The sequence below is a fragment of the Trematomus bernacchii genome, unplaced genomic scaffold, assembly GCF_902827165.1.
Source record: "Trematomus bernacchii unplaced genomic scaffold, fTreBer1.1, whole genome shotgun sequence".
Classification (NCBI taxonomy): Eukaryota; Metazoa; Chordata; class Actinopteri; order Perciformes; family Nototheniidae; genus Trematomus; species Trematomus bernacchii.
Genome location: NW_022988043.1, coordinates 15609625 through 15873357, shown reverse-complemented (window position 1 = coordinate 15873357; position 263733 = coordinate 15609625). Strand labels below are relative to the sequence as shown.

Genomic DNA, 263733 nt, shown 5'->3' with positions numbered 1-263733 from the left:
GAGGTCTCTAGTCCGTCCTTCGGTGCTCTGTGAGCGGGCAAAAAGAGGTGATTTCCCCCTGGTCTCTGCTGGAGGTGCAGAGTCCCACTGTTAGGGGCCCATGCTGGAGGTAATTAGTCCGTCCTTGGGGCTCTGTGAGGGGGCAGAGAGAGGTGATTTTCCCCTGGTCTCTGCTGGAGCTGTGAAAGAAACAGAGTCCCACTGTTATGGGGACATGCTGGAGGTAATTAGTCCGTCCTTGGGGCTCTGTGAGGGGGCAGAGAGAGGTGATTTTCCCCTGGTCTCTGCTGGAGCTGTGAAAGAAACAGAGTCCCACTGTTATGGGGACATGCTGGAGGTAATTAGTCCGTCCTTGGGGCTCTGTGAGGGGGCAGAGAGAGGTGATTTCCCCCTGGTCTCTGCTGGAGGTGCAGAGTCCCACTGTTAGGGGCCCATGCTGGAGGTAATTAGTCCGTCCTTGGGGCTCTGTGAGCGGGCAGAGAGAGGTGATTTTCCCGGTCTCCGCCCTGGAGGTGTGAAATAAACAGAGTCCCCCTGTTAGGGACTGGTGCTGGAGGTCTCTAGTCCGTCCTTCGGTGCTCTGTGAGCGGGCAAAAAGAGGTGATTTCCCCCTGGTCTCTGCTGGAGGTGCAGAGTCCCACTGTTAGGGGCCCATGCTGGAGGTAATTAGTCCGTCCTTGGGGCTCTGTGAGGGGGCAGAGAGAGGTGATTTCCCCCCTGGTCTCTGCTGGAGCTGTGAAAGAAACAGAGTCCCACTGTTATGGGGACATGCTGGAGGTAATTAGTCCGTCCTTGGGGCTCTGTGAGGGGGCAGAGAGAGGTGATTTCCCCCTGGTCTCTCCTGGAGGTGTGAAATAAACAGAGTGCTACATTTTGTAAATAGTGCAATATCTCCAGGGCGCATAACTGCACTTTACAAGCCAGAAATAATGTTTAAATGGTCGGGGAAAGTATTTTTAAATGTCTGGAAGAGAGTTTTAGACAGTCATTTTGCACGAAATCATTTAACATAGACGCTCTCCTGAAAATGCACAGAATATGTGCTTTTTCAGGAGACCGTCAATGTTAAATGATTTCGTGCAAAATGACTGGCTAAAACCTCGGAATAAGTGTTTGAAAAGCGGGGAAAAGTTGTTTAAAATAGTCTGATACCTCCAGGGCGCATCACCAAAAATGTACAAGCCAGGGAAGATGCCTGAATCCCGGATACTTTAGGTCTGTCACTTAGGGTGACCGCACCACTCCGACGCTCCCGAGAGTGGACGTCCATTGTTTGTAAGGCACCTAAGAGGGAGAAGGGGAAAAAGTCCCTGGGCTTCATTTCCACTTCTCTGTTAAAAAGATTCATCCATACTTTTCAAACTACCGTCTGCACGAAATCGGAAACCCAGTTTTTGGGTGCACTCAGAAAAATAACGGCTGTTGCAAATCATGGAAGAATGTATCCGCTCACCAAGCACTTTGAGTGGGCCTAATTTTGTGCCTCAAGGACCCCCCAGCCTGGTTCTCTCAATACTTAAAGTTTGACATGGAGGAATGCGAGGGCACTTTGCAGGTGACTCTACCCGATTATGAGACACTATTTTGGGGCGTATTTTTTACATTTCTCTGGTTCTCCAAATAGTTTAAGTTCGACATTTTGAGCCATGGAGGAATGCGAGGGCACTTTGCAGGTGACTCTACCCGATTTTGAGGCACTATTTTGGGGCGTATTTTTTACATTTCTCTGGTTCTCCAAATAGTTTAAGTTCGACATTTTGAGCCATGGAGGAATGCGAGGGCACTTTGCAGGTGACTCTACCCGATTTTGAGGCACTATTTTGGGGTATAATTTTTACATTTTGACCCCTTTGCCCGGTTATCACCAAAGTTGAGTTGGATGATTTCGACCATGGAGGAATGTCAGGGGAGTCCGCGGGGGACTCCTGCGGGGTCATGAGGCACTATTTTGGGGTACAATTTTTACATTTTGACCCCTTTTCCCGGTTCTCACCAAAGTTGAGTTGGATGATTTCGACCATGGAGGAATGTCAGGGGAGTCCGCGGGGGACTCCTGCGGGGTCATGAGGCACTATTTTCGGACACTTTTTTCCCATTTTCCCCCCTTTTGCCTGGTTCTTTTTATTTTTATTTTTTTTCCTGTTTTGGCCCGTTTGACCCGGTTCCTTCTGCCGGGGGCACTGCCCGGTCCCGGGTGCCCCCCCCAGGGCTCGCGTACAGCCGTTTCACCCCCCACATTGACGGATTTTGACCCCTTTGCCCGGTTCTCACCAAAGTTGAGTGTGATGATTGCTGAGTCATGATGCACTATTTTGGGGTACATTTCCCCCATTATCAACACGGACTAGAGATGTCTCGGAGATGGCTCGGAGCCCACACCCTGGTTCTATGTAACCCTGGAGGAATGTCACATGAGTCGACAGGGGACTGCTGCTGGCTAATGAAGGACTATTTTGGGGTACATTTCCCCCATTATCAACACGGACTAGAGATGTCTCGGAGATGGCTTGGAGCCCACACCCTGGTTCTATGTAACCCTGGAGGAATGTCACATGAGTCGACAGGGGACTGCTGCTGGCTAATGAAGGACTATTTTGGGGTACATTTCCCCCATTATCAACACGGACTAGAGATGTCTCGGAGATGGCTCGGAGCCCACACCCTGGTTCTATGTAACCCTGGAGGAATGTCACATGAGTCGACAGGGGACTGCTGCTGGCTAATGAAGGACTATTTTGGGGTACTTTTTTTTCATTTTCACCCAAATTTCCCTGGATGAAATATTTTTTAGTTTTTTTAGTTTTTAGCCCAGTTTTGGCCACAGCGTTGCCTGGAGGATAGGACCGAGATATGACAGACTCTCTGGCCGCCTCACAAGTCACTATTGTCGGACACTTTCTTTGCTTTACCCCGGTTCTATCACTCTTTCCTCCTTTGACCATACAACCCGTTTCCTGCTGGGGTGGTGCCTGGTTCCGGGGTACCCCAAACCCTCTCATGGTCGGGGCACCATGTATTGATGCATCGGACCCAATGTTGCCATCACCAGCCCCGCGTTGGTGCGGAAGTGGGACCATCTGACCCGGTGGTAACCCAATACTTCCCTTCGTCCATGCACCATGAATTGATGCATCGGACCCAGTGTCGCAACCACCGCTCACGCTAACGCATATAAACGGAGAACTATAACATAATTTTGATCAAAATCATTATGTGTGTTTCAGGAAGGATGTCATCTGAATGCCCGGTGTGCAGACTCTTCTATCTGGCATTGAACAAACACCTTAAGCACAAGCATGCAGTGCGGAACTTGGAGGAGAGGGGAATCCTCCTGAAAATAGCCAGTGGAAGGATAAATGTTCGGACCAAACCCTGTCCCATCGCTGGGTGTTCGTACGCTGGGAAGAGACTGGACCGTCATGTAAAACATGACCACCCTGAGTTGTCCCGACATAAGGCACATCAGGTCATGGCAAGGCTGAAGCATAGTGTGGCACTGCAGTTGCTCCATGACCTCCGTGAGACTAACCCCATCATTGGAATGGCTACATCATTGGATATAGACAATGAGGAGGAATACCCCGGGCACCCTCCACCCTTCTCCCCACATACCGAGTGTGACAACGAGGACTGCAGGCAGGTGATGCTGGAAAATGTGGCATTGAGGGCTCAGAAGGATGCCCTCAATGATGAGGTGAAGACCCTGCGCTCCAGGCTGAAAAAGGAGCTAAAACCCAGGAAGCAGAGTGCTGCTGTTCTTGAGGAAGAGGACGAATGTATACGATTTAAGGGCCTGGCAATCCCAAATACCTCCGGCATAAACACAGTAGCCTCAGGCAGCAATACCCCTGTGAAGAGCCCGGTGAAGACTGTCATGCAGTCCCCAGTAACCTCCGGTAGCGAGACCCCTGTGAGGAGCCCGGTGAAGACTGTCATGCTTGCAGTAGCCTCCGGTGGGAAGAGACCGGTCAAGAACCCTGTGAAGAGCCCAATGAAGACTGTCATGCTTGCAGTAGCCTCCGGTGGAAAGAGACCGGTCAAGAACCCTGTGAAGAGCCCAGTGAAGACTGTCATATTACCAGTTTCCTCCGGTAGCGAGACCCCTGAGAAGAGCCCGGTGAAGACTGTCATGTTTGCAGTAGCCTCCAGTAGCGAGACCCCTGTGAAGACCCCGGTGAAGACTGTCATGTTTGCAGTAGCCTCCGGTAGCGAGACCCCTGTGAAGACCCCGGTGGAAACTGTCATGTTTGCAGTAGCCTCCGGTAGCGAGACCCCTGTGAAGACCCCGGTGGAAACTGTCATGTTTGCAGTAGCCTCCGGTAGCGAGACCCCTGTGAAGACCCCGGTGGAAACTGTCATGTTTGCAGTAGCCTCCGGTAGCGAGACCCCTGTGAAGACCCCGGTGGAAACTGTCATGTTTGCAGTAGCCTCCGGTAGCGAGACCCCTGTATGCCGGAAGACCCGTGCCTCTAAGCTGGCTAATGACTTGCCCTCTCCCTCAAATTACTGGTCCACTGGGTGTGGACGGGGGAATACCATGCGTGAAATCACGTTGCCTAGAAGCATGGAGGCGTACCTTCAGACATACTTGGATCACTGTTTGGGTGTCGCTCCGACAGTAAAACAGAAAGACAATGTTGTGTCGAAGATCAGCCGGATAAAGAACTTCATAGTATACATGGCCCATGGTGTTAACCGCCTGTCAGACTGGCTGTTCCTAAGAAACATGAAGATGATCCGTGGCTGGAGCGAGTATATTGTAAAGCCGGGCCGGGCAGTCACAACATCAGAGTTCTTCCTGAAGAATGTGCACCAGTTCATGGGGTACATGTCTGAGTCAAAGCCCCGGGGGTGCAAGCTCACCCAGTCTGATATGACCCACATAATGAGAGAGGTGAAAGCCAACATGAAACACTTGAATAAGGCAGTCACTCTACATCAGTTTAAGGTGAAGAGGAACAAACTGGATCGTCTGCCGAGCCAGGCGGAGCTTCTCGCCGCCATGGCGGCCGCTGAGAAGCGCATCCCGGAGCTCCTCGACCTGATGGCCGGCACGCCGACCTCAACCACCCAGAAGCTTCTCTATGGCTATCTCACCCTCCATTGGAGCCTCCTGTATGGCCACCGTACGGGCGTGTACGCAAACATGAAAAACAGTGAGGTCTTAGAGGCAGCCATAAGGGGAACTGCTGAGGGCTACATCATCCATGTGCAGGATCACAAGACGGCCAAGACATATGGCGAAGCACAGCTGGCGCTTACAGTAGAGGAGTTTAGCTGGGTCATGCGGTGGATGGGGATTAAAGAGGCATTGCTGGGTCCTCAGAATGAATTCTTCCTTTTCACAAGGGGGAATCGGGCCTCCAAGAACCTGAACGCTCACTTGAAGAGGGCATGGGCTGATGCTGGGCTAGAAACAGCCGTCACCTTCACAATCCTGCGCACTGCCCTGGCTGACAATATCAAGCATCACCAAGATCCAGAAAGCCGGTCGATTCTCGCCAGGTTTATGTGTCACGACGTAACCACGGCGGACCGGTTCTACGCGAATGCGCCAGGTATAAAGGAGGCATTGAGAATCCGCTCCATGTTCAGGGCGTCATCAGATGCGGCAGCAGCTGCATCATCATCAGAAGGATGTCTACCGCTGTCAGATGGGGAGACCTCCGAAGAGGGCTGCTATAACAGTACAACTCTATCATCTTCACCTGATGGGTCATTGGAGCGGCAGCAGCAGCGGAAGCGGAAGCGGGAGGGAAAGAGGCCAATGAAGTCGGGACCGGGGCTGGTTGACACTCCTGATGATGGGGCAGGGGCCGTGGACTCAACCTGTTTGCCCTGGTGCACCGTGAGAATTAGACGCCTAATTTGGTCCCCTGAATCCCGCTAAACATTGTGAATATGTATACCGTGTATATAATTATTATTATAATCCTGTGTATACATTTTGTAAATAGTACAATATCTCCAGGGCGCATAACTGCACTTTACAAGCCAGGAAAGGTGCCAGAATCCTGGGCATACATTTTGTTAATAGTGCAACACCTCCAGGGCGCATAACTGCACTTTAAAACGTAGGTTAAGAAATTTAGTAGTACTGTTATAGTAGCAGTAGTACGTGTAAATAGTTTATGTTTTAGCCTCTCTGTACTGTCAACTGTGTTTTTTGTTCAAATAAAATAAAAAAAAAAAAAAAAACAATAACCTTGATGATTACCAGGGGCAGAAAAAGTGCCACTTTCCATCAGCACCGGGGAGGCACTCTCCTTGGTGCTGAACCCTGTGATGAGCGCTCAAGTGTTGGCGGAGGAGGTGTAAGCCAGAGGAGGGTGAACAAAAGTTAAAGTGTTTGAACCTCCAGCCCAGAAGGGGGGGTGATGCCGTGAAGAAAGCCGAATATGGATGCTGATGGGCGGACACAGAAGCACCATAAAACCACCCCCTTGTAAGGTCACCAGGGGCACGAGAATACCCTCCACAGAAGGGGGGGTGATGCCGTGAAGAAGGCCCAATATGGATGCTGATGGGCGGACACAGAAGCACCATAAAACCACCCCCTTGTAAGGTCACCAGGGGCACGAGAATACCCTCCACAGAAGGGGGGGTGATGCCGTGAAGAAGGCCCAATATGGATGCTGATGGGCGGACACAGAAGCACCATAAAACCACCCCCTTGTAAGGTCACCAGGGGCACGAGAATACCCTCCACAGAAGGGGGGGTGATGCCGTGAAGAAGGCCCAATATGGATGCTGATGGGCGGACACAGAAGCACCATAAAACCACCCCCTTGTAAGGTCACCAGGGGCACGAGGTTCTGGTGGGTGTGAATACCTGTGTTTAGTCCGTGGGGGAGTGCTTAACTGTGGGGGCCCGGGGACTCAGGGTGTGCAAGGTTATGGAGGTCCCACTGTTAGGGGCCCATGCTGGAGGTAATTAGTCCGTCCTTGGGGCTCTGTGAGCGGGCAAAAAGAGGTGATTTCCCCCTGGTCTCTGCTGGAGGTGCAGAGTCCCACTGTTAGGGGCCCATGCTGGAGGTAATTAGTCCGTCCTTCGGGGCTCTGTGAGCGGGCAATGAGAGGTGATTTTCCCGGTCTCCGCCCTGGAGGTGTGAAATAAACAGAGTCCCCCTGTTAGGGACTGGTGCTGGAGGTCTCTAGTCCGTCCTTCGGTGCTCTGTGAGCGGGCAAAAAGAGGTGATTTCCCCCTGGTCTCTGCTGGAGGTGCAGAGTCCCACTGTTAGGGGCCCATGCTGGAGGTAATTAGTCCGTCCTTGGGGCTCTGTGAGCGGGGCAGAGAGAGGTGATTTCCCCCTGGTCTCTGCTGGAGCTGTGAAAGAAACAGAGTCCCACTGTTATGGGGACATGCTGGAGGTAATTAGTCCGTCCTTGGGGCTCTGTGAGGGGGCAGAGAGAGGTGATTTTCCCCTGGTCTCTGCTGGAGCTGTGAAAGAAACAGAGTCCCACTGTTATGGGGACATGCTGGAGGTAATTAGTCCGTCCTTGGGGCTCTGTGAGGGGGCAGAGAGAGGTGATTTCCCCCTGGTCTCTGCTGGAGGTGCAGAGTCCCACTGTTAGGGGCCCATGCTGGAGGTAATTAGTCCGTCCTTGGGGCTCTGTGAGCGGGCAGAGAGAGGTGATTTTCCCGGTCTCCGCCCTGGAGGTGTGAAATAAACAGAGTCCCCCTGTTAGGGACTGGTGCTGGAGGTCTCTAGTCCGTCCTTCGGTGCTCTGTGAGCGGGCAAAAAGAGGTGATTTCCCCCTGGTCTCTGCTGGAGGTGCAGAGTCCCACTGTTAGGGGCCCATGCTGGAGGTAATTAGTCCGTCCTTGGGGCTCTGTGAGGGGGCAGAGAGAGGTGATTTTCCCCTGGTCTCTGCTGGAGCTGTGAAAGAAACAGAGTCCCACTGTTATGGGGACATGCTGGAGGTAATTAGTCCGTCCTTGGGGCTCTGTGAGGGGGCAGAGAGAGGTGATTTTCCCCTGGTCTCTGCTGGAGCTGTGAAAGAAACAGAGTCCCACTGTTATGGGGACATGCTGGAGGTAATTAGTCCGTCCTTGGGGCTCTGTGAGGGGGCAGAGAGAGGTGATTTCCCCCTGGTCTCTGCTGGAGGTGCAGAGTCCCACTGTTAGGGGCCCATGCTGGAGGTAATTAGTCCGTCCTTGGGGCTCTGTGAGCGGGCAGAGAGAGGTGATTTTCCCGGTCTCCGCCCTGGAGGTGTGAAATAAACAGAGTCCCCCTGTTAGGGACTGGTGCTGGAGGTCTCTAGTCCGTCCTTCGGTGCTCTGTGAGCGGGCAAAAAGAGGTGATTTCCCCCTGGTCTCTGCTGGAGGTGCAGAGTCCCACTGTTAGGGGCCCATGCTGGAGGTAATTAGTCCGTCCTTGGGGCTCTGTGAGCGGGCAGAGAGAGGTGATTTCCCCTGGTCTCTGCTGGAGCTGTGAAAGAAACAGAGTCCCACTGTTATGGGGACATGCTGGAGGTAATTAGTCCGTCCTTGGGGCTCTGTGAGGGGGCAGAGAGAGGTGATTTCCCCCTGGTCTCTCCTGGAGGTGTGAAATAAACAGAGTGCTACATTTTGTAAATAGTGCAATATCTCCAGGGCGCATAACTGCACTTTACAAGCCAGAAATAATGTTTAAATGGTCGGGGAAAGTATTTTTAAATGTCTGGAAGAGAGTTTTAGACAGTCATTTTGCACGAAATCATTTAACATAGACGCTCTCCTGAAAATGCACAGAATATGTGCTTTTTCAGGAGACCGTCAATGTTAAATGATTTCGTGCAAAATGACTGGCTAAAACCTCGGAATAAGTGTTTGAAAAGCGGGGAAAAGTTGTTTAAAATAGTCTGATACCTCCAGGGCGCATCACCAAAAATGTACAAGCCAGGGAAGATGCCTGAATCCCGGATACTTTAGGTCTGTCACTTAGGGTGACCGCACCACTCCGACGCTCCCGAGAGTGGACGTCCATTGTTTGTAAGGCACCTAAGAGGGAGAAGGGGAAAAATCGGCCTGAAGCGCCAATAGTCTGGCCCCTTCTCCCGTTGGCACTCTGTCATTTTTTTGACAATTTTTCAAAACTTCATTTTTGATTATTTTAAGTTATAATTAAGCGTTTTCTTCAATTTTTTTTGCTTTCCACGGGTGGGGGCGCCTGGCAGGCCGCCTATGAGCACCCAAATTCGGCCTGGATCATCCAGGATTTGTGGGCTAAGCTCCATAAACTGACTAAATCACCCAGAGAGGTCACCTTTCTAGCCCAAATATATATAATACAAATACATTTAAATAGTAAAAGGTGCACTTGTGCTCTGCATTACCCGGAATTTTATTTTCATAGCCCCATGATAGTGATTAAAAATCATTTTCATGGGAAAAAGTGTTAAAACGCCTGATTAAATTATATGCAGGACCCCAGTGAGCTCCAGACTATGTGCATTGTGTTGGGGAACCATATAAATGATAGAATAAATGCATTTAAATGCAAAAATAATGATTTTAAATCATTTTAGGGGGACAATTGTGGAGAGGAGCCTGAAAATGACTCTGCAGCAGGCTGCCTATGAGCACCCAAATTCGGCCTTCTTCACGGAACCACGACCCCTTCTGTGGAGGGTATTCTCGTGCCCCTGGTGAGCACACAATGACCCAGGAAAGAGTCTTCAAAACACAGGTAAAACTGTGTTAAACAGTGGGGTAACATGTTTGAAATGACAGCACACTGCTGCTTGTTGGCAGCCTGACTCACTTGACTTGTCTCACACACACCCAGGGGGGGAGAAAGAGGACACATTGACCCAGGAAAGAGTCTTCAAAACACAGGTAAAACTGTGTTAAACAGTGGGGTAACATGTTTGAAATGACAGCACACTGCTGCTTGTTGGCAGCCTGACTCACTTGACTTGTCTCACACACACCCAGGGGGGGAGAAAGAGGACACATTGACCCAGGAAAGAGTCTTCAAAACACAGGTAAAACTGTGTTAAACAGTGGGGTAACATGTTTGAAATGACAGCACACTGCTGCTTGTTGGCAGCCTGACTCACTTGACTTGTCTCACACACACCCAGGGGGGGAGAAAGAGGACACATTGACCCAGGAAAGAGTCTTCAAAACACAGGTAAAACTGTGTTAAACAGTGGGGTAACATGTTTGAAATGACAGCACACTGCTGCTTGTTGGCAGCCTGACTCACTTGACTTGTCTCACACACACCCAGGGGGGGAGAAAGAGGACACATTGACCCAGGAAAGAGTCTTCAAAACACAGGTAAAACTGTGTTAAACAGTGGGGTAACATGTTTGAAATGACAGCACACTGCTGCTTGTTGGCAGCCTGACTCACTTCGACTTGTCTCACACACACCCAGGGGGGGAGAAAGAGGACACATTGACCCAGGAAAGAGTCTTCAAAACACAGGTAAAACTGTGTTAAACAGTGGGGTAACATGTTTGAAATGACAGCACACTGCTGCTGGTTGGCAGGCTGACTCACTTGACTTGTCTCACACACACCCAGGGGGGGGAGAAAGAGGACACATTGACCCAGGAAAGAGTCTTCAAAACACAGGTAAAACTGTGTTAAACAGTGGGGTAACATGTTTGAAATGACAGCACACTGCTGCTTGTTGGCAGGTAAACATTGTTTAATTGTTTAAGTGTTTTTAAATGTATGGAACAGTGTTTTGTCTCTTTCAAAACTCTCCCGTCATTGGCCGGATACATGGGGACGATTTTATATTCACTATGACCGTTACTATTCCAGTGAGACGAAGTACGTCCGGTGACAGGAGTGATCCCATGTTAATTTTGTCCAAAAACCAGAGCATTCCCTTATCCCTTCTCAAGTCCCCTCTCAAGTCCCCTCTCAAGTCCCTTCTCAAATCCCTTCTCATTTCCCTTCTCTAGTCCCTTCTCAAGTCCCAACTCATGTCCCAACTCCATGTTCTGTGCCGTTGGGGGTCCAGCCGACACATGTTTCGTCGGGGGTCCTTCCAACTCCATGTCCTGTGCCGTTGGGGGTCCAGCCGACACCTGTTTCGTCGGGGGTCCTGCCAACTCCATGTCCTGTGCCGTTGGGGGTCCAGCCGACACCTGTTTCGCTGGGGGTCCTGCCAACACCATGTCCTGTCTCGTTGGGGGTCCCGCCGACTACTGTTCTGCCGGGGGTCCTGCCAACCCCATGTCCTGTCTCGTTGGGGGTCCCGCCGACTACTGTTCTGCCGGGGGTCCTGCCAACCCCATGTCCTGGTCCGTTGGGGGTTCCGCTGGGGGTCCTGCCAACTCTGTGTCCTGTTCCGTTGGGGGTCCCGCCGTCACCTGTCTCGCCGGGGATCCTGCCAACTCCTTGTCCTGGTTCGTTGGGGGTTCCGCTGGGGGTCCGGCCAACTCTGTGTCCTGTTCCGTTGGGGGTCCCGCCGTCACCTGTCTCACCGGGGGTCCTGCCAACTCCTTGTCCTGTTTCGTTGGGGGTTCCGCTGAGGGCCCTGCCAACTCTGTGTCCTGTCCTGTTGGGGGTCTGTGTCCTGTCCTGTTGGGGGTCCCCCCGGCAAAACTACTGTTTTGCCGGGGGTCCTGCCAACCCGATGTCCTGTTCCGTCGGGGGTCCTGCCGACTCCATGTCCTGTTTCGTTTGGGGTTCCGTCTGCACCTGTCCCGACGGCTCCGTTTCCTGTCTGGCCGACACCGGTTCCTGTACCACCGGGGGTTCCGCCATCTCCAGCTCCCAGTGCTCCCGATCCCTGTGCTCCTGCTCCGGCGATCCAGCTGACCCCGGAGGGGCCCCATCGCGGCCTACGCCGTCTCCCTGCCCGTCCTCCGGAGCTGTCCCGGCACTGCCTTCCTGCCCGTCCTCTAGGTTCTGCTTTTTCTGTTAGTCTTTGTGAGATCCTTGTTTGTTGTTGACTGTGTTCACGGGGGAGAGAGTTCTGCTGTGTTTGTTACTTGTAGCCTTAAAATAAAGGTATTATCTGTTAAACCTGCATTTGGGTCCTGCCTGCTTCGCTCAACCCTGACAACATGCTCCTAAAAAAACAATGTTTCTTCTTTAAGTTGGGGCTGGAGCGTTACCATGGTGTGGGGATCCTGGGATTCAACTCAGCTGAATGGTTCATCTCAGACGTTGGCTGCATTTTTGCCGGGTAAGATCTCATTTAAAGAACTAAGGTAGATACATTCCCATGTGGACTTGTAGAGATGCTTCAGCATTGCCTCACCTGACACTGCACATTTTGCTCTCTGTGCATGCTTATCTCAAATTCCATCTCTTTGTCTCTCCCGACTCCTGTTTAGAACAAAACAGTTTAACCTGTTACGCACGGCCCCCCCGGTACCGGGCGGATAAACGCGTCATTTGCAGGAAACAACGTTTAAGGAATCTTAATATTTAATAAAACTATGAATGTTTTATATCCATGTAACGGGAAGAAACTCAGCTAACTGATCTTTTTAATTTTTTTTTCCAAAAAAAAACCACAATGCTAGCACTCAGCCTCTGAATTAGCCACGAGCGAAAAAAATTAACCTAAAACGGCACTTAAACTCACTCATAACTCCCTTATTACTTATCCTAGATGCACAGCCAACCACTCGTTTTTGGTGTCCTGGAGACACTGAATCTAGTGGTGCCCTCCTCAACACTCAGTGATAAACATTTGCGACGCTATAAACGAAAGCGTACATCATAACATGTGGAGCTAAGTAGCTAGAAACGCTAACATGGCTTACCTTGGTCAAAACTGGTCTTCAATGGCATTAAAACGATAAAAAAACGATGCTGCAGTTAATCCATAGGTTCATCCAATGTATCTGTGCCCTCTTTGAAATTATTTCTGATAATCCATAAGCAATTTCTGATAATCCATAAGCAATAAAACTGCTTTTCCGTTTCCAGATGTCTAAAACACCTTCCGGTTTCGCTATGAGTGGTCGCATTTTCGAGAGCTCCCGCTTTGGAGGTTATTCCTCACGATTTTTTACATATTTCATCCTCCTGACAATATGGATTATGGACTCCTACCTCAACTCATCAATGAGGCAACATCACTTAGAGAAGGAGAGTAGTGAAAGCAGGGATAAAATGAACCACAATGACTTTTACCTTCTCAACGGCTGGGAAAGGAAACACCTCGCTTTTGGAAGTGCAAGCATTCATGCATTATTAACTGCAAACCCGACGCGAAAGTACTTACCCCCGTCAGGCAAACTAGACCGAAGAAGTATGATCGTCTTGGTCTTATTGTTAGCGGGAGACATCCATCTGAATCCGGGCCCGGTGCAGACAAGAAGCCATTCCTGCAGGCTCGAGGAGCTAGCATCACAACTAGCATCACAACTAGCATCTCTTCCGCTACAGCAACAACTACGCGACGACAACAGAGACCATGGAGACAGCGGAGACCGAGGAATCAACGGAGACTTCGACATTCCCCCGGGGACGCCTCGGCAGACAGACACGCATGAGGCAGTGACGAGAGGAAGAGAACCGAGATCCGAGGGAACAAATATCCACCATGTTGTTAGCCACCCTGCTAGCATATCGACGGCTAAAGCTACAACGGAGCCTCCCTCCCCCCACCACCCCACCGCTCCAAGCACCACGGCAGGCCGCAAGCCGTTTGCTGTAACGGACAAAGACAAATATCTGCAAGCTGACGACATTATGCATTTAAACAACAAAAATGGACTACATATTTTTCATCTGAACACTAACAGCCTGAGACACAAACTGGCTGAACTCAGGCAACTGTTCATGAACGGTAAGGCAAGCATATTATGCTTTTCTGAGACCAAATTGGACAATTCCATTACAGATTCAGAGATTGAAATTGAAGATTATCTTGTAGTGAGAAGGGACAGGAACGTGAATGGAGGTGGTGTCTGCATGTACATACATAAAGACACCAATTTCAAAAACCGTACTGACCTGCATCATGAAAATATTGAATCTGTGTGGGTTGAAATTCTTTTTGACAATGCTAAATCTGTAATAGTCGGGACAATCTATAGACCACCGGAACAGAGTGACTTTTATGATACATTAGATGGGTGTTTGGCTGATGTGGGGGATGTAGAGACAATTATTATTGGAGACTGGAACACGGATATGCAACGTAAAGACACGTCCGTCTTCAAGTCCTTCAGTAGGATTTGTGATCTGCACGGCTTCAGCCAGCTAATCACCCAACCCACCCGGGTATGTGAAACAACACAAACTACCATTGATCTCATTCTGACCTCTGACAGGTCCAGGATCTCCAGTAAAGGGGTTATAGCATGCGGTTTAAGTGATCATTATATGATATTCTGTACCCGCAAAAAGCTAAAACAAAAGGCCGGCTGTCACAAAACAGTCATATCTAGAGACCTCAAAAACTACTCTAGCGAGGCCTTTAACCTAGAACTGGAGAGCCTGGACTGGTCAGATGAGCTCAGTGGTACACAAGTTGAAGAAACATGGCTTGGTTTCAAAAACAAATTCTCTGCAATACTCAATGATTTGGCCCCCCTAAGAACAACCAGGGTAAAAATCGCGCTGAGCCGTGGATGCACTCCGGCATACTGACCGCCATGAAAACCAGAGACAAAAAATGCTCTGAGTTTCATAAAAGTCAGTCAATGCTTTCCAAAAGCACGAGCAGTGAACTCCAGGCCCACGTGACTGAACTAAAAATTGAAAGAAACAGACTAAGAAATGACGTAAGCTCCATGATCAAAACTGCCAAAAAGAATTTCATCAATGACAAAACTGAGGAAAACAAAAATAAACCCCGTGAACTTTGGAAATTACTCAATAACCAGCTTGGCTGCAGTAAAAAACTCAAAACGAGATTTTCAAACTTAAACATAAAGACAGATAACAGGCTCATCACAGACAAACTGGATGTGGCCAAGTACTTGAACATTTTTTTCACAAACATAGCCACAACTCTTGTAAATAAATTACCCTCCCACTCAGGGCTTTTTGGAGTAGATCACATCATGACCTACTACAAAAACCTAGGGGTACGCAAAGATGATTTCAGTCTAGCAAGGGTAACAACAGCAGAGGTACTCATTAAACTGAGCGCCCTCAAACCTAACAAGGCCACTGGCCACGACAATATCCCCTCCAAATTCCTCAGAGACACAGCAACCGCCATCTCACCAGTCATAGCTCACATAATTAACCTCTCCATAAAACAGGGAAAAGTACCCAAAGACTTCAAAATTGCAAGAGTAACCCCCCTGCACAAAAAGGGCAGCAAATTGGACCCAGGCAACTACCGCCCTGTTTCTATACTTACCTCCATCTCGAAAGTCATGGAAAAAATAGTATATGAACAGGTCGAAAAGTACCTCGCAGAAAAGAAACTAATCTATGAATTTCAATCTGGCTTTAGAACATCCCACTCCACTGACACATGCCTTCTTTATTTGAACGACCACATCAAACAAGAGGTGGACGAGGGTAAATACTGCGGCATGGTGATGCTGGACCTACAAAAGGCTTTCGACACTGTCAATCACCCCATTCTGATTGACAAGCTAAAAGCAATTGGTTTTGATAAACTATCGGTGAGCTGGATGCAATCCTACCTGGAGGGGAGAGAACAGATGGTGGAGGTAAACGGTACTCTGTCCCCCCCCCTCCCAGTGAGCTGTGGTGTTCCACAAGGAAGCATATTAGGTCCGTTACTGTTCCTAATTTATGCAAATGACATGTCATCAGCATGTGACTGCAACTTGTTCCTGTTCGCGGACGACTCAGCCCTGCTGGTCTCTGACAGGAGCAGATTGCAGGTTGAAAAAAACCCTCAGCTCCGAGCTCGGCAGAATCTGCACCTGGCTCGCCGATAATAAATTATCATTACACCTGGGTAAAACAGAGTCCATTCTCTTCGGTTCGAAACATAATCTCAGCAAATCCGACGACTTCTCAGTTGCAGTGGGTGACATTATTGTCACAAGTAAGAAGGAAATTACATACCTAGGATCTATTCTTGAGGCAAACCTCTCCTGTGACAAAATGGCATCCAATGTAATAAAAAAAGTCAATCAAAGAACTAGATTCCTATACCGGATCTCCTCTCTGGTAAACAAAAACACCCTGAAAACTCTGGCAGGAGCACTCATTCAAGGGTACTATGACTATGCTTGCACGTCATGGTACCATAGCACCTCCAAGGCGCTAAAAATAAAACTTCAAACATCGCAAAATAAACTGGTCAGACTACTGCTTGACCTTTCATCTAGAACCCACCTCACCTCTGCCCACTTTGACAACCTAGGATGGCTTAGAGTAGACGACAGAGTACAGCTACTTGCAATGGGCCTGGTCTACAAGATCCACTACACCTCTATGGTACCCATGTACATGTCAAAATTCTTCCCAAAGGTCAAGGAATACCATGATCATAACACCAGAGGGAGCTCCACAAATCATGTAAAACCCAGATTTGGCACAAAAAAAGGGGAATACACATATCGCAATTATGCCACATCAAGGTGGAACGCTCTTCCCACAACTGTAAAGGAAAGTAAAACTATACTTACCTTCAAAACCTCTCTTAAAGAGCACCTTCGGGGGAAAGCATTGCAAAACTGGCCCCGGTAATGGTACAAATCTCAACCTGTCGTACAATGGACAGCTTCCCCCCCCCATCTATGTATATACTCGCATTTTAGACTCTGTTACTAACTGTATATCTGTAGACTTGGTATGTCTTAAATGTCCGGTTAGGATGTATTAGAACGAAATCTAAAATGAAAATTGTAAATAAGCCATCTGTATGTAAAAAACCACCTGTATGTAAATTGTAAATAAGCCATCTGTATGTCAAATATGTCTTATATGTCTTAAATGATATGATGAATTGGAAATGGGGGACCCTGATGTAAACAAGACGAAAGTCTTTCTCTGGTCTGCATCCCCTTAACAATTGTATGTTTTGAGCTGTACTGTACTGTACCCAATATACAAGCTGTTAATAAACTTTTCAATCAATCAATCAATCAGAGCTAGAGTACAGGCTCGCTCTGATGCAAAACTGCATGCGCGAAGCCCCCACCTTTTTTTTTTACCATGTGTGTGAGAGGGAGCCTCCCCCTTCGATTCTATTGGCTCTAACGGTCAGAAAGGTGTTTCAACCATCAAAATCGAGCAAGGGGGGCCAGAGATATAGAAAAAAAACGTACAGATCAGCTGAGGCTCATTTCAGTAGGACGGGAGTTGGAGGCATTGCTATGTCAACTTTCTCTTCTCAAAAATATCTTCACTGTCTTCCAAATTCATTGTAAATACACCGTTTTATGTAGAAATGAAAGGGAACATTTTTTTTTTTTAAATCCCCAACAGCTAACTATCAAAATGTTCGAGGTACACGGGCATTCAATATTACATTCGAACGTTTCATCATTATACTGCAAGAAAAAATCAGCGTCAGCATCAGAAAAGCCCATTTGCTATTAGATTAATTTCTTTCAAGATAACTGTCTATGCCACTGAACAGTTTCCCAGTCGATTTTCCTTTTTGAGAGATTTTGAGACAATGAGATGGGGGTCATTTTGTAAGGTATTAGGGTATCGCTTAAGTAATTGATGATTAATAATGATTGGATTGCTTTTCTAATGATCATAATCTTTGTTAATGTCTTTTAAGGATGGATATTTTTGTACGTAAGCTTTGCTCTTTTATAATATTTCTCTGTTTCACATTTAATAAAACACTAGTCAGGATTTCTTTAGAAAGACACTTCCTGTTTTGTTTGGTAATTTAGAAGGAAAAGGTGCATGTTATCAAACTTTCACAATGTGGCAAACTGTTTTTGTAAATATTATAATATGTAGCCTCAATAGATTTACAGATGGTAACAGTTAGAGAAATGTACTGTACAATGATCAGATATCAAAGCACTACAACCTAAAGATAATGTACAATTCATATCTACAACTGATATTTAATCTAACAGAATTGACAGGAATGTTTCAGGTGCTGAGTGTAGCCTACCTGGCGGGTGGTGCTGCTCTGTGAGCTGCTGGGATCCCTCCTCCAGTAGTTGTGATCGCAGAGATGAGAGGACAACTCAGACATCTGCAATGATTAACATAGCCTATTCAAGATAAATATATTTAACTTACATTGAATTCAATATATAATGAATTGAACCTGCAGATAATGATGATTATACCAGCTATGTTCTACTCTTTATATTAATGTCAGTTTCTTTTTATTTCTTAATTTGTCTGCAATGTCAATTTTAATTTGAAAACACTGAAATATTTAAATATTGATCACAAAATCATCAAATAATCATTGAATATGGACTACATATCATAGGTTAAGCTATGGTGTCTTTAAAACAACAATTTGCTGTCTAATGCAACATATATTTATTAAAAGAAACTTCTTGTGTTGCGATAGGCCTATGCAAAATTGTATTTTTCCAAAGAGTTTAAACTTACACTCAAACTAAATGTTACATAAGTAGGCCTATTGCAGGATGTGAAATTGTTACGTCTGTCCTCATATGTTGGTTATTTACAGCAAAAATTAAATATATTTAATTTGTCCCAATATTTGACTACACTAGCTCGACTAATCGAGTCAGTTCATGGTTGTGTCTCGACGGCTCAAATCGTAGAGAAAAAAAAGGCAAGGCAAAAGTAATTTTATTAAATAAAACTCATTAAATTCTCACATTTTCTTCGATAACTTTTTTGTAAAATTGAACTGGGTTGAAGTGGGCTCGTTTTTTTCAGTGATACCTTGTTCAATTTCTTGAAATCGTCGAGTAACAGCTTTCTCCTCCAAAGAGTGAAATGGTGATTTTAGAACGAGCTTCTTAAATATAAACTGTACGTCGTAGCTCCATACAGTAGCAACCTGCGTCATGCGTCAATGTAACGTGACTTATTGGACATTTAAAGTATTGATAGGCCTTTTTTATTTATATGTCCATGTATTTATTGGAGAATAAAGTATGGGTTTTGCATTTCCTGCTCATTTAAAAACACACATTTATTGTACAGACCCAATTTATGCACCTGTTTTTGGATTGACATTGTTTTATAGACTGCAAGGATATTACTTATTTCAATTTCAGTCAACGGATGTAGTTTTAACTCATAGAAGAGAGGGCATGCATGGACATCAAATATATTTAGCATTAAAACATATAGGTTACTTGCTGACTATGTTGATGGGTGCAAATAAACAAGCAACATTATAATATTGTACAGTGATTGAAAACTGTAAAAAGGTCAGGGGGGGACTATTTCTTCAGCAGAAAGTAGTTCCAATAAAACCTGCAGAGAGAGAAGTAAAGAGATTTGATTTTGTTTTTAATTATCTTTCTTTTAATATTCAGGACACGTCGTCCGTGTCAGCTTAAAAGTGTGGGTTCAAAGTTCATTCTTGATTTAAGAAACAGTAGTCAATAGAATAATCTCACCTCAAAGTCAGATTAGACATTTTTCTGGACAAAGATGTTAATCCACAATAGTGGTAATTTTTGAAGATGTAATGATTTCACTTGCCCACTAGATGGAGGTATGTTTGACAAGTCCGGGCACCCAAAGTTAATTAGTATTATAGAGAAAGGTCTTTCATCTCTACCTCTCTTTACCATCACTAAAGGAAATGTTTTATATTGTTATAGAATAATGGGCAGTGTGTGAGGAGTAGGCCTACTGACAGCGAGGGCTACACAACCCTAGGTTAAAAGAAGGATGTACATCACATTATAGTCAAGATAAAAATGAACATTATACAGCATGGTTGTTATACATGCTTTTTAACACTGAACACACAGGTAGAACTCTCAGCGCAGCTCTGTGTTCTGCAGCATTTAACATCAGATTATTCCTGTGTGTAAAACACAAAATCCACTATTCTTTCTGAAAGCTGCATTTTTGTTAGGTGCTTGACTATTATATTTAGCCATTATTAATAAATTAAGAAGTCATTTTCTCCCTGTGGCAACTTAGAGGTTAAAAACAGGGGTTCTTTAGTAACATAATTAGTTTCAGTAGTTCAGTATTCATATTATTAAATTACATTATGAAAAAAAAATTGGCTAGTTACAGCACAATGCTACCTGACATTGTATTATCATTATGAACTCTTCTTTTGGAGGGGGGCCACAGAAGGGTCAAAGCTCATTGTTACAGGGGCACTGGCCACCGTTGTCTCCCACCCCTAGAACCGCCCATGGGTACAGGCTCTGTGACCAATGAGCCTTGGATATCACATAGAACAAGCGTTTGCAAGTCCTCATAACAATTAATAATCAAATGGTGAAAGAGTTACTCAGATCTTTTATTTAAGGGAAAGTAGCAAATGTAAATGTGAATACTACAGTATGGCCTATTTAAAAAATAATCAGGGTTTATTGTTGGGGAACAATAAAGTAGCATATCACATCTTAAAATGTGATAATAATACATCATCATTTGTTTCTTGATTTTGTATTATTATTCCTCAAACTCACTTTTGTTTTAACATAGCGTGTTATTACTTATCTTTATAACATATTTGAACATTGTACCAAAAGCCAGATATTGAGAACAACAACTAACTGTTGTGGCATAATAAACAGCTGACATTTAAAAACATTGAATTCATACACTGATGGGCGGTCTGATAAAAAGAGTAACCGTCGCCTATGAATGACGACAGAGTGTCGCATAGTTGCATAATTTGGCAAGATGGCCGCCTCCATGAGACTCCTGTTTCGGAGGGTGATCCGTCTTTCCCACAGAAATGTTAATGTTACCGCTGCTGGAGCTCCAGGCCGGCCCGCTGGCTGCTGGGAGCCGCCGAGCTGTCGGTGCTTTAGCGAGGCCGCCGGAGACAGAAGCACGCACTTCGGTTTTGAAACGGTGCCGGAGACAGAGAAGGCAAAGAGAGGTGAGGTGTCTCTCTGTATGATAACAAACTTAATTCAAACATGTCACTACTTAAAAGCTCCTTGACGGTGTGTACACACCGTCAGGGAAAGTATTTCAGATGTTGTGGGGATCTTAAGGATGTGCCAGACAATTCGGCTTACACTAAATCCATGAAAATGCATTTCTGTCAATACAACCTCTTTAATTATTGGCTGATTTAGCACAGAGCATACTATTTCTGTATGTTGTTAACTTGTTATTCTGGGTCAATATTTACCCAACGTTATACTAATAAACACTCAAAAACCTTTCCCCTCATCAAACTTGTGTTTGGCATAATGTCAAGAATAAAAAACCATTTCCTTTCCTTATAGAAACACTTTTAATACACACACACACACACACACACACACACACACACACACACACACACAGTAAAACACACATGCATTGTAATACAGATAGGTGCACACATGCCAGTCTGTCCGGCACCAGTGAGCAGTTGGGTTCGGTGCCTTGCTCAAGGGCGCCTGGCACCTCTCCACAAAACGGTCCACATTCTGTATTTCTGGTCCGATCGACCCTTCAGCCTGAGCCGCAATTTCAAATAAAGATACCTTGTCGAAAGTTTAAAATACAAATTGCCTTTTATTTACCCAGGCAAGTCATTTAGAATATGATTAACATGCCAATAAGTAACCGAAGACATTCAACTTTATATATTGACTTTGTCACTTGAGATTTAAAACATTTCTCCTGGATCACAAAACATTAAAGCAAGTGAAAACAAACCATCTAAAGTATATTCTTAGATAGAATATGTGAGTCAGCTTCCAGGGAAAAGATGCTCTCTCTTTGTGTTTTTCAGTGTATAAGGTGTTTGAGAACGTGGCGCAGAAGTATGACACCATGAACGATGCCATGAGTCTGGGGGTTCACCGACTGTGGAAAGACACGCTGCTCCACGTCATGCACCCCCAGCCCGGGGTGAGACTCCTGGACGTGGCCGGTGGAACAGGTAAAGCAGCTCTTGTGTATTTTCTACATACCATCAAACTTAAACCTTACCTCACTGACTTCTTTTTGTTGTTGTGATTATTCCCCCTTTGCAGGTGACATTGCGTTCCGTTTTCTGGAGTACGTTCGTTTTCAGCAAGAGAGGCAGAAGCGGCGTGCGGCCCGGTTAATGCAGGCACCGTCGTGGCAGGACATTTCTAACAACTACTCGACAGAGGAGGAGGACGGGCCCCAGGAATCCAGAGCGGTGGTCTGTGACATCAACAAGGAGATGCTGAGAGTAGGAAAGCAGAAAGCTGACGGCCTGGGCATCAGTGCTGGTGAGCTCTGATAAACTCAAGACATGTGATCCCTGAGTTTTCCCTCTGATGTGAAACACAGGTCAGCTTTTTGGGATGACCTTTTCACAATATATGTACAGGTCATAGGGACAAATGTAGGGCTGCAGATAACAATTATTTATTTATTGATTCATCTGCAGATTATGTTCTCTTATTAATCACATGGTTCTTTTAGAGTCCAAAGTGATGACTTCAAATGTCTTGTTTCGGCCATCCATATCCGAAAGATATTCAGTTTAATTTGATACAAAACAGAGAAATGCCGGACATCTCCATCTTAAAGAGGCTTTAAACATCTTTGCATGGAAAATTACTTTTAAATGTTTAATCTATTTTTTAAATGGTTTAAATAAGTTTTCTTGTTCATCAGTGCAGCTCTAGTTATAGGAGCCTGAATTCACCTCCATCCTTGCGTCCAGACAGCCATTTTTGTTATTGCCCAAATGTGTCCATACGTTATATTATATGACAAAGTTATAATACATTTGTGATATGGCAAAAAAAAAAATCTTAGAGTAAAGATTCCAAAAGTTTTATTTTGGTTTCAGTTATAAAACTCAAAATATTTATCATTAATATGCTTTTAGTCAGAATTCCATTTGTATTCATAATTGTTGTTAGACATTTCTAAATCAGGCCGCCATAAACAAGAGCTTTAGCTAACATTCAGTTCTTTTATTGGTGCCTTTTAGTTTTCATTTAAATTTGCTGTATTTGACTTTTATTCAAAAACCAATCTGTTGCATTTTAGCGATATACTGAGAGCAGCAGTAAAGCAGAATTAAGTACACTTTTAAAATCAGTTTATTTATTGCAGGTAATATTATTGTATTCAACAATGTTACTGAAAATATCTTTCTTGTATTGTGCAGCCTTAAATCTACAGCTGGATGTCTCAGATAATATTATGCAAACACTTGTTTGAGAGTTCTGTGCGACCATGCATGATCTCAATGGTGTACATAATCATTATTCTTCCACCTTGTGATCTGAGTTGAGAACGTTTGCTGAAGTGTGCCTGTGTGCGGCAGGTCTGTCCTGGGTAGTGGGGGACGCAGAGGAGCTGCCCTTTGATGATGACCAGTTCGATATTTATACCATCGCCTTTGGGATTCGAAACGTCACCCATATAGATCAGGTAACTGATTGCATTATCACTACAGCTTCTCTCGTGCTCAGATGCTTCTATGAAGACTGTTCATTCATATTCCCGGGGTCCACATGAGAAAGCACACATTACAAATAACAGTCCAGATCAAACAACACATTGAAAAATAATCATAAAAGTACAGTCCATGTAAATCAACACACCATAAACATAACAGTCCTTGTGAATCAACACTTTTAAAGAGACGCATACAAAATTAAAGTAGATGCTCCAACACTTTGTACTTGATAGGCTAAGGGATGGGACATCTCTGAGCGGTTGACCAATCACAACAGAGCCGGCCAGCTAACCAACCTGGGCTCTGGTTTCAGAAGAATAAAGAGCTCTTTGAACATTAAAGCATGGAGTAATGTCACAGTAGAGGCACAGAATACTAATATGAACCTGAAGATGAGCATTATAGGGCCCCTTTAAGCATGTCAGCACTCATTCTTTTCTGGTTCTCAGGCTCTGCAGGAGGCTCTGCGTGTCCTGAAGCCCGGTGGCAGGTTTATGTGTTTGGAGTTCAGCAAAGTGACAAATCCTGTTCTAGCAAGGTGAGGAGCAGCGCTCTCTAAGGAATTGTGACTAACTGTGAATATGAATCAACCGTGTGACTCTCAGAGAGTCTCTGTTGATTCATCACTGCCTTCACAGATCCTGCAAAACATACAAACAGCTTGTTGTTTCTCTCTGAGGTTGTCGTATTCAAGAGTAGAGTACCCTGTCTCACCACATACAAGCAGTTGTTTTTCTTTTAAGTTACATGTATGCTGCCTACATTAAGACAAATCCCATAGATGCTCGATTATACTGAGCACAAATTAGAAATATATATATATATATATATATATATATGTATATATATATGTATGTATGTATGTATGTATGTATGTATATATATGTATGTATATATATGTATATATATATGTATGTATGTATGTATGTATGTATCTCTGTCTGTCTCTCTATGTCTCTCTCGTCATGTTCTATATCTGTCCTGTCTCATCGGTATGTACTATATCTGTCTGTCTCTATCTCTCTTATCTCATGTTGTCTCTGTATCTCTGGTCTCTGTCATCTCTGTCTATCTCTAATGTATCTGTATCTCTGTATCATGTCTTAGTCTCTGTCTCGTCTATGTTCTCTCTGTCTCTGTCTCTGTCTCCTGTCTCTGTGTCTCTCTCATCTCTCTCTGTATCTCTCTTCTCTCTCTCCTCATCTCTCTCTCTTCTCTTGTCTCTGTCTCTGTCTCTCTCTGTCCTCTGTTTCTTTTTCTGAGTGGACTTTTGTGTCCTTGGCTGAACACGCCCTCTTGTGCTTTTGTGGCCTAAAGCCACTTCAGGCTTGTTAAATTGTGACTGGCTGGGCAGAGTACGAGAGGCAAGGAGAGTGGATACTCTGGAAGACCTGTTGTTGCTCCATGGCCAGAGGTGGTGAAGAAGTAACTCAGATCTTGTACAAAAGTAAAAGTACGCCCATTAGGCAAATTGGTCAATTTCAAATGAATGTAAAATAAGAATTTCTTTTTTTTTAAAGGCGCTGTGTTATTCTTTTTAAAATACTTTTATAGGGTAAGAACTCATCACAAACAAACGATTAGTTTCATATAAGAAGGATTTTGAAAAATGAGTGTATCTGCAGCAGGTTTCAGCTCACTAACTTTGATCCTGTTTCATGTTTTCAGGCTTTATGACGTGTACAGTTTCCAGATGATCCCAGTTTTGGGAGAGGTGATAGCTGGAGACTGGAAGTCTTACCAGTATCTGGTAGAAAGCATCCGCAAGTTCCCGGACCAGGTAAGAACATTTTCTTTTTCTTCCGTCTACTCTTTTCTACTCTGATTTGATTCAACTCCAGTTGGGGGTATTTAATAAAAAATGTCATCACTTTCTGATTTTAATGGTCTAATTTAGGATATGTGCAGGAATCCAGATGTTACATTTAATACCTTTTTAATATTTTAAAGACCTTTTGCTAAGTACATTTTAAGGTCAGATAATGGGGGGAAAAATCGTAGCGATCATTTTTTTTTTTAAAGGACAAAACTACTGAATAACTGAGTATGTTTCCTTGAGTTCATGTTTTTCAAGCTGTTTGCAGTGTAACTTTGTGGACTCACTGTCATTTCCTTTTCTTCTCTCCTGAAGGAGGAGTTTAAAGGTATGATTGAGGACGCAGGTTTCTACTCTGCGAAGTACTGCAACCTCACCGGTGGAGTCGTGGCTCTTCACTCTGGTTTCAAGCTGTGAGATGCACTGGATTCAAAACTGTGTGCAGAGTTCTCAGACATGAACGTCAGAGCTCCTCTCTCAGCAATGACTGCACCATGAGAGAAACATGTCGGTGGACATATTTATTTCCTTGCTGATGGTCTTGGTTCAGCAACGATTAGACTGTACTAAATACCTTTGTTGGTAAAGAATGCTGCACTGATAACCTAAATGCCACTATATGTGTGCTATCAGTGTTAAGGCTACTAGCAAGTGAGTTTATGTGCAGCTTGTTTCATATATTTTTGATGTAATATTTACATTTTGGCTACAAATAAAGAATGTTTAAAAGGATCTCTGTATCTGAATGGATTATTCTCAAAGCAATGTATTTCTTCTGCTGTTAAAACAATGTCAAAATCTCCATGTGAAATGCAGGTAATGGAAAGGAGGATACCATCACAGGAGATACTGGAATACATTGGACTTTTTGGTCAGAGAAGATCTAATTGTCCTGATTGTAATTACGATGAATATACAACGTCTCCATGGAATTTTCTCAAAATTAAAAGCAACCGAATAACTCAAATGTTCATATTTTGATGCTTGTTCTATTTTATATGAAATAGTTGAATGTCAAAAATCTCAGAAAAAAAATATGCAATGAAAATATGCAATTTTTTATTTTAGCACATTTTCAACATACTTTACTACGTTGTTTTTTCTGATAGTTTAGACTTAGTGTTCTACGTAGTTTTAGCTACTTCTTGACTTACTAAATTGTTATTTTTGGTATTTCGTCGTACTATACTGTCGTTTTTTGCATAATTTCAACATATATTACATGTTTTTTTTCTCGATGTACTATACTATGTTGTGTGTTCTGATATTTTCAACACACTGTCGTTTTTTCCATAATTTCAAATACAATACTGTGTTTTTTTTCCGATATTTTCAATGTACTATACTATGCTGTTTTTAGCATATTTTTCTCATACTATACAATGTCTTTCTTTTACACATTTTCGACAAACAATTATACGTTTTAATTTGTTTGACTATTTTCTACAAACTATACTACTGGTTCTGTGTTTCACGCTTTTCTGTCTAACTGCCAAACTAAAGCCCCAGAGCTCCTCTCTGCAGCAATGACAGAAAAACATGTCCGACATGAAGAGCGAACATATTTTCCTGGGATCGGTTCAGCGACGCTTGAACTGTACTAAATACAGAAAGCAATCCCAAAATGCCTCTATTTGTGGTATCAATGTTAGGACTACTAGCAACTGAGTTTAGTTTTCTGTAACATCACATAAAGTGTTTAAAAAGTTGATCTCGGTATCTGAATGGATTATTCTCAAAGCTACAGAAGGCAAAGACTTTCTTCTTATGATAAAACAATGTCAAAATCTGAATATGAAGTGCAGGTAATAAAAAGGACACCACAACATGAGTTACTTGAATAAAACTGTATATTTTACAGATCTTTGTACACTTTAATTACAAAACTGTATGGTACTAAAGTTTTAAAATCAGTTTTTTGGTCAGAGAAGATTTAATCGTCTTGTGTGCAATTACCATGTATATACAAAGTCTCATGTTAGTGATTTTTCTCAAAAATAAAAAGCAACCAAATAACTCAAACGTTCATACACTCTGAACATAAGACATGGCTTAAAGATAAATATATTAGTAAATAAATATTCAGAGAACATTTCCATTTATGAAATGTGTTTGCTATACAGGTACAGAAATATACACAGATTGATTTCTAGCCTTTTTTTCTTTCAAACATTTGTAATGGTAGTGACAGAGAATAATTATATTCTTAAAAAATTAAAAAATATTAATTTTTGTACACATTTTAAGTGCTAGAAACAATAACAAAAAAATTAAATAGTGACTCAAGTACCCAAAATGTTATATTTGCAGTAGGTACATATCTCTATGCAAAAGGCAAGATTAGATTCTCACTTGATTACAGCACTGGGTTAACTTATAAATAGGGTTATTCAGAAAGTCTTCCTCTGTGTAGAGAATGTGTATATTTCATAGAAACAGTATAAAAACAGTCTGCAGGACAAACAGAAAGGCATGAATGACAAGCATTGATATCGCGAGTATGTATTATGCATGGCACGATATGATTCAAACAGATACACTGTGGTATTTATAACTGCATTGTTTTAAAAAAAAAAAGTCACAGTAAAATAAGGAACCCTTATGAAAAATGAGTCTTTTCCAGCTACTTTCCTTTGGCCTTTTGATACACACTAGATATCTTTTAGAGCATGTCTCATTTAGGAAATTGGGTAAGTGACAGCAAAAATACACTTTTATGGGCTTCCAAACAAAAAGTAAGAGTGCAACACTCTGCTTCTGAAAAACATCTACTGACCCCGAGACACTGCCACTTCAGACAACCCAAAGAGGCGCAGTGTCTTTTAGATATTGCTACAAACAGCTTCCCAGCGTAAGGCTTTCATGTTGCTCTGGCACATTTCATACAGGTAGGCCACTGCTGGACAGAAATGCAATGCATAAACAAATTCTGTATTAATATTGAATAGACACCAGTGTCAGCCTTGCATTCACATTTCTATGCATTTTTCTGTAATATATAGCTTCTTCTCCTCAGAGAAATGTGTGGGTCACAGACACTTAAAAAGGACCCATTTCCCTGCTTTTGACAAAAGTAAAATAAAATAAAACAATCAAGTCTTTCTGTTTTGGTATATCTATGTCCGTACAACCTATTCGAGCTGGTGGTTGAAGCTTTATAGGCAGTCAGTGTTTATGCGTGCACCTATACATGTAGATGTTTGTGAATTAAGGGTGATCTTTTTGTGGAGAAAAAAAAAAAAAGGCAGATTCCTAGATTTTGCAGAAAAGATATAGAAACTAAAATCTCTTAAGAAATGGGCCCAGGTTACTTAATTACCCTTGATGGCAGCAGATAGAAACCAAACCAACCTACTTCTAGTTTCAGTCCATCTATATTTGTAGTTCCACTTTGTCTCAGTGCTATGAAAACATGGTGCTGAGATGTTTCATGGCCACAGGAATGAACTTGACACACTGTCTAGAACTGACAGGCCATTTCAGTAGAAATCCACACAATCGAAGATGATAACATTCAGCGCTCAGAGAGCACGGTTACAACAAGGCAGCTGAGGGTTTCAATGATTGACTGACAGATTCGGTACCAAATACATACTTCAGACTGAGTCCCATCTCACAGGGCTCTAAGTTCATATACCCAGACCCCCCTCATTTGATGGTGTACTGCTCCCCAAAGCAGCTGGGCTGGCAGAGAGCTGAGGGTGAAACAAAGCCCTGGTCTCCTCCTCCAGAGGGTACGACTGACCTCTAAATTGTCCAGAGGTAAAATACCTCTCCCTGGGCTCATGTTGCTCTGCTGTCCGCCCCTCTGCCTCCACTGGGACATTAATGGGTAATAAACTGTTCTGGGTCTCTGCCCCTGGGCCCAATTCACAATCTGTGTCCTCAGGAATTATGGGTATTCTCTGGTTGAGTTCGCAGCAGCCCTGCCCGGAACAGGCTTCCGAGTCTGCGTACTGCACATTAACAGCGTAGTCCTCGGCGTAGCGCCCCCCCGCGGCCCTGTGCACCTTCAGCTCTTTGTAGAAGCAGCAAGGCAGCCCTTCGTAGCTCACCTGCTCCGAGGGGGGGCACAGGTGCTCGGGGGCAAAGTAGTTCTTGGAGGAGGCGCTGTGAAAGTCCATCCCCCTGTGAAAGCGTCCTGAGGCCAGAGGCCCAGCTTGGTCCGAGTCCTGCCCTTTGCACTCCACATTGGGAGGGGGCCCCTCGAAGCAGCAGCTACAGGCTGCAGCCCCGAGCTCCCCCGACTCCTCCTGTGGCCCCTTCCCCCTGTCTGCTCTGGGGGGCTCTGGAGCCCCGGCTGAGGTAGTGCTAGTGTTGCTGTTCTCCTTGGGTTCCAGTGATGAGTGACTGCTGTAGTTGGGCTCCAAGCTGCAGTTGGAGAGGTGGTCCCCCGAGTTATATCCTGAAGCTCCGGGGGGGAGCTGCAGGCAGTCGTGTCCCAAGGGAACAGGGGATGAGGATTCCTCAGCAGGAGCTGTGGCGCACGCCGCAGCCCCCGCCTCCCCCACAGACCCCCTGCATGGACTCTTACTCCGGTACACGTACGGATCGTAGTCGCTGCTCAGCGAGCTGCGGAAAGTGGAGCAGCTGCCGTACACCCCCTGGTTGCTGACCTCAGTACAGTCCAACATGGAGTCGCTGGAGGAACAGTGGCACTGACCCGAGCTGCTGCTGCTGCTGTCGCTGCCAGGGCAGTCGGCAAGGTAACCACTGCACACCGAGCGGTGACCGTGGTAACAGTTCAGGCCAGAAGTGCTGCTAGTATCACCAATTCTTGTAGCAGAGGCTGGTGCCATGTGCACCACAGTGGGGTATAACAGACCCTGCTGGAAGGCCCTGCTGTGGTGGCCCTTATGGGCCCCCCCTCCTCCACCAAGCTGCCCTGCCATAGCAGGCCCCTGGCCCCCCTCGGGCTGTTGGGGGAAAGTCAAGCCCTGAAAATAGTAGTGCTGGTACATAGTCTCGTACTGCGAGAAACACGCTGCTCGGGAAAAATTTCGACCATGGAACTTTGGCCGTTTGAAAGCACCGTGATGCGGCTGTGCTGGGTAGGCGGGGGGGGCCGCGGTGCTCTAATCCACAGTGGTGGGGGTTGACCGAGTGGTCCAGATGGAGGGTGGGGTGGTAGCTCCGTAGAAAGGCGGATGTTGATTGGGGGGTGTACAGACCCTGAGGATCTGGGTGCTGGTCCACGGTCAGCATGGTGATGGGGTTTCCGTGGGGGTCCATGCTGGTTCTGGTTGGGTAGGCGGTCACCTGGCCGGCGCGGTGCACCCTGCCGGGGTAGTGGACCGGCAGCACCACCCGCTGCCGGCTGTGCACTGGGTTGCCGGGGTCCATGCAGGCTGGTCCTGGATTCCCCTTCTTTTGCTCTGAAAAATAACAACATATCCTCATGAATGTCTCTGTTGTATCTCAGTGTATCTTTTTTTGTTCCTTCGATAAAATATGTTTTTTTTCTCTTGATGACAAAGAGTGTTTTATCTGAACATCAAAGCTAAATATTGTCTTACCGATGATGTTGTGTCTACAGTGGGGGCAGGTGTGATGCTGGAGCAGCCAGGGGTCCACACATTTCTTATGAAACCTGTGAGCACACGGGATAACTCGCAGCTCCTGTGGGGGGAAACACATCAAGATACAACTGTCAGATACTACCGGTAATGTAATACACAAATAACAATTGTTTATAGGCACACTTTTGATCATAATGGAACATACTATATAAGTAAGTTAAGTATAACAATTAATAATGATAATTTACGTGTCAATTAACTTTCTGCCTAAAAGTGAAACACATTTAAACAATGGTGAGTTATCGCAATCTAACACGGTTAAGTTGTGCTTTCCTACAGTCAATGTCAAACGGATGTTAGTAAAAATGTGCAGCTGATATAACCTTATACAACTCAAGGTGACGATAGAAGAAATGTAATTTCAGGATTGATGAATTGCTGCAACTCCCAAAGTTACCAAGTTGTTACATAAACAATTCTCAGGTAAGTAACACACGTCCACAAGGTGGCAGCAAAGCTGTACAGAGCTGTCAACTGTAGTGAATTGATTAAGATTTTACCTCTGGGTAATCAAATTCATATTATGCCAAAAACAAAACCCTTAACAACAAGTCACACAATGGTACAAAGTCTGTCGTCAATGTCACCACTTTCTGGAACAAAACAAACAAACGGCGAACACTGGAGGATTGATATGAAAGGAATGCATCTGTCACAGTTCTGCTCCATCATTCACCAGTAGTTTTCCATTCACCTGTCTCACCTGTTACCACACCCACGTTTTTGCTCACTCTCTTTCTCTTCTGCACCCATTAGCTTTACTGCCAGTATTTAAACCCTCACCAGACACACACCCATTGCCAGATCGTACTTTGTCTTCATGCTAGTCTTTCACGCGTTTGTCACCAGATTGCCCACCCGGTTCCGACCCTGCCTGTCCCTGACCTGCCTGCTCTGCCTGTTCCCTGATCCTGCCTGTCCCTGGACTATCCTGCCTTGCCTGCTGTCTGACCCTGCCTGTACCTACGTTGACCGCCTCGCCTGCTCCCTGACCCTCTGCCCGGCCCTGACTCACCTTCTGCCCGCTGTCCTCTGGTTCGTCGGCCTGCACATCATCCGGCTGATACTGTTCTGCTGGTATTCCTCTGCTCTGGTAGTATTACCAATAAAGTACATTACCAATACTCCTTGGTTTCTCGAGTGCTGCATTTGGGTCCTTCATAAGATCGTGACAGCAACACTTTGTATTCAGACGGAGAACTGGCATGGAGGAATTCCAGGATGACAGGAGGAGCGGTATGAAAATGAATTATTATATTCCTCTCCTCTGAAAGCTCTCACTGCCATTAATACTTTATTCTAAGGTTGATGTGACTCATCTTTGGGCCCTCTTCCACCCAGGCTTTTGTTGATTCACTGCTGAAAAAGCGCTTTGATGCCATTCAGCCTTTTATATTGCCACTTCCTCTGTGCAAGCCTGGCGCCACGCTTTGTTGTGATTTCTTCCCCTCCTCACCGAAGAGACACATAACCACAAAAAAAACCTTACACATACGCCAACTATGTGTGTCTCCCCCCCCCCCCCCCCCGGGCACTGGGGTTTGTCCCCATAGCGAAGATGAGCAATGCTGTTACAGTTAAGCTTAAAAGTCCAACATTGGGACACATATCTTTACAATGACTCCTTTAAAAGATGAAAGAAAGCCACATTTGGGAAAACAGGAAGCATAATCACAACCTAATGCACTCTGGGTACCGTTATCTCTCCAGGTGCTCTCAAAGACTGAACTAAACATCTGAAAAGGCGCCGGAAAGAGCGTCACGGAGGATCGCGGTCCCCGAGCACATCAGGGGAACTTCCATTCTATTGTCCACATAACTGCATTATGTTTCATGTCTACAGAATATAAAGAAAAGAAAACAAGCACAGGTGGACGGTGACCACACTAACACTGCCAGGAAAGTTGTTTCTCGCTCATGGTCCACTTATGCTCTAGAGTTTGGATAAACAGCCGCTCACGTTGTGTGTGAGTTGGTATCGTTATCAGTTTTTGTTTAGCTTTTTAAAAAGGTTCATTCATGTGTTTGATTGGATTTCACAATCATGGTCCCAACGGATACAAATAAAATAAGGTTCACCACAGTTCACAATAAACAAGGGCCTTATAAAATGTGTATGGTAAACCAAAAATTAAACAAAATATAAGTTAAATAACGCAAACAAGATGTAGTTTATGCTCATTATAAGAGTGATATGAAACCACAAAGTATTTGGGACTTAAATAGTGTTTTGGTAACTATTTACACTAACATTTTACCTGGACTTTAAAACCAAACGTCTCTATACTGAAACATTATTATTCATATTTCTCTCCAAGAGCCTGACCCCATAACACTTTACCGTTTTTGAGGTACCCTTTTCACTAAGTTGAGGTATTATCACGGTTTTTAATGTTTTGTTGCATTAGCTACCAAAACATGTGGACTGGCTAAAAGTGAATTTCGAAATAGTATATGTGTACATATACAAAAAGAAAGGTATTAATGTGAGAGCTAGCATTGCAACCCGTATTGAAAAAAGAGTTGATGGCAATACCATTATACCGTCTGTCCTCAAAGCAGATAAAGTCTCTATATGAACTCAAAGGACGTAGCATCTTTTCTTACCTCCCCATCGATGTACTTTTCTAGACAGATGGCGCAGTCGGAGGTGGAGCTGCTGCTCAGAGAATCGGAGGCTCCACAGCTGCTCTCGCGCTGGCCCTTTCCTTTGGCCTTGAACTTCCTCGTCTCCATCTTTTCCAAGGCTTGGATGGCCATTCTGTTCATGGAGCTCTGTGGTGGGGGGGGCGGGATGAGGTACAGGTTCAGTGAGGATTATGAGACCCACAAACAAGGCATTTAAATGATAAAACTAACAGTGTAAAGTCCACTCAGAGAGGATGTTTCTGGGTAAAAAACCCATTACATTTCCATGGGTCAGTGTTGGCAACTTCTTCTTTGTTGATGTTCAAAGGCTCCTATTATGCACATTCTGAGGTTCATATTTGTATGTTGTTCCTCTACTGTGACATGTTTACATGCTTTAATATTCAAAAAGCTCTTTATTTTGTTCATACTCTCTTACATATTCTGTCTGAAACCAGAGCCCAGTGTTCTCTGATTGGTTAGCTGGCCGGCTCTGTTGTGATTGGTCAACTTAGCTTACAAATGTCCGGCCCCCTAGCCTATCACGTACAATGTGTTGGAGCACTAGCCAATAGAAGCGCGAGTGTAATGTAGTGATGTCACTATGTTACAGAAGTAAACAAAGGACTACAATCAAGGCGTTTCAGGCAGGAGAGGGGGGGGGGGGGGGGGGGGAGAACATCTCCACACTTGGGATTTTAACCTTAGCAGACCATTTACATACACAAAAACCTATATAACACACTACAGAGAAGAAAACCCCCCAAAAGCATAATAGGGCCCCTTTAATGACATTTGTCATGATTAGACATGTTCCCCATTGTCACATTACATCATTTTGCAATGTTTCCCTGATGCTTTAGCAACGCTCTCTGGTTCTCCACTCTTTTTCTCACTAATTTGTTTTGTGTTGCCTTCAAAATATAACTTGGTGATTGATGAAAGTTGCCACATGCAGAACCACTTATGAGGATTAAACTAAATGATTCACATCTGTAGCAGACATTGGGACATCAAGCAGTAAACCAGAGTTATTTATGTATAGGCTTTACTTAAAGGAAGGAACGCTCTCCAGGGCCTTTTTTTTTGCTGCCTCACAACGAGATAATTGAAGTCTTTCTAAGGACATCCTTGTAAGTTAAAGAGCAATGAACTCATGGTCTCATCACAGGGTTAAAAAAAATAGAACATGAGGTAATCTGTATGTTCAGTTTGTAATTAACTGCAGTGTTGAGAGGGCAAACCCTGGAGGAAACCTTAGATAAACCCAAAACTATTCAATTTTTAACAGTCAAATTAGAGAGGAAATGTTAATACTGTATTAACAATATTTACGCTACAAGATGTTAATTACATTTTCCCATTTCAGGGAGGAAAGGTTGTTAATGTAACAAACCCCTCTGGTGTGAGCCGCTCTCTTAATTAACCACCAAAGGAAGTCATCGGCTGCTGTGCCACAAATTACACACACACACACACACACACACACACACACACACACAGAGAAAGAAAGTGTCTTGACACACGTGTGCTGACGGGATTACACCGGATGCCGCTACAGTTTTTCTGCTCTGTCATGACACCTCTGTGTTCTTTGCCCCAGCGGCCAACTTCTCATCAGCGCTAATGAAATGCTAATCCTGATTCATGCGCCCGGACATAAGCCTCCACTGAGAGCTTTTAGTTAACCATCGAGAGGAATCAATCAAAATGGTTGCTACCGTCACCCAGCTCTGGTGGAGCCACGCTGCGTGGAATAACACGGCATTGGGTTGCGTGTTTTGTGTCACATCACTGTTTTTGTGACTCGAACTTGGTTTGTGATGAGTGTGTGTTCTGACACTGACCTGGCTTCTCCTTTGCTTGAGTTTGATCTTGATGAGCAGAATGAGGCACACCAGCGACACAACCACGAAGAAAGCCAGGAAGATGCCCATGTCGAAATATTCTGTGGGCTGCTGTGGAAAAAAGAGGGCAAGAGAAACACATTTGTCAAATGATCTTCACATGCAGTCGTTACAAATGGGTTATTTCGCCTGAAAAATGTTGCATTTTCCATCAAGGATGTTTGATTAGAACTTAGTTAGTTGCTCATTAGAGCAGACCACTCAGTGATGTGACTCGTTGAACATGTTATTAGGCAAATACAAATAAATAGACGATTGAATGTGCATGTAAATCATTGCAGTGTCTTTTTGGTTGCTATTGTTTCAATTTAAGACTGTCGGATGTAGTCACAACTACATCTCTCAATCAAACAAGACGACTCTGCAGATTGCAGCAAAAACGCTTCTATACAAAGCTTATCGGCAGAAGGGGTTTGTTTGTCAAGGATTTGTCATTTTTCAAGCAATGATCATGTTGTTCTAGTTTCTCAACTGGGAGGATTTACTTGTAAATGAAATACATTTGGGTTTTGGAATGTTGGTTGGTTGAAACAAGCTAATTTCACTGCTTTTCGCTCAATAGCAGACTGATCAATTGCCAGTTGTTTTGATAATTAGATCATTATTTGAGGCTTTATTCACTTGAAAAAGCAGAATTTGCATCTTTGCTTTTTGCTGAGAATAAAAGTCCGATAACTTGCAGGGGGTAAACACTTTTATTAAAGACCCAGCTAAGATTAGCCAGATTGTTATTCTCATCAAAACAACTTCTCTCAGGCTTTCATTATGTCAAGTTATTTGACCTCCAAGTGCTGGTCCTTTTATCGAATATTTCTAAGCAGACAAACAGCTCTTTGAATGGCTGATATTTATCTCCCTCAGTGCCTCTGGGAAACGGATAAGAAAGACAGGGTCAGATTTCACAGCTGGAACTTTTGATTGTCTTCACATCTTAAAAAACTTCTCTGTGCCGTTTGCTGCTTGGGCCTCACAAACATGTTCACCTTTTCCTCATGGTCCTCACATGTGCCTTAGATTAGTGTCACACACATGCACGTCATCTACACGGAGTGTGGTTTTGGGGTTTTGGCATGTGCTCTTACCCTCGGTGGTCTGTGTTGTATCCGAGCGCGGGCCACTTTCTGCTTGTTGACAATGTTCATCAATTTCACGGCGTCATTGCCCTTCACGTAAACCACGGGCCGCTTCAGAGGATCCTCTGCAACCTGGTTCAGCTGAACAGAGGGAAGAAGAAAGAACTACATCAAACACACATTTACACACTCAAGTAATTTATCTTGTCAATAATGCAATTTTTCTAGGTTCTCATCATGAGGAAAATGTCTTCAGTTGCATAAAAGGAAATTCATGATCCAGTGTTATATATATATATATAGTATATATATATATATATATATATATATATATATATATATATACTGCCCTGTTGTGATTCCTCCAACTTTATTCAACTGTAGCTCTAAATCAGCGGAGAAATAACAAAGTTCTGCTAAACTTATTTATTGTATATATTGGAAAGCTTTACCATATAACCTCCTAAGTATTGACTTGTCATGTATAGAAACAATGAAAATAAATGGAGCCGAGCTTTAAAAACAAATGGTTCATTTATTTGAAGTCACACACAATGAACCGTCCAAAACAAATGAAAAGAAGAAACGGCACAGAGAGTTCTGAAAGTAACTAAAAGGCCTTTAGTATTGGTATGAAAGCTGAACACTCATGAAAAACAAGATTGTGTGTCAACCATGCAAAGCCTTTTAATTATACACAGCACAGAGGGGGCCTTCAAATCTGTGGGAAGTAAACATGGCTTGATTTTCAGGGGACTTTCAGAGTACTTTAGTAGCCACTGCCCGGACTCTTTTACTAACTAGCCAAAATGACCTCTAGGCTCAACACATGGAGACTGTGGTTGCAGTTTGCCAGAGGGAGCCGGGGGAAACAGTCAATGAAAAGGATGTTTTGGCTTTGGAGTCAGTTGACATCCTTCTTTTACCCCTCCTCTTTCTCCCTCCTGCTCTTCGCTCTCGTCTGCTGGTTGGAATCTGTAATTTGAAAAGCCCAAGGGAAATACCGAGGATATTCGCATTTCTATTTCTTCTGCCGTCATGTTCTCCAGTGAAATACTGTATGTTCTGGTTTCAAAAGTATAGACTTTGAAACTTTTGATCTCTTGCTTCACTCTTCTGCGTTGCTCCCACTTTGAGAAAACAAATCCACAGAGCCTCTGACAAACAATAAACCATTTAAAAATTACAACTATAAGAAAAGCTGTTTACAGAGAGTTGAAACTCAACTTCCCCCCCACAAAAACACCCTACATTATTGATTAAATCAGCCTCAAAGGAAGTATACATTGAGACAAAAAAGGAGGTCAAGTACATAACTTCATAAGGCTTTTCTCCTTATTTTGTCCCAAGGACCTTAATTCCCCCTAAGCTCCTCCTCCCTGCCCCTCGGCCTTGTGGGTCCTGTCTCTGCTGATCAGGCTGCTCTGACTGGAAAAGCCTCTCGGGGGAATTTAACACAGCCGCCCAGCGCTGCCTTTCATGTGGTCTCCGCGCAATCCCTTTTATCTCTCAGCTACGCGCTTTACGACTCAGCGGCAGAGGAGAGAAAGAAAAAAAACCCTGCAAGTCCAGACCTGGTGTGGCGAGTATGAATACCACAGAAGAATTCTTGTGACAAAGGCGTTCAGAGGAACAACTTGTGAATTATATCGCTTAACAGCGAGGATAGGGAGCAATGTCTGGATGCCTGTAACAACAAATGCACTTTGTTCCTACTGTAGCCCATGTGAGCGCTCCCAAAATGTGCACAGATCCGTGGTCTCGGGGGATGAGGTAATGTTTGCTACCTGTACAATTATGAGCTCAACAGAGTTTGGTCATGGTCTAGTGAAAGCTGAACCTGGATAAACCATTTGAGAGAGATGATAGAAAGATCATTGTTTGTACAAAACAGCACACGCACATGCTGCCAGACAGAAGGGCAGGGCAGGCCGACACGCAGAAAGGCAGTGCACGTTTTCAGTGTTGTTGAAAATATGTGTGATGGCCTGGGTAATTTTCGGTGTGTACGAACCTGGTCGATGGCATCCGGATTCTCCGACACATCAAAGATGACGGCGGTGGCTCCTCGCTGCACGGCTCTCTTCGCCTGCACACACAGAACAAACATTAATCATTAGATGCATTCAACAAGAGTTCAAAGGGAAACGCTAGGGAAGGTATGATCGCAATGTGGAGATGTTAACATTCAGCCCACTAGAGGGAGTTCTCTGCCTAAGTGTAGATCATCGGGAATGAGCGAATGAGATGGAAAACAAACACAAGTAAACAAGCTATTGATAACGTTTGCTACAGGCACATATGGTCCATTTCTCCATTTCTCTGAAGTCATCATGGTGTAACATCTGCATCACATTAAGCCAATAGCATGACACAAACTAACAGAGTCAAATGTGACGCAAATGTGTGTGACATGGAGTTCAAGTCATATTGAGGTCTGCTGTGCGCACTCAGGAAAGTTGAATAAAGTTTTCCAACAGCAACAAAAAAAAGTGAGCTTCTTTCATGTGAGAGCAGGGAGAGACATAGCACAGAGGTCTTTTGAAGACTTCTGCTGAAGGCAAAGGATAAGGGAAACGCTTAGATGTGCAGAAGTATCTCCATGCAGAATCCAAATTGGCTTCCCCTTGTTTGAAAAAAAATACAGAAAACGTTATCTTAGCTGCTGCTTCTCTCTCCTACGACTGCTTTTGATTCACGGTGCCCTATTTAGACAACGTTTTGATGTCTGCACTACATGATCTAAAATAGCGGGGCTGGGATCATATCCTGGTATTATCAAGTGCCCTTGGGTTCTTGCCAGTGCTCCTCATAACTGGAGGGAAGAGAGGTGGGGGTTGGGGGGGTGAAGATCAAAGTGACAATGTACATTGCTGTGACTTTGCTGCCGAGTGGCTGGAGAGTGTCATCGCTGGGCCCTGACAGAGGACACAGAGAGGGGAGGGGGTTTACTGGTATGTGCGGGGGAGGCGCAATGGCTTTTTTCATAACATGTTGATCTCTGAGGTAACATGACTCAACAATGGCACGTTGAGCATGTTTTCTACATCTTTTGCCACGGTGTACACAGAAAAGACTCCTACTATAGGTGTTGGTCCACCATTAGCTGCCAGATCAGCTTCACTGCTCCTCTAGTGTTTACATGGAGGCAGCGGGGAGATAACGTGTCAGTCCAAAATGTGTTAGCTCACAATCTTTTAATGGGTTCTGGTGACAGAGAAAGCCACAGCAAGTTACTCTACCTATTATTCACATTGTCAGACAGCCACATGTCCATCATTACCTTTTGTTACGTTTTAGTTTCTGGCTTTCATTTTGCTGATAGATATAGGATCTGTAAAATTGCCACATACCGCCCTGTGATTGGAAAGTGACAGGTAGTTTTGACTGATCAACTTCAAATACGTAATTAAATATAAGAACAGAGAATCCACCCTGCAGTACACACCATGTCTGTCCAAAAGGTTATAATTCTGATCCTTTTAGACATTTGTGTGACTTTCTCATAATATAGCATATGCCTCATGTTCTGGCTAAAAATGTGTTTTTGTGAAGTGAATGCAAATCAGTTTATTCTCGATTCCAAGTGGATTTTCACGGTTTAATATTATAATTGTTTTCCTCAAGGCATTCCTGCAATATCGCTTTGTAGAGAATGGTACAGATGAATGGACATATGGAGGAACAACCAGAATACATAAAGCCTCCAGCTATGGCTATACTCATCACAGAGGCATCACCTTAACTCAATTGATTTTAATGAATTCAAAGCAGATGTATCAGTAATATTTTAAAGAATGTCATAGAACGTGATGTATTACATAATCCCGTTTCTTTTTACCATTTACCTTCAGTTTGGGTAAATATGATTCTGCCACTTTTTCAGCTGTGTTAGTACATTTCCAGCTGTTTGAAACTTATCAAAGTGCTCATTTCTTAAACTTGTGCAGCTGAGGAAGTGTGATATGATCAAGATTTGTAACTAGGGATGGGTATCGTTAAGGTTTTAACGGTACTACTACTTTTATCGATACCGCTTATCGGTCCGGTCTTTTAACGGTACTCTTATCGGTTCTTTTGGAGAGAAAAATTAGGTAAACGAACTATATGTTGTATGTCAGGGACTACGAATGGAAATTAGCTCAAAGCTAAAATCCGGCATATTTACCCTTGAAGCATTATTTGTCTAAAGTGTTCATTAATGTGCATTGTCCCTATTCAAATAAACGATTAAATGACAAATGAAAATAAACAAATTGTGAACAAAACTAACATTGCTTTTTATTTAAATTAAATACATAATATTTCACATCAAAAGAAACAACAACGTTTTAACAAATGGTATTAAATAATGTGATGACAGAACTGTGAACAGAATGGCTGAAACTTTAACAAACTAAATAACTCAGTTCCCTCTAATCATCAACCCATGTTTTTGTATCATTGAGTTAGCTCCGTGTGTTGCTGCTAGCATACATAACACCTGACGTGGAAACGTTACTCGTGGATGGGGCTACAGAGCTACTAGAGCAGGGGTCGGCAACCTTTTTGATATGAAGTGCCATTCTAAAAAAAATGTTTTATCAGCGTGCCGACGATCGTGAATTATCAACGGGGGTGTTGAAGAGCTCGACGAAAACACTCGTGAAAAGTGATGTTTAAAACTCAGTTAATGGGGCTCATTCACTGGCGCTTCCACAAACAACAACCAACATAATTGTTACATTCAAATGAAGTAGCCTACATTATTCAAGTTTACATTAACTTTGGATAATAACACGGGGGAAATGAGCGGAAGCGCTCTCTTTTCCTCTCTCCCCCTCTCTCTCTCTCCTGACAGCCTGTCAGTATCTCATGCAGCTCACTGATCCAGTAATGAGTGACAGTGAAGAATAAATATATTTATAACTAGTTCCAAAGGTAGATCAAATAGCTAAGTGTGTTAGGTCTAACTCTTAATGTGTGTTCTGCTCCGCTCACCGGTCCGTCACAGCGGGTGGAGCTGCAGGATTTCTGCTTCACACACGTTGCATACCGCTATTTTATTGTCTTTTTCGGACACCTTAAAATACTGCCAGACTGGTGAAGCCATTTTGGCGAGCTTGTTTTGCCGCACACAGAGAAAAGTGTCTTGTATGTTACGTCTCGCGATCGGCCTTTTTGAGTGGGGCTGCGTTGCGTGCATGGCTTCCTTCTGCAGGTAACGGGGAGACGCGCTCTGGCGGCGGTCTCGTTCAGGATCCGAAAATAAAATAAATATTTTGTACACTTATTCCACTTATTCCTAGTGTGCCACTGGTTACGGTGCCGCGTGCCACCAATGGCAGGGGTTGCCGACCCCTGTACTAGAGAGACAGTCGAACCCGGTGCATTTCTCCGTCTGAATGTGGAGCACTTTTGCTAAATGTTTAGACAAATTGCTCGTGTTACCGCCCTGACATGCTAAACTCTTATTGCACTTTAGGAAACGAGCGAGACGGGTAAAGTTGAACCACACCTCGGAACGCGTTCTCTCCGCCATCTCCTCCGTGTGTGTGTGTTGCTGCATGTAGCAGCTATGTGTGTGTAAACTGCCCCGCCCCCTCGCACACAGACAGGAGAGAGATCTCTCGTCTGGATTGGAGAGATCGAAAATACAAAAAATGACGCATTTTTCAGTCTTTTTGCGTATTAGAAACGGAGTTGACGACACTAAAACTGCAATATAATGTTTGTGTAGCAATAATACACATGACATATTTTTTAGATGTCTCCAGTACCGATAAAAAGACCGATAACGTCGGAGATTAACGGTACCACGGTCTTTAATAATTCAGCCCCGGGGCCCGTTTAATACCGGGGCTCGGTACCCATCCCTATTTGTAACTGTACATTTCATTTCATTTTTTCTTTTGATGGGTTGCAACATCATTTCCATACTCCATTTGAGTATTATGAGTCCTTAGAAAGATGTTATTTATGAAATATTCCTGTCCAAGAAGTAGCATGATTAGCTAGTTATCCATAGCAAGAAATAGCCCCAGAGGTGTTTGCTGTCTCCAGAATCAACAACTGTCAATAAGGATTCTAAATATAGAATATGTTCAATTTTGTTCAACTAGCAACACACGTGCGTGGGTGTTCATCACTTCAGGTACTTTTGGTGGGACTACTTCTTCATGGACAAGTCGCAGCAGGAGGGAAAAAGAAGCCAAGTAACAAAAGGCCTTTGATATCAGGGGTGGCATGTGTACCACAACTTTAAAATCAGCTTCAGGGAAATGTAAACACATCATGACTCTGAAGTATGTGTGCGCTACGAGTCCCCCTCGGTTTAATCCACATACAAGATGTTTATAAATGTGACTTTCATAGCTCATTAAAGACTAATTAACCCTGTGAACGGATTCAATCTTTCCCAGCAGTGTATGAAAGCCTTGTCAAACAGCGAAACATTAAAACAGTGTTGAGCTATAAACACAAACTCTTCCAACTTTCTCTTTCGTCCTGCCTCCTTTACATAAACTAACATCGCTCTTTTCTTTCTTCTTTCACTTTTTCTTCTACTTGGAAAGTTCAAAAGCAACGGGAGCGAATATCTCGCTCGGCTTTTCCCTCTCACCCAGTTTTTCTCTCAGCTCCACACTGCCAGGCTCCAGCCCCCATTTAATTCAGCACAAGTCTGCTCCTTTGATGTTAGCTCTCCCAGTAAATAATTAATAGCTCTTGGTAAGACGCTTCAAGAAGAAAGAGATCTCCCTCCGAAAGAATCTCCACTCGGGGCAGGCCTGCGCTGCAGTGCAGGGACTTGCCTGACGACAACAAGAATGCCCCCACAGGCAAACTGCTTCTCTTAAAAACATGACACATCTCCTTCCCAAGTCCATCAAAAAGCAAAACCAAAGGCAGGGTATTGCTTTGTGATAGGTAATGTACATTCTTCAGACTTTGTGATGTTGCTGAAAAGTGAACAGTCAGGTAAAACTGTTCACTTCACTGACTCAAACTGGCTGCAGAATGTCAAATGGCAGAGTTCCTGTATACTAGGTAACAAGGTTAAGACAATTCCATCCTCTACAGCAAACTTAAAAAAAACAAAGATCAATAAGACGCTAAAGACTTTTATTCACACCAGTTTCATATCGATTTGACAGGATTTTCAAGAGAGTCTTAGATTACATACGAGGCGCAGATTTTGATCATTTAAGGGATCCAATATTACAAGCTGTGGTGTAATGTACTCTACTTTAGATAAAAATGGAGGTACTTGTACTTTACTTGAGTATTTTCACATTACTTTATACTTTTACTGCACTACATTTTGTGGGCAAATGTTGTACTTTTTACATTTATTTTACATTTCACAAATAGTTCCAATGCCGAGGGTTGCAAGTATCTTTGCAACCCTCGGCATTGGAACTACCAAACTTTATACAAAGTAATTCAAACTAGCTCTGCCTCCACCAGCTACAACAGTATATGTATTTGTTAAAATGCAACAATCAGATGATGTCATTTATCATACTATATCTCTCACTGCAGCCATTTAACTGCAGTGAGGGATATGATGAATGCTTTTTTACTTGTTGAGAGCATTAATTAATATCATTTAATTATAATGATGTACTCAAAGCTTAGTCATCACCATCTGTTGTAATTGATTAGTCGATTTTTTTTTTTTATTGTTCAGCCAAGTAGTAGGATTTGAACTTTATTCAACATCCCCCTTAAAAGAAATTGAAGGTGCAATCTCTCAGAAGTAGGAGGCACATCGAAGTACGACGAAGGCAAGAGCCATTGACCTTCTCCTCACATCCTACAATAATTGCTCATAAATAAGCTGAACTCTCCACCTGAACTGCATGCTCTGGGCTGGGGTGTGGGGGTGTGTGTGTGTGGGGGGGGGTTCCCAGGTACTTTACAAGACTGCTGGCTAAACACACTTCCTGCTGGCTCCGAGGCACGAGAATTAGGAGTACAATCTTCCCTGGGTGAAGGCAAAACCACAGCAGAAAGTACTGAGAACCCAGTCTAGACACTAGGAAAAGGAAAGCTATGTTTAGCATCCCGGAGTAAGCCTGCCAGCTTGTAAGATCTGAGGGAGAGGAATTCTCACTCGACTGGAAAGAGACTTTTCCTCAGTGCGCCGCTCACTCCATCGTGGCTGGAGGATTCTCATATTACCACATCAGCGCACCTCTCCATACGCAGGGGAAACGGGAGGTCATCTGCAGACGGGTGCACCTGGATTACACCTGCAACATCTGGCTCACACATTAGGTCCTCTATCACATCACTCACTTACTACTTTCTTCTTCTCTGATTCCCTCCTTCCTCATGGCTCCTCCTCCTCCTCTTCATGCTTTCCTTTCCCTCTCTCTCTTGCACTGCTATAATTAAGGCAATTAAGTCTTCAGAAGACTCTGCACTGCTATTATGCTGTAATTTCATGTTGCCTCCTGGCTTTACGGTTTATTAAAAGATAAAGGCATACTTTTCTCCCATGGATTTTCTTATATGTGGTCGCCCTTTTTTTCCTTCTCTCCTTCCTCACTCGCTCTCAGTGCAGGCATGTGTGCCAAGACATTATTTACATTCAACTAAAATAAAATCAAGTTCTCAACGTGGCTGTGCGTCATCTGATTGGAAGCTCGTGCAGCCCGGGGAAGTTTGAAGCGACTGTACAAATTGTACTTTTCGCACATGAAGTCATCTGTGTTATCTTGACATTTTCATCTACAGGATTTAGTCATTCCACAAAGCACATTACTCATCATCCTCCTGGTATCCTACCGTTTCATGTTAACACTTGGCTGACAGACTGGTAATCTGTCATAACATTTTACTCTGTTTACAGATACTTGACATAATCGTATTGGCTCTGTTAGTTATAATCAACTGGTTTGACACCCTCGCCCTGCTGGAGCTGCTACCTGCTGTGTCACGAAAACTTGCAAAATTCTCGTTCCCACATAAACACTGTCCTGAAACTATTTACAATGTGAACTGAAATAACCTTGTCGAGCTTAATCCTTCCAATAACTTTTTCATGATTCCCCTTCCACTCGTATTAAAGGTTTTGACCAGCAGCCAAGAAATGTCACTCCTGAATTGCAGATTAAAAGGCGGCGAAAATAAATAAAGAAACTCTTTGGTCAGTGTGTTGTCTCTCTTCACCTTCCCAAACGTTTGAACTTTGCCATATTCCTGTTTAATATTCATTTAAATGCTTTTAAGCCCCCGGCTCGAACATTTAACACAAGTCCCAGGACGTCTGAGGCACCGTTTCTCGAGCTGCATAAAACATGTTTACGAAGCACATAAAAAAAAATCCACTTTTGTGTCGCACCGGCAGAGGAGTGAGGCTGCCAAGCCTCCTCGAGATCCTCTCTGTGTCGGCCGCTTTCATATAAACGGACAGTTTACCGAACGTAAACACACAGGGGAAAGAATCACTTGAAGCTCTCAGTGAGCTCAGGGACTGCCATTAATATTAAACCGCAGATGAGAGGCGAGGTCAGGAAGGGAACGCAGAACTCTTTAGAGAGTGTTGAGTTCAGTTTGAGACGTGTTCAATGAGACGAAGATTTTAAAGTTGAAGCTGGATCAATTGATTTCCAAGTGAGTGCTTCTGAAAAAGTAACATTTTCTTCACCAGTTAGTCGCTAACCTGTCTGTTTGCTGTTTGGTGCCAGTACAGTAGGTAGTGAAAATGTCAAACTAGTCTTTTCCAAATTCATATTTAACCACATGAATGCCTCAAGCAACACACCTCGTCACCTGTCTTTGTATCATGTGGTGAAAAAGGTGCAGCAAGTGTGAGCCACACTTCTAAACGTTTAAACCTGTTGTAAAGGTAATTGAATCATCAGATACAAACTGCGCCTGCTATACTGCATACAGGACTGTGTATACAAATACTTTTTTAAGTTGGCATTATAGGATAAATAATCTTGTTCATGTATCGTTTGATTCAAATCCAAATGTTGCTAATGTTATGCTTGTCATGCTAATGGTTGCTTAGATATCTCAGGTATTGAAAGTAAATCTCTATCAGTAGTAGTTCAAAGATAGACCTATAGGTTAGGTTTGGGCATCTTGTCTCATAATGGAGGGGTTTGTGGGTAAACTGCACCCCAGAGAGAGGGGAAATGAGAGAGAGAAAGAGAGAGATTTGGGGCGGATGAAATGACCTCACTATCAGACAAAGACAGGGCCCGCCCCAGGTACACTGACCCCTGACCCAGCTCTGTGCTGTACATCATGTACATGACCAGCCAGCATGCACAAATGCACACTGACACAGGAAGTAATGACTAGCTGTGCTACTGTGTTGCCATCCCTGAAAGAAACAAATCAGTTCCCATGGGTGAAGTATCTTCTTTCCACCGGTTTAAATCCCCAAATGGGACACAGAGATGTGAGACAAACAGAACAAGAAAACCATTTTCTTTTAAGTAGGGAAATGTCTTTCAGATAGAGGCCATTTTCTGGAATGGTGTGAGAAGCCTTTTTTTAAAAAGGTGGAAATGTCAGCTATGGGGGGGGAAGGAACTCTAGGGTACAAAAACAACACATCAGAAGAGTTTGAGGTTTCCTACAATGATGCTTCTACCGTCATCTAGCTCCAAGTGGATATGTCTTTAAAAGCTCTCAAATATTTCTGACAAACCAGTAAGCACCACCGACCCCCTCCACTGCCAACTCTGTCTCTGCCTCAGCGCACAATGTGGGGTGGCCATTCACCCACTATTGCATAACCAGAATTATACAAGAGAACTGTGCTATGAAAATGTGTGTGAGTGTGTGTGTGTGTGTGAGTGAGGGGGCACCTCTGAGGGGGCCTGCCAGTGGACCTTGGCAAAAGGCCGGCCCCATTAAAGAGTCGAGAGAGTGAGGTGTACTGGGGAGTTATGAGAGCCATCTATTATATATAGACTCTCTTTCATACTCCTGTATATTCATATTTATTGAAAATGTCAAATGCGTCCTTAAATCCAAGTTTTTAACCCTTTAACTCCAGGTCAAGATCATACTATTCTTTACTTATTCTTTGGTGAGATTGCTCCTGATTTAAGTTACATTGTTGCCATTGTATTTCCTTTACAAGCGGCGCCTCGGAGCTGTGGTGTCTTTTGTTCAATCGTATGGAGAGAAATGCAAAACACATTGAGTTCATCCTCTTAAATCAGAATCAGAATACCTTTATTAGTCCCACAGAGGGGACATTTGCATCGTTACAGCAGGAAAGAGCCACAGACAGCTTAATGTTATATGTTTAAAAAAAAGTACTAAGTTATGATATAAGAAAAATATAACAAAAGAAAAACAAAAAAAGAAATTACATACTTTTCAAAATACAAATCCTGTAACAGTTCTTAGGATTTAGCAGCCAGGTATATATTACACAGTTATTAATGGCATATGTATATCATGTATATATTGCACATATAGCACATATTGCATTTAGTTTGATGGTATTTAACAGCAGCAAAAAACACATATGTAGTGTATTATAATGATTTATTGCAAAATATGTTGAAATAGCTCACAATAAGGAGCCTGAGGCTACTGAATCCTTAAACAGAGCTGATAGTGGAGGTAGCTTAGAAGTCAGCCATCCTGCTTCCTCTTATCTCTTTGGAGAATTGCATAAGAACAGTACAGATCGGGCACGGAAAATGGAGGCGGGTTGTGACAAAATGTATGAGCTGGTGTACAAAAGAGCATTTCAGAAGCTTGTTGGGAAGTGACAGCCTCGTCTAAATGACTTGTTCACACAGAAAAGCAAGAATGTACTACTCTTGGAGGATCATGAACACATTCAAACCTTTTTTGGTACAACAAAACCAAACTTTTCAGAGATATTTCTGAAACATTTAAACACTTCTCATGATGTGGCAATGAAGAAGGATTTCTCAGGAAACACTGTGGTTTTTATTTAAATAAGACGGTTTTAGAACTATAATCGAGTTGTGGGTTCAATGTGTCTATCCTATCCTTTCCAGCGCACGATTTTTGATGATAAAATGAAACGCCCCGTGAAGATACGATAAATAAAACATGAGTGATGAGGCTCATGTGCGGGACTCAAAGTTCTTGTGTAATTTAAACATTTTTCTTTTTCTAAATAGACATGCTTGTTGTGAGCCACATGCAGCATTTCCTGTCTCTCCCCGTTTTGATGTCTTGTGGCGTCAGACGCGCACTCTTACACAAACACAGATGCAAACGTATTGACTCGCCGCTAATCAAGGAGCCTTTGATTTCTTTCTGCTCTCGCTGCCCACTGCTCTGCCCTGCCGAGACCAAACACTGGGGCCAGAGGAATGGACAACCGCTAATTAAATTTCCTCTACTTTCCTCTCCATCCCTCCCATGTTGTTTTTCTTACCGGTTTTGGGCTCTGGCCCTTTGTGATTCACAGGGAAATAAACATGCTTTCCGCCTAGGGACAAAAATACCACTTTTTTAAGTGCTTCTTCTCCACCTAGTGTCTATACTAGGGTTTGGACGAAAGTAACAGGAAGTCTTGGTTAAAAAATGATAAGCGATAACCATGACTTAATCTGTTGTGATTAGACCTACTGTGAGGCAAAAAGTCTTTCATGTTTCTCTGGGAATTGCATTCAAAGGAAAGCACATAAGACATACTAATGCATGCATGTGTGATTAGTGATGTACAGGGTAAGACATTTTAAAATATATTTTTTTCCTTCTCAGGTCTTAAAAGGATAACCTGAATTAAAAGTGCTGAAAATTCTGATTTACCAGAGTTTTCATTAGATGATAACTGCCATGCAAAGAGAGAGACATTGAATACATTTGGAGAAAGTAAAGATAAGCGTAACACTAGATGTATACCTGCTGCAAGTCTCCTGGCACATAATAGATCAAGTGTCTTTCAACCTTTAAAGATAGTTGAAGATAGCCTTAAATGAAAACAATAGATCAAATAGGTTTAAAAGATGTAAGGCAGTTTGAGAGAGCTTTAAACAAAGGTTGTCTTATTGTAAAATATACAGTATTTCCTGATAAGATTAAACCTGGAGTTTCTCATTGTTCATCTGTGTCTTTAATGTCACTGACTGCAGCAGCTTCAGCCCTCCATCTGTTTCCTCACACCATGCATTAAGGCATTGAGCGTACGTAACGCTCAGAGCCCGACATACAATTACCATAGTAACGAGCATAAATTGAAAGTGTAAAAATATGCTTCAAGTAGCGCATGTGAACAGCTTGACCAAAACGCAAGCCGCTAGACAAGCTTTGCTTCAAATAAGCAGATATTTCCTGCTTTCAAACTCCAACACAGCTTCACCTGCTAGTGACCACTGACATGACTGACAGCTGACATGACTGACAGATAGCTACATGCATGTTGATGAACATGACTATACATGCAGACACTTTAACCACAAAGTGTAACCCTGACTAAGGTTTAACTGTCATGTCTGAGTCTTACATTAACTACTACAACGTTAAACGGCTACATAGCAGTATTTGTGGTTCAATTTAATCAGGATGTTAAGGTGTGAACATGCACTCTAATCCAAATGTAGTTTAGCTGAGGCATCTCTTTAAGCGGACACTTCTCTCCTTCCCTTAATTTGTTTTTTCTCTAATCTCTCTCTGCCTTGAAGCTGCTTGAGGAGACCATGTCCCTGCTTGTATGAAAGAGAAGTGTCTCTCTCTCTCTCTCTCTCTCTCTCTCTCTCCTGCTGTTGGTGGAGGGGAGCTCTTTCCCTGGGCAGACAAGGCAGAGCAGGACTCTGCCCTATAACCTCCATGTTGCCTGTTGTCTTGGTAAAACCTGGTACCTCCTGCTGTGCAGTCTCCCTGGCAGTGAGCAAGCAGAGGAGACTGACCTAACCTTCAGCGTTTTGTTTCATTCCAGAAGAGAAACATGGGGAACAAGTTATGGAAAAGAAGCTGACAGATATATAATACAGAAAATCTCATGCTTTATAATGACAGGATGAATGTGGAGCAAAAGGAGAAGCCCCATTAAAAAGCTGGTACTGCGTTTAAAGAAATGAGTGTCAATTTAGTCTTTAACTCTAAATTCATTAGGATGGCGTCATTTGCATTCCATGCCTCATTTGGCCTGAGATTTGGGTGTTTTACGCTATTAGGTGCTAATGTAGCCTGTGTCTGGTAAACGTACTTTCTTACTCCAAAACCTCAGATTTCTTTAATTTTCCAACTTGAAGTCAACAACCTAATGCTGCCTCAAGTGACATCACTCCCCCTTATAATCACATATGACAATGCTTCTCACATTTTCAAAACACAAGTCTAAAGGAGTCCGGAGAGGGTTGACAGAAAAGCAGAAGAAAAAAAGATACTATCTTTCTTCTTTTCAAGATCAGGCATATTTGTCCTGGCTTTTAGTTCTCATGACTAGATTTTACTTTTGTACTACAGGCCTCTTTAAAATATTCATCAACACTGCATGACAGTCTTCGTAGGTTGAGCTGGCAACAAGTATGGTTCAACACAAATGGTGAACTGCTAGCTGAGTTCATCTCTTCAACGATCATAGCAAGTACCTTTTCTCTTTGCTGTGTCCCAATAAAGATAACAGCAGGGCAGGAAATAACTGGAGCTGTAAACATGATTTGAACAAAGTGTGGCTGCAAGATGGTGCAATATTAAGGTGTGTTTAAATCATTCATCTACTCCGTATAACACCTCATTGTTTTCTTATCTCAACCAGTCATCTCTCCATTACAGTATCTCTGTCACCAGAAATGATACACCAACTAGCAGATCATACACATATTAACACCCCTACAATCTGAAAGCCAGTTACTTTGCCATTTAGGACTGAGAAAACAAAAAACAATATTCTAATGCAAGTCATTCAAAGACTGATGAAGTAACACTCCTACTGACATCTGACAACCACATGTCAAAGAAAAATGTGGTCTTGAATAAACAATGATAATGACACACACACACACACACACACACACACACACACACACACACACACACACACACACACACACACACACACACACACACACACACACACACACACACACACCACACACACACACACACACACACACACACACACACACACACACACCACACACACACACACACACACACACACACACACACACACACACACACACACACACACACACACACACACCCCCCTCCCTGGCGGAGCATAAAAGAAACCACAAAGCAGGATGACATTTTCACCCCCGCTAACCGAGGAATCATCTGTAGTGGGACGAGGCATCAGATTAGCCGCGCGGGGACCAGGGGGCTTCAGTTTCCAGCTTCCGTGCCAGGCCGTGGGCCCGAGCCTTAAAGACAACATGGCCCTGACACACACAGCGGGCTGCGGGACACCAGGATTCTCATGCACACAAGCACATTCCCCCACAAAGCAACAGGCTTAGACAGAGATGAAGAGAGAGAAGACGGGGCTTTGGTTGACGTGGGTGGATGTCTGGTCCTATCTTTTTTTAAGATCTACTTTTGGCACATCTTTTGATCCCAACTTCTCTAGGTGCAGTTTGACAGACGGGAGAGCTTTAGTTTTGGCTTGTTCAAGGTTCAAGGTTCTTTATTGTCAAACTGACATAGCTACAGAGTAATTATGTCGTTGAAAATCTTATGTCACAGGCTTCTCCAACAATGCAACATAATAATAATACAGATAGTAAAAGTAATACAAAAGAAAAATAGTTCTAAAATAAAGTGAGTATGTGGAATAGTGCAGTACGAGTCTATATACAAGTTATTGGAATGATATATATTAGATAGTAGATATATATTACTAAGTAGCAGATGAATGTTTTGAAATTGTTTCAGCTTGTGTATGAATTCCAAATAACAATTGTGGTTGAAAATAAACGCATGGGTGTGGTAAAATAAAAATAAAAGAAACATCTCTCACTTTCCTCTCCTCTCTTCTTCTCCCCTCTTTCTGTATTTACTTCACTCACCCTCACTGTCTCTCCCTCCATCCCTCCCTCATTTTAAGTCCCCAGGGCTCCTTTCTTCTCTCTTTAAATAGGGGCCTGAGCTGTGAAGTCTAATAATGGTCATTTGGCCTCCCATTGAAAGCTGGGTAATTCGGCCCAGGGACGGCTCACTTTGAGCCACATGACACAAGGAGCTTCCCAGTGACCATGGAAACGAGCGCAGTGGGATCCTGGGTCCCTTCAAGCGCCGTGAAACGTGGTGAAGCAGTGATTTAGGAGAGGGACTTTTTGGCGGGGGGAGTTGAGGTTTGGGATTGAAGTATAGGAAGGTGGGTGAGGGTCCCAACACAGAGTGAGAGAGGGGGTGGAGAGAGGGAGAGAGACATAAAGAAACAGAGTGAGAGAGAGAGAGAGGCCCGATCCTGGTCAAACCTCTCCCGACACCCCGCCAAGATAATATCAGCAAGTTGAGGCGTACACAAACATGAAAGGAGAGCCCAAGAGGCAGGCCCCCCGAGTGCTCCATGCTTCATAAGCCCCCCCCCCCCCCCCCCCCTCCACATTTTCTCTTCTTTCTCCCTGCTGCTCCTCTGCTTCTTTTTGGTTTTCTCTTTCTCTCCCTCCCTCTGGGCTGTGGTGTTTGAAGGCATTTGTTCAGGGGGTTTGGGGCAGGTGGAGAGGAAGCTAAAGAGTTAGCTTCTGCATTGTACCCTATACACACAGCTAGACTGCTCTTTGCTTAGGTGGGTTTTTGGTTTTGTATTGCTTATATTTCATTTTCTTCTTGACCAAGGAACTTGTGAATACCTGTGATATGAGGGCAGATGTCATCTAACCTTTTTTATTCGGGATTGTGGGAAACGGTATTTCGATCGCTCTGTCTGTACACACAAACTGAAAGATTGACAATAAAGTTGACTTTGACTTGAATGCTCCCTTAATAAAGAAAAAGGGGGGGAAATGTTTTTTTAAAACCCGTGTATGTCACAAAACTTATCTAAATTGCAGACCAAAGGAGCACATTATTTTAGTAAGGGATCTTTAGTAAAAGTGAAATGGAGAACGTTTATATCTGACTGGCAGAACTGCTAACTGCAGTATTAGACTCTATCATTATGCACATTACAGCTGTTAGTCGCAGTGATTTGAACGACCCAAAATTGACTTTCAATTTTTACACTCAACTGAAAGGCCTTGCATTTTTAGCACAGGCATAGGGGGATAATTGTCTAATCAATATCCTGTATCTTTGTGCTCGACAATGAAAAGATGTCTTTTAAAAACTCTCAGGGAAAAGAACAAGCCTTTTCTGTATTGAACAAAAGCAGCCGTTAAGAATCAATCACCTTTGTGGCTTGACTGCAATTTAACACAACACATTGGAGGCTGCAGAGTGTAAAAACTACAGCAATTCTATTTCTGTTATCATGGCTCTTTGCTCGACTAAAGTCTTTGCAGAGAGTGAAGGAGAAAAGCATGAAAAAGTGAGAAGAGAGTGGTGAGCGATACGGTGAGTCATTCTGCAGTCAGCATCACAACACAAGCTGATCTGTGTTATAGTTCTTCTTATCCAGACTGAAAAACAGTTGAGCTAATGCGCACATGTATATGCACAACAACAAACACAACCACTGATCAGACAATCAAGCTGCCCATGAATGCCAACACGCTGTATTAGAAGAGGTCTGAAAACCATGCCAAAATGCAGCCAGTTCAATCCAGCATTGAAGCTTCTTTACAACAAGTCCTGCGGCTTAACACCTAAGTGGCATTGCTGTGGCCTCGGGACGACCTCGAGCACACACCTGAGTGTGTAGGACAGCTAACCTGGCCGCAGGCTTGGAGCCAGTCGCCCGCAATATCACACTCCTCTGTCTGTTGCCAGTTCTTTCTTTTAATGCAGGTCTCTCTCTTCTTCAGACGCATGCACACTTTCTATATCCCCGTCAACCTATCAGACACACACAAACAAACACACATACTACACTACACCCTCCCTGCAGCTCTGGCTGAGATGCCAGACACGGTTAGAGTCCAAAAGCCACTTAGCACTAAGACGCAGCAGCTGTTTGCTCTGGTCTGCTGTCCCATAGTGCCAACTTGAGGGCCACGGTAGAAAAGGACACACTGACACACCCCTCTGCCATCTCGCATTGTTCCATGGCAACTGCGGTTTTAGGATTATGTATTTATGTGAGTCAAAGAAAGATGATACACTTGTTATGGTTCTGGGCCTCTGGCTAACACTTGAAAGTAGCAAGCTTTATTTCTGCGAGGACATGTCAATAAAGATGGTGAAAAAACGTTCTTGGTGCTCAAGTTATTTTGAAGTGCTTTGTAGCGGCCGGTCGCTAGCCAGTTGCGCTCCGCAGCGATGAGATGTTGTCTTTGGCTGGTGTTTCAGGTGGAACTGATCGTGGTTCAGAGACGAGCTGGTCAAGGGCAGCGCCAGGCCACACACAACAAGCACATACCAGGGAGGTTTACATGCTATGCCAGCCAAGAGGCTTGCTTTACACAAGCTGCGAGGCTGTGTGGGAGGATGGGTTGCATTTTTCTGCTATGTGCGTACACAAAAAAAAAAGTTGTACCAAGCAAGACACAAATCCCAGCCACCCACTTACCAAACCAGACACATTTGCTTTCGTCATCTGCCTGAGAAGCCAAACCCACCCCCCCAACTATCTTCCTTCCCTTTGTCCTCTTAACTCCCTCTCCTCTTTCTGTCCACCACGCTACTTCTCTGCCTTTCGTCCTACGGTTGCCCAGGTCTAGTCATAAGAGCCAGAGAAGGATGAAAGGGAAAAAGCCGGCAAGGCCATTGGACTGACACTGCATGACTTGAAAGAAGAGATATCTCCCTGGCACATTGTCAAAGACCCTGGCCGGCCTGGGCCTACCAATGAAAGCCTGTGGCATGATTTCATGTTCCAGAGTGGCTGCCAAAAATCGCAGTGAGTGTAAGACTGTGTAAAGAAGAAGGGAAGGAGGCCAGTTCTGAGAAAGTCAGGCAGCAGGGAGGAAGTGACCACCAACAATATGTGATTGACTAAAAGGAAGAAAAAAAGAGAGACTTCATAAGCTGAAACTTTGGGAAATAAACTTCTAACATCAAAGCACCTTGCAGTGTCATCCTCATGTGACACCATGAGTCAGACAAAGTCTCAAACACAGTTAGCTACAGTAGGAACTAATATGCTCATGGTGTTGGGGGAAGGGCTTCTGCTGTGGCACAGAGAAGTCAGGGTTTTACAGCCCTGCAGGTCTCACAGGAACCAGACAGGAAGTGCAGGAAAAAACTGTGTACATATATGTAACACACCAGCACTTTGGTGAGGTTTGCACATGGACTTCAGAGGCCGGCATTACCGACCTCTTCTCCTCCTTTTCCTCTACTGCTAATATTTGCTGATTTCAGAGCATCAAGAAGCAGTTAGAGCAGTTTGAACTCCTTTAGTCACTAAGCTGAATCATTTAGTAAGGCATATATAATCACATTCATGATGGATTGACATAAATGACGTTAAAAGGAATGTCCTGTGTGGAATTCCTTTAAATGTAACCATAAAGATTTGAAATAAAATATAATAGTTAAAAAGTTCGAGGAAAATCTGAAGCAACTTTGACATCAATTCTACACTGAATCTTCTTAATGTGAAAAGTCGACTTCCTTTGACATGGAGAGCTTGTCTCTTTTTGTCCATCAACATTTCTTCAATCATGTTTTGCTCTAAAAGCCATCCTTGCATGTTAGAATGTTAGAATTGGACAATTTACGTTAACGGTAAGCACTTGTTTCCTCCCTTGTCACTTATTAAAACTGTTTATAATAGAGAAGGGAATGCCCGTTGCTACATGTTGACCAGCTCTGAGGCACAGCTGGGGGCCTTGTGTTCCCAGACAATTTATATTTAGACATTAATTGGCATAAACAACATTTTACTCTTCGACAATTCCATGTTGTCCGTTCAATAGGATCCTGTAATTGAATGGAATCTAAATTGACCAGACAAGACCCCGACACTGTTGGTGGCAAAGTGGCAGCAAAGTGGAGTGGGATCTTGGGTTCAGTCTGGGGCCAGTTGGGTAGGGCGGGAGGGGGGCGTGGGCTTCCGAGCATGAGGCCAGACCAGGCGGGTGAGTGTGTAAGAGTGGGCATAGTATCCGGACATGGGCTGGGCATGGTGGCTTGGCTGGCTGGGCAGAGTATGCAGACTGGCAGGGGGTAAACACTGCACTGTCTGGCCTGGCAAAAGCAATGGTGCCAACGCAAATCACCCAGCTGTGTTCGGGCCCCAGGGCGAGGGTCTGTCAAGATGCAACAATGGGTTTCCCCTCCTCTAATTAAAGTTCTGGCTGAATAACCGGAGGAAACAGAGTGGTATAGAAGTTAGGGAGGTTAGCTGAAGGCCAAAGGGTCAAGGTTCCTGATATCCTCACTACAGAGTCCTTTAGCAAAACATCAAACCCAGAAAGTATAAAAATGGCCAGCTCATTAGCGCTGCACTTTGACCGTTTCCAACTAGCGGATGGTGTGGGTTTCTGGTATCTGGGTGTCCTCGTGGGTCTGTTGGCTAAGGCACATGCCAAGTAGTGATAGGAATTGAGATTGTATCGATACCAATGCCATCATCGATTCTGCTTATCTGTCCAATTCTTTACCTTATCGATTCATGATCAGTATTCTGTGTGGAAAGAAAGTAAGCCAGTTTAGAATGTCTGCCTAATATCATTTATACATGAAAATAAATTATAATAATTGAACAGATATTACAAGTTTCACGGTTGTCACTATGCTTTAAAACTTTCTTCCTCTCTGCCATGACCATTTTCTGTTGCAAGTTTCAATCAGAGTTGATGCAGAGTTCCCATCATGATGCATGTCAGAAAAACACCGGCATCAATAAGAGAACTTGATAACCAGAGAGGCATCCGAGTTCAAAGGATTGGGCATCTTGGAGACATTCTCGATTCCCAAGCCTCATGAATCTGAACCGATCACATATCAAAAGATCCAACTCATCTGCAAGCTATGCGACTGGCGTTCTTCTTCCTGGTGCCTTGAATACCCACAATTCCAAAAGTACTTTATGCGACTTTGCATAAATCATATCTGAGCAACAAAGGCTTAATATTGTTTTTTTTTCTAAATATCCATTAGAACTCCCCAAAGACCTATAAACAAAGTTTGCGGTGGAGTTCTTCTTTAAAAATCGGACTGAACCCATGTTGGTCCTAACCTCCAGGCATATTGTTCCCATGACAATTAGAGTAGAGGTAAGCAGTAAAGTATACGTTTAACCAGTTATAGTTCCCTTGGTTTCTCTCTGGAACTGTAAACTGCTCCAAACATTGATGCATCCCCTCATGTACTTGTGAGTTAAGCCACCCATGACAATGAGGAATTCTTAGCTACAGTTGAAGAGGAGTTTGAGTGCTGAGCATTAGGTACGTTTTCAGGACTCGGCATAAGTATGCATCAGCTAGGTAGCAGCAACCATCTCCAAGGACAGTACACCATTAGCATGTCTATACGGCACAAGGGCTCCTTAAATTATGAATGGCTGCTCTCTTTCTGTCACTGGGCATGCACAAGATAAATGAGACTATAGCCAACCCCCCCTCATCCTCTTGGGAATGTTGGTACATTCCATTAAGAGGAACACTTAATTAAAGCATGATAAAATACCACTCGGAGACTCCAGAGGGGTCTGGGAGAACTGGAAAAGGGAGGGATGATGGGGACAGGGGGGGCAGCGAGAGACAAGGGAGGGATTCACTTCCACCCTCATTTCCCAGCAATAGAAAGATAGACACAAAATACAACTACATCATCCTCCTCTTTATACACAAATCACCAGGATTCCTGAAAGGTGACAAAGAATTTCCAAGGTCTCTTGGAAATGAGACCTTGTGTCTCAATGAGATTTTAAACCTGTATAAATAAAGGCTAAATAAATAAAAAAAGATCTTGTGCCCAAACATTCAATACACCTGAATGTATATTGGTCCTTACTTTAAAAGATTGTGTTTACAGGCAAGTAGTAAACCAATTATTTGTATTTCTGAGTACTCATGTGCAAATTGGCTATACATTGAATGTATACTCCAATTATGAGACATCTTAACATTTTCTATGAACAAAGCGGTATTCTACATTTTAAATCACAGCATTAATACCATAAATATGGTCTATACTTAAGCAATTCATCACATTAAAGTGTCAAAATGACTAACTGCAGTATGTTTATAACAAAACAAATATGTGTTTTCATTGCATTGCATGACCCAACACCTACAGTGCCACCATGTTCATCATGCTGCATGTCAATTGTATACTTTTTCATGTGTATGCAATGTGTGCTTTAGAGTGCGGTGCCTGTCCGGTTGTGAGAAGATTTTTCCACTGTACTTTTAGTGGAAAATTCCTTCATGAAAATAGATGGCAAATAAAACCAGTTCTTTACCTTTCCCAGTACGGTGAGACAACTGGGGTCCAGCTCTGGTTGCTCCAGCTTCACCACTCCGACCCAGCCATACTCGTATAGGTCCTCCTCATCATTATTATTACATAGTCCCAAAGGATGCATCTGAAAGAAGAAAGAAGTTGAAGATAAGTATGCATATCAAAACAGTACAGTGGATGCAAAAACTGGCTAACGGTTTTAAAAAGACATGTCACATAAGTCACATTGAAACAGAGCATTTTGTGTCTCGGGATACTTAATGCAGAGAAACAAAAAAGTAGCATGTGCAGGGTTTAAAGAGAACATGAAAAGCTGCCTCACACGATGCATCAAGTCAGAGGGTCCTGGCATCAGCAGATTATAGATTTGTTCCCCCTCGTTTGAGGCAGTGCAACAATTTATAATCCACTTGTCACCTATTTTCTATAATGAAAACTAAGAGCTTAAGAGCATTAGACATCTGAAGTATTCGCTGTGTGCGGCAAAATCTTGCAGGATCTAAACATACAGTACAGCGTTCCACCAAAACCTTTCAAAGAATAGCAGCAGATAAGCAAAACCGGGATGTATGTGCTTTCATGGATCTGCTGACGGCGCCCAATTTCACAGTGTTTCTACTTAAGGAAAGGCACGTTAAGTCTACTCTCAAATGATTAATGGTGCTGCCATTTCAATTGTGTTTTAGCACACATGCACAATTACTAGATACATTCTTGTAATGTCCGGCAGTGGCTCAGTCAGTAGGGGCCGGTTCAAGTCCCCAACCAGACCTAAATATGGAGTGTGGACTGCTACTTGGAGAGGTCCCAGTTCACCTCCTGCCCTGCCGTGGTGCCCTTGAGCAAGGCACCGGACACCCCCCCACCCCCCACACTCCCATTGCTCCCCGGGCGCTGTACAATAGCTGCCCACTGCTCCTAGTACTAGACTCCTGGTACTAGGATGGGTTAAATGCAGAGAACACATTTCACTGTGTGTGCTGTGTGCTCTGCATGTGTGACCATTAAAGAGGGGTTTCATCCCTCCAAATTCTCTCATTACACTTAAGGACACTCAATTGGCCCAGTTGTCTATGCCAAAAAGCTCTGCAGTGCAAAAAGATTTAAGCTAAAGCATGGCAGACAGCACTAACACTGACTCACTCACTGGGCCTTTCAACGAGAAAGGTGGTAGCCTCCTTCATTACAAACTAACAGAAACATTTATCTTAAAGCGTGACTGTTACTGTAGAAGGTCGTGAGAAGCCAGACAGGTTGACACATATTGAAAACTTAAAAAACAGCCCAAACTGTTGCATATTTTTACATCAAATGACTGCCAGTGATAACTATCTAATCCTCAACGGACACAATCCTAGAAGGCCATCACTTCAACTGGGAAATGCAATAAAAAAAACGTGAAACATACAAACAGAAAACCAAACACCAAATGATAGCAAAAAGTCATGAACTGCACCTGTCAAACATTGACTAGGAGAAATGTACAATCTGATCAAACAAGATTAGATCAAATCTGTAGTAAACTCCCAAACTCCTGCATCCACTCCCCACCCTGGAAACAGTACAAAGACAAGCTCCTGTATTACCATTAGAACTGGGTTTAACTGACCTGTAGGCCACTTATCCTATTAACCCAATGACCACCACACCCCAATCAGCCAGCACTGTGGCGCCGAGCCCTTGGACACTCCAGCCCCCCCCCCCCCTCCCCCGGGCCACTACTGATGACCCAAGATACCCTTCTCCCTCTGGTGACCCCTGACCTTTGAACCCCACTTCATCACGTTGGGAGCAGGTTAGTCGTGCAGCAGGTCAATTGACGCGATATTCAGAAGGCGACTCGTCACTTCAGTGCCACAAGGCAGAGGGGTCAAGCCCCTGGCCTGAAGGGGTTTTTGGTAGGACTAAACTAAGAGTAAGGGGGTCAAATGCAAATCAGGTGGACTATGGGGAAGGAATGTGGATAACGTGTGCCGAAAAAGAGCTCCACAGTGTACTATCTTTTATTTCGAAATGTACCTTTATAAAAGAATCATCCTACATGCTTGACCCATCGTAACCCTATGCTAACCCTAACCCATCCTTGGGTGATAAACATTACATTACATTAAATGTCATTTTGTCAGACGCTTTTATCCAAAGCGACTTACATACATTCAGTACTGTGGACAATCCCCACAGGAGCAATTTGGGGTGAAGTGTCTTGCCCAGGGACACAACGACCAGTGGGACTCAAACTTGCTACCCCCTGATTCAAAGTCCAGCACTCTATCCACTGAGCCACAGCCGCCCCCCGCTGAGCCACAGCCGCCCCAAACATAAAAGATTAGGCTCCATTTTTCACTCACAACCCATTGGTTAGATTTCATGAGATTAGTGTGCATTTTGTTTCTTTTTCTCTTGCCAACTTAGGTAAGGGAAGAGTTCTCTGGATGGAGGTCTGGAAGATAGATACTAGCCTAGGGCTGGCAGGAGCAGCGTGGCAGTACAGGTATACATTACAAACACATATGGTATGATAATTTCAGAGCACACTCTGCCTTTTGGTGAGTGCCAAAATTGAAGAGGAAGACAAAGATAAAAGAGCATAACCTAGTGTGGTTTCCATTCATGCGTATCCAGACCTGCGCCTCCCCACACACACTAACAATTCTCCGATGCATACTGCACATCCAAGTCAACTGAGGTTACATTTTTGAATGTAACCTGTTGTACAGGAAGCGGATAGAGTCAGGGTAGGAGGGGAACTTAAAATATCTGTGTCTACTTCAATCTACAGCAGGTGGATGAAGTGGAGTGCCATTTGATGTGTGATTATGACCTCTATGTCATGATTGTCCAACAGCCTGGATGGCAGCAGGGAGCCCCGCCTGCACCCCTAGGTCCTGAACACTGGGCCATTGTGCGGGGGCTCTTGCACTCCAAATGGGGCAGTGTTGTTGTTGTGGACCGTGTTGTTATTTTAGAGGCTGGCCATTGCGCCATTATATCTACCGCAGGGATTTTTCTTTTTTGTCAGATGTTGATGTAGGCGCTGATGGATGTGGTGATGGAGAGCAAAAGGAAAAGGACCTTGGTTTGGAAAAGAGACGGTGATCTGGTGAAATGGGTCACACAGCCACTGGCCGTGCACACAAAAGAGTAACGAGCACATACGCAAACGTGCCTTCACACACATATACACACATGCACACAGGAAAATGACAGAGACTGTCCCCTCTTGTGTTCCAACTGCTAGCTTTCCCTACAAGGCCCCAAATCACACAAGCTCAACCCACTGGAAACACCCCGTTGCTCCACTTAGCTCCGCTTCTCCGTACCCAGGGTTCTGGGCGAAGGGCATCCGGCGCCCCTAAAGTGCCACAAGGGGGCGGGCTCTTGTTCTGCCCTTCCAGCCGTGCCCGTGGGGGAGGCAGCCTTTCACATGAATATCCCGTTACAGAGTCCACGCTCTCAATGAAATCCTGGCAGGGATTGAACTCCACCTGTCACTTAGGTTGACCACTCCTCCTGCACACCCCCACCATCTTTCTGCAACACCACCTGTAGAGTTGGTTTTTGCTCACATGGGATGCTTTGTCAAACAATCTTCTAAGTTGTTATAACATGAAATCCATCATGGTGTTTTTATTTACAAGGGGCATCCTCTGTTTCAGTGCAATTTCAGAGTTTAGTTTATAATACGTTTACCTCCTCTATTGTCATACGTCAGCTTTACATGGCTTTAATATTTTGTTTCTTATGCACCTTCATACAAGTACAAAAGGTCACCGCACATGGTAACTTTGAAAAAAACTTGACATAGTAGATAAAACTGTGAAAAGACACTTTGGTTTAACTGAAAGAAAATCCATGAAACACAAAACCTTCTTTCAACACTGTCACTCCCAGTCCTTTTTTTTATGGTTGTCTCCTCTACGAACAAGTGACCTGATAACAGTTGGTAATGGGATCAAAACAGGGCCTTACTTCTAAAAACCTTCCACCACCCCCAACCCCCCCGCTGCCCCCAGCAAGCTCTCAAAGGAAATCAAAATGCAAGTCACACCATCCAACGCCATTCTTCTCCGTCTGTCTGTGACACAATTCGCTGAGCCTTTGATCATACAACAACCACTTCTTCTGCCCCCCCCCCCTCCCCTTTTTCCTCTCTCACACACTCTAAATTATTGGTGGCCCTGGCTACAGACTCCCACTACCCCCCCCTCCCCATCCCAAAACCTCCAAAACAGTCCTCCCCTACCCTCACCATGCCATATTACACTTGCATGAAAAGGCATGTCTTTTTATTCTGCACAGCTGTGCATGTAATTGTATATAAAAATGCACTTTTCACTTGCACTATTAAGTCAACATGAAAAGTATTACTGGTTGACATAAAAAGCAACAATCAGCAAGTTTGTTTATTCATACTTTATTTAAAATTCTTCAGAACACCTTTGAAATCTTTACAACTTCACCAAACATCTGTATTAGCACATTGAAAATCCTCAAGGCTAAAAAGAGAAGAAGTTTTTTTGTGACAAAGCAGAATATATAATAATAGATTTCCTTCCTCTCTTGTTTTTTAACACCAATGGGCAGGAAAGCCTTGTGAACTTGAAAGAAAATGATGCTCTCAGGGTAGGAAATCTTGCTGAAACATGGAGCTATGTGCTGTGCTTTACAACAAGGCATCTTTGCTACTACACACCGGGAGCTAAAAACATCAAAAGGCAAGAAGGCGGTGGATTGGAGAAGCGAGTAAAACCAATCTATACAGGGTGCGGATAAAGATCCTTGCATGCATGTCCTTGAAATCTCCACTCTTTTTAGAAATCCAGAACTGAGGCTCCAACGCATCTACCGATGGCATTTAGGTCACACGGAGGATGAGTTTCTGTGGTAACAATCAAAGCTGCCTTGTTGTCTGCAGTGTCTGCCAGCCAGAGACCATTTTTACAAGATGTTCTTTGTGAAGCTGGCTAAATGATTAACCGGACAGATCTGTTGTTCATAGGTTTCTTTTATGCATTTTGGAAGAAGAGCTGGCACCCATTTCACAAGCACACAAAATCTAGCAGAAGAAAAACCTGGGCACACGTCCAGTCCTCTCACCCACCTGCTTCCCCTGCGCTGTGCATGTGTTTACGTATCTCACAGTTTGAGCACAGGCGTGTGGAGGTTAGTATGTAGCCTGAAACACATCCTGGGTGACCGAGAGGTAATTCAGTGGCTTCTCACTACTGACCGTCCACTCACCGTGAACTCATTCACCCCAGTAAAGAAGCATCCCGCCCACCTCCCTGGTCCCTTTAATTCAGCCGACCCCTCCGACCTCCTCCATCGCCCCTCCCCGCCGCCCCCTCCACCGCCACTCTCCCCTCCCGAGCACTGGACTCTCTGTCTATGGAGGGGAAGTATAATCAATTTCTTGGAAAAAGCACACAAGTCTTGCCAATGGAGGTGGCGGGCGGTTGTGTTGAGGGCTTTGGGGAAGGGGATGGCTGTGTGGGTATGTCTGATCATAGGCCACAGACCAAGTCTCCCATGTGACTTGTGGTGTTGTTCAGAGCCTCATACCACACACATCACCATTGCGGAAAAGGGCAATTGTGTTACATTCATGTGCTGTTGATATAATCAGAAAAAATAGTCCCCGACTGGGAAAATTCTTGTGAACACCCCCTGAAGCTGGGACAATGATTCGGAGAGTCACACTTTTTTGGTAGGCCACACAACTGACTTGCCAAGTTTATGTTATATAAAACTAATATAATAGCTGCTTTCATTCTCACTATTTCTCAGTGTAAATATGAAAACATATTAAATAATACTCATTTTCTGCAGATCTATGAGTCTTTTAAGTCATTTCAGAACTACATTTGTTAGTGGTGGCACTCAGAGAGCCATATTTCATCTACAAACCTGATACTTTGCAAGCAAGTTCCACAAAGAAAATTAACTGATACAAAAACAAGAGATTTGGATAATACCTTGCAAGTAAGTATTTTGTGGAAAGTCAGAATTGATTGACTGTCCTTAGTCGAAGGTCACATTTTTCCAAAGACTTGTCGCCATCTGTTCATGAGGAATGCCTTTTCTAGCTTTCATCCCTCCACCTCAACTCTTTTTCATTATCACACCTTCTCCACCAGCCCACAGACAAACAGTCTGAGCCGTGAAGGGCTCAGACATCATGTTAAAAGGAGGAGGATAGGGAAATCAGTTTGGCACAGAGTATTCTCCCAAAATATGACTTCAATAAACTCTTAAAGAAGCAACCAGAGATGGCGGGTTGCTCTTTCTCTAGCAACTCATTTTGTTTGAGGTTGAGGACCAACAGATTATTTGTGTTTATTGGCACTCAGACCTCACCATGATGTTTTACAGTGAGTGTCCTTGGATGCAGATGGGTTAGGGTTACCGTCAGTCTTACAACCCTCGTAACGGGTTCTTGTCTAGCAGTTTTTTGGGTCCAAATGAGAACCAGTTTTCGGGGCCAAGAGCAATCGGGCACTGCCTCCAAATTGGCCCTGTAACGTTTTGGTAGAAAATAAGTAACAGCCACGATCAGTCTCTTGTAAGGTTTTTCTTGTGCATGTTTCTTAAGACTACAAGCAAGTTATAAGGCAACCTAAAGCAAAACTATTACACAAACATTAAACTTGGGATTTGCGCATCCTGTTACTGCACTACACCTCTACATCATATCCTGATTACTTGTGACTGTCAGTATAGGCTTGTGACTTATCATGGGGAAAAGGATACCAACGTTTAATAATGTTGTTATATCTACAGGGAACTCTTACTCTTTTGAAATGTGGCTGTTCATCTGCAATGCTCTCCAATTTATATAGATTTTTAGCCCCGACAAACTGTCACTCAAGTTATTTGGTAGTTTGTTATCCAGCCTTTAAAAAACATGTTATCAAGGCTTATTGTGATGTTGATGTATTTACTATATATCACAAATTGTCAAGACATCTTTCAACAAAACTAAGCATGTTGCAGGAGTTGTCTTATCCTGGCACAGAGGTTCAATGTCAGCTTGAACAGGGGTGAAATAAGAACAAGAAAGAAGCTGGAGTTTTGAATTGCAGCCTTCTATGTATAGCATGCACAAATAGACTGCACTGACACACTACATACACACACACCTCCCCTACTGCTCTCCCAGTCTTTGCCCCTCTCAGTCGCTCTCTACCCCTCTTTCCCAGCACTAGAAATAACTTCAAAGCGGGCTGGTAGCCTTGAGGAGAGAGGGAGCGGGATCCAGTTACAGTGGAGCAGCTGGGAGGGCCCTACAGGTGGGGCCGACACTCCACCTCCTGTAACATTATAGCCGTAAAGGGATCCCTCTGCTTCTCCTCTCGAATAATGAAGACTTCCTCCCCTTTGTCTTCACCACTGGGACTAAAGGAACAATTAGCCAAGCTAGCCTAGTCTATCTTTTTTACTTTGGCCAACATAAAGGTGGCAGGTCATGAAAAAAAAACAATATTGGGGAGTAAATCAGAGAAATATGTCAATGCTGATATACATTGTGTGATGAGAACAAAAAGTCCTTCTACACTTCTCGCAATGTAACTTAAAAAGTGGTTGAGACACGGGTACGAGTGGTGAAATAGTTGTCTTAAGAAAGCTTTGTAATGCGTCTCACTCTCTATTCCCTCCTTAACCTTCCCCGAAAATCACCTCCATCCTCATAGCAACAGGAAAAGCAAACAGGTGTTGGTTTCAGTGTGAGCAGGGGACGCAGGCAGAGGACACCTTATATCATGTAAATGTCCTGATATGTAGCACAAGGCTCTGGGGTTGACAGCTTTAACACTGAGCAGGATGCCTAGCTTGTGACTATATTAACTCTCCAAGAGTGCATCCCGAAACCGTCAATGGTGTGTGTGTGTGTGTGTGTGTGTGTGTGTGTGTGTGTGTGTGTGTGTGTGTGTGTGTGTGTGTGTGTGTGTGTGTGTGTGTGTGTGTGTGTGTGTGTGTGTGTGTGTGTGTGTGTGTGTGTGTGTGTGTGTGTGTGTGTGTGTGTGTGTGTGTGTGTGTGTGTGTGTGTGTGTACTCAAAAGTCTCCCTGGTGTCACTTTCAGCTCTTCAGTCTTTAAAAACGCAGAGTGACACGAACAAAGGACAGGCCGACAAAGTTCAGGGGTCAACATTGGGCTGGATGCCACCATTTTGGAAAGAGAAGAAGGGGAGTGGAAACAACTGCCCATGAAGAGATCAGAGCATATGTGAAAAGATAAAGTCACAACAGCAAGCAAACATATTGTCTCCGAGTGCAAAAGGCTGCTGTCCTTATGAGGACAATTATAAAAGTAGGTGAACAAACGCATGCATGAATTGTCAGCATCAAGGTGCCAAAGTGAATTCATTAGCATGACTAACAATGTACCAATCTAAGGCGTTGTGCACAAGGGAACGTTTGCGTTTATGCACAGTATGCGCTTTCAAAAAAGTCTTCCGTTCACATGCATTCGTTTCATTTAACGTGTCTGTTCAAACGAGACCGCTGGAAACGCTGTAGTACATATGCCAGGACTGTAAGTGGCGCTGTAACTTCCGCCAAAATACACCAAAAGCAGCGAAGAAGACCCCGGAGCAGCCCCGCAGCAATGTTGCCATGGCTACCCTTCTGTTTATGCCCCGCGTGGATTTAGCAACATGTAGTAGTTAATGTAATTCTCCATGTCCACTTGTTGCTGATGGTTGTGGTAGAGGAGCTGTAGATTTTGCACTAACATCTAGCAGTAGCTACTGACAGTAGCTACTGGCCATGCTACAGCAGTGAGCAAGAGAGGTGGGGCTATCGTTATTTTGTGTGTGGTGATTGCTGGTATTCAGCGGGATATAGTAATTTCCTCAGCATGTAAATATATGGATAAATGCAACGGGGAAGTTAACTGAAAGAAACCAAATCTGTGGATATTGTATCGACCGACCAAGAAGCACGTCTCCGTGGAGAGGACGCGCTCAGAAAGAGAGATATTCTCTACAAACACCGGGTGAGATCGCTCCTCTGGGACACGCCGGTCCTGTGTTTCCTTTTTTTGTGTGGATTATAGCCTGAATAGGCCTACAAACATTTCTCTTTTTGCCGCCGACGGGCGCAGGAGCAATGAACAATAATGGCCTGGATTAGGCAGTAAAGACAATTTTGGTGTATCGCAGAGCGGACTGTTTAATTTTGTTTGTGTTGTTTGGCTGGAAAATTGTCAATATAATGGATCAATGCATGAAATCTGACTCTGTTTATTTTGTTTAAGGAGTATATTGGGCGTTAACAATGCTGGTTTGCCTTTTATAATATTATTTCATTCAAGAACCCCTTGTGCGTTTAATTAACACAGCTATTTTTGATAGTTGATCGTTACAGATGGCTACTGGCCATGCTACAGCAGTGAGCAGGAGAGGTGGGGAGAGGTGGGGCTATCGTTATTTTTTCAGGAAATATTCGTATAGAGGCGATTACACGGACTCGTTTGACCCCCCAGAGAATTTCGTTTGCAAATCTATCCACCTTGGGACCCGTTATCGTTTGTGGGGTCCATTTATATCGGCCTCGAGTAAATAATAGGGCTATACGCACGCGAAACTATGCAGATACAAGCCGTTTTGTCCTCGTGTAAACGGCGCCTAAGAGAACAGGGTGACTAATGAACAATAGTAATACTGCACACAACTGCAGAGTAGCAAATACACATTTCTCCCAAAGCCAAACACATGATCACATTTAGAAAGAGGCAACTTCATTGTCTATAAAAAAGCAATCACGAGGTATCACAAAAAATGAAACGGAAAACTGTCGGCCATGCGAACCCTAACCCAGAACCTATTTTGATGACAAATGCAAGTTAGGCAATGCCTTTATAAATTGAGAAAATTAATAAATCTTCATAAATAAAAAGGCTAAAACTGTAAATGTGTGCCTAAGAGATGACCTAAAAACAGTTGTTCTTTTCTCTCCATGGACTAATCGATTAAATGACTCTTTTCCAACTCAACACAATTCATCCAACAATAACTTCCTGCCGTCGTTTGACACCTCATTCAGTGTTTGTGCAGCTAGATTATGTCCACCGCAAGCAACGCCCCGAATATCAGCAGCATCCCCTTGCTCCGGCCCGTCCTGCCCCTCTTCAACCCTCAGCATAAAACAAAAGTCACTACTTAATGAGCTATGATTAATGCTGCTGCACAGCGGCTGTTGAGCTTGGCGAGGAGGGAGGGAGGCTGGAGGGCGCACATACCTGGCGCAGTCAGCCCGCTCTGTGTGTGCGTGTGTTAGAGGGCTGAGGGGTTGAGGTTGCTAAAAGTGGACCGAGGGGAGGATTGCAGTCATCAACACCTAGGCTCTGAGTGGCCTTTGATGTTGCGCGGCGTCTTTGATGGCTCTGGCCATAGAGGAATGCTGCTCACCCTCCCTCACCGCCCAAAAAGCCCCCGGAGTTGTGGAATGCCGCGCAAGCTGCTGCTTCTCGGCCCGCTGGAATGGGATTAGAGCATGGGCCCATATTGCCCTTCCTCCCCTCCCTCATCTCGCTCCCACCCTGCCCTTTAGAGTGGACAACATGGCGGCAAACTTGTCCAAATCCAAAGTTTGCAGCAATAGGAAGAAGAGGACGAGGACATACTCCAGAGCCTCTCCCTTTAACCTGTCTCAACCACGAAGGCTTAAACTGTAGCAGGTTTTTCAGCTGGACTCTACAGCAACTTCCTTACTGATGCAAGCTGATAGAAAACAGTTTTGTTTAATAAGAATGATTAGGGCTGCACCAACAAGTATGCTCATGATCAATGAATCAGCAGATCATTCTCTTAGTTAATCCATTAACCTTTTAGTCTAGAATGTTTATAGGATCATTAGATTACCGTCACGTAATCACACAACACATTCAAATAGGATTCAAGCTCTAATTGAAATCCGGACCACAATATCAACATGAAGATACAGCTCAGTATACTATATTTGTTTAAAGATTCCATCAAGATATATTGCATCTAAAAGTCAACAAATGATAATACCGCCTTTCACCTGGGACAAAAGCATATTTCTATCCGGCCATTCTCCACGGGACATTTTAGTATTCAGCTTCACAGTATGTGTGAACGTTGCTGGAGGCGGCCTGGGGAGATCAAACATGTCCAGGGCGAGCAGCTGACCCATAATCAAAAGCTGTACCACCCAAACCCCGATGCTTTTAGATATTAGATTAAAGGAATGGCAAACACTTCAGATGACCAAAGTCACTTTCCAAATATACACAGTGTCCATTGCATATCAAAGTGGAGAGCGGTAACATGAAATCAGAGTGACTGTGGACTCTCACACAGTTACTGCAGGAGATGAGTGTTGTTATCCCGCCTCTCCTCAAAGGAGAGACAGACGGGCCCTTCTGCAAAGGTCAGGTTCATATTGCACACACACACACACACACACACACACACACACACACACACACACACACACACACACACACACACACACACACACACACACACACACCACACCACACACACACACACACACACACACACACACACACACACACACATCTACACGACAACACACCCACCACCACACACCACACACACACACACACACCACACACAAACACACACACATCCACACACTACCACACACAACACAGCACACATCACTACCACACACCACATCACACTACACACACACTACACACACTACACACCACACACACACACACACACACACACACACACACACACACACACATCTTAGTCAATGACATGTGTTTGATTGATGATGGTAGGTGAATGCGAAAAGGAATTGCATTATTATTTGCACATGTTCACACATTTAAAATAAAGTCATAGATGTTGGGCTTTGTACAGTAAGCCGCAACTAGCCCCCTTCTCTCCTTACCTCCACTTTCTCCCCCCGCCACACAGTTTAGGGAGGGAGGCGAGGTGGAGAGGCAGCCAGCATTAGCGCTGGTATCAGATTACGGCCGCCCTCTGACTTGTTTTCTTTAGGACAACCACTTACTGCGGCTCCAAATACACCGGAGGAAGTGCTCACCTACATCACTTCCGGGTCGGATGGATAAGGTCACACTGAACTCCGGGGAAAGGGATGAAAAGTGAGCGCACCATCAAACCACATGTGGAATGTTTTCAGTAACAACAGCAAATTAACCCCATGTTTTTCTTTCAATGTACCGACCTTTTAAGAAAACAAGGAAGAATAACTGGTGAGGCTGATTTCCTCCTGACAAACTGCTGCATGTAGAATCAACCTTTGACACTTTTCAAAAGTATTTTTCTTGGCTAGATTGTGTCAGGTTTTTTTCTTGCTTCTCCCTCTTTCATTTGCTTGCTCTCTTGGTTCTGTGAATGGATGCATGATCACCTTTAATGACAACCTAGAGGGGGGAAACAGGAGTAAAGCCCGATCCAGGAGCTCAAGGCCCTACGAGGAGCTAATGATATTCCAGAGGAAATGGGAATGTGTATAAATAAAGCCATGGTCATTTCCAAGAATGATGCGATGGAGAAACATGGATTGGGATGCAATTATTGGTGGTTAGTTGGAGATAAGGGAGTCAACAATTGGCCTCCTAATTTGTTTCCTTAAGTGAAAGTCTTGGATGGCAGGAACAGGAACACCTGCAGCTATGAAGATGCCTCCAAACTGCTTTTGTACTTGCAAAGTCTAACAGAGCCAACTGGTTCATTGGCATGGATCTTTGTATGCAAGTCTTTGTGGTATATTTGATTGCCGATAAGTTGCAAGAAATTGCATTTCAGAAAAGCCAAAGTTATGTTTGATGGGACTTCCTTTACCAAAAAAGGTCAAACATGCTGTTGTACTGTATCTTGTCAAAAGACAGGAATTTCGTATGTTTCCGTTATTACGAATTGCTAATTAATCTTTGAGTTAGTAAAGCAGTCTATGCAATCACCTCGAAGCCATTACCCTGGGCTTCATGATACAACTTATACAATGTATTTATTCAAAAGCGCATTTATATAACAATTATTTTAGTCTGGGAGGTCTTAGACACAAGCTAGGTTGAAGGCATCAGGATGGACCAGTGGGCAGGTTTATCCCACCGCTGAACTTCAAAGCAGCAACCATCTCTGCATGTGTTTTGGGAGCCTCTCCCTGCGCTTATTCTGACCAAGCGATCAGGTTAGACAAGTCCCTCTATTCAGAGCTTCACAGTAATACCGATATCCCCAAAGAGAGGGAGGAGGTGAAGAAAAAGAAGGGGGGAAAAATCCTCGGGGGAGATTAACTCGCAGCACCCAACCAAGCCAGTGCTGGGTTCACTGGCTCACTCAGTCCTATCTTACCCACTAGCCTCTTGTTCTAAAGCAAAGCATGTCTTTGATACTCGACTAGAAGGAATCTGGAGGCGTTACAGGTTTCTTTTGTGCTTTACGCTGCACAGAGAGTCTGTGTGTGTGTGCCAAGGCTGGGATTTCTTTTCTTTAGCCCCCTCCCTCCCTCCTTTCTTTCTTTTTCTCCCTCGTCCTTTTGCCTTCATCTCCTGCTCCCCTTCCCCCACCCCAAACACTAAATCAGGGAACCATAAACCTTTTCCCTCGTTTTATTGGTAACCATCACAAACTTATCCTGAAGCTTTATTAAAGAGTTTCAAACCTTCAATACTAAGTTGATCAAAGTGACCATGTTTTGGGGGGGAGAACCAAAAGGTGTTAACTGCTTCAGAGTAGTTTGAAGCTTGGATAAGAGGTGGGATATTGGACAGAGAGGGAGGGGAGGGGGGAAGGATGGTTGGGGGTGTGAGGGTGAGGTTTGACTCCCCTTGGAGATTTTCTTAAACCCATTACATCAGCTTTTTTCTGCTTCATGGGCACCAGGTCCGGGGCTTTTGTGAGCGTAGAAAATGACCTAAATTGACATTCAGAATGGTTTTGGTTGGTTAATTGTGGCCAGGTATTTTTGGCAAAAATAAAACCAGATTCCATGGCTCTTCTTGTTTAGGCCTTTGGCAAATTCTGCTTCTTTGTAAGCATGGCCTCCAATGAATGTTAATAAGTGGTCATACCAGAACACTCTTAAATGTGCCAAACATTGCAGATCAAAAGGGTTCCGAGTAGTACAAATAAATAAGTACAACATCAACGCCCACCCTGCGTTTCAACTTCCACAGCTTCTACAGTTTCATCAACTGTGCAATTCAAGTGGCCAAAAGATCGCACCGCTTCAGCTATGCCCTGGCTTTAGAGCGACAGTTTTCCCATTTAAATGATCACAGAAATTTACATTTAGAAAAACATGGTGTATATATATATATATATATATATAAAAGCGTTTGTTGTTTTGCTTTTTTCAATGAAGGGTGAGAAAAATCCATAGGAAAATGTGAAATAAGAAATAAAGCAGCAGTCCTGCTAAGCTCTACCCACACATTCTAATCAAAAGCCTTCACAATAGCTGGCCTAAAATACATAAAAAGAAAAAGGGAGAATTTCAAAAGGGGCCCACTTGCTGGTGGCGGGAAAACTGATCAGCAACTCATGGACTGTCAAAAGCTAGTGGGAATGTCCAAAGCATCACTGATCTCTCTCTTTCTCCCCTAATGTGATCAAACAGGGGTCCATTCCCTGGAGGAGGTCTAAGAAAGAGAGGGAAAGAAAGTGAATGGAAGCTTTGGTGCACCATAGGAAGCCGGCCACCAGCAGCAACCAAGCAGTGAGTACAAAACAACACGCTGTCTCTCAAGCTTTCTTCCAGTCCCACGGCGAGAAAGAAGAAGAGTGGGCCGAGAAGGAAAGACTGGTTGGGCAAACAGTGAGGGGTAAGGGCTCAAAGGGGCCTGGTTGCCCGGGTGAGGGAGACCCAATGCTCCAAAAATGTCCACATCAAGCGTCCGGCTACAGGCCAGGCCCCGCAGAGGTGCTCTCCCAGTGCGCTCAGGTCAGTGGCATGGACAAAGGGAATGAGACGGGGCTACCCTGGCAGAGCAGCTGGGCTGGGTATAGAAGCTTAGGACTTGAGGAGAGGTGTGTGTGTGTGGTTGGGGGAGGATGAAGGGGCAAATGAGGGTAAGCAACCACAGATAATTTAACACCCCAAGTTGCAAGATGGAATGTGTTTCAAGTTGCAGAAGTATTTTTGCACCAAATTTTTAAATGTTCTTTTAATGTAATCCTCAAAGCAAAAACACAGGGTCAACCTGGATAACTTGATAGTTGGCCCACATGTTTATGTCATGGAAATCCATTTCGGATTACTATGATCTAAGGAATATCTTGCTTTTATCAGTTTGGTATGTCCAATAGCTCCTTATACTACAATACCCATGATCCTTAGCCCTTGGTCAAAGATACAGATCTGTAGAAAATTCAACCCCTTTTCAATTTCCAAACAGGAACAAAATACCACACCAGCTGAATTCATCCAAAATGGACCTAAACAACCCTAAAATAAGCTGAACTGCTTTAATTTCTGTTGGGTTTTCATCTTTCACTGAATGGATGCTTACCTAACTGCACGTTGGATGTTTTATTTCCTTTTATTGGCAAATCATCCAATATTTTCAATGCAGACTTTTACTTCCAAAAGCCTGCATGATCGCCATATGTCCTCCCAGATATCCATTTCAATACAAATATTTCTCTAATATAAGATACCATAACAAGCCAGACACACCTTTTCCTGGATGCATGAAGAAACATTGTGAAAACAAACCAACACACACTGATAAAAAGGGGGTTGGGGCTGCAGTGGTGATCGGACAAACACTGTTCTTGGAAATCTGCCGATGCAAGGCTATTGTGCAGGCGCGCGGTAAAGAGACAGAGAGAAAGGTTGGGGAGGGGAGGGGGTGGCGTTGAGGTTGCTTCAATGGCCGGCTCCATCAGTGAAGATAAAAGGCAGAAAGGTGCTGGGCCAAGTTGAGGCCTGGTCGAGGTGCTGAAAAATGATATGAAGGAAGTACTCAGTTGACTCTCTCCATCTTCATTTTTGCATCCAGCCTTATGTTTGTTTATCTTCTTATTTTCTCATCCCTGTTATGTCATGTGTTTTCTTTTTATCCTTTACACTCCTATCGTAAAGTGTTATTGAGTCGAAGGGATCCGAGTCCAAGTAGGTAAAATGCTCACAAATCAGCAGCAAATCAGAGGCCATTCTGATTGGAACACCACATCAAACACAAAAAAACGATATCCGTCATATCAGCATCGATGGCCGCTCCATTCCCCTCTCCCCACTTGTAACGAGCCTAGGTGTGAAACTGGACTCATCCCTTTCATTCCAAGCACACATTAAAACGGTCTGCCAAGCCTCATACTACCACCTGAGGAACATCTCCAGAAAAACTGGTCCATGCCTTCATCACCTCCCGCAGTGACTACTGCAATTCTCTGCTTGCAGGCATTCCAGCAAAAACCACTCAGAGACTGCAATATATACAAAACTGTGCCGCCCGGATACTCACAAAAACACGCAAATCAGAGCACATCACCCCCATCCTTCACTCACTCCACTGGCTCCCTGTAACCCACCGGATCAACTATAAAGTCCTCATAATGGTCTTCAATGCCATCAACCACACTGGCCCCACCTACCTACAGGAACTGCTAACCAGAAAACATTTGCATACCTCACGCACACTCAGGTCAGCCAGCACCAATCTCCTGGCTGTCCAAAACTGGTCACCATGGGAGACCGTGCTTTCTCCTCCCTGGGTCCACGTCTGTGGAATCAGCTTCCAGAGAACATACGGACCTCGGCATCACTCTCAGTTTTTAGGAAATGCCTCAAGACCCACCTGTTCCACACCGCATTTTACTGACTGTCCTTTATTTTATTTATTTATTTTATTTTAAACCTTTTATATTTATTTTTTATATTACCATATTTTATTCAATATGCTCCTTTAGATATCTTTTTATTTTTGTATTTGTTTTATTATTTCCTCCTTATAGCTTTGTGAAGCACCTTGAGATGACGTTGTTTTTAAAGTGTGCTATAGAAATCCAATGTATTATTATTGTAACATTTGTAAGGATTTTAAAGGTCAATGTTTGAATACATTTTAAAAAGGGATTTGAGAATATTTGGCACATTCAATACTGGATCCAGATTTGATAGAATAGAATAACAAGTAGTCACCTATAAGAGCAGTGAACAGCTTGATATGTGGATTCTCCAGAGAAATAGACACAGTTCTTCTTGAAGGACATGTGTAGTTCTGTAGTAAGTGTGACCCTTTTAAACTGTGAACTCCTCCTTATCTGAAAAAAGGGGAACATAATTCCCAGAGTTACCCTGCATGTGTGTATCCTTTTACTAGTCACCTCAGGGCCACATGGTCCGAGGGTCTGGGTGTGGATCCATGTCATCCGGGCCATTCAATCCCCCTCATCTCAAACTCCATCAAGCCACACCACCGCCTGAGGACAGGGTCTGTGGATTTCATACATTCCACTGTGGGAGGGGATACTCTTAAGATTCTCCCACTTAAGTGGTTTTGAGTTCAGGAGTTGCCACTAAGAATTGAATAAAAAAAAACATGTAAAATAACATTCCCCAACCACCACAAAAATAAATATTACCACAACATCAGTGGCAAGTAAATGCAGAGAAAGTGGCATAAACTGAATTTGTCATGCCTTCGTCACTCGACAAAAATTCCCGAAAACGTACGGCTGTGCCCTGGGCAACAGAACATTTCCGTTTCTGCTGCAAGAGCAAAACAAATAGTCTACATGAGGTTCAAGGGGAGAGAAAAGTAAACTTTAATTGGTGTGGAAATAATTCCATTACCATAAAGCTCCCTATAAAAGGGTGACTTGTTCTTTTGATCGCCCCAGAGAGTGTTCATGAAGTCACTGTGGGAGCAGCCTGGGCCCAGGGGCAATGCCAGCCACCAGAATTCCACCGAACATTTGTTTAGCAGCAGGCCGAGTGCAGAGTGGTGCACAAACGCAGTATTGTTCCCCCCCCCTTTCTCACTGGTCGCGCTTCCAGAGGTAGAAGCTGACGGAGCCCGGAGAGAGAAAGCGAAGGAGAGTTGTTGGGTTGAGGGCTGAGGGTTGGGACCGTGGGGACAACCTTCGCTCAAGAGTTAAACATCAAACCTGCTTCACACACAAGCACTTCCTGCCATCAGCGTTACTGGGGACGCTTTGAAGAGGTAATGGCCAACTTCTAAAGATCAGGTCATTTCACAGTCGAGAGGGCTGTTCCATCGCTGAGCGGTCAAAGCTCTTTCGCCCCTTTACCTCCTCTCCTAATTTGAGGCTTATAAATTATACAATCACACACCAAGTTCCTCCGTCATCCATGTCTTTGTACGGGGATATTTAATAGAGATTTATCGGCACAAGAGTTCATGACTCTAATGTCATAAACCTCTAGGGATCCATGTTATTTGATTTGTTTTTTATTAGAAACAAGGAACCACTTAGCTGGCTGTAACCTCTGGGGCATTTGGCTCCACATCTAAGAGGATTGCAGGTTGCAAGCACTTTTTTGAAAAAAGCGACAGCAATGGCAAATACTTCCTCTGGGAAAGAAAACCAAGCTGGAAAAACAATGCATAGTTACCGTAATTTAGACAGGATGTCACAAAATACCAACTAAAGCTTTTTCTGGAAGCTCAATGTAGGGCGCATAGGAATGTGCAGATTTGGGAAATAAATGACAAATATGAGCTGTGAAATGTAGTGCTGAAGGATTGAGAGTCTCATAATAACAAAGTGTGGCTTCGAACAGATTTAAACTGCAGGGTGATTATGCGATTTATATTTAAAACCCATTTAAGAGCGGCCTCCTGCTGCCTGTTTGTATTGAACATTGAGGCATTTGTTGGGCTAAATCAAGTCTCTTTGACAGGAAATACAGACCCTTTTGAAACGTATAATGAGCGTGATGAAAATATAAAAGAGGACAGAGGAAGAGGAAGGTTCAAGAAAGGTCTGTCTCTGGCTCAAAATTAACATGCGCCTCATCATGACACCTTAAGGATGAATATCGAATTCTGAGGGTCCAAGAAAGTTAAAAGCGGACAAATGCATATTCAAATGGCCTGGCAAGTCTGGCCTATTTTTGCATATGAAATTCCATTGCAACTAAGGGTCGGGACCTCTGGGTTCTTAAGGAAAGAATGTATGACCTGAAATGGGAGACCAAAAAGGGCTGCTTGCATCCCCTGGCCCCCCAGCTGGGAGGACAGCATTCGGATCAAAGAGGCTCTGTGAATCTTCAAGAGTGGCGACTGGGATAAACTTGGAGGGCATGTGAAGGGTCTGGGAGAGCTACCGCTGTACATGCATCGCGGGTGGAAATCCCATCTTCTCCTTGTCCGTTAATAATTTAAAAAATAACATGAAAACACTACAGCAAATGGCACCCAGCCATTAGAATCCCAAGGGCGTGCTGCTAGCATGTTAGATGGAGTCACACAGTCCAGTGAGCAGTGCGTTTACCTCGCGTTTTTTCTTGGCCGGCTGCTGTATGAAAACAGTTTGAAGAATGATGACACCTCTTGCGACAGCCCTGGTGGCTTCTTTTCTTCTGAAAAGCCTTCCTGTACTTCACTAGGTGTGCATGGCACTCAAAGGCATGTGCACACAACATCTTAACTACAAATCTATTAACAGTCGCCTACAGTCTGGAATCAGTGACTGCTTATAATCTTTTAATTTGTAAATGTCAACAATCTTTTAGAAATGAAATAAAACTCAGAAATGTGTCAAGTCAAAATGACATACTCAACTCTTATCTAATATGAATAAAGGCATAACAAAGCTCATGGGAAACCAGCATCGAAAATGCTTGGATAATATTGCTATGAAAAGTTAGCATTGATGCAATTCAGAAAATTCAACCCTTCACGTGCAAACACAGGTAGGAGATATAGCTTGCACCTCAGGCCCTTTACCCCGCTAAACATGTGTGTATAGGTGTACCGTGCATGTCAGGATAACAATAACTGGTCATAGGCAGAAAACAGAGTGTCTTTTGTAGGGAGAACCAGGACGACCAGCATCCCCTGTGGGGCTTCTGCCCCTATGAGAGAGCTAAAGTCTCCAGACCTCCAGCACCTAGTCAGCCAGCCAGGGCCCAGCCCGGAGAGGTCTGTCATCACTACCACAGAGGCCTCTATTCATCCCTGCAAAGACAAAGCCAAAAGTGAACAGCAGCCATCCAAGGCATCCCAAGCATCCAGATATCAACCAGAGATATCATTTTAGGCTTTTCTGAGCCCATGCTTTCCTTTACCCGCCGTTCTCTCCCCACTATCCCTGATATTTGTCTCCTCCGCACTCAGGATTGATCGATTTTGGTGTTTCTCACGTGCTGCACATCCTCGGTGCAAGGTAGCACAGATTGGAATTTGTTGCCAATAAGTGATTTTGAACGACAGTGAATTCTTCAAATTGTCTTTTCCCTTGGTGTCAAGTAGGGATGCTCCGATCGCCAATTTTGAGGCCGATCGCCGGAATCAGTATCGGCCGATACCGATTGCCGATCCGATCGAGTGGGTGTGGGCTATGGGGATCTTCCATTTAAAGTGATGTTTAAAACTCAGTTAATGGGGCTCATTCACTGGAGCTTCCACAAACAACAACCAACATAATTATTACATTCAAATGAAGTACATTATTCAAGTTTACATTAACTTTGGATAATAACACGGGAGAAATGAGCGGAAGCGCTCTCTTTTCCTGTCTCCCTCTCCCCTGACGGCCTGTCAGTATCTCATGCAGCTCACTGATCCAGTAATGAGTGACCCGACAGTGAAGAATAAACATATTTATAACTAGTTTAGCTTGTTCCAGAGGTAGATAAAATAGCTAAGAGTGTTAGGTCTAACTCTTAGTGTGTGTTTTGCTCCGCTCACCGGTCCATCACAGCGGGCGGAGCTGCAGGATTTCTGCTTCACACACACGTTGCATTCCGCTATTTTACTGTCTTTTTCGGACACCTTAAAATACTGCCAGACTGGTGAAGCCATTTTGGCGAGATTGTTTTGCTGCGCACAGAGAAAAGTGTCATTTATTTTACGTCATGTGATCGGCTCTCCCGAGAGAGCACCGATCGATCGGCAGAGAGTGAATATCGGCCGATATCGATCGGAGCATCGCTAGTGTCAAGTATAGGATGTTATTAGGTGCACATGTCCTGCAGCAGTAACAGTTTCTAACCAGATGCAAAACTGGGGTACGTTCACAGCAAAATCATGTCCGTGTTTTGCACATTTCAACTAGCTCTTGGTTGGGTGGGATACATATATAGTAAAACGAGTGTGACATACAGTGTTTGAAACAGCCATCAACACATACTGGAACTCATTTTGCACCATTAATAACAAATGTAAACCACAATATACCAAGTTAGTCACCAGGAACAGAGAGTAGCCTGAGAATTGGTGCACAGGTGATGAAAAAGAGCCACTAGTTCGCAAAGCTTGAACTTCATCAGCATCAAATCCAAATATAGCGAAAATGAATGAATTCCTTGCACTTTTGTCAGGATTTACTAAATGAACTGGAAAGGCATGTGTTTAAATGACAGTGAGGCTCACATTGTTCGGTGTGCATCGCACATTTCCATGTCAGACCCTTCCGGTCGGGCCCTCCTCTGGCCACACTGGGCCCCTGAACTCAGTGGTGAAATCTCCACCTGCTGATAATATCAGCTGCCTCACCGCTCCCCCTCCCCCTCCACCCCCTTTTTCCCGGGCATGTGTGGCGGCCACTGATAAAAGAACTGTAGATAAGAGGAAACACAAGCTGTGATGAGGAACACATTGCCGCCAGGAGGACAGGACAGAACATCAGCCCGTTGGAAAGGGACAAAAACGAGAGAGATAGTAAGAGTGGAGGAGGCAGAGAGAAAATCTGAAAATGATTAAAAAGGGAGAACATTTGCTAGAAGAGAATAAAAAAAGCGGCTGTGTTTCGCAAGGCTAAAACGGAGAGTAGAGAAGGTTCTGTCAAACAAAACCCAACAACATTAAAATATGATTGATATGAATAGTTGAAGGTTATACAATATAGTATATTTCTGAACCTAACCAACTACTTGTGAAATTTGGGATGCGTGTGGTTTGTCAAAAAAACAAACAAAAACTTACTGCAATCAACACATGTACCCTTAAATACGACATGAGACGTAGCATAAATACATAGTACTGTGTCCAGACCTTTATATATACAGTCTATGGTCCAGACAAGAACATTGTTGTTGGCTTTCGCAAGCTCTACTGCAGTATGTTCTGTGCAAAGCTTTAAGGGGGATTGAAAGACTTGTTAGCCGTGGCTGGGTTTAGAAATACTCCTATAATATGCATATTGAAAAAGGTAGTATTTTGTGGTGGGTTTCTTTCGATGAGGAGAAGATTATTTGCTGTTATCATGCAGCTTAGACTACCAGCACTGATCACAAACTCCATCAGCTGATAAACAAACCAATCGTCTGCACTTTCCACGCCAGTTCTCTGGAAAAAGAGTGAATGTAAATAAATCGGAGCTGTTGACACGGGCGGAGAGTGGAGGGGACAGGTGCCACAATGACACCAGCGACCTCCAGGGGATGTATGCATCACATAGCGGTATCCACTTTCAAAATGGACACTGGAGGGGACAAACCAGTTGGTCCACACCCAGGGGTGTGAGCACAGCAGCGTGTCGGTTGGCCACAGCCAGGGAAACACATGTGGTTTTAAGGCAACACATCACATGCATTGTTTGGGTACCTTTTGGTAAATCAAAACAAATTGTAAAAATTGTTTTGTGGTGAACGTCTCCCTTTTGAAAAAACATGCTCGCTTTTTACTCCGCTGGGCTTATTGTTAGCAGCGGTGGATGCAAGCAGCATTGGCATTCTTAAAATGTAAACTAATATTTATAGCCCAAAATAATCTATTAGCCTGCATTTAACCAAGTACGCCCTGCTCTTGGCCAGGCTTCCTCCTATTGGCTCGGAGTCAACCTAAAGTGTCCTGCTAATCCAACAGTTGTCTGGCTACGCTTAAAGTCACCTCTGAGTCCAGCTCTAGCACTCGCGTCAGGAATCCACAGGCTCTTTGCATACCGAGTGGCCGGATATCCTCTGGTTAAAGAGGGCCCTCTAAGCCAGGGCCATGTGTCGGTCGACTGGGGAGGGTGACAAGGGGTAGGGGTGTTTGGTTCTGGCTGGGATGTACAGGCAGTACTTTAAAGGACTTTAGAGTGACATCAGCATCACTTTGAGTTGACACAAAATTAAGTGAGAGCGGCCGGTTCAGGTTCCATAGAAAAAACCCATTCCATTTTCCTGCAGATCTCCAGAGTCGCACACTGCGCCGGCTAAAAGTGCAGTTGCTCCTTCTCCAAGCCCGCAGATCTGTGCATCCTTGAATGGCTTTTGTGTTGCTGCCGGGGCAGAACAAAGTAAGTTCAGGTTACTGCACTCCTCCCGTTATTGGCCCACATTGTCTCTAATTATTCTAGCAAACATTGACACAGCATGTGTGGTCTCACCTTTATACCCCTTCCCCCTCCCGTGCTTAACAGAGTAAGAAAAGACAGGGAGAAAGAGACCAAAAAAACAAGACAGAAAGAACTTATGAAAGGGAGGGAAGGAATAATAAGACAAAGAACTGTACTTGTATTCACTGTTTTGTGCTTCATTATGATGCAATTATAAGTAAAATTGCCTTAAGCTGTACTGAGTTTTGGTTTTGTTTGTTTTCTTGTTTTCAAGCATTGTATACTCGGGGGTTTTCCTCACCTTTCTCCCATGCCGCCTCTCCTCAGCTCGTGAGAGAAAGAACGCACCATGCCAAATGAAGCTCTGAATGCATGAGCAACCAAGATAAACCAGTAGGGGGTAGAGTGCAAAACTCTGAAGTTTTCTAGGATGCAATAATCAAAAACAGAAAAAACAGCCTTAACTTTAAAGCTAAATCCCACACTCTAATTTGAATTCTGAAGCTTTCCCGTTGCCGGGGTGCTTCCAACTCCGGCTTTTGCAAAACAATAATTATGACGAATGTATGCATCGGTAGCTTACCAAATCCTCTGTCCATGAGCTTAGCTTGAGGCAATGCTGCAGCAAAGCTGACCCAAATATGCTACATGTGGTTTGCCAAAAGGAAATGGCTTGAAGTTGGGCACGATCTGGTGTAAGATCAAATTCAGGAAAATATAGAAATGGTCTGAACATGAGAGCTGTAAAATTGACACAGAGGTTTTGTTAGCGTTGGGTAGCAGTGCTATAGAAAACCTCAGAGTGTGAAGCCATTACTGTGAAATTCCCATAAAAGTCTTTCTGAGCAGATCTATTGCAGATTTGTACTGGAAGCCATTAGAGCAAATGGACTGACTCATCTGTTAGGAAGTAAAGCTTTTTCTGTTTCCTCAGATGGGTTTTTAATAGTACAGTGGACTGAGATTTTTAAATGTATTTCACACATCTCTTCTTGCATTTAATAAGCTCATGGTGTCTTGTTGCTACATCACTGCAGTATGCCACTTCACTACAAAGCATGTTACTGAAGCTTAAACCTACAACCTTCATGTTTGGGTGGTACTGTAATTCCATTGTAATGGTACTGTAAGTCCATTCCTGCAATGAATGCATTTTTTGTTTTATAGTTTTTCATTTGCTCAGCTACTGTATGGTTCCTTTGCTGTATGCATGCCTGGTCAAAAATCAGACTGGGTTTTTCAGTAGTCATCTCCTGGCTGCAGCTTCATATTTATTGATAGATGACAGTGGCATCAATCTTCTTATTTAACTCGCAGCAAGAAAGCAAATAACAAAGTTAATCCTTTCTAAAAAGAACTTTTTCTAAAGATGCTTGGACCAAAATAAATATGAGCTTTAAATGTTGCGTAAATACATCTACTATGTACAAATTACTACTCCTTTGCATTCGTTATACGACACAGAGTACAATTGGCGAGGCCACTATCCAAATCTCCGAGCCACATCCCTGGGATGTGTTTACTTCGAAATGCCTGCGGGATGCATGTCACCCCAGGGGTGACTATTTGACTTTGTGACATGCCTGTGGGATGCAGACAGAATAGCAAAGAGCTGTACAGGCCGTCTTTTTTTGTCATTCCCATCTTCTCCCACTATCTTTCCTCTCCCTCAAAACAACATTCTGAGAAACTAGATTCTTGACATGTCCATGGATAAGTTATCATTAGGGAGCCAGTACGTTTGGACAAACTGTCCATACGCTGCCAAGCGAAGAACAGTGGAGATCTCCATGGTGCCTCTTAAAAGAAGAAAATGTAGCTTTTACATTCAACAGGAGGATGAATCTGGATAAATATAGAGTAATGGGTGAGATTGAGAAGGCACAGTGACATGAATAACAAGGTTCTTCATGTCACTGCACAATTTGATCATTCCTTCCCATTTACCCTCACATCAGTGATCTTTAATCTGAGTTGGAAAAAAGGTATGATTGAAAAAAAAAAAAAAAAAAAAAAAAAAAAAAAGGCACATGAATTTTTTTTTTACCTGACATCAACATGCGGGGCGATGAGTGGTGAACAGATGGATTGCAACGGGACTGCAATGGGCACAGCTGCCAAGGAGTAATTGTCCTGACCTTTTCATATATACTCAGGTTCACATTGAGCCAGGGGGCTTTGGAAGGTGGGGATGGGTGGGGTAGGAGGACTACAGGAGCGTGCATACAGTTTGCATGACAGAAAATGTCATATGCATTAACTTAACTGACCGCGGCGTTTCAAGATGTGATCTAGATGAACATGCAAGTGATCTACTGTAAATGCTATACTGTATAAAGGTAAAGGCTTTGGTGTGCTCTTTCTACGGCTGCCACCTGAAATTCAATGATACGAGTTATCCATCAGTAGACTTCACATATCTTTTTTTGTCAGTAAGAATGCCTTACACTTTATCTAGCAGGTGAGTGCTTCCAATTGGTTTTATTTCTGTAAGCAGTGTTTCCCACAGGTTGTAGGCTTTAAATCTTAATGGTGATGACATGGCAATTTACATTCACAAAGCATGGTTAACATGACGGGTGCTCGCTTAAAGCGGGTCGGTTGGGTCGGAGACACATTGCTCTTGAGTACAGTACACCTTGAGCCGCCACCAGCACTACGTATGCCCAGATTTGGGGGAAGGGTGCTGCAAAATTGACAGCCGGAGCCACAAGCCAACTACACCGTTGAAATTGAAAAAGAGTCGAAACCTTGTATTCAACAGCCGAATGTGCTTTTCGAAATCCAGTTTAGATACTCTTGTACTTTCACTGATACAAAATATAATTGGGGTTGTTGTTATTTGCCTGCCATGTCCATCTTGTAGGAACAGTGTCATTGGGCGACATAGTGGTAGCACTTTGGAATAAAAGTCAGAGCTGCAAATGGGCTTGACAAACTGATTTTAAATCGATCAGCCAAAGTTATTATAAATTAAAGCAATTCAAAGCAATTGTCATCAGCACAGAATGTAGAGCTTTGCTTGTAGAGTCATGGTAATGGTGCTTAAACCATTAGATAAGTAATCCATTAGTTGGTTTTAAAAGTTAATTATAACAAATTGATTTATAACCGCTTTAAATCATGAGACATGTAAGCTACTCCTCTGTGGAACATCACTATGAATTGAATATCTTTGGGTTTAGGACAGTTGGTCAGACAGAACAAACTATAAAGTGTTTAGTTGGGCATTTTCCAGAATTAACTTTTAATAGAAAAATTATCAAAAGCTGAACTGCTAAGGAAAATAATTGGTAGTCACAGCACTACATTGGAGCTCCGGTAAGAATTGTGTTTTGTCTCAGTCCATTCCAGTACAGCGATTAGCTGGACGGTCCTATGATAGTCATGAATTGCTACTCCACATGCTAGAAACAAGGAGGTCTCCTCTTTACAACCAGCAACAAAGGCTTTGTGCTGCAACCCTGACTTCCGAGTCTGACCCAGGATGCACAAGTTAAAAGGCTGACCTCCGATTGAACTCCAAATAAATAAAAGTGCAGCTGTTTACTGCTAATTTAACATCAAAAAGGGGCTTACAATCACAAAACAAGGGCCAGGAAAAAAAGGACTTCAATCAGAGGCATGCAAATAACCTTTGGCAAACCAAATCAACAACAGTGAATTATTGCTCTGCGCTCTCAACGAGGGAGATATTCTCCTGCCGTGTGTGTCTCTCAACTGTCATGGGAGCTGTCAATGAGTTATCTGCCTGATGATCATGGGGGCATTTTGAAAGTATCTGTAGTCATGCTTGGTTTAACACGCATTACAAGAAGTGTACACGCTTTGCCTCACACAAACACACACAAATACGCACACAGGCAGTGTATAAACTTTACAAAGAACAGCGTCAACTCTGTTCCACCTGTTGTGTACTTAAGGAACGCCCAGTGGATTAACCTATCTGCTGAAATCAGATAAAAACCATTTGCCGTTCCAAGTCCTCCATCAAAAATGTAAATAAATCTCCTTTCAGCAGTATCCTTACATTAGCATAGTGCCATGAGGTTAGCCTTTGCCTGTGAGGTGTTCTAAACTCTCTGGCTTCAACATAACTCTCAAAGTATTTTTCTCACCGTGCTTGTGCAAGGGAACACCTCCACCTTTATTTGCATGGGAGTGGATTTAGCTCGAAGGCCTGCAATTACATCATCATTCAGTTTTGCAGCGCCCCACATATCGGGGCCGGCATTACTCAGAGAGGCCTTTGAAGAGTTTGGCCCAGCCCTTGCTCTCTCTCTCTCCCTCTCTCTCTTCTTCCCTCCTCCCCTCCACCACCCCCTCCCTTCGGCACTGCCTTTGATGTTAGCGCGTGGAGTTGCACCAAGCGTCGCGGCCTCCCAGGCCTCCCCGCCTCGCCTGATCCTATCTGCTCAGGCGGCACATTCATGTGGTTTACACCCGCAGCACGACTCCCGGCAGCTATTCACCCAGCCCTGCAGGCCCCTCCCTGATCAGGGTCCAGGGGCTGGAGAGGGATGCAACATGGCCTGAGCAACCGGCGGGGGTCGAGGGGAAGGACAGGAGGAATTGTGGAGGCTTTATCAAAGCCCAAGGCTGTACTACAGAGCTTTTATTGGCAGGGTATGTTAGTGAAGGCACTATATTTGTAGATTCATGAAAGGAAAAGTCACACCTGACCTCAAGGGATTTCTGGAAGGCTTTGAAAGATTGAATCAGAATGCCTTGGCAGAGTCTTACAGAAACTGTGATTTAGATATCCTTTAAAAAATAAATATAGTTATTTCAGAGAGCAGTCTTTAGGCAAATAAAAGAAGACAGCACAGAGAAAAAGAGAAAACCCTGTGCGCCAAATATCTTCAGCATACCCATGACACAGAGATGACATAAAAAGAAAGCACATTTTTCATTTTAAAAATCTAGGGCACATCTATAGGCAACAGGAAAAGGAGGAGTTGGGAAGCTGCAGTGATATATCTTCACCGGAGCTAGAGGACATGCAGCAGTCTTATGAGAAAACGATGCAGAGATAACCCAGCATGTTCTCGACCGACCAAGCAAGCCCAATCCATCATTCCTCTGGCCCCATTGTGTTACAGCAGCAGCTTCCTTATTACTTTAACAACTACCTGCACACACACAGCCTCTAGAAGCCATTGTTAGATGTAGTGTTAAGGCAGAGATGAACATGATGGGGTCAGAGCTTCCACCTGAAACTGATTTGTCCCCATCTGGCACCCCTGTAAATGACCTTTGCCACGGTTGTGTTGGAATCCATTAAGGAAAAGGACAAATGGCAGGATTTCTGTCAGGTGAACCCTCACAATATGAATATGATGCATTAGGGCCGATGGTGACAGTGTGCACAAAATCAGTAACGGCTACCTAGAACGATATAAACTGAAACACGGGCTGAGTATAAATCAAAACGACAAGAGGGCACAATCTTCCTTCATTAAAAGCAACATTATGTTTTGTAGGCATATGAGGCTGATACTTATGTAAGGATGTACACAAAAGAAAGAACTTTGAACCCGGTCTTCTTGAACTTGAGCGAGTGGGATGGATCTTTTGATAAGACCTTTCTTTTCAGAAAAACAAATGTGAGTAGTGAGAGGACTGAGGGCACACAGATCTAAGTATATTAAGAGGTAGGAGGAGAAAGAGGCAGATGGAGTGTAGTGCTCCGAATGAGATGGACTCCCAGTGCAGCTACCTTCCTAGTCTATTGGCAAAAAAATACAACAAAAGGAGAGGCTGGCGTTGTGGCCTTCCACGTTTAGTCAGCACATTCCTGGTCGACAACAAAGCATGCCTCTGCCTGGATGAACCACTGTGAGCATTGTCATTTCATAACCCTCGACCCCTTATCCTTTGTTTTGCGGACCCTCTGTGTCAGTGGATAAAAATATGGGCTGAGGGAATGGAGTGGGTCTTTCAGCTCTGTTTCATCAAACGCAGGGGCTAGTCAGAAAGAAAGAAAAAAAAAACACTCCAGGCTCTTTTTCATCTTTGACTCGTTACAAATGTGTTTCAAAAATAACTCCAGTGAAGACAGGCTGAGTAACGGAAAAAAACGTATCACCTGTCAAAGCTTGACATTATCTTATGGTACATTTCCCAGCACTCATCAGAGAAAAATTACAGCCATGGGGCGAAGATGAATTAACATTTCCTCATCATTGAAGCATAAAGCAGAAGACAAACACATGACGTTCATACAAATGAGCTCGGACACGTAATCAATAGCAGATCAGGAGGAGAGCGTCATGGGGGAATAGGGTTCCCCTGGGAGAGGCTTGGATAATGGAGAGAAAGCAGCAGCGAGCACCAGCGCTGACTGCTAATCTTTCTTTGAGTGGAACATCAAAGATCGGCTCAGCCACTCAGCCCAGTGGAAACTAACATAGCTACTGGGGCCACCAGTACCAACTTGCACTCGTTCCAGGTGGAGCTGAGCAGATTGTTTGGACAAATCATGCAATTTGAAGATGGTATACCTCAATCGTTGTGTGAATTTAGGCAATTGTCATTCTTTTTTAAACTTTTTTTGGCTTAATAACTGACTTAAAATGTATTGATTACTTAAAATATTTGTTGACATGCCGTTATTTGTAATATTACAGCAAATGAGGGGGAGGGGGTCAGGGTACCAAGCATTGTGTTTCATGGTCTGCAGCAAAAAACCCTGAGCCACCAGGACAACCAGATACAACTGAAGTTCTTATAATTAATTAGTACATGCTGGTTGAGAAGAACTAGGTGTAATTCTCACTTGAAGTCATACACATGCATAAGCCTGTCGCGATAATCGATAAATTGACTTATCGTACGATAAATAAAAATGGACTCGATAACTTTTCTGAGCTCGATAAATTGCCGTTTACATAAGGATGTGACCAGCATTTTAGCCAGGCGCGCTGTGGCTGCCAGGCCGCTGTGAGGGGCGGGGCTGACACACAGCCGGGTCAGGAGCATAGACTGTATATGGTCAGGAGTCAGACACTCCGCGTGCACGTGCAGCAGTGTAGCATCCAAATTAATAATATAGCGACAAGCGGGAGACAATGTGTGACTTACTCGCTGGGAATTTAAAGTGAAATGGAATTGGTTACAAAACCTAACTACACATCTCGATTCTCCGGTGTGGCAGTATTTTGGATTCAAGCCAAATGAACGAGGCCAACCTACGAATTTGAATCAGCCGGTGTGTCGCATTTGTTTAAAAAAGGTAGCGACAAAAGCAGGCAATACCACAAATCTTAAACTACACATAAAACATAACCACCCCATTCCGTTTTCCCAGCTGGGAGCAAACACGGCAGCTGGAGATGGAGAGCCCCCACCTTCCTGACAGTTTACAATCAAAGATGCATTTGCCCGACAATGCAAATTTGTTGGTGTTCCTTGCTCGAAAACTTTGAAATACAGATTTGGATATGGCGTGTTGAGGCATCTGGGTCTTTGTATGGACAGTGGACTGTACACTTGACTGTTGTTTTAAGGAGGGTTTTTTTTGCTTGTGAGACAATGTGCTCATATTTATTTATATATATATATATATATATATATAGATAGATAGATAGATAGATAGATAGATAGATAGATAGATAGATAGATAGATAGATAGATAGATAGAGCTCTGTTTTACAACCTGAGTCTATTTAATTTATTGTTTTGGTTTTGTGTGATTTAATTAATTTATTATAATTTTATTAAATTTGTTTTATTTCATTTGCAATGTTGAATGTTCAATAAAAATTTATGTTTGAAAGGATGTACTTGAATTATTATTATATATTATCATTATGTCAGTGGTCTAAAATGGTCTTACAACAGTGCCGACAATATTATAGTTTATCGCAATAATTTCCAGGAAAATGTATCGTCCAACAAAATTAATTATCGTGACAGGCCTACACATGCATTATAGGATGAATGACACATTTTGGCTACACCAAAAAAAAGAGCAGACTGGTGGTGGTAGTGGTGGGTAAGTGTGTGTGGGGGGGGGGGGGGTGTCAAGCAAGAGAAAGAGAAAAACAGTTTAGTCTGTTCTATTCCGAAAAGGGGAGAAAGGCAGCCTCAAATTACTTTGGCTGGGACATGAAAGTGAAACAGGGTGGCGGTTAAGAGACGATAGCACTTAAAATCCAGCTGCGACCGCCAAGCCAATAAATGGAAAAAAGTAGGGAGCAGCACTTTTAACCTTTTAAACCAGCGTTTGTGTACTGCTACTGTTGCTTTGGCGCTGGGAGTGGCCCGGTCCCTGGCACTTCCCGTCTGGGCCCGGCCCATTATGGCCTCTTGGGGTTTCCAGCCTGTGGTGAAAAAAGCGTACTGGATGCCTTAAACCACTAAAGCTCTCATTATAGTCTAAATGCAGCGCAACACAACTCTTGCCAGCTCCAAGGTAGGAGCTCCAGTATTTAAGCTCATCGTTGTCTTAGCTCAAAACCACGACTTTCCCCCCTGCACATCCAGTTAGAAAAAAAAACAGCCACTTCCACAGAACCACATCACGAAGTCTACCAGCTATAGTTACTGGGACCTCATGTGCATGGAGATGAAGTTCAAAGGTGAAACAGCTCATGGGTGTTGGGAAACTATATCCTCTTCTTCCTGTCACTGGATTCAGGGGATGTCCCTTCTGGGAGGAAGTAGGCAAAAGCCACATTATTCCCTCTGGTTCTGGCCGACGACAATATGAGTTCCATCTGGTCCTCTCGATGCCCCTGCCACGTCCCTGCTCCTCACTCACATGCTGACAGCACGGGCCCGTTGGAAATCGGAGGCAGATGTGCACTCATGCAGTGCATCGCAGTTCATCTTGCTACAGGAAAGACAATTTTGGCGTCCGGGAGACAATAGAAAATGATGAGAAGCAGATGTTGTTCCCGTCGCATCAGACGTGTATTAATCAGGATTGCTGTGTGCGCGCTCTGTCAACATGTGGAGATGATGAGAATGTGGCAAAACATGGTGACCAGCCGTCAGAATTAGGGGTTGTGCATTGTAGAGTCCATTCAAGAAATCAGATTACATCTAGTAGCATAGTGCTTTCAGTATCATCTGCTATTCGAGGTGGCCATCTTCACACCTGGGTGACTCAATGAAAACCCCTTTACCAGGGGACAACAACAAAAACAGTACTAATATCTGGCTTTTGTACTCAGTGGAAAAGGTTACAATCGCCATAAATCTATCGATCATAAATCTATCGATTAGATTTATGATCGATAGATTTATGGCGATTCGAAAATTATAAAAGTAGGGTAGACATGTGGATATTATCCGGCTGAACAAAACGTGATCTGTCTCTTCAATTTGTGTCAACCACAGACCTTATTTCGAGCTATTTTCCAAAATCCTATGGAGAAATTGCATTGGTTTTTGTCGAAGGAACCGAAAGTGGTAAAATGCTAACTTACTTCCGGGTTTTAGGACGCGTCACTGTGGCACTCTATATGTGATGCAAGTGTAAACAAAAATAGGTAAAAAAAAAGTAAAATCACTTGACATCGGGTGTATGATTATAACTTGTAAATTGCATCAGACTCCATTCAGACAATTGTTATTTTACCTCGCTGATCTTTGGAGAACACACTTTCTTCAAAATAGTCGGGAAACAAAATTATAAAAATCATCTTTGAAAACGGAAAGGCATACTTGTCTACTTCTAAGTGGAAAGAAGCATAGATCTCTTTTTAATGGATGTTCACAGTATAAGAAAACTGCAATTACACATTGATTGACTATGAGGGGACAAGTTGGTCATGCCATTATTTGCCTCATTTAACAGGCTTAGGTCAAAACTGCTGTTACTATGCGGAAAGGTTTAGCAAAATATCCATAACTGTGATGTTATGTAAAGTATGTCCAAGTCCTCCTTATCTTTGTTTCTCTACCAAAAAACTATTTATTAAGGCCCAAAATGGTGCTGTTTATTATGTTTTTAAACTATTTTTATTCTGGTAGTCTAACCAGGAAGTCTTTAAGTCAGGGACAAGACGTGAATACAATTATCAACATGTCAGAATGGACAACCTGCCAAGTGCCAAGAATCAGAGTTAAGAGCCAAGGATGTAAATACACTCTAAAGTTGTCTTAGGGAAATGCCTGTTGATGCACACACAAACAAACACAGACATAGTCTCATGTCTTCACAGAGTGATTTAGGGAGACATTGATTACTTTGCTATTAGCGAGTTGAACTGGAACAATCAGGGAGCTGGTTTGGGAAGCCTGGGGTTTGGCACTGTGGCCAGATCTGCGTCGTCATGCTTCCCCCCTTAGAGCAGAGGGAGAAGCAAAATAAACTTAATTTATTATTTTTGCCCCCCCCCTAACCCCCCGGCAGCGTTTGCCACTTTTTGCAGTATTCGGGCAGAGCTGAGTGTTAGCTTTAGGGAATTAGCAAAGGCAAGTTTGAGTGTATGAGCGGTGGTCGTGGTTTGGTCCTTGCTGAGGAAACTTGCCAAGCCCCCTCTTTCCCCTGTATTTGAACCGATACCTGCTGAGGTCTGGCCACTGCTGTACACACAAGGTAACGCAAACCCCTCAGGGCTCTGTTCAAACAGCAGAAGAGAGGACTAGAAGGCACCATAAACCTCAAGCACTCCGTTCAAATGAACACGAGATGGCAAAGGCCTTGTAAGTGGGAAGAAAAGTCGACAAGTGCAATGGCTGCAGAGGTCAGTGCGGACAACTGGATGCACAGGAAACTGAATATTTATGTTCAACCTAATTCCAGTGTAAAACTATATCCTTTACAACACCACAGCAATTTCCCAACAGGTTCCTGCAATGTTATTTCACAAGTTGAGAATATGCAAGTAGGGAATTTGATACCAGTTGAAAATTATACTCTTCAGGTTGTATGGTTGTTATTCATTGTCAGTTTCAACTTCCATAAATCTTTGGTAGAATATATGTTGTAAGAAATTCAGGACAGTGCGTCGTGCTAGACAAACTGCCCCTCATTATAGCCTGACAAAATATAAGCTGCCTCTAAGTGGTCAGAAGCTATGTTAGCAAAGAAAGCAAACCTAAATAGATGCGGTTTGCGATGTAAAGCTGAGGTCCGACATTTCTGTGTGGTTACCGAGTGGCGCCAAATGGTCATCACTGTGTATAAACAGGGGCCATTTTTTGTGCTGAGTGTCCCCTCCTTTGATCCCCACATATCGTCTTTATTTCAAAGTAAGAGGAAAACAAAAATACATATGTGCTCTGAAAAGATGCTGCTGAGTGGGTGATACAGACATTGCTGCATAGAGATAGAAGGAAGGTGGTGCAATGTTTTTAAAATACAAGCTCAACATATTAAGAGAAAGTCAAAAGTGATACAGACATTGCTGCAGAGAGATAAAAGGAAGGTGGTGCGAGATGTTTAAAGTACAAGCTCATCATAATTAGAAAAAGTCAAAAGTGCAATTAGTCGCCATCTGAACCCAGCTAACTCACGGTAGCGTGATGCAGAAATTCGACAACACTGTTGAGGTTTCTTGTGATGCAGCCCACCAGTACGCACTTGACGTAACATGGTGAACTTGCTTAAACTCAAATGTGTATTTGCAGCATATAAACAGCCCCCCCGCCCCTCAACTCTCTGTCTCGCTCACCACAGGCTGCATTGTAACCCGGCCTCCCACCACAGACCAATGATCTCATGGAGCTCAATCGTTTCTTATGTCTGAGGTCACACTTCAGCAGATACTGACGTTCACACGACCAATGAAAACAATAACTCAACTGCTGTGGTTTGGTCAAGTATTCTTCATGCGGTGACACCTCAGTGTTCATCTCGTGATGTTCCAATGTCAAACTTCACATCAGAAGAACCCTTCATAATGAAGCGCCATTCAATCAATCACAGGGGACTGAACTTGTTGGCTCAACTGTCAATCACAATCTTCATCCAAATTAACTTGATGTGCATAAAATACAGTTTTATAGATACCTCCAGATATAAAAGCAACCACTTCAAAGGGATGATATAAATACTGATATAACTTAAAGTGACTTTCCAACATTTAGGAATAGTTTATGATCCCTTTATCAATAATAAGCAGAACATGCTTAAGTAAATAAAACATTTAAATCTGTGGCACATGACTAGAACCCAACACCTGTGCTGGCTTACAAGCATTTGCCAAGCAGATTGGGCAAGAATTATACAACTTCAAATTAACACTTGGTTCTGGGGAAAAGCTTCATATAAAAGTGACTTGTGTGTAGTCAGCTCTAGCCAAGTGCACTTGTCATGTTTGGGGCCAGGAAATGAAAGATGGAAACATGGAGTCTTCTTCCACAATGACTACTTGTTTATCTATTGTTTGCATGCGTTTATAAAAGACTCAGAAAATGGTTACATGTAAGGCTAAAACAAAAACATGCTAGTATTGATGACTGCTACATAGTAACAGCCTACAAGCGGCGGGACTAGTGGGTTCGTTTACACTTAGCTACAGTCAATAAAAACAAACATATTCCACTAACAAAACCAACAATTCAGATTAAAAACAGCATATTAGTCCAAAACTCGCCATTGGATATGAAATACAGCCAAAACTAAGCACAAATAGCAGCCTCGTAGCCTTGCTGCTGTTGTGACACGCATGAAACCTGCTCGGTAAAAGTTTACTAACTTTGTGCAAGCAGTGCTCGTTACTTTTTAGGGAAGCTTCCGAAACGCTCGTGTTTCGGGATTAATGCAATTAACCGTAATGTGCACAAGAGAGCTCCAGACATCAACAAAATAACCTGCAAGAGCATGTTTTCCCTGTGAATGAATTCCACAAGATAGGAGCCATCTTGTGACCGCATATGCTTGCAAGCTTAGTACCATCCTCACACCGCCTGCACACACACACACACACACACACACACACACACACACACACACACACACACACACACACACACACACACACACACACACAACACACACACACACACACACACACACACACACACACACACACACACACACACACACACACACACACACACACACACACACACACACACACACACACACACACACACACACACACACACACACACACACACACACATATATAATATACAACTAGTGTCAACCCCCCAGCCTCTGTGGAAAAAGTTTTAAGAAGGGCAGCTTGGTAAAATTACACCCCGCGTCCCGGTAGTATTGCTCGGGACTGCTGCTCGTCATTCCCCCCGTAAAGAAACAGACTTTACACGTACTTGAACGATCTCCCCCTCCGCGCTGATAGTGGCTCCTGCTTTGGAGAACCGTCCTTGCAAACCAGTCGTGTACGTAGTATAATCTCCATTGGGACTGGACTCGAACAGAACCACTTCCACAAAGGCAGTATCCTTGGTAAAAACCGTACCAAGAGAAGCGGCAACCACGAAGATCACCAGGACCACCGAGTCGGGTACACGATCTGAGCCTCTCCGTGGTAAAATCATCATCTTGCCGGCTGGATCTTCGCCGATCGGGACATAATTTCACACGGATTTATTAATCGGGTGAAGGTAATCGATCTCAGGTCTACGCGGGCAACGGGCGATGCGTCAAAAAAAGGCAGAATTGTGCAATAAAAGCTGAGCCTGGGCTGGAGCGTGTTTATTTCACCACTGCAAGCCTTGTCAATTACATTGCCTGCAAACGCTCTCTCTCTCTCTCTCTCTCTCTCTCTCTCTCTCTCTCTCTCTCTCTCTCTCTCTCTCTCTCTCTCTCTCTCTCTCTCTCTCTCTCTCTCTCTGTTTCTTTCTCACCCCCCTCCTCCTCCCCTTCTACAAAGCGGATCTCCTTTGATCTCAAAACACGTGATTATTTTTTTAGTTTTTTTTTTTCTCTCTCTTCCAAAAGGGATATATCCCCACCCACCAATCTTTCTGACCCTCTCCGTTGCACTCCCCACTCTGGAGTGCCAGCACTCAGTTAAGGAGGCGCCGCAGATTTCGCTGCTCTGCAAATAGGGGGACTTGTTGTTTGGAATATACTCAAGTCACACGTTTCGGTTTGAGTACAAATATTTTTTATTGGGTTGATTGTGAAGCAGAGGCAACGTTTGCAGCTGTTATTTTAACAACGGGTATGAAAAGCCACCCAGTGTTCTTTTCCCACGAGTTTGACACGTTTTTGGCTGCAGTTCCACCTTAAAATAAACATTACCCTCTTCAGGACGCTTTATGATTTAACCCGGCTAATTTTTCAATCTGATTCAGATTTGCTCACCTAGAGGTCACAATATAGTAAACAGTTTGACTATTTTCATTTTAATTGAGATTTATATAGTTAGATTTTTTTCAGGAACATATATTTTGATATATATACATTATGTTACCAAAAATCTCATATTTTCATATTATTATCATGTATTTTTCCCTTCCAATCTGCCTTTCAGTCATTTATTTAAATTGTTCTATTGCAGTAGCTGCCGTCCTCAAGACCAACCTGACAAGCTAATCATAGATAATTTCAGCCATTTTACAAACCTCTTAATGTTTAAATGTAATTTGACACAAACAAACAAACTGTTGCTGTTTTTTTGATGCAGAATAAGACAATTATTTCTCAATCAGTCTTTGTTCAGTATAAAGAGTCTATTGTGAAACTTCCACACTGGCCAGTTTCTTAGGATCTTCTGCCTGGTGACTTTTTTCAGCCTGTCAGACTGCTCATTATGTGTCATTATGTCTGTTCCTTATGTGCAAATAAGAACACTGTGTCTTTAAATGACGCTTAAAGAATAGATACACACACGCACAAACAGACACAAACACACACACACACACATACAAACTATCTTTTAAATACCACAATAGGTGATGATTTGAATCTTTGTGCAACTGAACAACTCATCAAAAGAGCTCATGGTGCCATGCAAGGGATGACGAAACTGTACATGCATTGTTCTGTCTTTAATGTAAGTAACGAGACTTAAAGGCGACAGTGGGCCTATATGTTTTCAGTTTCACCCACAATGGCCTTTTTGTTTGTACATAATAAGGCAAGAAATTGAAAAATACCACTTTAGAAAAGCCTGTTTTCTTTAGTTCTATAAAAAGTGGACAAATGAAGGGTGAGCTCGCACAGTGATAGATGTAAAAAAAAAGCCAAGAAAACAAGGTCTCATCTTGCTGTCAGCTGTGTGGCAGTGTGATTATGAAAACCAACTGTGAGGACTTTTTAGGGTCAAGAATGCAGCCGCCTCTGGAAGAAAGTGTGATGGTCAACATGTGTTCGGACTCAAAGAAATAAGAAAAAGAAGGCGAGGAGGAAAACAATTCAAAGGCGAAACTCAAAAAGTTATTCAACGCCTCCAGCACAACAATAATTCACTGATCACATTGGACGTCACTTTGTTTCATGAATCCTGATTCACACCACATGTCCAATTTCTGTCTTGTGACAATTAACGCTCTGTTTCAGTTTTTCTCAGGCATGCACATGGGGTACAGATACATTACATAAATACATACAAGAAGGATGGAACTTTAAATGCACAATGCCTGTAAGCTCTGTTTTGACAGTCAATTAGATGCACTTTATCAGCTTGCTAATGGGCCATAAAATGCAAGAAGGCAACAAGTGATAGGGATCCAATTACTCAGAGGGTCTATTTCCTCTTTTATTACAAGTCTGCCCTCTGCTGGTCCATATGAAAATGTAATTCAAGTAATCTTTAAAACGTACTTTCCTCAAAGCCTACTTGAATTAAGCATTCCGAAGGCAAGTTGGATGACAGATTTCTTTAATGGCCCTCTGAATTAAATTCTAGACCAAAATTGGCCTGGAACTCAAATAAATAGGGTAAGGGACCATTTTGACCAAATGTTTATTGTAACATAATGCCCACATTCTTTGGCCCAGTGAAAATGTTGAAAGAAATGCAAAGTTGAGCACATGGAAAGGCATGCTGACATGACGAGGCATTGGGTGAATACAAATAACATAACAAATAAATACAAAAATAGTATTTTACTAATTATTTTTTTGATTATATATTACGTTCTTACATTTTTTTTTATTGATTTAAGATATTTTAATACCAAATAGTATGGCCTTACTTTTAGATTAATGAATTAAATGCCTTTTGATACTTTTTTATGGATATGCAGTAACACTGTATTTACAGGTTTTGCTTTTATTTAAACAAGTACCTGTTTGGGGACAATCTGGCCCTTTGTTGTTAAACATGTTTTCTTTTTTCGTTTCCTTTTTGACAAATTGTTCCCCTCTTCTCATGAGGTTTTCATCTGGCAGCAGCTGTGGATCCTCTCCTGACGCCCCACTCTCCTTCTGCATCAGTGTCTAAACTCAGGCCACGCTGAGCAGAATCAGCTGTCCACATGTTTAGGCTGAGAGAGTGCTGAGGATGAGAAGGACTTTGAGAGTGGATAGCTGGCCATAGTTGTGGGAAGTTTTCTTTTTGTAGTTAAAGTCATAGCAGTAAGATTCATTGGCTAATTATGATGTTTCATGTGATATTAAATGACTGCACCGCTATGTTCTGTTCTCTTTTAATATCTTCTCGTTGAGTTAAACAGTTTCCTTCTGCTCTGACAACAAGTTGTTGACTAAAAAACAATTGGTAACACTTGCCTTTCAAGAGATAACTGTTATTAACAAGGAGCTTGTTGATTGTATCATTGGTATCATTCCAATGAATGGATATGTTCATGGTTACTCACCGCTGGACATATACCTAAAGTAGGTGCACTTCATTTTTTAGGGAGGAAAGCTGGTCTGTTGTGTTAGATCTCTCTGTGTATATTGATCTTGTGAGCACAAACAACCCAAAATGTGGGAATGATTCAATTAATTCATAGCCAAAAATGACAGTTTGTGCGCACAAATAAATAAATTGTGACATTGATTTATTCAATCTTAAGCTGGCTATTCCCAAACTCTCAAAATTCTCAAAGTATTTTTAACAAGATTTCACACAATCTTATCCAAAATGAACATGCATTTTTAAAGTAATCTAATTTGAGTACTGGTTTTTAAATGGGAAAATAATTGTTATTTATGTTTGTGGATTTATGCTAAATGTTCATCCCTAGATTCAAAGCCTACACCCGAGCTACTTCACTCTTTTACAGATTTCCATACATCATTATCATATAACTGATGATACTCATTGCCTGTGCAACCCCCCCCCCCCCCCTTCCTGCCTGTCATTCTGAATAAAGATCTGTCCTTAATTGACTTGCCTGGATAAATGAACAAATATGAAATAAACACAAGATCACAGGTTACTAATAATTCCCAAAGGGAACATTTGAGAGTGGTTGATCAGTCCATCAGTGCAGAACTATGCGTACCAAGCGGGCTCCCAGCCTCTGTGAATTGTCCCTTTGTTGGCATGGTGCTGACGTTATGTTTTAATGAAGAAAGGAGATGATGAGAGTGGTGGTGGTGGGGTGGGGGGGGGGGGACATTTACATTCATGGCTCCCAGAAGAGCGCATCACTGCAGCATATTATTACATAAAGCAATGAATGGGCCCCACAACCCCCAGATTATGGGAGATGCTTTCCCTCTGATGACACAGAACGATGATGACTCCCGCCGGCTCAGACTATTCACATGTTTGCATGATGTCACTGCAAAGATCCCAGTGGGATAACTCTCATGAAAATAATTTGACAGAGGGGGAAAAATACCAGCACTGAGGGAGGGATGCTTGACAGTACTTTGAATATAATAATACAAATGTTATTAATGGGTTCCTAAATATATAAGGAAAAGCTGTATGAAAGAAGTATATTCAGATTTTTTAATTAAGCCAAAGTTCTAATTACTCACTACATTCAATAAATCCTTGATTGAAAACCTGACTTAAAGAGCATCTCTCCCCTCTTCCCAAAAATCTGATATTCGAATGTCCCTAAAAAAGTGAAAACCGCCAGCTGAATCCATCAAATGTTTCCTGTATATTGAAAAAAGACCAGACACCTGAACATTTTAACTGATTTTTATGATGATTCTGGATTATTGCTGCATCAATGTGTTTGTTGCATTCTACTGTTGTTAAAGGTAGGGTAGGTAAGTTTGAGAAACCGGCTCGAGATACACTTTTTGTTATATTCCATGGAATGCTCTTAACATCCCGATAGCAATGAATATCTTAAGTGCTTTGACAAAAAATCCATAAAAAATGTTCATCTGTGGAAGCTGTAATACTGTAAAAAGCACGACCAATCATTTTAGCCGGCCCGGCTAAAATAACTGGATGGCCGACCTGCCTGTCAGCCTTTCATCTGTGCACAAACTTATCTCGTGCCCTCATTGGTCATGTGCGCGTTCGTGTGTGTTGGAGGAGGGGCTCTATAAGGAAGTGGCAGATTTTCTCCGGTTGTGTATTTTCAAATTCTAGCGATCTCGAGCCGGTTTCTCAAACTTACCTACCCTACCTTTAATGTTTCAGGTTGTGTTTCTGGTTAACTTTAACTTCATATACTGTTGGTTAATTGTATTTACTGCAATGCATCATGACCTATAAGATATCATTCATTTGTAGCCTTGTCGCTCTCCTATATGAACTACGTATCTCTAAAAAGTCTACTTTTTATGTTTCTGTCGTGCTGGAGAGCACATCAGCGAGGACCCAAGTGCAGCACACCAAAGTCTTTTGGCAAAACCATGGAAGAAAGCAGGGCAAAAAAGAACAGAATTTGCTCTCATTAAGTGTGAACATCAAACATCAAGACTTTGACAACAACTGACAGAAACCCAGAACTTAAATACATGCAAGCATAATCACATGGACAAGAAACAGGTAGGGAGGGAAGAAAAACACAGGGGGACCAGGTGAACACAATCAGGTAATCAAACAGGAGGGAAAACACAGAGACAGGAAGTAAAAAGAGACATAAGACAGGGAGTGAAGACTTTTCAAAATAAAACAGGGAAACAGACAGATCGTGACATTACAAAATAAAACAGGGAAACAGACAGATCGTGACATTACAAAATAAAACAGGGAAAACACAGACCAATCATGACAGTCTCTCAGAAGAAAACAGTCATGTTTACAGTTATGTGACCATGGATTTTCCAGCTGATCCAAGAGGCTTTTAAATGTATTATTTAATCATTAATGGCCACAATGGCTATAAGGACAACATTAAAACGGGGAAATAAAATAATAAGTTAAGGGATCAAAACACTTTGGTAAAATGCAATAAAACGCATTTGAAAGATCTGGACGAAGTTTATAGCCTGATTAATATTTGTCTTTCTCATAATAACTATAGCATCAATATGTTTTCCAATTTTCGAAAGGCTCATAACTAAATGTTACAAGCTTTGAAGTATACCAACTATTCAGGGGCTGGGCCCTTTCCTGGTCAGACCGCTCCTCGGATCTGGCTCGGGGGTGAAAGTCGACTTTGAAGTGCAGACTAGACCAGGGGGAGGTATTTCAATAGGCCTCTAGTTCAGACGAGGGCTAAAGTTGCAGCCGTAAGGGGGAGGGAGAAACCGAGAGAGGGAAAGGAGCGAGGAAGAGAAAGAGAGGAGTCTTTTGAAATGAGGCACCTGTACGTTTGAGGCTTGCAAGAACAGGTATGTTCCCAGGGGTTAGGGGCTTTGGAGAATTCAAAGTCATTTCAGTCAGCTCCAACGCTCATAATCTGTTCTGAGAAGTGAGGAGGATAGGGGGGGGATATGATGTTGATACACCACACAGGCGTGAACATGTTCTCAAAGGACTGGATGGATGGATGGATGGAATCTGTGCTCACACTCACATGCACACACACAGCAACAAGACAAAAACAGAGTCATTTAGACTAATGTGGTGAAAAAAGAATCTCATACACCCAACAGGAGCTGAAAACTCCTATTCTCCTGACACACTATACAGACAGTATTTAGGTCTTTATTCTGAAAACACCATATCAAAAATAAAAAGGAGAGAAACGTTTTTGGCTTATCAATGATCAAAGAGTAAAAGAGTGAGTAAGGTTTGCCTTGTGGCGACATTGCGAGAAAGTAGATGAGGAATCAAGACTGGAAACAGGAGATAGATGATGACCCCTTAGGACGTGTGTGTGTGTGTGTGTGTGTGTGTGTGTGTGTGTGTGTGTGTGTGTGTGTGTGTGTGTGTGTGTGTGTGTGTGTGTGTGTGTGTGTGTGTGTGTGTGTGTGTGTGCACAGGCAACAGCAATAGTCTGTTTTGGTCATGTCTCACCCACTTTACTGGACAAGACAAGCTGTTCCTGTTTCCAGCATTTATGCTAACTGAGCTAAGTTATGCTAACTGGCTGCGTGCTGGAGGTTCATACCTACACAACAAACATTTATGAGTAATATCAATCTTCTTAACCAACTATTGGCAAGAAACCAAAGATTTCAAACAATGTCAATCTATTCCTATCGAATCATATTTCGATATTCTGCTTGGGAGTTGGCAAAAAGCAAAATGTATGCAAATGTTGCTCTGTGTCTGCAATTGTTGGCTAACATGTTAGCCTTTACAAGATTTTAAGGTCAGTGTTTTATTATAGTTTTTTGGTTGCCCTCAAGTTGCCATCTATTAAGTGATACAACTTTACTAGTCAAACTTTTTGTAGTGAAAAGTATGCCACATTCCTCATTTCACAACAACATGAAATATAGTTTCTACTTAGTTCTTTTTAATAACTTAAAAAATCCAAGAAATGTATAAAGCTGTATAATAATTTTGTGGCACATTTGTGATGTATAATTTAGAGTTTTATCTATTTTTGCTTTGTATGTTTGTTTGTTTTTATTTGAAATGTCTTCATTACTTACCTACTGTACATCGATAGGTTTATTTATTAATTATTGTATCTTACTTTTAAGAAGCTTTTCTTCCTTGTGATTGGAAAATGTACTTTGACACCATATTATGTTTATCGCTTAGTTTAATTTCCTATTCTTTGTCTGAAATAATAATAATAATAATAATACATTGGATTTTTATAGCGCTTTTCCTAATGCTCAAACACGCTTTACATAAAATCAGAACAGAAACAGTACAAGGAAAACCAAAAACTTAGAGTTGTAGTCCTAATCCAAGTGCGAGTAAAAGTAATCACTTTAACAGCAAGTGAACAAAACTGACCAACAGTGTCTTAGACTGCCAAACAAAAAATGTGATCCTCAACATACACACTTGTAATACATTTGTTATAGTCTTAGATGGAAATAATCCCCATTAAAATGTATCTGTAATTGCCTCTACTTGAGGCTGAAAATGCAGTAATTTTCTCCCCCTCACTAAAAGACATATATTTTCAGTCTCTCACTCACTCTCACCCTCATTCATCTCCTCTAAGGCCTTGTCTTCATTTCTCCTTTCCAAATACCCAATCACTCTCTCGGATGGTTCAACACATTCCCCAGAGTCTCATTCCATCGCTCCTTATTGCTTCTGACTGCAGGTGTAGATTGCCACTCTAAGGAGGAAAACAATGCGTCAGAGCACCAAATCCCCAGATGAAAAGCTGGTCTCATCACTCATACTGCTCTCAAAGAAGGGATATTTGCTTTGCGTGACAGGGCATGCTGACATGGTGCAAGACTTTGCCACATGTGCCACCCAGTGGTTGGGTGGCAGTAGAGATGTAAGCATGGGGGATGGAGTGAGGGATGACTGGGAAACGAGTTGGGGAGAGAAACGTGGCTCACCATGACTGAAAACAGATCGTCTTCCCTCCTGGGTCTCTTTGATGTCTGGGAGACTTATTTTGTTTTCTGCTGATTTTGTGGTAATGGGTGCACACACACAAACGATTATAGACTAACACACGTACACACACAGCAGGGTAGGATCCACTCAAAGAAGACATCAAAGAGACTTCAGTTCCAACTTAGCCCGTAGACACAAATTCAATTTCCCTTGAGAATCAGATCTTTGTATGAAGCACCAGCTTATTGCATTACTGCTGTATTCAAATGATTAGTTCACTAGATTTTCTACTTGGATGTCGGCCAAAACTTTAAAGTACAGCAAACCTTGTATATAATGTTCTTAAATAGCAACACATATTATTTGAAGTTCATTCCTGAACTCGGAAACGGCCGTCAAAAGAATCTCACCACTAATATGTGTATTAACTGGCTTTTCCATAGCTTTTGATCAATTTAAAAGGTCTTCCTCAACGGATTGATTTAGTTGAGTTCGGATGCAGAATTGTAGTTGGATTACTTCAGTGATGATACTGTATTGTTGAGATCAGCTTTTTTTTTTACCATGAATGACAAGGTTTTAAATAAGCCCCATAATATTGCTTAGAATATTTTATTCATTGCTTGTTTAATCCTGAATATGTATGTGATACCTAAATCTGAACTAAACTGCACCCTTGTGGAGATTTTTAAGGGAATCTATTATTTTGATAACATTTATTTCAAATCCTAACACCCATGAAGATGCCAGTTTGAACGAGTTCCTTTGTATAAATCGACTTTCATTTTGATGCTGACGCCATCTTGAATAAACTGCAGTGGTTGGCCGTTTTAAGACTCTTAGCAGTACTTATAAAGTATAGCAATTTAAGTTCCTGTAGTAGGCTACTGCTAAAGCTGGTAATTTCAGGTTATAAAAGTCAGTTTAGATTTAGAACATTATAGACTCAGTTCAGTAAAATATTTGAGGCGACTCATTTTTAGCATAGGGAAGCATGAGTTTATTATTATTATCTCTGTCCAACTGTAGTAATACACTGGATTAATGTATTGTTTGTGTATTCTTCTCCTCGCCACAAGGAGGCAGAAATCTGTGAACCAATAGAGAGGCGAAGTCCCTCCCTTTCCGGGGGAGCTCCATGGGACCTTATTTCGGAAAAAATGAAGTCAATGGAGAGAGAAAACGTATCTCTCGATCCCGTTTGAATTGTGCCACGAATTACACATATGATGTTTGTCAATCTTAAAAAATAATTTCCATGTCAAAAAAGTCACAGTTTGTCATAAAACTGTGAAATCCCAGAATCCCGGTCCCGCATGCTGGCTCTTACGGAACCGACTAACTCCCCTTTTGTGTATGTACAGCTCTCAACATGCCCAGACTTGTAGTGATTTTCACCTCTTTTAAAGGACCCATGTCATGGCCATTTCCACTGATCATAATTCCATTGTTGAGGTATACTAAAATAGATTTATACTGTGCAATTTTCCAAACTCACATTGGTTTCGCATACAGCATCTCTGTAAAGTATGTGTATTCAGCAGTATTCACTCTCTCCACTAAACGGCTCGTTGGAGCTCTTGCCCCCCCCTCCCTGTGAGCCTAGTGTGCTCCGATTGGTCAGCTCGGCCACTCTGTTCTGATTAGTCAACCACCAGAGAGTTTCCGCCCATGTCTAACAGTGCTTTTTTCGGCTCGATCTGAGCGGAACATCAGTCTTATAATGGCGTCGGTACAGCCGTATATTTTATACGCTAACTAACCGAACTGTACCTACAACTGTTGTTATAGAAGAGTAAGTTATTTTTACCTGTAATAAACTACTACTGTTTGATGAGAAATCAAATCATGGTTTACTATATATGAATGATATGTTATAGGAGCAAATAATTCAGGGAAGAAAGGATAGGCCTACTAAGTATTTCCATTCAACTTTATTTTTAGAAATGTACAAAATGAACATAAATATACATATATACACGGTATATCATCCATTCCTCCCCGTTGTCGGCATCTTGCCTATCGCAGCCGGGGCTTTTTAGGACGAGGCCTCAGTGTGGTAGTCCCGTCCCGTCATGTATTGTCCGCCAGGATCTGGCTGGACGAAATCAAATGCAAATCACAAAATATTAGAGAAACTTAGTTGTTTTAGATTCGTTAGTAGGAGTGGTAGGAGTGGTAGGAGTGTGGATCTATCTAATCCATCTATCTAATCAACACAGTAAGCTTGCCAGCTAATATGCTAACCTAGCTTTCTTGTTTACCTTGGTAGCAAACACGATATGAACGCTAGCTCGGAGGAACGGCAACTATAATGTAGTGTAATAAAACTACTATAAACAAAAGCTAGTGGTTCATATTAGGCTAGCAATAACGTGTTTATAATTGCAATCTTATACGGGTAGTCTGCTACGTTCGGTCATTCATTGTAACTGGCATGAATACATTGTTTTCCGCTAGCATGGATAGCTAGCCTTGTTAGCTATACATGCAGTATGTACATGTACTGTCACAATGTACGGTAAATCACCCGGAGTATACTGTATGAGTATTCCGTGTGTGACTGCAGACATTCTCCTGCCATGACAAACATGTAAGGCCATCTTCTGACATTGTAGTTGATATATTTAAACGCTAGCAACGTCGTTAGCCCAGTAAGCTGGGCTTGTTTAGTGTAATAAAACCACTATGAACAAAAGCTAGTGATTCATATTAGGCTAGCAAGAATGTGTTTACAATTGCAATCTTATACGGGTAGTCTGCTACATTCATTGTAGCTGGCATAACAAAAATGTTTTCCCGAGCAAACCCATGTCTAGCTCCGTTGGTTAGCTCGGTAGCATACACGCTACGCCAGCTATAATGTAATTACGTTTCGTATTTGAATGCAGACATTCTCCTGCCATGACAAACATGTAAGGCCATCTGCTGATATTAGAGTTGATATATGGAAACGCTAGCAACTTAGTTAGCACAGTTAGCACTGTGTCAATGGCTTAGCAGTCCGACACACGTTTACACATTTAAACAGTCTTGTTTGATAAATACACAAATAACAATGCAAACTTACAGGTTGTGTACCCGAATCTTCCCCTGCTCCAAACGGTCCAAACAAACTAGGAATAGCATCGTCCTTCAGTTTCAAATGCTGTGCATATCCGGCCTCAAACTGGGCAATGTTTTGGAAGCTTTCGTCTGTGAAATGCCGCGCACACAGTAACGTTCTTCGAACCTCTGAAGGAAAAGTGTTAAAAAGAAATTTCAACCACTGACTTCGTCGTGGTTCTTCCGTCGGTAGGACAAACAGCTCAGATTTCTCCTCACATTTCAGGAAACAGGTCCTTGGCATTGGCATGACTGGATCGATTGTGAACTGAACCAGAGCTTCCAACAGTAAATGGTAGGCTGGCAGAGGGTGCGGCCAGCGCCGCTGGGTGTGGCCATAGCTCTTCCGGATTGGTCCATTTTGTTCCGGGTACCGCATGATGTCATGCGGTACCCGGAAGAATCAAGTGGACAGTGACGTATCTCCAACGAGGCGTTTTGGGGAGGTATTTTCTGTGTTAGAGTTTTACTCGCTACAGGGTGTACTTTGAGGGTTTTGACTCTGCACACCGTTTACATGCATAAAAACCTTCATAACACACAAGGGGACGGGTAATAACCGGAAAAGCATGACATGGGCCCTTTAATACTTTTCGCCTCATTCTGAAAGAAAGAAGTGAAATGTGCCAACGTGACGGCTGTCTTGGTGTGTGGTGCGAGACGGGAGATGTAGTTCATTGAGCGGTTTCACACAAATAAAAGTGTTACTTCACAGCTTTACGACACATTTTGGAATCATCAAAGGAAGGCAGGCAGGCAGGCAGCTTTGCATGACATTCTTCTGGACGTGTTTCATTGTGGTGATAGTGAGGGTAGTCAATCCCTTTTTTGACAAGACAGTAGTGACGGCCATCTTGGTGACGTGTAAATAAATAAATTGCTCTTTTTGTCATTTCACAGTACAGGTACTATGTAACGAAATTGTTCCTCTGCATTTGACCCATCCTAGTGTTAGGAGCAGTGTGCTGCCGTGGACGGCGCCCGGGGAGCAGTGTAGGGAACGGTGCCTTGCTCAGGGACACCTCGGTAGCACTTGGTCTTGCCGGGACTTGAACTGGTGACCTTCCAGTTGCCAAGCCAAGTCCCTATCGACTTCGCCACCACCACCACGTGTGTTGTTATGCGAGACCAGAGATGTAGTTCATTGAGCGTTTCACACAAAAAAATGTGTTACTTCACAGTTTTACGACACATTTTATTTTTTTTGACTTGCAAAATTATCTTTTAAATTGACAAACATCATATGTGTAATTCGTGGCACAATTCAAACGGGATCGAAAGATAATCTTTCTCTCTCCATTGACTTCAATACATAATTTTTCCGAAATAAGGTCCCATGGAGGGACTTCGCCAACCTGTAGTGAGTGGTAGAGCCAAAGTCCCTCCCTTTCCGGTGGACCTCCATGCAACTTTATTTCGTAAAAAGTATTGAAGTCAATGGCGAGAGAAAGATTATCTTTCGATCCCGTTTGAATTGTGCCACGAATTACACATATGATGTTTGTCAATTTAAAAGATAATTTTGCAAGTCAAAAAAAATAAAATGTGTCGTAAAACTGTGAAGTAACACATTTTTTTGTGTGAAACGCTCAATGAACTACATCTCTGGTCTCGCATAACAACACACGTCACCAAGATGGCCGTCACTACTGTCTTGTCAAAAAAGGGATTGACTACCCTCACTATCACCACAATGAAACACGTCCAGAAGAATGTCATGCAAAGCTGCCTGCCTGCCTGCCTTCCTTTGATTCTCTCTGAACTGCCTGATCTTTTTAATGTTTAATGTCAACCATTTGTGCAGATAGCATGAAGTAGAAAAGATCGCCGATGCTAATGTAGCGTTAGCGTTAGCATTTCTCCCCCGGGCTTAAATGGTGTATTATAGAATGATCACACCGGTGTGACAGTACTCACGAAAAATATGACTACCACTCTTACTGTTTAACATTTTGGGTTACTTAATGTTACTTCTGTCACGGCTGGAGGGCAAGGTACACAGGACCCAAATGCAGAATATCCAAATTCAAAATACTTTTATTGCAAAACTAGCAACAAAGTAGAATAAGGCAAGGCAAAAACACAAAAATCCCTCTGAACAAAAAACCTTCCAACAACATCAATAATCTCACAAAGACAGACAGAAAAACCAGAACTTAAATGCACACAAACTAATCAACTGAACAGGACACAGGTGAGGGGGGAGGAGACAACACAGGGCACCAGGTGCACAATCAGCAGTAACAGACAAGACGGGAGGGGGAACACAGAGACAGGAAACCAAAGACAGAACTAGACATGACAAAAACACAACACAGACAGATCGTGACAACTTCATGTTAAGGCTAATAAAAATGACAAGGCTAAGCCGGCTGTAATGCTAACTAACGTGCTTGCTACTAGCTAGGTAGCTAACTTGATCCAGCCACTCCTGGTCCTTTCATCAGACGGGAAGCGAAAGAACGAGCAAGACCCATTGCTGGTATGATAACAACCTGGTACTAAGCACACAGGCAGCTTGTTAAAGTTATCTTATCTTAGCTATCTCTTATTTAGTGGAGGAAAACAATTGTGACATCACTTACGCGACTCTGGGATTTGTAGTCTTTCTAGTTGCGTATTTTTCATAGTCTTATATTTCAACAGTTTTACGACAAACTGTGACTTTTTTTACATGGAAATTATTTTTTAAGATTGATAAACATCATATGTGTAAGTCATGGCACAATTCAAACGGGATCGAAAGATACGTTTTCTCTCTCCATTGACTTCAATACATAATTTTTCCGAAATAAGGTCCCATGGACCGGAAGTAGATGGGTGTGACTTCGCCACTCTATATAAACTAAAATACAATGATGCACTTTTTTTTGTCTGTGATCCGTTTGTTTCTTGGGAAGGTGAATGTTTTTGTTTTGTAGTATGAGGATGTCTTATCCTTTTGTACATGTACCTTGAGATGATACATGATGTCAATGTCAAATTAAAAACAAGATTTTAATTTGATGCATAGAAACCTTTTTTTCTTTACATGTGTGGCCAAGGATTGAATATTTTCATTTCCAACAACAATCTATTTTTGCATATGCCAATAAAACCTTTGAATCTTGAAGAAACCCGCTTATTATGTATGTCATTTCCTATTTTGAACACCAGAGGGCAGCAGGACACATGACTGCTACCTGGGCAGTTCATGCAATACTTTAACCTGAGTGGGAGAAGTCAGGTATATCATCAAGAGTTATTTCCACTCTTGTTGTAGGACGTGTTTTCCACACATATCTGACTTTGACACTAACAACAGGAAGGTTGTGATGACTGGAAGATTAACGTGGGTTTCATCATTTTTTAGGGGCCGGATGTCTTGCCTCTGTGTTGCATCAGAACAATGTTGCATCATATTGAGATATCATACTGGTCAGAACAAATCATGCATGTTACTGTTAAATGCACACATATCATGATCATTGATAATAATAACAATTTTTGCAGATTTTTTTATCATATTCCTCTTCAGTGACAGTATGTTTACGTATAATAGATGTGTATGTTAAAAGAATTTAGGCAATTTCCATCAACACATTTTTACTACATTAAGACCCCGCAGTTAATAGTGAGCAAAACCGCAGCAGCAAGTCATTACAAGGGCCCTGCACAATATTGCCTTCCTGTATGTGAACATTACAGTGTCGTCACGGACAAACAGTGTTGTTGTTGTTGTTGTTAGTCTACCAGTACAGGGAACAAAAAGAGCGCTATGTCAGCTCTCTGTTCTAACAAAGCCTGGCTTATCTGGGTCGAACAAAGCGCTTGCAGAGTCTTAAGACAATTACAGAGAGGAGGGACAACAAGCACTGTTCCACTGGTTGCATTTAGGTCAATTTATACTGAAGAAGTATTTGGCTTGATTGTTTAATTTCCCAGAAATTGCATTTGGTGAAGAAACAGTATCATGGATGGATTAATTAAACTGCTCTGATGCATCAAAGACAAATGGGATTTCTTTGATCTACTAGCAGGGACATTCTTGACTTAAAACCGTTGGTGTCTCTGTCACCTGTTTTACTGACAAAAAATGCAAATGAAAAGTAGTGGTTTCCTTATCTGTAGATTACTTTTGCACTCACACACACTCAGAGAATAAGCTAACTGGTGAGGAGATATCAGAGAGCTGAATGAGTTTCTGCAGCATCATGCTTCAGTGTTAAGAAAGAATGACTCTGCAGCCTGTCAACAGAGCTGCTTTTGCAGGGTTGCAACTGGCGTTGGCACCTTCACAGCAATGAAATGTAAAGGGGAAACATTAAAGTGGAAGTAACAGAGTTCAAACGAGGACTTGATATATGAACAACTGGCAAGAATTACTCATATTTCAAGAAGAATTGAAGCAGGAAGGGCAAAACAAGAGATCTCTCTGTGCAGAAATTGGCAAAGGAGAATAACCAAAAACTGAGAAAAGGGTGACAGAGCAAGAGATTCTGGAAGGTGTGGGAAGGCTCAAGGCCGAACAAACACCCCAGTGGATCGTGGGTAGGGAACGAGATGTGCAAATGTGAGGAGGTAAAGGCAAACACACCCCCCTGCAGATGGATGCGGATCCAGGGTGTGACCCAACTCACCCCCATTGTCCAACCCGGCTTTGCCATACAACACCACCGTTAACACCAGTACCGCCCCAGTGAGCACACACAGGCGTCACTGTTTATCCTGCATGCCAGGCCTTCCCTTGTGGAAACATTTCCCAGAAATAAAATAAAGCCATGGTAGGTTGGCAGCAGCCTCCAAATAAAACATGCATATCTAATTACAACGTGAATGCTGAAGACGAGACATGTTGCAATATAATTATATTGTTCTAATCAAGGTCATAGCTATGAAAGAATGCCGTGGAGCGAAGTGTAGGATGTGTAGCTGATGTTACTGAAATTAGCCAACATCCAAAAATCTTTAATTTGACTGCAGACTTTTCATAACATATTAATTGATTTTAGGGTTACCAATCTGTCCAAAAGTAATTTAATTTACATAAAGATTGCAAATAAAATAACATTGAATTCCAGTTTTTATAAGCTGCTTTATGTAACTATTGAATATCATCCATTCAGTGGTGATACGGTTTATTAAACCACATGCTCACAGTATGCTTTTCATTAAGCTTTGTTGTGAATCTCACCCAAAACATCACTGGGATAGCTTGAAACAATAATTCAATGACATTTAATCAAACCAGACTTGTCCGACAGGATAGTTAGCATGCCCTCAGTTAGCACCTCAGTTTCAACACCACTGGGTGCAGTTGTAATTTCGAAGGACCGGTTATCGCTAACATCCCCACTATGTCACCATCTGTAAGAAATAAATGTGATTTAAATGCCTGCGATGTTTTTTGTTATGCTTTAGGGATTGGTCCATTTTATAATATGGTTTTGAAGCCATCCACCTTAATCACAGGCTCCGACTGTGAGCTCAAGGGAGGATCCCCATTTGTGTGTGTGTGTGTGTGTGTGTGTGTGTGTGTGTGTGTGTGTGTGTGTGTGTGTGTGTGTGTGTGTGTGTGTGTGTGTGTGTGTGTGTGTGTGTGTGTGTGTGAGTACTGGTTAAGCAGCCAAGGCGGACTATATTTAGGTTAAACTGTGCTCACAGTCCCTCTGGGAACCTTCCAATGAAGTTTTTCTGAATCCAGGATGTGTAACCAATGTTTCCATCTATCTGAGTATTTTATTTTTATGGGAATTCTTAAGCACAGTCATATCTAAATAATTAGCTTTTTGTTCAATTGTATCTGTTAAATTACCTGAAACCAATAGATGTCACTCTAAGTCTAAGGTGAATCATTGGGAAAAATGGAATTGTAAATGCCGAATGTAAAAAGAACAATTTGCAACTCAAAAAATAAGACATGATGATATATACAATACAAAAATATAGTTTTATAATAATTTCTGGAGGTTCTAGTCAACAGTGAGTTTCCCCTTTTTCAGTCTGAGTGCTATGCTAAGCTATCCATCTGCCGGTTAAAACAGCTTTAAGGGAAATAACGAATAACAAAATAGAGCGATTGTACTGGGGTTCTCTTTGTGTAGTTGTTTGGTAAAGCTGTTTCTGATTTGGAACAGTAATAAGAAGAAGTTTCAAGAAGCTTAAGTGCTCTCTTCAAGGCAAAACCTTTTCTCAGTGTGTTCAGTTCAAGCTCAAGTATTCTACAATTGCACTTACCGGTACATTCTTTTGAACAAGTCAGGCAGCAAAGACTTAAGTGCGTCTTGATCTTGTTGTCTTACATTGTATTCTGAGATGAGTAGATGTTTGTGCTTAGCTTGTGATGTTACACCCATGAAAGCACATCATGTATTAGTTTGTAATAACAGTGCTCTCTTCAACAGAAGTATAAGTCCATTGGCAATGGTCGAATATAAGTACATTAAGGACTGTGCTTTTACAATTTTAATATATTTGATTTTCATTGTATGCTACTTTATACTTGTCGTACATTCTTCTCAACTACATTTATTTAAAAGCTTTCAGTTCTAGATAGTATATAATCTATTGTGTTGTTACAGTAAACTAAAAAAAGGAAAATGAGCTCCATCTCAACCCACTGTAACATTAAAGTACAGTTTACATTTGAATTAATCAATAATAATGGTCCAGATATATTATTATATTACAATGGCCTATATAGACAAACAATACATTCATTATTGATATTTGAGTACAACTTGCTGGTAATTTATTTTTACTTAAGTGAAATTTGGAATGCAGCATTTTTACTTGAAGTGTCGAGAAACACTGTGGACTCAGTGACATGATTTACATTTTAAATGTACGTAATTTGCAGAACAAAAGCAGATGGGTTACATTTTCAGTTTGATTGATGACAGATACCCACTGGCTATACTGTCTTTACTAAAACTTAACACAATCAAAAGATTTGAATTCTCATGTGTTTACACTTCTATCCCACATGCGGTTTAGAATTACTAAAAAGCTTCACATTTGAGAGGTTACTTCACTGATGATAAATGTGACATTTATCTCACACATAATGGGTGAACCCCCGCCAACATTCCACATTAATAATAACTATTTGCGTTTAATGTCATGGTGAGAGGGTAGTGTTGCCTGTTTGCTCTCTTGAGTGACATAAAGAAACTTGAAAATAGGAAATGATCATTAGGAAGTATAAAGCCACACCTAAATCTAAATAAACCTTTTTTGCTTTTAGGCTTGTGGCGCGTTAGTATAGACTTTCATTCATGTGACCGAGGGACTTTTACCTATCTGGTGTAGTGCTCTAAATGAAAGACATCCTGTATTTAGATCCGGTTTCTTTCTTTAGTACCAGCTACTCTGACACACACTTCATCATAAACGGATGCTCTGGGTTTCCCAGCTGTTGATTCTGTAGTGACAGTAAAATGTCTGCAAACAGGCCAGTGTTTGCTCTAGCTCCTGTCGTTACTCCCGCTGAGGTGAGAGATGACTCGGGCAAAGGACTAAAAGCTGTCAACGATAATGGTAGCCAGATAGCAAAAATGTAAATTCCTGTTTAAGGACAAATAGAAGTTTCAGGAAGAGAGCGTACTTGTGAACTTGTTTGATGTGTTTTTGAACAGTTTCTAACTGAGGCCTGTTTACTCAGGGGGAATACCTTTGTCTGATCATTGAAAGACTGCATGTCGACAGAATGCCACCTGCAGTTACTGTGATGGCATTGATTGCTACACAAAGTCTTTTAGTACCATAAAGTATGCTCTTATCATATGTATACATATCTTTCACCACAAGGCTTTTCATGTAGTGAACTGAAAATATCACCTATTGTGTTCAAAGTTGAGCAACAGTGTGGTCGCTGTCACCACATCTGCTTGTTTTTGTTGTGAAGTAAAGAACTACAAACTAGAATCTTGTGTGATGGATTTCTCTATATAGGCCAAGCAAACCACAGTTTCAAAACCATCCTTTATAGACGTATTTTACATCAAGTCAATGTTATTAAATGAAACTTTTAGAAATGATAACTGTTTTTTTTATCACATTCAAACAGAACATTTATCTTCACACTTGCTCAAATGAATCGTAAAAACGTCTCAAAGCTCCTCATTTAAAAAGAGCAAACATTGAACAATATATTTCACTTCCAAGTTTCCTGTTACATTAATATGAAGTTTTGTTTGCTTGCTGATAATAACACAATCTAGTGCTAATAATACTGTTTAATTTTACAGGATTTAAATAGGGTTAAAACCTCTCTCAGTGGAGAGGAAAAAGAAAGAAAATCCTTTGGCAGACAAAACAATTGATAAATATTTCATTCTTACAATAGATCTCTCCAGGAAATATAAAATAACCATTTCAGGGAAAGCCATCAGAGTGGTAAAGCTTGTTTTACGAGTCAATTAGACTTCCTCAAAGAAAATAATGAGGAAACTAGAATGTACAAGACAAAGAGCAGAGAACACGAGATGTCTCAAAGAGGCCAACTAACAGCATATTGGAACATAGAAACTGAGGTTTAAACCAATCTCAAAGAAAAAAGTTGTTTAACATACTTTGTCTTGCATAAGATCTCGAACCTCAATATGATAGTTTCTGTGAAAAACCAACCAACTTAAAGTGGGCTACTTTAGGGAATAGAAAATATGTAATGGATCCAGGAAACTCTAAATCAATGTCATAGCTCTATAATCAATACAGTGAAAGTAATAGCGTTCTAATTTGAACTGAGGACTGAACGTGTCTATGTGTGTAAAATCTGATGCAACTCTTTGAAATAAGCACATTGAGTATACACTGAAATCATAATTAACTCTATTAAACTATCATGTCTGGTTCATAACATACAATGGTGCCGAGAGTGTTGACTTGAAAACCGAAATTGACAGCAAGTATTGAGGGGAAATTACACTTTAAAACGAATTTGGGTTAATATGACTTTGAAAGCAGAGTGAAACTTTCAATGCAAATTTCATCAGCAAGGCGACCAATCACAGGCCGTAAACAAGTTGCGTCAGAGCCACAGGGAGCCTATCAGCTTTCACCACGACAGTAGAAAAAGACCGGAGGTGCAGCCCTTCTTGTTCAACAGTTGAGAATTGCCGGTGATCAGGCAAGCAGTGAAACCTCAAGGGTTCCACTGAATACAATAAGGATACTCGATTAATTTTGATTTCAGCACCCCCAGTAGGATATATCAACATGGTGGTGGTAACAGCAGGGACCGGAGTGTCCCACAAAGTGCTCCTGATCTCCGGCAAACAATGCAGCTCGGCTAGCGGCTCACAGGCAGGCTACAACCGGCCCATATCTGTCGTTTTACCGTCATGCTCCAGCCCGGCGTCGTCGGATTCAGAGTCCAACTCCTCCGCGGGGCCGCCCATACGAAAAAGACAGAGGCTCACACACTTGAGTCCAGAAGAAAAAGCACTTCGCAGGTTAGTCCTCAAAAATATCCCTTGATATATCATTATGTATGGGGTTAAAACCTTTATTTTTAAAGGGCAAACCCGGCCATTGTTCACGGTATTACCACAGGGACACGCCCAAAGATATTGATCCCTCTGATTTGATGTTTAAACCGCAGCACAAAGAAAGTAGGTCAATGCTGAATCTCCCAATATTAATATAAATAGATAATCTATGCAGTTTTAAATAGCACCATAATTTAGTTACATTTCATGTCGTTCATTTATCACCCTTGGACTTTGAACTAGCTTGTCAAAGTGCTATCTGAGACATTTGACTGTCCGCAGACCCGCCCGTCACTGAGCAGGATACTGATATCCTGGTATGTCTGCGTGGCATCAACATGGCCGGGGATTGCGCAGTACTGTGAACTCAAGTCATGTCAGGAGGCTTAGTCAGCATCATGGAAAGAATGTGTGCTAAATTCCTGTTTTTTTCCCCCCCTCCTCGTCAATATTTTTTCCAGGAAACTCAAGAACAGAGTCGCAGCCCAGACAGCCAGAGACAGGAAAAAGGCCAAAATGGGAGACCTCGAACAGCAAGTCATAGAGTTGGAGCTGGAGGTAAAAAAAAACACATTTTAAAACGGGATGTAGCTATGAATTCCTCTTTTATATTTGCCAACAGTCAAACATATGTCTTGAGCATAACGCCATTGTTGAGATTTTTTTATTTTTTATTATGCCATTTCACAACACAATGGCATTTCCAGCCATAAATGTATAACATCCTATAATGTTTTTAGTGTTGCAAAAGAAAAACTAAACTACATTGCAAAACCACACTGCAGTTACATATCTAGTGTTGGTTTGTTCACTTCATGCATCACTTCCCCATAACCAGTTGCAAGTTTCAAGTTCAAACATCTGTTTGTTCTCTCCCCGCAGAATCAGAAACTTCACATTGAAAACAGGCTACTTCGGGAAAAATCAAGCGGCCTTTTGACAGAAAATATTGAACTGAGACAGAGACTTGGGTTGGATACCCTCGACTCAAAAGAGGAGGTATGATTATGATGCCATTTGGTTGTAATGGAGGGGAAGTAGGGTTGGTTTTATAATGATTGTGTTTTCAGTGGAGTTACCCTAATTCACACTTTTTCATTCGTTTTCATAACAGGTTCAGAGTTTGTTATCCATCGGGAATGACGCAGGTTTAGGGATCGGGTCTTCTGAGTCCGCAGCACTCAGGCTATGTGTGCCTCCGCAGCAGGTGCAGGCCCAGCAGTCCCTAAATCTGAAGACTTCTCAATGGATTCAGATGATTCTGACTGTTCAGACGATGAGGTAAGTCTCTCATATGGATGTCTCCTTTTATAATGAAAAGTCATGTCTTGAGATTTAAATCCTGTCTCTAAGAAATCCACTAGTCAGGTCATAGGCAACTAGGCTAATCTCCTATCTTTTCTCCATTCTCCCCCCTCACTAGTCTGATTTGCTCATGGGCATTCTGGACATCCTTGACCCAGAGCTTTTCCTCAAGTCTTGTGAGCAGGAGTGCCAGGAGCCGGAGGAGCTGCTGGTCGGAGGGGGGAACCCAGTACCTCCCGCCACACCTGCGACTCTGGGGGCCTCACCAGTTAAGCTGGAGGCCCTTAATGAACTGATCCACTTTGACCACATTTACACGAAGCCCGTGGAGGAGGTGAGCATCGGGCAGTGCAGCGACCCAGAGAGCGACACAGAGAATATCGACGAGGCTATCTTATCCGTTATCGACGTGGTGGTGCTCGAGGAGGAGACCGTCTGCGTTAAAGACGAGCCGGAGGAAGTGGTCATCCCCAGCTGTGACAGTCACAGTCAGGTGGATGACTTTTTCTCTGAAACCCCCTCCCCTGCCCTCAGCGGCCTGGATAAGGAAGCTTGTCTTGCGGACACCTACAGTGACTCCGGATACGAAGGGTCCCCTTCCCCTTTCAGCGACATGTCCTCTCCCCTGTGCTCAGAGAGCACCTGGGAAGACATGTTTGCTAACGAACTCTTCCCCCAGCTTATCAGTGTCTGAATCAACCATACAGCCCAATAATTTATAATATATTTACATTTAAGCGCTAATGTGTAGTGTTAATAACAATGGAGAAGCACACAAAGCTTCAGAGTACCGTATAGAACACAGCTGAATCCACTCATGTATAGGCTAAAGTTAAGCACATAATCTCCTTTATATTACAGCAGGTCTGTACCAGTGGCGATGCTGCATTGACTTGTGGGAGATGGAGTTCATGACAGCTAATTTTGGCATCCTTTAATTACTGCAGAGAATTCAAAATGGATTTCAAATCTCTCGCTCACAGTTCATGACACGTAGGTAGAATCAAGTATTTCTGAAAATTATTAGGGGGATGGGGACCGATCATTTAAATATAACCTTTTTATTTATTTGTGTATTCTGCTTCGGGGTCATTGTATGTAAAACGCTTTCTTCTAATTTGTCGACGCTCTCTCTATGTAGCCTACTGCATTAAAAAACTTTTTGCATTGCATCTCGTCTCTTGTTTAAGTCATTGTAACTGCTTATACAGGGAAGAAAGAACTGCAACAATCAGATTTGAGAGAATAATTAACTACAGTATTTAGTTCCCAAATGAATATGCACATCAGGAAAGCAGAATGTTAAAATAAGGGATAGTCAACACAGGTAATGTTTAAAACAATACATTTTAGGATTTTCTTTTTGACTACAGAAGGTACAGAAGAGCACTGGAAATGGGGAGAAGGGTGGATATGCAACAAAAGGTTGAGCTTTAATATATGGGAAGGCCTGCTCTACCAGGTTAACTTAGGCAGGGTGACAGTGCTGCCATGAAATGTACTGCTATAATGGAATCTTGTTGAAGTAGTGGATAGATCAATCAACAGGCTGTTAGAAGTAGTTTGCAATTAAGGCAATTTATCTAGCAGAATGTTTTGAAGACTTGCTGGTTCCAGCATCTCAAATATATTGCCTTTTCCAGCTTTATATCGTAATCCAAACATCTTGGACATTTTGGAATGATGGTTGCACAGAACTAACTAATTAAAATGTCACGTTGACCTCAGCAAAACACAACATTTTGCAATCGACTAGACTAAGCAATTCATTATAAAAACGAATTGAAGGATTAATCAACACTCAAAACAACGGAAACCTGTTCAAACCATTAAGACATCTTGTGTTGTCTTTACATTTAAATCCCATCACTAATGTTATTACCTCCAAGGTAGGGATATCAGGAGTTTTAATTATGCAAATGAGTGTTAATCAGAAAGTAGAATGTTAACTGTGCTCTTGGTTCAGTATGAAGGGTCATAAGGTTAGGGCATTAGGTATTTGTTTCACCAAACAGGTTTATCAAACTAAAACTCTGTCCAATCCACAACTGTGAAATAATCTAACACGTGTGCAGACACACTGTTTATATATCTTATCTCTCTTGTGCCTGCACCACAACCTTGCTTTTCTGAGAAGCAGGCCTGCTTGTGTTACATAACACTTCTAATGTAACTGGGAGTTTCCTGGGAAGCCAACCTGAGACCGTTTTAGTTTAGCTTCCCGTCAGAAAAAGGTCAGTGTTTTGTCTCAGGTATTGTTGGTGTTTTGGCCTGGTATGAAGAGAAAAGACTGAGTGGGGAACACACCTTCCCCCTCAGGCCGTTATTCTAATCACAATGAGGTTTCATTCTTCAAGCTGTGATTGGTACGACCCACCCCTTTGAATGAGATCCCCTGGAGTCCCTATGTTGATTAGATCAGCTTTACAGATGCAACACGAATGAAATTGATCTGAACTCTGCAGGGTCTGTCTCTGTTAGCTTTAGCTCCTGTAAACTGATCACAAAGCTTTGCATAAGTGATGTCATCCATTATGTCTCACAACTACCCTCGTACATGACAGCATATTATCTGGAAGAGGTGGAAGGGGAAGAACAATTGGCAACTCAGCTATTTCATTGTAAATTGAACTCCACTTGTGGTAGGTTGACAGAAACCACAGCTGCATTTGACGTAGACGCACACTCAGTGAGCCCGAAAGAGTGTGGTGAGAAATGTACCATTTCCTGTCTCGTAGGTGGGAACCACAGCAAAGACTAGATCAAACTTATAGCTGTGGAGCTGAAACTGAAACATATCTGCTGAGGCAGGTCTTTTGATTTCAGGACGTAGATTCTGGTTTATTTAGGGCAGTAGTCTCGTTTCTGTTTCTCCTTGGTGTTTGAGCAGTTTTGTTTAAAGCCATTTGTAGGGTGAAATTAGTGTTCACATGATCTCGTTAAAAAGAGATATCTGCACCATTTAAGGGTTTTCTGTAATAGATGGTAAAACACAGCATTTTTCCCTTTCAGTAAATTATACTTCCGGTTCTCTTGCTAATCTGCCAGTCCTGGTCCAATACTGAGATAAAGTACACAGTAAACCGAAGAACATTTTAGGATATGAAGGCATTGCTGGGTGCTGTTACAAAATAAAGATGTGTTTTTTTTTATATTGCCAAAGGACTTGAAGCTCAAAAGTGACACAGTGTTACCCAACAAACTCAACTATATCTGTTGAGATTAAAAAGTGTAATTTTGGATCTTGCCGTTTTCCACATTTAGCTTGTGTGACTGAAAACAAAGGTAAAGAATGTGAGTGAGGACATCACAGTTGAGGTCCGGAGCAAAAGGAGAAGAATTGAACTGGTTCTTACTAAAGGGGTAACAGGGGTACAAAAATGTTTCATAATGACCATGCAGATCTTTTGATATTACAGTTCTCTGGACAAAATCTGGAGAATAAGGTCTGCACATTGGACCTAGTGTGTCACACATGTAGTGCACAACAAGAGATTGTTTGTGTTAGAAGCGATCCCATTTACTGGAAATACTCCGTTTGGTTTGTGAAAGAATAACAAGTTGGTAGAGTGGGCAGGAGGCTTGGCATAACAACACATATCCAGTGTAATTTGGGCATAAACAACTGAATCTCTTGTCGTTCCTTTAATTTGACTCAGAATTTCACCGATGGACATTACAGAAAATAGTTCCCGAATCTTGTCTGCTCTCCAATACACATTTTGCTTGTATATTTGTGTAAAATACACCTTATCTTAGCCTTTAAACGTGTGTTTTCTTCTGGTTTTGCACCAGCCGCTATAGAAACATCAACACGCCTAAACTGGCTATGAATCGCTGTTCTCTTCACTCAGTCTGAATTGGATATTACCCAGACTTTGTACCAGGGAACTGGCAAGATAAAGTCTGCTATCTATCTGATCGCAATGATACGGTCATATGCATTCTCAGGTTGTACACCTTCTCTGGGTAATGTCTAGGTAATCTTAGGGTTAAAGTGCATGTGGGAAAGGGGATTTGTTGAACACAGTCTGGGGTTAAAAACATATTATTTTTGCCAAGGACTTGGTCAAGACAAACTGCAGTTCAGTGTGTCCCTCTAAACCAGTATGAAACCGAATGATGTTGAGGTTCATGCTTAAATTAGAACTGGATTTGTCGTGCTAATATGACACTGTCGTCACCGATGCACGGATTTGGATAAACCTTACTGCAGGCTTCGAGTTACTATGCTCAGCAGTATTATAAAGAGGATTGCTAAACCCACACTGGCAGCTGCCACTTATGTAAATACGGGTTTTACAGTTGGTGATTCCAAGCTATTCAGTTTAAACAGTGAGCTCAAAATGTAGGCTACCGTTAAACTGAGAGCGACACGGTGGGTTCTCCTTTGACACACAACAACAGAAACCCTTTTAAGTGTTGCACTAGCTTTACAACAAGGATTCTGAGAAAGAAAAGTACCACCTGATCAAACAGGATTCAAAGACACAAGTCAGGTGTAAAGCAAACAAGAGGTCAAGGCAGTCATGTGACATGTTTCTCATGTTAATGGTGTAGCTGGTTGGGGGGGGGGGGGGGGGGGGGTGGGTGGGTGGGTGGGTGAGTTGGGGTCTCTTGGCAGTTGTCCTGCCTCGAGGGCTGAGCAACTAGAGTCCCCTGACCCAACTGAGGAATGTAAATCAACTACCCCCTTTGGCTTTCTTTATTAAAAGGCTAAGAGTGGCTAATCACAAGCTGGAGCGAAAGGGGGTTATATCTTTGGTATTTAGGCCACTTTATTAATGATTCAGTTGGGGGAAATTGAGTCACTGACTGCGTCATTCCCAACAAACAACATCTGTCCATCCCTGTTGGAAGAACACGATTCCCCAGTCTGTTTAAAGGGCAAACTGATTATGTTACTATTCTAGGAATCATTGCTGGTTAATCCTGTTCCACCAGTTCAAAAAGGTGGGTTTCTATTATTATTATCCAGCTGGTTTTTCTGGATGTTTGTAAGGTATAACCATCACAATGATAGATTAACATGCAGTAAATTATTAGAACGAAAATAAGCCTTCAATCATCAGTCATTCATCTTCAATACCCTGCCCACTGCTGCTCTTTTGACATGCAAGATAATAACAATATCAACCTGACAGCCCTGCCCCTGCTTTGTTGTTGGGATCAAGGCAACCTTTCCTTAGTTGCATCACACCTTGAATGTGTGCGCAAACAAAAGCTCAGACGTATGTGATCATGACGCACACACAGCAGCATGCACTCACATACAGCAGACTCTTCACTGTGCTCAGTCAAGGTGGTTTGCGCTCAAACTGTGAGAGAGATCACTATCCTCAGTTACCATTGGCAACAAAGGACGGTCAGTGGAGTGTGCTAATGCCGTCTGATCCATGGCACTGAGCCAAAGCTGACTGAGAACAGTAAGGCTTCTTATGGGAGTCCGATGGGACCCTGGAAGTAAAGAACATGCAGTTCTACAAGTTGTTGTAGAACTGTTTAAAGAGCCCCTCCACACATGTTTAAAGACCTTAAACATACTAAGATAATATGTTGTTTTGCCAAATGTTCTTAAAACTACATCTACTCTTTCTTCCTAATTGAAAAGTCAAAAATCTGAATATGCAAATATTTTAAAATTCAAAAGTTTAACAACTACTCAACAAAATGCCTCCTACTTCACTGTACACTGATAACGTTGACTTTGATTAAATGTGTTATGTCAACAGATTTCACATAGCCTAACTGTATTAGGTTAGTTGAAAGCAATAATATTAAGTTGAACATACCATTTTTTATTTAAACTGCTTTCCACTTCCACCACCCAATACGGTTATGTTAAATCTGTTGACATAATACATTTAATTAAAGTCAACGTATCATTTTTGCAGTTTCATTAATTCTCTGTGTTTGTTCCATGGAGGTAACTTACTTGTGTTAGTAAGTTACCTTTTGCATCATAATTAGTTCCAACTAGTTTTACACATCTTAAACTCAAATACAAGGTTAGTACAAAGGAACTCTCCTCCTTCAGAAGATTAATGTGAAGTGCCTTATAGTGTCAAGAAAGTAAAGGTCAAACATCTGAATAGAGTAACAATAAGCAAAACACATTTTTGAATGGAAATACAAAATTATTCCACTTTTTACAAATAATCTTTTATCTTCAAGAGAGACATCCGTTTCTTCTGATTTCAAATTAAACTACAACAACAGAATCCAATGTCAGCAGAGTGACCAGGAGACCTTTTGTACAAAGCATGACTGCAGGCTATCCAAGGCTTCCCGGAGTCATATTTAATAGGCCAAACTAATGCAAGCCGAGGGAGAACCAGCGTCACACATTACACAAGGGTTCATTGCCATGGTTTCGCTTCCTGTACATGTGGCAGTTCTGCAAGAGGCAGCCCGTGTGCTGGAAGAAAAACATGAATCACTTGGATTCCTCCTACACAGCGAGGAAGAGTCTCTGTTTGAAGCATTTCAGAGCACATCAAGGGGATTTAAACTGCACATCATATCTTTTGATATTATCTGAATCATGCCTTCAGCTTTCATAACCTTGACACAGCTTTACATTTTACTTTATCTGCAAGCTAATTCAAACTTCCACGTTTCTAAGATAATTCTTACACAACTTTTAGAGTATTTGCGCAACTATGCAGCACTACATTGCCTTTCACTGCTTGCTCTAACCAGGCCCCTGAGGTTAGACGCTCATACCTCAGCCTGTGTCTGCCAGCAATTACAGAGTAGGCTTAGACATGATCACAAAGCACAGACAGGCAGGCATGCACACTCATATGCAAGCTAAGAACCATAATTCCTGTTTGGTATTTCATCTTTCATGTGTGTTAATCAGGACCACCTACGCCATCTGAGACAACAAACATCCTTTAGCTGTCACAGCTTGTACTATGTCTGTTGTAATATTGAACACTCCAGCAGTGACCAGGTGTAGGAGTCATAGATCAATAGTGTTGCTGTCAGGTACAAAAAGTACTGTATGACAGCTTTTTCGAAACTCAAAAGTGTAACAACTGTTTGCGATATGTAATAATATACCATTTTAAACCAGTTCACAGCTCTTTTGGACTGTTCTCAGGCACAGTGTTGCTTTGAGCTTAATGCTAACATGCTCCAAACAGTTGTTTAGCGGCTATGTTTAACATGTTCACGTTGGTGACTGGATAAATATTGGTGCTATTTAGGACAGGACTGTTGGGGGTTGGGCGTAGCCTCCAGTACATTAGTGTTGACAAAATGTTACAGTTTTAATGTCTTTTAAGCGCAATTTCTTTCTTTTTGGTCTTGGGACACAAGTCTCTATGTCAGGGATGGATGTTTTCTTTTGTTATTGCTTTAACTCAATCATTTCGTAGTTTATCCGGTTGTAGCGCTACTGAACATAGCAAAAATAAACGACATCGGCCATATCTCATGTAGTTAACGGACGTAACAGTGGCCATCTGTAGGCAACACAAAATTAATGTTTCACAGCAATAATTATTTCAGGTTTTTGGGTTTAGTCTGATTTTAAGGACAAACAAGACAAGACAATTTGTGACAACTGCTCGTAATACTGGACTGTCCCAACGTTTTCAGGGCATATGGTTATCGGTGGTTTCAACAAATAAAATGTTGACCTGCTGTTTGCTCCGAAATAAGTCTAATAACTAAAATGATTAGGATGTGTTGACTGGAAACCACTAATTTCTGTACAAATGTACATAATCTATCCAATAGATTACATATGTTGGACTTTCCCATTGGGCCACACCACTTGAATCACAAGGTTTTCACACAGCAACAACCAAAAATAACTTTCTTTGAAAATATGATGACAACAGATGAAGGGAGGCGTGTGGCGCAGTGGATAGTGCGTTGGTGTTCGGATCAGGGGAGCACAGGTTCAAACCCCACTGCAGTCAGCATGTCGTTGTGTCCCTGGGCAAGACACTTCACCCCAAATTGCTCCTGTGGGGAGTGCCCACAGTATTGAGTATGTAAGTCGCTTTGGATAAAAGCGTGTAACATGTAATGTAATGAAGTGAAGACTATTTCTTCACTGAAAGTAAATGTATGTTAACTACAGGAAAGTTACTCCAAGAAAGACAATTCGGTCAATACAAGTCACAACCACGCTAAATGTACTCTACAGTAATGGTCAGATGTGCTGGAACAGCAACAGGTGTTTTCCCTCTGCGGCCTCAGCTGTAAAGGGCCCTGTGTGTACTTTAAGCTAACGCTACGGTTATTTCGGTCAGTGTGGACAGCAGAACGCAGAGCTGGTGTGACAAGTTACTTTGAACTTGGGCAAAACAACATTTGTCACAGTGACATAAAAACACATCGAATCACTATTACTACCACGATAGATCTCTGGGTCACAATATTTGAAAGCTTGTGTGACTTTGAGAACAGCACTTAATGTTTGAGCAGTGATAAGAATACATGTGCAAAGTGCCAGCTGTGGGGAGTTTATCAGTAGTACAAAGTGCTAACCAAGAGAACATGCAGGAGGGCACAATAAAGGAACTGATAAAAGCATGTCATGCAGCCATAACAGATTTTACATTATATTTTTCGAAAGTCTACTTTAACCTTATCACATGTTTAACTTAAATAACAAATGATGTCCTATCTATTACTTTGAGCAAGCAGAAATACAGATGCATAAGAACTAATGATTATTTAGCTGAATGTTAAATGCCAGGAGAATTGCAGCATATGTACTATAACATCTGCCTTTCACAACCGCTAATTTCAGTTGATTTCATTACAACTCAACTCTTTTGCGTAATCATTTTTAGATCCTTCTGTGTTGCACAACATTTCACAAGTGAGCAAACACAACTTCTCTGTGCCATTACTGAAGTCAAATTCACTTTCATAACTACACAAGCATGGGGAGGCCGCTGCCGGTAAACTGGAGAGTAAATATTGAATTTTCCTAGGCGGCCCGGTCATTGTACTTCTGATATGAAGTGGTGGAAAGGACTCAAGGTTATAAGATCAGGACGCCTGCAGACTTCATTGCCATCTAAACCTGAAGCAGGGAACGGTGTGTTCTGTCGTTAATTTAACACGTTTTAAATGCCCACAGAGTTGACTCTACACCCAGTTCTTATGTACATTTTTCAATATTCAAAAACTGTTGACACATGAACTTTGTTGATACTTATTGACAAAGATGCAAAGCAGAAAGCAATTCAGTATTGTGTAAAGCTGGGGGCTTGTGAGAGACTGGTTAAAGGAAACAATTGTGTCAAAATAAAAGTAGCACGATATCCTGACTTTAAGCACCCATCCGAAAAAACTGGCTTCTACATTTCCCATAATGCAACTTGATAGCATTTTCTTGCACCGTCTTCCGTGCTTGATAAATTGCCACATTTGTTAGATCTTAGAAATGAAGGAAGTCTATTGATTATGTTGTTTGTGAGCGTGTACGCCAGTGTAGAGGCCATAGAGTGGAATGTTTTTTTTTGAAAGTCTGAGAAGAAAAACAAATAATAGGAAAAAAAGAGAAGGAAATTAATAGAACAGTTGATTTTTTTCTGGTTTCTATTAAAAACATGGAGTTTATAAAAATGTTTGGAGTCACCAGCTGTTGGTTGACTTTAATGTGCAACCTTAAATATTGGGTAATAACTTAAAAGCTAACCAGATTCAGACATCATTAAAGCCTATTTCATCATTTTACTTATGTGCATAACTTAGCAGTTAAACCACTGACTTGCAGTTTGCTATCACTCACATTATTTGGTCTAGACTTTGTGCCCTGAGACTTGAGACCTAAGTGAGAAGTTAAAATGAAAGAATGCTCCCCCTCATGTTTTCGTAGTCGCCCCGCACCCACTATCCCGAGCCCAGGGCTGAGTGAGGGGCGTGTGGGGCGTGTGGGGGTGGGTGAGTTGAGCTCAGACTCTGTGGCATTCCTGAACTGAGTGCTAGCTGGCTGGCTGCTGTTCCTATTCCCAACTCCACTCCTCCTCTTCTTGGCAAAACACTTCCCCTTTCACTCTAAACTGGTGTGCTGCCAATACACCCACACATACACCCACACATACACACACACATACACAAACACAGATTAAAGAAGTTGTATGCCATGTCCCTCCATCTCACGTGGAAAACAAACTGTACATATTATCATGAATGGATAAGGACTGCAAGTTACTAAATAAATGTTGGTGAAAATAACACAGAAAATGCTGAAGGTCACTGTGGAGGTTTGGCTGGGTTCAACTGCACAACTGAGTGTTGGTATATTGAATTATATGTCACATGCTTGCAATTCATTAGAAAGAACAGAGGTATTTTAAAAAGCAGCCTCTTATAGTATGTTGTAAATGTCTGTTTTGCTACAGACAGCTAATACTGTGTGTGATCGTGGGTCAACCTATCCTCTTCCAGCACATTTGCGAAGTGAATTAGGCCGTTGCAGGAAAAATGTTCTTGCCAACAGGAAGGGATGCCTTTTAAAACATATTTCACATTCTGCATCATCAGTGGTTTGTTTAGAATGAATAAGATAATTGGGTTTTTGGCATGAGTAGCAAGGAAGTAGTAGAAATGATGTTATCTTGTGAGTTATCACTGGAGACTTGCGGGAAAAAGACTACATGCAGGCATCCAGGAAGACATCTTGTTATTCTTTGTAAATCTAGAGATAAAGGTGAGAAAGGTATGTACTGTTCCTGCTTCTCTGCTTTTTGTGTGAAGGTATGTCTGTCTTTATCTCTTCCTGTAAACATGTATAACCCAGAGTAGGGTGTGAATCTCCCTGTGTCTCATGCTTGGATTAACAATCGATAGTTTTGTAAATAAGGGTGCTAATTTTACAATCTATTTCAGTCCGCTGTGCCCTAATTAAACTTGGTATGGAAAATGATGGCATCAAGCAGAGTAAGTGTGTATACGATATGGAGTTATTATCAACTAATTGCAATAATAATGCAATTCTAAGACAAAAGGTAACATTTGTTCATGCTCAATGTGCACAAATAAAAACATTTAACCAAAACGATTTTAGTTTTTATCTATTTTTTAGAAACTAAACAAGTTAAAAAACAATTTATTTTTGCAAGAAATTATACAATAGTTCTTGACACAACTTTGACCGGGTGTGTCGGATTACCGTCAATCAGAAGCATTTTTTTATTATAGTGCCTTTAATCTCATATTTCCTAACCTAACCCATTACTGTAATGCTAATTTAGGTCACATTCTCACCTAATAGTCCTCTTCTTTGGTGCGCACAAGATGAGAGTTTGTTACATTGTTTCATTTTTCAGAAGGTTCGGTTTGCGTTCACACAGGCAAACCTCAAACGGACTCTAAACTGTAAACAAAAGTACAACATATTTTCTTATTTGTTATATATTCTTATATATGTGAAGCACTTAATTGAAAAAACTCTTGAAACTTGAACTTTGTTCATTGCATGTCATTTTATAATTTTTTCAGAAAGCATCTGTGTTCTTCGTAGCTCCATGTTTGTCCTCTGCTGCTCATTTTGTTAGCCACAACTTGCTAACTTCTCCTCCAGTAACCAGAACAGGAAATGACGCGTAAATATTACGCTTCCTTTGTTTTGGTGCGGACTGCGTTCACACCAGTGATGAACCGCTCCAGAGTTCACTAGCAAGCGGACTGCGTTCACACCAACCCAAACGAACCTCACCCAGGGGTTAAACCAGGGGTCAAACTACAGCCCGGGGGCCAAATGCGGCCATTTTGAATCGGCCCTCAGCAAATTAAAAAAGTAGAATGTAATACGGCCCACAAATGAAACTTGAGCTTTTCTTGTATTGTACTTTTAAATATATCTGTAAACATATATTACACAGTAGTGTTCATGTGTTAATAAGCCTAATTTACAATAAATTCAGTCAATTACATTTGAAATATATGTTCTAACAAATCTAAGTAAAAAAACCCAATAACTTGAAATATACCTTTCCGATTTCCTCTTATGATAATCAATCAGGGGCTCCTGTTGTGAGGGATGAGCTGCTAACAAATTAAATGAAACTCTCTGGAGAGCTGGGATGTAGGCTGTTTATTTTTCTTAAAGCAGATTCAAGTATCAAGCATAATTTACCTACTTTTGATTGATTTTGCCAACTTATAACTGAACTAATGAGGCATTATACCTCACCTCTAGTGAGCGGACTGGCCCTTCGAATATTTTTCTGTATGTGGTCCTCGTGAAAAAAGTCATGACACCCCTGGGTTAAACGCTCCAGGGTTCGATTAAACCGTACTAAACAAGGCTGGTGTGAACGCGACCTTAGGCTCTTTCACCCACATTTAATTTGACCAAACTGGGTGGGGCTGTTGTGTATTGTTTGTCCCTGCCTGTAGGCTTCTTCAAAGTCTCAATGTGGGTCACCTGGTGTTTGAGGGGCACGGCGGTACTGTGGGAGCAGAGTGACCCTTGAACCCAGCCAGGCGTCGTACTCCTTCCTGGGCATCTGGACCACGTGCTCTGTGGCAATCTGACAGAGGAGGAAGGGAAACGCAGGAGGGGTAGATTAAATATAGACAGACACAGTCAGAAAGAGATGCATTTTGATGCTGCATAGATGAAAAGTAACCACTGATGGTCACAGAGACATTGACAGATGCTGGACAAAAATGTTACAGTATTTCAAATATTAAGAGCTCCAGTCCTAACTAACACCAAGAAAGTGGATCACATCATTCCAGTTTTGAGGTCATTAGACTGGCTTCCTAACTGTTCAAGAATTAAGTGCAACATACTACTGTTGATTTATAGAGACCCAGTGGTTTAGGGCCAAAATACATTTCAGATCTTCAGCTACATTACATCACATTGCATTTAGCATTATGAACCATCCAGAACTCTCAGGGTTTCTTTCTGTCCTCAGAGTCAAAACTAAACATTGAGAAGCAGCGTCCAGGTATTATGCTCCATTTATCTGGAACAAACTCCCAGAAAAAGGCAAGCACCACTTCTTCTAAATCAAGACTGAAGACTTATCTTTTTGCTGCTGCCTTCTATTACATCAAATAACTAGTATCTTACACTGTACTGTCACTTTTATTCTTGCATTTGAATCCTGTCTTATTCTATTTTAGCTGTTTTATTTGTATTATTTTGGCTTTTGAATGACTGTTTTGATTGACTTCTGTTTTTGATTTGATTTAAATGTTATATTATAATGGGTGCATGTTGCACTATATCTTAATGTTTGTATGTTTTTTTAATTAAAAAGCATTCTGAATTGCCTCAATTTGGACTGTGCTAAATACAAAACGTTGCCTTTCCTTGCCCATTATGTTTGAAAAAATAAAAATAGAAATGAGGCTTTGTTAAAAAAACACTGATGGCGACCAGTATAATTATACGTTGGTGCTCATCGCCACAGCCCTCAGCGCTGAGACAGACATGGAAACAATCCAAGTCCTCTGTGCTCTGTTGAATTCAGGTCTGAGCTTCAGAGTGGGACACACTGCCACACACTGTCCTGAAAAGGAACAAGGTGGGACAGTATTCCCCTCCCCACTGCCCCTTCAAAAACAGTGAACCCCCCTACAGAGCCCCGGTGTGATTTATCAGGCGGCTTCCTGTCATTACACCTTCAGCTATCTGCTCCGGAGTCTGGAAGGATCTAATTGCCCCTCATTTCTGACCGGTAGGGGCGTGTTCAGAGGGTCTGGGGTTCGTGTTGGGAGTGGGTCTCGTCCCTAATTGATGGTTTGGTGGGAGTGGCTGAGAGTTTAACTACCGGGTTTAAAGTTTGGAGGAAGATCAGAAGAGTTGGAAAAATCCCACAACCTATTGTCTATAATTTAACATGTGGAAATTAACCAGGATAATGGTCTCAGGATACCTGCCCTCAAATTACAATGACCATTTTTTATCACACATTTTATACAATTGCCTAAATACAGATGTGCACTATACCCAGCTCAGAAGACAGAAATAGGATTAGGTTTGTCCAGATTTCAGTTGTAATTGTGGCTATTTCAACTAGGAATTTGAACATTGCATACTACAAAATATTACTTTTTAACATACTCTACAAGGCAAGGCAAGTTTATTTATATAGCACCTTTCAACACAAGACAATTCAAAGTGCTTTACAAAAATGAAAGACATTAAGAAAAACATATTATAAAATGGCATTTAAAAACACTCATTTAAAAGCAAAGATAATAACACATGAATAACAAAGGTACATGAATAAAAGTTACAGTGCAGTGTGAAAACCTTTGAATTGAGATCATGCAGTGTTATGTTTCCTCTCCCTATTTCTTTGTAATTTGGACACTTTTTATCACAGGATGATGGCCAAACTGTTTTTTTTTTTTTTGAATGCTTATTTTTTTTGTATCATACATAACTCATTATATATGCTCCCACTCTAAAATCAATGTAACATTTATTCCATAATTAAACCTTTGTGTTTGTTCATAATTTTGTGTACAATGTGGGAAATAAACTATCATTGGTTGCAGCAGTCCCTTGATGTTGGTTAAAAAGTGTGCTAGCTCCCTATACGTGTATTGTGCTTAGTGAATTGGGGGTGAGGAAGTGTTTTGTGTACCTGGACGGCCACACACAGCTCAGGCAGACAGAGCTCCCACGGCTCCAGACCCCCCAGCACCTTCAGCAGGACCTGAGGTGGAACCCTGAGGCTCTGCTGCTCTGCAAAGCCCCTCAGCTTCTCCAGCACCCGGCCCCCCGCTCGCTCCCTGCACACCTCCTGTGGCAGGCTGCTCAGCAGAGAGGACAGCCTGCGAGGAAATGAAACAATCTCAGATCCATCACTGCCACTGTGCTACAACACATCAGAATATGATGGTTTTATGCTCTCTTGTGCACATTTTTAACACATATGCAGACCACATGTGCATGCAGGTCCACAAATGGGACCTCTCCCCAGCCCCAGTAAACCTCTCAACCCCCCCCCCCCCCTCCCAACTCCACATTCCATTTGATAATGTCTTCAACAGGCTGCATACCACATATTGTTACTGTGCTTGTTTTTATTCTTGTTGTCTGGAGCTTCTGACTCTTGGGACAGGCAGGTCACATGGGGAGGAAGGCCCTGGGATTTGGTCACGTGACCCGGGGCTCGATACCCCTGGAGGCCGCTGTTTAACCTCTCCCTGGATGGGGGAAGGAAAGCAAATTGACAAAAAAGAGAAGAAGGAACCTGAATGAGCCTGTGTTATCTTACAATCACCTTATGCTGCATTGGCACCCTGCCTGTATTTGAACTACGCTTAAAAAATTATTAAGCACACAGACTGGTATGACAGAACAAACATGGTTGTTACTCGAGTAGGAGAACCACCCTGAGGGATGTGAAGGTCGCCCAGCTCTCAGTCATCGTGGAGCAAAGGCTCAGTGAGTAATCAAGTAAAAGTATACGACAACATAAAACAGAATAAGGTCACAGCAGTTACTAAATTAATCTCAATGTATTCAAATGCTCAGCAAGGAAGCCCTCAAGTTTTTGTGACAAACAATGATTCAGAGCCATGCAGTATTTAATGGCAGGTTACCATCATGCTGATACTTATGATATTTTTGGAGAACCAATAACGAGAAATAAGTCAGTTGGGATTGGATGATTATCAAACCTGGCTTTGAGCTCCAGGAGGTCTGCGTAGCTCTGAGATATCTCCTCCACTCTTTCCTTAAAGGCAGTTTTGATCTCTCGTAGCCTGGTGGCTTTGTCGTTGATGAGGTGGCTGATGGCAGGACAGCTGGGTGAAGAAAACACAAAGAAAAAAACAATAATAGTGTTGTGTCGATTCATTTATGATGATAATTAAGCTGTATACTGGGCCTGTGTGCCAGATTTTGACTCCCTAACAAGACGGTATTTGTATAGCAAACTACAATAATTTATGAAATGACCCCGTTTTATCGTATTGTATTATAGCATATTGGATTGACTTGATTTGGAAATGAACAGTGTATGAATTATATCTTTTTTTGGTTCAAAACATAGCCCCCAATTTTTAGTTTGACAAAGTTTTATGGGAGGATTCATATTAAACGTGAACACTTTTAAAACATATCTTAGCTCATTGCTGATTTGTGATGATAATATGTATCAAAAACATACACAATAACTAACTTTGTAAAATTGCAATTTTGATATCTGTCTCTTTAGGTACAATGGCCGCAGTGTTTTGAATGGCCTCCATTGTTACTGCCCGAAAAAATGCATTGATCGGTTTCCTGTGTATTGACATGACATCGATAAGCATGTTCTGTATATGAATTTAGAAAATGAATATGAATGGATGAAAAATAACTGCCATTAAATATGTTAATAAATTATGTAAATTATGACAGAATGTTTATGACCATGTCTTAGAAAAAGAGAAAACCTGATCGGTGTTTAAATAAAAAAATAAAAGAAGACCTGCCCTCATTACATTGCATCTGTGTTGAACAAGCATACAAACATTGATATAAACAGAATGTGACATAGGTATAATAATAAAGTACGTCACACACTGTTAGTTTGATAACAATTTAAGTTGTTTTTCTATTGCTGATGCATATGAAGTATGGGTGCAGTTGGAGTTGCACCTCTCGGTTGGAAAGCTCTTTGTGGTCTTAGAGCCGGTTTGGTCATCCGTCTTCAGGGGCTGTGGGTTAGACTCGGGTGGGGTCCAACTGTAAAAGAGGACAGATACAACAAGTAAGACCTGTTTATCAAAGAGACTGTTAAAAGAGGGATAGGTCATGTATTGTTACAGTGGCTTTCTAAAACAGATTGGATACTATAGAATGAGGCCTGAGACATTTCTCTGAGACAGAATAGTTTCTTGGACCAATTTTCCAAATAACACTTAAAAAAACAATCTTTGGGCCGTTGTACTTAGTTAGACTTTTTAATTTGAATTTCTTTTTACTTTTTCTATTTCTTTTGACGTCAATACTTTAAAAAAAAAAGATATTATTTTTAGTATATAGCACCGGTAGCTCTACCAGGTAAGCTATACAGTAGCCCCTCTTCTTTTGCCATCTTTAAGGTCCATTTTTGGCACAAAATATACATCTGTGGCTGGAGGCTAATTGTCAGATTTTTCTTGTTGCTTCTTTTGACTTTTATATATTTTATGTACGAAAATGTAATGCAGCACAACTGAAATGCTGTATACAGTACCTTTACTACAAATATGGTTACATTTACAACCATTCGAAGTATAAATGTTGATGAAGACATTGTTTTAACAACCCCATAATGACTGAAAGCTGTCTGAGAGAAACAAGTCCTCTGGAGCATGTAATCAGTCAATGAATGATGGTAACCATGTGATCACCTTTAACAGCTACGGTAAATATCAGGCCGAAAGCACCAGAGAAATGATCCTGATAACTTGCCCTTTTGTTCCCTCGGCCACAAAGGCTAACCCTTTACAGCAAATTCCTCACATAGTCTTTCAGATCAGTGCCTTAAAAACTCTGAATAGGCCAGAAGAGGAATGAAGATGAAGGGGACTAAAAATAGGACCACAAATTGAAGGGCTGTCACCACAGAGCGAGGGAGAGGAGGACAGGTTGAGCTGGCCTCTCTAGAGTTCCTTTTCCCCACTTCTGTTCACATAACCATTGCAGGGTTCACATGGATATTGGTGCTGGTCATAATGGCTTGGACTTATTTATGATTCTCTACTGTGAGACTAGGAAATAGAGATTTGGCTACTGTTACAGTTACTGCAAGGGCTTATATCATAAAGGAAAAAGCAGCAGTCAGCGGTAGAAGACCTATGGCAGTAGGCTGAAAATGATACATAGTTGTTATCTTTGACACCATGTTTATCTTTCCAGCTGCTGAAATATATATATTTATTTTAAATGTTATATTCATGAGATAAAACATGAATATAAAATATTTTATTTTATCATGAGGTTTATGCTAAAATATGCTCATGCTAAAAGGTTGAAAAAGTACTTCGTTTTCATCATATTTAGTCATCCTTATCCTGTTTTAATGTGCATTTTAGTTTCATCTTGGTTAAAGCAGACATTTAGTCATTAGATAATATTCAACATTTCCTTCAATTTATTCATTTATCATTTTGTAGTTTTAGTCAAACTGTTATCCCCACAGTATCTTATCATTATCTGAACACATTTGACACAGGTTGAATTTTTTTTAAAGGATTATTGTTTCTTAGTGTCCTTGAGTGTAAGTACAGATTTAAGAAAAATATCCTGGTTTACAATAACATTTTAGTCTCATCTCTCAACAATAAACTAACACAGTTATTGTTTAAAGATGTTGGTGACGAATTATAGCTGAACTTACTTGCTGGTTTTTGAGCTTTGGCTCTCTTTCTTGCCTTTCTGGTGGACATCTGACAGTGTGCAAAGATCTAGAGACACAAAAACAACAGAGATCTTTAATTTAATTTTGTTCCTACTCCATCTTCCTCAGTGCTTTTTCACAGCATGTTATTATAGATCTGTAACTCTCTCAGCTCAAATGTTCAAACTGTGAAAAAGACATTACTTTTCATGTTTTTGCAGTCGGAGGACAGCAGGGTTTCTGAGACAGAAGTGTCCTTAAGTCAGGTCTATACACTTGAATTCTGAAAATAAATCTTGGCCTTATTCACTGCATTCCCCGCATGTAAGCATTCTGCCAACCTGCCACAATACACACATTTACATAATGTATTTATCAATGTGTGACAGTAATGGGTTCATGCTATACAGGTAGAGCAGCTGTCAGTTTCCTGATGGCCTGAGATGTGCTCAGATTCTCACTTCTTTTAAAAGCAGCTTTTACATATTTTTGTATGTTTTCAAAACGAGTATTGCATCCTTTGTAAGATAATTAATGTGAGATTTTTGTGAGTACCCATTATTATTTTATTTCTGTCTTTCTTCCCCTTTTAATTTTCACCTTAAATTAAACATTTTAGTATTTTAAAATGTAGACTTTATGTCCTGCCCCACATAAATCTGAAAGACCCACATACAAACAGTAAGATATACATTCCTCTTTATCATATTTATTCAAAAAGTTCATGTTATTGGTTGCATTTGAAACAGTTTTACATCCAATCCCATCCCCAGCCACAGCCGTGGTTTTGACATAAAATCTTGAGTCATATAGGTCCGAGACAAAACCGAGTACAAATCCTGTCAAAATCTTTCAAATGTAATCATGTTCACAGCTATTGGGATGGAGTAGACATTGCATGGTTCTAAGATAAGATGATATAAGACAAACTTTATTGAGAACATCTCTTCAGACAGGGCTCTATGTCATTCACACAGCACATTTCAGACACATTTAACCAGACAGAAATGTAAAACACGGCTAAAACTAGACAGGAACAGTGTAAACAGGTATTAAACCTGTATTTTTGCAAAGTGTTATCTGTATTATGTTTTCCTGCTTCTTCATTAGCTGGTAGTCTAATATGCTTAAGTAATTTTGAGTCTGTCAAGGATGCAAATATGTGAGTAAAATATGTAAGAGGGTTGTAGACATAACTAGGCCAAATAGTTATGCCGTTTTTTTATTTATAATCGAACAGCTCCCCTTGGTGTCCACACACTGTTACTACACCATGAAATTGAGAGAAGTTGATCCTGTATGTAATCCGGCTGAAGCATCAGCTTATAGTTTTATTCATAGAAGGCAGACACGGTGAGGACACAATAAGTCTTCATGAAGTTTCCCAAGAGTAGAAAGCATTCATTAAAATGTTAAATACCAGCCTAAATGATTCAACTTCTCTATGAGCTGTGACTAAATTAATCACAGTGTGGCAAATCGGGGAGATGAGACGCCTATTAAAAAAATGTATAGCCTGATTTCTCATGAGGAAGAGCTATAAAAACCTGCAGCAGACACTGTAAAAGGACATCACTTTTGCAAATTGGCTGATTTCAGATTGAATACATTGAGTTCTTATTTTAATTATCCCAAATGAGTGCGGAGGATTAACTTTCTGTTCTGGTAAAAAAAAAAAAACTGCTGTGGGAGAGGCATTGAAATGCAAAGATAAACCTCCTTATTATTCAAAGTTGTACAATTCCCTTTTTTAAATCAAAGACTTTGAAACTAGGCTTCATTTTTTACGCTAAACTAGAACTCATTGTGCAGATTTACAAGGCAAAACAATGGACTGTGGGCAGAGCTGCACATCTCCAGTGGCCAACTTCTGGATTTGAGAAATAACTCTGGGGATAAGCCTGAAAAAGCAGTTAATTGCTTTAAACCAATGGCGGTGAATCAATCCTTTGATATTTTTGGACTCCTTTTATGATTAGAGCAGGAGGGAGGAGAGAGTCAAATGTGAGAGAAATGGAGAAGCAAAAGAAGACAAAACAACCCGACAATGACTCAGGCAGCGGTCGCTAGATATCAGGAGGTGAGGATATGAGGGGAGGGGAGGGTGACTATTCTCTGCTATGAAGTCTGGAGCAGTGCACTCTGGGAATCAGTACCGGGCACAAGAGGCCTCAGCCTGGGCAGAAAGGTTCTGATCACTCAGTGAGAAGTGTACTGAATAGACCTGCCTCTTATTTTGGTTTCCATTTCAGTCTCAGCGGTTGGTGTGTGTGTGTGTGTGTGTGTGTGTGTGTGTGTGTGTGTGTGTGTGTGTGTGTGTGTGTGTGTGTGTGTGTGTGTGTGTGTGTGTGTGTGTGTGTGTGTGTGTGTGTGTGTGTGTGTGTGTGTGTGTGTGTGTGTGTGTGCACAGACAACAGCAATAGTCTGTTTTGGTCATGTCTCACCCACTTTACTGGACAAGACAAGCTGTTCCTGTTTCCAGCATTTATGCTAACTGAGCTAAGTTATGCTAACCGGCTGCGTGCTGGAGGTTCATACCTACACAACAAACATTTATGAGTAGTATCAATCTTCTTAACCAACTATTGGCAAGAAACCAAAGATTTCAAACAATGTCAATCTATTCCTATCGAATCATATTTCGATATTCTGCTTGGGAGTTGGCAAAAAGCAAAATGTATGCAAATGTTGCTCTGTGTCTGCAATTGTTGGCTAACATGTTAGCCTTTACAAGATTTTAAGGTCAGTGTTTTATTATAGTTTTTTGGTTGCCCTCAAGTTGCCATCTATTAAGTGATACAACTTTACTAGTCAAACTTTTTGTAGTGAAAAGTATGCCACATTCCTCATTTCACAACAACATGAAATATAGTTTCTACTTAGTTCTTTTTAATAACTTAAAAAATCCAAGAAATGTATAAAGCTGTATAATAATTTTGTGGCACATTTGTGTTGTATAATTTAGAGTTTTATCTATTTTTGCTTTGTATGTTTGTTTGTTTTTATGTGTGTGTGTGTGTGTGTGTGTGTGTGTGTGTGTGTGTGTGTGTGTGTGTGTGTGTGTGTGTGTGTGTGTGTGTGTGTGTGTGTGTGTGTGTGTGTGTGTTCCTATCTTCCTAGTGAAAGTGTTTTCATGTAGAGAGATTGTTTTGGATGTTTTATTTTCTTGTAAGTTAAGTAAAGATTCACATTGGCTGTAGCGTGACTCTGCCTTCAGATAGAATTTGGGAAGTTAAGAAGTTCAGGATAGAGATATTTATATAAATAAAGTTAAATACGATAATAAATAAGATAAATGAATAAGAGTAAGGATCAGAAAAAGAATAAGAGAGGATTTTAGAGGTGAGGGTTTAAGTTACTTAGGAACTAAGGAATGAATGCAGGCCTTATAAGCATGGAAAGACAAGCATTAGAATGATTGTGCTTTATTGCACACTGAAAAACTGAAACATGGCCTTTAAATAAATGTTTTATGTCAACAGGTTGCCCACAATTGTATAAGGTTAGTTGAAAGCAATAATATTAAGTTGAACCTATTATTATATTATTTAAGAGTAATATTATCGCTTTCAACTAACCCAATACAGTTATGTGAAATCTGTTTACATAATACATTTATTGAAGTTAACGTTTCAAAAATGTTTCAGTGTAACTTAACACATGTCTCAGAGTCATGTTCTTGTCTTTTACACCTTCCGTCCATACATGGTCTTAGAGACTCTTCTTTATAATACGACACCCTTTGAGGAACCTGTTTGCTTTCACATGCTTGCCTGTAAAGTTTGGTTTGTTTATTGTATTTGATATGGAAACCACAGTAGCATTCTGTTGTAAGCTATATGTATGCACAAGTTCATGATGCACTTTTGATTCTACTACAACTCTTAAATGAGATCATTTACGTCCAACATCAGGAGGTAACCAGTGATGGGTTAAATACTTTTAGTGACACTGTACTGTGTAACAGGGACATTATTGAACATTTTGTAAATAGAAATTCAACAAAAAATGTGCAAAAGAACATCATCTAGTTTAAGATTATATTCTGACTACATTACCACTTCATAATGAAAAATGAATTTTGTGCATAATTAGAGAATGGAGTAGTGGTGCACTCCGATGGCTAACATTAGTATTACAACAACAAACACTATAGCCAAAAGAAAAAATGTACCTTTCAAAAGTGAGAAATAACTTAGTACATTGACTCAATTACAGTCCTACATATTTGAAGTACTTGTACTTTACTTTAGTATTTCCATTTCATGCTACTTTATACTGCTACTACAACTTGTACTGTAAGCAAATATTGTACTTTTAACTCACTACATTTAGTTGCCAAGATGAATTACTTTGCAGGTTAATTTCTTTGATGAAATGTACTTTTATGGATAAAGAAACATGGCAGTATAAAAAGCCATTAAAGTTAGCAGAAAGCAGAAATATAAAATATATATTATTTTGAAAGTGGCATCTGCATTGAGAGTACTTTTAGGTTTGGTACTATAAGTATACTTTGATGCTAATTATTTTGTAATTTAACTTTTAAAGTAACATTTTGAATGCCAGACTTCTTCTTGTCAGAGGGTATTATTACTTAACCTTCAGTCAAATATATGAATACTTGTGTAAATCTAGAACTCACAGTCTGAGGGAGATTGGCCTGTCTCCTGTGCTCCTGAAGACTCTGTGTCCTCCCCTACGTCCCGCAGCAGAGAGGACACACTGCTGCTGCCCACAGTGGGGGGGGTGACGGCTGAGAGGGAGGCGGCACTCATGAAGGGAGACTTCCTGTGTGAGTGGAGGCGAGCCGAGGAGCTGCGAGGGCACCGGGGAGGAGCTCTGCAAGGCTTTTAGAGAGGAAAAGAGAAGGAGTTTAATAAAATAGTAGTGTACATTAACAAAGGACAGCATGGTTTTAGTTTATCACCTAAAGCACAAGTAGACCAACCCCTGTTTATAGTGGTCACAACAGAGTTCAGACTTTTAACCCATAGAGGTCAGTACAACAAAGCTTATCTGCCATACAAGATAACAGTAGTGTATGTTATAGTATTTAGCGATGAGGTTCAGTAATGTATATTTCTGGTGTACCCACTTTATCTCATCCTGCTTCATTTTAACAGCTGAGTTGTTTTCAAAGTGTGAAAAAAACATATTTGCAATGCAAATGCAATCTAGCCAGGGCCTCAATAACGCTTTTATTATTATTTAAAGGGCCCATGTCATGCTTTTCCGGTTATTACCCGTCCCCTTGTGTGTTATGAAGGTTTTTATGCATGTAAACGGTCTGCAGAGTCACAAACCCTCAAAGTACACCCTGTAGCGAGTAAAACTCTAACACAGAAAATACCTCCCCAAAACGCCTCGTTGGAGATACGTCATTGTCCATTTGATTCTTCCATTTCGTTCCGAGTACGGCATGATGTCAACCCGTACCCGGAACGAAATGGACCAATCCGTGGAGCCGTTACGTTACGTCCGCGGAGCCGTTACGTTAAGCCACCGCTGATTGGTCCAAATTGACCAATCCACGGACTTCCTCACACACACATCTGTGTGCAGGGAGCAGGCAGCTCAGCTGATTTCTCCTCCCTGGCTGCAGGCTGATAACAGACAGTTGGGATCGCGGCGAAATTCTCTCTGCAGACCCATTCTCTCTGCAGACCCATTCTCTCTGCAGACCCATTCTCTCTGCAGACCCATTCTCACAGCGTTTATCAACCTTTTTCTTACTCAATATCAAGCCACACTTATTGTTTTTACTTCGGCTGTGAGTTTGTGTGTGCTCAGGATGAGTTTGGCTGTGTTTCGCTGTGTATTCTAAACAAGGAAACAACACCTCCACGGAGCTCAGCGCGATTCACAACGTCCTGACCAATCAGAGCACTGTGCTCACAGGGAGGGTGGGGGCTGGAGCTATTGGAGCTACAACGAGCCGTTAAAGGCAGAGAGTGAAATTCAATGAATACACATACTATACAGAGATGCTGTATGAGAAACCAATGTGAGTTTGGAAAAATGCACAATATAAATCTATTCTAGTAGACCTCAACAATGGAATTATGATCAGTGGAAATGGCCATGACATGGGCCCTTTAAATTACAAGGATGTCACTGTATACATTTACTGATGAATGGGAAATGATGTACATCACTGACCTTTGACTATATAATGCTAATGCTGGTAGATAATATTGAATGTATGATAACATTGAAAATGTTCTTTGACAAATTGATATTATAGTTTATTCTTTTTTTATATATTATTCACAATATTGGAAGATTCCTTAGTACATTTCCTCTTAAATTGAGTTCAATATTTGATATGGTAACATGAAGGTGACTCAATATTAGTGTCTTTATATAAAGATACTTTGCCTCTTTCTAACTTTTAAAATGACAACTAATGTTATCTGAATAAGTTCAAGGTGATCACCAGTCTAACACATTTCTAGTCCTCTCATTGGTTTATTCAGAGAGCTCCTTTGTGTATTTATATGCAAGATCCACGTTGCTGCTCAATAAATATTTTGTCAGTAAGCAATATTGTGTGGACGTTTCTTTCATCGTTTACTAGGTTATTTGTTCCCTACACTTCACAGGTTGCCTTTTCAAACCACCTATGAAAATGGTCACTTTCAGTCACAGGTTAGACACAGTATAGCTATAGTTTTGTAGGCATGTATCACCATGGCTAGCACATAACGTTCTCACACAACACCTCTGTAGGAGCTTTAGCCTAATTCTGAAGCCACTGTGATGTTTTAACTCCCAGGGATGACTTGGCTGACGCGCTTTACTGTGTTAATACGATACTGGTTGTGTTGTTGTTTTAATGATGAATCGGTAGGCTTGTATTCAGGTGCGGAATAATACAATCCATTTACTGTATTGTTGTTGTGCATAATAAAGTCAATTTCCATTAATTACCGTAACAAAAAATGATATGCGGTATTCACACTTGCGGTACTGCGGTCAAAAACCATTTGCCCTTCTGGGGTCAGACACACCCAATCCTGTGACAACACACACCTTAATACCTGTGCCATAGGGAATAGTACAGCGACAACCTATGGCACACACAGTGAATCACACACAATTCCAAAAATCTCAACCCAAACCTGAACTTGCATTAAAATGGCTCTTACAACCTCTACTGTCTTTCATTCTCATCCTCGAGGCTACTGGTAATAATTGCCACTTTTCTCCATGTGTGAAAGGTCAGCACAGAATGGAGACCCTTGGTATCAGTTTTGAGAGGCTGATCAAAACGTGCCGGTAACAACTGATGGTTGTTTTGCTTCTAATATTTTCACCATGCTAGAAATATCTCAGTGCGATGTCTAGCCATTAGTGTTTGGCCGGCTATTTTGAGAAAAAGTAAAGCAATCGTGTAACAAAAGCTGAGAAATTGTGAAATGTTTATTTGTTAGTAAATTATAATTTGATTTCCTCAAAGCCCCAAGCTATATCTTCAATTTATGTTGGCTCCTTGTGCAGTCATCTGATTCTCATAAGAAAAATGCAAACGCACACATTCACACACAGACAGGCTGACAGGCGGAGGCTTGGCACACACCCATAGGTAGACCCATCTCTCAACTGAGGACGACATATAAGCAACAGAAAGGAGCCTGAAATGCCCCCCCCCCCCCCCCCCACTCCACTCCACTCCTCTCCCCTATGCCCTTCCCTCTCTCCCGCCTGTCTGTCAGAGAAGACCCAGGCCTTAAGTGTGTGTGACGCTCCCTTCAGCCTAATTATCAGGGTGGAGGGGAGGACAATACTTCAGCTCTCCCAATGTCCTCTGCCGCCACACACTGCCCTTCCTTAAGGATAAAGTGTGTGTGCATTTTTGAGTCAGTGGATGTAAGCATGCATGTTTGACTGCTTAAGTCAATGTTCCTGTGCAACATGATTTAAGGTTTAGTCTACAAAGTAGTGTAGTGCTGAGGCATGCAGGGTATATACACCCGACTTGTGTGTGTGTGTGTGTGTGTGTGTGTGTGTGTGTGTGTGTGTGTGTGTGTGTGTGCACAGTGCTGTATTTCAAACTCCAACATTCTGTTGATTCATGGTCATCCTGAACAATGGGAAAAGGTATACTGTCCACTGCTAAAAGTATGTGAACATACATGCATTCCACCAATATGTGATTGCTGTACATGTTATTCCATTACCAAAGGTGGGAACCATTTGACCATAAATTAATATGGGTATTGTGTTTGAAATGATTTATTCATTTCTATATTTTTTCAAATATTGACACATTTAATTTTTTTTATTGATTTGTATCATATTTTATTTATTTACATAATCATTTATATACATTTGTCTCTATATATATTTTTTTCAAATATGTACTTTCATTTATCTTAAGTGTTACTTGCTGCAAGGAAGTATATCAATGTTTATCAAAAATAAGGGGGCGGGCTTAAGGCTCTGATTGGTGAATTAATAGTGTTGTGTTTTACACAAATGATTAATAAATATACAAAATTCTAAATTCGCAAGTATATATATATATATAGATATATATATATATATATATATATATATAGATGCATAAACCAATAGTAATTTAATTTGTATCAGTTCATTTACATTTCTGAATATTTTTTTGATGTTAATAATAAAACAAATATTTAGATATTCATTATTATTTGTAGCATTTCATTAGTTATGTATGTGTACTGTACATTTAGCTTTGGTCCTTAAACCAGGCTTTTGTAATGTAAATACAATTTAATCCGACATTTAAAATAAATGATTATTATGACAATAATAAAATGAAGTGATATAAAAAAAAATAGTAAACAAGAGTGTTATACCTTGGAGGAAACAAACTGCTCCCATTTGTTCTCAATGGCTCTTTCTTTTTTCAGCATCTTTATCGTGGTTCTGCCTCGGCCAGGGTCTCTGTGAATTGAAAATAATTGCCGGTGTGAAACATTCATCACTCCGCTGACCTTCTGCGACTCACCACTAGTCGAAAGCAGCCTTCCAGGCAGAGACAGCTCCAGAGTCGCTCGGGCCATTATCAAAATCATAATTCATCTTATTCTAAAAACTGTGCAGTGTTTTAGATTGATGCCCAAGATCAGAGCCGTCTGCCTGGTGGGAAGCCCAGCAGTGTCGCAACCTTGTGATAATGTTTCATTTCAACCTCTCCTTGTCTTCCTGTACAGTAATACCTCAGCTGCATCATTTGGCCCATAAAGCTTAAGACTTTCTGGGAAATTGGATTTGAAGCTGAGTGAAGGCCCTGGAGGGTAACATGACGCCGTTTGGGTGCAAAACAAAACCTCTCTTTGTAGCTCTTTTATTCCCTTTCCTTCCGCTTTTCTTCTTCTTTTTCATTTTCCCATCAATTATTCAAGCTTTACAGTAGTGTGCAATAATATTCCTTTACTACATTCTACAAGGAGCTATTGAGACCAAGCAGTCGCTTTTAACATTTATGAATTAATCTATTCTCCTAGTCCTGCTCTCCTCTGACACTAGAGAGAGGCCATAAAGATCATAAAAGGATACAAAAAAAAGAATCAAAAGACGGAAATTTGGAATAAAACGCCACTGAGGAATTAAAACGGACTACAGATGCAATTTAACAGCAATAGCGAGGGTAAAACATCCGCGTTTGAGCACCAAACGGCTGCTGCTTCTGCACTTTTTCTCCATTTCCTCACCCTCAACACCCTGTGGTGGGTCAATATCACAGGAGCTGAGACCTGGAGGGTGGGGACGAAGATGGAAGAATGCAATCTCCTCGCTAAGCCTGGACCCCCTACGGAGATTTGGACTTTATATTTCATCCAGCACTGTCAGCTCGCTCCTGGCCTGCAGCTCCGGATCAGCAGCCCTTCATCCCCGGCTCTACAGTATAGATGCTACGTCTCTTCAGGTGGCTCGTTTAAAAAAACAGCACAGTCCTGACAGGAGTTGCTCATTGGTCAGCGTCGCAATGAGCCGATCGCTGATGATGTCATTCATGATGCTGTGTTTTAGCCTCTGTATTGAAATTGCAGGCAGTGTAATCACTACGAAGATGTGAATGACATTTCATGTATTATGTATTGATGACGGTCCCTGACTTTTGTGTCTCCATCATATTCAAAACAATATTCAGGAAAAAAATCACATCAGATGTACTGTTGTGGCAGTATCAATAAATCATGCATCTACATATATATTAAAGGTCACCTATTATGCAAAATCCACTTTTTCATGTCTTCTATACATCAACATGTGTCCCCTCTGTGTAAAGAGATTCTGAACGTTTCAGGAACAAAGATTCTCTCTCTTTTTGGCCTGATCCATTTATATAAAAACCTGTCTGAAAATGAGCTGATCAGATTTTGGCCACTTTATGATGTCATAATGTTTTTTTGGCTTGTGTAACCATTAGTCAATCACCAACCAAGGTACCACCCCCCCCACCTTATCACCTGAATCTCCTCCTAGAGCACTATTGTGATCTTTTTAACCACATATCTCTCAGAGGGGCGTGGGGAGTGGCTCCTTATTTTCATCCAAAGTAACAGACAGAGAATCAGCACTTTTGAAACAGAGCTGAAACAGAGGGGTTTATGGGATGCTACAATGATCTGTTTGGTGTTTTGAGGCAAACACTTCAGAGACATATGTCCGAGACCTATAATATATTGATGAAAAAGAGTATAATAGGAGACCTTTAATGCCAAACAAGTTCAATTTTGTTAGGAAAAATTAGTTTATACGTTTCAAACAGGTGGGTGTAATGAGGTGTATTTCCAAGATTACAAAATTGTCCTCCGGAAGCTAAAAAAGGAAACTTCTTGTTCATGTATTTACAGTGTGTGGGTGTTGAGAATCTTTGACAAAAGGATTACTAACCCGGGGTCCCAGCAGGCGGTGAGGGGGCCCACTCTGCCAGAGCGATCCAGAGTCAGGGCCTCCAGGAGCCAACTGAGACAGCAGAGCTGGCGGTAGATCAGCTTACTGCAGCAGCACACACAGACAGGAGCTTCAACGTCTATCAGAGGTTTGTTTGTCCAAAAGTACCCATATGCTTTTGTATTAGAGTAATTCAATATACAGCAAGCAAAAACATATTCTTTATAACAAATTGTCAAATTCATATTTCCACGACTTATATAATAACACATTCCATTTGTATTCAGGCCAAATATATTCAATATATTTGTATTTCTTTGTTTCAAATATGCATTTCAATAAACATCCTGTTTTACAGAACAACTGAAGCTATTTGAAAAATGACATGAATAGTTCATTTGGAGGTAGGGTTGGGGAGAGATAAAGGGGGGGGGGGGGGTATGATATAAAGGTCCAGCCACCAGGGCGCCCTCAACCTAATTTTCACTAAACTATAACCTGACCCAGTAGACTGACTTTAAAGAAATGCTTTCGGTTTCATGGCAAAGAATAACGCAGCGTCCACACGGCGGCGTGCGTTGAAGCTTGCCGGCGGGCGTGTCTGAAACTCGACCAACAACCAATCACATGAATCTCCCGCCCCGGACACACAAGCACGCGGTTTGATTGGCTAGAGCTTGTACTGGCATATGATTTGATTGGCTGACGCTTCCGTCGAAGCTTCAAAAGTTGGACATTGCTCTACTTTTGAAGCGAAGCGACGGAACCACAATGCAGTTCGGCAAAGCGTGACGTCACCCCATTCAAAGTTGGGCAGAAGCGTTGAAGCTTCAACACACGCCGCCGTGTGGACGGGCCGTAAGTTCTTGGTCTTGTTATATTCATGCTGTATGTAAAAATAAATGTTTGAACTATGAACAAAACACATCCAAGTCCAGAAATAAAAAAAGACTAACTTTTAGAAGACAAAGGTCAACTTGTAGAATGTGAATTGTAAAGCTTCATAGCTAATAAATAACATAGGTACTTCGTGAATGTTTTACAGCATATTCCACTATTTTAGGAGAGTGGGACACATGATGCTGGCTTGGATCACAATAAGAACACATAAGGAGAGGTTATAATGAAGCATGATAGCTCAGTGTGTTTTTAAGGAACAGAGCTTCATGTTGTAGTTGACCCAAGCTTGCAACTCACAAGCAAATGGTTTAACAACTGTAACACTTTTTCTGAATGATGAAAAATGATTTTAAAATAATAAAAAAAATATTGCTGACTGCTTTTGTCTTGTGACACAAATGCATTTGATATTTTATTTTCTGGCAAAAAGGCCAATGCTCCACACTCATAGCATTTCAAATGTACTCCTGGGCAGAGTGCTTTGCTGAAGAGCACCTTAGCAGAAATTCTTGTTTTAGTGTCATACAAAATTAAAACAAAGAATGAAGATGTTATTTTGTACACAATGTCTAAATTATGTTCTAGAATGTGCAGCTTATTCAGGTTCAAGTGTTTCATAAAATACATTTAGGGGGCCCTATTATGCTTTTAGGTTTATCTCTTTCCTCTAGTGTGTTATATATGTTTTTGTGCATGTAAATGTTCTGCAAAGGCTAAAATCCCAAATCTCCCTCCAGAGAGAGTTTCTCTCCCACATCCGTTGTATTCCTTTGTTTACTTCCGTAACATTGTGACATTACTACGCAACACCTGCCGTTCTATTGGCTAACGTTCCAACTCATTGTACATGATAGGCTAAGGGGCGGGACATTTCTAAGCAGTTGAGCAATCACAATAGAGTCGGCCAGCTAACCAATCAGAGCAGACTGGGCTCTGGTTTCAGACAGAGGGTGAAAAGAGGTGCTGCAGCACAGGCAGTATGAGAAAAATAAAGACCTTTTTGAACATTAAAGCATGTAAAAAAAAAGTCACAGTAAAGGTACAACATACAAATATGAACCTGGAAATGAGTAGAATATGGCCCCTTTAATCAGGATTAATTGGATTTTAGTGGATTCATGTTTAATGGAATGGATTGCACTGTAGGAGAGCAATAGAGCAATTCTCCTGCACTTTATATTTCATAGCTGCTACATTGTACTGCCATGTGGTAAATGCTATGCTGCTCATGCTCTTTCTGCATATCATGTATTTATTTTAGGGCTGTCAAGTTAACGCGTTAATAACGCGTTAACGCAAAAAAAAATTAACGCCACTAATTATTTAAACGCGATTAACGCATGTGTATTTTTTGTCCTCGGCCGCCGTAGTTTCAGAGCGCATCGAGTGTAAAATACCATCGACAAGCTGATGCTGACAGCCTCGCTCCTGCCGCCCGCTTGTGGCAGACCACACTTCCACGCTCACCGGCAGGCCCGGACTGGCCATCGGGAGGACCGGGAGGGAGTGTGTATGTGTGGCGCGACTCGCGCGAGCGAGGCACACCTTACGTGTTGTTGTTGTTAGCATCTGGTGCTAGCTAGCTGCGCTAACGGATTTAAGGAGCTGTTTCAATGACATTTCGCCGACAACTGCGCCGAGCACTTGACTTTATGCAGGTAGCCAGACAGTGGGACATTGTACGAAAAGTCAGCACACTCAGCACGGATCGTACGCGCAACATGATTGCAGCGTCCAGGCAGCTCCCATTCGAGCATATATGCCTTGAGCTGCACATAGCTCCAACGATTCATAACAGTGTCTCCACACACACACACACACACACACACACACACACACACACACACACACACACACACACACACACACACACACACACACACACACACACACACACACACACACACACACACACACACACACACACACACACACACACACACACACACACACACACACACACACACACACACACACACACACACACACACACACACACACACACACACACACACACACCACACACACACACACACACACACACACACACACACACACCACACACACACACACACACACACACACACACAGTATTATTGTATGAAAGAGGTTCCAGGTTGAATTGAGGCGAATATTTGTAATGTTCAGAGGTTGTTGTGTTTAATATTCATGAGAATATTTGTAATTGTTCAAATGATAATAAACAAACATATAAAGCATATTTGTCCACTCATATGTTGATAAGAGTATTAAAAACTTGAAAGATATCCCTCTAAGGTACATTTAGAACAGATAAAAAATGTGCGATTAATTTGCGATTAATCGCGATTAACTATGGACAATCATGCGATTAATCGCGATTAAATATTTTAATCGACTGACAGCCCTAATTTATTTTGCTATGTATATAAATGTCATGTTCTTAAATGTTGTATGTGAGGGACTACGGATGGAAACTAGCTCAAAGCTAAAATCTGGCATGTTTACGTTTTTAAAGCATTATTTGTTTTAAATGTTCATCAATGTGCACTGTCCCTCGTCAAATAAACGATTAAATGAAAAATGAAATGAGATGGCGGCGGGCAGTTCGGGCGCAGTGGCAGCGGTCTATCTATGTATGGTTGTTCTGAATCTCGGGCCTCTGTTTGGCTACACCACTCATCTTGCCCCCTTGGTAAAACAACACGCGGGGGATACATCATTATTTGCACCAGCAACATGGCTGAATATTGCAATATCAAGCACTTCGGCCATGGTCGGCATGTCATCTACAGTACATTCATCTGGCACTCCTGGCAGACTCTCTCCAACACAAAAAAGGGACACAAACGAAAAAAAGAAGAATATTGGGATATTGGCTATGCTGTGTCTCTTGCTCTCGGGAGATATCCACCCGTGTCCGGGTCCCGGCGTCGTTTCCATCGACCTGACAGCTGACGGCCCGGCCGCTGAGCTCCACACGCCGCCGGCCGGTTTCCAAAGAGGCTGGCTAGCTGAACAGCTAGCACCACCAGCGGGTCTCTGCGGTCTCGCGCTGACGGCTGCCGACCTAGCAGCAGGACCTCTACCCACACCGTCGGAGGACTGCGGGTCCGCGCCGAAGGCTGGTAGCCGAGTAGCAGAGATCCACACACAACCATCTAACTTCAGAAGAGGCCGGATAGCTCCCACACCATCGGAGAACTGCGGGTCCGCGCTGGGGGCTAGCGGCCTAGCAGCGTAGATTCACGCATCACCGGCTGGCTTCAGACGAGGCAAGCTAGCTGAACAGCTAGCTCTGCCGACGGGTCTCTGTGGTCTCGCACTGACGGCTACTGGCCTAGCAGCAGGATCCATCTCCACACCATCGGAGGACTGGGGGCCGCACCGAGGGCTAAAGGCATAGCAGCGGAGATCCACGCATCACCGGCTGGCTTCAGACGAGGCAAGCTAGCTGAACAGCTAGCTCTGCCGGAGGACTGTGAGTCCGCGCCGATGGCTAGCAGCCTAGCAACAGAGAACCACAAACCAACAGCTAGCTCTGTCTGCTCCACTGTCAACAACTGCACCGAGGTAAAGCCTAGAAATCCGGTATTTAAAAAACACTGTTACACAAAAATGTTTCAAACAGTGAATCAAGCAAAAATAGTGTGGGATCCTCGGTGCAAGCCGAAGGGACTATTCAGTGGACATTTACATTTCCTCAGCATTTGCAATAAACATGAATCGCTAGAACATCTCCTCCTTGAGTCCAATATTGACTGTTTGGGAATATCTGAATCTTGGCTAAAACAGTCGTCACCATCAACTATTGTATCTATGTCAGGATATAATGTGTTTAGGAAGGACAGACTGCAGGGAAAAGGAGGTGTTGCTTTATTAGAGGAATACCATTACTTGTAGGGAGATTGCTCTTCCAGCTAATATTGAGTTTGATTGTGTTGGTGTGGAAATCACACTATCTGAGGAAATGTCCCTCACCATGATTTGCCTGTATCGACAACCCACCGCTAAGGTGGATTTCTATGATCAGGTAAAACTCATGCTGAATTCCTGTGACTCCAACAAAGGGCTAATCATTTTAGGAGACTTTAACATAAACTGGAATGACAAACAAAATAGAAAGAACTTAAAACGGATCACGGATAAACACAACTTAATACAACTAATGGATCAACCGACTAGAATAACCAAAACCTCTAAGACTATGATAGATTTATTATTTACTAACAAAGCTGACAGAATAGTTAAAACCTACAACTTCCTGACTGGTCTTTCTGACCATAATCTTATTCTTTTTACCAGGAAACTCACCAAAAAAAGGTTGATGGCCACACCTAAAACCCCTGCCTTGGGTTCTCGCTTCATCCCCAAAAACCTGCAACAACGTTTTATGGATGCAGTGAAAATGATTGATTGGGGGGGACACTCTGTCCTCTGAAGACATTGGTGAAAACAGTGATCTGTTTATATCTCAAATGAATGATACAATGTCTTCCTTCTCAAGGAGAGGGTGCCTTAGGGACAGGAAGGAACATCATCTTCCCTGGCTGAATCTACAATGCAGGAATTTAATGAAATCTAGAGACCAACTATTAAAGCAGAGCTTGAAATCCAGACTATCCACTGATAGACATAAATGTACTCATGCTCGTAACAAGGTAACACAAACAATAAGACAGGCCAAAGCTAACTTCTTCATCAATATAATTGAAGGTGCGAAAGGTAACGGTAAAAAAGTTTGGCAAATTTTAAATAAACTATTAGGTAAACATACCAAACAGGAAAATAATGTTTTAGAATAAAAAATCAATGATGCCCTGATAAAAGACCCTGCTGTATTGGCCAGCAGCTCTCTCAATGAGTATTTCTTAACTAGTGCTCTGGACATTACAAAGCTCTTCCCGCCATCTGAGGTCTCACCTAGCCCGACACACCGTGTTTTTGACCTGGAGGAAATCACAGAGGTTGAGGTAAAAAATATAATCTCAGGGTTAAGAGGTTCTAAGGCTAGGGATGCAGATGATTTAGACACCAACTTTATAAAAACACATATCGACGGTCTAATAAAACCAATTACCAGTGGCGAGCCGTCAGGGCCCTCTCGGCGGGCCTAAGATATTCTAAAAAATAATATTTGAAAACATAAAAAAACTAAACATTTTAGTTATATTTTTCATTAGTTTTACCAAAATAACTTGATTTAATTGTATTTAAAATAACATTTCCAAAGAAATAAATCCTTCGAATCTGCCTGTTCAGTTTCTGTTGGAATGTGAAGGGTTAAATGCCGTCTCTGCGAGTTATGTGAAGACGGGAGAGCTTGTTGGTCCCTCTGTACATTCACAGAGGGCCCGCTATAGTAACTCAATGAGAGAGTAATGTCAAATGACAGTACAATTGACCAATCATATCTTCCCTCTAAATGGGTGGGCTTTATTTTCGCGGACTTTATGACAAGTTCCGCCTGCTGTGAAGTTTATGCATGTGTATAAAGTGGTGCCGTGCCGACTTAATTCATTTTTAATTGTGACTTGGCTGTGGGTGCCCTGTCATGATAGGTGTTTATATAAATGGTGTTGTTTTGTGTGGTAGAGGGTCGCTGTCGTTGATGCGTTTTGCACCCCGGGCCGTTGTTTTGATATTCCGCTGAAGTATACGCTGTGACGTAATAACTCTTCTTTTTTTTCGAGGGAAGGGGGCGGGGGTCAGAGGGCCTAGGTATAAAAGTCACGGCTCGCCACTGCCAATTACTATGCTAGTGAATCAATCTATCAGCACGAGGGAAGTCCCATCATCCTGGAAGGTGGCCACAGTGACACCGATCTTTAAATCTGGGGATAAGGCAATGATGTCCAATTATAGACCAATCAGCATCCTCCCCTGTGTCTCTAAGGTAGCTGAGAAATGGGTGTCAAAACTAATCACCAAACATTTAGACAAAGGTTTCGCTCCACTCCACCCAATGCAGTTTGGTTTTCGTGCTCACCACTCCACTGAGACAGCTAACTGTGTCTTTGTGGAAAAGGTTAAATGTATGTTGGACACGAGCCCATATGTAGGTGCTGTCTTCCTTGATCTCAGGAAGGCTTTTGACACTGTTGACCACCAAGTGCTCCTTACAATGCTGACGTATTTCAATTTTTCGGCTGTTTCAATACATTGGTTTAAGTCTTACTTATCGAACAGAAAACACTGTGTTTTGGTCAAGGGTGCCAAATCGCCCTACCTTGTCAACCCTGTTGGGGTTCCACAAGGTTCCATTCTTGGACCATTACTGTTTTCACTGTACATTAATGACTTGCCTAATGTATGTCCTGAGTTGAATGTGCAAATGTATGCCGATGATGCGGTCATCTTTATACACAGGAAGAACACTGAAATGATCTCATCTTGTCTCTCAAAAGCTTTGGACAAGGTTCAACACTGGCTGAACAACATTTGCTTACAGTTAAATGCAAAAAAAAACAGTATGCATGATGTTCAGTAAACGACCAGTCAAAATCGAAGGATCCAATGTGTTTTTAAACGGAGCAGAAATAGAACTAGTCTCCCACTTCAAGTATCTTGGAGTCATAATGGACTCGAACTTGACTTTTAAGAAACATATCAAGAAAGTATCCAATACCATTAAAATCAACATGGAAAATGTTAAACAAATTAGACCTTTCTTAACTGTCAATGCTGCAAAGTCATACCTCCACTGTATGATTCTATCCCACATTGAATACTGTTTTACAAACTGGTCGTTTGCTTGTGCCACACACCTGAAACCAATAGAACAGCTGTACAAGAGAGCTATCAAGGTGTTTGACAGAAAGCCAAATTCATACCACCACTGTACCATCCTTGAAAAACACAATTTCTTAAGTTTTGACAATTTTAAGTCTTTTAAAAGTATGTGTTTTTTTTATAAATGTTTACATGGACTTGGCCCCCCTCCCTTAGGGGAATTCATCCACAAAAAACACACTGGACGCTGCACTAGGTCAGAAACCAGAGGAGACTGTGAAGTCCACCGTAGACAGACCACTTTTGGACAAAATGTCCTCTCCATTAAAGGCAGCTCATTGTGGAATAGCCTCCCAACTGAGACACGGGATTGTCCCACTCTCAATAGTTTTAAAGGTCAACTCAAAGAATGGTTGAGAAACAAACATCCGTGTAATCACCGCTAAATGCACTTTAACACAGGGGTATCTCCTCTTGCACTTTATGTAGCTCTTGTATCTTCTCTTGCACTTTACATGTCGTTGCTGCTATATTGTACTACCATGTCATAAATACTTGTGTATGCTGCTCTTGCTCTTTTGCACTTTTTGCATATCATGTATTTTGTTTTTGCTATGTTTGTCAAATGTAATTTTCTTAAATGTTTTATGTGAGGGACTGCGGATGGAAATTAGCTCAAAGCTAAATCTGGCACTGTTACGCTTGACACATTTTAATGTTTCAAGTGTTCATTACTGTGCATTGTCCCTGCCAAATAAACGATTAAATAAATAAAATAAATAATGGCACTACAATTAATATGGGTTTTTTATTCAATATTCTTAAGCAATATATGACAATTTCCTAATATTAATCCTTTATTACCTTTTTGTAACATTTTTGGTAACCTGTATGATGCCTTATGATCATAGTTTATTGTATGCTGGTAGTGTGGTTATACCTGATAGTGAAAGTCTTTGTTTCCTGAAAAATCTTGAACTTAAATGAAACTACCTGATATTGGATTAAAAGGTAAATATCACTACAGGAAACAATGGTGTAGTGCCCTCTCAAATGGGAACAAAAACAATCATAGTGAGCGCCCTTCATTTCTTTTGTTGCTGGTAAAATAAGTGGATGAAATCATGGAAACATGAACACCAACTCAAACACAAGGGCTGCTGTAGTGGCAACAAATGCAAAACATGCCATCTCTCTAAAGCGTGCACCTGCAGTCAAGCGGTGCCGTCCATCAGCTCGACACTCTCACGCTTCGAGGCTTTATTACCACATCCATTCTGATGATCTCTCCAAACACATCACACACAATATGAAGTCTGCCTTCTTTTTTCTCCTCGTGCACAAATGCTGCCGCCCCGGGTCGCTCTGAGCTCTTTTCATTATCGACCAGGCTGTTTGTCTGCCAGGCGGCTAATGTGTTAGATTAGGATCCGTCAGATGTCAGGTAACAGCCTTCCAACACGGCTGTGGTTTTTACTGAGGTCTCACCATACAGCAAGGACTATTCTGGCGGTGGCAATAATGCATTGTCAGACCTAATGCATGTTGATTCGGGGGGGATGCATCATAAACACGGGCTGTAGATGTGTCCCTGTGGAACACTGATGTAAAACACAGGAGTCCTTGGTGTAAACCCAACGTGATGCAATAACCAGCATTTATAGATGGTACTATGTTGGTATTTACTTACATTTTGGTCAAGTTATTTGATATATTATCATAATTGAAACTGCTAATTATGAATAATGCTATAATTTATTTATTGTTATAACATTTTGTAACCAAATTATTCTTAAACCTTTAATAATAATAATAATAATAATACATTTTATTTTTAGGCGCCTTTCATGACACCCAAGGACACCGTACAATTTGTTAAAAAATAAATAAAACGCTAATAGGCAACAAAACATGATAAAAACACAAACAGGAAATCATGGAGGAGACAGTTAAGTGGACACAAATGAAACATATAATGGGGAGCACTACAGTGAGTAGGCAGATCTGAACAGGTGGGCTTTAAAACGTCACTTGTAAAACATCTATAAGCATTATAAAGATAGATGTAGATATTTGCATCATTTGTTAATAATTGTTTCATAAAACAGTCTATAAATACTTTTTGGATGGCTATCATGGCTTTATTGATGGCAATTATGTAAGGGATAATGTGCAGCGACGCGGTCATTATGGGGAAAAGAACACCGACAGGCTGATCAGGAGCCCGACGCGAAGCGGAGGGATCTAGATCTGCATGAAGGTGTTCTTTTCCCCATAATGACCAAGTCGCTGCACATTATCCCACTTATTACATGGCCACATTCTCAACAAAGTAATGATATGACTCCCACTATTAATTGAAATGCTTTTATGGATTTAGAAAATGATTTTATTGATTTAAAAAATAGTTGTATGTATTGATTTAAATTGACATGCATCCGCTAAGGAAAATAGTCCGCAAAAAAACGGAGCAACGCAACGGCAGGAAGGCGGAGCTTTTTGATTACAGATTTGAAAACATCGTTGCTTGCTTTAAAATTAGCACAATTCATTATGTCAAACCTTGGAAAGTATCTAGATATCCCTGCCCTAATGCCAAAGTAACTGGCAACTGAATATGTGTCGCCGTTTGATGTCTCTGTCTGGACCGCTGCGTAAAAAGGAGGGTTTCTGCCCGTTACTTCTCCGCTGTTTTCTTGTCGCTCTTGTCTTGTCAGTTAGAAAAGCAAACTGCATGCAGTTTGCTTTTCAGCCAAACTGTATACAGTTCAATCGACCGGACTTCTGCAGATTTGAGCGTCCTTAACAACGGTCATAAATCCTTGACAGCGGTCTGTCTGTTCTGGATTAACAACTTTTTTAACCACATCACACTAGTCACTGCATAAAGTGTGATAGATTCTGTATTTAACTTTTGTTAGAAGCCGGTACTTGTGGATTGTAGGGAGCATTGCCATCAAATCTTGCATACAAGATCAAAGCAGTGCATAACACTCGCAGAGCAGAAACTAAATGTTGCTTTTGTGAACCAGACTTCAGTGTGTATATTGGCAGCCAACAGCTGAGGCAGATTTACCAGAAAAAAACTTGTTCTGACGCGTTTTTCCGAAAGGTTAGCTCCGGTTCACACAGCATCAAAGGATCCTGCCATATGAAAGCAATAGAAAATAAAAGCATCACGAATATCTGTCAATTTCAGATGTTTGGCATTAAATATTCAGGTATCCGCCTGTTTGTTTTTCTGTGTTTGATGTTTGCTGAGGTGTAATAACACATCTGTTTGACATGAATCACACGGATGAACACCAGCAGACAGGAGAGGCTGGAAAAAGTGCAGTGACTCCTTAAAATCAAATCCTTTTCAACATTTCAACTTTCTCTTTACTGCTGTACAGGGATTCTTAGAAAATGCAACAAAACCTAGGCCCTGATTTGAACATTTGACAATGATAATCAATAATAAGATACCTTTTTATGCTAAATTATAATGGAGTGGTGCAGTTATGACTCCTAGGACCCAGAAATAACACAGCATTTCACCACTTCCTGTTCCCTTGTCTCAAAGTCAAAGGTTTTTTGAATGTGTGTGTGGTTAGAAGCCTGAAATAAGGTCTGTGGTTAACACAAGCTGAAGAGATTTTGATATTTTGTTATACGACATAAAATGTGCCAGTAATCACTCCACAGGGGGATGTTCGAAGTGTTTATGTGTCATAAAAACGGCGGTTGCAAACAAGTGACTAAATAACGCTGACACAAGTCTGCGGTGGTGATGCAGTCGTTTATAGCCTAGCGTTAGCTTTTTACTTGTGGTTTGCAGAGGTTTTTCTATAAAAATATAATATGGGGGCAATACTGTGGCGCTGATCTGGTATATATGATTTATCAATTCTCGAGAGAACATGACGGCCTTAAACAAGATGGCGCTGCGGATGTAACCAACAACGTGACGTCGGAGCTCCGTAAAAACAAAGCTGTCTAGGCCTTCTGACGGTAGTAATTATACAGTTTTAGACTAACAGAGATATTGTTTTCCTGCATCACATTTTAGGGGGGAAATTGACATTTTGGTAAAAATAGCACAGCGCTCCTGTTACCCGGTTTAGACAAAACCCTGGCAATTGCATTAACGCTTAAAAAATCACAAAGTAGAGTTAATATGTAGAGATTATCCTGCTGAACAAACATGTTGAGTATCATAAATGTGTGATGGCCACAGAGCTTATATTCTTCAATTTACCGAATTCCAAATCCCATTGCTTTTTATCGAGGGACCCATTTGCTATGCTAACTTCTGAGTCTGGCCTACGCCATAACTGCACCCCTCTATAAGAGGCACTGAATGACCATGGGTAATTAAATGCGTCTTTTTTAAATGATTTGATCCCACAAACTATTTATTTGTATAGGTCAAAGCCTAGACATTTATTTTCTGGTTTAAGACTAACTTTAAGAGTTATTTGTGGAGTATAAACAGCAAACAGCTCCAGTTTCCAGCTACATCTACACTACAGTAACTCCACCTATGAACTGCATATGGTGAAGTATAGCACAACATTGTATAAGCACTGTTAACCTGAAGGCTATCGACTTATAGTTGGACGAAAAGGAGGCGGCTGTGTTTCTCACGTCTCTTTTTACTGTGTGTGTGGTGCTGCTCTTAAACTGCTCGGGCAGCTTCTAACCTTAAGTAGAATAAAACACTCGCACATATATGCATCTCATATAAAGGCCACCATCTTGGTTAAGTAAACAGGCCGTGCAGTGAACAGTAAACCTTACCTCGGTGCTTCACTCAGCAGAGGGGAGCTGAGAGAGTGATGGAGGGGGGTGAAAGGTCGCGCTGACTGGATCTTCTTCCTGCGCGGCCACGCTACAGTCACACCTGAACAGCTGGATTCTGTAAGCAGAGGCCACCTGAACGCAGCAGACATACAGTGCTGTTAGAACCATGTGAACATATGGATGATGTGACGAGTTATTTTAAACTGGTACCATCAACTAAGGATGACTTCAATTAGCCTTTACTGATATACATTAGCTATATTAGCTTTTCATTCCTGTTGACATCTCTGGATATATATATACACGTTACCTTTCATTATGAAGTTAAATCTATTCCTGTTTAACCTAGTTTATTCATTTGCAATACTACTGTTCAGCTTCAAGTAGTTGTTGTGCATATGGTAATAAAGAACTTGGATCTTGAAACACATCTTTTTTTATAATCTATATCTGACCATGATAATAGGAGATCATAATTGGACTGTATAAATCTCCAATGAAATTCATATATGGCTACAAAACATGTGAGGCGAGTGATTTGGTCAAAGAAGCCCTATTATGCTTTTTGGGGGTTTCCCTTTCATGTAGTGTGCTATATAGATTTCTGTGCTTGTAAATGGTCTGCAAAGGTTAAAATCCCAAAGTTCCCTCCAGAGGGAGATTCTCTCCCACCCTGCCTGAAACGCCTCCATTAGATTCCTTTGTTTAATTCTGTAAAATACTGATCACTATGTTAAACTCGCGCTTCTATTGGCTAGCGCTTCAACACATTGTACGTGATAGGCTAAGGGATGGGAGATCTCTAAGCAGTTGACCAATCACAACAGAGCCAGTCAGCTAACCAATGAGAGCAGACAGGGCTCTGGTTTTAGACAGAGGGTGAAAAGAGGTGCTGCAGCACAGGCAGTATGAGAAAAATAAAGAGCTTTTTGAACATTAAAGCATGGAAGCATTTCACAGTGGAGGCACAAAATATAAATATGAACCTGAAAATGAGCTTAATAGGGCCCCTTTAAACTTGATTGTCATAAGGAGCACATTTCTTTTGTCATTTGACACATTGTTAGTGCATCTAAGGTGGTCTAAAAAGAGATAAACTGCGCCAATGAGTGAAACTGCAAGAAATATGAAAATACACTGAGCTGATGTGAGCTCACCCCTCTGAATCGCTGTCGGAGTCGGAGGAGAAACTGGGAGGTCGTGGCTCTGTTCTCAGCTGCTCCTCCCTCCTCATCCGCTGCCTCTCATCTTCCTCCTGCTTCTCCTGCTCCTCTTTCTGCAGGAGGTGGAAGTAGCTCTGGCCTCGCTTAATTGCCGACGCCAAACGCCTGCAAAGCATGGAGACAGGAGCGGGAGTCATAAATACAGGGCAGCACCGTCACGCTTTAATGATGATAAATGTTCACTTTCCAGGAATCAAAATGACAGATAAAATCGCAGAGAGAACAAATGCCAGTCCCACACATTAATATCCTGTCAGACAAACAAAAAACCATCACAGCCCATGAGTTACGGTCAGACGTGCTCACGTGACTTTACAATAATCCCTCACATCCATCGAGCATGCATGTACGCACGTGCACACACATACACAAAGTGCACTGTAAATCATGCAAATCAGAGCACACCAAAGCTGCAGGCAGGCACAAATGACACCTAACTAGAGCATTATGGGAGAAACGTGTTACATCTGGCCAGATTAATGACTTAATTATAGAGGTTTAGCTTTCAACCATAACCTTTCCTCAAATACTGTTTGCTTGTTTTTCTCATACTGCACGCGTAATTACCTTTGCATTAATGCTGCAGTGGAAAATTAAAAGAGGCTGCTTAGAAGCAACTGTCGTGATGGCTTTGTCAGTGGAGCGGCTGAGCTAACACACTTCAGTGTTTCTTAATCATTTTACATCGCCTTCTAGTGAGTGAAGGAGGCAGAGGAAAACCAGGTCAAAGTTCACTCTGCGACGAAGCTCTCTGTGCTGAGCTGGAGTGGAGAGTTAAGATGGGAGTACGATGTTTTATTGTTTGAATCAACTGAGATTCAAAGGGATATTACAGGGATGTGATTTAAAATGTAAAAAAGGCTCTGGTTCGTTTTACATAGATGTTACCAATGTTGGAAGACCAGGGCATTTCAGTGTGATAATAAAACCAAATTCTACAGAATAGGTAATAATTAAATATGAATGTTTATGTAGTTTCAATGAAATTGTCATTTCCAGCCAACTGTAATTATAAAACTAACAGTGCGAGCCCCTTTACAAAGGTCACATGTGAAAAATGTTGTGATGAATTGGTAATTTGTGGGTTTTTACTCATCATGCTACTACAACATGCAACAAGACACATACTGTACGGTATCTGCAAACAATAGGTATAGTATATTCATATGTATACTTCTATGTATATATCTTATATTGAGTTACACTTAGTTAACTCATACTACAGTCTGAAGTGAAGTTCAGAGTGTACTTGATACAGACTGAGATATATTGGTGTACCCATAAACCAATGCTTTCAAATTGAAAGCCTTCTATTGGGTATCAGCTTTCATCAATTCAAGAGTACCCAAAAAGTTACGACTGTCAGACAGCACCAATCCTTTATGTTTAGCATATTTGATCATGCATCGCAGGTTCAGTTACATGTGTTAAACCCCATTATCAAACCCTGTGTTTCTCCCTTGTTTTAAAGGGGCCCTATTATGCTAATGTTCAAGTTCCATATTTATATCTTGTGCCTTTACTGGGACACGTTAACATGCTTTAATGTTTAAAAATGTCTTTATTGTTCTCATACTGCCTGTGCTGCAGCACCTCTTTTCACCCTCTGTCTGAAACCAGAGCCCAGTCTGCTCTGATTGGTTAGCTTGACGGCTCTGTTGTGATTGGTCAAACACTTAGAGATGTCCGGCCCCTTAGCCTATCACGTGCAATGTGTTGGAGGGGATTGTTGCCTTTGCAGCCCATTTACATGCACACAAACCTATACTACACACTACAGGGAAGGAAAACCCCAAAAAGCATAATAGGGAACTTTTAACTTCCATTAAGCTTGGCTGCAAATGTGTTTCAGTGGCCATTTGTAATAATGCAATGAAAAAATCTTTGCAGAAGCATTTTCCCACCATTGTATTAGAGACGTATTTGAAAAGATGTATGCAAGTTGAGTGAGCCTTTAACTGTCTCTAGTCCTCTTGGTCGAAGAGCCTGAAAATGCAGAAGCTCAAGCAGGAACAACATCTTGAGTGTATTGCAGTAGGCACATACGTATTGGAACCCAGTATCTACTAAATCAATATATGAAATAGGAATCAAGGTTACAAAATACAAAGTTTTGCAAAAGTAGTAAAGTGAGGGGTCTGAGGCACGGTGACCATAGTTACTCTCGTAACCTTTCTGTTAAAGGCCAAGTGGAACTTTTGCGAGGATAAAGCACAAACGGCACATATGCCTGCATATGTTCCAATCCTCTTCTGCTCCACTTCTTATTTTGTTATCTAGCGAGCAGCTGGCTGGTAATATTTTGCCCACAAGTAGAGCCAAGCACTTCAGCCTAGGAGGGGGGCACAGAGCACTTGTACTGCAGCATGCTAATTTGGCTCAGTTTGGCGATACACAGAGTGCACCAGTTTAGCTCGGAGGCATGTCTGTTCTATTTGCATACCACCACACCCCTGATATTACTTATTAATCTTCAGATGTGACATCTAAGTCCAAAATGCAGCAGTCTTAATTAAAGTGTGTTTCTATCAGCATCGCTAATGACTCGTAGCTTCAAATGTGCAAAAAAGTTTTTCCCCAGAGTAGCTGCCGGCTGCCAATAGAGGGGGAGGTTGCTTGGTGACCTTGCCTCAGACGTGACTCATTTTGTTAGCACTCTGTACTCAAGTGGCTCTTTCACTTTAGTTCATATAAGGTTGTTATTTTAATTGATTAATATATTCTTAATGGCAGGCTAGTGGGTGTCTTTTTGATTGTGTTTGATGCACCACATAAACAAATGTTTGTGCAACAGCACCGGCTAAGCCTGAATGTAACATGAAAGCTAAATAATAATGTGCTAAAGGGGAAGAAAGGGGCCGAGAGGGAAAGCAGCAGAGAGAATAAAGCGGCCGAGTCAATGGAAGGCTGCAGTATTTGGTGTGACAAGAAAATAAAAGGCATGGAGGAGAAGCAGTGTCAATACGCAAACACACAATGAAACTTTTGTGTTTGAAAGCCAAGAAGCTCTGAAGTGAAACCCCATTATGCCTTTTCTCATCACCACCGTCTGTCTTCCCAGTCAATAACAAGTTGTTCTTCTTTTGTGAGAGTGAATCATGACCACAAATCGGGCTGGCTTGAAAAGCTCATTAAAGACGACGGCGCTTGGAACGGAGGCTTGAACGGTGGTTAAAAATTGATTTAAAAAATGTCCACATTTGTGCATTGAGGGAGGGTGTTGGTAGAGGGGGGGACGTTTTTTTTTTTTGGATGGCAGCTTGTTGCCAGGCAACAAAAAGAGATAGGGTTTGTGGTGGTTAGGAATCCATACAGTGATTAGACCAACTAAGATGTCCGTGTGTCATAATCGCACAGGTGCATTTTTGAAGCATGAGTTATGATTCAAGCCTGGATTTCGCAGGGTATGATGCACAAGCGACTGCAGCATGACATTAAGGAATTTCAAACACATTTAATAATTAAATCCTAATTATAACTCTAGCAGAAGAATGGAAGGTATTATCTGTCATCTGCAACGTGTTGAGAAACAGGATTCGCAGCAGTGTTGACAAGACAGCGTGGGATGTTTCGTGTCAACATCGCCAGAGACAAATGGCAGGCCACGACAACACAAGATGGCACAGTCATACGTGACAGACTGCCACAGGCAAGGGTACGAGCCAAAACGCTGATTAAGCTTTGTAGCGTCTACTGAAACAGAACAGGAAAGAAACAGCAAGAAATAAGAAATCAAACTGGACCCTGATGTTATTTTCACATCAGACCATTTCAAGGAGAACCACAGTTCACCTCCATATTGTGACAGAAATTACTCAATGCATGCATAAGGACTGGTTAAAGCCATGAAAGCATTACCAAGATCCATACAGATCCTTAGACATCCTGTAAATAACATGACAGTTGTGGTGCAAAATCTTTAAATGTGTCCTAATTTCCACCTCATCTTCAAAAGGAGACAATTATTACAGCTGTGTATGTGTTTTTGGGATTACCTCCATTATGTGACAAATCCCCGTCCTACGGAGGATTAGGGCCATTTGCAATACATTATTAGACACCCTGAACCAGTTTTTCTGATATTTCTGTGTTTTTAATCTAAGGATAGTGATATTTTTTTCAGAATTCTGTTAATGGACTTGCATTTATATAGAGACGGGGATCAGAATGTCGATATTCTTATTGGTGGATGACATGCTCAAACTCCTGAGCTACAGCTGGCCCTTAAAGGTGGGGTAGGTAAGTTTGAGAAACCGGCTCGAGATACACTTTTTGTTATATTCCATGGAATGCTCTTAACATCCCGATAGCAATGAATATCTTAAGTGCTTTGACAACAAATCCATAAAAAAATGTCATCTGTGGAAGCCGTAGTACTGTAAAAAGCACGACCAATCATTTTAGCCGGCCCGGCTAAAATAACTGGATGGCCTACCTGCCTGTCAGCCTTCCATCTGTGCACAAACTTATCTCGTGTCCCCATTGGTCATGTGCACGTTCGTGTGTGTTGGAGGAGGGGCTCTGTAAGGAAGTGGCAGATTTGTTCCGGCTGTGTATTTTCAAATTCTAGCGCACTTGAGCTGGTTTCTCCAAAATTACCTACCTCACCTTTAAGTCAAAGAGCTCCAATGTTTTTTTTCCACACCACTCATCCTTACTCCTTTTGACATGAATGGAATTAATGAAGATCCTGACAAGGGGAATTATTTTCCCTTGTCAGGATACATTATGTTCTATATCTGGATGTCACAAAGTGTTATCATACATATACCACCTCTCAGAGAAGTTGTGATCAAATCCTCCTCTTTAAAACTTTGTTTGCAGACCGCACTTAAAGTACTATTATTGTTTCTAGGAATTAAATAAACCTTGTGAACTGATGGTTTAACAGTCTACCTTTAAAGGTCTTATACAGTAAACAAAATGATATATTAATGAATTTAGTGTTTCTTTCCAAGCAGATCCATGTGCTACACAGCATATAAGTACTGTCCAAGTACCATAACTCCATGGAAAAATGTACAGCCTGTTTTCTGGGGCTTCTTAATCAGCTGTCAGCATCCAATGTATTCATGTGGCTCTGATCTGTAGCTTAAAACCTGCCAGCCAGCAAACAAAAATGATTGTCTGTCAAACATCCATGTCCAACAAAACTGATACTAAACCCATATTTGATAATCGTATTAGTTGCGTATGGTTTGTGTGAGCTGTATAGCTTAAAGAGTGAATAGAATTCAATAATAGAGCTGTGACAGTACCATGCAAGACAAGTTGTTCAATTACTTTGTTTGAATATTGAAACTACGTCCACTTGCTTTCTTGCAGAGAGTTGGAGTAGATCATCAAAACTATTCTCATATCTAATTATTAAGTATATCGTAGTCTTCACTTAAAAATGGAAGACACTAAAGCTCTGATTCTCGATCTTCATCAATGATTTTCCTGTGTTTCAAAAAGCTGAACAGAAAGTGCTAATTTTGGTGAAAAAGAGGTATAAAGCTTAAAAAACCCACCAGTAACTCTTAACCTGTTAAGCCCTGAGCCTGTTTTTCAGGTCTCAGGCTCGAAAATGATATTCCCAGAACAAATGACCATATCTTCCCTTCTAAAAGGGTTAAATTAATAATCTTTTTTCTCAAAGTAATGATAAACCTGTGAGTTGGATGTAGAAAAGTCAGAACAATATAGATGTTTTTTATTTTAAAGAAAATTCAGATTTTACATAGTAAAAAACTGTAAATTATAGTGTCCGTCCAAAACTTATTTTTTACTTATAGTGAAAACTACCCTTGGATGATGGTAAGGTAGACTAAAAGCTTTAGGAATCCAAAGTACAACATATAATAAGTACCCTGTATCAAGATTGATGCAACACAAGTGACATTTGACCTTTTTAGAGAGGTTTAGCAAAAAGACTCCATCTCTGAGGTGATTTGGGTGGAAATGGGTTTTTTTCCATATCTCTGGCCCCCCTTTGTCGATTTTGATGGTTGACACCTCTTTCTGACCGTTAGAGCCAATAGAATCGAAGGGGGATCCCCCCACACACACTCGTTGTAAAACAAAAATGTGGGGGCTTTGCGCATGTAGTTTTGCATGAGAGTGAAACTACACTCTAGCTCTGACATCTAGAAACGGAAAAGCATGGATCATCCGTTTTATTGCTCATGGATTATCAGAAATCATTTCAAAGGGACACAGACACATTGGATTAACCTATGGATTAACTTCAGCAGCGTTTTTATCTTTTTAATGCCATTGAAGACCACTTTGGAGCAGACTACAGAGACAAGGTAACCATGTTAGCATTTTTAGCTACCTAGCGCCACATGTTTTGATGTCTGTTTTTGTTTATAACGTCGCGATTTCGTATAATTGAGTGATAATGAGGGTACCCTTCGATTCTGTGTCACCTCACGATGTGAAACGATGTCATGGATGTGGAGAAAAGATAAATAATAAGGTTTTGCGAGTGATTTTCGGTGCAGTAATCTGTTAGCATTTTTTGCTCGTTGCTAATTCAGAGGCTCAGTGTTAGCATTGTGGGTTTCTTTTTGAAAAATCGACATCGATTCACATCGTGAGGTGACACAGAGTCGATGGGTACCCACATTATCACTGAATTATACGAATGTCACTATAATTTACAGTTTTTTACTATGTAAAATCTGAATTTTCTTTAAAATAAAAAACATCTATATTGATTCTGACTTTTTTACATCCAACTCACAGGTTTGTCATTACTTTGAGGAAAAAGATTATTAATTTAACCCTTTTAGAAGGGAAGATATGGTCATTTGTTCTGGGAATGTCATTTTCGAGCCTGAGACCTGAAAAACAGGCTCAGGGCTTAACAGGTTAACAGGTTAAGATCATTAGTTTCCTCCTTAGCTAAACACACTAAAAGGGGACACAATTAATTTTTTGTTCTTAGGTTGAACTGACCCTTTAGTGCCATTACTGTGGTGAGAAAAGACAATGTTGATAATCATATTTCATGATTTTAATTCATCAAAATGAAATATTGAGTGCTAAAAAACAGACCACTTTGTGTCAAATGTTTCGACCTGTCCGAGCTGAAAACAATTAAAGCTTGCTGATTAAGTGTAAGATTGCCAGAAGAGCATTGAGACGTACAGGCTTTAGACATGAGAGCTGAAAGTAAAATGGGCTGCCATTTGTCCTTAAAGGCATCACAGACCCAAATCATTAGTACTTTATTCACATGCAGGGACAAACTGCCATAATTCATCTGGGGGTTGGTATCTCCTGTGAAAATAGCAACCTTTCCCCATAACACCTGTATGAATAATTCAACACTCTAGGCTCTATCAGAGGCCGTCAGAAATGTCAGCTGGTTGGAAGTACCCTTGGAGCCCCCAGGGGATGTTGTCTCTAGTGGGGTGGTGGGTTGCACACACAAATACACGCACACACACACACACACACATCGGACCAAATGCCAGCGCTTTTTCATTGCCAGGACTCCTCCCCTGCAGGACACACAAGAACTGAAACCTTTTTTTAAGAGGTATGTTATTTTTAAATGTGAATTTTTCCATATGCTGCTTTTGCAGTCCTCCCCCAGGAAAACTCAGCTAGACACCACATATTTGTATCAACAGAAGGGGTCATTTGTTCCATATTTGCTTATCACTCACAGATCAACTCTCACCTGGTGTGGCCCAGATGCTTCCTCAGGGAAACGATATCAGCTCTCTTTCCAGCCTGCGTAAGACAAACTGGCCATCTCTGGAAAAGAAAGTGCACAAAAACAAAGACGTAAAAACAAAAGGACTAGCAGCCAGCTATTATCTTTTTTTCGTACGAGTAGCTCTGGAGCTCAGAGCAATTTTTCACCCATGAAATTGGGCAGAAGGCCAGGAGTAAAGATTGTGTCTCTATGACATCGCTTTTGGAAATGACAGTTAATCAGGCAATTCATCTTTACATAATTAACTGCAAAGGGTAAAAAAACCTCCTTCTGTAAGATAAACTGATGTTTTCAACGATTTAAATTGGATGAGGGTGTGTGAGGAGTATAAATGTGGGCTCGAAGATTATCAGTCACCTTACTTCCTCCTGTGGAATCTGGAGGGTTGCCGTTAATGGCTTAGTGGACTATCTATGGTAGGTCATCTGTAGACGCCAATGAATAGATCATCAAAAATAATGCAGGGAGGCATTGGCTTGGACTAGGTGTTCATTTTTAACATTCTTCATTTCCAATGTTCTCTTTACTTGCAAACAAGAACAGAAATGTATGTTTTGTCTTCTACACAGATCACCTGGCGAGAAATGACAATGCTACATTTTTGACACCCAGCTTTAGCCCCAGTCTTTTAGCCTGGTAGGCTATAATGTAGGCCTTTATATCAATCGAGTACATATTTGAGACTTCATTTACAAGACTGTTTTAAAACCATTAAGCTGAAACTTAAAGAGTCAGCCGGAGACTGCGTATCAACTAATTTGCAGAGCTAATGCTAGCTTACATTGCTGGCTAGCTCTAGCAGCTAGACTCTCTAGAGCAGTGGTTCTCAACTGGTCAGGCCTTGGGACCCACTTTTTCCTTTGTCAATAGAACGCGACCCGAAATGTTGAACCACTCAAATCTATTCAACAAAAAATCGTGCTGTAATATATACGCTTTTCAGCATACAATGTTAATTAAAGTGAAGTACATAAATCCCTTATATCCCTTCACAGAACTAAAGTATGCTTTTAAAAAAGGTTTAATGAGATGATGGAATCAAAGCTGAACTGTATAACATAAAAAGGCACACATGCTGAAAACCCAACCCCCAGAAGGGGGGTCTGGGGGGATTACTAACATATCAACTACGCATTCTGGTACACTCCGAGAAGAAAATAAATAAATCTATTGCTACCCGACAAATTAATAATATTTTATGCCATTGTTTGTTTTTCACTTAGTTCTGACAGCTGAACTTGCTGCTCCTCACAGAGAGAAGAGCAAAGAGGAGATAGTCTGTGTGAATTACTTTAAATTGTGGGTAAGGGTAGATAGCCCCCATTGTTCTGTGACCTGTCAATCATCAAACCGGGGGTCATATTTCATTATGTGTTCATTTGTATCTGAAGTTGTACCCATGGATGTATAAAGAATAGTTATACCTCAAAGTTATTCTCCGTGGAGACTTCCGGCAACAATCTTGATTCTGATTGGCCAGAAGACTCGAAAAAACATCAGCAAAGATGTTTTATTGAGAAGATGATCACTACGTGACAGAAGTTTTCAAAACCGTTTATGGTCTCCAGTACTTCCAGTCCAACGCCTACTGCATGCACAGTGTTAGGAAATCGGGCCTTCAAAATAAAAGTTTGACCTATTTTTTTTTTTTTCACTCACACATCTGCAACCCACTCGAAACGGGTCCTCGATCCACTTTTGGGTCGCGATCCACCAGTTGAGAACCACTGTTCTAGAGTCTAGCTAAGCGACACTTGTCATTTCGGCCGTTAAAAACATTTTTTGTCTACCTTTTTATGAAGAACCAAATCTTGTCAAAAATTACTATAATATTGAGAGCTAAAACTGCCATCATTGTGGTCCACATATGGGCTATTAAAATGGTATGGCTTGACACATTCAGTACATGAATTGGGAGTGAGCCTGAATCTAGAAGTCAAGCTTGTTTTTTTAAACACAAATTACCCTATAAGTGTTCCTAATTTGCAATTAAAGTTAAATGTTTATGTCTTTGCAGCATCTGGCTATTACAACGTTACTAAAAATGCCTACCCAAGAAAGTATTCCTTACTGATGACATCTAGTACACCTTTTAATCAAGCCACCTCTTAAACTCTGACCACAGATCAATGACTTAAAGGCCAGCCATCTGTTGTTCCAGATCAATCTTGTGTCTTCTTCATCTTCAAAGGCCTTGAAAATTAGTAGCCATGCACAATTAACCTTAACTGCACCGAGCCCCTCGTAGGTCAGTTGGGACAAAAATAATTATGTTCAGTCAAGCTCTGTTTAAACTCACAGAGCACTTATATATATTTGTATTCCAGGGAGATCCCAAACTTTCTAAAAATAAGAAATATATTTGGCTGCAATTTGGGTTAAATGTGCACAAGCATTCTTGAATATATTTAATTATGGCACCACCATGCTAACATGTCTTGCGTTTGAATATTTCACTCCCTTTTAATATGACATTTCTTCATTGAGAGGTTGGAACAGCATAACAGAGATACAAAACAATCTGTTCCAGGGAGTAAATGCTGACTTGCTGGTGGTTAAAGCAGGTAAAAATGTGACTCCTCTAAATGTCATGACTTTCTTCAGAGTAATGGCAAAGCTTCAGATGGACTCGACAAGGACCAGGCCGAGCTCAGGTCTTCAAGCTGCAACATCCAAAGGACAAAAGCAGGTGCCGGAGAGCATGGAAATGCCACTGCCGTCACATTTCACAGCCCCCTGCTCCGCCCCACCGTCTCTCTTCATCTTCCTCCTCACCCTCATCATCCCCTTGTCCACACACACGCTTCTGCTGATGGATGAGCTCATTTGCTGCAAATCTCTTTTGAGTCATACCGGGACACTGTTGTTCTCTCTCTGCTACTTGGACACAGAGAATATAGACCTCAGCCTATGATGCTGTATGTGAATGCAAACAGAAAATGCATGTTCCCATACAAAAGTGAATCAGAAAAACTCCTTCTAAAAGAGCTCAGTCATCCTTTCTAACTTTAAAAAAGATCTGGGAAAAGGACTTAGGGATGCAGATAGATGAAACTACTTGGCTCAATATTTGTGAAAGAATACATTTTCCATTCACAAGCAATAAAATCAAAGAAGCAAACTTTAAATGTATCAACAAATTTTACCTCACACCCATAAAGATGCATACAATTTCCAAAGAAAACTCTCCAAACTGTCCGAGATGTAAAATAAAAGAAGGAACATTTATGCATCTGTTTTGGGATCGTGATCTCTTGAAACATTTCTGGGATTCGATTCATGCTCTCACAAAAGCCGTTTTAGACATCGAAATTAGCCTAAATCCATGTTTTTTCCTGCTAAATGACATGCCAAACTTTAAACTGAATCCCAAACATTACAGAATACTAATCACAATAACATATTTTGCCAAGAAATGTATACTTTTATTCTGGAAGAATGAACATCCCCCAACATTTAAACTTGTCATTGATCAGATAACACATAAATCAAATGTCTGGAGAAAATGACATTGGAAAAATATAATCGTGGACATATTTTTCAAGCTCTGTGGTTGCCATTGTTTTCTTATTTGGAAAATATATCTGAGATATACAGTGATGGAATGGTGCATTCTGTGGCTATTAGTCCTGACGGCCGGAAATACTAGTTGTGGTGTTGTCTGTCTACATTGTCGTTGTATTGTATTATTTGTTTGTTATACTTTGATGTTTTTCTTTTTCTTTTCTTTCTATTTCTATGTTTATTTTCATGGCTCTGTTGATTAAGTTATCTTGATAAGCATTTTTTGGTTTTGCCTGTGTGGGCATGTGCGGGTGGAGGGAGGGAGTGGGGAGTGTAGTGAGTGTACTGTGATATTACAATGTAAATGAAATGGCATCGATTATTGTACACTATAATGAAATTAAAGGACTTGTTAAAAAAAAAAAAAAAAAAACTCCTTCTGTTGGCCTCAGCCTGTGTATTTCCATCAACACCGAGGAGTAACAAACTAAACAATGCTGTTGGTATTGCATTTGTCTTAAAAGTACTACAGGGAGGTGAATCAAAAGCATTGAAAATACAATAACAGAGGGCAGGAAACTGCAGGCGATGAGATTGCCTTGTTCTCCCTCCTTGTCGATTTACAGTCTATACCAGCTTGTTCCCCTCAGTCATAGCGGCAATGGATTGGCAACCGGCATGGCTAAACCAATTCAACAAATACATTCCATCTACTGATAGAATCAATTTGTGTGAGATCAAGTTTGAAGCATCATTCCAAATTATTTCTGACTCTTTGCTGGCTGCAAAAACGTATAAAACAACTTTTCAAAATATATTTCCATAGATAAGCCACTCCATTCTGATGTGTCAGTTCTGATATGGACCATTTCTCTCTGTTTGCAGGCCGGCCTCAGCAACTGAGCCAGACTCACAATAACTATGATGAATGCATTGTCCACAGGAACAAACCAGCCATTTGACATTTCATCCCGCTTGATGCATTAGCTGCTAATATCCCGTGGATCTGAGTCGCTGTGACTGGACTCTGCTGAGCCCTACCCAGCACATTGGTGGATGCAATCATCATGGAATTGAAGAGGTCTTACTTCAAATGCATTTATTAGTGGAAACTGGCTTTGGGGGATCAGATCATTACATTACATTGCATTTAGCTGACGCTTTTATCCAAAGTGACTTACAATAAGTGCATTCGACCAAGAAGATACAAACTTGAAGAAAACAGAATCATATAAGTACATCAGGTTTCATAGAGACAACACATTTCAAGTGCTACTCAACTGGCTTTAGATAAGCCAGTCCTTTATTAGTATATAAGTGCTTTGTTAGTAATTCTATCGCTCGAAGTGGAGTCGAAAGAGATGAGTTTTCAATCTGCGCCAGAAGATGTGTAGGCTTTCTGCTGTCTTGATGTCAATGGGGAGCTCATTCCACCATTTTGGAGCCAGGATAGCAAACCGACGTGTTTTTGCTGATGGGAACTTGGGTCCCCCTCGCAGTGCGGGTGCAGCGAGCCCTTTGGCTATCTGAGATTGTCTCCAACTCAAATTGCACTGAGGACAGTTAAAGGAGACTGGGTCATGGCATGAGTGGTTCCCTTCCTTTGATTGCAAGTCCGAAATGTGTTTTCATCTAGGCTAGAAAATGTGGTTTTGCAAAATTTAAAAACAACTGGTATCGGCTGGGACTCCTGTATGTAGCCCGGAGTAGGCAGCTGGTGTAACTGATGAATAAGAGATGGAACTGGTGCTATGGATTGAAAGGAATCACACGCAGGCCTACATCCACAAAGAAATATATTAATATCACTTGAGAGGGAAAATAGCAGTTCAAAGGAGGAAAAGCAAGAGGGACCATGAAGATCTCTGATCTTTAGCAGCTGCCTGATGGGATTTTTTTAATCAAAGATCGTTTAAAAAAACAAAAAATAGGAGAGAGAGAGAGAGAGAGAGAGAGAGAGAGAGAGAGAGAGAGAGAGAGAGAGAGAGAGAGAGAGAGAGAGAGAGAGAGAGAGAGAGAGAGGGGTTTCTTCAAATGAGCCGTTTTTAATTTGGGGTGAGATGAATAAACTGCCAGCCATCTGTGAAGTTAATCCTGATTCAAAGCATCAAAATGATTTTCTGATGATGTGTTTACAGGGTGTGGGAGAAGTCATCTGAGAGAAGATATTTATACACAGACAAAACTAATTTGTGAATGTGACTGACACTGACACCAAGCAATTTATTTGGGATAATAATGAAATAGGCCTTAAATTACCTCATGTTGTTCTACCACATTGTCCAGGATCAATGATTTGGTGTCCAGGATCAATGATTTGGTTTCCAGGTGTGAGGAAAGTCTGGTAACCCCACTCTGTCTCCGGGGATCTTCCGGCCAGCCCTGCCCGCTCGACTGCAGCTGTCGGCGGCCACAAGTCTCCCGGGAGTCCGGCTCTGTCCGTCCCGGACGCGAGGAACCGCTCCACGGAGGACGGTCACACAGCGGGACAGACTTTGCTGTTCCCAAACAACGTAGGTCTGGCGTGTAATATCGATGTATCATGATAAATGTGTAAAATTACAATTGCATGAAAATGGTGACTAATCACTGGAGCGAATACACGGAGTTAAAGGGTACAAACATTTCACCAACTTCTGCTCCATGCGGTTTGCCCTGCGACCTCCGTTTCCCATAGTTACGACAAATGAAGCTCAGCCCACAAGGAAGTAAACGTTACAATGTGGCCAAAAGTAGGCTATGTGGACACTGCATTTTTAAAGCCCTATATCCACCTAAGTGTTGCACAAAAATGAAGCTAGACATTTGGTGTTAAATTAAGGTTGGTGTTCTACTGAACAGCTTACTATAATGTGACTGAAACCACTTAGGCCTATGTGGGATTCTAACATGTGAACGAAAAGCTGACTAGTAAGGCAGCCAAGTGGACCGGATAGCTTTATTTGAGCTGTTTCCAATGACACACTTGACATTTCTATGGCAAAATATTGTTTTTATTGCCTACCACAAAAGTCTAAATTTCAGATTCAGGCCTTTTCTATATTTTGAACCAATTTAGTTCAAAATATAGTAAAAAGAAATGCATTGGCATGGCAGTATAAAGCAACAATTTCCAGCATGTTATAATCGACACAAACATGACACCCCGTCAAATGAAGAGCGAGGTGATAATTATTATATCATCAACAATGAGTTTATTTGAGTTAGAATCCTTTTTTTTCACAGCAGAGTTTACTTTATCACTGCAGGAAAAGCAATTTATAACATTTATGATGTCTGTGTTCCATTAAGAGTCTTAGTAAGCCTCCCCAATAAGACAGTAGGCAAGACCCTGAGAAGGCCTACAGGACACACCTATATGGATTGCTTTTAATGTGATTAATTGTCTGTGTTATTTTCTACCATCAAAAGCCTAATTAAGGCCATAGTGAAAAAGCACAGGTGTTACTAATGAGATTAACCATGGCTCTGTTCTCGTCAAGTTTCCAAGTAAGCCAATATGTGACAGTAAACCAGCACGCACAATACGGACCCCAAAACTGAGTGTCATACATTTTCCTTATATTTGTAGAGATTATAGATGCTATCATGCTACTAACCCTCCATTGTGAATTTATTGATACTGACTGAAGTGAGCCAAAGCTTTTTTGATAACTGGCTTTGTCAAAATCCCAGCTCTATGTGAGACTTCATGCAATCAATCCAAATTAATTAATCAAGATAATGTTGCAAAATCAATAATTAATTTCCTCTCAGTCTATTAATCTAACTTTTCATGCTCCATCTGTTCAGTAACATTTTAGTCCATGCAGCACTTAGATGAACCTTGAACACTCTCAACCTGCTAATTTGGAAAATACACTCTAATCACCTTATCAACAATATTAGGTATATACACAGACCAAGAACAAAATGGGTGATGGAAAACAGGATAGACAGTAGGTCCAGAGTCTATATCTTACGGCTATATTCTGGTACAGTGCATCAAATGGTGACATTTATGTATACAGGAAGTAAATGACATAATGAAAAATCAGTTGCCTGACCGACAACATTTGTATACATTTAGAAGAAGTTTACCCTACATTTCTGTCTTCTACTTATTTAATTTGGCCAAATGAAGCTCAGCGCAAGTTCTTTCAGGAAGACTGGTATATACATTCACTCCGCAGCTGCATATAATCAGCTCATCACGGGCGTCGTCTATAACCTATTACATTCACCTCATTCTCCAGCAGCCAATCACTGTGCTGCAGCCAAACTTTAAAATGGTTCTCCTCTCTCCTGCAGTCAGCTGTGATTTCAGGTTGTCATGCTGCCGCCCGCCTCCTCCCCATCCACCTCCTTTCATCGTATCCAGTGTCAGGAGAGCTAATCCAAAGACCTCATCACACCTCCTCTTCATCCCATCTCCTCATCAAATCCAGATCTTCAGCATCATCACCAGTGTCTAGACCCCGGGGGGTTCCCTATATGCTCACGGCTGCATTTCCCCTTTTAGATATACGATTTCAGGATCGGGGTCTAATCGCCAAAGACTTAACATTTATCATATGACATGTGTCAATAAATGTTCTTAAACAAAATGAAGTCTCTCCTGATTGAACTATGGTTGAGATATATTTGAGAAAAAAAACTAAATATTTCCGAATAGTCTGTTAATGGTGTACAATAATCCCACACAAAAAGTTTTACACTCAAAATATTGTATTAGTCTTTTTGAGGAGTAGCATGAACATCTTGGTGCACCGTGGGCATTATGTGCCTTTTAATGTGAACAGGATGGAAGTCTCTATTGATCGTTGCAACAGAGGGACCCATTTTTCAGGCGACTCCAGCAGCTGCATCAGGAGCAGCAGCAGCAGCGAAGCCCAATTTAACCTCTTAGAGCATATCCTACAGACAGAATCTGTGGGTGAAGCATCACACAAAGTGTCAGAAACATCTGTTCAATCTGTTTGGTGCTCCAGTGTACAATACGCCAAGATCTCAGGGTACACAGCTCTAAAAATGAAACAGTGACAAGTCTGTCACACTTGATAAAAGAGGGGACAATAATAATCCCGTTGAAACTGCAGAGCATAAGAAAAATGGAGTGAAAGGGAGCTTTGTAAACTCAATACACACGCATGCTACAGAAATGTTTTTGAATAACAGTAAAAAGACAATTTGGGGTCCCCTCAGAATCCACCATCTCATGCTCCAGACAACCCAATGCCAGCTTGAGTCCTTTCAGGGGTGAAACACGGGCAAGATAAACTCTCACCGGTTCATGACAGCACTGAGGAGTTCACTGGGATGTGAGAAGAACTGTCTTCAGGCAACAGATGCAACAGACACACAAACTTGCCTCCAGCCAACTGCTCGCTATTTGCCATGGCTCCCTTAAAAGTTATAAATACAACTAATTAGTCTGCCGCCTTTTTCAGGCCAGCAAGAGGTAACGGCCTCCCCTCCACACCCATCACCCCATGCCCACACACCCTTCTCATGGGATCGGAATGAGTGCTTAATAAGTGCTAAAACAGACAGGAGCAGTATATATAACGGCCCTCAGAGATTTCTCCATCTCACCACCCTTAGCTTTCCTTTATCATTCTTTCTCTCATTAAGGAGTTTTTAATTGCTGAAATTTCAACAAGTCAACGGGGAGAGTCAAAGGGCTGGCATTTTTTTTTTACAATCTCAATAGATTTTGTCCCATTTAATATTTAGAAAATGAGCCAACAAGCTAAAACAGAGCTGTCAAACGAGGAGTCCAACAGGGGAGTGTGTTGGTATCCCCTGAGAAAATGGTGGCAGTCCAGCAGGCTTTTCAATCAGGATCTTGGCCTGCCACCGTTCCTGGAGCCAGGGGACCCTCGGTGGAGGGATGTGGACCGGCTCCAGAGGAGTCTGGCAGCCTGCTCCTGGCCAGGGTACATTCCCCCTCCGCTGTTTGTGCCATACATCTCTGCGTCGATGCATCACTCCGGCCAGAAGATTAGTGAGGAGCAGTACAAGTGGAGGGTCAACCTGGAAGTGGCTCACTTCTTTCCCTCAGACATTTTTGTCAGCGTCAGCGACGGATTCCTGGAGGTCAGAGGTACGTTAAACAAACCTGTTATTTAAACAGCTCTATAGGTTCACTCAGCAGTGTTATTCACTTTTACACACAGGATTGTTTCTGCTCATAATAAAGTAAAACCAAAACAAATCTATCTAATATTATCTCTAAGACTAACTGTTATCTAAATAGACTCAAGGTTCACAGGATAAACCCCTTAAAACTAAAGACTAATGGAAAGGAAGCTGACTGTAACAAAATTAGAAAGCTGCTTGAATAATGTGCTCGGGGAAATCAAAGCTCTGTGGCAGAAATTAATTTGTATGTTGAGTGGTTTCTCTGTGTGGCTTGATTCCTATGTGTGTCTTCCCCATAAATGGTAATCCATCCCCAGGGAAACACGAGGAGAGGCCAGATGAGCATGGATTTATTGCCAGATGTTTTACAAGGAAATACAGGTACTGTATGCAAAGTAAACACCGTTGTTAACCTGTTGACAATTATGTACCCACAGTTAAGCCTTTTCCAATCCCTAAAATGCTCACTGGAATAAAACATGATATTACGTACATCAATTTGACTATTTAAATACTGGCACTTTTATGTAGATATATTGTTAACAGGATCCTGTCTTTGTTCAGGCTCCCCGAAGACCTTGATGCAACCAAAATCGTCTCCACTCTTTCTGCTGATGGTATCCTGACTGTAGTAGCACCGGTTTCCGAGAACTCAATTCCTGCTGCCATCATCATAAAGGTGATACAAACTACGGTGTTTATTTAAATATGAAGAAATAGTTCATTAGTGACATTTTGAAGTGATGGAAGGAGATTTTAGTCATCATTTGAAGGAGCCAGGCTGGTCATTTCTCCTTGTTTCTAATATGTATGCTAAGCTAAGCAAATGTGCTGCTGGCTGTAGTCTTAGTCACTTTACCAGACACAAAAAACACTGTTGTCAACCTTTTGCATCCAATGCTTAGCAAAAAAACACATTAAAAAAATGTACCATTGCTTTGAAGGTTGCCTGTCATAAAACCCATTCACATACACCTGAAATCAATTTTTGAACCTGAAAATGAGCATGATGATCAATGTTGTTTCAATATCCCTCTTGAGTTTCAACTTATGCATTGGCAGTGAGGAAATGGGCACAGTCGAGCAACATTTTCCAAATATGTATGTACAATACAGGTGGAGGTGGAGGCGACTGGAGAGGAACAGGAGAAAGAAGAAGCCCCTGATACAGACCCAGGTAGCTGCAGAGCCCCAGAGGCCCCATGTCTGCCGTCTGCAGAGGATGACGGGGAAGAGTCTCCACTAGAGGTCCATGGAGATCAGACCCACACTGGCAGCACCACAGCTGGGCTTGAAGAGAAGAGGGACCAGGAGGAGGAGACCCTTGAAAAGCCAGCTGGAGAGTCCCACCCATCAGCGCCTGTAGATGGCGAAGGCACAGAGAATTTCCAAGTGTCTTCTGAGCACAATGAAGCCCAGGAAATCCTAGAAATTCCAGACACAGAACACCAAGAACCAGCAGTGGATGGAGAGATACAGCCAGGCTCAGGGGAGACTACTGATGAGATCACCCACCCTGAGGAGCAAGAGCTAGGCAAGAGTCCACCGAATGATGCCCCAAGCCAAGAGTTGGAGGTCCCCGACATAAAACAAGAAAACTGAGTACAAACACAAGTTTTCCCCAAATGTTGCACCAACATACAGAAACAGCCTGCACTGCTTACCTTGCACCAGTTCAGATGCATTTTAGATACAATATATTATAGCCATATATAACCATGCTTCCATTGGAGCTCCAATAAAGCAATAGCATGTGAAAATGTTAGAAACTGTGTTGGCGTCACTCATTATTTATACATGAATTTACTTCCTCTTAATCTTGAAATGATCATGTGAATTTGCAACCGTTCATGAATAAGTGATCACATTCATAGCCACCTCTGGATAAACGTGGGTGCTAAAATGGAAAAAGTGATTCATTATCATGCTGTTTCAGCTAAGAGGTTTTGACATTAATCAGATACTATACATTAGCACAGCTGTGCATTAGTCACTTCTACACGAGTAACTTGCCCAATCATGCTGTTGCCACAGCAGCACAAGTGTGTGCATTATCGAATACCATCAAATACAGCAGTTAAAGTGAGCTCATGACACAAAAGAAGCGCAGTAGTGCCGACAAAACAGGGGAGGCCCTTTGGTTTTTTTTCAATTCAAAAACTTTTCAAACTGATCATCCCCTCCTGATTCCAATACACTGAAAAGATTACAAAATATTGCATCACATGACACATGCATAGCAACTGCCCCAATTGTTTTGTACTTGCATAAAAGGCTCTGGCGGTGCTGCTTCTGTGCGTTCGGCCCATTCTGCAAACACCAGTGCCAATCTCAGCCCGCACTAAGCCCTTCGCTAATCTGCTGCCCAATTCCTTCTGTTATCCAACAATAACACCACAGGCTCCCATGGTGTCAGGCCAGTGAGTGGCATGATTCTCAATAAAAGACACAGATGTTATAACACGCTGGGAGATTGGCTGGACAGTTTTATTGCGTCAGCCGATATAAAGACATGGACAGAGAAGAAGGCAGGAAACAAACGTCTTTGGCAAACAAGGGAGTCTGTCCGCTCCAACAATCATGCAGCCATCTTCCTGAATGCTCAAATAGAAAAGAAAAAAAATGCAAACCATATTGCAAAAACCTGGAACACTTTAGATTCATATTTATAATGAATTGGCACATGTTGAAGTATATTTACAATACTCTTTGGTAGAATACAGTATGAATGCACACAATTCACACTTTAATGAAGCCACAAAAGGTAGCTTGCTTTCGTTTCTTGTCAGTTTAAGTGACATTCATTAACTCAAAAAATAAACAACTGTAAAGTCAAGGCACTCCAGTAAATAAAGGCACATTAGTTTCAGACCAACAAAATCACATATAATACGTTTGATGCAAAGATAATAATAATTATAAATACAAATTTGATACACATACAGTGTTATATTGACTTACTGGTAAGGGAGAATTCTTTGGCTTATAATGTATAAGTGGCCCAGCTGATATTTCATGACCTCGGGATATAGCCATATATAATATTAAAGCTGCACAAGACAAGTTCACACTATGGCTCCATAAGCTGTTTGAACATTTGTGATCTTTAAAATGTGTCCAAAACGTTGTATGAGAATGTTCTTTGTTTCCGTCTTCAATCACAGAGTTTCATTTTTGTTATCCTTATGGTCACGTAAAGTTTCACTTTACAGTTATTTTAACTGAAACCACAATCTTTTCCATAACCTGGCCATAAAGTTGTGTTGCCTAACGTTACGTCTCAGTCAGTTTTACAACATGATACACTTTCTTGGCTTTTACAACAGTAGATCTGGATTGTCTTAGCTGATGCATTACAGTAACAACCGCTGATGTAATCAGAAGATATCTTTCAAAATCGTGCACCAAAATCTTGCACCGTGGCAAATCTATAGCATCTCTGCCAGTAGGGGGAGGCGACTCTTCACTACTCTGCTTGCATATATAACATTTTTGTCTTGTGCAGCTTTAATAAAGACATACAACAGGTCATAACTATTTACCTTACATACCTTCCCATTGGAATTTTAACAACAGGAAGCTATAGGTCACATATTTCATTTCATTCATCAATTGCGCAGGATGATTTGATAGGATAGTGAGGAGTTGGGGGTTTAGACCATGGGGGCCTCTTGGGGCTTGAGTGCCTCCACCTCCTGGTCCTCTTCACCCTGGGAGCCCTCGTTGCTGAAGAGGTAATATGGAGGCGTCTGCCGAGCTTCGATGATGAGGACGCCCTCGGGGGACAATGAGGCGAGAACGGTCAGAGGGTCCACATCTATTGGGATCCTGGTAAATCAGAGGAGAAGAGAAGTGAGAAAGTCTGTATGAGGGCTTTTTAATCTGTAAGCTTCTGTGTGTATTCAGCGGGTTAAAAAACACCAATTGGAAGAACAAAAAAAGGGAGAGTGATTAGGAGAAACTGTTCACTTCCTGCTTGGAAGTCATGCAAAACTCGGAAGTTGTCCTTCACTAATGCAGGGTCCTGTCTGGCCAATTTCTAGGCCTTCATTACTGGTGCTTTCTCAAGAACTGCTCATCCAAACAGGTTCAGACTCAATAATGCACTTCCCTTGATCCTCAACAATACACCCTCCAAGTATGAAGTAAATCACATGAACGGTTGTCAAGAAAAAAAAAGGACAGCCATACTGTACATACAACCAGACTCCTTCCATTTTAGTCAGATAAGACTTGCTGTGCAAACATTGTTAAATGCTGCAATTTATTATGGACACTTTGTAAAAACCATTAAAACGCCCACAGTCTTAGCACCGTATGCCTGGGAAAAGAAAAAAAAGGAGGCTTGGGATTTTGACGGTTATTAAAAAACGTTCACCCTGTCCTCTTTGGCTAGCACTCACTCCAGACTCGCACAAACTAGCTCACACCCAGGGGATGAGCTAAAAGAGAGGATCTGAGTCTGAGGTAAAAAATTATCTTGATTCCAATTAATGAGAGGGTCTGTCTGCAGAAGTTCAACACCTGTAAATTTGTATCGGTGTATACTTGCCTAATCTGATGCTCTCATCTGTCACATAGGCAACAGCTAATTTTGTGTCTGGCATTTTTTTCTCGCCTCTTCGCTTCACTTTTTGACACCTCTCATGCTGAAAATGTTACATTTGCCAGAGAAGAGCGAGATAATTGCCTTCCAAATCTTGCAGGAAGATATAAGGTGATGGAAAATCAGCCAAGCTGCAGTATGTAAGAGATAACTTCTCACATGAAGCGCATCTAAAACGGTATATGACAAAGTTATTTAACAAGGTTACATTATCAAATTGATTTGTTTTAGAGATTGAGTTCATTTCAGTTTAACTTTCAAAATAATACACTTCACTTTGGAATGAGAGTCATCAAAAACCTGCTGTAAAGACAAACACAGACATCAAGGCTAACTCTGTTCTTTGACAGTGTGGCCAAATATGGGTATTGTAGGTTTTCTGTGTGAGCAGCCAAGTGTCTCTGGGAGTTAATATAAACATCAGGCTGCCCTGCTCAGACATGAGACTGTGGGTTTAATTAGAGAGGACCCTCCACTGGCTTCCCACTCCACTGAGAAATACAAGTCAGAAGGGAAACGTCACCACACAGAAGCAGAGGTCACATCAGGTCTATTCCTGTAGAGGAACCAGCATTTAATTGAGCTCAGTCTGTTACCATATAGCTATACCTGCACAAGACCTTAGCTGTAATGTGTATATACCACAATAACAGACATGTATTTCATATAATTGGGAACCAGGAAGTTTTAAGAGCAACAACGTCTGAAAAATGGGGAATAAACTTTTAGAAAGATATCATACAAATTAACCTAAAAGGTGATGAGCTTTACAGGTCCACTACAGCATCAACCTCCACACAGACCGAACCCCCCCTTTTAAAACTAAGGAGCACAATAAAAAAAATTGTATTCAATCTGGAACAGAGAAAACAAATAGAGACACCCTTGGGATATAATACGAGCCATAGTTGGGTCAAAAGGCAATTACAAAAAAATAAAGAGAACATTTTAGAAATAATAGAAACAGTGAAATATAGTAAATCCAATTTAAATAGAACAAGACCAATACAATACACATACAAAGAGATAAGTTGCATGAAGTAGTTCCCTGAAAATGTCTTCACATCGCTCCAGGAAAGGGGGGGTTATGCGAATGTTGGGTTTGGTCGAGAGTAAGTAAAAATTACATCATCGAGGATGTGAGGGAGGAAGATAGAGGTGGCCCAGAGATTTGAAGAGAAACAATAATTTACAGTTTATCTAAACTAGAATAATATATGTACTAGACACAAGCATAAAAATAATCTTCTAATCTGAATTTGTTCAACTACAGCTAATGGTGCATCTCATTGTAGGTATACTATATGTCATGTTCACCCTAATTTAGCATGCTTAAATTAGCTAATTATCACTTAAAACAAAGTGAGGCTGAGGGGATTTTGTGATAACAACAACATTGAAATATTTCCTTCTGAACGGCTGGTGGCTTTATAGAGAAAATGTATGTACAGTCGTAATTTATATTTTTTGGGGAAAAACACCATCTTTTGTGCCAATTTATCCAATAGCTGTTGTGGCATTTTACCAAAAAAACACCAATGTTGGAGTCATCCATATTCACCCTCTGAGGACTATGAATGTCAGTACATATATTCATAGCAAAACATCCGTTAGGTGTTGAGATGTTACAGTCTAGACCCAAGTGATGAACCAACCAACTATTATTGCCATACATAGAGTCATGACACTACCATGGCTAATAATATAATATATACTGTTCATTTATTAAGGAAAACATTAACCAAGGAGCCGATTGCTGTGAAGCAGTTGCCCCTCCTGACAAAGTCAAATCACTCAGCTGACGCATTACGTGGGACTCTGGCAAAAACCTTATCTGTCCAGCTTCGTGGACTTTATTTACAGTCCAGCACATCATTTATCTCACACATTGATTTTGTACAGCTGCCAACACACTGTTCAATATGCTTTTCCCCTGCAGAGATGCTGAGACAGGGACATGGTTAGTGTGTTCACTGACTGTGTAAAACATGTTCCATTTGTTCCTGACCTTTCTATAGACCTTTACCCTCAGAACTCAACAACAACCTATTTGATTAATAACTGACATATTTCAGGTTTAACAGAGGAAAACACCCTTTGACCCTGTTCAGCTGTTTACTGTCCATCTCAGTCTATCAATGACTTCTTTAAAGGGCCCCATTATGCTTTTAGGGCTTTTGTCTTTCCTGTAATGTGTTATATAGGTTTTTGTGCATGTAAAAGGTCTGCAAAGACTAAAATCCTAAAGTTCCCTCTCAAAGGAGTTTCTCTCCCACACACTCCCCCTTGTCTGAAAACGCCTTGATCTAAATCCTTTGTTTACTTCTGTAGCATAATGACATCACTATGTAAAATGTCTCTTCTTTTGGCTAGTTTTCAACACATTGTACATAATAGGGCAGAGACATCTCTAAGCCAATCACAACAGAGCCGGCCAGCTAACCAATCAGAGCAGACTGGGCAATGGTCTCAGACAGAGGGTGAAAAGAGGTGCTGCAACACAGGCAGTATGAGACAAATAAAGACCTTTTTGAACCTTAAAGCATGGACACATGTCACAGTAGAGGCGCAACATACAACTAGAAAATGCATTTCCTGCTGAAAATGTGTGTGAATGCTGTAAACTGTGTACATTTGTTGCTGAATTTAGCTGAAAATGCAGAAATAGCTGAATATTGTATTAGTTGAATGGTCTCTGTAGCTGCTTTAGCTACAAAAACCAAGTAAGTGTGTTGCTGAACTTAGCGGAGAAATGCAGAAAAGTGAAATTATTTGAATCAAAATTGTTAAAGCTAAAATGCATTGCAATGACTTTGTGGAAAACTTGAAAGTGAAATGTGAAACTGGAAGAGTAGGAAAAATAGTGAAGAAGCTTAATATTTAAAAGAAAAGGTTTACAATAGGTATAAACAACAAAATGTATAGCCTCAATGTCCTGAAATAGCTGAATAATTTAATAGTTGAATGGTTTCTGTAGCTGAGAGTAGGCTGAAGGAGTTAGATATCAAATGTAAGTAGTAGTGAATGAATGTGTATTAAGAAGAGAAAAGAAAGCAAAAACGCTTTGAAAAGCATCAGTTTATTTGAACTGCAAACTTTTGAACTAAAACCATACGTCAACAATAATGTATAAAATATGTGGAACGTGTTGAAGTCAGTATGAAGTCTCCATCAGACAGAAAATAATAGGCTGAGACAGTCTTTAAACTCCAGTCTGTGTGTTTGTGTTTGAGCCCAGAGATCAAAGGTTACCATGGTGACGACGATATCAAACACCTGTGTGCAGAGATCAAAGGTTACCATGGTGACAACGTTATCAAACACCTGTGTGTGAGCCCAGAGATCAAAGGTTACCATGGTGATGTGAAGTGATCTGTGAGAGGAGAGCCTTTCCATTGTTCTGAATGAGAGCTAAACCTCTTACATTTCTAACTATAGTTTAAAAACAGTAGCTGGTATCGGTAAAATGTCAACGCGTGCAGCATGTCATGACTCTGAGTCTGCTTTTTGTGTACTTTCAGGTCAATAATGTGGCATTTTTGGCAGATTTACTAAAGGTGTGCAGCTGCTGCTCAGAATTTACAATGGGACATGCTGAAAGTTGTTTCATTTCAACTTCATGCCCTCAAGAGGCATTTTGCTTAATTCTTTTTTATTTTTCAACCTAAGAGAGGTTAAGAGAGACATTTAAGGCGAATTTCAAGCTCTCCTCCACTCTAGCTGTGACATCACGCACTCTAAGCCTTAACAAGCAGCGCAATAGAGTGCCACAGTGACGCGTCCTAAAACCCGGAAGTAAACTTCTTCCGGTTCCTTCGACAAAAACCAATGCATTTTCTCCATAGGATTTTGGAAAATAGCTCGAAATAAGGTCTGTGGTTGACACAAATTGAAGAGACAGATCACGTTTTGTTCAGCCGGATAATATCCACATGTTTACCCTACTTTTATAACTTTCTATCAATTAGATTTATGATTCGAAAATTATAAAAGTAGGGTAACGGAAGTGGTAAAATTCTAACTTACTTCCGGGTTTTAGGACGCGTCACTGTGGCACTCTATACACACTAATGTTAAAATCTGAAGAAGGCCTCTTTACCAAGCTTCAAACTAAGTTAAATATCTCAAAAAGTGTAAAGGATATCAGAAATCTGAATACAATTTTAATAGCTGAAGGTCTTGTGATCATTTTAAAGTTGGAATGAAGTCTCTAGCTGAAAGTATGTGGAAGGAGTAGCATTTGGTGCACGGTGTAGGTAAAAGAGGATTTGAAGGTTCCTCCCATTGAGTTACATGTTAAAAAAAGAGTTTAAAAAGTTGAATATTTCAAAAAGTAAAACATATTATGAAAAAGTTGAAAGTTTCCCCTTCATGTGCTGAAAAGGCTGAATATTCTGATATTTGAATGGTTTCTGTAGCTGAAAGTATGCTGACGTTATTGAGAGCCAAACTATTTGGTTGAAATAAGAAGAAGAAGATGAAGTGTTGCACAGCATTCGCACTAATTATGAAACCTGAAAATGAGCATAATATGGCCCCTTTAAATAAACTTTTTGGAAGTTTCTACTCTTTCTTTAATATGCCTTCTCCCTTGTTATTGGAGCATTAACTTTGCATTTATTTATAACCGTTATACAATCATTGGGGGGAAATAACGTTAAAAGTAAAAATTACTCAACTATTAAATCAATCACCAACTTGGGTTTTTTAAGTCAGTTTGAGTATTTGTTAAATAATTACATTACATTTCATTTAGCTGACGCTTTTATCCAAAGCGACTTACAATAAGTGCATTCGACCAAGAAGATACAAACTTGAAGAAAACAGAATCATATAAGTACATCAGGTTTCATAGAGCCAAACTATTTCAAGTGCTACTCAATAGGCTTTAGATAACCCAGTCCTTTGTTAGTATACAAGTGCTTTGTTAATACGTAAGTGCTTAGTTAGTATATAAGTGCTTAGTTATTATAAGTGCTTAGTTAGTATATAAGTGCTTAGTTAGTATATAAGTGCTTAGTTATTATATAAGTGCTTAGTTAGTATATAAGTGCTTAGTTAGTATATAAGTGCTTAGTTAGTTTCTACGTTTATTTTATTTTTTTCATTTTATTGCTCGAGGTGGAGTCGAAATTACAGCTCCTGAAATGTAAATACTTGCTAGTTACTGTACTACTCTATGAACTTAATATCTTTGAGTTGTGGACAAATCAAGACATTCAAAGACAAAATCTTACACTTGAAACACTGGTTGATACTTTACACACTTTTCTGACATTTTATAGACCAATTAAAATTGCTTAATCAAAAATAATTGGTGGTTTCAGCCCTGACTTACAGTACGTTTAATTGTGAGGTACATAAATATTTCCATTGAATGCTTCCTTATATTTATACTACTAATTTTGCATTTGAACTCCACTGAATACAAGTAATGTCTGCCATTAATCTTAACAAAAGAAACAGAATGAGCTAGTGCTTCAATTAAAAGTACATTCCCAGTCATACTAACTTGTACTGTGACTCTCCTGTGCTATCTCCCTCTTTCATATACATAGAGGATTTGGGTATCGAGGTCAGTTATTTATATATAAGCCCCCCCCCTCACCCTCCCCCTCCACCAGCAGTCATTGGTTTTAGGTTGTGCTTAGCTGAGGAGCACAGGCCTGATCTGAAAGGCTTTCCAATTAAAAGCATTGTGATATGAACACTGCGCGGCTAGCACAACCGCTTACTAATTAGCTAACGGGAAATTAGCAGATCCGGAGTGACGCGCCAGCGAGACGCCGATGCACCCCAGCGATTAGCTCTGCTGTTTGAAGTCTTCTGCTGCCCAATTACAGGCGGAGAGCCGGCAGGTTGAGGAAACTTCTATGGCCTGTTTGGCTTGGATGACTAACAATATGAAAAGTCGACAATGTGCGAGACGTTGGTGCAGGTCTGCTCGAATCAACAATACTTTTCCTCTAAGTAAATGCTTCAGTATTCTAGAGTTAGTGAGTGTTGTTTGGAGTTTAGGATTCTTTTTTTCAAGGAGAGTTTGTTGTCAACTCAATGCTGGTTTAACTTTGGAGCAGCTGTTTTGGGGCTGTGGACTGATTTGACTTTTAAGTTCTTAATAAACAGCAATGATAATAGCACGATGTTGTCATGTTGTTGAAAGGGGAAATGCATCGCCGTATGTCCATGTATTAACTCTTCTATTTAAAGTTTAGTACACAATACAAAGTCCTGACCTTTGTTCCAGGTTAGCTTCTGATCAACTAGCGGTAAGGTAGCAGTATTTACGCTAATGTTACCATACAATGCAGTATAATAAGTACCCTTTCCTTTATGTTCTTGTGGTAAGGTTAAGGCCACGTTTACACAGAGACGAAACGGGTTGTTTCACCATAGAGAGTATCCTGACTGGCTGCTTCACGGCCTGGTACGGCAGCTGCACCGCCCTCAATCGTAAGGCTTTACAGAGGGTGGTGAAAACTGCACAGAACATCACCAGGACGGAGTTGAGGACCTTTGCTCCCAGCGCCTGGGTAGATCTGCGGACGAAACGCTCTGGGGGGCCAAATGGCTCCGTGTGTACGTCCTATACGATCATTTCCTGATAACGATGACCCCATAGCCCCGCCTCTCCCCACCTCTGCTGCTCACCCCCGCGTCATTGCTGATGTGTTTTGCCAACAACAACAACAATGGCGGATCACAGGGTTGCTTTCGTGCTCCAGATGCTACTGACCATGATACAGATGTCAGTAAAATCTACAGCTCCTCTACCACAACCATCAGCAACAAGTGGACATGGAGAACTACATGAACTACATGTTGCTAAATCCACCACGGAGAATAAACAGAAGGGCAACCAGGCAACCATGGCAACCATGCTCGGGGGGTCTTCTTCGCTGCTTTCGGTGTATTTTGTGGCGGAAGTACAGCGCCACTTACAGGTACTACAGCGTCTCCAGCGGGTCGAGCTGTCTCTTGTGGACGGACACGTTTCTTGAGCCGATTCTGTGTGGACGGAAGACTTTTTTGATATCGACATCGGTTCGTTTTCGTCTCCGTGTAAATGTGGCCTAAAATACATATAACTTTTCATAACACAACAAAAGTAACTACAATGGTTCTGAACATAAGGAGGAAAGAAAGAAAAAAGTGACAGAGAAGACTAGATATGTTTCTCTGAAAAAATTCAAATCAGCATGAAAAGAGTATAACAAATGACTAATCCACCCAGGAAATATTATTCCTTATTATTTGGACTAAAACAAAAAAGACAGATTAGTCAGCTAATCGTAACATGTATGTGCCTGCGGTTCAGATTTGACTTTTTTTACGTTTTAATTATTAATTAATACCTAGTTCAGAATTCAGGCAGCTTACCACTAGCTCAGTGTAATTAACCCTTGTCCTTTACCACCGGGGGTAGAAACCACAACTGTACTGCATTCATAACAACTTTTTGGCATAAATGTAACAACACTTCCACACATATAATATCTTGAATATGTGGTGAGATTATACTCACTGTATCTTCTTTGTGAAATTCTTTGTCACTATGCCTCCTTCTTCCTGCTTCTCTTCATGTTTTCCTGTTAGTAAAGAAAAAAATAACATCAGCAGATGGGACCTTGGGACAGTTTTTGTTCTTACTTTGTTCCCAGAATTTCTGCAGGCAGCTCAAACAGAAGCTGTGGTTGCAGCTCAGAGTAACTTTAAATAACCTCAGATATGATTAAGCTCAGTATTGTGCAATAGTTTGAACATTTCATGGATCCTAAACAAGTTATCATCAGTTCAAAACCACATCATGTACATGTAATGGCTCTTTAATCCTCTAAATATAGCAAAAAGCTACAGAATGGATTTATATTCAAAAGGTTATGGTGACACTGACATTAAAAAACATGTTGCATTTGGCACACACAGTTTCCCGTTGCTCAACCACAGCAGTGTTTTCACTTTGGGGCCTCTGGGAGGGTTGCAATGGGAACATGTTGAAATGATGAACCAAACTTTTCAGTCACTCCCAAGTATGATCCACCTGCAGAAAGACACGTAGGGCATGTTTTTCCGAAGTTGGGGAGACAAGCTAAGGCTGGAAATCCCCCCCTCCCTCCACCCTTTTCTTCCTGGCTCTGTTTATGGCCGCTCCATCTCTCTGGCTGGTTAGCAGCTGCTGTGGGGCTGCTAAATATCCCTGCTCCCGCCAACAGTATAGCCTGCACCCCCCCCCCCGTCAGCCACAGTCTGCACTCCAGGCCCGACTATGTGCTACCCTATACCCCCACTGTGACGTCTCCGCCTGCAGAAAGTGCTGGAAAGATCGAGGGGCTGGAATGAAACTCCAGATGAAACTGTGCCTACATCACCGGTGAAGTCATAGCAGGATTATTTAAACTCCACCAACATTTAAAACTGGTCCCATTTCATGAATAATGGAGGTTTGGTCAGATAGTAATCCTACAGGGAGCTGCCTCTCCTTGTTAATAAGTCTCTTACGACAGAGATGCCAAATTCCAGATGCTCTATGTAATGCTCCTGAATATGAATGTTCCGACAGGAGAGATCTTAGCATCATGTACAACGCACTAAAAGTTATTTTCTATCTGTACAAGTGTCAAGGACAGGGCTGTGGTTTTCACATTTGCAGATGAAGCTGATACTTTGTGTCACAGAGGATTGCATATGCTGTGTGTCCTTTTGTACATGTAGCAAGCGCTAAGTCCACAGAATCACTAATTGTACTTCGCTGGTTTTTATTTACTTTTAAAGCTTCACTTATCCATATCTTTATAATAATAATAATAATGTGTCAAGGTGTTGCACATTGTGAAGAACCCACAAAGACTTTTTAGTGTCCTTCAAAAGAAACATATTGCTTTTTAATGTCCAAACATTTACTATTTTGATTCCCTCTCGTCTCACTTTTTTCTGTCGCCCGTGGCAGCTTATTCTTTTGGGAGGAAAAACTACTTGCCTTAAAACTGGCATACTCAAAACAATTCTCTGCAGTTGTCTCTGCAACAGTAAATGTCTCCAGGAGCACATTTTGCCAGTGAAAACCATAAGAAAATTTAAAAAATAGGCCATCAACACTGCTTTAAAAAGGACCAGTGTGTGGGATTTAGTAGCATCTAAGGTTGAGGTTGTAGTTTCCAACCAACAAAAACAACCCTCCGTCATTTACAAGCATGTTAGGAGCTACGTCAACCTTCAGGTATAGTAAGTACGCAACAAGACCCTCTCTAAAGTTCAGTTTGTCTATTTTGGGCTACTGTAGAAACATGGTTGTGCAACCAGAAAGACTCCAGGAAGAGGACGTGCTCTAAATGTAGAGATGAAAGGCTAATTTTAAGCTAACAAAAACACACCCATTCAATAGCGTCCAGTGATTATACAATAATGTAGATATATTTATGAATACATTTTTAATTTCTGCCAATAAATCCCTGCTGGTTTAAGAGTAGTGCTGGGATATTAAACAGATTGGATAGATTGTAGTTCAGTATGCTTCTGTTGCTCAAGAACAAGCACCATAAAAGCACCATTTGTGACATTAATATTGTAGTAACAACACAATTTGTAGGTTTTTTCAAACTTTCCTTGTATCTGTTAAAGTTAAATTCTGAAGGATAAGAATAATGTTAAAATCCTCAGTAAGATTATAATTAAACTGGTACTTCCAGTGACTGTCACCAGGCAGACAATTGCTCTTGGACCCACTGGGGTGGACTAAAAGCATCCGATGAGTACACTTAGTTCATCTGGAGGAGTCCGTGTTCAACATTTGTTCGTACAGCTCGTACACCTCCGACATGCTTTTATCAAACTCCCTGTCACACTTTTAGAACGGGGTTGAGTCACTGGGGCTGATTGAATAACCCAACTGGCATACCAACAATGTGTTTATAAAAAACTCAGAGTTGGGGGGCCTGCTGTCCTCTGTGCCCTCCTCAGCCCCTGGGTATCCCTGGAATCCATCCCTCGTTTGAATCACCGACATGAGGAAGCAAATTCTGAAACCCTTACTTCTAACCCTTACTCCCATAATCAATGGGAGTGAGCCTGAACATGACACCAGCAGAACACAAGGACTGCTGGGTAAAATCCTATTTCCAGAACATTCTCTCTCTCTCTCTCTTGGCATGTCTTATTGTAAACAGAGACTGTTGTCACGGGCCTTGCCTCAAATCTAAATCGAGCTCATGGGCGACTGAGGGAGTGATTCTCCAGGAATCTGAAACAGGTGTCCAAGTTTGAGGATCTGCCTGCCAACGTGCGAGTCCCAGTCCCCAAAATCTGTTCAGCTCGTCCACATCAAGACTCATTAAAGCTGAGCCCACCGAAGCTTTCATTGTGTGGCTTTAGATCTGTTTTCAAAGGTAAAGCGCACAGCCAGGTTAGAGTGAGGATCCTGAGAGATGCAATTCTGCCTTTTGATTGGGTTGTACTTCTGCTTTTTGATCAGCTAACCACATTTGTGCATGTGTTTTGAGTGTGATTTTCATGTTCATATGGCTAACAGGATGGTAGTCTTAGCTGTATAAGAAAAACACTGGATTACCTGGGGAAGGTTTATAGATTTTTTATAGACAGGCCAAATTCCCTCAAATGAAATCCCAGTACTCTGTGGGATAATAATAAAACTACAGTCATTTAGATATTGAGAGTTTAGCAACTGCAAAATTCACCTTTAATAAAACGGTGTGTAATTTATACCATTAGCAATACTGAGGGCATGACCTCAATGTCCTCAATGGCAGCTACAGCCCTGCATTTATTTTCACAAGCAGATGATACTATTTGTCTAATTGTTTTGGTTTGTATTCTATTAGTTGTGTTTTTTTGTGCACTATGCCTGACATTAAACCTGTAACTTCCATTTTGATTATGTATCTTGCCAGTTAAATCCACATTTTAAGAATATTTGCACATCATTTGTTGTGTTTAAATGTGCTCTAAGTATAAATTGTTGTTTGGGGAAATTGGGAAGTTAATAGGAGGGTAATTACATTTTTCTTCCCTTACAGGCATTCTTCCCCAATGAACCTGCTTTTAAAGTAACGTATCCTCCTGAAAAAGTAGTTGTATTTACTTCAGGCCTGTGCAACAACTCACCTGACACTTCTACAAAACCGTCTCTCGTTTTGACGTTTAATTCCTCTGGTTTGAAGCTGTGGACGTTCACGCAAACTTTCCAGGGTTCCCCCCCGGTGGTGGTGGGGGAGCTCTGGGAGGAAGGCTCGCCGTACATGCTGGTGTACAGCGTGGGGCCTCCCGTGGACTGGCGCGAGGGGAAACCTGTACGTAAAGTGGTGCTGAAGGGCGAGGAACTGAGGCGCGTGCCGAGCCGGCCCGGCCGAGCCCAACCCGGCCAGTCCATGGACAGATCTTCGGGGAAAGCGGGCATCCCAAAGTCTTCCTCCATAAACCGAGACCCCAGTTGATCCCTGAACGGAGACTCTCCAAACGGATCCCTGGGAAACCTCTGCCGGTTTCCCATCGTGTAGAAGTCTCCCTCTGCCATGTTAGTCCAGCCGAGTTAAAAACCAGTTAAAGGTCTGCCAAAAAACACCGAATACAAACTTTTCTTTTAAGATAAAAATTAATAAAAACAACAATGTGTGGTAAACTGTATCGCTCTTTGGGTTTTGCGCATCACCGTTACGCAACAAGTCACCAGATTCAACAACAAACTGTTAAAGTGTGCTCTGCCTCTCCTAAAGCCCTCCTGGCTGTGGGTTTTATACTGGACGGTGATCACACAGACCATGAGTCGACACAGTGCAAGTGTCGGGAAAGTGCTGGGAGGATCTGGAAAGCGGCCACACTGCAAAAGATATCCTGAAGAGAAGTTAAACCGAGTCTTTATATATTCAAAATAAAGATGATTTGGTCAAATCATAAGCATATTATACTTTAGATCAACTGTTCCAGCTGTTTGTAAGGGTAAATACAAGTGGTTTAGTAATAGATTAGGTATAAATACTTACTGCTTTGGATATTTCTTGCAGTGCAGGCGCAACAGCTGACCAGAGAGCAGCCACCCCCTTCTCCAAATTAAGTTACTGTCCAGATGTCACTCAGACAGAGTTCCTCCTATTGGTGACTCACTTGCTTTTTAATAGAAGATAACGCAGAGCTTCAGGTCAACACACTGATGTCACAGTACGGATAAAACAAAATAGCTAAGAGAAGTCAACTTTGTGAAGGAGGCTTGTGTTTACTGGGGGCAAATAAGTGTGATTTAGGAGCATAACACATTTTATTCAGAACATGATTTTATAGAGCTTATTCTAAACACGCAGTGAAAGGGAAAGTTGATTTCCTGGGGACAATTCAATTTCCAGGTGTTATTACAGTGCGGAGTTCCCACTGACACAAGATAAAACGTGACAGTACGAACAACATCATTTTGCAATACGCTCTTTCATATGGAAAACAAGGGGGTTATGCATAATTCAACACTAAAACACTGGATCACTATTGCTATGACCTTGTTATTGGGATTTTTTTTAAATAACATGACATGATCAGAAGGGTCTTTAGCACAGACACATCTAGAGTCCATGGATTGTGCCAGACGGGAATATTGTCTTCTGTTCCTCGACCACTGCTCAATGCATCATATCTATACCAACATTTTAACATCCAACAAGGCCTGAATAACATTCTGTCAATCAATTATAACATCTTTATACAACGTAGATGCATATTTACACCACAGTAATCACATAGGCTATACAAAATTATCTTGCACGAGAACCGATTTCAAACTTTACATTGTGAGATAGGGAGAGGCCCGCGCTGGGGCCTGGGAGCCCATGTAGTTTATCAACGCGACTGCACAAATCTTCCACCGGCACTTCGTCAACGCTGGTTGACACGAGTCGTCATCACTTTATGGTTTATGAATGACTTTTGTGGCAAGTCCCTTCGTCTTCCAGCATCATAATTCCCTCATTCGTCCAATTTAGTTGACATTCAGGGAAATAAGCTGGGAGTATTGAGTGCATAGAGAGCAGTCTGTGAGGCCTGGAGCAGTTACACAGACACAATGATGGATTTGAAATAAGCCAGAATAATGAGTATCTTAATTATATGCAAAGGCAGTCTCAAACTTCCTTTGTAGATTCAAACTCAGTGAAAGCAGCTTCAAAATGTACTTCAAAGAAATACCTTTCAACTTTTCTAAAATAATTTGCTTTCTTGCCGAGTTAAATGTAATGCAAATATCAAGTTATGATGAGCAGCCAGTTAGCTTAGCTTAGCATAAAGACTGGAAACAATGGACAAATAGTTGTCTTCTTATGTCACAAGTTAAACAACTCTAGGAGGTTAAACAGGATGTATTTCCCTCTTTAATATCTATTTTTTAATTGCTTGAGAAAAATCTTTAACTGTGATCCAAGTTTCACGCAAAAAAAACAAAAACATTTTTAAAATATCACTTTGAATGCATCATGATAACATTGGAATTCACATTCATCCATTCTTTATTTTACTTAATAGATTTGGCTGTTAGCTCCTTTTTTTAGCCAAGCCAGACAGTGACCTTGGGTCCCATGAAAGGCGCTATACTGTCCTTTACTTTATTTTTTTATTTTAAACCTTTTATGCTCTTAACCTTTTATTTGTATTTTTTATATTACCATATTTTATTCAATATGCTCCTTAGATATCTTTTTATTTTATTTGTTTTATTATTTTCTCCAGCTTTGTGAAGCACCTTGAGATGACGTTGTTTTTAAAGTGTGCTATATAAATCAAATGTATTATTATTATTATTATATAAATGTAAGCTATTATTATTATTATTATTAGTGCTGCCCGCCAGCTGCTAACAGCTAATTAGCTTAGCTCTTCTCCAGACCTTTCCAACAAGGATTAGTTGTTCAAAGTAGCATTAGCAGGAAAAAAGGTGCATCCCTGTATAAACACACCTTGTCAAATGCAGTTAAATTAGTGTGCTTGGAGGTGCTCTCAGGCAGATCTTATCTTAGCTGTTTTTCCTTGGGCAGTCTCTATGCTACGCTAAGCTAAGTTAGCCAGCTGCAGGCTGTAGCTTCATATTCAGCAGACTAAAAATGATAGCGGGATTCATCTTTTCATTACAGTTTTGGCAAGAGAGCAATTAAATATGAAAACTTAAAACACAAAGTTAGAACTATTTCCTGCTATTTCAGTTTCTGCTCCTCAGTCTCAACAAGACTATCTTCTGCTTTGAGGTGTATGTTTGAGTAAAGTGGCAAAATCCACAATAATTTTCAACCAACCAAAAATAAATTACAGCAGTGTCATAACTACAAATCGACAGTGTTGCATAGAAAGATTTGCCACTACTGGCAGGGACAACTAACCAATACATATGAAATAAGTAATAAATAAAGATGGTGGTGCACAATAAAAGAAACTTGACCTTCCTTTGTCATATAACTTAAGATAAAAACAGTGTTGATTTATGTGTTTTGTTCCAGTGTTGTAACAAAAAAAACAATATTCAAGTAAATTGAGAATAAATGCCATCATAAGTTAATTATTATAGTATAGTCCAATATATTCACCTTTAAAGTATTCATATTCTTTCAAAACAAATGCCTCCTCTGACACTTGAAGAATTGTTCAAAATAAATATGTGTTCCTGTTGCAGCACAATGTTTCAATCGCTCTCTGTGGTATTACATGGACTGACATTTCAATTGTGTTCCACTTGATCAGAGGATAAATTAATTTGACATTTGAGCTGACAGGCAGTTTGCTCGCCGTCAGGCCACCCTCGCTGTGTCATTTTTCACAGGAAACGCGTTTGTTCTCCACCTTTTGAAGTGCAAAGATCAGAGCAATAAACCTTTCCTTATTTCCGACGACTATTCCTCTGAAACACTCAGATCAAACAGCTCGAAAGTTCACTTCTCTGCACAAAAGTCTACAACATTCAGTATTGTGCCACCAAACAAATGTTTATCAAGTAAATTCAACCCTTGTTGGTACCTTCAGGCCTTAATATGCCCCGTTTTAAAAAAGAAATATTAAACATTTTAAAGCATATATTTTAAAGAATAATGCAGTGCTTGAACATTAAAATAAAAAACAACATTGTGTGTTGACCAAATACATAAACACGGTTTCTGTGTTATGTGCAGTTTCTATTGTTAAGTATTTAATAGATGAACAGTCTCAGGCCATTGTGAGTGCTAATCCAGGAGAATGCAGTACTGGAACAAAACAAACGGACAAAAAGACATTCAGTCTCCTTCCTCAGTAAAAGACGGGGTGGGACCCCTGTGGGGACATTTCCACTCAAGTGTTGAAGCGCAGCACAGAGACGCACACAGTCAGTTAATCCAACCCAGTGTCCTCTCTGAAATAGAAACAAGAATGGTGCTTTGCTTCCTTAACTTGCTCTTAAAATCTTAATGCCTTGTTTTGTTGCGTTTGTGTAACGAACAGCGACTCCGACTCCGGCTGCGACTCCCAAAGATGGAGTTCCAGGATGAACTGCGGCTGTAGCTCCTGTAAGAGGAGTAACTGTGTCTCCGGCTCCGGCTCCTGCTCCTGCTGAGGCTGAGTATCGGACTGCGGCTGCGGCTGCGGGTGAAGAGGCTGCTCCAGGACGACACGCTGGTGGACCGACTGCTTGAAGAAGGACTGGGGCGGAAATAAGGGATGGGCCGCTTCCTGGCACTGCGGAGAGACATAAAGGTAAGTGGTGTGGAACGGACAGAAAGGATTTAAGCAACAATGTGTAGATTTTATCACAGATTAAAGGGGCATTGACCATTGTTTTCATGTAAATAACGTGTCAAATGAGCTTTACAGAGCTGTTACAAGCAGCAACCTCCGGGTATACAAATTAAGCCAACTGCAGTTCCTCAAATTACTTCAAAAGCGAGTCAACCCCCATGTAAATTGGTCCTAAACCTTTTACCAGATAGTTGCTGCATATAGAAAACTTTATTTTAGCTGAAATTCAAAACCTCCTTTACAAGCATGTCGTGTTAGTAAAACCAAAAAGTCAGATGATAGATGCCAAAATGCTCTGTAGAGCTGAGGAACTGCAAAGTCAGGTGACAATTCTTCACTATGAGCCACTATTTTTACACCATTTGGCCTATAGGTAATATACAAAGCTGTTAACAGTACAGGTATAGATTGGTGGAGAAATAACTGTATAAAATACTTTAGTTTAATCATCCTGTGTCGTGCTTTTGTGCATATTTCTGGGTTTATATCATTTGTTGCACTCATACAGGACTATGAAATAAAGTGTGTGGCAGACAAGATCTGTTAAAAATAAAGCAGTGATTATCACACTTGCTTGTTTTGTTTTTTTACTTCTCAGATTGCCTGTGTTCCACCATCTGCTGCTTTAGCACCTGCCGTGGCTTTAGAGCTGACACTTATCTCCTCCTCTGGCTAAATGCCATTTCAAGGTAACACAGCTCATCAACACGATTAGAAATATTTCAGTTCAGAGACGTGAGGGGGCGAAGGAGGGGACCTGCAGTAGATATTTGCTACCTTTAGGCATAACAATGTATATTGTAGCTTTAAATAACCCGACTTGGAAAGCCTTACCTTGTGATCCGGCGTGCTTCCAGATGGCTCGGTGAGTCTCTTCTCCTCTTCTTCATAGGAGAGTAGGATTTGCGTCTTTGTCTCTTCCCACTAACCTTTTGTGCATGCTTCACATCTGCATCTCTGGAGCTATGAGTTCTCTTTCTTTCTCGTAATCTGGGAAGCAGACATGACAATGAGAAACATGGATAACCAACAATGTTTATGTTTATTTGTTCCTGTACACCCCGAATGAGGAGTCATTGGCAGCCGGGAGGTTTTGCAATGTTTACCTGTCAGCACTGTATCTGGAGTGGCTTCCTCTGGAGCTCAGGCTGGCCACGCTGCCTCGCCGCCTCAGATCAGCTGAATGACTCGGGGAGCGCGAGTATGAGCTGGCAAAGAAAAAAGGACAATTATCTCTTGGTATTGAGCATAGATGCAGAAGTAACGATTCCATAACCTCATTTCCTTTATTCCTGAAATGTCAGCATCAAACAATGTTATATTGCTATTTACAAAAGGCTGTTTCCCAAAGTAAGTCTATGGGATAAATCATGTTTAGGGTAAATGGTATCACATGATGATGTGGAAGTTGGAATTACACCGTTTGTTAAATTGGCTTTACAGAATGGTACTGTTCCAGACGGATTGATAGCACACGCTCACAGTGACAATGCTAGTGTCATTTTAGTATGCTAACATAACATATTAGCACTTAACATAAAGCAACAGTTCTTGGTTTTGCAGGTAAAATAAAGTATTGGATGGATTGATTATTTATTTACATACCTTCATTGAATAGTGTTAGTGAATAAAGGCATGAGCGTGGGAAATGACATGCAGCAAGCAGTCAGGACAGGCAAATAATTTACCTTGGAACTCACTAGCTGCTCAGGACATGTGGTTAACCCCCTGACCTAAAGTTTTTTCAGTCATCCAGAGTAAATCTCCAACCCCAAATGTGAACCTCATGGTGTTATTACAGGAGGTCACTGAATCACCAAAGCCAAGAGTAAATGTCTGTGATGTATCTTTTGCCAATTAATCAGGTAGATGTTGAGACATTTTCAGGATAAGCAACAACTTTGACCTGCAGGTGGCACTCGGAAAATGGATCACCAAAGCCATAAGGGTTTTTTCTTTTGGCAACACAGACACCCGTACCACATTTCATGGCAATTCATTTGAACAGTTGTTGAGATATTTCCGCCTGGACCTACTGTGGTCTCCTACATTTTCACTTTTTGATGTGCTAATTGAAGTACATACGAGTGGAAATGTCCTTATTAACTTTGGAATTAGTGGATGATGGTCATTTACAACGAGTAGTTAACCCACCTGCATGATGACCGTGACAGGCTTCGGGAATAGCGTCCGGAATATCTGGAACTTCCTGAGGATCTGCTCCTACTCCTGCTGCTGGATAATCGGGCCTTCAGTCGCCTTCGAGACGACTTCCTCGCCCTTCGAGAGCAGTGGGAGGTCTTTGGAGATCTCACAACATCTACCCGGCACCCCAAGGTTATTTGCTCTCTGCGAAGAAAACAAGTTTCACTACTTTAAAAGACAAAAAACAAAACTGTATCTTGGGTTCTTTTTAATAAAAGCTCTTCCTTTTTCTGACTCGAGATTGACTATTTTCAAAATAGGGAAACAGAGTGTGAAGATCAACAACCTGCAGTTTTCCTGGTAAGTATTCATTCAGATGCTATATTTATTAAGAACTTTACCTCTTGCCGTTTCCACTGAAAAGCGTTGCAGACAAGCTGTCCTCTCTGTAAGGTTTGCACAGGGAAGCGTAGCTTGTCACAGAGTTTCCTGAATCAGAGGCATTGTCTCTGTCAGTGAACTTCAGCTTCTCTGGCGAGGCCAGGCGTTTACAGTGGTTCCTCTTGTTGTCAGTGACAATCGCCTGAAAAACACCAGTTTTGCTTGACGGAGGCGAAGACGTGTCATTCCCAGAATCGTAATCGTGTGGAGCTTTGGTCTGGCCCGATAAATGCTGAGACTCTTTTCCGTGTAAAAGCTCGTTTCCAGGTTTTGGTGACAAAATCTGCAAACAGACAAATAAGCTGCAGTTTAAAACCAAACGAGTTGATAAATGGAACCTGCTATCTGCTTTGATGCACTGTGAATACTCTACTACAAAGGCACATATTCCCCTTGAAAACAAAGAGAAGGGATTTCTTTTTTCCTCAGGACAGAACATTTTAAAAGATAAAGACATCATGCAAATTTGAAGCATGCGATTAACCCCAAAAGAAAGTCTGAAATGAACTATAAACAAATAAATCAAAAAGAAACTAATTGAGATAAAGTAAGTCTAATCTAAAACAATTATATGAAAGGAACAACAAAAGAGCAGAGACTAGAGAGAAAACTATGCGTGGAAAGATCTACCGGTTCTAACTCGAGTGAAGAGAAAAAGAGTAAACAATAGCCCCCTTGAAAAGCCTCATTTAAGAACTTTGAACAAACATCACAAAATGGGTATTATGTATAAATGAAAAGGATTTGCAGACAAAGAGAGATCCCATCATTCTAACTAAGAAAGCCCTCAGAATGGGACAGATGACTGTGCTCTTTCTCCTGTAAGAAGTAAATCATTTGCCTGCAGCGACCTACAAGTAAATCCCTAAATCTGCGGATAGCATCGACTTACCAATCAAGATTTCCTCCTTAAGTAGGTAAGGTGTAAGAAAAAGGGAAGAGCGGGCAACATAAGTGCATCATTAGAGTCGTCAATTGCAAGAAAAAGACAATAACCCTCTCTTCAAACCCAGAGCCAGTTAGACCTATATTGGTATATTCCTTTTTCTCTCCTTAATGGTGCATTGTTATGGAGTTTTTCTGAGAGCGTACTTTTAAAGTACAACTGCACAAAGCAGCTATTAAAGTTTTTGACTGCAGACGTCCATGCACGGGAAAAATATAGTGTCTCTCCAAGGATCATAGCTGACTAATAAAATGATGATCTCTGTTTATTTATTGATAAGGAGTCACTCTTTCTTTATCTAGTCTGTCCTCCCGAAGGTGTTCCATTATCTAGTCTAAAGTCAATACAACAGAGGAACCCCTGAGGGAAATAAACAAATCTTAGTTCCTCTACAATCCTGTCTACCTCTCGCATCGTTCTCGCTCACAGAAAGACATTTATTAAACAGAGACATCTTTTACCGTCACCTGGAGATATTTGTTGTGATAAGTTGCCTTCAAATAAACATTTCAAATGGTTCTTGTGAGCTTTCAATTTTGTTTTTGTCTTTTTTATTCTCCCACCACAAAATCATTTCATTAGTTACATTTACAGGGTTAGAGGGTTTTCTGGGGGTTATTCTGTCCGGTCATACCTACCTGTCCCTTTCTGGATTGCTTTTTGGGGGAAAGAAATATTAAACAAAGATCATTCGGCATTGCTTTTGAAATTACATTTACCAAACCAAACCCCCAAAACAAATGCAAATACCACAGAGTTATTGCAATACAGTAAGGCGTCCCCTCAGCAACCAACTGTGAATTCCTCCTAAAAGACTTTGGGATATTGAATGCCAGGCATGATTCAATATATGGATTAATTTATTGTATTTCAATGAAAACCCTGTGGTGTGTAATTAAAAACATTATGTGCAATTAGCATAATTTAATGATTGCTGGAGAGAAATTACATATATTTCACACTCCGTAAGCACGGGACAATGAGTTTAAGGACAAAGCTGTACAGCTTTTATAAGGCTCTATGGGAGAACATCACTTAAAAGAAAAAAGATAATCAACCTGTAATAAACAGCACATTTGGAAAATGCTGTCGTCTCAACGCTGTGATTCACAGTTGAGTCGTGGATATATATAAAACATATTTTGATGTGTATGTACAGTAAATCCTCAGTCCAGAAAGAAAGCTAGTATGCAAGTATTTAGACATCAAACACAAAATACTCTCCGTCTAAACCAGAAGTGTTTACCGGTAATTAGATCAAAATAAAAAAGTAAATAAAACAATGATTTTTTTACCTGATTTTTGTTGTTGCTTAAGAACATACTAATAATTCAAAAAATCATGTGATCATTCTGTGACTTATTTTCCCTTCAGCCCAGTCTCCCTTACAATTATTCTGACATGAATTAAGTAGGTACAATTGAATCCAATGCCAGCGCTGTGTGTGTGTGTGTGTGTGTGTGGAGGAAGCAGAAGTGACTAATCCCATGTTGAACTTTTGATGACCCAAGACAATAAACATGTGCTTCCTTTCTCCTTCTTGCATGAAAACAGTTTTTTAAAATCTAATTTGTGTTCCTTATACACAACAAATGCTTCACTTCCTGTGCAGCTATACTCAATTTAGCTGTGTTCCTAGCAGTACCCCGCAGATCTAACTACAGACACATCTTAATATAAAGTACTGGCTTTTTTACATCCAGTATACTGTGGGTCAACTCAAAATCTAGTCAACAGTTAAAGCTGACACACAGTATTATCCTCACCTTGACCAACACAACTTGCAACACAGTCCTAAAACAATTATTGAAAAATATTGGCACTGAATATTCTTTGACATCACTGAACACATTTTTCTAAATGAAATTCATAGTAATAGCTCCGAAAATTGAGTATTTTTTTCTTGGTGTTGGTTTTCATTTGAATCCAGAACTTTATTTATAGAAGGGAAAATAAGGATTAAAAAACACTGTATTCACATTGCCTCAATACAAAGAATGTGTCCTTTTCCCAGCAGTATCATTATAGTTATGGAGAGGTCTATACTGTATTAGGTTTTAGAAAACAAGAACTGACAAAATAACTGTACAAATAAATAATTAATAAAAGATCAGTCAGGCCATGAATATTTTTTGGGAATATTGTTCCTTTAAAGCAGCTGAGTTTCAAAATATAATTTCTTCTTTTAAATGAGGATTTTCCAAACCCAACTGCCTCTCTGTAGGCATTTCATTTTGACTGAGAATGAGCTGTTTCACATGGCCATAACTGAGATATGGAATCGACCCAGCAGCGTTAGAGGTCTGAAGTGTACTTACGGTGGCGGTGGAGAGGATGGAGCGATATTTTGGAGCCGTTTTACACACTGATTTGGTGGCGGGTCTCCACTTCAGGTCGGTATGGTCAAGCATTCCGTTGTTTTCCTCTACTACAGCTGCCAGGTCTCCTAATGTGTGATGAACAACAGATCTCTGCAGGTAGTGTCTGTGGGAAAATGCTTAGTTTAAGTTACATAGCATCGTGACATTAATACTTCAAATCACTTACAGCTAATTCTGCACTCAAGAGAATGTCTTCTCGAGCCTTTTTCTACCTAGGAAAATAGCTGAAATTATTTTTAATTTTCTTTATAATAATGTATTTTAAAGCCAAATCATTATTTATTTAAATGTCCATGTTTTTTTTCTCTAAACCCAATAAAATCATAATAATAATAATATTTGTGTAATAAAAAGCTATAAACATATTTAATATAATTAAATGTAATTGTTCTTTTGAAAATCAAACCTCAATTTAAGTTCAAACGGAAGTGAGTCTTACAGATTAACAGGTCAAAGTTCACTTATTGAAGTGTTCATAAAGATGGCGCTAAGTGGCGCTCTGATGCTAAGTGCAATGTTCTGCATTCAGTGTTGATCAATGATTATTTAAAAAGCAATTATCACCAGGGTCAACTTCTTCCTCTAGAGATCCTTACGTGTCCACCCTTTTCAGTAAAATCCATAAAAACTGTGAAAAACAACATCCTTCATCTTTCAAGATTTTTGCAATATGTCATTATAATGGAGTGCATTGATCTGTGGAGGGAATATGGGGCCACTTCCTGTGAAGTTCTGATAAGGGCCGGTCGTGCCTGAGATCAGGAAGTCACCTCTGCCTTATCAGTCATCGCTCTGGTGTGACCAGGAAACCGGCAGACACCCGGAGCTGATAAGATAAACTGAGGGAGTAAAGGGGGGTGAAGAGGGGGAGGGACAGCTTCCTACCTGTCCTCTGCGGACGATCGGTAAGAAGAACTGTCCGACTCTGACCTCCGATAGCGTCGCCTCCGCCGAGTCCGTGAACTGAGGAGGTGATGAGGAGAGAAGACACCAGTGGATAAGGAGCTCAGAGTACTACAAGCAATCAATCCACAGGAAGTACTTGACTACTTTTATAATCAGCTTATCAGTTTATTTGATTTACCAAGTATTGACTCCTTCTATTTGTTCTATACCAATGGAAATGGCTTACGTTTGCATCTTTGTACATATTGCACATACTGTATACCCTTTATGTTGTGTAATAAAGGAAGACGTGCTCCGCTATGTCTTCAGCCTCCACCTTTTACCTTCTTATACCATTATGATATACTAAATTAAGTGGTGAGAACAGGGAACAAAACATCGCTATCACAAAGTGAGACATTTAAAGAAACACAAGCAGTCAAACGATCAGCCTATCAATGAACAACAGTTAGTTATCTAAACCAATGGATTAACCTTTTTCAAGTCAGGCACTTCAATTCAGGTACATTGGATCAAAGGCCTGTTTATTTAAAAATGTTGCTTCAGGGACCGTCATCTGAAAAGATTTGGTTATTGGATCATAAAAAGCACTGGATTCTATGGTTCTTTACTTAAGTTGAGGAGATAAGTTCAACAAGTGAAACCTATGTTAAAAATAGTCACTGTTATGGGTATTAGTTACATAAGGCTCAATTCTATAGAGAATTGATTAGTATAAAATACCCTTTCTCTAGGGACCATTGGAACTATCTGAATGCCCTCTTGGGGTCCACTGACATTGCAGAAAACTCTGAAATAAACCACTTAAAACTCAAAGGTCTGTAATAATGGCTGCACAGGTAGGCTGTGTGTTTGTGTGCAACTGCACAAAGTCGGCAGGCCAATGAAGAACAAGGAAAATTGTCCATTAACTATTTAGGACATTTACACCTGACAATTCTACTGCTAGGACCGTGTTGGCCTAGGGTTAGAGGCTCCATCAACATACCCCAGCCTGATATCTGGCCCAGGAACTTTGATTTGTGATATTCTCCATCTTAGTCTCCCCGCATATCTTGCAAGTAACATTAAATTACATTGTAGATCCTGTTTGACAACATATGTGTAACCCTAACCCTCCCCATTGGGCATCTTTTTCTTGGCATTAGCGCTGCTTCACCAAATGTCAGCAACTAACTTACTGACTTTCTTTAAAAGTAATTCAAATAGGTCAGGGGTTGTGCTTACTGATGTTTTACCTCCCCGTTGAAAAAACAATCGACCAATCAGAGCACAGCAAGAAGGGTTAGGAATGTGGATGGCATCTTGCTCACTGGCTATACCCTGTAGCATATGTAAAATGACTGGCATATGCAAAATGTTTGAATCTTGTTTTTTCTGATGCATATGAGCAGGAAAAATAGGAGAGCACATCAGAGAAAGTGAAAGTATAAAGAAACAGCGAAGGCATGAAGAGCATAAAAGAGGCGAGAGTTGAAGTGAGCTGGAAAAGGAATGGATTATGTTGAAGTAAGAAGCAACTGAACTTGGCTCTGTGCACTGCTTACAAACAACGGCGCGCTCATCCAAAGTCGAATTATAAGATGTTGCAAGATCACAGTATGAAATTGGTTTCTCTTACCCTCTTTCACCCCTTTTTAACTCCCTTTGTGGCTCAAGCATTCAATCGCTTTTTCCTCTTCTACGAGGGCTTTTTCACGCTTTGCTCAGAGAAATAAACGCCTGCGAGTTTGTGTATTCACCCTTCGTGTCCCTACATGTGAGGATGCTTTCTCTTTCTTCCTCAGCAATGGCTGTTCTGAAAAGGGTGGATGGGCGGCCAGTGTATGTTTTGGTCATTGGATTTTCTTTTCACAAATGGATATTCAAAAACAAAAAACGACTGGATATTTAATTTTCGTTTTAAAATTGAAAAACCAAAATTGAAATACAAGGTGTTTTTCTTTATCATGGTCAAAAAGTGATTTACTAAACTTAAAAAACGAGATGATTATAATTTTCTACTTCTCCAAACAAAAAATAAAATCACTAGAGAACAGAAACAAAAAAACTACAGTTTTTTCATATTCTGCTACCGGAAGTTACCTTACAAAATAAGAGCGCAGATGAGGTCAGAATCCGTGTATCTACGGTCCATTTGTTTTTCTTTATTAAACAAGTAAACGGTAGAGCGTCTGCGAGGCGTTTTTGCTTTTTGCTAAATAATAAAAAAAATAAATAAATAAAAATGTTTTGCGAGATCTCGCAAAACCTTTGCGAGATCTCGCAAAACCCCGTTGCAGTTTGTAGACGGTCCCTAAGCACTCCTCTCCCTCCTCCAGCTGCAGATTGTGACCAATTCTTGAAGTTTAGCTCGGATGACGATGCGTATCGAACTGTTCTGATAAAAACGACTCTGTCGCTCGTTGTCTACCTTGCTATGATTGTAAAGTCATGTTGTTTGTATTTTCACAACGTTATGTTCATGAGTTATTGATCCATGAAATTCGAATCTGTCAATAACTCAGCTCAGGGTATGCTTTGTGACGTGCATGTCCCCTCGCTCTGAGTGTTCTCTTGAGGTGTCTTTCACTTATGTGAAACCTGTGCCTATTGCCAAGCACTGATGTTATATCTTTATATTTAAGGCCAAGCTCAAAGTAAAATCGATGAACCGCTCCATTGTTGTGGTTTCTGTGTTGCCGAACTGACCAGGAAGTACATTGAGCTAAATGAAAAGTATTGCGAGATCTCGTAAAGGGGTTTTGCGAGATATCGCAAAAACATTATTATTATTTTTTTTTTTTCAAATAATTTAGTTTTTCTTCTCCATGTCCCCTAGGGGGCTCCGTAAAATGGTCCTTGGAGCGAGGGGCGGGGCGAAACTCACGGAAGTGATTTCAAAACAAAAGCACTCGTTTGCTTGGAACGGTGATAAATTATTATAAACAAGGGGAATTTAGCGATCACAACGAAAACGGCCAAGACACATATTGAGCTCAGAAAATGGATGTTATTAAGGGCTGTAAATATAATAAGCCTATGTCTAAAATGGACAACATTGTTAGGAGATTTAAACTATAGGCCTACAGCGATTCTGCACTGCGGTCAAGTCAGCCGTCCCTCGCGTTTGTTTTTCCAAATCAGCTGCTCTTCATTTTTCCTGCTATATTTGACGAGTGATACAAATATTTTTTACCTCAAGTTCTTAAGAACACTGACACTGTTGGACTTGGTACTAGTTTGACTTCTACCAGAAATAAAATGAAGTACTTTTACTGTGTACTTTGTGAGTAATCCTCTGTCAAAGTCCCCTCCATAGTAGGCTACATAATGCATGTTTTTCTGCTATCTTTGATGAATGATAAAAATACAATTTTTACATTAGTTCTTAATGAAATTGATACTGTTGGACTTTGTATTAGTAAGCCTCAAGGTTCAAGGTTCTTTATTGTCAAACTGACATAGCTACAGAGTAATTATGTAGTTGAAAATCTTATGTCACAGGCTTCTCCAACAATGCAACATAATGACATAATAACAATAAGAGCAAGAGCAATACAAAAAGAAAAATAGTTATAAAATAAAGTGATGATGTGGAATAGTGCAGTACGAGTCTATATACAAGTTATTGGAATGATATATATATATTAGGTATTAGATACATATTACTGAGTAGCAGATGAATGTTTTGAAGTTGTTTCAACAGTTCAATTTTTTAACAGTCTCAACTCAATGATTTGACTAACCGCTCAAAGCACTTCATTATGGTGGAGGTGAGTGATACTGGGCGGTAGTCGTTGGGGCAGGTGATGATTGTCTTTTTTGGGACAGGAACGATAGTGGAATGTTTGAAGCATGTGGGGACTACAGACTGCAACAGGGACCTGTTGAAGATGTCTGTGAACACCTCTGCCAGCTGAACTGCACACACCCTGAGAACACGGCCAGGGATGCCATCAGGTCCAGGAGCCTTGTGTGGGTTAACCCTTTTAAAGGATTTACACACATCTGCCCTATTTAAAACAAAAGGGCAGGGCTCCTGGTCCCTCTGTACCTCCACAGCCCGGCTGCTCTCAAAGCGTGCAAAAAAACTGTTCAGCTCATCTGGGAGAGATGCGCACGCAGACACTCCCGCAGCACCCCCCGCCTACTACTAACAATACATTGAAGTACTTTTACTGTGTATTTTTTGAGAAATACTCTGTCAAAGTCACCTGCTGATAACAAAATCAAGCCACTTCGGCTAAGTTTGATGAGGGAATTCTTTTTTGTTGCCATTAGTTCTTCGTGAGATTGATCCCGTTGGACTCAGTACTAGTGAAACTACCCCCACAAGTACTATGAAGTACTTACTGTGTACTTTTCCAGTAATCCTCTGTCAATGTCCCCTCCTGAGTACAAGAATGCATGTTTCTCTGCTATTTTTAATAAGCGTTAAAACACCTTTCTTCATGATACTTATATTGTTGGACAGAGTATTTTAAGAGGATGGTAGACATAATATCAGCAATACTTCCAGTCAGTACTCCGGCAGCAGCATTTTTACCCCTTTGAAAGTATTTAGAGTCTGGCCTGGATAGCTGGTCACAAATATCCTTCAGCAAAGTGACACACTCTGTCACTCTTGTTGGCCTCTTATGATGCTGCTGTCTTTTAATATAGGATTATTTCTCAGCCGCTAGTTCGTTCCTCGCCGATTCTTCAGTCTCATCAGCCTCATCCTTCCATCAGTCCCAGTCAACGCATCAGCCTCCAGCACACTTCCAGTGTCTGACTCCATATGATATTGTCCTGATGCTGTAAGGGTGATGCCCAAGCCCCCAGGAAGTGCGCCGGACTCTGAGGAAAATATTTGTTGTGGCCAAACGGCGGTACTACACTTCCGTATCAGTCGCTGGGCCGGAAAGACTTTTTCTCATTGACTAACATTGGGAAAGAGACGTCTTTAAATCGTTGGATAATTTTTTTTAAACTAAATAAACTACCCAGTATGAACATTTGTATAGCCCTTTGTAAAATGTGCTAATAACGTTATTCTGAGAGTTATTTTCCTCAACATTATGAACGCGGATCTAACCCACGGGACCGCGCCCCCCGGCACGTTCATGTGACGTGTTCAGTACATGAGTTTTACCCATGGATGCACAATAAGAACGGATTATATGATTATATGAATACTTTTGTGACGTTTCGCTCTCTCAAAAGTTGGGCCATTTTGTCTTCATGCGCCAATGAGCAACTCTCATAGGAATGAACGAGGCCCCGCCTCCCACGCTGTATCCAGTTCTTATTATGGTGTCGGGTAAAAGTACTCCGGTGTGAACGCGCCTATAGAAGCCCATGAAGAATGTATCCTTCCACAAATCTTTTCAACTGCTGTATTAATAAAGTTGCCACGTGTTTTCAAATTCAGGTTAAGGCACTATCTGTGCAAAGAATTTAAAATATTCTTAATTTGCAGTATTTAAAAAAAAAAGTGTTCAGAAAGACTGCATCAATGATATGCTATATATATATATGCTATATATATATATATATATATATATATATATATATATAATATCAATATTTGTATTAACTAACCAAAGTCAATTTAAATAGTGGGCAAAAATGGGTTAATTGCCATGCATATGGTGTTTGATATAGTTTACGTTCAATTTCAACTATTTTAGGCAGAAAAACGTATATTGACTAAACCTTCTTTAATAATTTACTATAATTTAGAAAGGTTTTTGTGAGAAATCATTTCAAAAGTAATTTTTCTTTTCATTTTATATTTAAATTTAAAATATTTGCACACAACATTATTAATTTATACATTTTAATAATTGTTTTTAAATTATGAATCAATTTATTTTAATCTATTTGCTTGAGGCTGGGGAAGATATATCAGCATGTAGTTCAACATGCAAATGTTCTAATGCAAGTAAGTATAAGTATAACATGGAAAAGGAAATAAAATAGGTTTCATAAGAGGATGTGGATTTATTTTCTCTCACCTTGTAATTACACAATCAAACAATCTATAATTTAGCTCTGGCCTTCACTCACAAAAAAACATTTTGCTGGATTGGACACATTTTTCGAAGCTCTATTGACTGACATGCAATGACTGGGACTGATGGAAGAATCTGCGAGGAATGAACTAGGAGCAGAGAAATAATCCTATATTAAAAGACAGCAGCATCATAAGAGGGCAACAAGAGTGACAGTGTGTGTCACTTTGCTGAAGGATAGACCAGCTATCCAGGCCAGTCTCTAAAGACTTTCCAAGGTGTAAAATGCTGCTGCCGGAGTACTGACTGGAAGTATTGCTGATATCATGTCTACCATCCTCTTAAAATACTCTGTCCAACAATATCAGTCTCATGAAGAAAGTTTTTTTTAACGCTTATTCAAAATAGCAGAGAAACATGCATTCTTGTTCTCAGGAGGGGACATTGACAGAGGATTATTGGAAAAGTACACAGTAAGTTCTCCATAGTACTTGTGGGGGTAGTTTCACTAGTACTGAGTCCAACAGGATCAATCTCACGAAGAACTAATGGCAACAAAAAAGAATTCCCTCATCAAACTTAGCCGAAGTGGCTTGATTTTGTTATCAGTAGGTGACTTTGACAGAGTATTTCTCAAAAAATACACAGTAAAAGTACTTCAATGTATTGTAAGTAGTAGGCTAACTAATACAAAGTCCAACAGTATCAATTTCATTAAGAACTAATGTAAAAATTGTATTTTTATCATTCATCAAAGATAGCAGAAAAACATGCATTATGTATGGAGGGGACTTTGACAGATTACTCACAAAGTACACAGTAAAAGTATTTCATTTTATTTCTGGTAGAAGTCAAACTAGTACCGAGTCCAACAGTGTCAGTTTCCTTAAGAAGTTGTGGTAAAAAATATTTGTATCACTCGTCAAATATAGCAGGAAAGAAATGAAGAGCAGCTGATTTGAAAAAACTCGAGAGGCGGTTGAGTTGACCGCAGTGCAGAATCGCTGTAGGCCTGTAGTTTAAATCTCCTAACAATGTTGTCCATTTTAGACATAGGCTTATTATTTTTACAGCCCTTAATAACATTCGTTTTCTGGGCTTAAAGTGTGTCTAAATGCCCCTTGTTTATAATAATCACCGTTCCTTTAACAGGATACTGTAGTGATTCAAAGTGTGATTTTAGCATACGAGTGCTTTTGTTTTGAAATCACTTCTGTGAGTTCCGCCCCGCCCCTCGCTCCAAGGACCATTTGACCAAGGTAAGGTAAAAAGCAAAAAGGAAAAACGCCTTGCAGACGCTCTTCCGTTTACTTGTTTAATAAAGAAAAACAAATGGACCGTAGATACACGGATTCTGACCTCATCTGCGCTCTTATTTTGTAAGGTAACTTCTGGTAGCAGAATATGAAAAAACTGTAGTTTTTTTGTTTCTGTTTTCTAGTGATTTTATTTTTTGTTTTGAGAAGTAGAAAATGAAAATCATCCCGTTTTTTTAAGTTTAGTAAATCACTTTTTGACCATGATAAAGAAAAACGCCTTGTTTTTCAATTTTAAAGCGAAAATTAAATATCCAGTCGTGTTTTGTTTTTGAATATCCATTTGTGAAAAGAAAATCCAATAACCAAAACATACACTGGCCATGGGCTTACCATGGAGGAGGAAAAGGAGGCTGAGGGAATCAAAAAAGTTGTGTAGGATTTAGAGAGTACATGATTCTAATGCAACAATCACAGACTGACCTTTTCTTGTGCTTGCGCTCATCCTTCCTCTTATGTTTTAAACTTGAAGAGCTGGTGGGAAGAAAAATAATAGATTTAAGAGCGAGGCGTATAAAGCCTACACAAGCAGCCTGCTTTCTTACTCACATGAAAGGAATTGGCTTTTCAGTTGGAAATCTTACCGAAAGCAGAAGCTAAATATGAACTACTTTATGACACAAATGAATCCAGGTTTACATTTTACATTTTGCTCTTTCAAATGAATATTTAACCATTTGAAAGGCATACATTTTTAATCAAACACATACCTGTGCTTTGACTTTTTGGAGGTATACCTGGAACAGGGGAAAAAAGAGGATTTCAGTTATCTTAAAATAAATGTCATGCCATATTTCCAATATTGTTGTAGAAAGCAAGAACTACCTATGCCGTTTGCTTTTCTTGGAGCTCTTCTTCTTCTTCTTTTTCTTCTTCCTCAGCGGGGACAGGCTGTAGGAAGGAGACCTAAAGCCGGAGAACAAATAAACATGAACTATAGAGAGAACCAAGCTTCTTCCTGTACACATTTTCTTAGTTTGTTTAGTTCAGAGTCATATCATTTTGGGAACTGACCTTTTCCTTTTCCTCTTACGCTCGGACTTTCGCTTTTTCTTCTTCCCCTTGGGCCGAGGGGAGAGCTCCTCATCAAAGGAGGGGCTGCGAGCAGAGACAGAACAGAGGGGGCACGTCAGTCTTCAGTGATATGAAATGGGAAATCTCAGCAGCCGCAGAGATTCTAATATTTCTTCCAATGTTTGGACTTTTGGAATTTTATTTACAGAATATATTGCGTTTGCTGAGAGTTAAAAGGTTATTCCACTCAATTTAGAAAAGTTACTTTTTGCTTCCCTCTTGTATTATCTACCAACACAGATAGTTTCAGTTTTATTTGCCAAGTTGGGGTATCCGTCTCTGATATTTCTTCCTCCACCTTATACAACAGAGGTTAATGGATTCTCAACAGCCCAGTGTTCATGGGAAATAGGTCCATATTGGACAATTCTAGAGCTCGCAATTTAAATGCAATGCCAAAGATAAGTACATACATACAGAGTAGGGTGGTCCTTAGTGCCATGTACATTTTAGAATTCATTTATTATAAGCTCCAACCACCGGAATTCGTTATGATAGTCAAGAAAACTCTCCTGGTGAATTTTATTCAAATTCCAACAGCATTTACCCCTCCCTCATCAACCTTGAAGTTTAGCCTCACGTAGGGTGGTCCTTAAAATTGAAAGTCGGAAAGTCTAAGCTCCAACCCCCAGAATTCATTCTATTAGTCAAGAAAACTCTCCTGGTGAATTTTTTCCTCAATCTGACAACATTTACCCCTCCCTCATCGACCTGGGCTGCCACACCAGCAACCATAAACTGAGGCTAAACTTCAAGGTTGACAACACCGGTGCCCCTCAAGGCTGCGTGCTCAGCCCTCTCCTCTACTCCCTGTTCACCCACGACTGCGTGGCCACACACAGCTCCAACACCATCGTGAAGTTTGCTGATGACACGACCGTCATCGGCCAGATCACAGACGATGACGAGACGGCGTACAGAGAGGAGGTCGAAAACCTGACATCTTGGTGCCAGGATAACAACCTCCATCTCAACATCAGCAAAACAAAGGAGCTGATTGTGGACTACAGGAAGCAGCAGGGAGAGGGACACGCCCCCATCGCCATCAATGGGACTACGGTGGAGAGAGTCAAAAGCTTCAGGTTCCTTGGGGTCCACATCACTGAGGACCTGACATGGTCTCTTCACACCACCACCATCACCAAGAAAGCTCGACAGCGGCTCTTCTTCCTCCGCAGGTTGAGGAGGTTCAAAATGGATTCCAGGATACTCTGCAACTTCTACAGGTGCACGATAGAGAGTATCCTCACTGGCAGCATGACGGCCTGGTACGGCAGCTGCACCGACCTCGATCGTAAGGCTTTACAGAGGGTGGTGAAAACTGCACAGCACATCACCAGGACGGAGCTGCCATCCATGGAGGACCTTTACTCCCAGCGGCTCAGGAAGAAATCACTACGGATTATCAAAGACCCCCATCACCCCAGCCACAAACTGTTCTTTCTGTTGCCGTCTGGCAGACGTTACCGCAGCATCCTGGCAAGGACAAGAAGATTCGGAGACAGTTTCTTCCCGCGGGCAGTGAGACTGTTAAAAAATTGAACTGTTGAAACAACTTCAAACATTCAACTGCTACTCAGTAGTATGTATCTAATACCTAATATATATATATCATTCCAATAACTTGTATATAGACTCATACTGCACTATTCCACATCATAACTTTATTTCATTTTTATAACTATTATTATTTTTGTATTGCTCATGCTCTTATTGTTATTATGTTATGTTATTATGTTGCATTGTTGGAGAAGCCTGTGACATAAGATTTTCAACTGCATAATTACTCTGTAGCTATGTCAGATTGACAATAAAGAACCTTGAACCTTGACCTGCTTTCCAGGCAACAGGGTTGACGATCCTGTGGTGGTGCTCAAAGTATTACAAAATACCTAAATTGGAACCAAGTATTTAGGTTAATAGTGGTTCTTTGTCCATTTCAAATTTCACTTTTCAAGGCTATGAGCGCAACTAAAGAGAATTGTGAAAATGAGTTTTTGTGCCATAGCCCTTGCTGGAGGCAATATATTATAAGTTATTTACCAATTTTTACATGTGATACTCCAGTGTAAAAGTTGCTTACTTTTCTACAGTTTTCTATACCTTTCATGTCATACAAAAATGTTTTTCCTAAATTATTTTCAGGCAAATAACCCTCACAGAATGAGTGGGGTAAAATAATCCACATGACTCATGGCTGGCATCACACAACTGCACGCAAATGCATCCTGATTCCCTCTCACAACAAACACAAGCAAGATTATCTGTGAGCTGAATGTCCTATACCCGATGATCCCATCACAACAGCATGATGAAATCCTATCGGGACTGTTTTAAAGTACAAAGCAGATCGCATGCCAGTGAGCGTCACTGAAGTTGAGGCTGATGACACCATGGCCTCTCTCAGAGGGGGAGATAGATCTGTGATACACCCCATCCCCTGCCAGCGCCCATAGCTTAAGCCTTGGAATCTGTGTTGTGCATTTCTATTGGCTGTAATAATTGTATATTTTCTACTGTACCAACACATTTACGGTACAAAACATAACCTGTAATCTTTCACTGTGTTCAATGTACACTTGGGCAGTAATCCCTTCAAAATATTACCTTTATGAATGTAAGAATTGATTGTTTAATAATATGCTTTTTTTATCCTGATAATTAAAACATTTTGGATTCTTGTGAGAAAAACTATGTTAGGAAAAGTGTTTTTATTTATCTTAGTGATTCTCTATAATTTAATTGAGTATGGGTACTTAGAGAGTACTAAGAGACCTGTTTTACTTTTATTGATCACTGAGCATTTGGGATCTGAGTAGCTGCGACTTGGCTGTGTGACCAAATTATGACACTGCAGGTATATTTCTCCGGACGCACCAAAAGTGTAAGGAAGTGTGCATGAATTTTTGGCGCAAAAATACCAGTCCAAACAAATCCTTTCCAAAAAGGCACGTTTTGCACAAGTCATTACCAAGAAACGAAACTTGTCTGATTCCATCTGTTGAACAGCTTGACTGCTGTCCAGAGGTCCACTTAATGTTCTCTCTGAAAATGACTGATGTGCGAAGGGAGATGAGGGCCTTTGAAGCACCACAGGTTCACTGAGTGAGCCTTTCAAGTGCAGACCAACTGAATCTCATAAGAAGCAAAGACAGGTGGGTGTGAGCGAGCATGTAGGGTGGTACAGGGTAAAGGAGAGATGTACAATAACATCATGTTGAATGCAACTCACTCCGGCAGCTTCACCTTGCCTTTGATAAGGAGGTTTAACATTTGCTTCATTTGGAAATCAGGAAATGGTGTCTGGTGTAGGTTGAACCTGAATTGATGTAGAATTAATGTAGAAGTGATGGAGTGTTAACATCATTAATAGTAGGGTAGTAAATAAGGTAGAGGAGGGAGTTGGCATGGAGACAAGATGCACTAAAACTACTGCACTGGCATTTACTCAGATACAGACAGAAATATATCGCTACATGCACACAGAAGAGTTTTATGGATTTATAATTGAAGCTTATCCAATGAACAATGCATCCGTATTTCCAGTCCACACAGAAGGGGCCTTTGTGACTAGCAACTCAAGGAAAGTCAACCTTAACCTTTCATTTGTTAAACGTCAAGTTCCTTTCACTACTTACTATTACATTTGTATTGTAAACTCCAACCAGCTTTGAGCCAAGCCTCTCAGATTTGTTTTGATCCTCCATCAAGTGAGAAACAAGCTTTCAATCTTCTCAATCCCCAAGTACTAGACATATCAAATCTTTCTCAAAAATAAATCGGGAATAAATAGGGAAGATCAGAAAAATATATATTTTTCCTGGCAGCTCTTCTTTGAAGAACTAAATGTAATGATTATTGTTAATTATTTGGTCAAGCAAAAACAAAAAACATTCACAGGATCCAGGTTCTTCAATTGTTATAAGTTGCTGCTTTTCTCTCACTCCTGTATGTTAATATAATTCTAAATGTAATGTCTTTGTGTTCGAGACTGTTGGTCCATTATCAATATGACTTTTGAGACTCATTTCTGAGGTTTATTGAACTCAAGATAATCCACATATTAACCACTCCCTTAAATTGCTGTATGCAGTGTAGCATGGCTCTCATTGGCTCAGTTGTTTCTGGGGCCATTTAGATTAAGTGTTTACAAAGAGCCTTGCGCTAGACAAATGAACGCAAGCAGCAGACTCCTCCTCGAGAAACATCTGCCGCCATCCACCGTGACTCAAGGACGTGGGGAAGGTGAAGCTTCAGCTGAATTCAAGGACACGCAGGAGTGGCAATCAATCAAGTTTTTTTATAGATTCCTTCGTGACACACAAGTATAGTTGTTTTCTTCTCCACTGAAAAACAAAAACACCAACTAGCAACCCGGACTTTAGTTAGAGAAACGATGCGTGTAAACTAAACAATTACTATTAATGCTACTTTGAATTTGGATGAATGACATTTATGCAAAAAATTATATTTAAACATGCATCAATGAGATGCAACTGTCCTTCGAGATTTTATAGTAAGCCAACATTTCTTTTGAATAACACAAACATTGGAAACTGTAATTTACTAATAAAGTTCTTCATTTTAAGTGGTTTCAATTAACATTATTAATATCTAAATAATATTTTTGACGAAAATAATATCTGTATCAGACATTTTTAAAAGGGGGCCTATTATGCTTTTTGAGGGGTGTCCCTTCCCTGTAGTGTGTTCTATAGGTTTTTGTGCATGTAAATGGTTTGCAAAGGCTAAAATCCCAAAGTTCCCTCCAGAGGAAGTTTCCCTCCACAGTCCGCCCCTGCCTGAAACGCCCTGTGTGTAGTCCTTGGTTTACTTCCCTTTACATAGTGACATCACTATGTAACACTCGTGCTTCTATTGACTAGCGCTCCAACACATTGTACGTAATAGGCTAAGTGGCGGGACATCTCTAAGCGGTTGACCAATCACAACAGAGCCGGCCGGCTGACATGGGCTCTGGTTTCAGACAGAGGGGGTAAAGAGGTGCTGCAGCACAGGCAGTATGGGATGGATAAAGACCTTTTTGAACTTTTTGAGCATGGAAACATGTCACGGTAAAGGCACTAAACAATAACGAAACCTGAAAATCAGCATGTCAGGGCCCCTTTAAGCACTTTCTTAATACTTGACTTTTACGTCGAAACAACAGCAGGTCACAGTTACAGGTGAGTGTGATCAGAAGTGGTCTGGACAGGGACAAACTGCACCCCCGCTTGATGTATGCGACTACAGAGCTCTGGAGACTATCTGCCTGTTTCATTGGATGCAGAAGACTGTCTCTCTATAATAAATGGCCCTGCTTGGTGTAGTCGGCAGTTTGGGAGCATTAGGAACTGAAATGCATTAGAGCTGATTAGACCGACCAAGCCCAAGTACCCTCTCCTGGTAATGAGAACACTTTGTCACTCATTAACACTTCTACCATTCTTGCCTTGTAGGAAGAGAGCACAAGGAAAGCATTTGCATTTTTTCTTGCCAGCAGAAACCGTTTCTTTTGATGAGGTGGAGAGAATGAAAGGGAAAATGAGAGAACAGTCAATTGCTGGCTACACTGGGAATGGTGATTGCGCGAAACAATGGCGTATGGAAAAAAGAGATTTAGGGGACACCTGATGAGAATATGCTCAATGCAGTCTATTTTCCTGAAAACATGTTGCTTTTTCCCGCAATCATGCAGAAGTACTGTAATTGTAACTGCATCTTAGATATGCTGTTATATAAAAAATACATCACTCAAAGCCCATATATTGTACATTTGGATATTGAATTTCTTATGTTTCTAGTGGGGTTGTCGAGGAATACAGCTTTTTCTGGGAACAGAATTAAACGCAAATGGTTAATTTCAGTGTCACTTTTTCTATTAAAAGATGTGTTGGTAACACGTGCTTTCTGAAACACTGTAGCTAACTTATAGTGTCTATAAGGGAGCTGCTGTCAGTTGGTTCTGTTTCATGTTATAATTAACATTGGTTGCTCTGCTAAATAAGGCGGCTTCTGGCCAATTAGCAAGATAACAATTCAAAGAACAAATGTCTTTCTCAACAGAGGAGAGTTTTCACAGGCAGCCACTTGCAGTGCTTTGTAAATGAGACAAAGACTTTGGAAGTGTATCCACCTCATTAGCCACTTTTTACCAGACGGAGATGAATAAACACAAACAATTTATTTCGTTCTTGGTCATTTTTGATTAATTAATTATGTGTTTATAGCCAGGGGTGCACATAACTGGTACGCAGCTATGCATGCGCGGCCTAAATGTGGAATGCGTAACGTCACGTGAGTCACTGCGCGCCTTTGCGCGCCTTTGCGTACCTGATCAAATCATAACATATTTGGTGGAGGCCTACACGTGTTTCATGTAAAAATTCAATGGAGTAGACATGTCGAAAAAACAAAAAACACTGAGCAACTACTTTGGCGTTTCGCCACCTGCAAAGAAACAACAAACCGAGCCAGAGCCGAAGAAACGATTATTTTCTGAAAAGTGGCTCCAAAACGTGCCGTGGCTGGATGCCGATGATGAGCGCACTGAAATGTGGTGCAAAATATGCCGCTCGCATCCACATCTAGCAGACAAAACGGGTACGTTTTATACAGGCTCGAAAAATGTCAACCACCCTTTGTTTGAAAAACATGAAAGAGCAAGGAGCATGTTAATGTGGCACAAGTTATTGCTAATAAACAAGCTAATGAAGAACTATCCAGCCACCAACTTGCTAGATGGCAAGGCAAGCTGAATGAAGAACAATGGCAAGCCCTGTGTAATATTTTTCTCCTCGCCTTTCATAAAGCTAAACATGCACGTCCTATGTCTTCCTATACTGAGGATATTCCTTTACTGAAGCGGCTAGGAGTAAATATCGGAGGCGCATATCACTCATGTGAAAGGGGGACACGGATTATGCAGACCATTGCGCAAACTATCAGTGGGGAGTTGAGACTAAAGTTGAAGTCTGCTGAACTTTGGGGGCTGCTTTTTGATGGATCTGAGGACATCACAAAAACCGAGCAGGAGATCGTTTACATCGTGTCCGTGTCCAGCAACGGAGAGTTTACTTCGGACTTTGGGATCCCCTTTGTGAAACTGGGTAAGTTTCACAATATCAGATGGTCTGCGTGGAGGCATGAAACACTGTTAAAAATATCAAGACTATTGCCAGCCATTAAAATGCAACTGGCTACAAGTGATAACAATGACTTAAAGCATATATGCTCTGAGCGTTTTCACTGTTTTCTGGCCAACATGCTTGACATTGGCAACATTTTGAAGATCACATCCATTAGGTTTCAGAAGGAAAAACTGACCATTGGGGAATGTAAGGATGAACTCATGGTGGCCATTGGACAGTTCACACTTCTGCTCGATGCTGAAGGCCACTACAGGAGGACACACACTGTTTCTAATGATGATGCTGACAGGGACAAGACAAACATACTCAGGGGGTTAATTGAAGGGTTTGAAATCAGATATGACTCCCTCAAGTCATGTGATCACTTCTTAGTGTTTGATCCTTCAACTTGGCCTCAGGAAATGCAAGGAATTCACAGTTTTGGCAACACAACCGTTTGCAACATTCTTCAGAAATATGAGGCCACCTTGCAACTTGACAGAGACACTATTATGAGAGAATGGATGTGTTTAAAGCAAGCAGGAAAACGCTTGGCTGCCTCCTCTGTGTATGACTCGCACCAAATATTAAATTGTAATCCAGATGCTTACTCCAGCATCCAGCAGCAACAAATTAGTTAAAGGGGACCTATCATGCAAAATGCACTTTTGTACGTCTTTTATACATGAATATGTGTCCCCGGTGTGTCAGGGAACTCACAAAGTGTCAGAAAACACAACCCTCTCTCTTTTCCTCCATACCCAAATCTCTAAAAACGGGGCTGCAACGGATCTGATACAGACTGATACAGATTTGAAATATCTCTGACGTCAGAAACGAGGAGCTCCGCCTATATGGGCAACTCTCCACCTATCAGGAGGAGACAGCCACGGCCATTGCCGTTCGAAAGCGCTGGAGACGCTGTAGTACATATGCCAGGCCTGTAGGTGGCACTGTAGTCTGCCACAAAAGCAGCGAAGAAGACTTCTCACAGAATCAGCCCTTGCAAAAACAGGGCTGGAAAAGAGCAAATAGAGCGAAATAAGGCATGGCTAAAATGCATGATCTGTTTGGTATTTTGAAAAAAAAACTTCACAGACATGTTTTATATAGGTATGGCCATACAATATATTATTCAAATATAGCATGATAGGTCCACTTTAAACTGTCTCTTACACTGCATTTGAGCAGTGCAGCTTGTGAGAGGGGATTCTCACATCTAAACATAATAAAAACCCAGTATAGATCTCGTCTGTCACATGCTCGTCTCTCAGCCCTGATGCACATTCACCTGTCAAAGAAGACCACAGAGACATTTGACCCAAAGCCAGCTGTTGACCTGTGGATGGAGACAGGGAGGTGCATCTGCAGCAATATCCTTTACCATGCAAGAAGTGGAAATAGAGGACAGTGAGGAAGACACTGAGGAGGACAGTGAGGAGGAATACATTTATTGAAACCACGCTTCGTGTGGGGTGAGTACCAAACCCTGTCTCCTGGTACTCATCTGAGTAACTCTCTGAAAAAGTTATGTGTACCCCTGTTTATAGCCAGAGATGCCTCTGTGTAGCTGTTGAAGCTTGATCCTGACTGTACAGTCAGTAACTGAATAACCTTCCATTGCTCTTGATGACAGTCCCATAGACAAAGTTCACCATTTAGATAAGTAGTGATTGTCAGAAAATATTGAAGTTGGAGGATTTATAACAGTATAGTCCCAATTCTCTAAAATCTGTTTTAGAATTCCTTTTAAAGTGCTAATATTCAAAATCAAGGCTCAGCATGTTCTTGCAAGATAGTATATAACCAAACTTCAAACCTGTTCTGTTCCCCTGAGGTCCGCATTTTCGGATATTTATCTATTCCAAAGTCAAGGTTAATAACCAAGTGTGATGAAAGCTGTGTTGGCTCCTTGGCTCTGAAACAGCCTTCTACTACAGCCCTGCCAACAATGTCTCTGCTTTAAATGTCATCCTAAAACACATTTTATTGAAAGGTTTTTCATAAAAAGTATCACATAACACATATTCACTGTTTTATTGTAAGATGACCTTTTTGAATAGGACATCTTCTGTAATAATTAATGTGTTGTGCTTTAATAAATACAAAGAATTATTTTTGTGATAATGACTATTATAAAAATCAACCAGCTGAATGTACTGTAGGCTTCAGTTAACAATTTTTAGGCTGCCTTCAAACCGACAATAGTCATGCATAAAAAATGCAGCTCTTTCAGCGATTTCAGTTGTACATGATCATCTAGTATCCAGTATACTACTATCATATTATATAATATCAGATTAAAGAAACTTGACTTGACTTTTTTCTAACTTTAATCTTGAAATGTCAAGTTTATTCTTAGCATTTCAACTTTATTTTCAATATTATAACTTTATTATTTTCTTATTTTGACCATATTTTCAAACAAATAACATAGAAAATACTCATCCTCTGATTTATATCTACTAAAAAAGGCACTTAGACTGAAAGTTCAAGTTTATTCTCAAAATGTAAAAGAAGACCTTTTTTCTCTGATTCATTTTTTTGTCACGTGTACAAAACAATGCGTGATTTTTGCGGCCTCAGGGTGAAATATAAGAAATCAATCAACTAAGACACATCAGACTAAACATCACAACATAGTTGGGCACAGTGCCTAGGCCGAAACTCTGAAAAGACTAAAACACTTTTACTGTATGAAACCTCATTATAGATACATATTTATTAAGCTTATGGGAAAGTGTACAAAAAAAGCAGGGTATTGTATCTGTGTAATAACTATTTAAATGAATGTTTTTGTAACTAAAATATGATTATGATATGCTCTTGATATCCTTTCATAGGAAGACATTGGCTGGGCGGGTGATAATGATGTTACCAGGTCTACTTTCCTGAAGACATGTCTTGTGATTCCTCAGTAAAGTTAAAACAACTCTGCATATCTCACTGCTACTTAAAGCTGAAGTGCTCCAGTGTAACTTCAAATCGCAGAAGAAGGCTCTATTTCAAGGATAACAAACACCATAAATCTTTCTCACTGCGCTCCTTCTATCAGATGTTTCTTCTTGCACGCACAAACTAGAAAAATGATTATCACAAGTCCGCATGGCTGTATGTTCTCTGCACTCGCTGTCTAATTCAAAAACAAAGAGAAGCAGCCGCTGGGTAAAGTTCATCCGAAGAGAAGTGATTCATGTTTATGATCCTCTCTAACACCTCCGATGTGGCTTCCGTCGTGTTTTACATATCGCTGTCTGCTCCCCTGGTGTGTAACTGCAACGGCTTTGAAGGTGTCAGATTAATTGAGAGGTTTCTTTTTAAAGGAGAAAAATGCCTGAATCGATTTTCCCCACCTCAGAATAAAAAAGCCTGAAAACTATTCTCAGTGTGTGAAGGAGACTTTTGGTTTAAGGTGCTGGTGAAAAGAAAGGTTCTGAATGACACAGTGTGGGATTCCTCACAACATGTTTGTATTTCTCCACTGGGCCAGGGCTGATAACACTGTTTACTTTCCCCGAACCAGAATACAGAGATTAGCTCTGTTTTTCTCACCGAGAGTCGAGCCCTCAAGGAGTTTTTGGTGTACTGCTTTATCATCAGTGCCAATATCTACAAAAGCATCAACCAAAAAACTAATAACATCACAAACCATTCATCATCTGAAATGTTTCATTATGATCAACAATCCTACAACTTCAAGGGATGAATTTCAAGATCAGAAGAACTTCCTTGATGGTATTCAAGTGCTTTTTTGAAATCATTGATTCTCACTCACCTCCGGGCCCTGCGATGACTGTGGTGTTTGCGTCCTTTCCCTTTGATGCAGCCATTTCTGTCCGAGCTGTCCACCCTGGTGTCCACAGCTTTCCTCTCATCAGTCTTGAGCGGCTGGCAGGCGGCTGTCTCCAAGCTGTGAGGTAAGGAAAGAAATGGAATTACTGTTTGCTCTGCCTTCGCATGAGAACTTTTCTTAAAGCCTCTATCATACAAAAGTGAGGACGATTTTGGCATGCTTGGTTAGCCTTATTCCCTCTGGTCTACTGGATAAGCATTTTATTCCCCTCCATTTCTCCCGGCCAGCCATTCTCTGGGAAAATTGGAGGGCAGCCATTTCCCATTCAAATCGAGGTGTCAATTGAAATGTTATTTACATGCTTCAGTTAACCTGCATTTTGGTAAAGGGTGTTGTCTATCTTGTGCAGATGCAGCCACATGCGATGCATGGTTATTGGTATGGTTGAAGTTCTCTTTCAAATGTTTTTTCTGATAAACCAGAGCTATACAATTTTAGTTAGCAGTCTATTTTAAAGCAGGCATAAAAAAGAAAAGGTTTAAGCAATTTTTAAAACAAGGTAAATAATTTCTGGCTTCCGAACAATGCTGCTTTAAGTCAGGTGTTCAAAATATTCATCCATAGTCAAATGTGGCTGCAGAACAAATGACTAAATAAACTGAATGATTAGATGTGAGCACACAGTTCTAGCCCTGCCTATTATTCTCTGTTTTAGTCATGGGAGATTTGAGCGTAATTACACATTCTCCTCTTCTTCGAGTGGCTCCCGTCTGATTGTAATGAGAAGATAATCAGAGCCGGAGATTACTCCTCCTCTTCCCCCAGAGACGAGCAGGCAGGAGCCGTCGCTTTCCTTCTTCCTCACCTTCACTTCCCTCTGATTCTCTACATAGTAGGGGATTGCCCCCGGCACGGAACTAATAATGTAAAATGGCAGACTGGGTGCCCCAACATGACCAAGGGTTTGGAAGGTGATGAAGGAGATAAAGATGATTACTCTGATGAAGGAGGCTGATGGGAAAGGAACCTTCAAATGTCCTGGTGATCTTTGCAAACGTTCTCCAATGCTTGTTAGAGACGAGAATACAAGTTTGATAGTATTATTCAATGTATCGTTGCATGGAATTATTGCTGTTAGAGATGACAAATTGAGGATTGATTTATAATTATTTTTACAGTGGTTGATCATTTAAGACAGTCGATTGGTCTGTTCGATTTTCTATACTGCTCCTTAAGGCTGCATTTTAGTCGGAACGGAGTGTGTGTTTCTGCACAAATGTTAACATGGCAAAGTGAACGGGGAAAAAATGTTGTTGGTGGCATCAGATCAAACAGCGAATATGGTTAAATTATCTTTTCCGATCACCTGTGTACTCCACGACAGTTGTGGTTAATTGGTCGGCATCATACATGTCTGCCATGTCTCGAGGCAGTAATTTATTGGTATTTGATTAGTTATTTTGTAACAGTGACCATCTAAAATGGGAAATTATTTTCTAGACTAATCCCAGCTAACAGTAGGAGGTTCATATAGTGATTTTGTCACACTCTTTATTTGCATACCCCAATAATAGGCCCAGCAGCACTACTGCCTGATTTCAGCTATTTAATGTTCTCCTGCTACCCTACTGCTCTTGTATTTGCATTTAGGTGTAACCACATTCCTATGTTTCTTATATGTGGGGGTGCATATTGAATGCATAACCAAAACCAACAACCGTGCAACTTGATCGTTACTTCACTGCGATCCGGCAATAATAAAGCAAAGTAGAATATAAAGACCATGTTAAACCAAGGTCATTTTTTTATTCCTAGGAAATCCTGGCTCTATACTAGGTGAGTCATTCAGACCAATAAAACACCAAACTCCTGAATATATTTACTCATCTGATGCATTCTAAAAAATCCAACATAGCACAAGAATTCTGCGGAATCACTGTAAATTCACAGCTATGAAGCAGACCTCATGTAAGGAGGTATTTGGCTGGATTTAGGCAAATATATTGATGTCTAAGACATTGCTAATACTTCCTGCAAAGATCTGAATATAAGTAATTATACTTGACACAAAAAGGATGAAACATTTGCGCTGTCAAATGCTCCGTTCAAATCCCTGAATAAAGCAGAAGTGTAAAGTGGCCAAGGCTCCTTGAACCGCCATCCCTTCTGTGCATCTTTCTTATTTGCTGCCACTGTAAGAGCTGCTTTTGATAAGTTCTAAATTAAATCGATTTGGCCATCACGGATGCACATTCCCTTGATTATATATATATATATATATATATCCCTCAATTTATGGCCCAAACATTCCAAGCTATAAGCACCAGGATTTATCTCGGACTGTTTGTATCTGTCACACACACTAACACACAGGCGTTCAAACAAACACACACAAGCATGGAAAATCCTTTTTGAAAAAGTCATTCATAACCAGGCAGTGGTTGAAGGTATTTAAAAAGGGACAATTCAAAGCACCAGACTTGCAAAAAGCTTGAAATGAAAGCAAATACTGAGCCGATTAAGTGACAGTACTTGATGACGAAGAATTATGTGGACACTAATCCTCCAAAATACTGACTGGATTTGTTTACCATAACACAGGTGAAATAAAGTCATAGGCTGGGATCAGCTCCATTACACTCCCTGTTGAAATAAGGCATGATGGGAATGCCACTCATTGAAACCATTGACTGCATGCAGCCGATTCTGGAAGCATCTCACTTTTTGACTTTGTGACCTTTTCCTCTCATCATGTGTCATACTGTACATGTATGCCTCAGCACCACTGCCTTGGCGATGAGTAATTCTGTCACCGGAGGCTAAGAGGGGTGACCATGCGGTGACTAGCTCTCATTTAAGTCTTTGTCTCCTCTCAACATGGGGCTTCTCGGCCCTGTCATACAGGGCTGCTGTATGCTGGCACGTGGATGGGTAACAAATACTGACAGATGGTGCACACTGCAAACAGGAAGAGAGCACTCTTGTAAAAGAGAGTGAGGATGTGATTTTTAGATCCTCCTCTAAATGTGGGATAGATTGTTGCAGTGATTCCTGAAGTGAATTTCATCCAGAGCACTATTTTTTTAGTGCCACATATGTGTTAGTGCAAATTAGTTTAATCTATTAATTTACTAAATGTTTTAGCTCCATTTCATCATTTCAATGTATTCATTCATTTAGTAAACAAATGATCTTTGGATTACTGTTGGTCTGACAAAGTAAGCACCTTTTGAGTTACACAGGAATTATCCATATTTGAGAGGCTGAAAACAATTTAATGACCAAAATGATAAATGGAGCAACATTTAGTATTTCATAGATAATACATCGTTAGTTGAGGCATTTCATTGTGTGTGGATGTCGTTTTCAGGTAACAGTGCAGGATTACAAATGTGAAACATTATCAATGGGTCTGTTGGTCAAGAAAAAAAGGATGATAAAAGAGAACTTCTCTGCGCTGATATATTCATAGACCATCATCGACTGCCAGGTCCACGGGAGGATCATCACAGTTTGTGTACAGTTTCATTGTCCACAGCCCATTTACGATGTTAAATTGAGATAAACTGCTACAATATCTGCCAGGAGCTGCTCTGTAATCTGCCAGCTGCTTTACACAACACTGCATGGCTTTATGTCGGAAGGCTCAAACTCACAACACCAGCTGACATTGTACAGGTGTGCACGAAGCAAAGAAGCATGCAAGGCAGCCATTAAACAAACCAGCAAAACAGTGCTGCACAGCTACGGTGTTTGCATTAAAACCGTGTCAAAATCACACCATGCGATTAACACAGATTGCAATATCAGCTGCCTTCAATTACATTCTGCAAAACATGTTTTCATCTGCACTCGGCTTTTTCAAATCAAGTGTTTACTCCAAGCGTGGGAAGAAAAAACACCTGACAGTTTGCTTCAGGAGGCCTTCTGGGTACGTTTGAGTGTGTGCAGAGCTGGAGGATCAATCCACACCACAACACACACAGCACTCAAATGCAACCTTTTCCTTCTAACCCTTATGTCTATAAACACCTCACTGTGACAGAACAAGATCTTACCAGATAGATTTAAGAGGCACGAGAGGGGCATTTGTACATTTTCTGTGATTCGATCTGTCCCTGAAAACACAACAAGACAAATCCACTTTGTTGTGTTCTGCCGTCTCAGCGTAATTCAGTGTACTATCACATACTTTGCTTCTAGGGTCTATTTAGCACAATTATTTTTGTTTGATTAGACATGTCTGCACCAGTGCATGCTGGATTATCCACACAATTTCAACTCGACTTAATCTCTGTGCCCAGCCAAGAAATGGTCTAGTACATAACCATTAATAACACTGCAATTTTTTATAAATGTGTTGCACACATATAACAATTTCTGTATAAAATGATAATTAGTAAGCTCTAGAAATGCTGGTATTCCAATGTTGATACCATTGGAGAGCATGAATAGCTGTTTCACCTTAGTAAATTAACTTCCTGCTGCTGGCAGTTGCTTCATATGAACCATACAGCCATGAGAGTGGTGTTGATTTTCTTATCCTGCACTATTTATTTAAAATGAAGCTATATTTGCTTGGGACATTACATTACTGTAGTGTGGACATAACTTATTAAAAGTGAAACCGCACATTGATTTTTCTTTACCGAGGGATTTTTCAGGGTCAGAGAGTCTTTCACTTTTGCTAGAAGGGCACTTGCAGAGACTTACACCAAGGCCATTTCAATGAGGGAAAAATAAAGAGCATATCCGCCCCGTGATTCGGATCCACTTCCACATTTAATGTAAATGTAAATAAAAAATTGAAAAGAATACTTTCTTGCTAAATGTAAGAAGTATTTATTTCTTATCACTTTAATTATCTAAACCCCAAAGTATGAACCATTAAAATGATAATTGCTAATTTCTAATGCCATTTAAGAATGCTTATTTAACTCGATTTTTTCTTCTAGACACTTTTCTAATGGGTTGAGAAAAACATTTTGATGTTTGTTAAGTGACTTTTGTTTTTGGTGACTTTATTTTAAAATCCTAAACTGAGGGTCATTTTAGTTGCCATGCCATCCCTACATCTTCCTGCAGATTGCTGAGAAGACCTAAACCTAATAGAGAAGGGGAATAACAAACTGTGGCAAACAAGACAGGGGACATACATGGAAGGATCAATACAGCTAACCCAAAAGCAACAACAGGAAAACAACATCAGGCGATCAATGGATGATACGTCAACTTTGAGAAGGATCAAAAGAAAAGGAAAACTTCAGTCCAGAATTGCTTTTTTATTCTACATTGAAAAAGCACATGATTTCAACCTTAATTAAGAAGAAAACAAAAATCATGTTTTGGTTAATTCAACAGGGTTCTTACACCTTTTCCAAAGTCAAATTCAAGCACTTTTCAAGCATTTTCAAGGTGCATTTTCAAGCTTTTCAAGCATCTTACAGCTGTTGTAAATTACATATTTATATACACATACTTATACTCAAATGATTATTTCCCTACCTCACATTAAATCAGATGTTCTTTATGCTATAAACAACCAAATGTGTGTTTCATAATAGCATTTTACATGAGGATGAAAAATTAAAAATGTTAGAAAAGAAAACTAAGTTTAATATTTCAAAATGTGTGACCCATCTGTACGTAGACTGGGCATCCCATATAACCTGGCTGAGCCAATATAAAACAATCAGCCAAATAACTTTTCAATATATTATAGATTACTATTTTTGAGGTACTTTTAGGTTGGCAGTAAACACAAGTCAGAGGTAAATGGTGTACTTTGACTCCACTACATGTATTTAATACCTTTAGTTACTTTACAGATGTGGATGAATGATGTGAACTATAATCAAGTGTTAAATCAGACTTTAGTTCCACCTGGAGTAAATTCACAAGCTACTCTGTAGTATACAAAGTCATTCAAACTAGCTGCAACTTTACCAGCTTTGATAACACTTTCATGATCAATCATTATAAAACATATCATATACAATTATTAGGGATGCTCCGATCGCCAATTTTGGAGCCGATCTCCGGAATCAGTATCGGCCGATACCGATATCGCTCTCTTTTCCTCTCTCCCCCTCTCTCTCTCTCCTGACAGCCCGTCAGTATCTCCTGCAGCTCACTGATCCAGTAATGAGCGACCCGACAGTGAAGAATAAATATATTTATAACTAGTTTAGCTTGTTCCAGAGGTAGATAAAATAGCTAAGTGTGTTAGGTCTAACTCTTAATGTGTGTTCTGCTCCGCTCACCGGTCCGTCACAGCGGGTGGAGCTGCAGGATTTCTGCTTCACACACACGTTGCATACCGCTATTTTATTGTCATTTTCGGACACTTAAAATACTGCCAGACTAGTGAAGCCATTTTGGCGAGCTTGTTTTGCAGCGCACAGAGAAAAGTGTCATGTATTTTACATGCAACGATAGCCTAATCTAAAATGCTCTACTATGGCGTACCTTTCGTGTGGTGTGTGGCGTCAGTGCAGACTCTCGCATCGTTATTGTTGCACACTTTGCAGGAGGCTACTCTTGGGCTTCGCTTGACCCTCGTCTTAGCCATGGCTTGTATTTGTCTTCTGCTAGCCAACGCTCGTTGAAACGGCAACCTCCTGGCATACTGTCATCTATCACTCTCATCAGAATGCCCAGGGGCCTCATTTATAACGCCTTGCGTAGGATTGACGTAGGAAGGTTGCTTACGTAGTACAAAGCACAAAAATAGGTACATAAATTTTCAGCCATTTTCCGATTCACAAAACATTGCGTACCGGCGAGGGAAGTGCGTACGGCACTCCCTACGCCTGTTTCCCTTGATAAATCACAATCGACTCGTAACGCCCATATTTGCCTATACATAGTCAAAGAAACGCCCATTCATTCATTCATTCTGACTGACTGCATGAAGAAGATCGCAGGAAATTACGATAGAACAGCTAAAAAAGACATCTCACACCGTGTCAGATTTTGGTTATTGTGGGGAGGTCGAGATAAATCATATTGTTTGGTGGATGCAGTTTGAACCAGAGTAGCAGCATGGAGGTCGGATCGTCACCAAAATAAATAAATAAGTGGTCCGAAAAAATTTAATGACAAAAAAAATACACATAACCTTCCTCAGGCAGTGTGTTTGTCCCGGGGACAGGAGACACCCCCTTGATGAGAAACTGTAAGAAATGATCGGGGAATCCCTCCGGAGTGTAGTCATGACGACTGGATCTGAATTATTTTTGTTGTATTTGGTGGTTTGTGTTCCAGCTGTCGATCAGCAACTATATATCCATAATCCACCAGTTAAAGGAAATACAATGTGTTGTGTTATATTAGCTGTACAATTTACCACATATGGTGTTCTTAGTTTCCATACCTCCTGTGTTTTACGAGCGACTTATCAAGTCTTGGCAAACGGCATAAAACACGATTAAACGTGATAGTATATAAAACCATGCTCGTATCTACAACCTATAGAAATGCAAAACGGCGTCAGTTTAGACGTAATTCTGTCCTCCTGCTTACCGCATCATTTATGAGAAAACATTTCATAACATTAACACAACATATTCGAGGTGGTTTTAAATAGCATATCCGTATTTATTTATTTCTCCAAGTTATGTTTTTGTGTGCACTGAGGAGTCTCAAACAGGCGTTTGTTTAATCATTTAAAGATTGGCTTTAATCAATATTTGAAAATGAATTCTTCATTATGATAAATGAGAGGTAACATTTTATTTATGGTATTATTTCCACATATTTCTCTCCATTCTTCCTTCTGCCAACGGTGTCGCAGTTTCTCGTCTCTCCCGTTTGTGTGCTTAGTGCGTACGCATGGGTTAGAGTTTGCGTGGAGGACAGCACATTTTCCCGTCAAGTTAGTATTTTATAAATCGCAAACATTGCGTAGAAACTGGCGTACGCCATTTTTTGAGCGTATATCCCTTTATAAATGAGGCCCCTGGGGCCTCATTTATAACGCCTTGCGTAGGATTGACGTAGGAAGGTTGCTTACGTAGTACAAAGCACAAAAATAGGTACAGAAATGTTCCGCCATTTTCCGATTCACAAAACATTGCGTACCGGCGAGGGAAGTGCGTACGGCACTCCCTACGCCTGTTTCCCTTGATAAATCACAATCGACTCGTAACGCCCATATTTGCCTATACATAGTCAAAGAAACGCCCATTCATTCATTCATTTTGACTGACTGCATGAAGAAGATCGCAGGAAATTACGATAGAACAGCTAAAAAAGACATCTCACACCGTGTCAGATTTTGGTTATTGTGGGGAGGTCGAGATAAATCATATTGTTTGGTGGATGCAGTTTGAACCAGAGTAGCAGCATGGAGGTCGGATCGTCACCAAAATAAATAAATAAGTGGTCCGAAAAAAGTTAATGACAAAAAAAATACACATAACCTTCCTCAGGCAGTGTGTTTGTCCCGGGGACAGGAGACACCCCCTTGATGAGAAACTGTAAGAAATGATCGGGAATCCCTCCGGAGTGGAGTCATGACGACTGGATCTGAATTATTTTTGTTGTATTTGGTGGTTTCGTGTTCCAGCTGTCGATCAGCAACTATATATCCATAATCCACCTGTTAAAGGAAATACAACTAATGTGTTGTGTTATATTAGCTGTACAATTTACCACATATGGTGTTCTTAGTTTCCATACCTCCTGTGTTTTACGAGCGACTTATCAAGTCTTGGCAAACGGCATAAAACACGATTAAACGTGATAGTATATAAAACCATGCTCGTATCTACAACCTATAGAAATGCAAAACGGCGTCAGTTTAGACGTTATTCTGTCCTCCTGCTTACCGCATCATTTATGAGAAAACATTTCATAACATTAACACAACATATTCGAGGTGGTTTTAAATAGCATATCCGTATTTATTTATTTCTCCAAGTTATGTTTTTGTGTGCACTGAGGAGTCTCAAACAGGCGTTTGTTTAATCATTTAAAGATTGGCTTTAATCAATGTTTGAAAATGAATTCTTCATATTTGATAAATGAGAGGTAACATTTTATTTATGGTATTATTTCCACATATTTCTCTCCATTCTTCCTTCTGCCAACGGTGTCGCAGTTTCTCGTCTCTCCCGTTTGTGTGCTTAGTGCGTACGCATGGGTTAGAGTTTGCGTGGAGGACAGCACATTTTCCCGTCAAGTTAGTATTTTATAAATCGCAAACATTGCGTAGAAACTGGCGTACGCCATTTTTTGAGCGTATATCCCTTTATAAATGAGGCCCCAGGTCACACACGTAACAAAAACACTTGCCGGTCACGCGCATTGCGCGGGAAGGCCGGAGCGGAGCTGTTTTATGTAAAAGCGAAGCAATTAAGCGCGCTCCGACTTCTTTATTTTCTTTTAATCTAAAAAGCGAAGTAAAGCATTTACAATTTCAAGCACTTTATCCCAAATTCAAGCACCATTCCCAAAATTCAAGCACTTTTCAAACCTTGAAAACACCTCGTACAATTTCAAGCATTTTCAAGGATTTCCAGCACCCGTACGCACCCTGATTCAACAATGACTGAAATTAACTGAAGAACTCTTGACGGAGAAACTTTGCTTTCACATATAATTGGAAAAACATTTCCTCAGTGTCGTTCCTCTTTACAGTGGAGTGGCCCTCAGTTGCCAAATTGCACACATTAGCACTTTAAGAGCTCTGTTCTAAGTTACAAGCTTGTAAACACGTCAAGGCTTTCAGAGCTGATAATGGAGACTGAGGAGAGTCTGGCATGACCTTCGTCCTCTCAAGAGAAATGTCTGTAAGTGACAGTAAAGTGTAGATTATTTTTCTCCCTATTTTCACAGATGATTTATGAGTTCTCCCGCCACTTGTGAGGTTCAGGAAGGCTAATGAACTTTTCATTATCCCTTTCAGAGCCACCAGGAACAATTGATTATCATTATTAAAGGAGTGATGATAGTTGAGATAATTACCAGGGAAAGAGGTGATCTACTGCAACAATTAAAACCCAAACAGGGTGGTCCCAAGGCATTTTTCTTTAATTTACACTGAGAGTGTTTATCCAAATTTCACACTCATGTCAAGAACAACTTAATCACTCCCAATGGAAGAAAGAAAGCAATTATACCCGCACAAAGCAGATCAAACACTTTCCTCACAAGGCCGACTCTCAAGGCACTTATGACATTTCAATGCAAAGAGGATACTTTTGTGGAAGTGTTTTTGATGTAAAGAGATTTTTACAAAACACAAACTTGAAATCAAGCAGGCCAAATCAATTAGGCACATACGCAAAATATGTAATCACTTTACTGAAGCTGCCATCTTTTCTAAATACAAATAAAATCAAAGCTTCACTCTTAGGGAAAGTGTGATCTAAGGTATCTGACTACTGAACACTTATGTTGCCATGAAACTAATCCAGTTTTGTAGCTGCCATTGTAAATGTGTTCTGCGGGTTGTCATGTCCCCTGGAACAAGTCTGCTCATGTCAGAGTGTTGTTTCTTTTTTTATAGGTGAGAAAATCACCTCATGAATTCCCTCCCCAGCATTGGAGGTTTTTCTCCCAAATGTGTGTGGATGGTTTAAAGATTTCTTTGTCACATTCCTCATATTAGAATACATTGCAAGGATGCATACAAATTATTTTTGGGCATCTCAGATCAGCCCCGAAATTGGCCACCTCTTCTCCCTTACAATGCATGATGGGAAGGCAGCATGATAGAAACCGACATCAAAGATGTAATGGCTGTTCAGCCCCCGTTAGGAGGTAACAGTGGCTCCAGGCAATATCACGTCTTCGCTAGTTCGCTCCAAATGTAACATCCAACCAGCATTAAGCTTTGACAGTACATTAGTCTGAAATGATGTAACGATGGAACTTTTATTTTCTCTATTTTAATTTCAAGGTTCATGATTTATCTATAAATTGATTCTCTGTAAATTAATTCCCTCAACAATTTATATTGATGAGCTTTACACATTGCAGGGAAGAGCAATGATGGGAAGTAACTAAGTACATTCCCACAAGTGCAACTTTAAGATGCTTGTACTACATTTGAAAAAGTATCCCATAGTTGTCCAAGTAAAACTACATTATATTTTATGTCAAGGGAAATGAAAATGTTCTCCTGATAATAAAGGTACATTTAGTTTTTAATTGAGCAATATTTTAAAATGTGGGATTCTTATTTTTACAAGGTAGTATTGGTACCTTAACCAATCATTTGAATACTTCTTACACCTCTGTCAATGAATTGAATGTTGTTTGTTGTAAACAAAGTAGATTACTTAATTGTACATTGGACGTATGGATGGTAATGTGGCTTTGTGATTACACTTGGAGAACAACTGTTCCTGATTATTTCAATCAGTATTGCTACATAGTCTTTGAATATTAAATAGGCTGAACATCGCCTCACTATCAGCCAATCAGCAACAGTGGGCCCTTTACCCTTGCAGCAGGCAAGTGCGCGAGTGACTTTGACGACAAGTGAGGTTGGTTTATTCAATTATTGTGTCCTGATGATAAAATGGGAGCAACATAATGGCTTGATTAATTTCCTTATCACGGTGAGCACAAAGAGTAATTACAACCAAATCCACCGCTTGGTGAACCACACATCAATCAAATTAAAGCAGTCTCCACTCAGCAGCAATCACTTCCACACAGAACAAATTAGTCGATTGGCTCAGACCTCCGCCTCCGGCCAGGGAAGTGTTTACCTAAGAACTGTAACTCCAAGCAAAGGTCACTCGGGGTGATTAGTAAGCTCCGAACACGTCCAAAATCTCAACAGAAAAATGTGCAGGCAATATTAAAATGCCAGAGTGAGCGTGGCTTAGCAGCAGTGAGTTTATTTGCCTGAAGCGATCATTTAAGCTTTAGACAATCATGACGACCCGACGCTTCTAACCAGAAGGAAAACTGTGTAACTGTGAGACAGCAATCAAATGTCAACGCATAATAATGCAGGAGATACTCCATGACCTCTTCCCACACTGGGATGTATTCACAATGCTAATTTCCTATTAAACTATTACATGAGACTGAATTGATTGGGTCGAGTTGACTTTGCTCTAATATCTAGTCAAGGGGCTTACTGACTTCTCTTAGCAGTTATTGGCAGGTAGAATTGGTTACCATTGAGACTTAGTAGGATGTATACAGGTAAAGTATGATTTAAAAAAATCACTGTTTGATTGTTTAAAGATATAATGAACTACATTGTGTTCAAAAAACTGAGCCTCAGTTTGTGCCTCTCTTGTTTCAAGTTAAAGAGCTGAGCATCTGTTGTGATCTACAAAATATATAAAACCAACCGATGCAAATAAAGGTGCAATTAAGGGACTATTTAAACAATGGAATTAAAAAGAACAAAAGCATTACAAGCAGAGGATCTTAGAATAAAATAAACCTCCTTAGGATCTTGTTTTTCCTTGTTTAAATAGAAAGCCTAGAGGTCTCTTTACATAGAATCAGCTACTCAGCTAGTGAATTAAGATATTGCGCAGTAAAGAACAGGTCTATTGTTTAAGAAAGAAAAATAAAGTAAAAGCCGATATGACATTGAATAAAGTAAATGTTACAATAAATATAACTGTCAGAAAAGTCGAAACCCCATCTTTACCCAAATATTTACCACTTAAGTCGGAAGATTGTATTGCAATTATGATAGAGGAAATAGATGTTCCTCAACAGAGTTATGTACATGATAAGTGTATCATCATAGAGCGGATTAGCATTTTTGAATTCATTTATTTGCCAGTAAGTCACAGCCTAAAGGCTTCATTTGACTTGAGTAACCCTGCCATTCCTATTGGCAGCTCTTTCTATTTGCCTACTCTCTGTTGAGCTCAAATCAAATCATAGTCTTAGTGCTCTGATTCACAAGAGCTGTTAGCGTTCATTATACGAGCCGCCTCATCCTGTGAGGAGGGGAGACCGTGTAGGTGGGAACGTTGAGGAATGTCAACATTTTTAATAATATCTCTATACGATACGCTGCTCCTCCACAAAGTGTGTGATTTGAGTAGAGAACTGTCTTATTGGATGGTGACATGTCAAATATTGTCACATGTATGTGTCAGTGCTGTCTGCATGGTAATTTCTCTTGCCAGAGTGAGCTCATGTCAGAGTAAGGGCAGCAGCACTTCCCTGTGAATTGCACGCTGAAGTCCGGGGCTCTGACAAAGATGGCACCATTTCCTGTAGCTGCTGCTTTACATTTCATTTCTGCTACAAGACGCTTTGGCCTGAGAAACTAAATGTGAGGCGAAGTTTTATTCCAGTGTGGAGCCAAGGCCAATGGAGCAATCAGCTTCAGTTCCAATAAATAAAGGGATTTTCACATGAGCATAAAGAGCAACAAAGCTCGTCTGAATCTTGATTAGCCCAAAACGTCATGTGAATGCCAACACTGTGGTGCTGCCATCATCATCATCACGCCATCATCACACCATCATCATCATCATTATCATCATCATCATCATCATCATCATCATCATCATTGACGTTATGCCCTTTGTGGTCTAAACCAACGAAGCAATTTCAGAAGCATTTAGAAGAGGAATAAATCCAGCGTCAGATTGTCCTCTTGGTCCAGATTGTTCATCCAAACTGGTAGGGCTTCTCCTGTTTCACGCATCATAAACCTTACGTGTGCATCAATTACTTGCTTCCAAATCGAGTTAGAAGTGATTAGAGGGTTCTTTGTGTGGAGGCGTAGGGAGGGAAGCGGGCCTGGTTGGGTTTAATTAGCAGCTTGTGGGGTGCACTTCCTCATTGCACTTCTTCCTGTATGAAGGAGATTACTGAAGAGCCTTCTGCAGATGCTAATGTAGCTAATGTATGTGGAGTGCAGCGAGCAATAATCATTGCGCGCACCCCATGTTTAATTAGCACGACTTGGACATTGCGCCAGGAGGAAGCTGCTGAGGAAAAAGCCCATGGAAGACTGGCAGAAGGTTTTTCTGAGGAGTTTACCAAAGAAGGAGAAAAGAAAGAGTTGAGGTTATCAAAAGAAAGTTGGATCAGTTTGAAATGGGCTAACAATGCTGTGAAATGGTTATTTTTTCCAATTAAGTCTAATTTGCTCACTCAAAGAGCAGCTGACAGATGGGTGCAGGAATGGAAAATATGTCTTGCTCAATTTTTCGAGTTGTTGGGCTTCTAGAAGGAAGATTTCCCTTAATTTTTTGGGTGAGACAAAACAAACATTTCCAACTTTTGCAGCACACCTCTCCCAATTAATAGAGAGAAGAAACAGAACATAGAACTGCCATCTGGCTGAACTTAATCAGCCAATTAAACAAGTGATATTTATCAGCAACTGCAAGGAAAACCCTATATCACATTTTCCCATGACACTGCAGCTAATTTAGAATCTGCTTTGACAGACAAGCAACCACTTTCTGTGCATCAAGGAACGCCTTTTCCTACTTCTGCCTGCAATTATCCACCGTTTTCTTGTTGTTGCTCCATGGGAACAATTCCTGGCATTAAATTAGGGGTTTCTCCACACACCTGTCTGGATGTTCAGACCTTGAGGGGTGAACACATTAGGACCCTATACTTTGCTATTAAATCTTCCCCCCTGCCTTAATGAGCTTCTGGAGTTCCACACTAATTTGTGTCAGTAAACATATCAAGTTTGCAGTCGGCCATGACAGGCGGAATGAAACTCAATGGGCCAATCGACATCTCGGTGCGGGAGAGAGTGAGGGAACTCCTGACAACATCCAGATATATGCTGGTAATTAGAGAACAGCTTCAGGATGGAAAAACATGTTACCTTATTTTCCCATCTCTCTGTCTTTTTTTTATTTATCTCAGCATTGATGCCCTTTTCTATAGCCATGTGAATTATTCACCAAGGCCCACCTTTGAGCATGTTTCAAAGTATCTGTTTTCCCATTAAATAATCAATGTCAAAAGATAAAAAATGACTAGAATTAAGAATGAAGGAGATTTCTTTCCACCCTTCTTGCTGATTGATGTGCCCTAAGAGCAATGTACAATATGTCAGGGAAAGGGGTAAGGCTTGAAATAATGTCACAAGTAACATCTTGATTCCTGGATAACAATGTGTTTTCACACTTCACTTTCATGTCATGTCCACACATTCCAATATGAATTTCAAATAGGCATGTTTATAATAAATAACGTCTGGGCCAGAAAATGGCTAAAAGTGAGGTTGATGATTGGATTCATGGAATTCAATTTATTCTAAATTATACCTCAAATTGAGCTGCCTGCCTAGGGTAGAGAAATAGAATATACACTTTTTTTTAACCACAAATCCAAAGTTAGATAATATTATACAGCACTTTCACTGAAGCTGCACATCACAAAATTAATAGCAATTAAAACCTGTTCCCTTTTCTGAGCTTTTTACAGTTTACACACATTGTCTTATCATGCAGATTTTGGCTTGCCAATGTGAACAGGTAAACTATCCCCATGATCATTCGTGCTCTCATCCCTGCCACCTACCAGGTGTGCCGCACTGGCAGATGGAGCCGCAGCATCCATCCAATCCAGAAGATCTACCACTATTTCGATGCTAATAATGTACCTTGGTGGTTGATGTAATATGCAATCTCCAGCCAAGAATCTCCCCACTGTGTTCGTATGTTTGTATCAGACCTCAGGCTTGTTCGTCTTTGTTTCTGTGCTGCTTTAACCTTCTGTCTCTGTCTATCTGAGTCTCATCCAAGAAGCTAAGTCTTGGTTTTGCTACTAGAGCTCCACAGTCCCATGACATTGGCTGTCTGTGGTATATCAGAGTCAGGACCTCCTCCCACGTCTGCTACTTCACCCTTTGGGCTGTTACGGGCAACGGGTGTCATATCCTCAGTGTTATCTCTTTCTCCATCTCTTCTCTTTATTCACCTGACTGCATTCTCTGTCCCTCAAGAGAGAGTGTAAGAGAGAGAGAGAGAGAGAGAGGTTCCAGGTTGTTGTATTGAAAATATTCAGGAGAATATTTGTCATTGTTCCAATGATAATAAACAAACATTTGCATAAAGCATATTTGTCCACTCATATGTTGATAAGAGTATTAAAAACTTGAAAAATATTCCTCTAAGGTACATTTAGAACAGATAATCAGCCCTAATCCATATCTCTCGCTAGAATCTCCCACCATCCAACTAACAACAACAACAACAACAACAACGTCAAGCCTTTGGGCTCTGAAACTACGGGACGGGCCGAAGACAAATACACATGCGTTAATCGCACGTTAAAATAATTAGTGGCGTTAACATTTTTTTGTTAATGCGTTAACTTGACAGCCCTACTTTATGTGTCCTACATCTTCAGTCATATCTCTCTCCACTGTCCTTCAAGAAACACTTCAAAAAGTTGTCTGTTGCAGTAATTTCACAGTGCTCTATGCATCATCTCTATTACTTCCTAGCACAACCACTATGTCCATTTGTCCTTCACAACCATCCTTTTCCTACATTTACATATATGCTGACAGACCATTCATTAGAATAAGTAATACCACGTAGTAGTACCACGCTGCCCACCGATACATGACTATGCATGTATGTATATGTGCCTAGGAGAAGTCGAAGGCTTCAGTTACAAGTGTGACATATTACTGTTGGCTCTTAAGATGACATTACATTAGCTATGCAACCTGGCATTCACATCTAAAATAATCATCTTAAAAATGGAGCAGGGTATGCAGAATGTGACGACTATAGAGAGCAATCAAGACCCCCGCTGTCTTCCCCTTCCTCCGCCCACCTCTCCCCCCTCCATGCTAATCAGTGTGGGCACTGCTGGCTGTTAGCTCGACTTGATCTGATTTTGAGACAGAAACACCATTAGCATTTCATGATAGGCAGAGCAGCCTCCAACATATACTTTACTCAGAGGTGGCATGGTAGTCAAGTTTGTTTTTTATGCAACATAGGGTCAATGTCGCATTAAATCTCGAGGATAAATCCATCCCAATCAGCTGTCACTGACCTTCCACTCACTTGAATATTGTGTTATTAATAATACCATTGTTTTTATAATTTCTAGTGCCTATTTAAGATAATTTAAATAACTGCCTGCCGTTCACCTGGACCTTGGCGCATTGGCGGGTTTAGACTGATGTGGGGACATGCCGCAGTATACACCATACAGTACAACTTCAAGAAAAATGCAATTTACACGTGTAACTAATTACTTTGACAATTTATAAGCCAAACAATTTGTATATTTAGATGATGAGTTAATCAAAGATTAGTTGATGGTAAAATAATTATTGTTGCAGCTCCGCAGGATCACTCTGCATTTTCAATCAGAGGTTTGGGTTTGATTTTCCTCCGTAAAGCTGCACCGGCAGAGGTACCAGATGTTTTTTTTTACTACCTATCTTGCTTCTCAATTAATTGGGTTTTGTGTCGCAGCCCGGACCTCATCATGATTTAGATTGGCGAGACTGGGATTGCATTACAAACATGTTTATGAAGGTCTACCAGCACATTTGATATCACTCTTATACACAGACTGCATTCTCTTGGCTCTCAGAACTGATAGCCACAGAGCAAAAAGAGAAAATGTGCCTATTGTGTCATAAACTGGCCAAACATTGAGCCATTTCATGTAAATATTCAGATTTTCTAATTATAATTACGCTTTAAGCTAAATCTTCTCGTAAATAGGTTTTTCAGCCTGAAATGATCTGTCAGTATTTAACAATTTATCTCTTTGAGCAGATTAGTTTGGCACAACCATGCTGTTGCATCATTTTAAATTAAAACCCAGTCTTTGAGAAACACATGTAAGGGCAATAAATCATGTATGCCTTACTGTTCATAAAAAGGAAGACTTTCACATAACCATGAACGCAAACAATGACATACAGCCATTTAGTCCATGCTTAAACAATACTGTTCCTCAACACAGAGCTACTTCCTCCCTGGAGGATTTCCAACCCTTCCCGGTGGTGGCTGGAGGTCACCTCGGTGCATGTTGGTACACATCATTATCATTTCCCTACGGGAGAACAGGTGATCAATGAGAGAGTGACCTTCCCCTCGGTACGCACCTTCTTCAAAGTCGGTTAATAAATTGGTTCATCTCACCTCCCCGTACCGTCCATGTTATTTAGAGGGCTATCCGAGGGAGTCCATTACGTTTTTATGGAAAGGAGGTTCATTCAATTTGCTGGCAACCCAATAAGAAGTTCTGTATGAATGCACGGCAAGGGGCTCAAGGGCAAGTGAATTATTCCATTATCTTTAATGTGTGGGATGGCCAACGCCGCCAAGGTCCTGAGGGGATTTATTTAGCTATGTAACCTCTGATCCTCAGGAAGAAAAAATTAGAGTAAATAACAAGTTGCTCTATTCAATAATATTAAGAATGCCTTCCTTCAGTATAATTGTATTATTGTCCAGTCAATGTACAGTAACTTGCACCAGAACACTGTGTTTCTCTTTGTTTAAGGTTGGAAGCTGACAAACATAAAACTTTAATAGGATTTGATTCAAAAGCTTAAAAGCCAAATGGCTCTAAATGATTTTCTTAATTAAAGGGTCATCTTAAATTTGGCTTAAACCTTATTAAAAGATAATCCCCCTTAAAGTCAAAAGTAGTGTTCATCTTTGAACACTATAATACCGTTGGTTCTACAAATTATCCGACAAACCTTAAAAGGTTATTTAGTAGATTTTGGACTAAACAATAGCAAATTCATTTAACAGCATATTCTTAAAGGTGCACATATATTCCATTTTAGTTCAGATATTTTATACTTTATCTTTTTTAAATGTTCTTCTTCTGGATATTTATATTTCTTGTACTTATCTGTTTATAGATTTAGATTTAATTGTATCTTTCTTCTATTTTATTTAAATATTTCTCCAACCCTTGCTTTTAAATAGAATTTCACTTACTATGTTAATGTTATGCACCAATATTCCAAAGCAAACCTATTTGTTAATACACTAGATTAAGATTCACAAAGTGTTACCTCTCCTCCTTTACCTAAAGTTTAACGCTTTTTTTCATTAAAATAAATATAAAATATATGGGAATCCCTGATTTTGTAGATGCTCAAAAAGCCAAGACAACATGCAACCTCTCCACTAATAGTTTTATAGGGAACAGTTTACAATTTGGGCAATATGTCTTTCTAGTCGAGATTTAAATAAGAAGATTAATAACATATCAACCATATATATATATATATATCTATCTATCTAAATAAATAAATGTACAGGCGCAGCCAGCCGCCTCTTAGATTATGAACATGTTAGCTCTGGTTGGTTAGCTTTACGTTTTTACCACAGTTTTTGAAGGTACAGTAATTCTGAAAAATATAAGAACACTAGACCTAAAAAAATAAGTAAAATATTAATTCTTTGAATTTTCCCTTATCATGACCAAATGGTCGACGGTCCTGCCAGCTAGAGTTCTAATGAAGTGATTCTCAAGGTGAAGACATTTTTCATCAATGTATTATGCAGTGTGTACGCACACCGAGCATATTGAATCCAGATCTATTTTGAAAACTCGCTGGAAAGCATCACTGCTTCATAACATAGGTAAACAGGCATAATAAATTGCATATTTAATATCGGTTTTCATTGTGCAGGACATTTTGGGAAATAAGATATGTTGGAGAATATTCCTTAAGGCATGTATGAGGTATCTGGCAGAAAGTCTGTCAGCTTCTTTGAACGTTGTCAGTGTATTGACAGGTTTTTTGTCATTTTGCTGGGAAACGCAGCCCTTCTCTGAGTGAACATCAAAAGCAGCAGGGCCTGAGAAGTGGGCAGATAGATGTAAACTTGAGCCAGAGTCTCTTCCTTTTGTCGCAGAATTACAATACGCAGGAAATAATAGCGAGGGAAGGACGAAGTGAAAGTGACTCAGGAGTGTGATGGCCAATCTCTGTCCTCAGGGGAACTGAAGGAGACAAAGTTTAAAAGAAGGGAAGTCTGATTGTGCAATGTTTGGAGCTGATACAGTTTAGTATGCTGAGAACTGTATGCAAACAATCCCCAGAACAGCAGTAGTACAATATAAATATTATATAATATGATATGCTGTTTTTTGGAAGAACTTTGGGATAATCGCACAATGAGAGGACCTTCTATAATAGGAGAGCAAAGGTTTTCCTTTTAAAAGAGAATTTAACAAATACTGACCTTTTTAGATCTTTTCATTCAATTATTTTGGATGGATGGATGGATGTGAAACTATGATAAGGTTTGCCATCATCTCACTGTACTGCTGCCATATTGTTCCCCGGCCTAGGTCATGCGCTCTTGTAAAGACCCCATTTCAAACCCAGTTGCATAATTATATTGTAAAGAAATCATACTTATCCAGCAGATATCTTGCCGTATGAACAAGGCTTCTCTAATCCATTATTCCAATTATAGAAACTGGGTCTGTCCTTTACGTGACATTTAAGAAATCATTTGTCGCAGAACAATGCAGTTATTAAATTGCATGCACAGTTCATACTTTTTTCCACCTATGTCTCCATGTTTTATGAAAGTGAGAACAGGTCCATGCTTCAAGCCACTGTTGACTTACTGAATGTACATGTTATCAGTATATCATACATTAACTGCTACAGGTGGATATTGAAAAAACTAAGTTTTTCAGATATGATCATTATGAACATTGTGGGACTTTGCAAATACATCAAATGCACTTAAAGCATTTCATTATCATGTTGATGAGAAGAACAGTATTTGGTCTCCCAGTATGTATTTGCAGTTAAATATTAGTAGAATATTAATGTAATTTCTAAGAGAAAGAGTTAGAAGAGAGCAAATGGAAAAAACTTAGAGTTAAAAAATGTAATTTCCATTTGGTATTATCAGGAGACTTTTGCCTTTCTTTGAATTACAGTCAGGAACTTGCCATTAATCTTTAACTTTACAATTTATAGACGTCACAAAATCCCTATAAATCTTTGCAAAATTATTGCAAAACCATTGTGAGTCCCAAAGCAATATTGGTCCAGTGGTAACAGGGAACGGAGCTTCAGGCCAGGATTAGAGCTGATAGCACAGGCGGTCATCCCCGATGATGACCTGAGGGCTAAGGCGGTACGTTGCTAACCGGCTTTTAAACTCCTCCAATCTGACGTTTTCTAACCTTGGCGGCTGTCATTCAATGAGCGCAGCAGTGTGTCAGTCAGGCTGTAAGACTTTCCTCTCATCTCAGAGTTTATGAGAAAAGATAGGGTGTCTGTGAGATTATTCCTACTTTTCCAATACCATATTAGCCCCTAATCTCCTGCCTCTATCTGCCCATTCTCAACAGCATGAGGTGTCGTTAATGGCAGCGGCAGATGGAGAGGGATGGTGGAGGACATTTAGGAGTAAATATGTCAATCACGCAAGAGGTTTTCTTGAAGACGAGGAGAGGAGAGTCAACAAGCAAACGCTTTTCCTCTACAACGTCTCTACATCTAAGGCATTAAGACTACCCCAGAATACAAGTCTGCTGCTGGATAGTTATTATGCAGAATGAGTTTAAATAAAATGTTTAATTATCAACCCAGACACACACACAAATTATTCACATCATATGCTTTTTAAAACCACTTTACATCCAGTTGAATAAGGAGGCAAGAAGCAAAAAAACAAGGACTACAAAAATGTGATTAAAATAGACTCTGTTATACTCTTTGACTTTGACATTGATATCTCATTGCATTAAGTTTGCCCTTTGGCCATCATGAGAGCGATTATGCCACCAGTCAGGATCTATTTGTTTACGCAAATCATCACTTGATAGGCCAACCTCCCCCCAACCTTGGCTAAATATATTAAACAACATGAGGGCGTCCTGCAGTCAAATTGTAGCCGGCAGCTCAATGTCCATGCCATGTAATGGAGTCCGCTGCATTCTGCTGCAGTAAGTGCTGTAATAATATCCAAATATAGACAATGTAGCTTAATGTGAAGTTGATTAGATCAGGCAGATGTTCAGCAATGTCAGTCTATGAGGCATTGTGATTAATGCAAAACCAAATCCTTTCTATTTTTAATATTTAGATTTTTGAGCCAAAGGTTTCCTCAGAGCAATGCAATGCAAGAAAAATCAAAAAGTCAAACTTCTAGCACAACCTTAATAATTTAGTAGGATTCCACAGAACTCATTTCAGTTGGGGACAAAAGGAACTTGTGCATTGCTTTAGTTGGATCAAAGGCAAATCATTCATTCTGAGCCTCCTGTTGTAGTGAGATCTGTTGTTTTATTGCGACTAGATTTCTTTAAACTGTCTTTGGAGTCAAAGAGAGTGCTGAGACAAAGCAATTCTCTTTATACTGCAAGGGCACTGCTGAGCACAGGTTTAAATTGAACGCCCCCAAAATAACAGTTTAATTATGTGGCTATCGGAGAGCCTTTCATGTTTTCCGAATTAATCAGGGCTAGTGTGATAAAAAAAGGAAAAAAGCCTTCTTCGCTTCTATCAAAAATGATAGGAAGCCACTGAAATGAGCTCATATGCCAGAGACATTAATTATCTTTCTTATAATTAGGTATAATATCCCCAGATCACCCCAATCCCTGCCAGATAAATGTAATTAGTGGACAAATTAAACGGAACATGCTATGTCCATATCTCTGTAAAGCAGTCCTTTGGTGGCTAGTAGATGTCTCAGTTTCTCATTCTTTTTTATCTCCAGGTATGGTCAAAGACACATTTCCACCACCGCACAAAAAGGACACCATTTTGCAGTAAATTGAAGGCAGTTATTTCAAATAGTCTAAAACAGTGACACAAATAATACAGAAATACATTAAGAAAAACAACAATTTGTATTTAAGAAAGTTCTGCCCCAAGTTTGAATGGTAATACTTATTACAACAATTGCCAAACAACCTAATTTTGCCGCTTTAAGCATCAAATTAAATAAGGACCTGTCAAAAAAGTAGGTCACAAGCCACGAGATAGATTTCCAACCAATATTTCCGAAGTGTCAGACAAGAAAATAGAATTGCCAATAGAAATGATAATTAACTTGCCAAAGTAGAACGTTTTCTCAGCTGGAGAAAACGTCATGCAATCACCCAATTGAAGGATTCATAGTCACTATAGCCTGTATTAAACTCATTTAATAGTTATTGATGGCTAAAAACTGACAGCATGTCTCTTATTTATACCTTTTGATAGTTGGTAATTAAAACCTGATGATGATTTTCAGTAGTCCGCAAATATTAAATTGTAAAATGGCAGAACTATTATTTGCTGAATCATTATAATTTCAAAGATATGTTTTTGTTGCAAGTCATTTGGGGTTGTTATGAGGAGATGGCTAGGAAATGCTCAGTATTTATGACCAAAAAAAAGCAAAACGTCTAAAAGAAGTGATTCCAAGTTCCCTAAAAGGATCATATCTCCCATCTCGCCACAGTGGGATTTGGCCTGACAGAACAGGAGATTTCTACTCTACTTCCTAACATGTCCTTCTTAGTCCGGGTACAGCCACAAACCTGTCAGCTCTATTTGTCCTAATCAGTTCTCAGTAGGATGTGCCGGCTACTGGAATGTCATTGCGAATAAAACTCACACTTGAAAGTAGCACACTGGGAAGATAACCCTTTGAAAAATAGTCAGTGCCCACAGAGTACCAATCTTGAGCCTCTACGTTGTTTTCTTTGACCTTGATATTGACCTTGAAATGGCCGTGGCATTGCTCAGAATCAGCTTGTTGCTTTGGATACCTTATCTATGTTTATCTGATGTGGCATTAAGGAAGCTCTGATATTTCATTGGAAGCTGTGTGCAGGTGAACAAATGATATAAGTGCCAAAAACTACTAATTAAAACTAAAATATCGATAAATAAATAAATTGTGTCATATTGCAACATACAGGAAGATAGCTTTCATCTTTTTGACTCAGTCAAAATCCACTGATCATGACAGTTGAAACGAAAATGCATAATTTCTTTCACAAAAAGTTGCTATACCAAGCCTTTAGCTCCACAGCACTTCACGGACAAAAATAAACAAACTTATATATTCATTTATTTATTAGGCTATTTTCTACATACTCTAATTTGCCTAGTTCTGAGCAAATATGTGGGTGAAAAGGGAGCTCATCACATTCTGGTCAATTTACTCTTTTGACAATCCGGTTAAATCATGCTGCCATTCACATTGTATTAAGAGTCAGAGTATAACAGAGTGTCAATGCAAAGAATAATAGCCAACATTGTAACCATTAAACTCTAAGTCTACGAAATTGCTTAACTAATTAAGCCAACGTGTAACTGAACAGACTGGATGATTCACATACCATGGCTCTGTGATAATACTAAACAGTGAAGGGTGGTTCACTGTCTGTGACACTGAGTCCTTGTTTCATTAAAGGTTTCCCTGGAGCAGCTATAACTGTTATATGCCTAGGGTCGCTTTAAAACCGGGAGACACTGGTATTGATCAACAACCCTGACAACCCCTCAGATATAATCTAGTCAATTTACTGCTAAAAGGCAATAAAAGCTATTTTATAGGTTTAAAAAAAGCATGAATCCTGGCTGGTGGGAACATTTTTATGTTACAGTAAAGCACAAGGCAAAATGGATTCATTATTTATGACTGAATATTGGAAACAGGAATAACAACATAATGAGCCAAGAGTGTTAGGAATACTTAACTGGAATCATAAGAGGTTTAGCGACATATATTCTTAATGTAGACATTTGAGGCAGGTAGACATGTTCCTTTTCATTTATTTGGGCCAACGCAGCTAAAAACAAACATTTCAGCCTCTGAAAACAAGCAACTGTTCTCTGTTTCAATTTCACCACAAAGTTTCTCCAGAGTACAGAATACAAAGCAACCTGCCGTGAACCTTAATGGTGACATTTTGTGTCAAGAAGCGACAGCAGAGGTAAAAGTGACAATGGAGGGAGGGAGAAATGCTGGGGGCCAATTAATTCCTCCACTCCCATCTCCGATTGCATTTCTGACATCAACACCGCCACAGTATTCACCCTTACCCTTCCATCAGTTATGCAAATAGAGGCAATTTCAGATGAATGGCAGATCGTCTTCCTGAAATGAGGTTGGGCAAGAAGCGAAAATGAAAAATGAAATAGAAGCCAGAGACGTGGGAGCCAGTCAGCCTTGAAATGATTTAATTTAAGCGATGAGGAGTTGACTTTGATAAGTTTGCATTTTAATAATGAATACTATGACCGCTTCAGGGGTCCAGCTACGAAGAAGAAGCGTACTTGGCAAAAAAGGAAAAATTAAATATGAAACCAACAAGTCTGAGAGACAGTCACTGTAGGAAAAAAAGCTGTTGTTTAAATGTCCCCAGTGTGTGTGTGTGTGTGTGTGTGTGTGTGTGTGTGTGTGTGTGTGTGTGTGTGTGTGTGTGTGTGTGTGTGTGTGTGTGTGTGTATGTGTGTATGTGTGTGTGTGTGTGTGTGTGTGTGTGTGTGTGTGTGTGTGTGTGTGTGTGTGTATGTGTGTATGTGTGTATGTGTGTGTGTGTGTGTGTGTGTGTGTGTGTGTGTGTGTGTGTGTGTGTGTTGTGTGTGTGTGTGTGTGTGTGTGTGTGTATAACCTAAATAAGATGCTCCTGGGAGTTTTTCTGACTCTGGAGTTAAATTTGCTGCCAGGGGAAAACGGCTCCAGCCTATTATGTAGGACTTTTCCGTTTTTCCAATATACCAAACTCTGCGGTGTGTATGAATATTTAATAGGGGCTTTGCCTTGGTGCAATGCTAGTCTGAGAGGGATTTCTGCCTACTGTCATTATGAGTGATTGTGCTTCCTTGTGGCACATTTCAGTTGGATGCGGCAATAACTATCAGTCTATCCCCCAAAGCACCACTGATCTTATTATGATTATGATTTTTTCAGCTGCTGTATATTCAAAACCTGTCACATCATATAATGTATGCAAGCTCTTACAAATGTTGGCAGCGAAAGCTTTAGGGCATGGCTCCCTTGTGTTTGCAGGTCGCTCCCACAGTGTTGTCCGGCTTGGGTATGTTTTTTTTGTTTGCGGAACCTATCAATTTGTGTTTATAGTAAAAGGTAATTGTAAGGTTTTGTGTAGCCTAAACATTTATTTGTTAGCGTTTAGTTGTACATATCTCCACCATCTAGTGTCACTTTTGTTTCCAAAAACAAGATAGTGACGGCCATGCTCTAGGATTCAAACTGTAGTCCTAAAATCAATGTGTGACATCGCGGTTATTAAATCCAATTCTTATATACAGTATATGGAATACTGCATACGTTTTAAGTTTTAAGTCAAGAAATATCAGCTCATTTGATATCAAGAAGAAAAATCAATCCTTCTCGGCTTGCTAACAAAACGCATGACTTTGTTTCTCTTTTAGTGTGATCCATTTTGCTGGAGGCCAAATGACTCGCGTTGAAAGTTAGGTCATATATTTTTCATGTCCAGGGACGTCCCCGCTTTGTGAAGATCTAATAGGTAGTAATGACCGAGCCGTCCCTCTCTCTCAGCTACCACACTCACAGATAATGAATCTCTCAAAGGAATAGGTCATTTCTTACTGTCTGTAAGATTACCTACTCTCCATTTCAGGTCAAGCCAGTAAGAGCACAAAGGAGTGTTTCAACTTCTCTCATCTTTTATACGTGTATTCAATGCTGTACATTATGTGCCTACATATAATTAAATTCCCTTTAGCCGAGATCCAAGAAAGAATTCAGATTCATAAGAGTATGATATTAAGTCAAATGTAATAACCTTGGCTGCTCCTGTGTCCCCAAAAGGCTAATCTCAAAATGTCACTCTCAGAGTCTTCCTTGTCAATTATTTGTTTCCTTCTACTTCTTTTTCCTTTCACACAGTTCTTCGTAATGCTTTGCAGTGCTGTTGTATTTCCATCAAACTTATTTATTGAAAACTATTGTTCTCTTTCCTCTTTTATTTCACAAAATAAAGAAGCCAATTACACAAGGCTGTTTGTTGCTGTTCACACTCTTAACAATTTCAAAATACGCATTTTTTCGAGAAAAATGTTATGAACTAAAGTGAAGTTTGTTCTTTAGTCTTTTATTTTTTGCTTATTCAGTTGAGCCAGCTTTAACCTTGTTGTGTACTTGCTCACCAATGTTAAAGTAATACAAACCAACTTATTCAAAGTGTTCTGAAGGTTGAGCTGTGAAGCAGCCAAAGGCAACAAAGCTGAAAGTCCATTGAAGTATCAGAGGCAACATCTGTCTGCATGTGTTACTCACATCACCAAATAAAGTTGAATAGCTAGAACATTACACGCCAAAAGGTCATAGAGATAAGAAACACCAAATACATTTTGAAAGACTAAAGCTAGTGATTCTTAACAGTTTCTGAAAGAAATATGCAGACCTCAGAGTTTGTGTCAACCCAAATACTAAGAAAATAATCAGTGTTAGAAATATTTTACCCATTGATTACGATTCCGCACCTTTGTGTCTCCGTGTGCCTCAGATTGTTCACTTGGCAAACTGATAGAATGACAAGCATACACCATCACATCTTGTGAACAAGCAAACACAATTTACTATGTTAATGGACTTAAATGTCATGAGTTTTTTTAAATGTCAGTGCACTGGGTTTTAACATAAAGTACTCTAAGTGCAAGCAGGTGCTGTACAGATACACACTGCAGTAGTTCATTTTATACATGAACAGATTTCATTTAAATGAACAAGACAGTCATTTTTAAGCAGGGCTTGTGTTTTTTGTCTTCACTGTTATGATTATGGAATTAAACTAATTCAGGCATAAAAACACAAGTTCAAACTAAATTGGTTAACCCCTCTCTGCCATCAGAGCAGAACATTCTCGCCTATTATTTTACTGATGCTGATTGAACATATGCAAACAACTTATGAAATACATTCTCTTGTCTTAGTGTCAATGCTCTGAGATGCAATGTACTGTAGACTGCAATGTAGAAGCATACAAGAAGGTTATGATTCTACATTTACACTTCACTTTTGGTGTCCTGTCAAGTGTTACATGCAAAATGTATGATGAGCTTGAAAAACTTGTTGAATTTGGTGACAATGACATGTTGTTTCTTTTAAATGTTCACTCTTATTGCCAACTGAGGAAACTATGGAGTCATTAGAATGAGTACACCTTTAATACAATATTTAAAATGAAGTCTATTACTGTGCTTGTTTTAATAATTGTATTTGTATTCCATTAAATGAATAGTATTACATATGTTTACACTGTAAGGAACTTTTCTCATAAAGTAAATATATTTACTTTTAATAATATAATTTGGAGTATTAAGATTTTTGTTCTAAAACCTTCTTTTACTTTGGTTACATTTTAATTTGGGATAATACAGAAAGACGACCCTTTTATAGTATAAAATATATTTTATAGCACAGAATAGCACATAGTATACAGTAAGGGTCGAGCTATTTTACGTATATTAACCAAAGTGAACTTGATGGTAAATTAAGACAGTAGAGGTTACCTATTTGTTTAAAAGAAAATGACCACATCCCTAAATTAAAGTCTGACCCCTGCACCTACTCACGATATGAACCAGATGCAAAGTAAGGGATTACTAGTGTGATTAAGTGGAATTAATCCACAATATAATTATGTCATTCTGCTGACAAATGGTCGGGGATGTCAGATAGGGTCAAATTCTGACGTTTTTATCCTCTAAACTGGGATATGAAACCTCAACTGCAAGAATATGTTGCACATGAAAATATGCTCCTCAGGATATGAGCCTTCACAGTATCCAGCGGCTGTGTGTGGCATGTTCCCCTCTAAGGTGGGCCACGGGCTTGGAGCTGTGATCCCTGAGGGTGACATTTCACACCAGCTTTGAGCGGATGTTTGAAGGAAAGGGTTAACTCTCAGCTCTTTGCTTTCATCCTCGAAAATGCTGCTGTTGCTGTTCAGCTCTGGAGGAATTATCACATCTAACCCCCCCCCTCATGGGCAATGTGTCAGTCTCCATATGTGCATGCTCATATATGTTCTTATAGGTACTGTAGGTACCTGCCCATGCAAGCAGTTCTTTGAACATGCATTCTGATGTATATGCTTCTATAAGAACCACATATCCTCATGAGAACAGGAAATCCTCCCAAGTGAAGTCCTCACTGTTCTGGGATGAGGGTTAAGGTAATTAATAGGCAACTACAATAAAGATTAAGAAATACAAGCAGGCTTTTCAAGGTATGTTTAAAAACAAAATAACGTGCCATATTATTGCCGAACAAATTTCAGATGTCCTTTCTTCTAGCAAAGTGTCTTTATATTAAAACATTTGTCCATTGCTTTTGTTTATTTTCGCTATGAAAATCAATTCTTTAAAATGTCTTGCTGAACAAATTCAAAGGTTTTCTTTGATCTTCAGCTGCTGCGGCTGTTGTTATTATTGAGTAGATGTCAATTCTATTCATGTTCCCTCAAGATTTAAGCCACTTCTTTACAGTATAGTGCCTTTCTGCTGCATGCCTGGCATAAAGACAATAACACAATGCACATCATAAAAGAAACTGCACACAGAGAGTTCATGTGTGGTTCCCATTAAGATATGTTCCTCTTCATTGCCAGCATGTTGATGCCTTTAGGGGTTTAGATGCACTCAACAATTGAACACAGTACTAATAATCAAATGTATAAATATATACACACACTATATAAACAGTTTATTGTGTGTGTTTGTGTGTGTGTAGAAGGGTTCAAAGAAGATCCTTCGCATAACCCCGAGCAAGCAACAGCCTATTAGAACAAAAAAGAAAATGATGGCGTTCATCACAGAGAATTCTGCAGCTTTTTGTTACCCTCCAGGCAATATCGACCATCCATTACAAGTTAGCAGTCAAGTGCAACATATCGTCTCCTGGAAACAAACGGAGTGTCACTATAGCTCGAGTAATGTCTCACAGTACCTTTGTCATGAAGAGAACAGGGTGACATTTCGAAATGTCATTGAGTTTTAAAAGACAGAATTATGGTAAATTGTACAGTCTTTGAGACCCCTCAAAGCACTGTTACACATGCACGTTGGGTCAGGTATCTTGCCATTAGACCCTTATGGCGCATTTCCACTACACGGTCGGCCTCGGCCACACTCGGTACGGCTCGGTACGGCTTGGCCGCGTTGGGCCTTAACAGGGCCGACTCACTTCATGCTGCGCTTCCATTACAGTTTAGGAACTGGGGTAGTTACTATAGTAACGCAGTGTAGGCGGAGCCGTGACGTCATCTTCAATGAGAACTCCAGAAACACAACACAGCCGTTAGCTGTTAGCACTCAGAGCTCACAGCTCCTCATATATGTTCAGAAACTCGACAAAAGTTAAACAAGTACACACCACAGACTGCCTGTGTCATGGTGAATACAGTCGCTGCTTTATTTATGTCTGTATAGGCCGTTGTGAGTGTGGACGGTCAGAGCATATACTGCGTTAGCTTAGCCAATCTCCATCTAGAAAAACACGCATTTTAAAAGGTTTTTCGCCTGCCGTCTGTCTGCAGACTTGACAAAGCATTAATTCATGGTTTTTACTAACCGGTATCAGTATGTTGTTACTTCGGCATCATTTTGAAACGTGTATTACAATTAAATCACGGTCAAATATGTCCATCTTGTTGTAGTTCTAGCCCTCTTGCCAGCGCTCCTCTCTCTAGTTTAGCATACTCAGCCCGACTCAGCCCTGTTTGTTGGCCCCGATAGAACCACAATTTTGTCGGGCCAGAAAAGAGGTGAAAAAGTGGCCCCGGGCCGGGCCGGGCCGTGACTAGGCCTAGTGGAAGCGCAACCAAAAACGGGTACGGCACGACACGGCACGCTTAAAGCGAGCTCCGCGCTGTAGTGGAACTGCGGCATTAGACATGTTGACAGCTGGGGCTGAGGATTAAACCTCCAACCGTTCAATTGGTGCACGACCATTTACCTCCTGAACCACAGCTGCTCCAAAGTCATATTTTCTGTTAATTCAAAATCAGAACACAGCCAACAGAACTTTACTTTTTTTAGCTATGTATTCTATTTCGCAGCAGTACTGGGAAGAGATTAGACTTGGTACAGCAATACCCTGCAGGTAGAGAGGAATATAGATGGTGGCAGTGTTTCTAAAGTAAAAGCGGTCTGACAGACTGGCCTCTGCAGGTTGACGTTGCAGTAGAATAAATAACAGCATCCCTTCATTTCTACTAAGAATTACGATGGCCTGTCTGGTGAGTTAATGTGACAGATATACAATTATTTGTCTTCCTTAACCCATCAAGACTATGTGATACAACACATACTGGCTTAGTAAAGCAAGACTATGCAAGTTTTGAAGAAGAAATCAAATAGTATTCTATTAAGAAACGGAAAGTTAAATTACTAAGTAAAAAAAGGTCTTTGTTTATTATAGACTCAACAGTTTTGCATCTACAGCTTTACTGTGACCGGCATACTGAGTAGGTTAAGGCAGCTACAGTAATGTTATTTGACCAAAACAAAATATTGCATAAATATTGCTACAGTATAAAATGGACATAACTGACACAATGTGACTCCTTTATATGTGCAGAAATAAGGAAAAAGGAAAATGTTGATTTTCTACAATTTGCTGACTAGATAGTTGTGTCAAAAGTTTTGAAATACTTTGAATTTATAGTTGAAAAAGCTGGGTGATTCAGTGTTTTTGGGGAATTTGAGGATGTTCTACACATCTTGGTAAACTTCAGAAATGCTTGATCATTAAGATTTAAACTACTCTCACTCTCTATTTGTTAATGAGCCAAAATATCTTCAGCCAAACAAGAAATGAGCAGTCGTAGTAGTCTTAGCTTCTGCATTACAATGTCCTTTCGAAAATGAAAAACACCAAGCCTTCTGTCAAACACCTGGGTTTGTTGTTTGATGCCAATTTCTTGTTAAATTGCATCTGTCTAATCTTGATTTAAGCGTTCAAGAAACATTTCCAAAATCATTTCAATTAAGAAATGTTTCTCTTTTCCTCCTGTTCTTTTCCACCACTTACTTTATTTGTATCTTGGATTTCTTAAATTCCTTCTAATGCAACTACATGCTGTGACTGTGTATCAGATATACAGAAAACAATGCCAAATTTGAACCACCTTTACCTAATAGCCTCTCTATTGTAGCTGCTGACATACAAAATGCATCCTGCTGCAAACACACACTGGAACGATGTGTAATGTGTCAAGCCAAAGAAAATGGTTTGATTCAAATGGACTGGCTACATTGGAATAAATATTAAATGTGAATTCATTGCAGTGATAAGTCCTATTCCTGCCCGGGGAGTCTGGGAGTATCATCTCCTACTCTCTTGTCAGCATGCCTCAGCAGCCGCCTCCTGTGTGCTCTGAGTAATACCACACAGACACAGAGAGGGCGAATTTACGCAAAATAAAAAGATACAGAGAGAAAGAGGTAGAGAAATACTGATGTGAGGCGAGGGAGAGAAGTCGCGTTAAGATACTCAGCGATGAAAAGAGCAGGGTTGCAGACAGAGAGATATATAACGGAAGACAAACCCCTCGTCCGTCACTAAATCATGTTTGTCATTCTCACAGAGCGAAGGAAAGAGAGAGACGCTATGTCCCAGGGGGAGCTCTGACTGCTTCTCCTTGATGTTATCCTCAATTCATTTCTTCTCACTCTCAGAACATTTGATGTCTGTATGTTTGTGTTTATGTGGGTGAAATTGCCAGCATGCTATAACATAGACGTAGAAATTCAGACAAAATTCCTAAACAGGGAGTGGACACCAAAGCATGTTTTGAGAATAACAACATAAGTAATTCAGAGCAGACAAAAACTCTAGCTGTCAAACAATCGTATATATTGTTAACAAACCACCATTTCGGCCAAACTTATGTTAAAGAGAAAAGGTACATTATTACCTAAACTATCAATTCATCAAAGAGTAGAAGTTCAACAATGACCTACCAAACGTGCTAAAGTTGTGAACACAGTTTTCCTGTGCAATGGGGAGACAATAGTTGTCCATTCACATGCTGCCAATAGGCCGCATATTTGATGACCGTATTGATTTTCATCTCTATGGCGATGACATACAGCTGTTTGCTCTTTGAGAATGCAAATATAGCCTCGCTCCTCAGCTGTTTCTCTGACGCAAGTGCTGGATGGCTCAGCGTTTCCTGTAAATACATCAATCATCAATCATCTTATCTAAAAGGAGTCCTCGCCATTCAAAAACTGAGCAACTAGAGTGGTACAATAATACGTCCTTCAGCCTATTTCCTCTCAGTTTGACTACTGTTCAAATCAGATCCCATCATTCCCATTGTTGAATCTCTGCATCTTGTCCCTGTGGGTTTTTTAATTGATTATAAGATGTTCCTTGTACATTTAAGGCTTTGCTTGGCCAGGCCTCTAGTATTGTTGATTTGTTAATCCCTTATGAGCCACTGAGATCCTCAGGCGGGGGTCTCCTAGTTGTTCCACCCACTTGCTTTGTTACTCGAGGTCACTTTTCACTCTGTGCCTTCTGCTTTGGAACCCCCAATCATAGTATCTCAGAATAGCCATAACTGTTTACTATTTTAGTTTTTACTACACTTTGTAACTATGTTTACAAGTTTTCTTATAATGATCAATTATTTAAAAGACCATTTCAAACATGTTGAATGCATTTTTTCCAGCTTTAGTGATCCAGCTTTTTTGTCCACCCGGCTGTATATTCCCACTGGTGCTGTCAGTGAACAAGCCCCTCCAAACCCTTTTCCTCTTCCTCGTTAAACCAGCATCTGCTGAGGTAAGAGGCCTGAACCCCCCTGAAACACACAAACCCACTCTCCCTTCTCCCATGCATTGCATTCTCTCAAGCCTGCCATCTGCCACTGAGTTGGACAAGACCCCACTTATTGCAGCCACACATACACACACATGCACGGAGACACACACAGGCTTACAGCATCATTTAATACCCTTGCAATTTCTGCAAAACATTTCCAGTACAGATGAACATGAATGCACGCACACACACACTCTCACACAACCCAAAGTTAGCAAGCCTGCATATTTAATTAGGAGCCCCCCACGAACAAAACAGCTTGCAGGGTCATAATGGTTTTAAGCAGAGCCCCACCCCGCTGCACAGAGCCAGTGAACTCCTCCCCTGCACTGAGTGACTGGCCTGAAGAGGGGGGAGACAGTGAGGACAAAGAGGGGAGGACAACAAAACTCTAATTACTCCTCTGTGGCTCACTGGCCCCTCTAGCATTTTGATTTCAGCAGAACAGAGACAGAAGGAGGAGAACAGAAAGCAAGGGTGAGGACGGTGCAAAAAGAGAAAGACCCGTGCTGATTGAACATGAAACATCTCCCCGTGGCTTTCTCTCTGTCTTCCCTCTTCTCTCCTTCTCTGCTTGTTGTAGATAATGGCCTCTCACTTTCACTGCAATTGTTCCTCACCCCTCACTTATCCACGGTGAATAATGATGTTTCCTCTCGGAGAGAAGGAGGAAGAGGACCAAGCCGTAGGCAATCTAATGGTCTTAGCATTCCATGGCCACACTCGGCTCGAACAAAACAGCTTGAGTCCTCTCCTGTATTTATATTCTCTGGGTGTATTGTTTGTTGTGTTTTACTCATTATTTACAATCTGTATCACCCAAAAGTCCATCTGCATTTCAGCAAATGTACAAAGAGACAGGACCCCAGGGGAAAAGCGGACGAAGGAGACTGCTCACGTCTTAAAAACAGACCCAGGCGAATTAGCAACATTATGTCTGTTCTCTGGGGACGTTGAGTCTCCGCCTGCCCCTGCCATGCCACCATCATTGTCACTGTCACCCTGATGGAGTCCATGCAGGGGCAATGCCACTTGAGGAGAGTTTCCTTCCTTAAAAATCTAAAGCTGAAGAGACAGCTGGGCCCCGCTCCAGAGTCTCCAGCTATTTAAAAAAAAGGCTGCTCAGTTCATGGCAGCCAGCCACATTGAAGCTAATTTTCTACTGTGTTAATTTTTTCTCTTTCAATTTGATTTTTGCCAGTTTCCCCAAATAGTATGCAATGGATTCCATCTTATGTACCAGGTTATGGTTGTTTTTAAATAGGGCTGTAGTTATTTGGTTAGATTGCTGAGCTGGGGGCACAATTAAGTAAAGTGTTATTTTTTTGTCATATCATGCAAGGTTATAAAATAGTTTATAACCAGGCCATGTGCAGCATTACGGCCCTGCTGTAATTGAACCCATTAAACGCACATTATCTGGTTCAGTGTGTTGCGCCGCCTGTGCCGATGTAGGATGAAATGGGCCATTCTAATCCTCATTAACATAGCTAATTTCACATAAGAGAAAGTTGATAATGGGTGTCAAAACCATTCAAAGGTCAACCAAGCAAGCTACATCATTTGACGTGTGAGTACGCATGCGCAAACACACAAGTGTGTTAAATGATGTACCTGTTTGATCACTCATTACGTATTCTGTATTACTGCCAAAATGGTATGGTATTTGACAAAAAAGGCAGAGCAGTGCATGACACAATTGATCAAATTGTCAAGGCCAGCAGTTGATGGTTGATTGCACACTAAGGAGCAAAGATGGGATTAAAAGGAATGGATGAAGAAGAGAAAGGGCAACAGATATTTTTCATTTCTTCTCGGACTAACCTTTGGTTGGATGGATGAAAAGGGGGGAAAAACACGTGACATGTTGCTTCTTTAACCGATACTGTCACAAAGCAATGTCACAAGTGGAAAGAGGGGGACAAGTGTGACATTATAGGCATTTAGATGCCGCCATGTGACCTTTAAAAGGGACAATTAACTGAGCGTCACACTCTCCATGCCAGCTGTGTTTGGCCGTATGTCAAATGTCCAGCTGCATTCAAAAACAAAAAAGGGAGATAATTCAAATGGGTGGAGATAAATCAACACCAAAGACATATTTTGAGATATTTTCGTCGGAAAGGAATGGATTGGGAGACAAACATATCAAGGTGTACATGTAGTAGCTAGTATAAAATATATAGACGTGAAAAGGCTGTTAAAATGATGCTTTTATGCCACCTAGATATCTTAATTGAGCGTTGTCAACTGGACAACTGTCTCTTGACTTGTAAATGAACAAACACAGGGTGATATGATGGATGCTAGGGAATGTCTGACACAACAAGGATCCGTCCTGTTGTTGACAATAGAGTTTAGTGATTCTGGCATGGCTACATTTAGGAAACTGCTTACAAACAAACATCAGTGTCCGGCTTGACAAAACCTCTACAACCACCTGTTTCGTATAAAAGCAAAGGAGATTTACTAGCTAAAAAAAAAGAAGCTTGACCTTCTTTGACAGCTTACACTGAAGCAGCAACACAATTCAAAAGTGTGAGAAAGACCAAGATGTGTTTATTCCTTAACTGTGATGAAAAGGTAGAGAACTTACTTGGTCACCCTCCTGTGTGCGGTGATGCTGGCCACAATGACGCTCTCCGCTCTCGGGGTGGCCACAGCCTTGAAAGTCCCCCTCCAAAACTTCTCAAAGAGCTGCTTTTCCTCCAGCTGCTCGAAGCCGGCAGTGATGCTCTGCGATCCAAGGGATGGAGAGGGGCCACAGGGGCCGAGTTGGAGCGAACACGGGGGCTCCATCTGTGGTGTCTTAGTCTCCGAACCAAAAACAATATTGTCTACACACTCATGGAAACACTCGGCCCGGCTGGTTGCTCAGGAGCTGTCCAAGTACTGAATGAAATCTTTCCAAGCACAGTGACTGCTTTGCGTGATCCCCTCCTCTCAAAGCAGCGGGTCAATGTGTCAGCTCGTCTGTCTGCTCCTCGCTCCTCAATGGGAGCGTGGGGAGAGGGACAAAAGCTGACCCTCTCCAACTGAAAGCTGGTTATTGTTCTCCCAGATGAGGGAAGGAGGGGTGGGGGAGATTGTGTTTCTTTCTCTCCGCCTCTCCTTCTCTGTCACATCTGCTGCTTTTTGGTTTCGGGACGGGGTCGGGGTCTGGGATGGGAGTCGGAGCTCTCCTTTTTCTCCCGTGTGCTCCCGGTCGGCAGCCTCACACAGGATGAGGCATCACTCACAGGAGCTTGTTTCAGTCCCGAGGGGTGAGAGTGGCTTTTCTTGATGCTGGAGTGCAATGTTTTGGTGTAGAGATGATTGCACTCCCACGCACACCGGCTGAAGGCTGAGCGGGTATCGAGGCAAGTGTTGCTCCGTGTCTGAGGGCACGCGTGAGTGTGCGCTGGAGAGCGTGCGGTTGGAAAGCGAGTGAGGAGCTCAGCAGAGACGCTTGTTTTGTGTGTCTCGGTCTGTGACGTCAAAGACGGGGGCTGGGCGCAGGGGAGAGGGACACCCTCTGTCATCCTCACTGTCTTTGTGTTACACTTGTTTCACTCTGCCTTACCTTTGATTAGGTTCACATTTCAACCTGACGTGTGCCCGCATCAGTTTCTCTCTTTCTTACATCTGTTCCTTCTTTGTGACTTCGTCTATTTTTTTCTCCCTTCACTCAGACCTTAGTATTTTTTCTCCTTCTGTTGTTTACTTTTTATCACTTCGATACTTCTATTATTTAGTCAATTTATCGATCAACAATTTTCTAATCGATGAGGCGAAAACTCAAAACATTGGCTTCTACGTTGTGAGGATTGTCTGTTTTTCATCTATGTCAATGTAATATCTTGGAGATTCAGACCGTCGTTATGTTAACTACAACTATAACATCCTGCAATGTGTTTATGTCTTTACTATTTTTCGGACATTTAAAGGCCGAATGATGAATCCATAATAAAATAATTGTTAGTTTCAGACCTGTGCATTTACTTCTTAAAACAAATAATGTGTGCCTGGAAGAAGTTTCACGCTTTTTAAAAGGTGCTATTAATAAATGGATATTTTGTTCTTTAAAAATAAATAAACCTGTTGCTTTTGTTTTGGTTGGTGCACTATGACTATACACCCTCTACAGACCCTCTACAGGGGGTAGAAAAACGAATGCAGACAATATCACAGCTCAGAACATTTATAGTGTCTTGATATATAATAGGCCTAAACCGGACCACGCTGGCACGCCTGCAGCTGGTACAAAACGCTGCGGCTCGGCTGCTTACAGGAACACGCAAGCATTAGCACATCACACCTATTCTGGCTTCCCTCCACTGGCTTCCTGTGCATTTTAGAGTTCATTTTAAGATGTTATTGTTTGTTTTTAAATCGCTCAATGGGCTGGCCCCTCAGTACATCTCCGACCTCCTACAGGTGTACACCGCCTCAAGGGCTTTGAGGTCGGCTGATCAGCTGCTGCTGGTAGTCCCTAAAACCAAGAGAAAGACCAGGGGAGACCGAGCCTTCTCAGCGGTAGCCCCCAGGCTCTGGAACGACCTGCCCCCCCATGTCAAATTGTCACCCACCCTTCAAACTGTTAAGTCCCGGCTCAGTTTCATCATAAAGTTGTATTATTAAATCAGTATTGAATAGGATAGCATGATATTGCAAAGTGCTGCTATCGCCTGAATATTATAAAGATGTGCAAAATGTTGTAAACTATTTCAGTCTGTCTCTCTTTCTTGTCCTCTCACTCACAGACACTCTGTGGGAGTCTTGGACAAAAGGCTGAGTAAATCAGCATAACAAAGGGCCGGCTCGGTGAGGAGCAGCCGGAGCATGTGGCTGACACAAACCTCCCCCAGGGGGTTTCATCTTTTCCCTGCCGGCGGATACCTCCTCCTTTCCTCTCCAGGCTGCTTCTACACGACACATAACACGGAGCAACTGCTCAACAAGCTCCACCCCACCCCTCCTCCCTTCCCTCCCTCCCTTTCCCCCCCTTTCCTCTTCTTTGCTCTGGCTCTAATGCTGCGAGTCATCTGCTGCTTCTCAGTGCTCTAACATGTGGGGGGGGGGGGCTCTGCTTTGAGACTTTGGGAGGGATTATTGACTGCTAGAGGGAACCCACCCTGTTTAGGCTACAACAAACAGCTAGTGTAAAACTTGAAAGGATAATACTATTTTGGGAATGTTTTGCATGCTTACATAACATTTGAATACTTTCGCATTTATTTGACCATTTTGGTTACTTTTACCTTGCAAATCCATATTAATAATACCAACATAAAACCAAATAAATGAAAATGTATAATTATGGATTAAGCTTTTTGGGGTTTTCCCTGTCCTGTAGTGTGTTATATAGGTTTTTGTGGAGTTTCTTTTTTCTATTTTCCCCCTTGAAAGTTAGGTTGAATGTAATATTACAAAGATTGTATATACTCACCCTCTTTCAGCTGGAGGTCCAGACTCAAACACATGAACTCCTTATTGTTCTTCTGCTCAAATTTCTTAACTTCCTTTGAAATGTTTCTCTAGATTGGAAGAAAAAACAGATAAGATATATTTGTAGTGTAGCTTAGATCTGTGACAGCCATTGTGTTAAACCT

General features: G+C 41.2%; 6 protein-coding genes across 6 annotated transcripts; 2 read left to right on the top strand and 4 right to left on the bottom strand.

Annotated features, from left to right (window-relative positions):
• Nucleotides 1-20505: 20505 nt before the first annotated feature.
• Nucleotides 20506-25938, top strand: coq5 (coenzyme Q5, methyltransferase). The gene is made up of 7 exons (XM_034118666.1): nt 20506-20885; nt 21735-21884; nt 21979-22203; nt 23256-23362; nt 23840-23928; nt 25059-25170; nt 25522-25938. The coding sequence occupies exons 1-7, from the start codon at nt 20684-20686 to the stop codon at nt 25621-25623; spliced, it is 987 nt and encodes a 328-aa protein (XP_033974557.1). The 5' UTR covers nt 20506-20683; the 3' UTR covers nt 25624-25938.
• Nucleotides 25939-27038: 1100 nt separating this feature from the next.
• znrf3 (zinc and ring finger 3) lies at nt 27039-95679 on the bottom strand. Its single transcript, XM_034118660.1, is given in 9 exon segments — nt 27039-30269; nt 30271-30581; nt 30723-30825; nt 33393-33560; nt 35261-35368; nt 36403-36534; nt 38408-38482; nt 58790-58912; nt 95449-95679. Coding segments are annotated over 9 exon segments (2685 nt in total). The 3' UTR covers nt 27039-28835.
• Nucleotides 95680-103558: 7879 nt separating this feature from the next.
• On the bottom strand, nt 103559-174422 carry LOC117472591 (coiled-coil domain-containing protein 60-like). The gene is made up of 14 exons (XM_034117889.1): nt 174049-174422; nt 168247-168323; nt 160506-160676; nt 159346-159480; nt 146953-147057; nt 144909-144996; nt 140720-140924; nt 136075-136141; nt 134349-134435; nt 133385-133510; nt 132761-132907; nt 132343-132532; nt 130161-130266; nt 103559-103644 (listed from the first exon to the last, which is right to left on the bottom strand). Exons 1-14 carry the CDS (start codon nt 174331-174333, stop codon nt 103559-103561), a joined length of 1875 nt encoding a protein of 624 aa, XP_033973780.1. The 5' UTR covers nt 174334-174422.
• xbp1 (X-box binding protein 1) lies at nt 116043-118929 on the top strand. The gene is given in 6 exon segments (XM_034117996.1): nt 116043-116416; nt 116914-117010; nt 117335-117451; nt 117567-117647; nt 117650-117733; nt 117876-118929. Coding segments are annotated over 6 exon segments (1191 nt in total). The 5' UTR covers nt 116043-116180; the 3' UTR covers nt 118452-118929.
• A 5958-nt stretch (nt 174423-180380) lies between the features above and the next one.
• hspb8 (heat shock protein b8) lies at nt 180381-194272 on the bottom strand. The gene is made up of 3 exons (XM_034118719.1): nt 193637-194272; nt 190044-190107; nt 180381-181740 (listed from the first exon to the last, which is right to left on the bottom strand). The coding sequence occupies exons 1-3, from the start codon at nt 194043-194045 to the stop codon at nt 181566-181568; spliced, it is 648 nt and encodes a 215-aa protein (XP_033974610.1). The 5' UTR covers nt 194046-194272; the 3' UTR covers nt 180381-181565.
• Nucleotides 194273-197003: 2731 nt separating this feature from the next.
• srrm4 (serine/arginine repetitive matrix 4) lies at nt 197004-261138 on the bottom strand. Its single transcript, XM_034118476.1, has 13 exons — nt 260739-261138; nt 224355-224489; nt 213390-213473; nt 213201-213281; nt 213086-213112; nt 212799-212849; nt 205061-205138; nt 204113-204278; nt 200809-201131; nt 200417-200611; nt 199369-199470; nt 199097-199252; nt 197004-198202 (listed from the first exon to the last, which is right to left on the bottom strand). The coding sequence occupies exons 1-13, from the start codon at nt 260939-260941 to the stop codon at nt 197932-197934; spliced, it is 1872 nt and encodes a 623-aa protein (XP_033974367.1). The 5' UTR covers nt 260942-261138; the 3' UTR covers nt 197004-197931.
• Nucleotides 261139-263733: the final 2595 nt, after the last annotated feature.

What these genes read in the sequence shown, in the direction of transcription:
- coq5 (XM_034118666.1), top strand. Translation starts at nt 20,684, where the DNA reads ATGGCCGCCTCCATGAGACTCCTGTTTCGGAGGGTGATCCGTCTTTCC. An exon ending in GACAGAGAAGGCAAAGAGAG is followed by an intron (nt 20,886 to 21,734) that starts GTGAGGTGTCTC and finishes TGTGTTTTTCAG; the next exon opens with TGTATAAGGTGTTTGAGAAC. An exon ending in GGACGTGGCCGGTGGAACAG is followed by an intron (nt 21,885 to 21,978) that starts GTAAAGCAGCTC and finishes CCCCCTTTGCAG; the next exon opens with GTGACATTGCGTTCCGTTTT.
- LOC117472591 (XM_034117889.1), bottom strand. Translation starts at nt 174,333, where the DNA reads ATGATACATCGATATTACACGCCAGACCTACGTTGTTTGGGAACAGCA. An exon ending in AAGCATCTGGGCCACACCAG is followed by an intron (nt 160,677 to 168,246) that starts GTGAGAGTTGAT and finishes CATGCTTTGCAG; the next exon opens with GCGTTTGGCGTCGGCAATTA. An exon ending in AAGCACAGTAACAATATGTG is followed by an intron (nt 132,533 to 132,760) that starts GTATGCAGCCTG and finishes ATTTCCTCGCAG; the next exon opens with GCTGTCCTCTCTGCTGAGCA.
- hspb8 (XM_034118719.1), bottom strand. Translation starts at nt 194,045, where the DNA reads ATGGCAGAGGGAGACTTCTACACGATGGGAAACCGGCAGAGGTTTCCC. An exon ending in CGGTTTTGTAGAAGTGTCAG is followed by an intron (nt 190,108 to 193,636) that starts GTGAGTTGTTGC and finishes CTTTACTAACAG; the next exon opens with GAAAACATGAAGAGAAGCAG. An exon ending in AATTTCACAAAGAAGATACA is followed by an intron (nt 181,741 to 190,043) that starts GTGAGTATAATC and finishes CTGATTTACCAG; the next exon opens with GATCCCAATAGATGTGGACC.
- srrm4 (XM_034118476.1), bottom strand. Translation starts at nt 260,941, where the DNA reads ATGGAGCCCCCGTGTTCGCTCCAACTCGGCCCCTGTGGCCCCTCTCCA. An exon ending in AGTCATCGCAGGGCCCGGAG is followed by an intron (nt 213,474 to 224,354) that starts GTGAGTGAGAAT and finishes CTCTGCTCGCAG; the next exon opens with CCCCTCCTTTGATGAGGAGC. An exon ending in TTCAGTGGAAACGGCAAGAG is followed by an intron (nt 200,612 to 200,808) that starts GTAAAGTTCTTA and finishes TTTTCTTCGCAG; the next exon opens with AGAGCAAATAACCTTGGGGT.